The sequence below is a fragment of the Aquila chrysaetos genome, chromosome 1, assembly GCF_900496995.4.
Source record: "Aquila chrysaetos chrysaetos chromosome 1, bAquChr1.4, whole genome shotgun sequence".
NCBI classification, from domain to species: domain Eukaryota; kingdom Metazoa; phylum Chordata; class Aves; order Accipitriformes; family Accipitridae; genus Aquila; species Aquila chrysaetos.
In genome coordinates, this window is record NC_044004.1 from 31,058,405 (window position 1) to 31,302,197 (window position 243,793).

A 243,793-nucleotide genomic window follows, 5' to 3' on the forward strand; every position below is an offset into this window, starting at 1 on the left:
CTAGTGTCAAGAACTGTGACTGGTTTCTTGTGGAAGGATAATGGGACTTTGTGGTCCTCTTGAACCAAGAATGAACAATTAGTAGAGGTTCTCATATACCTTAAAATTAGTCCATTATGTATGAATTTAAAGAAGGAACTGTTTAGCAGAAGAGTTTCAAAGACAATCTGAAGGCTTCACAAAAATAGCACAGAAAAGGTATTTTGCCTGGGATGCTTTTTTTAAGCATGGATAAAATCAACAAACTCTTGGAGAAATGGGAAGCCCAGTTGCAACACTCCCAGTTTGGAAAGGCAAGGACAGCAGCCTGGCTGATACGGACTCGAAATACAAAGGCACCAGGAAACCTCTGCCCAACTTGGCTCTTGCTAGCAGAAATGAGCTCCTACAAGGACTTAAGAAACAAACAGAAGTATTTCCCAAAGGACACCAGAAGTCTTGCAGGCTGTTGTAGAAGTCACCCACAAGAATAAAGGATCAGATCAGTTTTATGATTATTAGGACTGTTTTCTAGTCTGTTTCTAACCATGGAAAGGGGAGAGACTGAATCATCCCACTTCAGATACTGCAAAGATCACAGAATCACAGAATGGGTGAGGCTTACAGGGACCTCTGGAGATCATCCAGTCTAACCCTCCTGCTCAGGGTAGGTTGCTCACAGCCATGCCCAGTCAGGTTTTTAATATCTCCAAAGATGGAGACTCCACAGCCTCTCTGGGCAACCTGTGCCAGTGCTCGGTCACCTTCACAGCGAAAAAGTGTTTCCTGATGTTCAGAGGGAATCTCCTGTGTTTCAGTTTGTGTTCATTGCCTCTGGTCCTGTCACTGGGCACCACTGAGAAAAGCCTGACTCCCTCTTCTTTGCTCCTTCCCATCAGGTATGTATACACATAGCTAAGATCCCCCTGAGACTTCTCTTCTCAAGGCTGAATGAAGAGTCTCAGCTCTCTCAGCCCTTCCTCATATGAGAGATGCTCCAGTTCCTTAATCATCTTCATGGCTCTTTGCCACACTCCCTCCAGCATGTCCATGTCCTTCTTGTATTGGGGAGCCCAGAACTAGACCTAGCACTCCAGATCTGCCTTACCAGTGATGAGTAGAGGGGAAAGATCCCCCCATTAACCTGCTGGAGACACTCTTCCCAGTGCAGTCCAGGAGGCTGTTGAACTTCTTGGCTGCAAGGGCACATTCCTAGCTGATGTTCAACTTGGTGTCCACCAGGACCCTCAAGGCCACCTCTGCAGAACTGCTTTCCATCCCTTTGGTCCCCCGCCTGTACTGGTGTCTGGGGTTATTCTTCCCCAGGTGCAGGACTCTGCATTTCCTCTTGTTGAACTTCATAAGGTTCCTGCCAGCCCATTTCTCTGGCCTGTCCAGGTCCCTCTGCATGGCAGCAAAATGATCTGGTGTATCAGCCACCCCTCCGGATTTTGTACTGCCTGCAAACTTGCTGAGCGTGCGCTCTGTCCCATCATCTAGGTCATTCCAGAAGAGGTTAAATCTGCTAATCTTTGTTCATTGTAATCCGTTGGAAGATTAACAGAGATAGGAGTGCCCGTCAATGTCCTTGCATGAACAGTGCATCTCTCATGGTGTCGCAGAACAGTGCCCTGGAAGACAGATTGAATCACCTGGATCGGGTACAGACCATCAGTGTATGGCTTGGAGGCAGCCAGCAATATGAGCAACCAGGGAAACAGCTGAGAGTGAAGACAAAGGTGTGGGGGCTTATGGTTGGGAGGGAAACGGATGACTCTACCTGAGCTGCTGGAGGACCACTAAAGTCACGTATTCATAGCGGATAAGAAAGCTACCAAGAATTTCCAGGATAAACTGGCAATGAACCAACTCACAGGCTTTCAGCTGGCCTTCAGCTTGTGGACCAAGGTCAGTGGATGGATGCCAGATGACTCCGAATGGCTCTGGAATTTGCCATATTACTTACATTTTTTGTTGTAGTAGTGCACCAGAAAAGGAAGCAGGTGCTAGCAAGGAAGATGGGTGCAGATCATTATGAGCCTAGTAACTCCAGCTCTATGTCTTGCTGAGAATCAGCAGTTCTGGTATGACTCATGACAAAGCATGAAGAACCAGAAAACAATTAAATTCAGTTTGTAATGGGCAATCATTCAGTTTCAAAAATAAAGAAGTGGTCACAAGGCAGAAGAGGATGGAGCATCACAAATGCAAATCTCTCTGAAGTGGACACTGAGCAGAAGTGGAAGCATCTGAGGGTATGAAAATCAGCTTTATGGTTAAGTCTGGATGCGTAAATGACAATTGTAGGCTTTTCATTTTTGAGTACACAATGCATAAGAGTAGCAAACACTGTAGTCATAAGACAAGATACGCAAGATTTTCTGAAGACTGAGGGATTCTGGCAAAAGCTGGGGCTGAAAACCAGACATCTCATTACTCAGTGAAGAGGTGAACTCACAAATCCATTTGGACAGATTTATAGCTTCTGAATTTGCAATAAAGTCCAGGAATAGTATAATACACTGGCAAATCCAAACAGTAAGATTATTTTTTAAAAGTGGGTTGTGTGATGTTTGGGCAATTTTCAGCAAAACCAGTTAACCTGCTTTCAGAAACTGTTGTAGCATCTGCTCATTGGGAAAGGTACCTTGCAAAGCAAAATCAGGGAATGTTCAAGCTGCATCCTGACACGAGCATCTTGGCTGGCTTTACCGGCTGAAGTTCTTGTGGAGCTGAAACAAGGAAGGTGATTTTCTTGTAGATATTCACTAGCCAACAAAGGCAATCAGCTCCATCACTGGATTTTCCTCCTAATCTGCAGGACCCGACACGTTGGCCAACCATCTATTTGAGAAGAGTATCTGCTGTACACGCAGCCGTGCATATCCATACTTCTCTTTTCTCCCCTGGCACACCCAGACCGTGCTGCAGCTCCATGGAGATTGTGTAAAGCCTGGAGAAGTCTCTCTAAATGCACCCTGCTCTCTGCCTGTTGCAGCAGTCCAGACAGGAATTTGAAAAGGATGTTCTTGCTGTATTACAAGCATTGCTACCAGAGCAAACCCGGGCTCTGTTTACTCTGCTTTTTGCTGTGTGAAAAAAAAATTGTTTATCACTGATCTCAGTTGGAGCCATTTGATGGTTTCTTTCTGAGCTCACTTTGCTTCCAATTCAATAAGAACTAAAAATAATAGCATGGATAATCTAATTGCAGATCAGTAGATATCCTGACCACTCTCAGTCTTGGAACATGTATCCCACGTACACTAGATGCACATGCAGTGCATGAGCTTTCTAGCAGCAGTAGCGTTTCACCTAGAACAAGGGTGACATTTTTGAACCATAAAGCCTATCAATGTTATCCTGCTCAGTTGATATAGTGCAGAGACTTTCTTAAAATAAATAACAAGTGTTGATCTCTCTCCCTGATTGCATACCATTGCCAAGGAAAAAAACAAATGTTTAAACCCTTTAATTTCATATGCACTGGAGAAATCTTGGAGAAAAGAAAACAGGAAAGCATTTGTAATATTAAAAATAGATTGCTTCCTGGAAGTAAGAACCCTGATGGTCTTGTTGACTTGTTTTTTTTCATGTTAAATGCCATATCATACAGAAGCACAGCCAGTCAGGTCCTGATTTTATTCAAAATTTGCCTGAAATACAAAAGTTGTATGGTAAATTCTATACTTTGGTTTGATTCTTTTATATTTATTTTTATGTAATACATTTCTATGTAAAAGATACTGTTGTAGGCTGTGATGTGAAAGACTGACTTCAGAGCCCCCAGAGAAGTATCTTAGCCTTAAAAGTTGTAAGTAAGTAGGAACAAGATAAATATTCCCCTGGATAATGAATATCCAGGAAAATAAGTGTCATTCTGAAAAGCTGGGTGTTTCCAGGGGAATTCCCCACAAGGAATATTGCTGGAAATGGTAGAGATTTCCAAAAAGGAAAAAACCACTAAATATACCTACAGGCTACACTCCAACTTAAAATACGAATCAGGGCTATGTATCCAAATATATACGGTCACCTCATTTGTCATTATGACTTTACAGCATGGCACCCCAGCTAGCAGAACCTGTTGAGACCACAGCAGCCTCACATTCCACTGTCGTCACCAGTTTCCCAGCCAGTAAAAGGCAGGTTTTACACATCCAGTTTCATGTCAAAGCCCTGCAACTCAAATGCGAGGAACAGCCCCCCTCGCTGGGTAATTGTGAGCTGTTGGCAGAGTTTTCCTGAAGGAAAAGGCCACCTTCAGAGTTGGGGAGGGCAGTTCTCTCTCTGCAGCTGTGAAGCTCACTTGCAGACACCAGCAGGTAAAACTTAAGTCTCAGCGTTGGCTGAAGCAGAAAATCCACTTCTTTGTCCCAGTAGCCCATCAGTAGTGCATTACTATTGTATAGACACATCAAAATAAAATGGGGCAATCAGGATTATATGAGGACTTAGATGCTAGCAGGTAAATGCCCAGTGAGTAACAGTCACCCAAATGCAGAGACCAGGCAGAGAAAAGTCATGCTCCCAATTGCACTGCATACTCTTTCTTCTGATTTTTGTCTTCCCAAGTTCCCAAACCTACAAGTGAAAAAAGAGTAGCTAAGAGGCAAAACCTGGAGGTGGCTTTTGATTTTAACTCTCATCAACTTCTTCTGTTACTCTGAAAAGGTGGAGATAGAAAATACACTTTTAAAATGTATGTCCCTTCAGACATAATCTTGTCTATTGATTATACCTTAAATACACTTTTTTTGCCAAAAAATAAGTATAAATGTTATTAATGCTGTTGTAGTTTTCTACCTGGGAAAGATTAACATGAGGGCTATTTTTTTGCTGAGACACACAGGTTTTCTTTAAAATTTCATTTAAAAAAATTATTCTAGTATTACTTAAACGTTTTTCCTCTTTCAGTTTCTACTCAAGTCCTTCTCTCAGGTTTTTCAAGGCAAGGAAAGTGGGTCTTCTGAGTTGTCCTCTGGCCGCTGGGCAGCTGTGTGTTCTCCTGCTCCCAGTAAGATCCCCATGTAGAAGACCCATGAAGAAGCAGGAAGACATTTCTCATGCAGCTTTTTCTGCAGTGCACATTTTTTTCACCGCTGAAGACAGTGGTGGTTCCTAGTACATTCCAGCCTACAAAACCTGACAGTCTGCAAATGTCACCAAAGATGCTGTGAATTTTGGTGTGTGGGAGTCTTTTCACTCAGTCACTAAGGTACGTCTAGCTCCAGAAGTGGCACGGAAACTAGCGTGGGGCTTGGCTGCCAGAACAGCCATGCACTCAACCTGTCATTTCTAATCTCTGCACTTCATTTTCCAACCTGTAGAAGTGGGAGAGGATGTTTTCAAACCTTCACGTGAACAGCCACAGGAGCACAAGAACACCTTCTTCCAGTTTTTTTTTATTTTTGCTGTTACCTCAGCTGTTGCTGGGTGTCATTGCAGGTAGAAACTTATATCACAGTGGAAAAATGACTACAAAGATAAATATTCTGAATAACATTACATATTCTACTAAAACTCTTGCCATAGACATTTCTGAGTTTCAATAGCAGCTTGAAGCACATTGTACCTTGCTGCCCTGTTGATCCCTGAAATACAGACTAATTCCCCATGAAATTGACTGTTTATACACACCTAAGTTGTGTCCTCATGCTTTGCCTTGGATAAACATTGGCCAAAGTGGTTTATATGCTAAGGTTGTTTTCCTTCTGAAAGATGATCCCTAAAGTAACTTCAATCAAAAGACATGCAAAGATGAATGATGAATTTCTTCTTCCAAGGGTCTTTCAACAGATCAGTTTAAGGTGCCATTCTTCAGTTATGTTCAGTTGTTCTATGTATGAATCACTTGTTTCTTGCCATTAATTACAAGTTTTTATTAGTGAAACTTTTTTTTTCCTGTGAAAATATTACACGTCAAGATTAGGACATTGTCAGTCATTTTGTTAACGAGGTAAACACAATGCTTTATTTTAAAAGCATGCAGCTTAATTCCAGGACAAATGAGGTGAGTGCTAATGACATCCAAATGGTGATGGTAAAATCAGTCCGTCCATGTGCAAGCCTATGAACCCATACCCTTTAAGTGCTTGGACATGGCTTGGTGTTAAAACCTCGTCCCTCCAAGCACATCTTATTTCACACCCCTCAGCCCCTGGGGCTTGTCCCTGCTGGTTAGGACATAAAGCCCTGACCAGCCAGAGTGAGCTCCATCCTGGTCACGCTTCTCAGTTAATTTGCTACTAGTGCTGTGTGGGAAAAGACAGGAAAGGCAAAAAAAATGAGGTTTCCAGCTACCCAAATTGGCTGGAGGAAAGGGAGTGAGGGGGCTCTCCCTTACACTTTTTTATCTCTTCCCAAGCCTTTTGAAGAGATTGCCCTAACTATAACATTCAGGTTGGCCAACACAATAAGACAGCCTTCATCCCACTGTTATTTTTGGCTCATTTTCACTGCACTCCTCCAGTCTCTCTGGGTAGTAGGGCCAGCCGGGCAGAAACATATCTGCTACCCTGCCTACTCATCTTTATGTGTCCTCACTTCATCCAGGAGGTGAAGGACATAATTTTCCCAGGTCAGTTGTCTCAATCGCTGAGCCCATGGTTGGTGATTTCTCAGCCTTACTTACCAGGGACAGAGAAGTGAATGTTCAAGCATGATTTCAAACTCTATCATGTCCCTGCAAATGTGAATTGGGTTATTGCAAAACTTGTCTCCTCTTATGCTCCCTTACAAAATCTTGAAAACTAAGTCAAAATTACCCCTAAGAGTAAAAACACAACAGGAACTTGACTTAAAAAAATGGAAGCAAAACCAGACGATCAGATAAATGCAAGCTAGCAGGAGCAGAAAGAGAAGAAATCATCTGTTTTACCAAATGAGGAACGCAGTGTTGGGAACTACTTTCAGCTGCTAGAGTGCCAATGCCATGCACAAAACCTAGAGCTGTTCAAACTGCCCTGCTTACAAAGGGCCAAGTTCATCATCCCCTTTAAGGACAGATTCCTGGCACTTCAGCAGCTGATGCAAAAGAAGATCCTATTTCTTTGGAGAAATTCAGCAAACGCTTCGAAAAGGGAATGTGGCATAGCTTCCGAATCATGAAGCAGAAAAGACTTCCTGCCTCAGTCTGGTGGTACATCCCTTTTGTCACTCAGATGATACAGAGAACAGAATTGAAAGCAACTGGTGATAACATAGCAGATTTTCTCTCTGGAACAAAACCATGGGTGGCTTCTGTGTGAGGCAACATACAAGTAGGACGTATTTGGTGTGATACATTTTATCACTTCTGTGAGTATATGATTTATAGATGGTAGAATTTCTATCTGTCTGCCCCTTTTCAGGTAAGTCTGACTTTTTTTCTCAGAAAAATAACTAAAAGTGTGTAAATTTTTGGAGAAAGTGTTCCAAATGGTGTGAATTTGGAAACATCAGCCAGACCTTATCACAGTCATTTGATAATGTAGGATTTGTTCCTTTTCACAGTAGTTCAGTGTTACAATAGAAAATATACATACATATTTATAGTAAGAATTTGTTAAAAAATGTGTACAGATAATGTAACAACTGAAATAATATGTCCTATTTCAGTTTGGATTTGTTCAAAAGTGTTTTTGAGATTTTTGAAAAGTTTCATGTCAAAATACACATGCTCCTATGAAATAGTTTCCTTTTTGCTAGAGCAGAATTGTTATATAGAAAGCTTTCTGCTGAAATATTTTCCCAGTACAACCTAACACTTTAAGTCATAGAGTAACAGGGTTGGAGAGAGCTCTGTGGGTCACCTAGTCCATCCTTCTGCCCAAACCAGGGCTAACTTCAAAGTTAGATCAGATCAAATCTGTAAAATCTGCAAGGTTGCTTCTCTGGGCAACCTCCTCCAGTGCTCATGGTGAAGAGCTTTTCTTTATACCCATCTGAAATTTCCCTTGCTCTTACCTGTGGCCATTGCCTCTTCACCTTTCACACTGTACCTCCAAGAAGAACCTGGCTCTACCTTCTCTCTATGCCACAACAGGTAGCTGAAGGCAACAGTTAGGTCTCCCTGAGCCTTTGCTTCCACAGGATAAACAAACCCAGCTACCTCAGCATCTCCTCACTGCTGGCTTGTGTCCAACTTCTTGTTCAGCAGGTCTCCCTTTTTCCATAAAACTGGTCCCAGCCCGTGCTGCTGTGTGGGGTTATGGCACCAGGAAGCAGGTTGTCTCAGTTCTTTGCAGGTCTTCGTTGAATTTTGTGAGGTTCCTGTTAGCCCATGTTACCTCGTTCCTCCACCATCTCAGGATCTTGCCTGAGATGGCCTGGAATGCTCTGGAATGGTATGACAGTCCCCAGCATTTCTGTCCAACGCATGCTACTTATATATCAAATTCCCTACAACGCAACCATACCTGAGTGTACTTGTGATTGTATGTGCCCTGTAACTATTTTCAGGTATCTAGAAACTAGGATGTCTTCCCAAAGTCAAAGCAGAGAAAAGTGATTATCATTAGACCAGAAGGCAGGACTGCTCAAAGTGATGGTGCTGACAGGTGCCCCCCTCTCCTTTATTCCTTTTTGGAATTGTGGCTTTTAAGTTTTAGGAGTGATTTAAGTGCACAATCCTGTATTTTTTCTTTTCCTTTTTTTTTTTTTTTTAAATGAGGGAAATGCTATAATATCTCTTTTAGCACTATTAGCTTGATATTATGCTAGTGAAATGACGACACTTCCATTAATCTCAAGGAGCAGAAGCTGACTTTCTTATAATCTCTCATTTGCTGTTTATTACGATGGGAAGAAACCCGCTTAACTGATACACTAGCTAATGGATGAGCAAGGAGGTTATAGAAAGGTAAGCAGTAGTAATAACGGTTGTAATGGTAGCAATCAGAAGCCAATAAAACACATCTGATGCTGACCTCAATTAACACCGACACGCACTCTCATTTTAGCAGTAATATCAAATGACTGCTACAACATAGTTAAAGCCCAGAGCTCTGTTTTCAAGGGATGCTGGTGACAGTTCTGTTTTCAAAACAAACAATTAGAGGCCACAAATCAGGATACCAAGTTGAAACGTGGTCTCCTGAGGATCTCGCGATCCTGAGCTTGAGCTCTCAGATAAACACAGTGCTGCTACAGAGAGAGTCACATTACTTTTCTCATTCCAGATGATAAACAGGTGTAACCTGCAATTTTAAAATCCTGCCAGGAGTGGAGCAAACATCTACAGCTGGGATGACACAGGCCCTCTTCCAGTTTATAAAGGCAGATAATATAAGATACTCACTGAGCAGCAGGCTTAACCTTTGAGGTTAGAAAGTTCAAACCAATTTGTTGAGAAAAGCTAAAGGCTTATATTAACAAGTCACAGGAAAGGTCTGGGCAAGGAGAGGGTCTTGGACTAACAGTGATATGGAAACTCCTACAGTCAAGAACAATATTCATGGTGGGTAACTGAGTCTGCACTGACATTAGCATTTTTGCTCCTTTTTGAAGGAACATTTTGGAAGGATATCTTACACTCCTCCCATAGGTGAACACTTGGTTATGTTGCAGCACTATCGCAGGGTGTGCAAACTGGGGTCCCTTCAGATGACGCCAGACAGAAAGGTGAGCTCTAGAAACACAACTGATGTGTACCAGCCACTAATGGGCACTCAGACTATGAGACCAGACTAGAAACAGTTCAAAGCAACCTCCTCTCCCCACATACAGTGTGGTCACTGAGTCCTCAGCACCACCTGATTCACTCTACAGAGCTGCACTGATGTAACGTAGACATAGCCTTACAGGCAATTTCTGTTGGTCGACACAACCAAGAGTACTTACTTGCATGAAATCGCCCAGGTACAATGGCAAAAAGCCAAGAAATATTCTCCAGGATGATGAAAGACACACCTTCCAACAGATGACATTTGAGCCTGCATCTTTTTTTATGCCTAACCAGCATTTGCATGGGAGGGTATCCTCCACACAGCAGAGTTTCAGCTAGAGTGCCTGTTCTTCCCAGGAAGATATCTCACATGACTGGAAAAAGGCTCTCAGAAACCATCTGGTGCCAAATCAAAACCAGACATGTCTCTTCTATGGATCTCAACCGGATGTGGAAGCCTTAGTGTTTCTGAGGATCCAGGCACTTGTTTTGAGCTTTCTAAGGACCTAAATAAGAAATTGCACATGCTGGTCTCCTCCTAGTACCTGAAAGGCAGTAGGGTCTATGTAATGGTGTAACGTACGTAAGGTTGTACCAGTGGCCTCTGGCTGGGCTGGCTGCTGCTTTTTGCACTAAGTGCAGCAGAAAGCTCACAAGACCCAGGGTGAGAAGAGTGCAGAGTCCAACGTTTCAGTGCAGTCAAGCATGAATCATCATTAGTGCAAGCGAGTAATGAATAATCCAGAATGTATTGTTACAGTCATCTATGGATGGAAAGAGCAGTTTTGTCCTGAGCTGCTACCTGAATCATTCAGAAACTAGAGGCATTTTACACCTGGGTTATAAGTGGCCATGCGCATTCATTAGGGTATCTCACTTGCTTCCCAATTATCCCCGCTGTAGACCAAGGCACGTTTCTTGTTCTATGGATTGAAGCATCTAGCTCTTTTCCAGGTTTTAGTATTGAATCCTTTCTAAATGAAAGTACTGATTCCTTTGAGTCACTTTATCACCTGGACAGGAACAACAGAAACTTAAAGTCAGGTATCATCTATAGTTTGATCCTTTAACCTTGCAGTTTGACATCTATATAACACCACAGGTAGAGCCTTTATTTTCCCATCTAGTATCATATAGACATATTGAATAGAAAATGTAAAGAGATTAGACACTTGTGGTAGCCCCCAGAGGAGCTTGTAAGGCTGAGGACCAACTACCTCTAAATACTTTCTTTCCTTTCTGTGGTTAAAGGATTAGAGTGACTCCGGTCCCTCCAGAAGTTGTAGCCACAGTCCACCAAGATAAATGTCAAAAGCAGCTGACTCAGGTAAAAGATTCTGCATAGATGATGTCCTCAACTGGTGTCAGGAAGATGGATTTCATGAAATACTAAGGGACAATTTCACAACCTCAACTATGTTTCATAGAGATGAGTATTTCAGTGTTACCCATACCATTAAATGAGATGAAAACATATGAAAAAGCTTTTGGTTAAAATGTGGAGCCACTACAGATTTACACCATTGTGAAGCCTTAGCAGTGGAATCATTCTTAATTTAAAAGAACAGATGATGAGATCAACCTTTGCTTTAGTTTGACTTCTCTGATGATAAAGCAAGCTATCCTCACTTGTTGTCACAATGAAAATCCTTTTGTGTATGTTTTTCCAATTCTAGCATCCTATTTAGCAGTTTCTTGGTACTATTACTGCTACTGTAGGTTGCTAGTACTAACAATCAATATATAGAGAACCTAAATGTTTGCCAAATAAAAGATCATCACAGCAAGAGACCAGATGGGCCACGTCTGAAGGTGCTGAGAGAACTCACTGCTGTCTTTGCAAAGTCCCTCTCTATTGTCTTTGAGAAGTCATGGAAATTGGGAGATGCCTCTCTCTAATGATTGGAGAAAAGCAAACGCTACACGCATCTTCAAAAAAGGCCAAAAGGACAATCCAGGGAACTGCAGACTAGTCAGTCTCACTTTGATCCCTGGGAAAATCTTGAAGTCAGTCCTCTTGGAAGATATTTCTGGGCATATATAGGGGAATGAAGGTGGTCGGGAACAGTTAGCATGGATTTACCGATGGTAAGTCAATACTGACCAACTTGATTGTCTTCTGTGATAAAATAACTGGCTTTGTGAGTGAGGGGAGAGCAGTGGATGTCATTTACCTTGACTTTAGTGAGGCTTTTGAGACTGTTGTTCACAATGTTCTTGTATCCCAAGTTAGGACGATACAGTCTGGATGGGTGGATAAGTAGATGGCTAAGAAGTTGGTTGGGTAATCAGGCTTAGAGGGTTAGTGGGTCATCCTCCACCTAGAGGCTGGTAATGAGTGGGGTACCACAGGGGTCTATCTTGGAACCTTTTGTGTTTAACATCTTTATCGAATGACCTGAAGGGGGTGGTGAAGTGCATTTTCATCTGATCTCAGAGATGGCACTGCTTCAGCAGGAGGCTGGACTGGAGACCTTCTGCAGTCCCTTCCAACCTGAGTTACCCCATGATCCTGTTAGAAGGCATTAAATGCAGCCCATGCTGTTCCTTCAGAGTATATGAATATTTGAAACACAGTATGCATCAACATTCTTTGCACTTCATCATGGTGCCTGCTGCAGGCAGTTTCCCCTTCTCTTTTTCCATGCCATAGGTTTGTCAGTCACAGAAAACCATGATGGGACAAATGGCTCCATTGCTTACAGATCCCATGCTGAAGCTGTAATTTAGTTGTCTCTCTGTTCTTACTCAGGCAGTGAATTTCAGTGCTCAGCTCTCACTTCATATATTCTAGCTGTCAATATAGTTTCAAACCAGTACAAGGTTTTCCACTCAAAGAGTTAAAAAGAGGAGAAATATTCCAACACTAATGAGTCAAATACTATAGCTGAAAAAGGGCTGCGTGTCCTGAAATAGACTGGAGAGGATCAGTGCTGTTAACTAAGTTTCCGTGTGAACCTCTGACTTTTATAAATACCAGAGACTCTTTCCTTTCAGATCCCAAGTTTACCTTCCTCATCTGGCTTGTTGCTTCCTTTAGCTGCTCTGGGAGGGGACTGCTGTTTTGTAGGGAGAAGCCTGGGTTATTGTTGTCTAATATGCCTTGTTGTTTTTTTCCACAGATACTGTCCCATGGGCTTCAGAAACTGTGAGACCAGTGAAAGGTGATTTTTCTATGCACAGATTGTGAGATCTTGCAGAGACAGCAACAAGTAAAATCTTGGCTAGCTTAAAAACAAAGGTGAAACACTCCTGGATTTCAATGAGGACAGAGTTTCACCCAGTTCCTTTTGCAGGATGACGTTCCTCACAGAGAGGAGGTTTGTATGAGGGCAAAAATCCAGTGAACTTCAGAGAAAACTGTTAAGTTTTCTCTGAACTCTAAAAAAAGGTATTCAATGGTTGTGATATATACTCCAGTGCTGGAGAAAGGCTTCAAACGGAGTTTCTAACTTATTAGGCACTAACAAATCTGACCAAGAGAGCGGGAGCCGCAGCTAGTTCAGCTTTTCTGGTTCCAGGCCCAGAAGGCAAACCTGTCTGCTTTCCCCTTTTATTCCAATCTCAGGTAATATGAACATATTCTTCCTCTAACGAGTTTTATTTTAAAACGCCCTTATCTGGGGAGGGCTGAGTTTAGAGAAATCCAGCTGTAACTTGAGTTTTCCCTACTGCTTTCCTAGCAGAACAGTAAACATTTGTTCCCAGGGGTTGATTCGCTCCTGCTTTGACAATGCCAATCACAGACTTACGTGCATCTCCATCTATCTCCAGCAATAATTAAGGGAAGCTAGACCAAGTTTATACAGCCTTGCTCTAAAGATAGTGGGGAGGATGACTGAAATGTTAAGGTGTCAGTGTGTATGTGAAGCAAGGGAGTAAGAAAGAAAAAACTATTTGAATACCTAACACCTAAGGGCTAATCTTAAAATTTTAAGGTAGAGTCTTTTTAAAGGAGGAGCAAAGTAAGTCGTTCCTGAAATTTCCTGGGGCCCCACCCCAGACTTACAGCAATATTTGCAGAAGCAGCTTGTTTACAAGTTCGTATCATATCTCTCACATGGGAGAAGACTTAAAGTGAGACAGTAGCTTGCTGGAAAAGTACACAGATAGCGAGGTGTAAGCTGAAACAGGGAGCTGGATTTCCCAGAGTGCAGCTTTACCAGGCTGTCCGCTTGGTTTCTTCACCCTTATGGGAAAGGCTTGGAAGAAGTCAGACAGGTTAACTGCTGTGTTACAGTCCTGTGAAAGTCTCTTACCCGTATGCATCGCACCCAATGTACAATCCCTGGATCCAGATCTCTCACTTATGTGCTGTGCACGGGCTGACGGAACAGTAGCAATACTGCCAGGCATTTGATGCTCAACTGCACCAAATACCAAGCTTCAAATCTGATGGGGCTTTTCTGCTCAGGCTCATATTCAGGGCAGTTATTTGTCTGCAGGGAAGCTGTGGATGTGCGAGTCCCAGCAGCTTCAGGACTGAGCTCACTGTATCTAGCTACATTTTTGTTGCTGGAGATTTTCCCAAGGCCAGAATATCTGAGTATCTCTTAAAGGTTAATATGGCAAGGCAACATCCAAAGACACTGAAGTAAATAGCACTTACATCTCATGGACTTTCAGCAGTTGTTTAGTGCTTCCATGCTTTAGTCTCCAGGAAATTTTTCCTTGTGAAATTACTAACTACACATGCTTCCCAATGATGTCAATGAGTTTTCCCTCTCTGTGCATTGCTGAGCACAGTCTGATGTAGTGTTTACCGAACTTTGAGCTAGAAGTATGGAGTGGTAAGAAAAATGTGATTTAGTTGTTCCTTTACTAATTACCGCTTTACATTCCCTTTATGTTTTTCTCTGTCTTAAAAAAAAGAGTAAACAGGTTGACTTCTTTACCAGGATTGTGTGGAAATACAGGATATATATATTTAGCACTAGTCAATCTGTTGAGAATGAGTAGGAAACCCATCAGTTCCTGAGGCTGTAGTAGATTTCCTCTGCACAACTTGTCAGCAGCCTGCTCGAGCTGAGGATATTCTGACTGTGTACTTGAAATGTCAGGAATGCATTGTTTATTTGGAGCCAAAAGGCTGAAAATCGGGGCCTAAAGTCTCTCACCCTGAGGTTGCACGACTCTTCAACAAGCTGCTGACAAGAGGTACAAGCTGTGCGGCTGGTACACGGTGGCGCTGAAGCATCACTGAAATCAGACTGCAGGCTGCAGCCACACCGTGCGGTGTCCGACTCACTGCCCCCTCATTCTCTTTTTGGAGACACGCTCATTTTCCAAGGGCTCAGGACCACTTAGAGCAATTTTAGCAGAATTCAGTTTACTAATCTACACGGTGCTCGGTACAAGAGCAGTTTAAGTGTGTGTTGAAAAACACACACTTACCATCTTTTACGTGCACCCTGAAAAGTGTAACTCTTGCAGAGAATTAACGTGTCGAGCCAATGTTTCAGTTAACTGTAAGAGCTTACAAGTTAACTTATAAAAACTTCGGGGGGGTCATACCACAGTATACCAAAGCACCCTTCTAGGAGCTTTCGCAGTCGACAGTGGAAGCCTAAGGAAGAGTAGAAGAGCAGGATAAGCACATAGAAAAATTTTCCCAAATATCCTATCTCAGTTTCCCACAATTTGCAGCTCAGAGATTTCTTGAACTTGTGATGGCATCCTTATATTTAGGATCCATCTGAATGTTTTCTTCTTCCATTAATTTGCTCCGCAGTTTTCTGAACTGATGTAAATATTAGCAACCTGGGGAAAAGAATTTCACATGTTCACTGAGCACAGGTGAAAACTATTCTTGTATTTGTTTTGAACTTGTCCCCTGTAACTCTCAGCTGATGCTCACTAGTTCTTGTTCTGGAGGAGACAGAAAACAGCTTTTCCCTACAACTCTTCTGTGAGATATTTACAATTTATGTGAGGGGCTAGCAAACTATTATTGTTCTTCTCTGTAACACAAATAAAAGAAATGCAGAGAACTGTTTTGCTGAGGGCTTTAACTATCTGCAGGAATATCTCCAAGTTTACTTGAAATCCTTTCAGTTAGTGAAGATGAAACCAGTACACAGTGGACAGGGAAAGATGCCTCTCTTGCCATTTAGAAAAATACTCCGGATGAAGCAGCGTGTCACTCTCCGCCTTGGCAGCTCTGCTGGTACCCACTTACAGCCTCACAGACACACCATGCTGCATCTGGAAAAGGCCACTACAGCTTTAGCTTCATAAGCAGGAAAGCTGGAGCTAACGAAACTGTGCCTCTCCACCAGTGTCAGCACTCACCACTTTCCCTCCTGCAGCTGCCACATCCCTTTGTAGCTGTGGTGCTTAGCAAACTGTGTCCTGGGACTTATTTGAGTTCAAAGTAACCTGAGAAACCGACCAACAACCAAAAAAACCCCAATTTGTTTTCAGTCATCTCTGTCCTTTGACTGGATTCACTCTGTGGTCAGGCAGCTGCTTTGCTGGCACAAAAAACCATGCAGCATGGGGTAAGGCTTAAGCCTGAGGGTCCTGAGGAAAGGTACAGCAGTTTCTTCTGGTGATGTTGCCACCTTGGTGTCAAAGTGTCAAAGAAAAACTGGGCTGAGCTATACTGAAAGTATATATACTGCAAGTATAGCTCATGAAACAAAAGCAGCCTGAGATGCACCTTGGGATTTTTACAAAAAAGAAAGTCATGATATGTAAGCTCTGATTAACTGTCATATGCCCAGACTAAGGAAATGCTCTTAGAAAAGAAAAAACACTATGTAATGAAAAATGAAAAGCACTTCATCATTTCAGATGAGAAATCTGTCACAGACACTTCTGTGGCAGACAGTTCTCCACCTTAGATCACCGAATTTTTGCAATGGGTGACAACCATGTTTCTGGCATGGTGATTTGAATATACATATTTACATGAATATATCAATTTGCTTGAAAGCTATCTAGTGGTCAGGAATTTTAATGAAGTTTAAGAGTCAGAATGGGGGAAAGATGTTTAAACATACAGCAATGATTTTCTGTAGTCTACTTGTAAAACTGTCACTTGAATGCAAAGATTCAAGACTGGGGACAGATTTTGCAATCCTCTCTTCAGTGTCTGAGGCATTGATCTCATGCAAAGACCAATTCCAGCAGAATTATAAAGATTCCTCCTTAAATTGACTTCAAAGCTGGTCCCATAACAGACTCAACAAACTGTATAACCATTAAGGGACTCTACATTATACAATGTTGATTTCTCTAATATCCATATAATTATACTGAGATGCAAATTGCTAATAAAACTTAATAATCCTCCTGAAAAATTAGCGACGTTAGCCTGAGGGCAGGCTTGAAATGCCTAAATCCATTGTTTTGATAGCATTACCGCACCATACGTTAATAATTGTATCACTTTAGCTGCACACTCCCTGCTGTTTTAGTACTTAACTAAACTGTAATGTTAAATAGTTGTTGCCAGCTTAAGAAGTTTGTCAGACAATATAAAGATGTCTTTGTGATTGTAATTTAAAACTACACATAAGTGCACCCAAAAAGTTCCACTTGTGAAGTTATCTCCTAAGGGCTCCGTTTATAGCTATTACCCAGAGTTTAAAGGCAGTTTTTATACCCCCCGAGTCTTAACTCAGTAAGTAACTGATAAGATAGGCCTTGCTTTCACTCTGTTCTGCTAGTTTGCGGTGGTAAATGGTGCCCCTGTTTGTGCCGCGTTTGAGCCGTACAGCCTCTGCTTTCTGCATCTTATCCCTCCCCGCAGCCAGGCAGGAGCCAGCGCAAACAGCCTGGGAACGGGGCGACACTGCACACACAGGAGACAAGTCCAGCCCAACCCTCGGAAACAGTTCACCGGCCAAAAATAGCAACGCCGAGAAGATGCCAGCAAAGTCGGATCTTGACATTGACTGATGTTTGCCGATGCTGCCGTACATCTGTCACGCGAAGCGGTTGACATAACGCCGTCCTCCGCTGGCTGTCCCACACCCTCCTTCCTCCTGACGGAAGCCGGGTATCTTGCGGAGACCTCCTTGGGAGTCGTGCCAAGCAGATGTCACCTTCTCACCAAGGGATCCTATTTACAGGTTTGGGGAGATGCAAGCAGATTTTACTATGGACTAGGAATAGTCTGGCTTGAAAGGGAATGGCTGAGGGGATAGCTGTCCATAAAATCCTAAATAACATGGAAAAAATGAGTAGGGAATACTTGGTTGGTGTACTGGAAAATAGCTGGGGCCATCAAGTGAAAAATCTATATGGAAGAAGGCCTTGCTGCAGGATGTTGCAGATGCTAAGGGTTTTACGTGGGTTCAAAAAGCAAGTGGAAAATCCATCAGAGGATATTAACCACAAGGCCCCATTGCTGCTTCAAATGCCTTGCCCTCAGCTCTTAAACTATAGCCTCAACATGGTGAACAGAGTTATAACCAGTGCACTCTGCAAGACTGCAAATGAATCGCTAGCAAACGTTAGGGGTAAAGGGGCCCTGTTCCTGCATGAAACACGCACTGCAAAGCAGCTTCCAGATGACGAGCAGTAAGCAATGCCGATCTTCCAGTCCTACAGTGCAACCTGATGGTCTCTAATGAGCAAAACCCCTTTCCTCTTCCTGGGTTCCTGGTGCTAAAGTATGACTCTAGTATGAGGAAATACGCATATTTGAAAAGGACATATACAATTATTAAAACTTTCCTTCAGCTCCTCTCTCTTGCTCCGTGCCGATGCAGCACTGCTGAGTCCAGGCAGAGTGTCCGTCCCAAACCCAAGGCTGCTGCTGCCCGCTGGTACCCATCAGCTGCGGGGTTGAACAAGGGTCTAGTATACCAGGAAGGAGTGGTGGAAAACAAACTGCAGTCTACAGTCTCAGCCGAGTCTGGGAAGCGATTGTGGAAATGATATTCTGAAATCAAAGAGGTGAAACATCACAGATAATCTTTGCGGTGCATGACACAGGTATAATCACGGGTTAGTGCAGTACACCCAGAAGTGCAAGAAACTACAGTAACCAAGTCTGACTTGCACCCCTGCGGTAATTCCTAAACATGGATGCACTGCAGTTGAAGGTGTGACTTTGCCATGTACAGAGGTGTACCCTGCAGCCGGCTTTCTGCTAGCGAGCTTGGTGCCAGTGGCATGGGCTTTGCTGCATGCCCCACTGCCCAGGCTGCTGAACCCTTGCTGGTACTGCTGCTTAGCCTGGCAGGATGAAAACTATCTTATGTCTATCTACAACGTGTTGCAATCATGCTTCTGACTGTGGTGTGAAAACAGACCAAGAGAAATAAAACTAAAAGTAGCTACATTCCCACGCGCTTCTGCGAAACCATTGCTAGAGTAATTGTGCAGCTTAGCATGATTATACCAAAAGACAGAGCAGCATGGAGCCCAGGGAAACAGCTCTGTGGGATGCTGAATAGCTTCAGCTCCCCTTGGAAAACAGAATTAAACCTCAGTTCATATATTCCACCTTTTAAGAAAGCCTTTTTTGACCAAGACTCAGGAAACCACATTGCACTGCCATTTTTCCTGGCACCAGAGTCTGTGTCTGATGCTAGAGCTGGACCTGGAAATTGAATCCATTTATTCCCCCCCAAAACTTACAGAGCAGCAATCATTCACCATAGCGTGCCACCCTAACAAGCTGCAAGGCAGAGATACTTCACATTTGAACCAACTGGTGGCAGTCAGTGAATAACATCTAGGTAACCAGAACACCCTTCATCATGAACCTGATAGGTTTAACAGCTAATTAAATCTGTGTAGGGATTAGGCTTTACATTGTATAGTTTTATGGTAACAAAACCTGAGCTTCCTAAGATTACATTGACCAGCTCCTTATCTCTGATGCCGAGATGTTTATCAGCACCATATGTTAGGAGCTCCTGCTATGTTTCCCAATGACCTTCTGGGATTTAATCAGCCCAAATGTCAGGGGTTGAGGAGCTGAGGACATATATTATGACACAGAATGCAACGCTCAGACAGGCAGAATGAAAATCCAGGGCTGAAGTCCAAAGAAAAGGTCTGTTGGTTAACTTCTGTCCCTAATAAATTTGTCAATTAGGAAGAACAAACGTTAACTTTGTTTTCCTTGCCCTTGCTGTTGCTTTGTGAGGTCCCATACTGCGAGGTAACACAGGGTGTGTACTCAAGTATCAGTGATGAGGGGAAACCTCAGATGATTCATGATTTGGGAATGTTTCACATAAAAATAGCAAATTCCAGCTTTATATCTGGAGGCTATCCATGCTACCCAACTATGTTTTCCAGCCTTAAAACCATCAAAAAGAGATGCAATTAGCAGGAAGTTTTTGTCCCCAATTTAAACAGCTCTGTGATTGTAGTCTTTTTTAGTCACATGCTACTTTTAGAATTAACAAGCCCTCCATCCCAAAAGTCCAAAGGCATGGTGCTTGGGGACGATCACATCAGAAGACATGGAGGATCATTGCAATACTTTTTATGCTTGTGTGAAATACAGTTGCTTGTGATTGGAGATGCGTTAATAAGAAAAGCTTAGGCAAGGACTGAATTTGCCAAGACATTTCCCTGCAAAGAATGAGAAACTTTTTACAGTATCCTTTGCAGGAAGAAGGACCTAGCTACCACGCTTGAATGCCCCTGCATTCTTCAGATGAGCTGTGTTTACTCTGATAAGAGCTGACACGAGCCATCTTCAAGCCCCAAAACTGCCTATTTCAGGCATGGCTCTGCTTGATTCCCCACATCCAAACCCACCAGCAATTACAGTTCATTCTGGCAGTTCTTCTGAAGAAGAGGAGTCAACCCCATCACTGCTTCTCCCCACTCCTACCCTGCTGCTCACAGTAATATGTTTGGATCCCTAATCTGACGAGTGTCCCTCCTGTTTGCAGCTCATTGGGCTCAGATCCAGCCTGGAATCTCCCATGCATTTCATGGATAAGGATGCTGATCCAAATGCTGACACTTCGCTGCATGGCTGCAGAACGGAGATAAAGCCAGGACTGGTTTGTGAGGCATTTGCAATTCTGTGCAGTATATATCTGTCGTTTCATTGAAAATATTCTTTTTGGAATTTAAAGCATCTACCAAGACAGATGTAGCCTGACTGGGGTTTAGCTGAACGTGCTGTATTCAGAATACAACAAAAAGTCCAGGTGTTTTAAAGGATGTAACAGCCATGGTCTAAGAAAAGAATTGTGTTGCTGGATGCCAAATATATGAACAATTTATAGAAGCTTTGCTTGCTCCTGAAACTGAATATATAGTTTTTTGCTTTTGGGTTTTTTGGGGGGGTTTTTTGTCTTTTTTTTTTTAAAGAAGCTGACTTCCTTTCCTAAAGCAGGTGTGTGCTAGTTCCCACATTTTCCAGGCATATTTAAAATGATTTGGACCCACAGGAGAGTTTCATTGGCTGACAAGGATTATAAGTGAGAACTCATTAGCTGAAATGGCTATATTGCAACTTCATCAGGCTGCATTATGATGGATGACTGTTTTAGAAGTACTACAAACACACAGGGAAGCATCTGACTACAGGTATGTGGCACATATCTTGTGTTACACCAAGCTGGAAAGGAAACAAAACTACCAAATGACATGTCTAAATTGAACATCCCAAACCTTGGGGAGCTCCAGATATAGGTAGGGCAGATGGACATCAATGACAGATCTCCATCTCCACCTCTCTGTCAGGACTCTCCAACATGTGGCTCAACAGGGTACCCATCAAGCTTCCGCCAGTGTCAGTATTTTATGTCCATCGTATAGTAATACATAGAAGAACACTTTCATTAAAGATGTTGAAGAATATTGGGAAGGGGGGATGTTAAAGAATGTGGCATTGTCTGTTGAGCATACTCTACTGGCTAGAGTCTTGCCTGGGAAGGAAGAAAAATGCCAAATATATACATGAAAATACAAGTCCTTCCTAGAAGCCCTTACAGCAGATCTAGGAAGCCTCTCCCTTATCTTTCTACCTGACCTCCCAGCTCCTGCTTTCCTGTCTGTAAAATGCTTTAGATTCAGGGCAAGGAAAGGAGAAACATTTGAAACTTGACATCCCACAGCCTTGTAGCTGGGGCATGCGCGTACTGTGTAGAGGGTATTAGTCCCATATTCAGCCTGAGTAGAGTTTATTGGTGAGAACTCCCACTTCGTAGACAAGTACTCTCGCTATGCAGTAGCCTACAAAGGTCCCAGTTCAAACTGCAATAAAGACAAGTTGAATTAAAGTCTGCAGTTGGTGGTTTACCCCCCCTTGCACTTTTTTTAGTATAAGCTGTTATGATTCTTTGAGTCCTGATACCCCACCGGTGGCCAGCCTTGAACTGAGAACGAAGGCCTACACAGCGCAGAAGAGAAAGTCAAAAAGTGGACAACAAAAAGCAGAAAAGGTGGGAGCTTTAAGTACACATTTAAAATAAAGAAAGATGTTGCTACACAAGAGCAGGGACAACATTTCAGCTATAAGAAGTGAGATGGAAAAAATACAAGTGGGAAAAGAGGAATAAGGCTTTAAGGGAAACTGCTACTCTCCAGGCAAAAGCCACAATACAATTAGATCAACCATTCTCTAACTGAACATAACAAACTCTTTCAGAGGAGATTCAGTCTGTACAAGCAGCCTATTCCTCTGACCATTTCTCTAAAGGCACTTATTGCCAACTGGTAAAAACCACTGAAGTTTCTTTACTATAGGTACCCACAGAAATGTTCATAGATCTGTACAATGGTATAAATAAATAGATTCATTAAATGGCACTTGAAATAAGTTGCACTTGATAAAATTCCCTGTCAATAGAAATGATATAAGAAAATACATGCAAGAAAAGCAAACAAATCTACTCAAAGCCCCCACCTCTAAATTTCCAGTCCCTTTCAATAAAGTGAAAAATTCTAGCTATTAAAAATTTTGTGACCCTTGTAATGCTACAGAACACCGATACAAAATGTGAATAGTACAATATCCGTTATATAATATATATATTTATATTTTAATATATTACATTTATTTCTACATAAAGAGGCTATAAATACTGTATATGCCTTATATTCATGGTTCCCAGCATTTGACATTATAGTAAGTACAAACAAAAAAATAATTATAAAAATACAAAAAAGGACTCAGTAGAAATAGCTTTCCATGTAAAAATCTTGTAGCCTGCATTGTGTCTATCAATAGAGCTCTGGGACTACAAGACCACAGGTAAGAAGAAGTTGTCCAACATTTAGGCACAATCTCACCACTAAGAGAAGATCGGAGCTGCCATGAAACCAGTCACAGATTCCCAAGACTACATAAACCGAGATCTCTGCCATTGCAAACGGACTTTGAGTTTGCAAAGTGAAAGAGTCAGACCTACATCTGAGGGAGAGGGGATGAGATGAGAAGGCAGGGTGCCCTTAGGATGCCCCACAGGGTAGATTACAATGCCTTTTCTACCTGTTGTAGAGGCCGCCCCAGTGGTGATTCAGAGCGGGGGTATTTTCTGCAGCTGTTTCAGGCTAGTTCCGAAGCTGGTAGGCACCTGGCATAGGTCAAGGGTGCCAGGGAGGACGGGGAGCAGAGCCATCCCCAGAGGTGCGGCATGCCCTCGGCACCTGCGTCCCATCGTTTGGCTCGGTGCTCTGCCTTCTCCCGACTAACCAACCTCACCGTGCAAGTCTTGCAAGCACACGCAGCTCAAGAGGTCTGGTACAGCAACTTTTTTTCTCTGCCAAGGACAGAGACCATCGCCCCCACCTATATTTAGCCCAGCCTATGTTTAGTCTCAGGCCGTTAGCGAGTGCCAGGGCCTTGAGCTGGAGGTTTCTTTTTTTGTTTGTGGAGGTGCAAGCAAGGGATAACTCTGAGAAACAAGAAGCCAGCGCCATGCTCTTTCCTTCCTGGAGTCCAGCCGCAAGTGGGAAAACGACAGGAAAAGAAAAAAAAAAAAAAGAGCAGGGCTGTGCCGTTATTTCGTACAACTAGAAACAGTTAAGTTGAATGTCGTGCTGCTGCCTGCGTCAGGCGCACGCTCGGCATGTCACCGGGGTCCCAAAGGCCACCACACTGCCTCTGCCACTGGGTCAGCACAGCCCACACACGGCAGCCGGGGCTTTGCACCCTGAGCCGCCAGCACCCCTCAGGGAAAGCGCCTCGCAGCCTGGCATGGGGCAGTTCTGCTGCCAGATGCTTCTGCATCCTCTTGAGGAAAAATAAACGTCTTTTCTTAGCCTCACGGGCGCCGTCTTTCTATACATCAAACCCGAATACCACCAGCCTAGGCAAGGAAGGCACATTCCGGGGGGACCCGGAGCTGCCGGCTTCGCCCTAGAGCGGCGGGGAGGCGAGCGGCACGGCGCCGTCGCAGGCGAGCCCGTGCGCGCGGCAGAGCGGGGGCGAAGCCCCCCGGGCGCACAAGAGTTCCGTCTCCTCGCTGGAGTAGATGGCGGTGTCCATGTCGTCCGAGTGGTACCCTGACTGGTACCCGCTCGTCTGGTTGGAGGCTTCCGACATGACGGACTCGTTACTCTTGCTGGGCACCAGCGTGCTGCGAAAAACAAGCAGAAACAGGACTGAGCGAGCTGTGGAGACTGTCTTCTGGAGGGCAGGTGGGCGATTCCTGCCGGCAGCTGCTTTCCATCGCAGCAGCGACCAAAGCAAAATGGTGCACTTCACAAAACTGGCTTCGAGCCTTTTTAAACGTGCATTTGATTATAAGGAGAGACCTTTTTATATGCCCTAACCTCACTAACACGTGAAAAAGATATTTAATTTTATGACGATACAAGCAGTTAGATTGCAACCGCAGATGAAATGGAGAAAACCTTGAGAGGCTTCACACATTTCAGCTGTGGTGCAATTGCAACTGCAATATACCTTTGTTTGCACTGAAGTTGTCCTGGAAAAAATAATTCCTGAGAAGCTCTCAGAGAGCATACGTGAGGTTTCAGCTCCATGAACACCACTGTGCTTCCTGTGAACTGCACAATGAAACCCCTGTACAATGCTCTGAAAATACACCCAGGTACATCCTGAAAACTCGAGAGTCGGCTTTAGAAAAAAAGAAAGAAAAAGAAAAAAAAAAAGAGCTCTTTGTCATTGCAGACAGGCCCTCACAAATATGTTCGATTGTGTGTACCGGCTCAGTTCCTTCGAGGGGTGGTTGATGCTTTTGCAGCTGATAAATACAAGCCCTTTCTGTGGTGCTGGCTGATGCTTCCAAACAGCTGCATTACCACTCCTCTCCCAGTACCAAATGTGGATAACCAGGCACACAGTGCACAATTTTTCTTTGTGTTTTTAAAAATACAGTAAGAAAACATTTTGTCTTCTAAAAAAATTTTACAAACCAATCAGTCTTCTGACATACTGCAAGCAAAAGGTCATATTCAATCCTATGTGCAGCCTGACCCTTACCTAAAGGGTATTTTTACTTGTTTATCGCTCTCTTCCAATGTCTTCAGCTCTTCAGACGCAAGAACCATCCCACTATCTGTCTGGTTTTCCTGCAAAGGTATTAGAAATGCATTAAATGGAAAGGGATTAAAAAAAAAAAACAAACATGAAAAAAGACATCAACAGAAGGAAAAGACATACAAACAACAGACAAACTCACCTCCTGAACAACTTTTACAGTGGTTACCAATGGGACATCTTCAAACGTTTTCACACTTACAGGGCGGCTTTTTCTTTTGCTACCTTGTCGGTATTGACTGAAAAGAAAACAAAACAAAAAAGTTTTGTGTCCACTATCCACAACTTGGCTGCGAACAGCACAATGATATCAGAATCCTTTTATCTCTCTACAGAGAAGTTAATCCTTTTGTCAAAACATATTATGCAAACCTCAAAATATCCATTTATTGAAAAGGAGGAACAGCCTAGAAAGTGGCATGTTTCTGACCTTCTGCTCCTGACAATCTTGATCTCTGAGCAAATTCTAAGAAATGGCTTTGAGAAAACAGCTCCTTTCCTCAGTTACACTGGAGGGCTTCACTTCCTGCAAGCTTCACTTAGAAGTATAATAAACAGAGGAGCCTGGAGCACAGACATGTGTCTCTTCCTTTGGACTGCACTTCTGAGACCCCTGCCTGGACCTAGGACAACAACAGCAGACTCAGCAGACTGCCGCCCTTAGACCGTGGGGATCAGGACAGGGAGTGCTACATCTCTCTTGAAGGCTCTTCTCCAAAAGAAGTCCTCTGGTCAGGATGACATCCATAAAAAATATTGGACAAAAAAATAAAATTGACTTTCATGGAGGTACTAACACAGCAAACAAAACAGCCACCCTCAGCTTTCTGTCTAAGTGGATATGGAGTAAAATGGATGTTGTCCCAGTTAAACAGGACAAATTTGTGTTCCTAACAGCTAATGAAGAAAAAGCCATGGAGTGAGAAGAGAAACCTGCATCCACTTGAAGCACAAAGCTGGAGACAATTAAGAGCATCTTTCATCCTATTTCCCAGCTTTGAGTCTAGCTATGCCGAGTCCTGCCTATCTCCAACAGACATTTATTTAAACTGGTGGGGATTTTACAAGTTCCCTGTGTAGCCTGCTCAGGTGCTCAGTCACACTTTAGAATGTTTTTCAAATATTAAACCCAAGTATTTGCTGCAAATAAAATTTGTCCTATTGCTGGGGACACAGAATAATTAATTAGCATCCTCTTTTGAGCAACTTTTCATATACTGAAAACTGTTACTATGTTCCCTCTCCATTTTCTCTCCCTAGACTTAACAAAAACAGTTCTTTCAAGATCTCTGCACTGACCATGTCTTCTGCTCCTGTTACTCTGCAATGGTAGCTAATCCACTTCCCACCCAACACCGCCAGGACCAAGAACATCTAATGGACAATCTAGTCCACTTACCCTCCTGGACTACCTGACCTTGAATGATGAGAAGTTCATTCTACAACTTGCCGCCTTAGTCTGAAAGCTCCCTGTGTGCTTGCGTTTAATTGTCCACACAGGCACAGAACTGCATGGCCAGGACTACAGTTACCAGGGTGGTGAGGACTGGGAATCCCAGCCTCTTGATCTGCTGAACAACCTCCCAGGTATGGGAGTCTTGCCTCTGCTCAGCCCAGACAAAAGTCAGCCTCCACGGGCTACAATGAATGAGAGCCTCCTGGTTAAGCCAAGCTACTGTGCAAATAGGACCAGAAATAGTGTGCAGGCAGAGAGAGGCCACACGTGGAGTCTGACTCCTGCCCGGTGGCAGTGGGGGCTCAGCTGACATCCTGACAGTATTTCCCGACACGTGTTTGCATTTTGTAATAGACTGTCCCATTAAAAAAGGGCCAAAAATGCCCTACAGAAAATCAAAATCCATCTTCCCTGCTATCCACCAGCACAATTATTCCCCCTAAAAATGAAACTTAGACTGGTTTGACTTGATTTGTTCTTGACAAATCCATGCTGGCTATTTTTAGTTACTTTATTTTCCTGCAGGCATTCACCATTATTTATCTGACTGTTTATTCCAGGATTGTTCCTAGGATTCAAGTTAACTTGATTTAAGAGCTACTCCTTTTCTGTTCTTTCGAAAACCAGGCATTATCTTTACGCTTACTTATACCTTCTTTACCTCACCTGACTGCTCTTAATGACAATCTTTCAAGGTTCAGAAATTGCATATCTATTTTCTAAGCCAAATACAGCAGATGTTAGGAGGTCCTGCTGATTTTAATTTATCTCAGCAACCTAAATATTCTTTAATATTCTCTGTGTTTTCCCTGTGCTTGCTTTTTGTCCTCCAGCTTTGATTTAGAGATTGTATTTATCAACCTCTCCTCATAGTTAGTACTTTTGTGAAGATTGAAAAAGACATTACCGAACAGATCAATCTTTTCCACTATGTGTACAGCAAGATCCATGCCTACAAAATAATTTTCTGCTACCAGAACAGAAGAATAAAGCCCCTAAGCACGTCTTAAGCTCCCCACTTTGCCTCTCTGAGCAACCCTGTCACACTGTAAGACAAGAGAAGAGGTTCAAAGTCTCTTTAAAAGGTTGACAGATTTTACTTCCGTTCATAATAGGAAGTGGGGACCGGGAAAAGCCATATAGGAAGTATTAGAAGTGGAAAATAAGTGTGATGTTTTCAGGTTTAAATCATGCTTTTTTGTCTTTTAAATTTATACTTTGGACTGCCCCACTACTAAAACATGGGGTTGAGAGTTCAGCTCTAGGACCAGAAGTTCAACTGAAGTGTGAAATGCACTGTGCCTACCTAGGCTTTCCCAGGACCACACAAAAATGTCATCCTGCAGTACCCAAAATCACTGTGAATTTTGTCTTTGGTGGATATAATACAAGCAGCGAGGGAGAGGGCTCCACTTTGTGGAAACCATGTGAAACCTGCCAATAGACTCCATCTCTGCCCTGATGGTTGGATACATCTCCTTCTATCTTTCTCCTTCTTCTGAGATTGCAGCAAGCAACACAGGGCTCCCAGCATCTAAGTGGCTGAATTTGATCTTAGGCAGCACTAGATGAGAAAATACCTTTCTCCCTTACACCCCATGCTTGAGGTCCTCGCAAGCTCCAACATAAGTCCTGCTTAAGTACATTAGTACAAACTCCTTACCGGGGAAGTCACCTCTGCCACAATACCCAACAGCATCTACCACTATTGGTCCATCGTAGATGGCCCAGCAGCCCACCAGAAGCAAGCAGTGGACAAAAAACAGTGACAACACTATTTAGGTCGCATTCCCCTTGCTATCAATTCATGACCTATTAACCAACATTTCACTCTAGGAGGGGAAATGGCAGAGAGGTTATTAATGATAGATCTATTACCATTAATATCTTAGGGAGCTGCAATACAAGAGTGTGAACACAACTGATTTGGATCAGTCAAACTTTGTATTCATTCTTGTTCTTAAAAACTAAATAACAAATACTCTTGTGGGGTTTTTTGAGAGAATACAAAATCTTGAAAGGGTAGCAAAAAGAAAATTTTACAAAAATCAGTAGCATTTTGAGAGATAAGAAACTACTTTTTGCCTACAAAACCTCTACAGATTCCTCCTTATCCCTATAGAGGAGGTTAAATATGGACCAGGCAGCTGAAGTCTCTTCCTTTCATTTCCCCTGCCCCCACAGCTTGAACAAAACCCGCCCAGAGGCCCCAGTAGGATGTCCACCATATAAAATACCTAATTCCTGCTGTGTTGTCATAATGGAATTTGGGATCACAGACTTCCTCTTCCTCCCTACAGGAAGCAGGTGAAGTTGGGAGAGAGAGACCCGAATCCTCTTCCATATTCAGCGATACTGACAAAGGAAGGACAACGTAGTCTTTACCATCCTGTAGAATGCAGTGAAAAAATACAAAAATTAAATAGGCTACAGAGATACACAGACATAAACAACTACACACACGTACATGGAGAATGCATCTGTCCAACAGTGCTACCTTGGTTGTTTTATTAAACTATGAACACTATACCACCTTTGCAGAAGCAGCTACACTAAAAGAAGGAAACTTAATAAGAACCACTGCCAAGTAGTTTTAGATAAAAAAATTGAGATTTTTATATGACATCCTGTAACATAATGTATAAACTGAACTTTTTATTGGTGTCTTTGAAATAAAAAATGTAGGTTTTAGTAATGTTTGAATCCCAATGACACAAAGAACATGGACCTGAAGAAAAAAATAACCTTAAACTGAAATTGAGACTGAATTAGACTACAGTGTATTAATCAGAAAGACTAAATTAAGCATAAGAAGTAAATGAAAAAAAGAAGGAAATGGACATAGCAAAAAAGGAAATTTTCTATCAATACTTTGGCATCTAATTTGATGTGAATAACAAGGATAGCACTTTTAAAAATTTATTCCACTTGTTAACATTTCTGCTTTAAAGTATAAACAGAAAAAATGGATTATGCATCCTTCAGTACTGCATAACTATTTATAGTCCCATAAGAAATCCTTTAGTAGATTCCACCTTTTCTCTAATTTTTTGGCATCTATCCCTTTTGGATTGCAATATGACAAATGCATAATTAGCTATTAGTTATCAGACAGTAAATCATGTTTGTCTTTTATAGTCACAGAACACTACAGTTCATGACAAGAGGGTCTAAATCATTAGCAATCCAACCATATTAGTTTATGGGCAAATATACACAAAGTATGTTCTGAACATACAAGGAAACACTTTTTTTATTGTGAGGATGACTGAGCACGGGCACAAGTTACCCATAGAGGTTGTGGAGCCTCCATACTCGGAGATATTCAAAAGCTGTCTCGACATGGTCCTGGGCAACAGGCTCTAGGTGGCCCTGCCTGAGCAGGGGGGGTTGGACCAGAAGACCTCCAGAGGTCCCTTCCAACCTCAGCCAGTCTGTGATTCTGTGATACACAAGATTGAAGCTGCTCTTTGGGAAAGTGAAGAAACGCTATCCTTTCTGAGTTTTGTATGCACAGAAGACACGATAGTTTGGAAAGGCAGGTAATTCCCATCATTAGCAATAGGTCAGAAAGGCAGAACTCATCTAATGGGAGAGCATGTGGCCAAATCCAGCCTCCTTCACCCAGTGTGCTCATATTTATTGCCCTGGCCTTGTCCATTTCCGCAGTACAGGAAGAGGGAGCCACAAGATGGAGAACGTGGGAGGGAGGCCCATGTACCCCACCTGGATGCAGTGGGCTCTCTTACCACAATGTCTGCACACAGGACAAGTCTTAATACACTTATCTGCATGGAGCTGCTGACAGGCAGCGAAACGCCTGTATCCTCATTTCCAGAGGAGTCATTAAAAGCATTGCAGCCCACATCCTCACATATGCTAAGATATCCATCTTTGGCACAGTAAGGTCAACAGGAGCTACCTGCCGAAATGCCTCTGCAGTATGCAGAGAAATCATCAGCAGAGCAGGGAATTGAGCCTATGCCAAGACAGCTAAGTAGCCACAGCGGTGGTGTCATGGGAATGCCTCGCTGGCAGGGCAAGGTGGCTTTTGGTTACCACAACAGACCTCTGCAATATTCCCCCACAAAAGTCATTCTTCTCTGCAAGTTGCTCCAACTGCTGGTCAGTAACGTGAGCAGTGGAAGAAGCTCAGGCTCCCCAATGGCTCCAGTGGACAGTACCCAACTACAGGATTTCGTGGTGGCTGGCAGGACAGGAGGGGTTCAGCTGGTGGTTTTAGGAACCAGACAACACTTTTCACGTACCTGACGGACATTGGCTTGCAGTAAATTCCCCAGGTGCTCCACCAGCTCTGAAAAAATCGGTCTCTGCTTAGGATCTCCGTGCCAGCAATCCAGCATTGTTTGGTACCTAGAAGGACAAAGCCCATTAAAATATCAGCATAAAGAAACAGCACCCATTGCTTCCTCCAGCACCTGCTATTATTGTGGGGTAAATGTGGGCAGCTGGAAGAACATTTTCTCACATTTCTGGTGTTGTATAGTCTGGTGCTCTCATTCTTGTTCCTTCTTTCAGTCTTCTGCAAAATTCCTCATCAATTTTCACTCCAGGGTATGGCGATGCGCCTAAAATGAGAGCAACGGTAATTTTAATGCATTAGACTCTTAAATTCTGGGATTAATTTTCAAACAAATAATTCGCTATGGCCTGAGTTAATAAGGTAATTCAGTATATTTGGATGTACAAACAATTTATATTTATGACGGAAACAGCAACTGATTGAGTAAATGAGGTGCATCATCACATACTGAAATTGTATGAAGAAGCGTTTCAAGTCCTTGTTCCTACATTTGCATTTTTAAAGAAATTTGAGTATTTTATTTTGGTGGAGAAAATAAACAGGAAATTTTCAAGAAGTAAAAAAAAAAAATGCTAAAGAGGATCCAAGAATACTTTGACTGTTTTCTTCAGACTCTGTTGTTTAAAATTTAAGATGGCTCAGTAAAATTAAAGTGACTCACCTAATGAAAATATTTCCCATAGCAGAACTCCAAAGGACCATACATCACTCTGAATGGTATATACTCTATCAAAAATCGTTTCTGGTGCCATCCATTTTAGGGGTAGTCTGGCCTGAAAGTATTTCCATAAACAAAAATGTATCACAGTTTAGCAAAACATTGAGTTCCCACAAACCCATTTAAGGTGAAAAAAAAAAAAAAAAAAGAGTCCTGACTTCATATTAATTCTCTCTCAGATTGAGAATCTGAAACTTACATCTCCTTTTCTGACGTAATCTGGGTCTTTGTAGATGTCTCGAGCCAAGCCAAAATCACAGATTTTGACCACGTTATTGTCTGACAAGAGGATATTACGAGCAGCCAGGTCCCTGTGGATGCACTGCAAAGAGAAGTAAACAACTTCACATGCTGCCTGTTGTCACAGCTCTGTCCACAGGGCTGATCTCTTTCACATATGTGCTCTCCTATCTCCTCAAAGGCCAGATAATTCTTAAAACCTTTTAAGAAAAAGAACCTCAGCATCAACATTTACTGATTTTAAGTGCTTTTTTGATGGTCACAACTGATTTGGCTCAGGGAGACTTGTGTTCCCAAGTCCAAACATACATCTGTTTATCCACTATACAGAGAGGGCCTTTGAAGTTAGCTAATTAATTATCTTAAGAAGCTGACGCAAAACAGTTTGAGATCTGATTACCTTTAGATTTACTTAGGTTCACTCAAATCTGTGTACTCCGCTTTCTCTCTGAAAAATGTACCACACTAAAACGCCGATTTGATTCCAACACAAACTAATCTTGACTACAGAGAGAAAAGTCCATGTCTTTACCTATGCAGAACAACAGCTTAGCCAACAACCCAAAGACGTCAAAACTCAAGCCTCAATAGCTTGAAGTAAAAAAGCCAGGCTCTGAAAGTAGCTGCAAATTTGCTTCTAGTATGGACTAGAACTGCAGATCCTGGAAAGACATTTTTACATAGACACATCAACCAGGATGTATGAAATGTAGACAAATGCATGTTTTTAGAAAAGACTCTGAAGTCTGCTCTTGAACACCTAGCCTGCACTCTAGAGCTGTGTTGTATTCCCTGCTTCTTTTTCCTTTTCCCATTTCTAAGTACTTTTTGTTCCTATACAACTGCAGGCACTTCCTTGCTCTTGCTGGAATTTACATCCTTTGAAACATGTACTATACGTATTTAGGATCAAACCACGGAAAAGCACTTCTAGAAGGCAAAAATGCAGGTGAGGTGCTATTGACTGCCAGGGTGTCTTTGGCAGGAGACTCTCCAAGGAGTCATCCATGAAGTTTCACAGGTGAGCATCGTCTCTCCTCACACTGCCCCTCCAATCCCACTGCACAAGTTACAGGCAACCTCCTCAGAGCAAACTCCTTTAGTTTAGGTCCAGTTACCAGGGATTTGTCCCTAACTCCTTTAATTGTCCTCGTAAGTCAGCTCCCCTCCTCCAACTACTTAATCACTCTTCTATGAATCGGTGACCCATAAACCTTATACAGATCACTAACATTTGTGTCAATAAATGCATGGGCTGTTTCACTCTGTAGTATTAATGATTCGGGTATGTCTTAGGGCAAAAAGAAAATGTTGCGGATGACTGCTAGTCCAAAGATGAACATGCTGTTTCCTTCTATAGACCTACAGCACTATTTCCTACAGTCAAATAAATAACATGCCACTTTTCCTGAGAAGTTCCTTACTTTGCGTGAAGCCAAGAACTCCATCCCCCTCGCCACCTGGAAGCTATAACAGATGAGGTCCTCCATGGTCAAAGGGTTCTTGCAAAGGTCTTCAGGACCAGCTGCAAAGAATCAGATGACAGTCAAACATGCCCTTTGTCACGGATTTCACCCATAACAGCTTCTTAGGTAAAAGTCCATCTTAACCTTATGCCACATTGAACTGGAAGAGAAAACCGAGCCCTTTTTTGGCCTGTATAATTATCAGTAACTAACCCATTCTACACCAAACTAGTCCTGTGTAAAATAAATTTCGAGATGATGGGTTATACCCCAGGCCTCCTTGCTGATTTCCAGAGTTCCCACCAGTGGAAAGATTTGCAAAACAATTCCAAAAGAAAAACAACCAAAACTCAGCTCACAAGTTCCTAGGACAGGAAAGGCTTGCTGTGGTTTCAGCAGATGAATTTGGAAACCGAAGAGAGGGAGGCCCCACCTAGTCCTTACGGGGGAAGAATATGCCATGGGGATAAAGACTTCAATTTGGCAAAAAGCCCTGCTAATTTAGGGTAGAAGAAGCCTAACCTCATTCTCTAGTGACCTGGAGGAATAATGTATTCAAGTATCCAACAAAGATACAGAGGCATTTAGTTCCTGCTGAAATAAACAACTCGATGACTTTGCCCAGCTCTTGATTTTAAGATGAAATTGAAGAACTACAACACTGGTGGCTAAAACACTTATCTCAAGGCCTGCTTTAGGTCTACATGCTTCTTACAACATCCCAGCTCAGAGGGTCAGTGGTTATACCAGGGAGGTCTGAAAAGGACCAAAATGGTGTGGAAATGCATGAAGTGCATGCCTGACATTACCTATTAGGATTGCATTGAAACCACAAGATCATCCTCCCTGTTAGCATACTGATGTTTTTCTTTGCATTAAATGATTTTCAGTAGAAGTCGAGGTACAGGCAGTTTTGCTACAGCCTCCCTTGTGACCAGTCTGATCCTACCGCTTGCTGAAATTAGTGGGTTTTGAAATATGTTGGCAGCGCTGAGCACTTTGTGCTGTCTCTGCCAAAGGAGAACATGGCGAATGTATCAGTGAAACTGCTGCAGAGAGTATGTATATCCAGGGGAGGCTTTAAATGAGTGGATGGTTCAGGTTTCCTGTTCCTGACAGACCACCTGCGCAGTGGGAAGGCAAATCAACCTCTCTGCTAATAAGCAGTGAAGCAGATGGCATTTCATGATATTTAACTTCTGGGTAAACATTGAGGAAATTCAGTTAGAATCCTGGCGCATCCCCCTTTGCACTGCCTTTGGAATTGGTGCTCTGCGATTTTCCCTGAAGACACTAGGACGTTAAATAGACGGATCCCCAAAAGGCAGTGCACTAAAAATGCATCCTTTTCAGACAGGACAGTACCTGGGATTGGGCTGAGGGGTTTGGGATGCTGGACTAGATAATCCATAGCTCGGGAACTTTGGTGATCCAGGAAATACCCCGCACACAGCTTTGAGGGAGCTTTGGAAATCACACAGTCCCCAGTGTCCCTCATCGGCCCCCACCCATGACAGCTGTTCCAACACCAGGAGAAGATATATCCTACCGTCCTCCTCTTCCACATCACTTAGGGACCGCTCCTCCACAAAGCCAGAGCTTGCTGAGCTCTGGCTGCTCGTGATACTGTCCAACCGTCGCTTCAGGTCTGCGGAGACGTCGGCAGTATAGTTCTCCTTCCCCTGCCGAAACCTGGCACTTTTGGTCTAGAAATGTGAGGGGAAGGTGGGAGAAATCAGAAGCAGAAAGCATGCCAGAAGCTTCCTCGGGAGAAGCGATGATGGTCCCCATGGTCTGTGCCACAGGCACCACTGGAGGCAGGGAGGGCAGCCCAGCACTGGCATGATCGGCCGCTCTGCTCCAACCTGGCTCTGGTTGGGGCACCAGGCTGACGTGTTGACAGCGCTGGCAAACCCCAACCCACGGCCACGCAGGCTCACCAGCTCGAGCACCCTCTGCTGCTCCACAGCATGGCTTTAGCCTGCTCCTGCATCCTCCCAGCTGCCCCCCAGGAACATCTCCACATGCTGGGGAATAAATAAATGCACGCTGACGGGCTGGCCTTCTCAGCCCCTGGTGCCCACCGCTTGTGAAGCACGCGTGGATGCTGCCAAACCCCCTCTCATACACTTGAGCCTCTCTGCACTGCTACAGCTTTACCTCCCGCTGCTGCAAAGGCCCTTCTGCTAAACCTCTACCTTGGCCAAAACCCTGGCAGCCCTCAAAATCTGATTTATTTCCTTCTTCCCCTAAGCCACCAAATGCATTTAGGGAAAATGCCAGCCCCACAGGCTTCCTCCACCACATTTCCATTTTCTCCTGCTTTGGTTTGGTGACTTTTCTCCCCTGGCAGGGCTGTTTTTTTCCGTTGCCAATTCCCGTCCCCACCGCTTGTGTAAGCAAGGGTCAGCACCCTCGTGAAACCCTGCCTCTTCCTTCAAGGCCTCTCAGATATTTGTTTATCCTTTTTACCTCACAAGAGGATGCAGCGAGTTGCCTTTGCCAATATAAAATAGTAAACAATGACTCCAAGGATAAAGAAAAATAACCCCCTGGAGAACCAACAAGCAGTTTGAAGAAGCTCTGATCTAAACACAGCAGCTGCAGGAAGACTCAGGTCTACCAGCGTGGCAGAGCAGAGCCCCGGGGCCTCTCTCTCGGCTGTGGGTGAAAAAGGGTAGGGTCCTGAGCATGATGCTCAGCACTGGGTACATGCAATCATGCTCTTCATCCAGCAATCTGACCCTCGGAAGGGATGGATCCTCCCAACCCTCTCCAGAAATCAGACCTCCTCTCAGAGGCACCCAGAAATGAGTTTGAAAATGCAAGCCTCCATCCTCCCTCTCCTTTAAAGCTGGGGTGCAAAGAGGGGGTGCTGTGATGGAGCTCCCCTTGGCAAAGGACTTGGGAGGTGAAAAGCTGAACATAAACTCATGAGATAGATACATCAATTATACAAAATGATTAACAGAAAGAAAATGTATAACCTGGTTCAGCAATGAGCCAAGGGGACAGTGGAAAGGATCATCAGATGATAGAAGATACCTACGGATATCTGATGGAGATACACACTAAGTGGGGAGTGCAGTTATTTAAGGTGGTCTGGAGCTTAACTAAGAAAGGAAAAAATTCAGGCTGATAATCAGAAAAAAACTTCCTGACAGATATGGCCAAGTGTAGAACAATCTGCCAAGGGAAATAGTGGAAGCCCAGTTCCTTTGCACATTTTAAGCTAACAATAACAAAATAAGTACATTGCAGGGGCCAGGGGAAAGACTAGATGACCTCTGATGTCTTTGCCATCTCTCATTCCCATGAGAAGTACTAGATATTCAGCGTCCCCAAGGATTGCCACTTCAGTCTGCACTAGAAACAGAAACATCGTGTGTGGAAAAAAACCCACCAAATCAAACATTATACTGTTAACCTTGACTCCTTACCTTGTATGGGACAAATTCACTCCTCTTGCTCCGAAGGTAAGCTGACAGATTTCCGAACTTGCAATATTCCACTATCACCATGAGTGGGCCTGTACAACACGTAAAGCAATTCTTTAGAAAGACCATTTATATCCCACCTTATCTCACAGCAACAGTTTGTGGCTAGAAATACATACATTTCAAAAAGCATTCTACTATCCAGAAGTTTTTAAAAATACCAGTAATAAAAAAAAAAAAATCTAATCAAAGCAGGGAAATGATTCCTTTTCTGCTGTATAAGGAAGGAAAAGAAAGCACATACTTTTGAAAATCACAGGCCTAATTTCATATGTGAAAATGTATAGTGGTGTGCTTATACTTAAAGTGCCAATAACTGCTGATGCTAACTGACATTGTAAGGATGCAACATACACATTTGAATGAACTTCAGTGCAATTAACTACTCATCTGCAATAAAGTACACCATGATTATCCATGCATTTTTTGTGCAGGCAGTTCAAGTCCTAAAAAACTTAAACCAGGAATCTTGGTTTCAGAGATAGATGCTTTAATGTACAGTCCAAATGTGGTATTTCATGCTCAAATTGCTTCATATAGGCATATGCTACAATGATAAATTTCCATCCTAGATTCCAGATACTGGCCATCTCTATTTTATTATGGAATAAACAAGGAAAGAAATATTTACGGATTATGTTTCCCTCAACTACTGCACTGTTGTCATGGAACTTTACAAATTAAATTCTGATCCCACAGTAAGCCAACAAGTCAGCTTCCCTGAAAAATTATTACTGAGTTACTTTACACTGAATTTCTTCTAAATTAGCGTGCAGTTTCATTTGTTAAATGAAACATCTGTCCCCTATTATAAAATAAAATACGTTCATCCACCCAGAGCTGGACTCCAAATTGCAATCTCCCCTCCTACACACACACAGAGGTACCCACAGTCCATCCAAAGCCAGGGAGGGAAGTCACAACTTGCAGTTGCACTGTAGCCTGTGACAAGAAGACCAACTTTTAAAATCTGGTACTAGGCTCAGACCCAAAGTCTGTTACATATGGTGTGTCCACTATAAAAGTGGATCCCAGGGACAGAAAAGCAAAGTGATAGAACAACTAACAGATGGAGCTGGATGTGGAACTCAGGGCTTCTGAGCCCTTATTCCACCTCTGGACCTGCTCACTCTTATCAGAATTATTTTTTTAAAAAAGACGACTATTTCTTCCAACCCTTAATTTTGAAACTCAATTTTCTATGCAGAAGAAATGGCAGAAATAGGGTTTTCATTAGCACCTTCCTGCCCACTGAGAAGTTACTCACCTCCTGGCTTTGTGCAGGCTCCAAGTAAATTGACAACGTTGAGATGATGGCCAATATGAATGAGGATCTTCAGCTCTGACATAAGTGCTCTGTGCTCACTGTGGGTTGCACCCTCTGCAGAGGTAAAACAACACAGATCAGGAGCATCACAAACAGAAAGTTTTTCCCCTCCTCTGCGTTCTCTTCTGTCATTTTTCCAGCCCATCTAGTGCGAAGTCTTGTTGGTTGGTAGCCTGGGTCGGCTGTGCTGCAGGACACTGATGAAAGCTAGGCACGTGCATGACAGGGTTGGTTTTGCTCTGCTTTTTAAACATTTTCTGAAGTTTGCCAAGGGCAGTACATCAGAAGAGGGACAGAAACAATCCAGATGATTAGCAAACATCTTTTTTCCTATAGACCTTCTGAGCAGTTTGTACTCTGCTGTTTGACCCTCCCAGCCAAGAAGAGTTAGAAACATTGTCCCATAGCCATTGCTGCGGTCCATGCTAAGGGTCCAATGGGTCCACGGACTGGGGGACTGGGCCAAACATGCCTGACCCTGCAGCCTCACCAAAAGCATGGAGACATGGCTGGTCTCCTCATCCCTCAGGGACAGAAGGGCAAGAGGAAACAGCTGAAGCAGTGGGGAGAGAGGGGCAGAGGAGGCAGCTCTCTGCAGGCTGCCTGAGCACTGGGAAGCTGGAAGGACAGGGCTTTCCAATTTTTATTGCCATTACTGCACGCTCATCCCATTACAATGAATCTGCAACAGGTCTTGCCTACGCTTGCGACTGCTCACACTGTACTGTCAGAAATCCCTTGGCTTTCCCACACTTCCTCCAGTACAGCACAGGGTGGGATACAGCCCCCGGCTGCTGGCAGCCCCATTTTGCTGCCCAGCTATGTCCTCTTCAGGAACAATGTGTCTGGGAACCGCAGCTTTCAACTTTTCTGTGGTGAATGCAAGGCACTATAATATGATTTAAAGTGAGGAGAAAGCTGCTCAAAACTAAAACTCATTTTGGAGCGTGTCTAAGCCATTGTCTGAGACTTGCAGAAAGCTCCCCGCCAGGCTGCATAAGGCAAAAATGGACGAGTGCAAATTGCTTGCAGGAGCAAGTTTGTATTCTGAACCTGAGTAGATCTATAAAGCAATGGCTAAGAAACCATAGTCGCATTGCTCCAGTTATCGATGAGGGAAAGGCATGTACTTTCCCTAACCATTGCTTCATAACACCAACTGTTAAGCTAAACTTGTATACACCGTTGGTATGAACATTTTGATTTTTTTCTATCTACTGGTTATAGTATTGGCGATTATCCCTATATTGTGTATTCAAGGTGAAGTTTTAGTCATCATTTTTACCTTTAAGCATTTTGACTGCCACTGTTTTGCAGGTAGCAGTTTTGTCGATCCCAAATGCGTCCGCTTCTATGACCTGGCCAAAAGCTCCACGCCCAAGAGGTTTACCTTGAAGTGAGAAGATGAACATACTTCAATTTATTTGCCTGGCACAGTGGGCAAAAGATGCAGAATAAACAGCAACTCTAAACTGAGTTTCTGTATCAGAAATTAACAGAGGGCTGATAACGGGGAGAGGATGCATTATACTCTATGGGACCACAGAGCCCACCTGGGGTTCCTGCATCAGGGCAGCCCCATGGCAAGCCAGGACCTGAAACATCCCCCAGCACAGGGCTGGCTGCAGTATCACTAAATGGCTTGTGCAATGAAGACGCACCTAGCTTTAGCCGGTCTCTGGGAAACTCCCACTTGCTGGCATCATACGGGAGCCGTTCACAGTGCTCGTCTATAGGGACTTCATCAGGATCCATGATGATAGACAAGTAGCCAGTCTTCATGTCCCCTCCGTTGGCCTGGAAAATGGTATTAGTTGTAGTTGCACAGATTTTTTTTCTGGCAATGTGCAGGCAAAGTGCCATTTTCTCACTTTGTAGTGTTTCACTAGTTCCCAGAAATACCAGGCTACCATTTCCCTACACCATGTCATCATGAGTGTGATCATCGTTAATTACTTGCACTTTTTTTTAATAAACAAAACCAGCTGAAACTTTTTTTTTCTCTTGCAAGGGCCTGTTCAATTAAAAACAAATTTCTGTGCCCCCGGTTCCAGGCAAGAATGTTACGGCATGGAGAGAAAAAATGTGTCTGTTGATTTAAGAACAATGGGAAGAAACAACACAAAAGGCCTCAAGTCAGCTCTCATTTGTCATGCAAGACCAGTGCTGATAGGACAGTACAAGAATTTTTTCATTACCCGCTTAACAGTCCGGAGGATGATTACAAGAAGCAACCAGAAGAACATGGCAATCACTGCAGTGCCAACAAGGATAATGAGCTCCAGATTTGTTTTCTCTTCAGCGCCTGGGAAGAAATAAATGAATATCTGAGTGATAGTTGGAAGCGTATTGGTTTTGTTCATTCATTAAAGTACATAATGGAAGTCCTTGTTCTGAAGGTTCGTTTTAAAAGTGCAACATGGAGCAAAGAAACGAAAGCAAAACAAAACAAAAAGCTTGGGTTTTTATGTTGGAATATTACATTTAGTTTCATGCTGCTTTACACACCACCCAATTTCTTAGCATCAGCTTTGTTCCAAGGACAATATCTGGACCTTTGGCAAATATAAAAAAGTAAAATCTCACATTTTAGAAAGAAATCATTGTTTTAAAATACTCGAAATGAATGACTCTTTCTCCAGAAACTGAAAAAAACCCATCATATAGTAAATAAAGTGCTGTAAGAATGACCCAGAGAACAATCTCTCTCTTGTCTCTTTAAATGCTTCAGCTGGGGCACAAAAAACCATGGTTCTACAAGAACACATGAAAATAAGGTCTTATTTACAACATCCCTTTTCCAGTAAAATAGTCTCCAGCAGATACCTACCACTTGAACATCTACTAATGCGCAGGAGCAGCTCTTTTCTTCAGCTCCCATTTGCCACATCATGCTCCTCTATTTCATCCTTTGCACCATACAGATTTTCCTACACAGTAGCACACTCCATTGCATGACCCCAATGAGCTGCACTATAAATTTCTTGGAGTGAAACAGTATGTCCTACACAGATTTTCAACTTTTACAGACATGCCCCAGCCATATTTACATCAGCTGAAATCTACATTGATGTCAGCTGCAGACAATTTCCACCCCATGTAAACATATTGTCCGACGTCTTAATATCCTAATGGGACCCATAAGAATAACAGGATACTGCTTTAACTACCTCAATGGAACAACGGAATGGACAATCACCCTGACTTATAAGACAGAGGTTTGTGAAGGATTCAGTGACTAAATTTTGCAAATGTATTAATATCCAGGGTAATGAGCTTTTAGTTCGAGGCTTCTCCTTGCAGCTCTTGGTGGAAGGTCCATCAGGGTTCCAGCTACTTACTGCAGACTAACCTCTTGTTAGGATTTATTGTTTATCATTGTGAATTTCATTTCAGTGTGCCACAATAGGACTGCAACAAGTGAGAGACAGGTCTCAGAAATGCTAGTTTCAGAGCTTGGTGGACTAAGGCTGGAGTCCCCTAACCCAAACCCACTACCCATTCCTATCACTGAAATGGGACAGCAATCACAACAGACCACACAAAGTCTTCACTCTGTTTTTCTTAGATGCTGTGACAGCAATGACATAGTTTAAAAAGTTAAAACTGTTAAAAAACATAGTATGACAATTATATTACCAAGACAATAGAGATGCCCCAGGATATCTGCAGGTTTAGGTAGGCTCTATTGTATAGGTTTGCATGTAATATAGACTGGCAGAATTTTCTTTGAGACTGTAAGAAAGATAGATTCAGCTTTTCTTGAAAAGCACTAAACAACATTGTGGAGAAGAAAGCGTCAGCCTCAACAGCTGGGATTACGATGGCTATGACAGCACCCAATTTGAGCTTGATAGGAATGGTCATGACTTTTCACAAATCTCATGGTGTATTTTCAGCTCTCCAATCAGGATAGCCAGTAGATTTTCCTTTTAGTGATTATAAAGATTTCATGCACAATCTGGAAAGAAGCTAACACTAACCTTCCACTGAAAAAAAAGCCACTGCTTTTCTGCATCCTAGGACATTGCAGGCAAGGCAGGTGTATAGCCCTCCATCTTCTTTCCTCACTCGACGTATGGTGAGTGTTTTGTTTCCATCTTTCAAAACAATACCTGGAAAAAATCATGATTCTTAGTTCTGCTACTTTTATGCCGCTTTGTGTTAGAAATTAAAAATGAAACTTTTCATAGTGAAAATCAGCAGTGAGTCCCATAAAAGAAAGCACTTAATTGATAGAAAATTCATAGCAAAGGAGCAATCCTCACCTGAATCTTCAACAAGGGTTTCATTATTTTTAAACCACATGATGTTTGGAGGTGGAATGCCATTCGCTGTGCATGACACTTCTATGGTTTCACCAATGTTTGTTGTTTGATTTTCCAGATTTCCTACGAGTGTGGGTGCCATGGGCTCTGTTGGTTTGAAAATACAGCAAAATTACTGACCATTAGAGAAAACATCCATTTTTGCAGTAATACCACTTGATGACACTCTACACGTTTGGCCCAGTAGCAACGTCTCAAATCCTTTTATAACACCAACAGCCACAGTGTTCATATGAAGATCATAGTTAAACTTCCACATGACATGAAAAAATGACAATAGCCAAGAAAATTTTAACACTATTCATGTAATCTGCTTTAGGTGGTTTAATTTGTAACTGCTTAGGCTGCTGAGGGAAGAGGGAATAGGTGAGAAATTTCTTCCCTCACGTTTCTATTTCCAGGGTCATTACGAGAAGTTTGATAGTGCTGGTCCATCCATTCAGGACAGCCCATGAACATGCATAGATATTATCCTGAATCTGCCTAATCAGCCTAGACATCTAGGTCCCAAAGCAAAGTCATCACTATTTGTGTGAAAAAGCTGACTGATTATCAGCTTGCATTGCTTGTGCCTGAATACCAGCATAACAGTTTTAAATTATAGACACGACTTCAAACTCAAGAGTCAGTGACACAAACCAGTAGCATTAATGCTATGAATACACACATGCTTATACAGCTAGAGGGAAAAATGTGTTTTGAAAAGTAAACCTGAGAAGTTATTGAGCTAAACATATGCCATTATTTGTGCAAAAGCCAAACTCATCTTGTTGCACAGCACAGTGGCTCGGTCAGTGTTTCCTCACTAGTACTGATGAAATAGTAAATCCCTGCTGCCCAGACAAGCCCCAGACCTGCATGTTACAACAAATGGTCTAAATCTATTTAACAAACTGAGTGCACCATTAAGCCAAGAGATGCAGGGCCTGAAGATACCAAAACCTGACACTACTGCAGTTATTTTCATACACAACCACACATTTTCGTTCACAGTAAGAGATCTGTACCTTGAACAGTGAGATGCTTCACCAGGCAGTGCTGTGTTTTAGCCTTTTTGTCCTGAGCAATGCAAACATAGTCCCCTCCATCCTGGAGGGAGATGTTACGGAGGATGAGTTCTAGGGTGACATTTTCACCATTGGTATTTGAAACCGTCGCATTCAGCTTCTGGAGAGCGTTGAGGTTTTTGCAAACAGGCATGGGCAGCCCTCCAAAGGGAGTCTGCGAAGCATGAGCACTGAGTTTGTACCATGACAGCTTCTCAAAGGTGAATTTGTCTGCCGTGCATTGCAAGGACATGTTATCCTTCTCTGTGAGCTGATTCCGAGGCTGGAGGTTAATTTCAAGACCCCCTGCAAGTTAAAACAATAAAAGAAATTCTTATTAGGTTGCACATTTTGTTGCCAACATTAACTTGAAAAAGCCATTTTACAAATATAGCCTTATCCTCATCTTACCCCGTTGTAAATAAGGACACAAAACACTGAAAAAATCAATCAACCAATCAATCATCTAAAGAGTACAATCTCATTAAAAGCAATACATTTAAAATGGATCAAAGGAATGTATACAGGAATGTAATGAATACAGTTCCTCTTCTTGCAGAAACTTACAGCCTCCTAAGATGATTCTTAGCATTATCTTATAGTTCATTTTTAGATTTGGATTCAAATAATATTTCAGCATGTGAATATGGGGACTGATTTTCAAGAAGACAGAAGCTGTTTGCCACTGGTTTTGAAAACGTTCATCTTAGCTTTTACAGTACATCTTTACTCAATTTGTGACACTACCATAATTTCTCTGCAGCTCTTTTAAGTGGCTGCAAAAGCCCAACAGCAATCACTCTCAGGACAACAGTGCCCATTTTGCATTGTTTTCACAGGATTGCCACTCCACTGATGCCAGCAGAACTAATCCCTTGGCTGAAGTTAGGTGGCGACTTTCAAGGCTGCCTTAGGTAAATCTAAAATCCTAAAGGATTAAAGGATTTTATAAAGGACAGGAATCGGACAACGGCGTTGAAGCACCTATCATCAGCGAAACAGATGAAATAATGTTAACGTGACTGTCCTCAACAGGGTATACTTACTGGTCACATGAAAGGAGATAACTCTCTCACTTGACCCAGCTCTGTTTGTAGCCATACATCTATACAAAGCAGATACATTCGCTGCTTGAATCACAAGGGTGCTCACAGTCTGCAAAAGAACAAACAAGCAATTTCATACCATGTCAGTGCTAAAGTACATATGTGAGCCTGACCACCCCAACAGCTCAGCAAAGTGCTCTGCAGATATCTGCACAACCAAAAATCCCTCCAAAGCACAAATCCATGGCACAGTGGGAGCACAGTGCCCTCCTGACGTTTACATTTTTGTCCTTAAGTGTGTAACAATCAGGCAAAAGAAAACAAGAAAAAGCAGCCTGCCAGAAGGCAGACTTTAGTACATGTGTTAATAAATGCTGCACCCACAACTTTTTCTGCTCTTCAGTCTCTTCAGCTTCTCCCTATTACAGTTAATTGGCAAGATTAACTCACCTAACTTCACACCGCTAAAAGGTAAGCATTGAAATCTAAGTAAGTTATGTTCCTCAATGCAGACTCACTTTGGGTCAGTGTCTAAAGGACTTCAAAGTGTGTATCTCTGCCTATTGGCTTCAGTAGGAGCTTGCACGACTAGCTGAGAGTAGATCCCCAAGTTTAATGATAGGTGAAAAGAGTCTCATCTCTAGTGATATATTTCCAGATATGTGGACTGCAGAACAGGGCTAATCATCCCCAACCAACAGAAAAGAAAATCTGCTCACCTTTGTTTTCCCAGCAATAGTAACAACTCGGTGCTTAATTTCAACCTGATTCCCACCCTTTCTCTCTGAGATCACTTTCCATTTCCTGCATGCATACGGATTGGCTCCTGAGCGAACTTTCCTGAGATGTAAGTAGAGACATACACATTAGATAAGACAAATATTCGCCCTTCAAGAGAGTGGGTTTGTGTTCTCTTTATAATATGCAGATATTTGTCTGTAAATCAGATGCATCACCGGCCACAGCCTGCATCTGGGAGGGAAGAGTATGATTCTGGAAACATTTCTGTTAAACTGCGCCCTATAACCTTCTGAGACCTTTGTGCTCCGTAAAATAAGGAACCCCCAAGCTTAAAGGTGAATTTCCTAATTAATCTGCCTGTGTCAGCTCAATCAGGATGCTTGGAGGGAAGCAGCTATTCTGGGAACAAACCTCCATTCATAAATGGATGATTCAAGTTAATTTAGTTCAAAGGAAGACAGAGAGACATAGAAATCACTGAACTCCCTACAAGAATTTCTTGAGGACAGTAGCCATTGTGTAGGAAGCAACCAGGCACCAAAGGAAGAAACTAGTGGAAATCATTTTAAAAACAACAACAGGAAAGAAGAATGCTGGGTTTTTTTCTGGCTTTTTTTTTTTTTTTTAAAAGGAAATCTGGGCTTATGGCAGGCCCAGATAAGGGAAGCTGCGTGAATCTCAGTCAGGCACTCTCTCTATCATTCCCCAACATCAATCACTGCACTTCCTCCGAGATACACTTTCACACAGATAACGAGCACCATCACACTCTGCACTTGAGCGTAAGAAAAAAAAAACACCACAAGGACCTGTAATTAGCATAAACAGCAAATTTCCTCTGTTTGGGATGGAGTTTTGGGCCTGCAGCCCACAGGGAGATCTGAGGGGAGGGCACATAGATAGCTGCATTTGAAACCCTGCACAAGTCAAGATGCCCTTCAAGAAAGCATGACAGCAACAGGCAGCTCCTCGCTGCGGGTGGCCCTTGCCTCTGCCGACAGCGATGACGTTGGCAAAGCCTGCCTGCAACAATCTGCCTATTAAGTACAACAGTCTTTTCTTCTTTGGCCATTGGGTTCGCACTTGGTAACAAGCCTGGACAAGGGATGCACCCAAAAAAACCTCAACCCAACCCAAACATCCCTCAAGAGCTATGTAAGCCGCAGAAGATGGCAAAGGGCTTATCACTCACTGGGGGCTGAAAGTGCACTCCTCCTCCAGCTGCCAGTGCCAGAGGACAGCGGTGGGCGGCGGGACGGCGTAGACAGTGCAGGTGAGCACCTGCGTCGAGCCAAACTTGTAGGAGTCGACGGGCGCCAGCAGCGCGTTCTCACCGATCTGGGGGGGGGACTGGAGGAGAGAGGAGCAGGTTACGCCTCCCGCTAGTGGCTCCACCACGTGCGCGCGTTAGACCCACGGCAACTAATTCACGCCACGTCCCACGTCCGAGTGCAATGCAGAGCGTCTCCAAGGACACGTTGGGAAGAGGTGAACCTGCCCAACACCTTGAGGATCAAGCCCTCAAGATGCAATGCTTAGGAACTCCTATAAAATCTCCCTTCATTATCCCCCAGTTTAAAATGCAGCCCTCAGACTCCCGCCACCGTGCCCAACCATTAAATGCATATTATTCCCCAGCCCTGATCCCACTGCATGTAGCCTAGCTGCCCTTTCCGAGACCTGCTGTCTTCAAAGCATGGAGGCTAGGCTGTTTCCTGGGGAGCAGGGAGGAGGAGGAGGAGGAGGAGGAGGAGGAGGAGGAGGTGGAGGGTTGGACAGGGCAGGGCAGAAGAGGAGGGACAGCCTGCGTGGGGCAGGAAGGATGGGCGAGGCGGGACGGGGCCAGGATGGAGTGGGGGGGGGGGGGACTCCGGCAGCACGGCCAGCAAGGAGGGCAGGAAAAGAGCAGGACGCAGAGGCAAAGAAATAATATACAGAAAACAAAAAAAACCCACACACAAAGTAGCATCACAACAACAACACCAGGAGCCTGCAGCCTCTCGAGCCTGGGGACATCGGCCACCTCTGCCCTCCCAGGGCTCAGTTTCAAGTGCTCTCCTCCCAGCCACCACCCCCACTTAAATCTTCATAGCTCTGGGATGAATTTAATCCTAAGAATGGTAATACACCACATCCACATGTGAAAGAAAGGTACCCTTTTGGTACGCCACTTACCATTCACAAGCAGGGTAAACGTATGTCTCTTCTGCATCTTGTTAGTAGGGTTTGTAAGGACAACAGTGTAATTCCCGGCATCCTTTTCGGTTGCTTCAGTGATCACTAATGTGTAGCCAAGCTTAACTGTATGATTTGCATTGATGGCTTTTCCATTTTTATACCTGAAGAAAATATAGAGCACTTTGAATACTTTAGAGATTTAACTTGACTAAGAATAGCTCTGTTTTTCAAACACGTTATGTCCCGATTCTCACCATTTCACCTCTGGTGGAGGATAGCCTTTAAACTTGATGGGAATTTTGACTGTGTCACCTAGCCTTGTCTCAACCACATTCTCCATTCTTTCCAGATGAATAAAAGGACTTTCTGCAAAAAAAAAATTAAACTAAATGGTCTTTCCACATGCACAAAAGTGTAAGTGCTCTTGATTTGGGTTCGCACTTAACATCAGATGACAAGTAGGGGCCAGTGACAGGATGCCACTGATAAAGCACAGTTGGCTCCAGACTGGGCTCTGGAGAGATGGACCCACCATGAAAACCCAGTCCTTTCCCTTGCACAGAGGAACAGACCAGTTCCCCCACCGAGGAGCTCTGGAAAGCAGAGACAAGACTCAGCTCTCAGGACGGTGTGCCAACTGCCAACCTAGTGTCAGACCTGTGTGTGTATATGTATATATAGATATACATATATCATATATATATATATGATATACATATGATATATGCATATCATAAAACTGGCTCAATCTACTCATTCCAGGAAACAATAGTATTCAAAACTACAATGTGATAAAGTTAGATACTTTCAGCCTCTTCTCAAGTATGTATTTGAACCATTGCAGTCACAGAATACTTTGAAATAATTTACATTACTTGTTTTAAGTTATAAACTTGCATTCAGACTAAGATAGCAATTAGCCTTTTGACTAAGATTCAGGATGGTATGGACTTAATATCTGGTACACCTACTACAGCACATGATCTTGTTTTGGCTTCTGAAGAGAAATAGAAAAAAACCCAGGAAAAAATTGAGTCTATCTTGAATCACTGCCACATAATAAGTTTGAATGTTAAAAAAAAAAAAAAAGCCATTAATATTCTGGCCTATGAAATCACACCTCAGGAAAAACAGTCTCCTTCAAAATATAAAACCCTTTGTCTCATGCAGGTAATTTTTTTCTAGAAGTAAGCCAGTGGAGCTGCTGGCTCTGTGCCCAAGAGGGGCTTAAGAAAAGGCTGTAGGACGTGGCCTTGTATTTATCTATGCACTTAGCCAAAGTTGTTTCCTTTGCATCATTTCTGTATAACTCAAACTCCATTTGATTAATCTATTCATAATGTAAAAGCTGAAAGTTCTATTTTCCTAGCTTCATTCATGCTGATCCATGACTCTTGTCCTGCAGAGCCACCAGAATCTAGCCTAAGTTCACCTGGAGTGAGAAGAGGCAACCCTTATACAAAGTCATTTACACAAATTCAGCTTTACAGGACCTCAAGGAGGTCATCACAGAAGAGGACCAGAGGCTTACCTCGGTTTAATTTACTGCCCATTTTCCTATGGGATTCTACAGCTTTCAGTAACATACAACATCCTTTAAAATCTTATCATTAGCTAAACTTGTGGTATAAAAATAATCCTATAGTAAGTGCAAGAGGAACACTGTAGCTGCAGTTTGGTTCGTTTCTGTCATTTGATTCATCGCCAAGATACCTTCTGCGTCCCAGTAATCAATCCCAAATCTGAAGCAACCAGCAAAACTGAAGTAGAAGATGCCGTACCATGGATAATGAAGTAACTGCTGTTTTTCATGTTCATACGACCACTGGATGCTGCGCAAGTATATCGACCTCTGTCACTTAAGGACACACTGTCAATGGTAAGAGTGCTTACAAACTTCTTTACTTCTCCTGCAGTGGTTTTTAAATCCCTTATGGTGGCACGTTTTTCCTGTAATAGATAAAAGACAGAGGTATTTGGGAATTGTATCGCTATTTCTCTTGTCATCCTCTGCACACCTGCATACACTAGCAATTTCTTTGTGCATTATCATCTGCTTTGTCAATATTATAAAGGGGGAGCGACATTACACCTAAATCAAATTTCGTTGTGATGTTGGCGCCTTTAAGTTATTACTGATTTACCTTGATGGAAGGGTAGTCCCATTTAAAATCAATTCCTACATTCAGCTCCGTCCTTACAGTGCAATTGAGAACAAGTTTTTCTCCCACCGCCAGCTCTACTTGGTAGTGCGGGTTCATCGTCAGGTCATAAATTCGGTATCCTAAAGATAGGCACACACAAAACAGGGGGGTAAGAAGAGGTTTCTTTACAGCACTCAGCACCAAATTTCCCAGGTGAATTCACCAAAACTCCCACCAAAATCTCGGCTACAAAGAGGCCCCTCGACGCCCCAGTGCAGCACGATGACGGGCGTATGAAGGAGCCTGGAGGGAAGGGATATGCCTGCCCTGAGCACTTCCCATCTGAGAGCTGCATCAGACAGCAGCGCGGCAGGACGTATGCATTCGATCAGAGCCCCCCCCGGCGGTGGGAGCAGGCAGAAGACGGTGACCCACACAGTTCCTCTGCCTTAGACACCTTCTTCTTACCCTTGTGAGACCTGAAACTAAAGGAGATATATCCCCCTCCCCAGCAGTAAGCGGGAACTTTATTAAGAATAACAGTCTGGCATTGGCAAAATTATCCAAAGTTTACTTTGTGCAATAAAATATTTAAAATATTCCAAAACAGAATAGTCTGAATGCAGAAACTCTGCAGAAATTCCGAATTTCCTCCAAATCAGAGTGAGGACTCATGAATTTGGTGGAGAAGCAAGAGCCTGCTGTGCAGAGAAAAGGGTGGAGGGCTGCTACACCTTCCTGCCGAGCAAGGAGAGACTGCCTTGGTGCCATCTGGCCACTTGAAGGGGTCACTGTGTCCTCAGCCAAAAGAAAAATAGCTGCAGTTTCAGCTCAGGCTTGAGCCTCCCCAGAATCATCATGTTATTTCTGGGTTTTGACGAACAGCTGACAAAATATACTAGGAGAGCATAAACCCCTGTGAGAGTCAGGACATAGGTCTGAAGGAGACAAGACAACCTAGCTCCTAGTGCGACCTTCAGATCCCCCATTCCCTTGGTAACCCCTCAGAGCAATTCCTTTCCATCTGCTGCTGATGGATGCCTGCCTCTAGTTCCCTTCAGCTATGAATTGGATCCTGGATAAGTGAATAAAGTACAGAATAGAGTGATTTTAGGAAAAAGGCTTGCATTGTCAGGAAAAAAAAATAAAATTCCTGGCATCTATGTAAAACACTAAAAATAGAAGCACTTATCCCAATGATGAACCAGTAAGAACACAATACATTGCATTTAAAAGAAAAGTAATATATATCACAACATCCATTTTGCATTAGCTGCATTGTCAGTATTGAATAACCTAGAGTCCAACCAAATGTAATTGGTTCAGTATGTTGCAGCGAGCAAAATAACATTGGCTATAGAGAAAAAAAAAAAACAAAAAAAAACCTTTGGCTTACCTACAACTGCAACTATGTATATCACAGACTGGTAGCTTTCATCATCTATTTTAGCTTCACAGAAGACCATGCCCGCATAGTTGATTAAATGACTGGGTATAGTGAAGCCTTTTTTATTATTCCACGAAATTGATTTACCATCAGGAACAAATATCTTTTCTGGATATTTCTGTTTGAAATATTGATAAAATACATAGTCAGATTTCAAAAATCAAACAACCCTGAATTTTCAAGTCCAACATTTTCCATAACCGCAGGGTCCCAGTTTTAACATCCTAGCTCAAGCAATCTCCCTTTCATAGGCAATCACTCCACACTTTGAGAGCGCAGGATCATGGACGAATACAGTTACAGCACTCACCTTGTAATCACAGGCTGTAAAATTTCCAAGGATGGAAAGAAGTTTTTAAGAAATGTATTTATACTTCAAGCAATATATTTATGTCACAGTGATTTCAACTAACTCTTAAAAAAATAACGGGCTTTTTCCTTACCGCATGTAGAGATACATTGAGATTTGATACGGTTCCAAGGCAGGGCACTACCACAGTTTTATTCTTAGTGATGTATACAATGCCAAGCTGATCACTAACTGAAGTCACAAATGGAGATCTGTAATCTAGAAGAATATTCAATTGGTAAATGGATAATATTTGTCATGTGAGTATGGAGGAAACTTTTCCAATTTTGTTCTTTCCCTGTCTATTTCTTCTCAAACCAGTTTTATTCTTTTCTATGTGGTGAAACACTTAAGCGATAAGACTAAACAGGGGGTACATATTTTGACAGACATCCTCCCCCAGCTTTACAATATCAATATTCTCAAAACAGTTACCAGCAGCAGTGTGCACTTTGGAGAATAGCTTCCTGCCACTGCAGTCTTTGTGCAGACAAAAATCTGATTTACCCTAGTGTGACTTTCCTCGCATAAGTATTACAGGAAATATCAGTTAAAGGTAGTGACATGCTACGTTGGCTCCCCCAATGGCAGCATGCCTTTTAAAGTCAGACCAAAAAAAAGAAAAAGTAAGTTCATGATCTTATAAAATGAGCTAACCCATGTACATAATAACATCTCATTTTTCAAGATGGTAACTATAAGTTAACAATAAAAAGGAAAAAGGGCGCGTAAGAAAACGAGTATGACGCCACCAGTGCAAAAAGGCAGATACCTCAAAGAATGCACTTACTTAAGCTGAGCGTATGACTAGAGGCTTTGCAGTGTCTGCTCAGCTGTGCTGCTACCAACACAAGTGACAGCCTGAGTTTGAAAACTTAGTTTTTACAGCCTAAACAGATTTTACCATCACAGTCAGCAAGTATATGGAAGTTTATATTTTGGGGTTGGGTTTTTTTGAATGGTATCAGATAGTACAAATTGTAAAAGGGATTGGATTTGTTGTTTTTAATAAATATACATCTCTGTAATCTTGCCTTGTATGAAACTCCTGCTGAGGTCAGTAATAGCTCTGCATTCATGACCACAGGATCAGAGTGCAGTGGAGATATGTATGCTAAGTTCTGGGTGGAGGCGAATACCAGACCAAGTACTACATACGGCAGATCAGTTCAAAATTACAGGTACAAAGGCTTTTCTGTTAATGGCAACTAGCATACTGGCAGGTAATTACTCAACATGAAAACAAGAAAAATAACAGTTTCACAGGATCAAAAATTCTAGGATTAATAAATTTTAATGTCAAAATCATTTTGAGATACTTGATATCCCTTTTTTCTCTTGAGGCTAGGGGAAGAGCCACCTAAGGGCTGCGTGAGCACTTACCTTGAACGTAGACATAAATGGTTGTAGCTGCCTGGTTGTCCCTGTAAAGGCACCTGTAATCCCCTGTGTCATTGCCGATGACTTTGAGGAGAGTAAGTGTCTTGCAGTAGGGGCCATCGCTGCAGTCTGTCACAGAGATACGCTTCTCAGCACTGCTCTGGTTGCTTGGCCAGGACCACTCCAGAGGTCTCTGACCGCTGGGAAAGCAAAAGTTAGAGGAGTGTGAGCATGTGATGAGTGCCAGTACTGATGTAAATGTCACAAACCCCAGCCCTGCTAGTCTCTACAGCTATGGAGAGGAACGGGCTTCATCCCGTCTCATGGAGCATCAAGCCACGTAGAATAAATTCATGTAAATTGTCCTATTGTTAATACCTATAAGGAAGCTACTTGAGATTAACGTTCTGCTGAATCTAAGTGACACAGCACCCAGAAGGGAGCGAGCATCAAGAGCATGGCTCACCAGCGGGCTCCATGAGGACCCAGCTGATGCTTCCTCCTCCCAGCCGCCCTGTGCTCCCCAGCTCTCCCTTGCTGCAACCCTCTAAGATCATTTCTAAAGTCTGTCAGGGAAAAGAGAGGTGGGAGTCACAAAGGGAGTGGAGAGTAACAGGAGTGATGATGGGAGAGAGACCAAATCACCTGTGATTCTGTACAAAAACTCACTACATAAATTACCCCCATCAAAATCATGCTGGACAGATTTGCCCTTACCTGCAGGTAATATTTAGAGTGTCATTTGCAGTTATTGTGAGGACATCTTTTTGGATGCTAAGGGTTGGCTGATCCAGAGAATTAAATAAACCTGCGAAAACATGTATAAAAACCTTCAGATCGACCCAATAAACAAAGTAAATGCTACTCATTCAGAAAAGCATTATATATAGGAATGTGCAGCATGTTTTAAGCGGACACTTTCACATCACCTACTCAGCAGTGAAGGGTAAATAATGACTTTTCACACATCCCAGAAAGTTCAAATACTCTGTCATAACAGGAAGCAAAGGCAGATGGTCAGGAGCTAGCTGCAGAGCACTACAATTCAGGCAGCCAGGGTGGAGTTCCTGTTTTCTTGCATTGCCAACTTCAAGGTCTAACAAGAGGATGTGGGACATTGAAACGAAGTGAACCTTCATCTGATGATCTCACTCCCTGGGGAAAGGGATTACTAACTTTTCTTATAATAAATTGAGTATACTTACGTTCTTCGAGACTGCTGATCAATGAATTATGTGAAGAAACTATTTCACAGTTTGTCACAAATTTGAGATCCCATGAGTTTATTTTATCCCATGATTTTCTAAGGTTGCCTCTTGCGTTCTAAGCAGTTAGGCAAAAATCTCTTACTACCAGATCGTATTCGTGCATGGGCTTTCATCACGCCCACCCCGAGCCACCCGCGCCTGCGAGGGCTGCGATCTGGGTGCTCGCTCTGAGGCAACAGCCCAGCTTGCGCAACATTTGCGAGTACCGCAGGGAGAGATTTTCCGTCCATCCTGGCTGCTCCCATCACTGTCAGGAATCCCGCCTCACCGGGGTGAGCCAGCAGCCCCAACCAGGACAGCTCGGCCAGCTACGACGGGCGACAAGAAAGTGCGGCCAGACCGGGACCTTCCCTATTTCCCTAGTATTTCCCCACGCTTTGATCCCTGGCATCCCCAGCAGGTTCTTCGCTGATGACGGGTTTCCCGCATTTGGCTCCAGGGACATTTTGCTCTCGGAAACAACGGCTGATGCTAGAGCCAAGCGAGCAGGACACTATGCCATGGCAGGCAGCCCTCTCCGACGGGCCAGCTCCGGCCCGCCGGACAGGAGAGGGCAGGAGGACGGGAGAGGAGAGGGCAGGAGGACGGGAGAGGAGAGGACGGGAGAAGAGAGGATGGGAGAAGAGAGGTGAGGACAGCAAGCCCGCAGCGCTGGGCGCCCCGTCCCCCCCCAGGGCTCGCACTGCCTCACCCGCTCTACCAGCCCTGGCCACCCCAAGGGAAACCCGCACCCGCGCCGCTCCCGGCACCCGATCGTCCCCGCGCCCCCTCTCCTCGGGGCCCCGCGGGGCTGCCGGACCCCGGCGGCTCTCCGACAGGCTGGACCCGGGGCACCCGGGGCTCCCCGAGGGCTTACCGGGAGCCAGGCACAGCAGGACCGCCAGCAGCCGCGCCGCACCGACCTCCATCCCGCGGCCGCCGGGCGCTGCGGGGCGCGAAGCGAGCCCTCTGCCCGACGGCGCCGTCGGGCCGGCAGCCGAGCCGAGCCGAGTCGAGTCGAGCCGGGCAGGGCAGGGCAGGGCCGAGCCGAGCCGAGCCGAGCCGAGCCGAGCCGAGCCGAGCCGAGCCGAGCCGCGCCGCGCCGCACGGCGGGGATGCGGGACCCCGGCGAGCAGCAACGCCCCTCTTGTGCCCGGGGGCGGTGCTTGTGGCCGCGACCCCGCCCCCCGCCGCCGTGGCCCCGCCCCCGGCCCCGCCCCAGGTCCCGCCCCAGGTCCCCGCGGCGGAGCCCGCCGGGGATGCTCTGGTTTGGAGGGGGGTCCCGGGGGCTCTCCTCCCTGCTCGGTGGCAGGAGGGCCTCAGGCAGAGCAATTCAACGTCGCCTGGCCCTTCATCGTGCGTGTTTGGGGTTTCTTAAAATCCCCTCAACAGAAATGACCCCAAAGACCAACCCTATGGGGCACACGCAGTGAGACGCAGCCATCTTCCCGCTGCCAGCCACTTCATCCAACCGGGTTTGAAGTGTCTGGCGGTATCAGTGATGAGTTCACAACATGGGAGTCCCCGAATCATGTAGCGTGTACCCCACCCCCCAGCCTAACTGGCCATATCACGTCTAATGGGATCCAACAGGTGCCTACCCTTCCCATGCCCAACAGCCCCATCCCAGCCTCTGCTGGATGCTACCTGGTGGCAGTAATCGTTCCCCTCTCACACCAAAGGTTTGATTTTTTTCCAAAAATGACAACCCCCCTCAACTGGAACTATTCTTTTTAATCAAAATTATTAACCAGTGACTGTTGAAAGAGAAGTTTGTGAGGTAGTAGTTTGGGAAAAATAAACACATGGTTATTAATGCTTTACCCATACACATAACCATAAAGCCTCTGGGGGAAATAAATACATCAGTGTAGACAGATATATAGATAAATAGGTAGATAATCAGGTAGATGGAAACACACAGCTATGTACATAACTATGCATGCATATACATGTATGTACTTCTACGTGCTACATTTTTCTCTTTCCCTGCAAATCTGCATGTGAGCTTGTCCACAAATGACTAAGTTAATGAAGCAGTGATTTTATTTTGCACTCTATGCAATTCCAGCTGTTTTACTGTACTGGGGGATGAGTGTAATTTCCTTTGAAATTACACCCCTGTTGCTCACAGAAAGATACAGGGAGTGGGAGAAGCCAGATTTCTATACTGATTTTTCCCAGAGATCCAATAAAATCCATGAGAAGTCAAAGAAGACTCATGTGGTTCAAGAGGGACCAAGCCAGCACCGTGCAAATAAAATGTGTTCTTGCTATTCTTATGAGCTCTTAAACCAGAAAATTGGTAGCCCTCATTAATATTCCCACCTCCATCATACTGCAGGCCAGGTCATTGGTATTTCTAAGTGATTTTGGGAACTCTGGCAGTGGTTATTACTAAACAACTGATCCTTGCTGAGACTAGGCTGCACATAGGGTTTATGTGGTAGTGATAAACGCCTAGTGAGAACCAAGGGTACCTACTGCTAAAGAGCCAGTTTTGATAACTCTATTTTTGGTGATGCTGGTCTTGTTGGGTTTGACTACAAAGAGAATAAATTTGATAGGGGATGGATGACCTCCAAGAACTGTTTGCCTCCAAAGCAGTTTAGCTAGCCAACAGAGCAAATGAAATTATAGGGGTAAGTTGAAAAATATTCACATGAAATTATTACAGGATCCATAGAACACAGTAAAATCACTGGCAGATCACTTTAGTGCTTTCTGTGTTCCTACACAAGCTTCCAAAAATGCAATCTGAAGAAAATATGCCACAATATTGATTTTAACAAGGGTCTTTTCTGAAATTTAGTCAGATGATGTGCAACTAGAGCTTACTGCAATACCACTTAGGCTCTCTTTTCATGCACAGTCATCACTATTAAGTGAGTGGTTTGGAGGGGGGTGGTTGGTTTCATTGTTGAAAATTATTTTGGTGCCTGAGCTTTACAGGAACAAATACCCACTGTTTGCCTTAAGCATATCTAAGCAAAGATAGATGAATGCTAGCCCTCCCCAAGCCCTTTGGTGTTTGCCATGTCCCCTGCCTCCTTCTCCCCTGCAGTGTCCTGAGGAAGGGAAGGGAAGGGAAGGAAAGGAGGGGGGCTGACCCTTCAAACACACAAACCTCCTGGCCGGTCAGTGCACACATCGAACTGCGCAGCCAGCAGCGAGGAACTTGCTCATTGTGAATGTTGAGCATCCACAGGGAAGTGCATGTTTCAAAAGCACAAAGTGTTTTTATCTCCCTGAGTGATCCCAGTGAGATCTCAGTCTTTACACTGTGCTTCCTAAATGGAACACAATCCTTCAGTACTTTGCCTGTCTGTCAGTATAATCTTGTTAACTAGAGTAATGCTTCAGGACCTGCTGCTTCACTGTATGAATCGCCATCCCTATAGTACCAGGGACATTTGTGATACCAATGAGCAAAGTAGAAGATAACTTCCTTACACTCCAGATACTTGAATGGGGCCCCGACCCTGTAAACATTTTAGCACAAGAATAACTTTACTCTGGAGAGTCATTCTACAGATGCAGGGCTTTGGATCTGAATCAAATTACTTATATACATGGTGTTGGTGGGACTAATCATCTAGTAAGATCAAGTAAAAACTATAGCCAAAAATCATTGGAAATGGTAGGTGTCTGGGGAAAGTGAGAGCTAGAAAAGATGTGAGGTGACTTTCCTGACACAGGATGTATGGTATCATGTGTGCTTTGCTACAATGATTTTTTCTATTTTGAGCTTTGATGGGCCTTTCTCAAGTGGATTGTCACTGGAAGATGCCATGGGGAACCTCTAAGAAAAAAAATCAACCTGAGCACAGAAGAAAGACAGTCACCTAGAGTTCAAGTGACAGATTCATCTAAATACACTGCTACTGTGGTAGCTATGGGACAACAGATGTCTGGTTACAAAACCAAACCCCCAGTGATTCAAGTGACGGCAGCTTTCTTATCCAGCCTTTTAGGCTGTAATCTCTGCACAGCCTTTGTGTCATCCTTGAGACCTGTAGGGTATCTGCCATAGCCCAGCTTCCAGCGGAGACCATCGGTGCTGAACCATGGGGAGGTAGTGAGAGAAGCCAAATATATTAATGTTATTGAGTGAGTACAGGGTGGGATTTCCTTCCTCCCCAGAGACAGTTTCAATCTGGGAAACTTCCTGGGATCCCGAAAACAACACGTAATGGCTTCTAAAGCTACCCCACCCTCTGTCTCAGCACCCTCACCTGCCTCAAATGGCAGGCAATCCTCCCAAGACATTTCAAATCTGGCTTAGTTCAGAAAAGCCTGCTCCTGCCTTGGCCAGACAATTCCAGTAAAGAAACTGGGGGCTGGAAGGAGCTCCATGAATGTTCAGCCCTCCTGCCACACTGAGCAGTTCTCAGCCCAGTGTGGGACCGGACCTGGAGATTTGCAGGAGACCTGGTAGCTGACAGACGGGATGCAATCAGACCACGTGCATCCCTCTATGTTTCATCAGATCGATTCCCTGCTCACACAACATCTCGAGAGCCCCTCGGAGAACAGGTCCCATCCTGAAATCAGTGTGTTCCCAGTCTTGGGGTTATTTTCCTCCTTCCCTGCAGCCTCTTTCTGCCGCAGCCCCCCATGCAGGGGAAACTCTGAGTCCACGGACAGTCCCTGGGAACGGTCTGTGTGATGGGACGGGGGCACGAAGTCTCGCCTTGGCCAAACAGGGCCAGCAAGCTTTTGTTTATGCATCTGCTCCTCTGGTCACCAAAAGCTCATTAAAAACAAGACAGAAAGAAGCAGCAGAGGAACCGGACAACCCCCCTCCACTCTCCTCCCTGACCTGTCACGACTCCCCCAGGCTCGCTGGCTCTGTCAGCACCTCCCGGGCAGCCCGGACGAGGAGTCCGGCCAGAGCAACTGCGTCCTCAGGAGCAGCCAGGCTGCCTTTTGTTTGCTTAATTATTCAAATAACAACCTGGGGGGAGATAAGGGCTGGCACTGGGAACACCGATTATGTGCTTTCTTGCTCATGTAGCTCAATAAGTCTGCAAGTGGTCAACGTCCCATGCAGAATACATCTGGGATGCAGCAGGCAGCGGCCAGACCGGCTCGCGGTCACACTTCTGGGCCACAGCTGGGGATGGCTGCAAGCACCTCAGCATCTAATGCAAGGGTGGAAGCTACCCCTAGCTCTGTCTACATTGCACATTGCACCATTGCAATGGCCTGCACCCTTGCAACAACCACTGGAGCCAGGCAGTATGGTCTTAATGTGGCTTTCATCAGGCATGCTTCACTAGTACACTGATAAACCTTGCTAAGGCAGACATGGAAGCACATTCAAGATGCTGCTACAAGAAGAAAATGAGAAGGCATTCATCTAGCATTGAATGCCATCACTTTTCATATAAACCACATGCAAAATCAGAAATACATTTAGCATGATGCATAGTCCATGTGTAGACCCTGGAAAATGTGTTGGTTTGCAAGTGGCAGTGCAAAGGACAAAATCTATCCTTCCAGCTAGAAATGAAATAATAACTGTCCCAGGTGAGAACAGGCATGGAAGTAGGAATGAGAAAACATAAACATACATTTTCAGAGTTGCCTAAGGGTAGAGATTTGAATTACCCTATTTTCAGAGTATGCCAAAAATGTTGAGACCCTTGCTGGAATCCGAACATGTCACTTGTATTTGGCTGTGTCCAGCTATAAACAGGCAGTGTGAGTTCGGCATGTGTGGACATCCCCAAAGCGGCTTTATTCTAGCTTGGCTGGATGCTGATGGTAACGAAACTGGAGGAGCAGGTTCATTGCTGTCAAGGCCCAGACTAGTCTAACTTGCCTTGGATATGTCTCTCTACTCCTAGGCACCTAATTGTGGTTGCAGGCATGTGGAATTTTAGGGACACACCTTTGAAAAATTCAGTATCTTTCACTGTTTATTTGCTTGCCTCCATCATGTCCTAAACCCCTGTATAACTGCTCATGCCAGGACAAGAGGGTCCTACGCACCCTTCATTCAAGGAGCTGTTCAGTTTTGCCCCACCAATCTGGTTTTCCCCACCAAACCCTTTGTGGGGCAAGGACTTTTTGGGGAAGAGACAAATGCCTTTACTTGTTTATGTGGCTGAACTCTCTGGAAATTTCTTTCCTGCTTGCAGCAAGAAGCAGCTCTGAAGCATCACTTTCTGAGCAGGAAGCAGAGAGTAATTCAGTGGCTGGGCTCCTGGCCATGTGGTCAGTCAGGCTAATGGATGGGCAACTGGTGACAGGAACAAGCTACAGATTCTTGCACAGAAGTAAGTGACATGCAAATTTTTTTCTTTTTTTTTTTTGTCTTTTTCTTTTTTTTTCTTTTTGCTTTTTTTTTGGAGGGTGCTCAAAGTTGATAGTCTGTGAAAGAAGTCTCAAAGCCTAGGTTGACAAAACTGCCAGAGAAGGACAAAATCCTTTTTTTTCAGTAGTTCACTGGTGCAGCATGCTTTCACTGCATCCCCTCCCGTAAAGAGATTTGCATCTCACAAGAGTACCCTCACCTTCACACAGCTGTGTTTTTATGCCAATTCCCTTAATATTCACTGAAGGAGGAGGAGAACAATGGAGAAAGCATCACACTATTCATAAAGAGGGTCCTGGAGGAGACACCTGGATTCTGGCCCTCGCGCCTGCAAATATTGAAGGATTTTGTTCAATGTGGAACAGTGCCATCAGGAAAGCTCAAATGCCCATCTGCTATAGTGCCGTGCCTAAGGCTTTCTACTGACCTGAAGTCAGTCCTCCCACAAGTGAATTTCCATGGTGGTGGAAGCCTAACTGCTCGGGAAACAGTCTGCCAAAAATATATGCTACTGGTTTGTTATGAAATAAAGAAAAGTTATAAATGTATCTGATGGGGAGCCAGCCTATCCAACATATTCTTACAAGTAGTCATTGCATTAGGAGCAGAAGCAATGCACCCCAACTCCCAGGGGGTTTGTGACCCCCATATCACATAAGGAACAATCGCCACTTGAAGGTTTTGGGGTTGTTTGTAGCACCTTTCTGCCGTGGAGGTGTCTTGGTGTCTGCTAAGGATTTTATCATGCTGCAGCCTTTCACTGGTGAGGGCTCTACTGAGATGTCTCTCCTACATCCTACCACTTTTTAAATGAAATATATATGGACTTAGAATCTTAGAGATATTTGACCACTGTCACGTTTGCTTGAAACTGGCAGAAGGGTTAAAAAATTATGAGTCAAGTAGATAGAAAAAATAAACAGGCAGACATAGAACGTGATTAGGTAAGTCCTATTTCCCTAGGAAACCAGCCTAAAATTTACAGGTCATACCAACTGGAAAAAACTGCCAGCACTTTTGTAGGACAGGATTAGAAACTGGAGGCAACTCAAAGGAGAGCAAAGCACTGTCAGAAATTGTGAAAACCAAGCCTACAAGGAAAAGCTGAAAGATTTGAGACTGTTCAATCTAGAGGAAGAGATCAGACAGACGGGTGTGATAACAGCCTTCCAGTGGGGAAAGACTGGAGGTCCCTGATCAATTATCCTCATAGCCACCAAGGGTAAGAGAGGAAATAATCAGTCTAATTTTTTGGACAGGAGATTTATCTCAGATAATGTGGAACATTTTCTGACTTTCAGGGCAGCTAAACACTGAATAAGGTTGTCTGGGGAGTCTGGGACTGGCATCAATTGAGGTGTTTAAGATCGGGTCTGACAGATCTCTGTCAGGGGCGAAACTTAATTCTGGTTTACAATAGAAGTAGCTATTAGATACTCTTCTCAGGTTTATTCAAGTCCCACATATTCATGATTGATGGGAGTACAATTTGTGGTTTCCTGTTCTTTAATAAAACAGCCCCCAAATGAAGCACTTCTTTATTGGGTCAAGTGTATCATTTCATCCAGCCTACACCAACATTTCAGTATTTCTTTTCAGCTGGGAGTACTAACATGATCAGTCTGAGCTGATACCCCTTCTACTTCTTTTTTTGGAAGGTATCTTGGAGTGAGTGGATTTGTTGTCATTTTTTTGTGTTCAGCCACAAAACTGAAAAAAACCCACCCAACCTCCAAACCATTATTCACACAGCCCTAGTTCCAGCTAGGAACTCCTGGGAGAGACCTCAAGACACAAGTTGATGGGGACTTCTGAAATGTGTCTATAGTTGCCAAAGTACAAGCAGCGCTTTATAGTGATGGTTCGAAATGATGTCAAACGACTTTCCCAAATCAGTGCCAGTAGCAGTTTACAGGCATGTTTTGACAGCGTGTGACTTCTTTCTCAACTAATGCTTGCCAGTCCATTTAAACAGCATTTGGGGAAATGTCCAAACTTGTTCCTTCCGAGTAATTAATTTTCTTTGCAAACATTTTCACAGCCAGGATAACTGGGTGGTAATTGAATAGTCTTATGGGACATAAGGTGGGGTCCCCACAATGTAGGTATGTAAGAATATAAAGGACCGTGAGATCCAGAAAAGGGCACAGCAAGGGCTGCTACAGACGCAGGAGGGATATCCATCACTCTACCATTCTTCTAAAGACTTTCTGGGGTACTAGCATATCTAGCTTTCCCAGTCCCTCTGAAGAATTATTTTTATCTCAGCAGTGAGGAATCCTTGTTTCAAGTATGCTACGGTCAAAATTTATTTGCACAGCAGATATCTTATATGTGATTAATCACTTTGAAGTTGTAATACACAAGTTGATTTTTAACACCTATGTCCCAAAAGCCTTTTTCTTACACAGTATAAAAGTTCATCACAACTAATTGTCTATTTGCCTGTTAATCTTTTTACTTGTTTTACTTCATACCCACTTTTATGAGATATTGGCCATCATTTGTCCCAAAGAAAAGAACCATTCCACTAGTGGCAAGTTCAGCTTCTGTCCAGACTCCCCTTCCAGGACAGAAATCAATCAGGTTTGAAAAGGAACAGGGAGAATATCTCACCTTATTTGCTGAGCAAATTCCTCTTTTTACAGGGGTGCAAATTACCTTTCAACAGTTTGGGGAAGCAGACTACCTCAGTGCTTGCAACCAGATTCTTCACCCCAAAACCAGAAACCCTAACCCAAAACTCTGTTTTCTACATATTTTGCCTTTGTGAACAAGTTGACTGATTGATTACACTTTTTTTATCATCTGACTATTTTCTCACACCTCTCATGCAAGCAGAAGCTTCATAGCAAAAATCATACCACCTTCTCACTGTTTTCTGCTGTGGCTGTAGCTAAATGAATCCTCGGAACATTTAGTAGCTGATGTGCAGCAGTGTGGCTCCCAGAAGAAAAGCATCAACAGGAAAGGAAAGGAACTGACCAGGCATTGGCTGTATTCCCCACCGAGTTTGTCTCACCAAAGGTTGTTACCAACCAAAGGTTAAAAAATACATTCCACTTTGTTTTCTGGAGGGGGATGCCCGAACAAGCTGTGCACAAAATTCATAGAATCATCATTAAGGCCAAAAGGAAATATTAGGACATGTAGTCTGACCTTTGAAAACTGCAGGCAACACAGGGAGCCCAACTGGGACACCACTCTTCATTATTGAAGTGCAAATCCTACTAGAAGGGAAGAGGAATATTTACTAGCAGCTTGAGCCTGGCTGAAGTTAGAGCCAGTTGGTGAATAGTTGGTGAAGGGTTCAGAGCCTGTACTTTATCCAGGAGGACATATAATATATAGGATCATATATAATAGCAACCTTAGCACTGTGTTGAGATTATTCTACAAAGACAGATGATAACTGTACACTCATATATATGGGGGCTATAATAGATACACACATCTGTACTTGGTGGGAGGTCAGGAATATTTCTGGAATTCTACTAGTATAACATTTATTAACTACACAGTAAACATAGCTGTTTAGTTCATTTCACTGAAATTTTTTCATTTCACTGAATTGCTGATTCAGTGCTTGTAAGAAATGCATTACCATTCCCATCCTTTCAGCTGTGGGAGTAAACAAGGTGACCCTTCCCTGTAACACTCATAGCAAGCAATGACGACACTCCTTTCCTCCTGCCCAGACTTGGAGGGAGCTGATTAAGGCTAACAAGGCCAAGGAAGCTGTAAGGAAAGCCCAGACCCTTGGGAGGGGCTGGAGGGTTTCCTAGAGACCCATCCTGCGGCTGAGGGAGCAGCCTGGGAGAGCGCCCAGCTCTGTTCCTTTCCATCCTCGGGATCACATTTTCCAGGCGAGCCCTGGCTACAAAACACCACAGAGTGGGAAAACCGATACACAGGAGGCCATGGGGTGGAGCACTGCCAGGCTGTCCTCTGGGGTGCTGCTTTCTCTGCAGAGGTTATGCTTCAGTGGCAGCATTTCCAGCTGAGACTACCAGAGTAATGCTGGGCAATGGAGAAGAGATGAGATGGCAATTGTGAGTCCAAGAATGACATGGTGCAAACATACACAGGTGCAAAAGTAGACAAGGATGCCAAATCTCCAGGCTTAAATTGGTAGGAAGGACTTTCTCCTGAAGCCAGAACTATCGCCATTAGAAATGAGTGGTGCAAGCGACCGTTTAGAGTGACAACCTTATGCGATTGTCATGGACCTCAGATTATCTGGTTTTGGACTTTTGTCCATAAAATGCCACAGGATGAGAGTCAGCAGGAATTCTCCATAAGCCTGAAATTAGACCTTTTATTGCAGGAAATACTATGCCAGCACTGAAATGCTGGCACCACACACCTCCTTATTCTCTGACATCTGATGACTGTTGTGTGCCAAGAAAAAGGTAACTGAGCAGTTCAAGGAAGGAAGACATTGAGCTCAGGGTCACTGATACCTGCCAACAAGACTTATTTCATTTTAGATGGCTTAGAAATACAGGAACATTTGTTTTATAAAGAGTGAGAATCTAAGCATAGAATTGCCATTTCTAAATTCTTAAAAATCGCAAGTGTGGTTGTTTTTTTTTTTTAACCCAGAAAAGGTAGCAACTGGAGTCAGTGAAGAATGAATCTCTCTAACATCCACAGATGTATGAACAGTCACTTTGTTGAATAATCCTCTCTGTCTCCTCATTCCTTCCCCTCTGACTCATCCGTAATGCCATTTACTTTATTCACACAGTTTAACTGCAGATTTGCTACCCTCTTGTCATCATTTCAGTCACTAGTTTTTTTTTGTGTGTGAACCTGTGAAAATATTTTGACTGAACTGGTGCAAAAATATTTCAGGCAAACCCAAAGTATGGATGTCAAAATATGCTAGGAGAATAACACACCTACTGATATGTAATAACATTATGCAGTTATTAAAGGAAGCAGGTAGGAAAACATAGGTATATGGTTTCTAGCTAGTAGGGAAAAAAAAAAAAATGACAGGTCCTGATTAAAAGCTCTTAAAGAACTTTGCATTCTGCTTCCCCTCCTTAATCCATTTGACCTATTAAGCATGGCTCCAGCCAGCCAGGAGAGCACAGTTAAGTAGGCAGGTTTACCACACTCGCCTGGTGCAGTCAGCGAAAGTCACTTTCTGTAGCCTCTAGCCTTCCTCTTGGATATGCATGTCATCAGGAAAACTGAGTCTGGGCTCACTACTTTCTCTTCCGCCCCTTTAGCTCCACATGTTTCCTGACCCTTGGCTCCTCCGCAGACAGGGCTTGCCACCTGCACGCCAGCTCTGCTAGCACAACCACATCCTGTACCTTCCCCGTGTCCAGGGTTCATTATTTTCATCAGCCCATACGATAGCTGTGTGATGGGAATGTATTCGGGTCCATCCTCGCGATTGGAAAACAAAGCAGTGTTTCCACTGCAATGTGCAGCAGGGATACCTGAACAGTAAAAAAGGAACCAAAAGACACGCAGCATTGTGCTTGCTGCCTCTTTGGGAAGGATGATGAATGCCTCGTGGGATAGGAGCCTTGGCCTTTGCAAAGTGGCAGACGGCAGTGGCAGTACATGAAAAAGCAGAGCTCCATTTCTCCAAATGCTTCTGTCCTCCTCTTCCAAGGGAGATGCTGCCATAAGTGCTAGAAAAAATAGTCACTTGAACCTTCTCCAATATTCCCAATTTCACTTTTTGCCCCAAATTTTTTCCTCTGGCAATTTTTCCAAGATAAGCATCTCTCCTTATGAGATGCTGCTTCTGAGAAAACAGAAGAGAATAGCCGCAGCTGGAGGGTGAGCAGGACACATCATCAAGGAGTTAGTTTAACAGAGAAATAAACCAGCCTAAAAAGGCAGAGTCAGGAAGAGAAATGTATCTGTCACCAAATGTTCAGGCTGGGAAAAAAAACAAGTGTCTTGGGTTCCATTAGAGTTCAACATGATCTTTTTCTTACCTTTATTGATTCAACTCGGGATGGCTGCTATCCTGGTGCTACAGCAAATGAAATTACTGCCCATTTGCTGTTGTTCAGGCTGCACCATTGAAGGACAGTGACTGAGCAGTGGAGACTGGTCCTCCCAGATGATTCCCCAGTGCTGTGTTCCCCAAGAGGACAAGGCAGGCCAAGGAGTAGCACAACACCCTCTGGCTGCACGGTGACTTTGGAAAGCCATGGAAGCCCAGAACATATTAATGAGGGCTTCACCACAAAATGCTCCTTTGTCCAGAAATAGTTACTAACTTCAGTCCCTCCAACCCTATCACCAAGGCACTAGGACTAGGATGCATCTCTTTTGATGCTGAGATCATCTTCTGTGTACTTGTGGCTACATGTGGACAAAACGAGTTTCATAAATGAAGCAAATGAACTCAGAAGGAATCCAAATTGAGCATCAAGAATATTTTCAAATCAAAGATCATTCTGTGTCTCTTTTGGGCCAGATGGGAACGGGGAACTTCTAACCAAACCTCATCGCTCTGAGAAATCCTACTGCTCACAGCTGGATCTCTCCCCTAGGCAGGACTGGAAGTGGTCTAATATGTGCTGACTTGCTGTTTCTTCTGTGCCCAGTTCAAACTGGGAAACAAACAAAATAGCTTAACCTCTTGGGAGAGATTTCCACACTTATGGAGCTTTAGCGTGTTGTCCTAAGGAAATAAACTGTGCCATCACATTGTCCATCTGTAAGTCCCACTCTCCTTACTAGCTTTGGAATTCATTGGCCAATTTCTGTTAAAGTTGAAAGGGGGTTAGAAATAGCACAGATAATTTTGTTTGTGGAAACTGGCGGCTAGACAGAGGAGAAAGACTCAGTTCACTATCCCTCTAGGGAACAGGTAATCTCTTTGACAGCATCCAGATAGCTAAAGGGCATACACATACTGGCCTGCCAGTCAACTTGTTCCTAGCTCCTGACTGCCCACAGCACAGGTACAGCTTCGTCCCAGTGGGCATGGAAGTAGGCGTGGGAGCTGGGGTCATGCTGCAGGGACTGCTGAGAGGACATAAGTCCATGAGAAACTAAGCTCTGCTAGTTCTGCTGCTCAAAACCCCGATGTGTTAATGCGTTACTATGTTCAGATGTCAGGTGCCAAATGCCAAAGTGCCTTGGATTTATTTATTGCACATTGTAGCCAAATGAAAGGCCAGTGCCTTCCAAAAAGAAACCACAGTGCTTCCAAAGGAACTGTCAGTCCGGTTCTGACCTCCTTTGCACTGATGCAGACTGGAAAACTCTGCATGAACATCCTTCACTGGTTAATGTGAGCATGTCTAAAATGCCACTTAAAACTAACTCCTCCTGAGAGTGCCAAAAGATGCAGAAAAAATCCCCAACATTTGTGATAGACTTATTCTGCTGTATAATCCTTTTGACAGTAACCCAGATTCAGTAACCCTTAATTTCTTTGAAGTCGAGAATGAAGTTGGCTCAGTGTGATGAAAGAAGAAATGCCAAGTAATTCTTCATCTGAAATACGATCTTCTGGTTGAAGTGTCTAGAGTCCTCGCACAGACACTTCCACCAACTAGTAAAAAGAATTTCACCCTTGAGCTGATGTCAGATCTATTTTCTTAAAAACAACGGTCAGTGTTACATGTGAGAAAGGACCTAGGCAAAGGACACTGACTTTCATCCATCATGAAGTGTTTGCACAGCCTGTAGAAATCTGTTGGTTTTATAAAAAAAAGAACCACAACTTAAAAATTTGTGTTCTCGGAGCAGGAACACATACTGGGAATTCAGCTAAAATTGGTTTGAATATATGGTAAGGTTATTTCCACCAGTGGAGTTAATCTAGATTTCTTCAGTATGAACAGGTTAGATTTCATTCTTAATGGTTGACTTGCATCAAATATCTACCTGAAGTCATTACTTTTATCAATTGGAGTAGAGAAAGGTTTAATCCTCCACCATAAGTGTGGTGGGGCTTTTTATGCAGTCGGAACAGAGAGATCATTTTCTTCCAAGTGAACATCAACACCCAGTGATAGACAGGCGAGTTTCTGTTAGAGGATAATCCTTGTCTCTAATTTTGGAGGTGGTATCTGGGGACAGTCTTAACCTGGAAGAGATTTACTTTGAGAGGTGACACAGCACAACAGCAAAACCAGCAGCTCCACACTTTACCCATCCTTCTGAAGGTTTTGTACATTGTCCTTCCAGGGGCAGATGAAACTGCCCCTATCTTTAGCTCAGTCACTGTGATCATCCTTAGTTGTAGCCATACGGCACCTTGGAAATGCAGCCTTTAAGCCTCGGAGGAGTTGTAATGGACTGCGTGAGGAAGAGCTTTCATCTCTGTGTCAGACGCCAGGAAAGGCTCTGCAAAATGAACTGCTGGAAATCTCTGGGTTTGGTACGTTAACTTCAGTGGTAGAAAAATACTCTAGTTGTGAGAGAGAATGTTATAGTGGGAAAATAACACAGTGCCTGAACAGTTAGACAACATTCTGAACATGTTAGTGAGAAAAATCTCTCATGAGCTCTCACCTTACTGATAAAAGTCTTACAGGCACAGAAATTTTTCCTTCTATGAAACTCTTCTCAAAATGCCATTTCTCAATCAAGAGGTCATGTTCTCTAAATATTTAGGTTGTTGATAGGTTCAGTCAGAGCCTGATGGTCATAATCCAGTGTTAGCAACTACAGTTTTGAATTGCCATTAACCAGAAAGGGCATAAAACCCAAGCCACCCACTTCTTGGATATGTGAGTTGACTAAAGTGTTATATATAAAATGGGCTACATGGGCAGCCTTTCCTAAAATAAAGGCTCTATAGTCATATAATAGCCCAGTGAAGCCAGCACAGGAGCAGAGGTCACTTTGCCTAGTTTCTGAATCGCAGTGGAGGGGAGGGGTACGGAGCTGCTGAAGGCAGCATCACCCTGGTTATGGAGGCAGCACAGCAAGCAGGTCTGATTTCCAGGTCCAACAGGGACCTCCAAACCAGCTCAGATGCTAGACTGAGGTGGTTGATCAGTGGAAGTTCTTTTAAATCTTTGGATGGAGAGTCCACGTAAATCCTGTTTGAGGTGAATAAGTCGTTTTTGTGCTTCTGGTCCTTTGATGCACAAAGGATTTAAAGAGCAGCTGTGTATTTATTTTACAGCGCATTCAGCGTGTATACTTTTGAATGATAAGATGGTTTATCTGCAGTTTGCTTAATCTTTTCCTGTCATTCATAGAGATTAAGCACCATTTTCATTGTAAACATTCCCTCTGCTCCCCTCATGATTCCCTAAGGATACACAAGTTCAGATATCCCTTCAAATAATGAACAGGCAAGGACTAATAAATATTTCACACACAAAAGGAATCTTGTAGCAAAGGCTCTGATAGCCCCCTTCATTATGGGGGATATTTCCATCTGATTTTTACTTCTTGAATCCTTTCTTAAAACTCAGAGCTGAACGTGGATTTCTAGTGAAAGTGGCAAGCACACCCAGACCTAGACAAAATAAAATGATAGAAAATAAACTGCCAGGAAGCAGAGCTCTTATTTTGTGTGCAGTTCCACACCATCCCACTTCCTACAGTGCATTTTAAAGAAGGAGCTGCTTTCTACCCCAGCCCAGTGAAGTTTACTATACGTTTTTCCATTATTATCTAAAGCACACTGTGCTTTCAAGACTAAAGATTAAGGGGAAAGTGAAAACACAATTTATGGTGAAATTTCTGAACTTACCAACTCTGAGTAAAAGTAAAGAAAGAGAAATCCAGGAAGGCTCCTATAATTTTCCCTCAGCTGGATTTTCATTAAGAGTTGCCAGTGTATTGCATTTCTAGTCATCAGAGAGCAATTAATTAGTAAGGCATCATGTAAGTTAAAGCATCTCAAGGCTCTAAAGTGGCACTAGACTTACAGAAAATATCAGGCTCTTCACAGATAATCCAGTACACTGCACAACTGTACCTGCTAAACTTCATGGACCAGTTACACCCATTTGGGGCTCAATTCTTTTGATGGTGAAACAAGCTGAAATCTTGCCTTTCATTTCAACAGTTCTGATACATTCTTAATGCTCAGCCAGGCAGAAATTATGCACAAAGCTTTGGTATTTTTTCCTGCATTTTGAAGTTATTGCTTCCTTTATTTTGCCTACTGCCCAAGTACTTGCTATCTGAGAAAAAAAACATTAGACGAAGCTGTATATGTCTAAACATCTAATTCCCTTTTAACAAATTTCTTTCTGTACCTTTTCTTGGCAGAAATAAGTCCACAAATATCCAAAATTTTGTGCATAGTCTTTTGTTTTAAAAGAAATGTGAATGGTTAAGAGAACAGGGAAGTGGTGGTTTTCCTTTGAAAGAAGGTCTGATTCGTGGGCTGGAAAAATTCTGATTTCTGTCACCTGTTTCTCAGAAGCTGCTGCTTTTGCTGTAGGATATCTCACCAGCTCCTGTGACAGCATTTGAATCCTTGCGGTTTACAATCCAGCAAAATAAAATATCTCAGAATGAGTGCCTAATTTGTAAAAAGATTATAAACTGCAGTGGTTCAGTAAGGGCAAGATCCTTTGGGAAAGAAGAAGACTGAACAGATAGGGACCTGGACACCTAAATCCGTCACATCTTACTAGGCATATATCCTGCTCCTGAGGTCTTTCACAACGTGGACTTAGCCAGAGACCTTCCAGCCATGTGATATTCACATCCAGATAAACACCTCTAAAGGAAGAGGAAGCATCACTGAACACAGAAGTGGTTTTGGAGCTTCCCCTTCCACTTTCTTATATGTTGCTGATACCAGGTCATGCACACCATTTGCTAACAAAAAATAGTCAACAATCAGTCACTGCCAACATGGGCACAAGACCTCTGCATTCACTCAGACGTGTGCTGTTGATGCCATGGCTTGGTCCCTCACCTTCCTCATATGTAATAAGTGCCACTGTTCTCCCTGCCAAGGAAAGAGAACTGCACATGAGTATGGAATTATGACTTTTGGCAGCTAAACAGATTTTTGACAACATAGCTGTAGTAATAGCCAAATCTGCTAGATGGTCAGCTTTCAAAATCTTGTGCTTGAATCATTCACCATGACATACATGTACTGACATTAATGGAACAACATTGGTCTAGGACTTGTGTTTTACTAGTAGTATTCATCTCAACAGGACACAGAAGCTTTCACCTACATTACTCACAAACAGCGGCAGGTTCAGGCCCTGATGTTGTGGTTTCACAAGTGGGGTGAGCTGAGACTGCTTCTGAGAATGATGATCCCAGCCTGTCCCCTAGCTTCAGCCATGCATCCCTGTAGCTTTCTTAAGGCCAGCCTTAGTGTTACAGCCCTAGAGGAAACACAGCTCCCTCGACCCCCGACACTGGTATCCCCAGTCCTGGTTTTAGGGCCAATCTCACCACCACTGGTCCAGCTGATGGCTCAGACACGTCCTCTGAAAATGAAGCTGAGTATTTCACCTATTCCAGCATGATCCAGGCTGCACTGAAAGGGATGAATCCCATCCCACACCCCTAGGCATAAGTTAAGTTTTCGTTGCTTCTCTTTACAGCCATAATCACACAGTTACAGTGAGTTGGTCCATTGAGCTCATCTGACAGAAAACAAACCCACTTCCAAGAAACAGTTTTCCATCAGATCAGCTCAGCAGACCAATGCAACACATAATCATGCAATTGCCAGAGGGTAGGGAATGCATGATAAAAACTGGGAAGCAGAGATCACCCCTTGTTGGCAATGATCAGTCAGGTCAGATTTGATAAATCATGTAATTGCACCATAACGCTGCTCTCTCAACTGAGTCTAGTGGCTCATGTTCCCTGCAAAGCTTCCTGTTTTCCAAAAAATTATCTCCAAAACTGGCATAAGCAGCAGTGCTTCTTGCCTTTGCAGACTGCATCACATTCACGATTCCCTCTTTGTACTCTCCTTTCCCTTCCTGAGGGCACAGAGTCTGGAGGACTGCTCTGCAAACAGCTTTCACCAACATTGACTTCATACAAGTTTTGCTTTTCTTTCTCCCTTCTGCAAGCTGTTGATCAAAATAAGTTAATACACCACTAAAAAGCAAAGTCCTGATCTGATACAATCACATTTCAAGACTGTGTCAAGTTTTGACTGCTTGCAAGCACCTCGTTACAGTGACCTGGTTCAGAGTGCCAGCAAGCTTTGAAACAAAGAGGAAACCTTTTCAGCAAGCTCTCCGCAAGGTGTGCAGGGAAGGCAGGAGCAGATGGGGAAAGAGACAGCTCTGGGGCTCCTGGCCTGTTTAATGGAAATGAAATAACATCAGCAAATTTGTAAGAGCTGACTGAGACCTTTTTCAAAGAAGCACACAGCTGCAGGGCTGACTTTGAGGCTGTCATCCTGTGCTGTGTGGTGCACTTTGACCACACTCCCACAAACACCGTCTTCCGATTACAGGCAGGCTCAGTCACTTCACTGGAGAAAATACTGGGTGAAATGATACACCAGCACTGCAAAACACCCAGGCACTCTTCATATCACTGTTAGCAACAAGCAGATCCACAGTAAGAATAATAGCAATGAGGATGTTCATAACAACTAATAAAAGCAGCAGCACCACAGTGCAGGACGAAGAGGTGGGAGAGGTCATAAAATTTAATAGTGTTCATTGACAAAAACCTTTGTTTTTTTCAATAAGCAACTTTCTTCGCTAAAGAAGGGAATTGACTTTGGACATCACCTCAAGAGCTGCGCTCTGACCCCATGCAGGTCCAGTTACTAATGGTTTGTTTCAGCTCAGTCTTGCAAGGTCCTGCCCTTGCTACTCCTGAAGAGGTTTGAGCATGTGTGCTCAATTTTAAACATATATGTGTCTCCCGTGCCTTCCACGAATGGGGAGAATGCTTTGAGGCTGACATGCACTATGTTGACACACACTATGGGACTGCAGCTTGGACACTCAGCTGCAGAACCTTGCGAGATTGAGCCTTATGTGATTAAAAGCTGTGACTCAACATGTTGTTCTTCTAACGCGATCTCATCGGACTCAGGGAGTTGACACTAGTCTGTGTATCGTTTGTGGCAAAAGTGACTTTTGCACTGAGAGCAGGAATATGTCCTAAGGAGGGATTAATTTTGCTGCCTGCTGCAGCTTCCATTACAGCGCTTTACTTCAAGTGCTGCTTCTTGCCTCAGGGAATATTTTCCCACTCTCCAGTTGTTTATAATAATGAAAAGGCTGGTCTTGATTTGGAAAGAGCAATGTGCGCAGATAAGATAAAATTGCTGCTGAGGAACTAAGAGCAGTCCTTTCTTTGCATTACTGCTTGCCGAAGGCCTGCACTCTCGCGTATCCAGCCTCCCTCTATCTCAGGAGCAAGAAGCAGAGCCCAGTGCTGTAGATGCTGCTCAGCCTGTTTCCCAGACATCAGGAAATGAACGTTTTGACAACTTAGCCAAAATAACAAAATAGCTAAAGTTAACAGGATAGCAGCTGTGAGGACTTATTTCTCACATGGGGCTTACCCACAACTGTTGCTGCGCGCCAAGGTGGAATGATGGGACCCCGAGCTCTCCCTTCATTTTATGTATTTATTAATAGAAATAGCTTTTGCAGAAGGGGATAGGCTGACACTCTTGAAGTTTGAAGTCCGAAGCCCTCTGATTGCTAACAGAGAAAAGACAAGGGTAGCCTTTCTCTATTGCAACACCAGCATTTTCAGTCATCATCCAGGAGACCACGTTTGGAAAGGGAAGCTAAGTTCTGCTTCAGTGTTAAGTCAGTCCTAAGGCTAAAGGTCTCAGCAAGAGAGTTTTTATTTGCTGTTGGATTAGGTTTCTTTTGAAAAGGGGACAAACAGGAAAGAGGGATCTCTCCTGCACGAAGCCATGCCCCTGCTGGGTCGTTCCACCCCACCGCACCAGGCAGGAGCAGGGGACCACTGTTCCCCACCTCCCTGCGGCAGCATGCTGAATGATGAGTTCCCAGGGCTGCAGCTCAGAAGGGAGAGACCAGGAACATCCTGCATCCCTGTGAATCATGAAGACAAGATAGGAGTGCAAAGCCTTTTGTTGAAGGGTTGGGAAAGTTCCTGCACATCAGGACTATCTACACCAACACAGGACGTCTGGTCTCCCAGGCTTAGAAAACATGGGCCAACACGGTCTTTTGCTACACCAGCTATCATAGCAGGATTTGTGGCCATCTATCCTGCTGTAACAGGAAGCAGATCCGTGAATGCATGGCATCACCATGTGTGACCATCATTCCCACACAGAATGGCTGGAGGACGATTCACTGGAGCAATGAGTTTTGCCCAGGAGTAGAAAGTTAAGTTGCTGGAAAATTGGGCAAGTGTTTAGCCTACGGCTCTGGAACAGGTGGCAGTTAGGGAGGACTCAGCATCTTGGGGTACAACGGATGAAGTAGGATGCAAAATGCTCCAGACTACCTCCCAATGAGCACATCTACATGCGCTGCCACAGGAGAGGGCTTCTAGCCGGATTCCAGAGGTATCTTCATTCCCAGGTTGGTCACACCTAGCCTAGGTATTTCTGTACCGGGCTCCAGAGCACAGTGTGCTCCTATATGGTTTTACAGTATCCATCATCAGATGCCTTCCTGAAGGAATCAGTTTTAGAAAGGGGCAAGTTTTCACTTATACTGAAGGAAGTGTGTGGGAGAAAGCTGGAGCTGGTATAAACTGGTGTAATTTCTTCAAAGTCACTGAAATCATCTCCATTTATACCAATTGATTTGGCCTATGAGGGATGAGAGAAGAGGTTAGCCAGTGAGCAGCTCATTTAGAAGAGCTGACAAGTGGAAAGCAGAATACTTAGCTGTTTGTGGCATGGTCTTTCTTTATGAAAGTCTCCCAACAATGCTCAAAGATTAATGAGAAACACATCATAAGGTGACACTGTTGACAAGCATTATCCTTGGCCCTAGCTTTGCTATAATGCAGAGAGGAGAAGCAACGGCTGGTGTTTGTGATGCAAAGCAAGTCCCTGGAGAGCTCTGCCCAGTCTATACAGGCTCCTTTCTGCTACAGGACTTTTGTAAAGCAAGAAGCATTTCTGAAAGGTATGGCTTATTCATTCTAGAGAGTTGCAGAAGCTCTCATTGAGGTTTTGTAAATATTTGGCATTTCAAATTGATAACCTTGGCTCTTTGAGTGCTTCGGACCTTAGGCTCTTCATAATGTCACTGTCCTTAAGACAAACCACAGCCCCCTTCAGAACAGGTTGTTGCTTTGGTAATTTTTTCTACCAGCTCCAGAAAAATAAAGTCATATTCCACACTGAAAAAATAGCTGCTGTGTGATGTGATCCTGCATGAAGAGAAAAAAAGACTCTGGAAAAGACTATTACAAATAGAGGACTTTTATCACCACAGTGTGCCCTTTCCTTTAACTTGGCGCGAGAACAAAGTTGTGTCTCAAACATCTCAAAAATACTCTGCTTGGACCCAACCAGGAGGATGCTTGTTTCGTGCTGACTGGGGGTGGAGGTGGCACGCAGTGTTTTAGGAGTGATAGAGAAGGTGAGGAGGTCTCAGGGGTCAGGGAGCACAGCCCTCCCAGAGCTACTGTGGTTTTGGTGCTGAGCAGAAGAGTGGGGCAGGCAGCACTGGGGCAGGGGGTGGCTGGGCAGGGGTAGAGGTGCCACAAGCACAGGGCCAGGTCAGGAACAAGACTAGCGCTGTGGCATCATTTTCAGGACAAAGAAGGGACACACATTTTTTTCACAATCATATAATCCTAAACCGCCTTTACTGCTTTTTCTCTTACATGTGCTCAAATTAACTTTGGCTTGACTTCTGGGGGACTAATCTTGTCCCTAAAGTTAAGCACAGGTATAAGGTTTTTTTTGGAGCAGAGACAGCGCGCTAAGCCCCTGGCAGGATCAACCATACACTATAAAGAATCTGCAGAAAGTAAATATGGATTTTATACACACAAGAACTTCCACAAGAAACCTGATTCTAGGATACACATTCATCCAGCCAAGAAAGCAGAAATTTCTCAAGCAACCTACAGAAAATCATCTCAAATCTCCAGTATTAATTGCAAACCATTTGCAAAAGGTCTGCAGCCAAAAGTTATCTGCAGAAATTGCTCAGCTAAAAATTTATGACAAATAAATCTGTTTACCAGTCATTTCTCTGGGAAATAATGGGCCAAGTTCAACAAGTCTTTCTAATGAATTCATGTAGCTTTGTTTCTGAACAAAAGCTTCTTGCTGTCATGCTGGGAACGTCAGAGCAGTGCCTGGAGCAGGTGCGCGCGTGTGCATGCAGGATTGGGTATAACCAGAAGCATGGGCTGGGCCAGAAGGAGATCCTCAGAATCTGAGGGAAGATTTAATCATCATTAAAATCATCAAGAACTGAGAAAAGTCATGATGAGAAGGCAAGACTCAAAGGGATGAAATAAATTTGGGTTTTCTTATTTTAACTACCCCATCCTTTGTGACACCAAAAGAGTATTTTATTCAATTGAGCTTGACTGAACTAACTGTAGTTATTCTAATTAGGCTTTTACTCTAACACATATTGTACTAAAATCCTCCCCAGTAGTGCACGAACACAGGCTTGCCCAAATTCACCTCATGTTGCTCCTGAGAAACACCACCCACACCGCAGCCCGGAGGTCCTGCTTTCCTTCTCATGCTAGCTGGATCCCCGCTGAGCAGTTCCTGCGGCCTTGAGACTTGCTTTCCTCACAAAAGACAGGATGCTGCTGTCTCCAACCCATGGTAACAGCCCATATCTGCTCCCGCCTGGAGAGAAAGAGGCCTTCAAGAGTCAGCATGGGCCCATTAAGCACTTAGCAAGATGATATTCTCCAGGCGTAGTCCTCGTAATCTTGCATTCATTTTACTAAGTGAAAGCAACCGATGCTTGCACAGTCGTGGCGTGGGTCACCGCTGGTAGGGCGACCAGCACTGGGTCCCTGAAGCCTGGGATGAGGAGATGGCTGATGGGACAACATGAACTGATGGGCCAAGGAAGGGTCTGGGTGAAGCAGACAACTGGTGTCTCCAGCAGTCCACAAGACCGGTGCAGAACACGCCAGTTGTTTTTCCTAACCATAAATTGAAAGGCATCTGTGATACAGCTGCAGGGGAGGCTCAGACTGTGTGGGGGCATATTTTATTACCAAATAACCTTGCTGTACTTTACCAGCAATTACTGTTTGTTGTTGGCTTTGTAGTCACTTTCCCCTTCTTGGAATATGGCAATAAATTTTAATGAATAGGGTCTAATTCCACCATCTTTCTCAGCAGCCATTCTTAACTTCAGTGCGTGCCCACTGGAGGTAGCCTTGCTTACTGTCTGGCTATTGAGTACATGTTTAGTCATCGCTTCACTGATACTTACAGGAAAGAACTATTGTTCCTGGGCTTCCTCGTTGATAACAGAAGTTCCTGAATTTCTACTTGTTGTAAATTAAAGAAAACACCTCTGAGGAAAGCATTTGGTTCTGATTCGTAACTGTCAATGCTTTCTGACTGTAATCTGTAAGGATTGGTTTGATTTTTCAATTCATAACCTCTGAAGCAGCAAGAGGAATTTAAGCGAACCTCTTCAGGCAAGATTATGGTGCAACTTGCAAGAAGAAAAACACCAAAACAAAAGCAACCAGCAAACCCATGCGACTGCCTGGAGGACCTTTCAGTTTTGAAAGATGCTCAGCCCTGCATAGGTGTTTGGAAGAAGAGAGCAAGGTGCTTCTCAGGGGGTATTTTCAAGGTATCCAACATATTTATCAGGTTAGTTCACAGCAAAGGAACAGGAGCAAAACTGGATCATTTTAATTACTCAAGTTGGTAAGCACAATAGGTGCCTGGTTCAGCATAATATGGGGCACAAATCATCCAGTCATTTGCCAATACCCTTCTGGTACAGTTGACTGGTTTATAATATTAGTATTACTGTTCAGCTAGGAAGGGAAAAAGGCTAATGGCTTGTTCTCCTTCTACACTTGGCAGTTAGGTAAAAGCAATCTTCTGGAAATGAGTTAGGAAGAAGAGAAACAAAGCATAGATAGAAAGCTGGGAAGGCATCACTCTAAAACTCAGAAAAATCACTAGGTTAGATGGGAATCTGAAAAAGCTGGGTAAGGACTAGTCATTTTTAATAAAGCATAGTCCCATATGATACTGTATTTTCGTAAGAATTTTTCTGCAGGCTTTGTGCTAAACATACAGTAGCCTTCTTTATCTGGCTGACATTGGAGACATGGAATTTAACTAGTTAAATGTGCTCAGATAACAAGAGTTTTGCATGTAAGTGCTGCTTTCTAATAGACTTGCCCTTCCCTGAGATAAGGAGTGATTTGGATAAAAGACGGACATACTGTATCAACTTTGAGGATACAGTCTTCATTAGGAAATTCTGCAAACTGAAACTAAATTACTCTTCTAATAATCACACATCTCCAGGAACATTTCAATCGGTAAGTGCAACAGCAACAGCTGAAAGCTGTTAAACTCTTTGGCTGCCAAAAATGTGATCTGTATGACATCTACATAAAATTACAGACTCCTATCATTCACACCAAGCAAAAAGAGGCAATAATGTTGTAAAACATTTTGGCATTGCTTTGGGTATTTTCATTGGTAAAATGCAGAAGTGAAGATGTTACTATTGCCCAGGTTCATTATATTAATGTTTTTGAGACCCCGGTCATGGTTCTGACTGTATTTTCCTCTCAGAAAAACACACTTGCATCTGTACAGCCCAGTGCACACCGAGATTAACAGCACAGCACAGGCACGGTAAGTCTCGTACATACAGTGCGATTTATCTGTAGGTGTGCAATAGCCGTTTTTCCCATCAGCCGCCAGCCTGGACTCCGAAGCATCCGGAATAGTGGCCGGTTACTGAAAAAATACAGGAAAAGACATATCCCGTATGCTTGTCATAAGGTGCATGGGATTTGACCACGCAGTACAGGAAATCCTATGCAATATAAGCAGCCCAGCAACCCTGGCACTAGCTAACAGGCCTTGGGACTGTGTGTGTAGGGAGGGGGATGGCTGAGCCTGGGTTGCCAACCCGTGAGCTCATACTTTGGGATGGCACTGTCCCTGCCTCCTCAGGGTCCAGCCGTACCAGCATCCTTCTCCCAGAGCCAGCAGCTCACTCTGCCACTCTCACTGACTTGAAAGAAGCTACTCATATGCTTAAAATTAGCCCTGGAGCTGGGCCAGACTTCTCAGCACATTATGGGACAGAGCTGTTGACAGACGATCTTAACTCTTGCTTGTGAGAAGTTTGTACACACGCTCCGCCAAGCTGCAGGACCAAAGTCTTGGCCTCACGTTCTTGCTGAAGAGCCCATGGTGCTTTTCATGACAATTAAGATGTCATGCTCATCAGTCAGATCAGATCAGATGCCAAGGCCAGCAAAACCCTCCTGCCCTATTCTCCCTGGGTACCTATAAACAGCTGCAGTGAACCAGTCTGCCTCACCCCAGCCCCAAGCAGCTGGACTTTAAAACAGTCTGGCATTAATTTGCCTTTAATACTGAAGAGTGGCCACATGATTGATATTGCTGGCTGCTATTTGAGTTTGCATGTTCTGCATTTGTAGCATATGGAGACAAGTTGGAGAGCACAGCAGAGGCATTTGCAAAAAGCAAGGTGCTTATCTGGTGGGATTGTGCCAGCAAGCAAGTAGTGGAGTAGAAAAGTTAAACAGGGATAATATTTTGTTGGGTTGGTGGGCAGATTTTTCTGCTGCTATTAATCTGGGCAGAATAATCTTGAGAGGAGAGGGGAGGAGAGGAGAGGAGAGTAAGGCACATTCTGGACTTTGCAATATGAGTACAAGTCTGTTGTCTCCCACGGTGTTACGCCGCGTCCATAGAGTTACGCTCTGGTTAAGAAAGAAGACCAAAGGAAGGAAGACAAAGTGCTTGGCCCCAACAGGACAGCAGCCTTTTGCCTTGCTACCCTTTCAAATTCACTGATGATACAACAAGGTGCCTAGGCAGACGTGCCGCACCAGGCAGCCCCCGGCCGCAGCACGAATAAGGCTGTCTGAATTAGCAGTATGGAGCATGTTTCATTTCCTGTGCATTTTCTTATCTGTATCTTACTTGGGTTTTTGATCTATGGATGAGTGGGTCAGGAAGTGGCCTGAAGACATCCCTTTTGCCTCATGCATGGAAATTTTCTAATTATAGGACTGCATCGACAGGCTCCCACTCCTGTAATGACACTTAGTGTTGTTTATGTTGTTTAAACAAGAGAGGGAAAGAACCCACCTCCCCAAAACAGTGAAATAATGAGGAACAAAGTGCACTCTTATCTTTCTGTCAAGTGAGGCAAGTCTATTATCTGCCCCAGCCTGCGGCTGGGATCACCGTCTCTCCCAGAGCAGCATTTTACAGGCTGATTAGTGTATAGCTTCCTGCAGTAAACTACCAGCAGGGACCAGAACACAGGAGGGGAAAGAGAAATTCAGGGACAAGATTTAAGCTCTGGCCTTAGTTTTTATTGCCTACACTGTATGTCAATACATATTTAACTGATAATCCTTGCACAGTATACGTACATGCACACACAAACACGCATGCAAACGCAAAATAGCCTACATGGGCCCCGGGAGTCACTGCTGACTTTGCACACAGAATGATGCTAAATCAGGAGGGATTGAACCACCTGGCTTTGAAAAAAAGGCAGCCCTGGAGCAGTTTGGTAGAAATGCCAGACAACTTTGTAGGACAGTGCCAGAGATGTGTAGAGCCACAGGCTTCAGGTTTGAAAAGACCTAGAGTCGGTGCAGTTGGAAAGATCTTCTGCTGCACTAAAAACCAATTAACTTTTAATATTTTATGTTCCTGGAAAGTGGCATAGTTTGCCACCTTGAATTTGTAAAGGATTTCCTTTAATAATCTTGTTATTATTCAATTAGAAATGCCTGTTAAAAATGGCTAACTGTAAAGATACAACCAGATAAATATATTTGTGGCAACAGGAAGAACCAACTGCTCGTTAAGTGTCTAATTTGTACGGCAGAACAGTGATATGACAGTAAATTTCTTACAGCTCCAAATTGCTAATGCTCTATTACACATGGTAATGGAGACTTGGAAAGGTAACATACAGCTTTAATTCCTTTAAAATGGAAGCATCACCTGTGGTTTTGGGTGATAAAATACATGCCTAGCTGCTGAATAAGATAATACTTCTGTCTTCATAAATGTCAGGTTGAAGTGGGTGAGGGAGTGCTCAGTAAAGACACAAGGTGCTAGAATTATAATTTTTAGGGCTTTCTAACCCTGTTACTATAGCCAGATGCATGGCTGCATTGTGTAAAGCAGAGCAGAGCTTAAAAGTCATCAGGATCTTTTGCCTTTAACCACTACAAATCTTTGAAAGACTTGAAAATCATATTCAGTGTCAGACTGTATGGAGTCCATAAGCACTGTAACAGGACTGTTACAGCTAAAGATGAGCAAGAAAGTGGCATTATTACCTAACAAACCTTTCTGAAGATGTCTCAGCAATGGAAAGAAGTGACTTGAAGATTAACTGGGAGTAGCTTGCAGCAAATGTCTCTCTGTATGAACTGATGCAAAGTGCACTCAAATCAGCTGGTTTTGTGGATGCAGCTTCTGCAAAGGCTTAGCAGGAGGGGGGTTTTCTTCACTGAAACCAGACACATAATCAGCTTTTAGATTCTGGATGTGATTTTGTTAGGTGCATTGATCTTGATTTGGAGATACACTTCAAATGAGCCTTTGTAATAGAAGTTAAAGAGCCCAGAACCCTCCTGCCTTTTATTTATTTATTAGTAGCATCATTATACACTCTATTTGCTCAGATGTGAATGTTTATTCCAGGTGAATGGGAATGAACTTTGGAAAACCACGGTCATGATTCTGTATGCATTAACTCTGTGCATTGTGCAACTCCGATTTACTTCAGATGTTTCTATATCATCTTTGCTGAGACTATCACAAAAATGAATTGCATTGGTCTCCCAGCTGAAGGTGAGTTAACATTACTCCCATTATCCAACTGAATCCAGTGGGCCACCAGGATTACAGAGGAGACAGCTTAGGTAAAGACCTTGGATCAGCTCCCTGAGGTCTCAGCTCCCTGGAAGGTGCTGAGAGGTGCTGCCTCACAGAATGGAGATAAATGAAGAAAGAGCAGCAAGATAGTGGGAAAGATAAAACTGCACAAAGCTTCTCCCTCACCCCCTCAATGAGCTTTAACATCCACTGACCTTGAACTAGTCAGGCGTGCAAATCTTTCGCACATCCAGAAAGGAATTATAGTCCATACAATCAGCTGTTGCGAGGAAGAGAAGTTGTCCTAGATAAACCATTTCAGCTGCTTTCACAAGGAAGAGCTGTTGCAGATATTGCAGCTCTGGCAGGTAACTGGACTCGACATTCCCTTCATGTTCATTGTCATTTGGCCCCAATCTTAAATCACCATTGGTATTTTTCGTAAAGGGCAAGTCCAGTATTTTTTTAAGCATATCATTATTACCAGTAGATTTCCCTGACACAGAAAATTTTCTAGACATCCTGACTATTGCCAGCACCATACTGATGGTATGCATGCGCTCCCAAGCAAGGTGTGACATAGAGAAAGCAAATTTAACTCTAAAACACTGCCAAGGGAGGGTATCAACCTACCTCACAATAGGATCGTGCTCTCTCCCTGTGGCAACTCCAAAACGGAGCAAGTTACTCCTGGTTATTGCAGAGGCATAGCATGAGCATCAGCAGCTCCTGCAGAGGAGCTGGTATGCTGCTGTCACTGAGATAACCTGCCCATGGCTGGCCCTCACTCATCTTAAACCAGAGAGAGAGGGTTCAAGGAGAACAGTTTGCCCAGCTTCTTTTTTTTCTTTTCATTTCCCCAGGAGCAGGGCAAGCTAGCTCGGGGCAGGCTGGGGCACCAGGAGCAGCCAGGGCACAGGGCTGCAGCTCAGGGATCTCACCTCCATGCGTGCTCAGACACACAACTCTGCCTCACGCTCCCTGGCTGCAAAACAGGAGCAGTGGTGCACACCCAGCCCTGTGAAAAATGACCTTCAGATCTATGCACCTGAATGGCAGCAGCAAAACTACGAGCTGTTTGATCATTTTAACCTTTCTTTCTTCGATATGAGATTTTTCAAGAAAATAACTGCTGAGTGAGTACAGAGGCTGATGAGAGAAATCACAAAGATCCCTCCCCTCCAACAACATCTGAAATGAAACCTGGATGATAGACTTGGCAGAGGAAAGGTTGGTGGCACTACAGAAGCATCTCCAAAGAATACTTTGGATAGCATTTGGTGGGAGAAGACAGAATTAGCAGGAGGCTTTAGGAGAATTAGGTGTTAGCTCAGAAGAGGATAAAAGCCTAATTTTATCAGGGCAGAAGAGAAAGGAGGAACTGTAGGGAAGGGATTACGTGTGGCGATCACAAGGTGAAGATGAAATCCAGCCCAACAAAAGACTCATGAATCACAATGAATGCAAAAGGGCAAACATTACCTTTTTATACTCTCTCAGATAGGAAACAGAACAGGAAAGAAGGAAAAAAATAGACACTTCAGTTTTAAAACATAATAAATTAATTTACAAACTCAGTACAACATGAACTTAAGTTAAGCTGCATCTGTTGTTTCTTTTTTTTCCAATGGATTGAAGAAATGATTGATGATTTGACTGACAGCAACAATGGGGACTTTCAGAAAATGAAAAAAACCTATATCACACATCAACCAAGCAGTTGCTAAGGGAGAGGAGTAGGAGAAAGCATCTGGATGAAAGCTGGTCTAAAACCATCAGAATGTGATCCTATGAAACCATTCTTAGCAACCCTCTATTTAATCGGTTCCTGCCCAATAATAAAGTTCCCTATTACCTCCTCATTCTGCACATGGCCAGTAAAGGATTGGGGATTTACAGTTCTTTGGGATGCATCCCTGGATTACCTGCCTTCTTCATAGAAAATACACATGTGTATGCTAAACATGAAATTTTTTCAGCCTTATAATACAGAAGTAGATTCCTTTCCAACCCAGTAAGTAGAAGAGACTGACTTACATCAAGCTATACTTGAAAAAGTGCCTTCACTTGCAGAATATCTGGGAATACAAAAAGACAACTGAGAATGAGACTTTTCTTACCTAGCTCCTCCAAAATTGAGATGGGATGGCAGCAGAGCTAGAAAGGGTTGTTTCAATTCACACATTCATAGCACAAAGCCTCTGTGTGTGTTAACTGTGCCTCAGATTTAAGCATTTAAGCCATAGCATGGCATTGGGTGGGAGAAGACAAAGTTAGCAGGAGGCTTTCCTCAGTTGGATTCATTCGTCGTGGATCTGGCAAAATGAAGAGTCCATAGCATATAAGTCAGTGTCTTTTTGGCACATAAAAAAGGTCAGAGCTCACTGTGATAATCTGTAGTGGATGGTGAGCGTTAGTTTCAAGGGTTGGGAATTCAAGCTCTTCACTTGCACCCGTGCAGTGACTCTTTTTTTTACCAGGTAATTCTGCAGAGAACTATGACTCAAACCTTGTGTTTACCCAGCAGAGGTATAGACTTTTGTCTTGGAAAGTGCAAAGGAAACAGGCTTTTCTCACATGGCTTTGTTCTGTCTTCAACCCCAGACAGCAGCTGGTCCCAAAATTCAAGTGCCACAGCACAACATGGAATGAACTTTACTCAGGTATTTTTTTTCTTTTTGTGTACCTTCCTTATGTTCCCTAACCATTTTCCACAGGGACAATATTTCCCATTGAACAGGGAATTTATCTTTAAAAATACCTGATGACATGTTGTGCTCAGGGGAAATGTTCATGTGCTTGAAATCTGGCCAGCAACACTCTGCAGCTCATGAAATGAAGGCTTTATGCCATTTTTCTTAGGGGAACAATTTACTGACATAACTGGCTGGTTCAATACATGCCATAGAGCTCAAAAGAACCCCGTATTTTTTGTTTCGTGGCCACTAAGTGTCAGAGCACGGTGATGGGGGGATATCCCATGAGGACCGCGGAGACCACCACAGCAGCTGAGGCTGAGCCAGACTCCTCAGCTCAGAGCAGGGACTAGGAACATTGAGCTTTAGACAGCTCCACATGATGAATAACAAAAAAAATTAAAAAAATTAAAAATTAGGAGATCAGGAGAGTTAAAAGTAAGGAGAGCTCTTGTAGCCCCTGGTATCTGTAACCCATCTTCCTGCTCCATGTGCTGGCTGCTACCTCACGAGGCTCGAAGGAGAGGGTGTTTGCCTGCCAGCATTTTGCAGCTTGCTGCCTATGGTGGAAAACATACACCCCAACATATAGTTTGATGTCAAATCTACCCTCAGAAATGCTTATTTTTTCTACCCAGGTACTTACATTGGCAAGCATCAAGGTTGCTGTTAAGTGGCGCTGGCTGCTTAACAATACAGTTTCATCTCTGTGTCATAATCAATTTGGATTAGAAACTGTCAATGTTTTCTCAAGAAAATGCTCCAATCTCCATTGGGATTTCTGCTCTTTTTCATTTTATGTAAACTGCACTTATGCTCGGATCTGATGGTGGGAAGTGTACAGGATCCTTCTCTTTTTAAAACAAGATTAATTTAAGTCCAGCAGGAAGAGCTTAACTATGGAAGAGTCTATATTTAGAATATTTTCCTTTTGTGTACAGCTGAGTGTATTTCCAGATCCCTTGAGTGTCCGTCATGCTGTGGACAACTGCAAAACATATCCCACCTTGAAAGTCATTCCAAAGGCAGAAGGAAGGCAAGAAAAGAATAATTAGCTCCAATGATCACAAAACTTAGGAAGAAGTCTCTTCCTTCCTCTAAATGCAAATATACTTTGTTTGACAGCACAGTTGTTGATCTACTTTCAATATTTCATTATGAGTGTTAAAACTAGCCCACAGAAGCACAAAAACATTGAATAATTTAAGTTAGAAGGGACCTTTTGAGATCATTGAGTCCCCCACTCAAAGCAGGGTCAGCTTCCAAGTTGTATCTAACATAAAAATTAGATCAGGTTGCTCAGGGCTTTCTCTAGTCCAGTTTTTAATAACTTTGAGGACACAGATTACATGGCCTTTCTGACCAACTTGTTCAAGTGCCTGGTTAGCCATGTAGTGAAAAACTGAAAAATTGCTTGACCTAAGTATAACAAAGAAGGACTGATTTAAATATAAATAAACCATTTGGTGCTATATGAAAAATAAGAATTTTTTACCTCCTTAAGAACGTATCAATGCCAAAGGCCTCAAGTGGGAAATTTAGTGTTGTCAGCAGCACAGAGCTATAACTTTTATAATTAAAAAAAAAAAAGGTTAATTCAGCACATACTCATGTTTCTGTTCTTCTTGACTGCTCTTTCTTTTGATCCAGTCAAATACTTGCAGAGAATGAAATTTACAGTCTCCAGTAGTATTATTTTAAAGACCAAAAGCACATTAACATATCTTCCTCTCCTCTTTAACAGAAAAGAGCTTTAGGATGTGATATTCCAGAAAAACAAACCAGTTCAATTTTTGCTTAACTGAAATTACTTTGATTTTAACTTCTGATTTTTATTCTAGTCTTTGTGGTTGTAGTTTTCCAGATGGATTTTCCTTGTATTTGTTGTACATTATTTCTCAGTGCTGTGACGAATAATAAAAACTATACTTGCTTGTGCAACAAACAGTAAGACACAGCAGAATAAATGTAATCTTTAGACGTACTTATTTCAGACTTCCACAAGCCCTTCAAAATCAGTCAGGCATAGAGTAAGATGGTCAAACAGCATCAAAGATATGAGCATGTGAAATTTGGAGGTAAAAACATAATCACACGCTTATCTTTAGATGGTTCATAAGTAGTCTCATTTAGAAACTCAAGCAATCTCATAGTGGAGACGATAGAACAGATGAGGTCACATCCACTTCAAGGTGACCTCACTGAGAAGTTAAATATCATCTTTCACACGATCTTGTAATGTAACCAGTGCTCTATCACCATTTTTAAGCTATTTTTACTTGCATGATCCTAGCACTCTGGTTTTCATATACCATGCCACAAGTTTGACTTTCAGGCTGCTTAAAATTTTTGGAGATTTCTAGAAAAGAATTAGCTCTCACCTTTGCAAGAAGTTGTGGAGCATGGTGCACCTGAACAGGATTGCAGAATCTTATCTCCATTTTGGGGGAAAAAATAAACTGTCACTAGCTGCAAAGAAAATAAGCTTTTCTGTAAGCAGAGCAGACCCCTAGTCTACCAATTCACAAATATAAAAATAAATGCTTTAAGAAGTAAAAGTGCCATGAAGAGCAATTGGATTATCCTATCGCTGAGGAAAGAAAAATCCTAATGTAGCAGACACAGGTTGAAGACTGCTGATAGACCAGCAGCACCATTCACACAAGGTCCGTTCTGATTTCTTTCTAAAGTTTCAAGATTTCAGACGCAAACACCTGATCGGTACACAGATGTACGTGGTGTATGGGACACTGGCAACTGCAGGCAATTGCATGTTGCCTACAGCTATCAGAAGTGAACGCTCAGCTCCGTGCTTTGTGCTTGGCGTGGTGTATACTGCTGGATGGAGAAGCAGTTGATCTTAGCAATTATGTCAGAAAGCACACATGCTAATTAAATACAGACTTAATGGGCGTAGTTAATAAGACACTGAACAATGTCTGACAATTTGCACAGATAACAACAAGTCCAGGCTGAGTAAGCAGTTAAACTACTGCTTCTAATGTGATAGTGTATAAAGGGTCCAAGCAGGGATTAAATCCTCCTTCAGCTAGGTACTCTACAAACAAACAACAGAAAGAGAATCCTTCTCCTGAATTCACCACCTTGAGCAGTGCATTGCCAATAACACTATCATTAACAGCTGAGACTTGGCCGTCTCTTCTGGGTTAATAAGCAGGGAAGCAGTATTTGGTACTAGCTGAATTTTGCGAGAAATCTGGAAGCTGGCACTTAAGAGAAAAGTACTGGCAAGCAAAATATAAGGGAGCAGTTTATAATTTAGAATCCAGCCATCACTTAAAAAGAACCAAAAATTGTATCAGGTTATGGTATGACCGACCGATAGTCCAGGGAGAACAGGTACTGCAAGAAAGAGCATTGAGTGGCACACAGCATGGCATTTAAGTAATTCAAAAAAAGATTGGAGGCAGGGGGGTTATTTCAGAACAAAGATAGTACAATTAATTTTTTCCTCTGTTAAACTCTTAGATGCTATTGCAGAAAGGTGTGACAAGAGAAGGAAAAATCCCAACGTATTTTTCAGGAGACACCTGCCTGTGCAGCAGGTGAAGAAGGAAGAATCCCAGGAGCACCCAGCCCTGAGAGCATGGTGGGGGAGCTTGCTCCTTGCTCACTCCCTGCGCGCTCCTTGCTCAGCCCTAGCTCACCCCTCACCCCACTGACTCCCCAGGCACCACAGGACTGCCCTTTCTCCTCAGGTCATGCTCACATGCTGGCACATCCCTCTGCCTGAACTAGAGCTGCTTGGGGCATCTCCTAGAGAAAAGTCACTGCAGGTATGGCCAATACAACTCCACCGGTCTTGTAAGTGATGTCACGTCTTGAGAAAAAAGACTCAGTGGTGCAATAAGACTAGAGAATGAAAGTTCAAGTAAATGGCAATACATTTGTTTCGTTTTCCTATCAGCCTGCTACTTCTGTCCAGATCTTGTGCTCCATCTACTTTTCTCTTTCTCGTTTTAAAGAGGCAACTGGACAGATCCCAAGGTCAATACTGCTGACCCCCAAATTAGCTTTTCCTTTGGACCCATGCAATTTAAGTTGCTTGGATCTCCAGTGCTCTCGCCACAGAGTGCTAGGGCTGTCCTAGCCATTGAACACCCAGCTCCACGCTCCATTTTCGGTATGGTATTCACTGCCAGATGGAGACAGAGATAGTTTGTCTTAGCATTGCTGCAACCAAACCATAAAGCAGATTCCAGTATAGGAGAGCTGGTGTACTGGCATTTAAATTCAATCAGAAGAAGGACATGAGGGATCTCTCTTAATCCTGGTAAAAGATATACTCAATGCCCCATGAAATCAAGGCATTTGAGGTGCATCTTTATCATAAACAGTAGCTTTGCTCATCCCTTTAGTCCTACATAAAATTCAGTGTTCCAGCTGTCACCATTTAATATTTTTAGAAAATATTTTATGGAATACAAGCATACAAATACGGTCAGACAGAGCGTTACCCTCTAGCACCACAAAACCCTTCAGCTGACATAAAGCCACAGAGGTCCATCAAGCAGAGGATCTGCCCTGTAGCTTATACATCAAGGCTGTGTCTGCAGGGAGATGATGCAAGGATGATTATGTTACAGAAGCACCCTGTGAAAAACATAAAGTGTCACAAGTAGTCTGGAGAGTGATTTTTACATTTATCAGCTTAATGACAAGCAAAAGCCTTTAGATGCACTCTAAAAATTCCTCCCTGCTATTTGCAGGTCCCCGCAGCATGCTGCAGACACGCGCTGAAGACATGCTGCGTCTTAAAATCCTGCCGTTCTTGGAAGGTGGAATCAATTATCATGTAAGATGTGTACTTAGGGAGAAAAAGCCTTGCTGCGAACACCCGACAAGAGAGGTATCAGCTGGGCTGTTTGCTCACATGGAGCCTGTTAGTTACACAAACACAGAGAAAGAAGATAGTATTACAGGTGAAATCCTGCAGTTCTCCTAATGAAAGTGAATTTGTTTCCCTTCCTGTTTTTCCTACTTACCCCCACTATTTGACTGTTGTTAGACTGTGGCATGTATGCTGGTTGAATGCCAGTTTTCTTCCTGCCACTCGGCATTTTCTATATCTCTCACTGATTTTAACTAAAAGAAATTGCAAAAGAAATAGTTTTACTTTTCTTGGGAGCAACACCCAAGGAAGCTGTCTTTGGTGCAGATGAGGGCTGTTTCAAGAAACAGCTGGGGAAAAGAAACCCTGAGAAATCAGATAAAAAATGACAATTTGGGAAAGAAAAGCATGCTTTTTCAGTTTGCATTTTCCAATGATCTTTGACCTTCCCATTTATATTTACCTTCTTGTGTTTAAGAAGGAAGCAGTGTTACCAATACTGAAAAAGTAAAGCCCTGAGAATATTAACCTCTGGGGAGGGAAGACTTGCTTTACTCAGGAATAGCATAACCTGTACAGTGAATATTCATCTTAATGCAAAGCCGAGGAATGAAATTCTCTTCTCTACCAGAGGATCTTGTGATGAACAAATATTAATTCCCGCTGTCTGATTTGGTGACACCCCTAAGCGCTACTCAATCCGTGTGAGTAATGACACATGATGTCAGTATTAAATTCCTTTTCTTATTTGGAAGGATGGATCCCACGGGCAAGAAAAGATAATCTTGGCCTTAATGGGGAACAGCGGTTTTCCACTTCTTCAGACTGCCGTCTTACTTCCTAAAACTCAGGACCTGACAGTCAATATAGCGGGCGCAGTCTCTGCCCTGGCTTGCTGCTGTCAAGTGACACAGGTGCTGAGTGGAGGTGGTGTATGGCAAGAGCTGAAGCAGAGGTAGTTCAGAGAGGAAAGACTCTTCTGAGATGTTGGCAATAAATCCTAGATCAAATTTTCAGATCATGGCTACTTTTCAAAAGATTTAGAATTTGAAAAAAATGTGCAGATTTTTTTCAGGAACAATACATATCTTAAATTTAATTCTTTAAGTTAGGAGTGACAGTTTTTCAAACAAACCCCACCATTTTAAGATTGGAAAGCAGAATATTCTTATTTCTTAGCCTTGAAAACAACTAAACCGTTTCTAGCCACGCCATTTTTTTAGAAGTACCCTGAAGCGGACAACCAGCATGAGCAATATCAATTCAAAGGGCTGACATCTGCAACAAGAAATAGCAAGTAACTTAATAATAGCTGGTAGCACCAAGCAAATAAAACTGCATTGCTCTAACTTGTAAAAGTCTGGGAGCAAGTATGGCAGGGAATCCTGAAATGCTTCTCTCACTGCAGAAATACAAAGACTAGTAGTTTGCTTGCATTTTTTTCTGTAAAGCTAAACAGAGCCTGCCATAATTTGAAAACTCCACAGGATTTTTTTCTCTGAGTTATCAGCATAAGTGACATTGATCTTAATATCACTGCATTTAAGCTTCAATCTTTCAGGCAGCAAGGGGGAAGAACAGAGTCTCTTGAACAGAAACCAAGAATTGAAAATTTCAATGCAAAAGATTAATACATTGAAGAATACATTAAACAGGGAATTTAAAACACAAGCTGGTTTTATCCCTTCAGCTCTGTAGCGCACAGATATGCTGAGACGTGGGTGAAATCAAACTGAAGATGGGGGCATAAGAACCACTATCCTTTATGCAGGGTAAATGCACAAAATATTTAGGCTCTTAAAGAAACAGGATGGGTTAAAAATAGAAACCATCTCTTAAAATATCAGTTACCTGCAAGGACTGGGATTGAGCTGCATGCTTACAGGGTCTGACTGAGAGATGAAAATGGAGCAAGAAAATGCTGAATTTTTTTTGTTCTGTTTTGTTTTGTTTGGGGCAGTGGGGATGGGCTTCTCATGTCTAAATGGGTGTCTTAAAAAAGTGATAGAAAGGAGGGAACAACGAAAACCACCACAACACAGACCAACAGGTTGGGTCAGAAGAAGTATTGCTAATTGTACATAATATTTTTCCCTGAAATGAAGAACATCCTCTGCCAATCGGAAAACTCTTGTTGCTCCACAGGGTACAGACTCCAAAGAAGGAATTACCTGCAACTAACCAAAGGGCAAGTCTCTGCAGTAAATAAAATTTCAACTAATTATGCTACTATAAACATATTTGCTTTTACTGACTGATCATTGGTTTTGAAAAGTTTGGAAGAAAGACTTCCCCTTCCTCCCAGACCTTTGAAGCTGTATTGTCCACTTGATGAAAATATGAGCCGTGTTCTTCATATGACAATGCAGGAGGAAAAAAAAGGGAAACGAAAAAAATAATATCAACTCAGCACCATAATTTCAGAACATTTTGGCATATTTTATTGTTTCCTCTTAACTGCCCCCTCCTTCTTATCTCATGTACAGGCCCATCTACAGTAATGTTTTAAATGAAAAGCTTTTTAGTGAGCCAACTGCACCTTTCTCTAGGGAGTTCCCACTGAAATTCCTGATAACACCAAACAATGGAACTTTTTTTCAAAGAATTACAAAGCATAATGAAAATTACATAAATTATCATTTAGAAATTTCATCCCTTTGAATATATTTTTCCTTCATTATTCATAGCAATTTTTCTAGAAAAACAAGCCATGATAGATGTTTCCACAGAGTAACCTAATTAAGCAAAAATATTAGCGGTAGAAGTGGGCTCCCTCAATTACTACTATTCTGTATTTCTATTTTAAATTGCTTTTTATAGAACAAGTAGTTAGGGAGCTGAATGACTCAGGAGCCAAAGCTTTCCAAGTCTTTACAGCAACCAATTAAAACTGTAGCAGAAAGGACACAGATTAAGTTGGTGCAGGCTTGACTCAGGTATCCATAAATCGCATTTAGTACCTCTGGAGATGCCCTGGGGTATCCCACTAGTCTCCTCCAGGAAGGGGTGAGTCTTTTGAAGACCATCTGTCATAGCTGTCCACCCATGGGAATGCCCTGCGTACCCCAGGGCATTTCAAATGGCACCTCATACCTGAGCATAGGAAACTCAGTCAAGCCCTTAGTGTCCACTTTAAGAGCATTATATTATGCAGACAAAGCCATAGAGAAGGAATATGTTTTAATCTGGAGCCTAATTTTCAAGACCTGAAAAATGTTAAGACTTTATTGCTACGAATACAGAAGATTAAACTGATGTGGAAACTGGTGCCAAACTACAATGGTAATATTCATCCTGTATGTAAGCGTGGATTGATGGATACTTGGAAATGTATGTCAATAACAAATTGACCTCAAAAATATAATCCTGAGCCCCATCCATGCAGGTAAATTGATGTGTGGAACAAACTTGTGCTACCTTTCTTCGTTTAGGTAGATAGGAGATGGAGGGGTGTAGTTGCTCTAACCCATTCCTATGCCGTGTGTCAGGCAAAGGGGAGACGTACCGAGGTCAATGTGCTACACTCTGTGTGGCACATCTTCACCTGGTGGAAAAGATGGCGTCATTGCCATGTTTTAGCTTATTCATTGCCTGATTTAGGTGCCTAACTTACCTACATCAAGTAAAATCAAGTCCCCCAAATGTGGATAGTTACTTCACTTAAATTGGATGTATGAAGGAGGGGGTGACTTAGTCCTCTGAAAGTAAGCTCTTAAATTCGCTATAAAGGCCATGACAGGACAAAGGTGTCTCTGACAACCCCCAGAAGCAGATCCCGTCCAGAGAACCGGACCTCTCACCTGTATGGGGAGAGCACGCCTGCCCAAAGGGCGATCTGCTCAGGCCAGGTTGGGTGTCCATCCCTCTGCCGGGGTGCCCCCGAGAGGGGGAGCACGAGCTGGGGGATCCCCCTGCCCGGAGGAAGAGGACCTGGCGTTGAAGGGCTGCCGCAGGCTGTGCTCATCCCGGCTGCTCAGCAGGTGGATGGATGGCTGCACGTCCTGGTCGGATGCAGGCAGAGGGGCTCCTTCAGACTGGGACAGACGTGGGCCCCATTTTGGGGGGGTTCTCTAGCAATTTGATTATGGAAGAAAGGGAGACAGGCCTAAAAGTGTGGGTGTGGGTTGCTAACACTTTGCTTATGATTTCTGGCTTCAGTAGAGAGATTAGCCAGTCCGAGAAAGTAGGATCAGTGTGGGATTTAGACAGACCAAATCCTATCCCAGGTTTTATGTTATTTTGATTTCTTTAGTCTCCTGCCAGGCCAATACACAGATCTGCAGGAATCTCTCTTCTTCCAGCTTCACAAATGCCAAAATTAACAAATCAAGATTGCATTTAATTCCAGATGAGCACATCTGAATTGCTCCATCTTATGATAATATTTTGCATTTTATTCAGAAGAAATGCTTGCATACTTAAAAAACTAAGCAAAACATTTCAAAATCGATTTCTAGCTCACATCTCTGTTCCTGAATCCAAGACTACGCATGAGTCCTCCCCGTCTCTCCCCAGTCAGTGTCATCTGGTGCAAGGGGGAATTAAGGAATCAGGCTCCAACAGTGTCAGGTAATGGAAGAAAGCGACCGCAGGTCACTTATGGGTGAGATGCGGGCATCACGGCGCTGCCAGGACTGGGACCCTTCCAGCTACTTCCAGCCGTGGGCACCAGTGGAAGTGCGGTGGTGAAAGCTGGGGTGTCGGGAGGGGCTGAGCACTGCACTCCTGGACATTGGGGCTGGTGATCCCATTAAGTCATAGGGCTCCCCATCATTTACGGACTGCAGTCCTGGGGGCTCGGCCGCAGCTGCACAGGAAGACTGCAGCACAGAAGGTTATTGCACATGCAGAGTCTGTGCTTAAGGATAATTTCCTAACCATTGCACCCTCCTTTATTGTTTTTAGTGCTTCTTCACCATGCAGATCTTCTATTTCTCAAAGGCAGGTGCAGTATGCTGGGGTCTCCCTAGGGGTAACACAGGATGGCTCTTGCCGAAGCTCAGACCTGACCCGCACCAGCTCTAAGTCATTTCAGATGGATCTGAGAGGAAGACTTGGCAGTAATTCAAGAGGTTTGAGTTCCTGGTTGTGGAGTCCACTGAGTCTGTAAAACCACCCTTGAACATTTTTTTTAACAATCCCCCCACACCCCTGGCCCCAGCATTCCCTCTCTAACCATTGTAAAGGGATAGCAAAGCTGAAACTGCAGAATTTCTTAAAAATAGTTCTCTTGTATAGGGGACTATGAGAAATACTAGGCAAATCACCAAGTGATGAAGACCTAAATCCCTAGGAGCTTATACATATGCATTAAAAAGAGTGGTTTGAATGTCAAAATAAATAAATATAAAGCTGATTTTACACTACAGGATTATGCTTGGGAGGGAAGGTTTTCCTCCTGTCTTACACAACCAAACTTCAAAAGAAAAATCCCTGTGAAACGCTACTGGGTTTCTGCAGTCATGCGGACGACTCGGTTGGGCAGGACAAAGCTTTTTTCTGTTTGAGGGAAAAGCTCCATTTGGAAGGTTTGGAAGCAATTTCTGCTCTCAGTTTGCAAAGTGCAAATCGGGACAGTTTGTAACAACACAGAGCTATTGAGATGCGGGGAACTATTTACATAAGTAAGGTAAGCAGGATTTGACCCAGGCCCGTGAGCCCTGCAGATAGCATTGTCCTGTCAATTTTCACTCCCTACAGCAATGAAGCCAGATAAATGGCTTCCTGCCATATGGCATCACCTTTTTACAAGAGATCATGTGGACGCTGCCACTGGCCTCTAGATACTTTGGAGGGAAGATCCCACTTTGCTTCACAATGTAAATTCCAAAATGTTTTCCAAACCTGCCATGTACTTCTCTGCTGAAATATATAAAGTCCTCCTAAGTAAGGGTACGAGGAAAGAGAAGACTCGTGTGTGCTAGCTGTGAGGTTCGGTATCTTCAGCCCTCACCACTTGGCAGGACAGAGCTCTGCATGTGATCTGTGTGATCGTGCGGGCTCATTATTGCCTCTTTTCGCTGTGCAAGGTTCCGTACATAGTATTTTAAGCCATTTGTGACGATATCAGTGAGAGCAGATACCAGCCCGAGTTTTGAATAGCACCTTTCATCGTAGGGCTTAGATCATTAAATGAACAAAGTTTAATAGCAGAGTTTAGCCTGTTAGTCAGAGAAGCTCTTCCTCAGCATTTCCCAGGCTGTGCTTTATCCATAGATGTTTCCTCTCACCCTCTACTGTCCCTCAACTATAGACTAGCTAGCTGTGATGTGTTTCATGATCATGTTACAGCAAAGAAGGTCAGAGAAAACAAATGGTATTATTCAAACTTGACTCAAGAAAAGAGCAAATCTCTAAGGAAAGCACTCCTCCCCTTTTATTTATGAAATAAAACTCTAGACTCTCACCCCTCAGGGAGGGATAGCTTAAAATTCTCACTGTATGTAAAATTTACCCTGCCAAGAAGCAGCTGATAAACTCAAATCTCTCCTCACAGTGTGAGCTTCTTAATGCCTCTGCCTCATTTGTTCATCAGCACTTTATGAGAAAATAAACAAAAACACTGTCTGTTTGCCCATTGTCATCAAGGGCATCTGAGCACTTCCTGCCGGGAGAGTTGGTTGTACCACCCTTGGAGCAGAGGCGATCGCATCTTTCTTCTGCCTCTGCATTTACAATGGCCAATCTACAAAGCCGGAATCCCAGGGAGCTTAATCAAAAGCCAGAAGACACCCCAGGGTATGTGTTATTGTCTAATAAGAGTAAGCAGTGCACACTGTTAGCACCAGCATCAGGCTAGCGTCAGCGTTTCTGCATTCTTGGGCATCCCTTAGAGGAATCCTGCTGCTCTTAGAGGGCAGAAATTGTTACAGATGTAAAAGCAGGCTATCACTATCATACAATGATTTTTAACAAGGTAAGAATTAAAAATAGATCCTCAGTGTTCCCCTCCCATAACAGTTTTCTCTCTCACATCAGTTAGGAAAGAACATTTATGCTTTTTTCAGTTCAGCCTATCAGCTGCTATAGCAAACCAGTGCAACACTGCCCCAAAATATCCCCGTCATGGAAGAGGAGGAGGGTCACAGTGATGTTTAAGTTAAAACCCACAGGTTTCATTGCAAGCACACTAGCCAACATTTTACTGTATTTTTAAAGCACAGTTCTGCAAGAAGCTCAATGCAGCCTCTACCATCCATCCCTCAAACTAGGGAGCAGTGTATATGCAATTTCTATATGATTAGCGCAGTGAACTTTTCTCCAAGTGCCACCTTTTCTTCTTTCCTGCTTTTTTGTGGTCTCTGGCATTTTTCTTGGCATCGTTCCCCCTCAAATCCGTATTTTTTTCCTACACAGTTGGTCCATTCTAACAGTGTTTTTCTTCCTTGTTTTTAGCTTCTTAACTGGGTAGACGTGGATTATTTGACCCCACTTTTGAGCCCACGTGTACACATGTCTGAGAAGAGAGGGCAGCGGACGTGCAGCTGCGAGGCGTATCATTCATGCATGCTTTGCTCATCCGGCATCTCTCAGAAGGGATGGAGGGAACTGGTTTGTATGAAAGATGGCAAGTAGCACTCATCTGTCTCCATCCTTCATTTAAGGGGCAGCACAGAAAAGGTGCTGGGGAGGGGATTCACAGTCCACAGGGGTGCTCCTATTCCCAGAGGCAGAGGTGAAACAAGGACCTGCTTCCACCCCAGATCACTGTACCCTAAAAGTGAGAGGGAGAATGTACACGTGTCACTGTAAGTGCTATAATCAGTAGAAATACTCTGCCAAGTCCTATTTATACCATTCTTAGGCAAAGGCAGACCTAAAAATCTCTGCGTCTTCCCTGTACATCAATTAACTAGTTAACACGGGGAAGAGGGATGAAGCAGAAGTGTCCTGGGCAGACCTATAGCAATGTCATCACGTACAACAGCTGAGTGCCGAGATGCGAGTTCAGTAAATGTGTTGTCCCATTACACTGACACCGCGGTGCTCCTTCTCCTCCATTCCCACCGTGGGAAGCCGTACCTTCAACCCATGCATTGGCCTACACCATCATACCTATATACTGTATATACATGCAGCTAGCAGACTAAGGTATTACAGCCTCTCGGAACTGGTGGGAAATCTGATGTAGAGAGCACTCGTCCCGGCAGAAGTACCTCCTGTAGAGAAGGTCTTTTTATTTTAAGTCAATTCTAAAATGCTTTTTTTAAAGGATTTTGCAGACTGCTTCAGTGGGGAACTGGGACTCCTAGGCAGGTTTCAAATCTTCCTCTTTTAAAGTGTAGATAGTCTGGTACCAAGTGTTTTTCACATGAGATTTTTGCATTTTAACATTACAAAAAAACCCTTGAACTTTAAAATTCCTCCTGCTATCACCTACTAGCAGCTGAATTTGCATAAATATGCCCAGAGACGCACATACACACAAAGATACAGTTATGAAAAAAAAATAATAGAGCACTAAGAAAACTAACAAAAGCCAGGCACAGCTCAGCAATTCTCGCTGACTTGGTTTCTTGTACTGCCAGAGACCATTTTAAAAGGCAAATTCTCATCAGATATTGAGGAGGGAGGGAAGGGAAGGAAATTCATGACAGATTGTGCTGTGAATTCCTAAGCCTGGAGTTTTGTTTGTGATTTATCATTGCTAAGCCTTATCAACCACTGATTGAGTCTTTCCTCTCTCAGCCCTCAAGGGTGGCAGTCTCTGGTCTCCTGCGGTTCCCTCCCGGACAACCAGCTTCTCTAAATGCTAATCAGATGATACGGACCCTTCTGTGATCTTGTGAAGGGCTCTATCAGCAGTTTGGTAGAAACACCGTCATGTAAAAATGATACTCCCTTGTCATCTTCGAGAGGTGTCTGCCAGGAAGCAGGGTAGAAACACAACATCAAATGGCTTGTATATTGTCAGCTCCTACAGTTCTCCCTGTGATGTGTCAAAGTGTGGACAAATACTTACCTGACATGGCTTGTTACAGAACTGAGGCTTTTGCAAAGAAAAGAGATGTTTTATAACTCAGGAATTTTGTTTCTTTGTTTCCTAAACTGAATTAAATTCAGCCAAAACCTGTGCTGTTTCCAGATAGGATAAACTTGGGGCCAAGGTCCTAGCAACTTTAGTTTTCTCCTGGAAGATATCGTGAGGATCTACAGGCAACAGGGCCAGCAATTTCCCAATACATTAGCAAGCAAGGAAGCAGCGCTCCTACCAATACAGCTACGCACCCAAACAGCTATTCCTCAGTGCAAACTGTCAAGCTAACCACAGAGGAGGAATTTTGCTTCTCCTCTTGAGGGGCAAAGCTCCCTGTGATGGGGATCTGGCTGGTACAAGAGGTATAAACATGATCCTTCCATCACCAGCTGCTGTCCAAGCGGTCCTTGGAACAGAGGGTGGCCAAAGGCTGCCTTGGGAGCTCTGTGTCTGCCCAGCACCTCCACTGTGTCGCATCCACCGAGGGCTGCCTCTGTGGTGTGTTATGGATAGACTTGTCTGGGCATCACCTGGCATGCAGGCTTTCCGAGGACTTCTTGCACAGAGCTTGTGGGGCACTTCTCAGGTGCTCCCTCAGGCTCAGAGGGTTGCAGCTCCCAGTTGTGGGCAAGTGCTCGGACCATATCAACGTAACGCCCATTGAACCAATATCCAAAATATAATAATATATAACATAATATAATATATAAGATTATCCAAATGCTGGGCACTACCTGCCCTTCACTTTCAGATGCCCTTCCCTGCTCCGTAGCATGCCCAGCCTCAGCAGAGGAGTGGGTGGTCTGCTCCTCTCCAGCCTCAGAGGAGGGTCTGGATTGCCCTCTGTGGACAACTGGGTTCCTGGGATAGTCCAGGGAGAGAAAAAGGCACCTTTTCAGGACTGTATCTCCCCCCAGAAACCTGCAGAGGCACCCACATGCAATTCACCCAAGGGGCTACAAGGGAAATGCCTCTCCAGTTGTGCAACGCTATCCTACTGTCCAAATACAAAAATGATGCAAAATGTAATTAATTCCTTTTTGCTATTACCATTCAGGTTAAAGCTAACTTGGCTTGTTTCATGGCATATGCCAAAAAGTTTCAACCTGGGATCAGCTGAAAATCATTTAATAATTTCAGTTTGTTCAGTTAGCAAACAAAAACTATCCCACCCTACACCCAAAAGCACCGTGACAGCCTTTGAGGAAAAAGCGAACCACCTGTGTGACAATATGCCAGAAATACCCACCAACCAAGTCTGCTGAATTTAAGCTATCCAAAGAGAGACTGTCTTCTAAAATGGCTAATAAAATGTGTCTTAGGAACACAGAGGCAGCCCCTAACCCCGGGCCACAAGGAACGCATTCCCCAGCCCAGGTATAGCTCATGTGACAATTTTGGGAGCAAGTCTGCTACCTGGCTCTCACCACGCACCGTCCACCTACAGACCTCATGCAGATCCACAGTTCACTTCTCCTCCTTCAGCTGTGTGCCCCTGAAGCATCTCACCAGCAGATTGACGATAGCTATAGTCTCCAGGTGAGAAAAACCACCGGGGGCTTCAGGGGCAGTGCAGTGGCACCAAGCTACCCATGGCCACCACACGTTATTGGAGTGGGGTGGTTTTAAACTCACTGCAGGGCTGCTTTGATTCATTAGTGGCAATGCAGTTTCAGATATTAATTACCGCTGGCACTGCAGGGCCAAGTTCAGTTCCCCAAGCTTTATCCAGAAGTGTAAGAGACTATGGAGATACAACCTGATATGTTTATCTTTGCGAAGCACGCTCTCTGCCTCAGTCGTGTGCCAGATGTAGCCACAGCTGCAGGAAGTTGTTTATCTGCCCTCGTGACCTTGCAGAAGTGTTGGGCGATGGTAAAATCATGTTTTTATTGAGCACCTCTTCTCTTCAACTGGAAATTCTTCCCCATCATTTAAAATGTATTTTAAATTCTGTAAGGAAGCCAAGCACTGATACTGCAGAGCTCTGTAATCCAATTATATCCTTTACTGTCTACTCGCTCTAAGAATTTATTTTGGGGAGCTAGCTTGGAAACGTTCACCTCAGTGAAAATAATTAACAGTTTGAACACCTGTGGTAGCCACTGTTACTAGTGCTGCTTCTAAATCTTATAGGTCTGTCTATTTATTGCTCTTTACATCTCCACATTTTATAGAAGCTTATTCTATCATGTCAGATGTACTGTGACATTATTCTGGAGCATAAGGAAGATCCCAATCAGTCTTTGACTGGGTTTTTCAGGACTCCTGGGGCACACGGGCACTTGGTGCCCCTGGGATTTCACTAAGAGGTGAATTCACCAAATTCTAGGTCCCTCTGAAAATTTTAGTCTTTACCGTTCTCCAAAGAAAAAAAAGATACTGTGTGTCAGATAATTCTGTCGAAATAAATTTACAGCTGCAAGCGACGGAGCAAGAGCATTTGTCAGTAGAGCTAGATACTAATATACATTGATTCATCAACACTATGGTGTAAGTGATAGTCCTGAGCATGGGAGAAAAAGGATTAAGCAAAATACAAGTGGTATGTATCCATCAACCTTATCACTCAGGAGAAAAAATAACAGTGTCATTAGCTAAGTTTCCAAAATAGCCCAGTTTCCTGCTTGAAAGTCAATCCTTCAGAAACAGGTTAAGCCTTCATTTTGTTATGACATGCTGGTAAAGTCACAAGGGTGCCTTTGGTCTTTTTCTGTCAACATTAACGTGCTAAGTGAAAATCATTGTTCAAATGGAAAATACTTGGTTGGCTCATAATACATTATAATTATCAATGTTTCTTTTTAGTTGAACAGTGGTTGTATCACAGAAAGATCTTGTTTACCCAAAAGAAGTGAGTAAAAGAATTTGGTAATGCTTTGTTTTCATTTCTTCCTTCTACTTTTAATCACTTTGTTTAAGCCGAATTAATGTATAAATTTTAGTAATTACTTATCTTTTGCATTTTTAGAATAAGCAATGCAATTAATAGTAATCTAGTCACTTGAATATTATGTCTTCCATATAACATTAAAATCAACGCATATTTATTGTGCCTGCTGATGCTGTATTCAGTTAGCTGCTTCTGTCTTAGCTGGTAACTTCCAGACATTTACAGTAGCTACGTTTAGACACATTTACTATGTGCTCATGACAAAACCACAGAGCCATAGATGCTTTGAAGCTTGGAGTAGATCCCCATAAAGATGAGGCTGCTCTTGAAAGTTTGCACTGACTAGAGGTCAAATTTGAGAATTACATAATTCTTCATAGCAATCTCGTTTGTTAGGGCCCAGAGATAATCTGCTTACATTTGGATTCAGACCTCATTTTCTTTTAAGTTAATTTGGTGTTCTTGAAAGAGTCAGGAGCAAATCTCGTATTTAGCCACAGGGAAATGACAGCTCAGGTAGGAGGAGCATAAATTCCCCACCTGTTCCTATTGAGGTGCCTCATTTCCTTTTCTGAGAGGCATCCTGATGGGGCTGAATGGGTAGGTCTGTCTCCATAGTCATTTTGGCCTTGGAACATCTACCTAGCCTTTGGGAAACGTGCCTGCTAAGAACAGCCATGGCAGCAGTACCATGGTGTGGCTACCTGTCATTATAAGACTCAAGAATTCCCTTGGTTACAGGGGACACCAAGTAACCACTAAAGGTCAATAATTCTCACTTTCCAGTGATATGGGGACAGATTAAACCTACAGTTAAGTTCCTCATCCAAGATCTTCTAGTTTCCCAGTGAAACGTAAATCCTTATTTATTTATCTGGGCAATTAGATGACTAAATTGCATAGACTTAGAGCACACATTTTTTCAAAAAATGTTAGCTTGAGTCTATGCCTTATATGAATCTTTACTTCCTAAAATCCCCTTTTCCAAAAGCAAAAGAGCTCCATTCTAGGCAAAGACACCCTCAATAAAAACCTATAAGTGGACCTAAGACATAATCCAGTTATTTGTGAACACAGTAGAAACCCCCTAACTTCACAAAATTATCCTCATAGATTCTTAGTGACATATGATGTTGACGTGCAAAATTTTTGAGGTTTCAATTCAACTATCAGACAATTAGGTAGACCAAATGAACACACTGTCTTATTCAAACTAAACTGTATTCAGGTATTGATGGGGTACTGGTTGATAATCATTTAAACATGAACTCCTATTGCAATAGGATGGCTTGTGCAATTCTTGGTCATACAATATAAACTGAGTGGGAAGGTTAGATTTCTTCTTTATTGGGCATGGATGAAATTGCTGCCAGAACAGTGGGATTCATTCTGGTGCTTGCAGTCAACGAGCCACTGTGCTCAACTGAAAGAGATTCAAAGAACAGCCATAGAGGAACTATGTCTTTCACGGACAGACAAAAGTAGTGGTTCTCATCTAAATTTACAAATAAGAACAGGGATTATTTGATTTGCTCATAGGTGCATGCACTTGTGTTGAATCTACAAGCTGGATTTTTAAATCTATAGGAGACCAAGTTATGATAAGCCCATAGAGTGAGAAGCTGAAGCCACACAAATTCAGATTAGAAATAAAGTGCAAGCTCTTTGCCTGTGAGGATAATGAATCACTGGAACAACTTACTAAAGGTTGTGGGAATTTTCCACCACTGAAAATTTGCCAGTCAAGAGTAAATGTCCTTTTTTTTTCCTAAAAGATGTTCCAGGTCAAAGTTTCAGGGAAGTCCCACATCTTTGCTGGGGAAGAAGAGGGTCTGTATGCTCACAGTGGCTTCAGAGTCTATGGCACTGTCAAAACTGAAGTTACAAGGACTCATTTTAATTAGAATTATTTAAAATACTATATAAGGAAAAAGTAAAAACAGAAACAGAAATTATCTATTTATTCTTTTCTCAATTATATATCATGGAAGTGTACACATTTTCACAAAACATTCCACCTGAAATGAATCCAAAAAAAGTGCTCCTAAATGCACCACTGGGAAATTTTGGGCAGCTCTAATTTCAGAATATAGCTTGAGCGCTCTGTGCTTGCTGTTCCTTTTTCTGTACAAACCTCCAGTTGAGAGCAGTGCAAACTGTGATGCTACAAGAAACTCAGGACTGGACTCTATAGGCAATTTCAACTCAGGCATAAAACAATAGAGGCGATATTTTATATGTGGCATCACTAATGTTCAACAGTTTCTTTAAACACAAACATTTTAAAAAATGAGTGTTCTGATCTTTTTTGTTATTTTGTTTCATTAAGAAACAGTTTAAAAGTTGAACAAACCCTTTTATGTCTTCTCCTGAGATTTATCTTTTCATGTCTCTATGGTCTATGTTTCTTTTGTTCACACCATAAATCTAGGTTCTAAGCCAGATATTTGTAATAAGTCTATAAAGAAAACAGAAAGAGGTGTGGTAAGTTTATCAGCTTGAACCACACATTTAAGTTTCTGGTGTACATAAAAATTCCAGACTTAAGTCTCTTGACTCTCCCTTCCAAAACATTTCCTGCATGGTTTAAGAGAGAGAGAGAGAGAGAGAGAGAGAGAGAGATATTTTTGCACATGAAAGACACAAAATACAGTTCAATGTTTTAAAAAAGCTCTAATAGCAGAACTTATTGGCTCCTCAGCAGTGGCATGTTCAGACTAGCCCCACTGTCAGGACCCACCAACTACATTTTATTTCCAAAGCAGGAAGAATGGAGGTAAGTAAGAAGAAGTGGTATTTCTTACTGAGATTTATGCGTGTTCTTCATTTCCAACAAGAAATTAAGAAATAATCCCCTTTTGTTTCTCTGGGAGCATACAGGGGTTTCAGTACAGACCAGCCTGGAGCTCCTGCAAGGTGTGGTGTGAGGAGCCAGCCCCATCCGTGCAAGGGCTGCTGGGCAGCAGTGGGATAGCGCCATGTCAGTCCCGCAAACAGGAATCCGAAACCCAGGGTGGAAAACTTAGTGCTACACAGAAACCCCGTTGTTTTTCCCTCCCTGGCATCTCAAAAATCCTGTATCATAACAGCTTAGTACTAGTCACAGAAAGACTTGAAGAAGTAACAGAGAGCTGCGTAGAGTTATTTTCATTTCCTCCTAAATAGCCTCTTCTAATTCATCAGATCACTTTCCAAGTCTCTCTAGAGGTAAGTGGAAACAAATGCTGAACACAGATAAAAAGAAGGAACCGAGCAGAGAAAAACATCCACTGTCATTGCATTTTTAGGTGGGACGAACACTGAAGCTGCCTCTCCATCAGAAACATCACTCCAGCACAGGTTCCTGGGCATTAGACTATGCTTTTCCTGAAGCCCCCAAACAAGTTGGAAGCTGTTGATTCTATTAGGAGGTGAATTAGGCAGGACAATGGGCTAAAACTGTCTGGATCAGGGTGAAATGAAAAACTAGATGTTAGATGCATGTTTAGATTTCCTCAGCTAGAATGGATTTTCATAGGACCTCACTGAGCAGGTTGGGAGTTGAATTTAACCAAAGGGGTGGCCTCAGTAGGAAAAGACAAATCCAAAGGTTTCCACCAGACCCTCTGATCACTGACAACCGGTAGGCAGAGGAGATAGTGTTAAAACAGATTTTTGCAGGGGTGGGGAGGAAGCAAGTGCCGTTGTCCCCTGGACACCAGGTCAGGCAGGGGCTGAAGGCAAGCAGAGGGACTCAGCATGAATGTTGCACAGCTGGTCCCATCAAAATGCAGGAGTGACAAGCAGCGGGCTGGCCATTCAGTGGCCATTCACTGTTCTTACATACACTGCTCATGACAGCCAGACCTCTGACTATCATGCTAATAAATATAAGGAAGGTCCTGAGATTAACTCTATCCTTGTTCAGCAAAGCCACTTAAGCTTGAGTTTAATCCTTTGCTGAATAGGGAGAGGCTCCTGAAATAAGACCTACGTAAGTCAGCCACAAGATAACTGAATTGGAAAGATCAGGGAGAGTGACTCCTGCCCAGTTAGAGCTGTGACATGCCATGGTCTGTCCTCTTGGCCAGCGGCATTCATGCCACTCACCAGGTCAGCCCACCAGGCACAGACCCATCGTGCAGGATGCCCAGTGCTTCTGTCCCTACACCCGTGTCAATGAGTGCAGGAGACAGAAGCACTTACACCCTTCTGAAATGGTGTAAATGACTGGCAGTGCAGGAGAGGTCTTTATCACTTAGTGCCCTGTGCCCTGTCTATCCTGAGTGCTGGCTCAGACAAGCCAGCCTAGAAGGTTTAGTGATCCTACCCTGGCTGTATTTCTCCTTGCACCTATGGGCTGCGTGGTTGGAAAGAAAAACCTAAATTGCTTACACACTGGTCCAAATTGCTGCCGTTTTCATCTCCCCTTTTTTCTTCCTTTAACTACTTCAGGACTGAGAGTGATTTCGGTAGGAATAGTATTCTGTATGTAAGGCACAGCAGAGCTATGGGTACAGCAGAGCCAGCGCATTGCTCTATGCTCCCGGCACAAAAGGCAGAGGCATATGCAAGCAGTTCATCCTTATTGCTCTGACAGTCATCTCGTTGCTCTCATTCCAAGGGTTTTGAAGCCTGTCAGGGTAAGATTTCATTAAAACAGCCCAGAAATCAGCAGTCTGGAGAGCGCAGCCTGCGTCTCCTCCTAGGTAACAGTGCCAGCCCCGTGTGACCTCAGCTTTGTTTTGAGTCCAGACAATAAGAATATTTATTAACTGCTGTCTCAGTTGCTGAATGGCACACAATGAATCTGGCAAGTAAGTCGTGACGTTAGCCAAAGCTGCTTACAGTATCTGAACACAAGGGCTGAGATTATTTATCGTCGGAGACCCCACACGCCTCGATCATATCTGCCCGCTCATAACCGTTTATTTTTCTAGCCTCTAGTTCAGAGAGCAACAGAGCAGCCTATGTCAGTGCAAATCTGTAGGTAAGGCACTACAAGTAATTAACTCTCCAATGACCTTTTATTTGCTTTTACCACTTCCAGACTTATTTTTTTTTAATTATTTTACCCAGCCGTGCACACAGATGCGAATGAAGTGGGTACTAGCACACTCACCTAGCTGTATCACAAGAAGCCTTTCTGGCTTCTCACGTGTCTATCAAATCGAGAAGACTATTTCCACTGGGAGAAGATGCAGTGTATTTTTAAAAGTGCTTTAAAACCAGTGTCAGCCCCCAACTCCCCTGCTTTGGCTGCTGCCATTTTAAAAGATTTGTGTCTTAATTCTGTGTCCCCAGCTCGGGAGCTAATCCTGCACCACCATGCATATGACAGATCTTGTAGGTAAGGAAAGCTCAGCTGTCCTACCTAAAAATCACCAGATATTTATCACTGATTAGCTGCATCTGAGCATGCTTGCAGCATGCAGTGCTCTTCAGGCACTGTTTCTTTCCTGACCGTAGTCAATATTTATCACAATTCTACTGGGGTTTGTAGTGTTAAGCCTCTAATAAATATTTATTGAGAAAATTATTAATATAACACTTTCTTGATAAATATTTACTAGAGATTTTCTGTCAGGAAGCACACCGGGGAAAAAAATTTCCTTTAAAAATCTGTTACTATAAAAAATCAATTAGAAAAGCAAGCCAAGATAAAAATTAATGAAACAGCTGGCAAAAAGAAGTATACAAAATTAAGCATATGCCAGCAAGGGAAGAAGTACACAGCAAAGTAAGGGTTTGCCAGAATAAAAGATGTGTGAGCTAAAGTGGAGCTGACTCCCTTCCCACTCACGGTTTCATTCAGAACTAGACTGGGATTTGTAACCAAAAGCTACAGATAAAATTAATTTCCTTTGAATAAAATCACATTCTCTTGCACCTTCACTTGGAAATACTGCAGAGCCAGCGCTAGTTTGTCTAATTTCCAACATCAGACTGAGAGCTTGAGCTCAGACATATTTAGGAACAAGCACTGCTAAGAGAACTTAGCAGTTTGAAGCACAAACCATATCATATTAGCACAGACCTTACATGCTATCTGTGCCATCACCTTTTTTGCCCTTTATAGCAATGTGTGAATACTTGTATTAATAAGAAAATAAAGACGTCAAGTTATCTTTCCAATACTGCCCTGAGTTAATCAGGAAGAGTTAATTTGCCAGAATGATATTTATACAATAAGGGTAAATGTAAAAAAAATTGAATATTCATAAATAGCTTTCATTTCCCCTGTGACATGTTTAAGTTTAGCAACACAAATGATTTTCTACAGCTGTTTTTACAGCTGTTAACTGTACTTAGTAGTTGAAAACCTGAATTTCTTTCTAGTCACAGGTCATAGACAGTAAGGGTTCATTGAGCTGCTGAATCTTTCCCAAGGCAGGATCACCGGTAAGTATAAGCAGATACATGAATTAGGCCTATGTCTTCATGTTACGGCACAACTCAGCAGAACACTGATAACATATGGAAAAAAATACACATCTGCATTCTGGAACAGGGCAATATCCCAGCATCTTCAAACCTAGCATTTGCCTTGTTGAAGCAGGGAGTATCTCTGGAACACAGGCACTTTCTTTAGCCTCCCATACCAAGGGAGAGGTACCCACTCTGGATGATGCCTAGTTGAGAAGGTGCTTCTGCTACTCAGTAATAGCATTCTCATAGCCCACGATAAATGTGGGCGGTGTTCTTCAAATACAGGATTTCATGTATAGATTGGGTATCTAAAACAAACTCAGTCGCATTCACAATTCTCCAATTTCACAACATTGCTGTAGAAAATGGAGAGTCTCTTCTTTCCCAATGGGCCCATATGGATAGCTGAGATGTGACCAGATCCACAGTCACATCTTGAACCTGCCTCTAGGAACACTAAAGCATGAGGACTTTTTTTTCCCTTTTTTCTGCATGGCAGATGAAATCTCAGAGTTAGAACACAAGTTCTACATAATAAAGAGCAAATTCATAGCCAAGATTATTCTATAACACATTTTAGAAAAAAAAAAAGTGTAGTTTTCAGTCCTTGGTGCTGTGAATGACTCCCTTAGCTAACGAGTGGTAGAAAAGCAACTGCCCAAACTGTGCTGTCCGTGACCTCTACGGACCATCTGCAGGCTCCGTACAACAGCCACTGTAGAGCTTCTCCAGGCTGTATAAGTCAAATAAGCTGCTGGCTGTGCTCATGCACATTACAGCTCGGCTGGTCTAGAGTTTGGCCACACAGAGGCCATGCTTTCAGGCTGGCCCTCTGAATGAAAAGCAACCTCAAAATGGAAAGGAGCCACAGAGTGGTCCACAAGATGTGGTGTAAACAGAGTATTTCTCTTCAGATAGTTTTGAAGCAACTTTTATCCTCCTGGAACAACTTCTACAGCCCCAGAGAACTGCAGCTATGTCCCAAACTCCCTTCTTTCCCAGCTGATTCTTATGAAACAGGTACCAGCCTTAAAATACTTTCCATTCACAGTCCCAGAGGGTGTAGGAAGGGGCCACTAATGCCATCCATTTCCACCAAGTGCATAAAGCAGCGTACAAACAGTCTTTGTTTCCTCGAGGAAATTTTGACCCTTCCCAACTGTGGGCTGTGAGTGTTGCTATTACCTTTTTCATTGTCTACCAAGTCTACTTAGAGCTTTCCCTCCTCAGCTGATAGCTCTGTTAAAACTAACTGCCCTCCATGGCTTTTATCAGCATTGGTCTTTCTCCTCTGGCAGGCAGTCGGTGCCCCTAAACTCTCAACCCTTGTATTTGATACTGAAAGTTTCAACAGGAGTCTCAAGGAGAAACCTTTACATTTGAACCCGTGCCTGAATGCAGTCTGTCTGTCCCAAGAAAACCTCGACCATTTTTGCAAGCAAATATGTTCTGGCATATTTCTAAAATAACATAAAACAATATACAGAAGACAGAGACAGATGAGTATGTCCTTTGAGGATTTTGGTACAGTCAGACAATTATTTGCTACTATTAAAGGTCTGAATTCTGCTCCTGCCAAGCCCTGGGGTTGTATCATGGATTGGTGCCCTTTGACAAAGAAAGTATTAATGATTCATCCCTGAGAATTTTAAGTCATCTTCCCTGCTCTCATTTTAACCATAACTTACCTATAATCTTAAGTAAAGGCGTATTTATTTTTCATTAAGCTATTCTGCAAATCAAAATGATTGAAGTGATAATTATGAGCTTTAGGTAGTTTTCTCCCTTACAAAATTCCTTAGATAAAGATAGTTTTTTAAAATCCAAATGCAGGTTCATATAGCAAACAACAACTTGCCCAGACTTAGCCTTCACAGCACATGACCAGCCCATAATCAATACAAGCTGGAATAAAGCTACTTTTATTCCCAGGGTGAAACTCCAAACTGTCTCAGATTCCAAGTCAACTATGTTGGCAAGATACTTGCTAGCTGTGATCAGTGAAAACTCAGCAAATAATATAGCTGAATAATGAATAAATCATGTATCTTAGTATCATAGCTCTAAGAGATGTAGAATTAACACCTTGAAGTCTATGGATTCATGTGTATGAATTATGCATTACGAGCTATGCAAACAACAGCGTTTATCCCAGGAGCATGGCACCAGTCCTACACAGGAGCTCTCATCTTATCAGAGTGTAATTCCTGCTTTCCGTCAGCTAGTGGAAACACTCACATTTTCTAATTTGAAAGCCAAGGGCATAGAGTGATCCTTGAATGGTGGGAAGTGCATTTCAGTGCAAGTTTCTCACATCTCTAAGCACTCTTTTTTGTGCTCTGTGATTTATGTTTTCTTGGCCCCAGTATCTCGGTATTATCTTCCAATGATTAAAACCAGTAGAGCACAGGCTAGTATTTTAACCTTCAAAATGTAGCAATCTGTTGGCTTTCTTGGTTTATTTTCCCACAAATCACAGAAGTGTGTGACTTTACCCCATTATGCTAATTAGCCAAATCAAGGAATATTTTAATAATTAAAGTTTCTAGACCTGCTGGTACCAACCGACTTAATTAACATAGATTATCATGTCCCATAACTGAGTATCTAGATTTTAGGGTCTTCACCAATATTGGCTTTAAGCATGTTCATAAAGGTCTGAAGGACCGTGGCCTCTATTTGTACTTTCAATGTTGTCCCTGTGCTAAATTCACATTGAATCCTGTCTCACACATACTACCAAGAAACCCACCTGTAGCCATTTTACTCACAAAGCTTTGGGGCCTTCGTTAGGAAATTAAAATCTTTGTTGGAAAACCAAATCTGAACAAAGCAACCAGAAAAAAGTATTTGAGTAACTGAATAATTTCCCTATTCACCCTTATAAATTAAAAAAAATAAACCAAAATCACTACATAAAATCAGTGGGTAAGTCTATTAAATCTGGAGTTGCAGTGAAATCTGCTGTGGGCTGGCCAGTAAATGATGCTGATTTTTGTCCCTCATGTAGACGAATTCCTTTGAATAATATGATGGTCTGAGTTGGAAATCTCTGAAGCAGACCTTTGCTCTCCCACCCCTACAGGCATTTCACAAAGCAGTATCAGTCGTTATGGTCCACAGTGTCCCACACAAGTCCAGCTTTGTGATACATAAATCTGAGCACTTGTCTGTTCTCTCCAGCATTTTCTATATGGTTCAGCCAAGCCTTGACCTTCCTTCCCACCTTTTGCACAGCATCTTTTTAGACTCTCTCTCCATTCTCCTTGGTGAACAAGTTTTGTTATAAGTAGTGTTTCACAGCAGCCTATGAACTGTCCAGGCAGGTCTCCTGTAACAGGCAGGAAACATGAAGCAGTTACATTTACAGATAACTCTCTTGCATGGCCCAAGGCTTTGTGAAAATTTGCCTTTTTTCCTCTCAGTGAAAGCCTCTTTGCATGACACTCATCGAACAAACTCTAGACTCAGGAGCAGAAATAATTATACCCATTTTTATTCTGGATACTTTAAGATTCTCTTTCCATCAGGAGGATCTTCACCAGGGAGGACAATTCAGCTCAACAGATGAGACATGTGTGTTTAGGAAGAAAAAAAATGGCACTCCAGAAGTACCTGTCTCCATCCGTTATATTAGGAACCCACTTAACTAGTTTCAGCTAGATATCTAATTTTTAGATGGGTAAAGTTAGGTAAGTTGAACTGGAATAAGCGTCACAGAGCTGAAGTGCAAATATTTGCCAGGAAGAGCTAACATGCAACCCCAAAAGTTTGCAACTGTCAAATTACAAAGCCTAAAAATGCTATCGGTACATCAACTGTTACGAACAGCTAAGGCCAGGAGGGACTGCGAGGTGAGAGCCCCGCAGCGCTGCTGGTGGAAGGATGCTCGAAGGATGCTCGAAGGATGCCCGAAGGATGCCCGAAGGATGCCCGGGGACGTCCGGGGCTCTCCCGGGCAGCAGGAGCCGGAGCCCGGCGTAGGGCAGGCGGGCTTCGGGTGAACCGAAGAGTGCGGGTGCCACCTAGAGGGACCTATTCGCCTAAAAAGTGGGAAAATCATTACCGCACATGGGTGATAGAATGTGCCACGGATGTACGGCGCTGGGGAAAAAAATTCCTAGAGAGAAGGGCTCTTACTGCTGTGCAAAAATATACACAATTATGAGAAGTAGCAGCATACAACTTACATCTTCTCCTCAATATAACTTGCACATATAAATATAGAAGGTATATTTAAGATGACCAACTGCTAATTCCTCTCCATTTCCCAGCCTGACAGCTGTATTCCTTCCCTTCTTCCTCCAATTATCTGAACTCTGAGGAAACAGCTGACAAACTGACCACATCTGGAGGTCCGATCCTGCTTCCCTGCGCTGCTGTAGCACCGGCCGTGGCTGGAGCCAGCTGGCAGGGGGTGAGGGGGTGCCTTGGGCCTCCAGGAAGCACCGACTGTGCGGCCAAGAAAGCCTCGGGGATGCAATTTCATAGCCCTCTGCTGATCACCAGCTTTTCCGAATGACCCCCCTGAAGTCTAGCATCTGCCCGTGTAACTTAAAACTGTTCTGCATTATAGTGGGAAAAGAACCAGCATCCACAAGCAAAGGAAGGATTGGTGCCTAAATACAAGTCATCATCTTTCTCTCACCATTAAATCTGCCACCTATAACCTACGGTTCACTGTGGTAACTACAGCAGTGATGATAACTTGCAGGGACACTATGAACCTTGGGGGGGTGTTGCTGATGGGTAGACTGCAGCTTTTTCATAGTGGGTTGAAGCAATTTTTGAGCAAGCGTTCACCAAAATATTGCGGACCACAGTGCCTTCCTCACCCTTAAGCTGCTGCACATGGTCAGTCGCTGCCAGGGGTTGATCTGCAGGCACGGCATTCATGCTGTGGCTCTTACTTGCCCCACAGGAAACCCCACGTAGTAGTAGTGCTGGAGCCAAGGAATAAGATATTAAAAGGGACCTGTTCTGTCTGTTACAGCTGTAGTTTTCCTCAGACACTAATTTCTCTCCCTGCCCACCTATATATCTTGGTAGAGTGCAGAGCAAGTCTTGGCTCATGCCTACTAAATCCCTCTTTGCCTGGCTTTGCTGCTAGTAACATTGCAGTCAATACGTCATGGCTGGTGACACAGGGTGCCATGTAGAATTAGTGCCTCGATCCTACCGCGCACTACAGACCCACACATAGAGGATTCCTGTTCTCCATTCCTTAAATAAAGGTTAACTGATGGAAGAGTATTTGATATTAAACATTTGCTAGTTCACTGACCTCCATGAGAGCTCCAGGTTAGTTAAATTTAGGAGATGACTGAAGTGCCAAAAAGTTGGGTACCTGTCACCCTAAATGGGACCATGGTACGATGCGCTGTGTGTCTCTGGGTGCGTGTGACTGTCGTGCTGGAGTCCTGCTGTCATTCATCAGCTCCATCCCGCAGCAGCACGCCTGTAGGTCCTCTGGCCTCCACTGTCTCATGGGCACCGTAACGGCCACATTCCTTATCCTTCCCTTTACAAACACCCCGCAAAGCTCAAACTGCACAGAAAAATAAAACTTGGGTGCAGTGGAAGCCAAGGACCTGCTCGGTATGCTGCAGGGCCATGCCATACACCCAGCCAGGAGTCTTCAGACCATGATTTCATGAAAATGGCATCTGCACTGGTGTCATGGTTTAAGCCCAGCCGGCAACAAAGCACCACGCAGCTGCTTGCTCACTCCTCCCCACCCTGGTGGAAGAGAATCGGAAGCAAAAGCTAAAACTTCGTGGGTTGAGATAAGGACAGTTTAACAGGAGCAACAACACAAGGAGAGAAGAAATAATAACAACAATAATACTAAGAATAGATAAAGCGAGTGATGCACAATGCAATTGCTCACCACCCGGAACCCGATGCTCAGCCCATTCCCGAGCTACAATCCGTCTTGCCCCTGGCCAGCTCCCCAGTTTATATACAGAGCATGATGTGATATGGTATTGAATATCCCCTTGGCTAGTTCAGGTCAGCTATCCTGGCTGTGTTCCCTCCCAGTCTCTTGTGAAAATTAACCCTATCCCAGGACAACTGCCCACCAAAATTGCTGAGCAAAGCTATTTTAAGTTTTAAAAGTTTGCTGTTCAGACAAAGGAAGGACCCTCTTTATGGGCCAGGCAGTTGCTCCCCCTTGCCTTATCTATCTTGTGAAAGCCATAGAAGGACACACCTCGCAGAGATAAGGCTGCAGTGCGTCTTCTTCGTGTTTCAGACTCTCTTTTCAGCTGAGGCTGAAAAGAGGTACGTCTGCTGTGCTTCAGAGACATGCTGCAAGAATGGACAACCTCCAGCTGTAGGGAATGTTCAGCACAAGAGGACATGGTGCCTCGAGTCAGGACCTGCAGAAGTGTATCGCTGCCGTGACCCGCAGGCTCTCGCAGAGGGTTCCCGCGCCATCGCTGCTTGCAAAGCAGACGTGGCTGCTCCCTGCTTACTCACGGCCTGCTCTGCCCAAACCAGTCACCACAGCAGCACTTTCGAAACGTGGCCACGTGGGATGCAGAAATAAGCACCTGCCTGCGTGCTCCCTGGGACAAGGGCAGCCACGGCAGAGCGGCTGCTGCCTGAGCTCCCTGGGGCGTGAGGCTGGGGAGCAGTGATGGCAGCATCCCTCCCTGCTCCCCAGCGCTGCCCGGGCATGCTCTCCTTCCCCCTGCCCTCACCTGCTGTGGGATTACCTGCACATCACCTGCTCCTCCCTCCCGCTCCCCAAAATGTCTACCCACCTGCCTGGTATCTTCATCTCCTGCTGATTACCCAAAACAATTAGCCAGCAAATCCCCGAACCACATTTAGGATTCAGTTATAGTGAATTGACAAGAGAATTAGACTGAGCTCTGAACCTTGACATAAATTACAGTGACTTTTAAATATCTATTATAACCCAGATATAATATATATATTATATATTGCAGATATAACTGGAGAGCTACCAACACATGTTTTAGCAGAAAATGTGAACTCCGATGATTTTTTCCCAAAGCAATGTTATTGATGTCATGAGTGCTTCAGCTGAGCATGTGCTGCTTTGCAGGATTCACTGATAGGATGGATTAACACAGTCATACATGTTGAAATAATTTAGGGAGAGTTTATACCTCTGTTTAGGAAAGTATACTGGTAAAATTTAAAAATTTTCTTTCAATCAAGCCTGATCTACACCCATACTATATGGGTTTGGTAGCTGGTAGGGATGAAATTCAAGTGCTTATGACATAATTCAATCCCATATGGGAAAAGGTCATCAATACCTTTAGATACCTCGGGAGGCAGCACTATAAAGGCAGCCACACCAGAAGCGCATAGGTATCAACAGAATTTCCTCCTGAAGTCAAAAACCTGTGGGTACTTCAGGCCTGAATCTCAGTGAGCTGCAAGGTGGTGCCCATTGCCTTATTCTCTTAATGTGCTGATTTCACTATGGTTTGAAGTAGCACTAAAGACTAACAAAAGTAGGTTGTTCTGTATTTAAAGACTTGGAAATACAGTCCAACTATTTTTTCCTGGGAATCCTGACTTAAAATCTTATTTTACTGTAGAGCATTAATAAGTACTAGCATAAGTATGCCCACACTGAACATCATTACTTTTCTCACACATACTATGAAAAGTTTAAAGTATCTTTCGCTATCTCCTTGGAGGCAGGGAGTCAGATAATCGACTCAAGAAATACTTGGTCAGATAAACCAGCACCGGAACACCTGCCAAGAAACACTCCAGTTTCTCTTACGAGGGGAAGGCTCGACCCACACATCCCTGCATGCATGCAAGAGGGATGCAGCAGGACATTTTTCACTGGGGGTCAGAGGGAACCCTCTCCCTTTGATGCCAAGCTGGTGTGGCTTCTTGATTTCTCAGGGCAGAAGAAAGGCAAAGAAAGCCTCTCCTTTCATGTAATGGCAAACCCAGTATCATTAGAATAAGATTCTGACTACGTGACCCCACATACAGGGAACACGAAGGAGGTGGCTGTGACGGGTAAGCACGCACTCGAGATGAGCCCCGAAAGGGGAACTCGGTGCGATGGCAGGCAGCGGCAGGGAGGTTATTCCCGGTTACCGGAGGCGGCCACGGCGTAACGAGCGGGCTCGTCTCTCCCCAGCCTCGTTAAACCCGCGGCGGCTTCCCCGCCGCCTCCGAATCTAAACGAAAAGAGATGACGGAGCTCAGAGCAAACGCCCCAGGTGGCACAAGGTAAGGTTACAAACAGAGATTTCCCCCACCCCGCTATTTCGGGAGCCAGCTGCAGGGGCAGAGCGCAGCAACCGCGGCTCCGCGATCCGCCAGGACTCACCCGCCCACCGGCCTGGGCGAGCCCCGCTTTTCCCCAGAGCGGGAAGAGGAAGCGGAAGCGCCGCCGCCAGGCCCCGGCCGCCCTCCGCGGCGCTGGGCGGAGCGGGCCGGGGCCGTTCCGGGGGCCGTTCCCGGGGCGATGCCGGCGGTGCTGGCCGCCGCCTGGTCCCTGCTGGCCGCCGCCTTCCTGGCGGCGCTGGTGCTGCTGCCGCGGCTGCGGCGGGCCGGCGTCGTCTCCGGCCTCTTCCAGGATCTCGTTCGCTACGGGAAGACGAAGCGCGGCTGCGGGCAGCGCCCGGGCTGGCTGCGCCTCCTCCAGGTGCCCAAGAGGTGAGGGGGCGGCTTGGAGGGCTGCGCTCCCCGCTGCGGGGCAGGCGGCTGCCGCCATTGCTGCTCGCCTGACGGCACGGCAGCGCAGGAGGAAGGAACTGTGCGTGCGTTTCCATTGACTCAGCTGGAGATGTGGAAAAATAAACGGCGTGTGCAAACGGCGTTGCGTATTTTTTACGGAGTCGGGCTCGGGTTTTTTGCGGAAGCGTTACTCTGTTCTTACGGATGGGGAACCGAGGAGCATAGAGGCGGCGATCACACAGAGTCCGTATGTTCCAAATGGGAGCAAAAGCTTAATCCCTTGAATCCCAGTCCCGTGCGGTATCAGCAAAACAAACCTTCCTGCAAGGCTCGGGTCAGGGACCTGGGAATATGGATTCCTGAGGGTAACTGTGACTGTGCAAATATACTGCAGGTTTACTGTCTTAAACCGATGCTGAGTCATCGTCTTCCTCCTTCAAGGTTTCTCTTTAAGTGGGACTTAGGATACTACTAGCAGCATGTTAATATAACAGTCTGGACCCTGCATGAACAGTCACTAATAAGGCAAAAGAACCCCTGGGTTATCGAAACACGTCTCTTAATAGATGTTTAATAGGATGAAAGAGGGGGAAAAAAACACCATTTACAGCTTTCTATACATTACTGGGATTTCATCATTTTTGACCGGCTGAGATTCACGACTAGAACTAGCCTTTGACTCAAACATAGGCGCGACAGGATCTTGCAAGGCCGGCAGGACAAGACTGGGAGGCTACTTAACCCAAAGATCCGATCGCCCCTAATGCAGTGATCTTGTTATCACTGACACATTTTATATACATAGCTTTCAAACCAAATGTTAAAAAAAAGTTTTGTGACTCAGCACGTTATTCATGGAAAGGTTGTAATGTAGTGCCTTGGTTATTAGGCTTCTGGTTACAGAAAATACCCAGGGATGTGTTTAAGCTCTGCACTACCCTCAGCGAAAATAAGGGCTCGTAAAGGCTTTATCTTCATTGCAGCGTACTGCAAAGTGCCACATTCTTAAGGTAGTTTCTCATTTGAGTTGACCTTTCTCCAACAGAAGTTTCCCACCACCCCTTCTTAGGGAACATGGTGTCTGAAGAATGTGGCTTTTTCAGAAAATTGGTCTCAAGCTCTCAACGTCTACAGAGCAATTCTGTTGCCTGAGTAGGGAACCCATAACGCTGCTAGCTGAAAGAATAGAGAACATCCCGAAGGTAGCTGTTGAGGCGTTTTGTGTTTCCATTCATCTGCGTCTTGTTTCCAAACAATTATTGTACTTTCACTAGCCTGGGCTTGTTTTTAACTTTGCCATTCCATCTTGTCAAATGTTATGATTCATTTTGGGTTGGTTTGACAAATAGTGAACATTCCTCTCCTTGAGGGATGACACATGTACTTACTGCAGTGCTGGATCGCTCTGTAGGTCAAACACATCCCCAGCATAACTGGGATTGCTGGAGGCTTGCAGGGCATGTCTGTGCTAAGCTGGCAGGGCTTGTTTGTGTGCCAATAGCAAAAAGCAACGCGTGTGGAGAAAGTTCTCTGGCGAGTGATGAGACAGCAGTCTACTGAGTAACAGGACAGCAGGGAAAGAGCTTGAAACTTGGAGGTGGCATTGAGTTTTTATCAATATACAAGTTCTATCTGTCTTCTAAGCAGAAAATGAGGGAGAGGGGATAAATTTTATTTCTGCTGTTGCAAATCAGCAGAGTGAATGTTGCTGTCTCTGCTTGGTAGGAGATGGAACCAAGGAGGAGAAGTTGTCGTCTGAAGTGGCTACCAACCGCTAATGGGCAAGGCGCTATGGAGCGTGCAGGGATGCTTGCTACCTCTGTGGTTCTGACTTGGCCTCTGTATTGCTGTTGAGAGATACCTGAGCTGCTTTGGGAGGGGGTCACTTTATTTGGTTTCACTAAGCAAGGGTTTTGTACCCCTACACTTCCCCAAAAGAAACGTTTGCATGTTCCAGAGAAATACAGTCTTCTCTGACTATACAGTTGTATTCTAGTTTTGTACCAATAGTTACATTGTCAAGACAAAGCCAGCAGCATATTCCGGTGGTACGTATTTCATCTCTTTGCAGGTGTTTCCAGAGGTCCTGATTTTTATTCCTAGCCAGAAGGACTTTCAGTTTTAAAAGCAAACGGAAATACTCGATCACTTAGTTGGAGCTGGATATCATAGGCTGTTTAACTCCATCCAGTTACCCGTCTTGACTGTAATGTCTTGCATTTCAGTAATACATAATATGCTTTTGTAAGTGCATTATGGGGTTGGGGGTTTCTTTGTTTTCTTCAAAAAAACGTGTGGTTTTGCCTTGTAATCACCCAGTGGTATTGGTGGACTCTCCTGGTTTTTTTCCCTATATGATTGTTGCAGGCCTTGAATTTGCAGAGGGACAAGATATTTTAGTGTACGGCTAAGTAATTACTTCTGGGTGCCTTTTACCATCTGCATTTGTCATTTATGAACTTTAATACATCATGTAATGCATCCACTAGAACTGAGGAAAGTGGGAGTGCTGCTAGGCGCAACAGCCTGGAAATGCCCAGAAAATTAATTTGGATGTGCTTTCAGTGGTGTAAATTATGAAGAAAAAGCTGGGCACATCATGATTAGTTGTGAGCATTGAGGAATACCTTTGCCGTGTGTAGTTTACGCTTTCTCCTCTTTAGTGCAGCTATGGTTAGTAAGATAAGCTCAGTTAGAGGTTATTCCAGGCAGCATTTTGCTGGGGGAAGAAGGTGTTAGGGTTATTCCTGCTTGGTACCACTAGAGTCCTGAGTTCTCTACTTATTGATGTGGGGACCAAAAGGGAATGTACTCACCATCAGGCAAGCACGTACTGCAGCTACATTTCCAATTAAGGAATGATGAGAACATTAACGAAGACCCCTTTTTGTTCTGACAGGTGGTTTACTCACTTTTATGTGGTTTCTGTGCTCTGGAACGGCTTTCTGCTGATCGGGCTTTTCCAAACCGAGTTCCTTGGAGGGTCGCTCCCATCATGGATTCAGCATGTGCACTGCTTTCTTGGCAGAGATTCTCAGAGTGAGGACACGGGCAAGTATTCCAGATATTATGATGCAGCCATATAAATATTAGAAAGCTGCACTACCATCCTGTGCTGAATTTGTATGCTTCAAGTGCTACTTCATCAGCTGCTTTTAAACTAGGCTCCAACTGACTTTCCTGGAATACCAAGTCCCTTTGTCATTATTCAAGGTAGAAATCATTCTAATCTATGGATATGATGGCTTTCAGCAGTCCTTTTAGCAGAAGGGGCTGTTAGCATCTTCTAGAAGTAATCTTGCTGAGGTCAGCAGTGCCTCACATGTACAAATACTTTCCCCAGTGCTCAGTTAATTTAAAATGAAGGTAAAATTTTGCTGTGGGGAGGGGAAAAAATAGCCTTTTTGAAGCATTGTTGGGGTTAAATTGTTCCTGTTTGTCTCAAAGTTGCTATTTTTTATCTGCAAGCAGATAGTGAGCACTTCTCTGCACTCCTGGTTCTCCTGCTGCTTTGGTTGCATAGCTGTCGAAGACTTGCGGAATGCCTCTGGACCAGCGTGTTTTCCAATGGTGTCATTCACATCGTGCAGTACTGCTTTGGACTTGGTTACTACGTTGCTGTTGGCTCAACTGTGCTATGTCAAGTGCCTACTAACATCAGCAATGGTAAGTGCCTGCTTAGTTATTACCAAAGATGCAGTTTTGCTCCCATTTGTTTCCATCATGGCAAATGGTTTCAGAGGGCTGCTTGTATGAGAAGTGTGTTAATTGATGAGACGTAAAAATACTTACTGGCATAGTTCAAAGTAACTACGTTTCAGTATATCACATAATCAGCCAGCATTATACCCACACACAGACACACACAGCTTCATGTTAACCATCACTGTTACCTCCTGAAAGACATCTCACATAGATGCTTTCAGGATCGTTACCAATCAGTTTTGCATTGAGATATGCTTTATGAAGGACATTAATAGGTAGCAGTTCTCAAATGCCACTATGCAACTTCAGTTCTCAAACTGGAGTTTGGGTTTTTTTGTTGTTGTAAGCTTTCCTGTAAGGCAAGTCTGCAAGGCTGTTTTGGCCACCTCCTTTGTTTTCCATTAGGAACTCACCACTGCCCTGCTTTCCATCTGTCAGTCTTTTCTTTCCCTCGGTACTGTGATGTCTTCATTAATACAGCAGAAATTTGAATTATATGACTTCTTTCTGCCAACACATTCCACTGAGTCTCACAACTGAGCTGCTGTTCCCCTGCACGGATGAGCCATGAGCTGATTGTAGCACTTCTCCCATGACTAATTTTTGTAAGGTGGTCATTACCAAGTATGCAACTTCAGCGAAGTTTTTAACCACTTCCAACCACATCAGCTCTAGTTTAATCCAGTGGTTTTTTAAAAGAACCTTCAGATCTCCTACATGTAGACAAAGCCTTTTTCTTTCTGAACCTGTCTTCTACTTTTCACATCTTGTAGATTCTTGGAGATGGTGTATTGGCTTGTACATTGGAAATCGTCCTTAATACAGTTAACATTTTTTTTGAAGGCCTAAATGGTTCACACTGTCGGGGGCATAGGTGTGTGTGTAGGTGTATGTATCTCACTCACTGTGAACAAGACAAACAACTGTGTACTTGTATGTTGACCTGAGCCATGACAACATCTTTAATTAGGATGATAGGAATTACAAACAATGTTGAATATTGAGGTCTTAGACTGTCAATTATGTATCAGTTGTACATCATGCTCTACCTCAAGCTACTGGATTAAAAACTAGATATTTTTAGTATAGAGTGGTTAAGGGAAATGAACTACCAGCCAAGCACTTAAATGATGCAGGATTTAAAAGCATCTTTCAAGGGATTAGAGGCTCACTACTAGAATTTTGTAAGACAGTAGCATATAAAAAGGTATACAATGTTTTGGGATGATACTTGGGAAGGTATTTCCTGGCCATATGTTAATGAAACTTATTTCATTCAGGTAAGGAGCTTTCTGTGCAGATCTGCTGGTATCACATTGTAGGAGTTACGATGTACATTTGGGCCTCTCTTCACCAACACAGATGTCTTGTCATTCTAGCTAATCTTAGAAAAAGTAAATCAGGTAAGATGTTTAATTTCTGCCAACCATTTACTTAGGTAATTTTTTCCTGGTTGTTTCAATAGGCTCTGTAGCTTCTAATACCTTAAAACATGAGTATTTTTCAGTTCCTGTAGTATGGCGCTCTCTATGAGACTTTCAGTAGATTAAATGAGGCTGTTTGGAATAGAGATCTGATGGTTGAATAGGGTGTGTGTGTGTCTGTGTCTGTGTCTGTATATATAGTTTTACAGAACTTAAAATGAAGGTCTAGCTGCTAGTATCCTAAGGACAGACAGATGCTAATGCTTAGGACTTGTGGTACTCCTCGGGGACCTCATTTCTGTCTCCATGTGGGCTAAAAATAGGTTTCCTTACTCTGTATTTGCGCAAACAGCCAGAGGTGGCATCTTATTTCATTAAGAAGCGCAAAGCTGCCAGATCAGATGGAGGTGAATGATGATGATAACTTTAAGGAGCAAGTTGTTCTGTAGTGAGTAGAAGAGAAAAGTTTGTTTAATGCCTGTTGTTCTCAACTGATTTCTTCCTGTTTGCTTGCAGGAAAGGTCGTAAGTCTGAGCCACAGTGTGCCTTTTGGAGACTGGTTTGAGAGAGTTTCATGCCCTCATTATTTTGCAGAGCTCCTCATATATGTATCTATGGCCATCATGCTTGGATTTCACAACGTGACGTGGTGGTGTGTAGTGATGTATGTTCTTTTTAACCAGGCACTGGCTGCCGTTTTGTGTCACGAGTTCTATCAGAAAAACTTTAGCTCCTACCCAAAGCATCGAAAAGCATTTATACCATTTGTTTTTTAGAATATTTCTTTTAAAGTATCTTTAGTGCAAATGGGGAAGCGGTTTTCTATAAGGGAATAAGAGATTTACAGTGTATTAAAGCCAAGGTAAAACTGCACACTTTCTTTAATTCTAGGTTAAAAGCTCATTATCTTAATGATAATCTCATCCATGTTACTGATTTATGTGGGGAAATGTAAAGTCTCTGTATATCATACAAGCTAAAAAAAGGTTTACTGAAGACCTTAATGCAAACTGAAGAGATGCTAATTGGCTCTTTTCTGTTTTATAATTATATCTTATGCATAAAACACTTGCTGTTTTGCAGCGAGCCCAAATACATGTACGTGAAAACTGTGTAGTGAAAGGAGGGTGCAGGGAATCATTTGAACTACTGTATTTCATGCCTTGTCTAATATTTAAGCATATTTTTTTCCTAGTCTTTTTTCTTTGAATCACTTCAGAGGGAGGCAAATTGTGTATTGTCTTTCTGTGCTTCCCTGTTGATAATTAAAACGAGCCGCTGCTTTATAACTGCAAGCACAAAAAACCGGTGGAGAAAGCTCCGGTAGAGGAATGACTCATGCTCAGCAGTGGAGATAAACAGACCCATTCTCTGCATTATCTCTTCTGCACCAAAGTGTTTTCATTCATTGATGAAAACTCCTTGTTTATCCCTAAACTGGGAAAATCATGGAAGGTTCTCTGTCTAGAGCGACAGTAGAAGAGAATTTGCAAAAAATTAACGTTCTTGGTTACGGTTCTGTCGTCCTTATAGCGGGTTATTGGAATCCCTCGTGTGTTAGAGGGGGCAGTTATGCAGGATGACCATAACCACGACTACGCGGGTTTCTAAACAGCCTGTGAGAGCAGATGTAACAAACTGCCAAGGCAGAGAACACATGGAAACCAGTAGCTGACAAGTGTTGCAAAGAAATTCTTCACTGGAGAGATGATGTCACTCAGCACAGGGGTTTATTTGCACTTAACCATTGAATATTTTGGTCATTTTCATGATACTGGAGTGAATGATCAGTTTGGGTGATGTAGCATACGGATGCTGGTGTTTCAGCATGTTTTCTACTCACATGCGTAGGTTATTTTGTATATGAGAAGAATTTTTATATACTAAAGTGTATCTTATGAATACCTAATTAAAACAGTTTATTACACCTTCTATTTCCACTTTGTATAATTTTTCAAAATTGAGCTGTGTATTTGCAAAACATGAGCAATTACTTTGCACAGAATATCATCCTTCTCCTGGCTGTCGCAACCCTCTCTCCGTCGACACTTCCATAGCTTCAGTTCACAGTGGAACATAAACAGCCCTGTCTGGGGACCGCATCTTTCCTTATATTATTTTTTTTTTAGTGATTCTCGGGTGCCTCCTTGAGCCTGCCTCCAAGCATCTCCTGTTTTACTGGCGTTCTGGGTCCTGTTTACTAGACTGTTAATTGCTTCTCGGGGTTCATTGCTTCTCGGGGAGCACATCCCCGTCCTTGGCCCGGGGAGAGCACCGGCGTGCATAGCCCTCCTCGGGTCACACGTACCCAAAACGCTGGATTTTTAGAAAGCTGGATGTGCCCAGGCCCTTTCCGTGCAATTTTTTTCTTTTTTTTTTTTTTTTTTTTGCCTTCTTACGCAGCCGTTTTGCTTTCCGTCCCTCAGCGCCCTTTCCCTGCCCGTAGGCGACTCCGAACGGAGGAGGGACGGGCTTCGGCTCGCCCGCTCCCCCGGGAAAGCCGCAGGGCCGCCCTGCCCGTCCCCTCTGGACGCCGGGAGCCGGAAAAAGGGGTAGAAACACAACGCCCGGGGTCTCATCCCGAGGGCGGCCGGCCGCACCGGCACTCGTAGCGGGACCCCCTCCCCGCTACAGCCCGTTCCGGCGGAGCGGAGCAGAGCGGAGGGCGGGGCGTCCATCAGCGGCCGCCGCAGCCAATCGGCGTGAGCGCGGCCCCGCCCCGCCGGGCCGGGCCGTTTGCAGGAAGCGCTTGGGGGACGGTTGCGGGGCCGCGCGGTGACGCGGCGCCTTTAAGAGGGGCCTCGTGCCGTGCTGCACCCCCCCCCCCCCCCCCCCCGCCCTCCCCTTCCCCTCACCGCCGCGCTCGGCCGCCATGGGCTCGCCGCCGCCGCCGTCCCCGCCGCCGCTCCCGTGGGCCGCCGCGCTGCTGTTCGCTGTCTCGTTGTTGCTGGCGGCCCCGGCGGGGCTGCGAGCCGCTCCGGAGGAAGAAGCCGGCAGGAAGAAGGAACCGCCGCCGCCGGCGGCGGCGGTGGCGGCGGCGGCGCAGGGAGCCGAACCGAGGGCTGAGGTGAGGCGGGGACGGGGGCCGCGCCGGCTGACTGCGCGAACCTCCCTTCCCTCAGCCGGGCCGCGGGGGCGGGAACGGCCCCGGCCTGCAGGACGCCTCGCCTTTCGGAGGCCATCGGACTCCCAAATTCCCCTCTTTTAGCAGAAAGAGGGGAATTTGGGTCCGACCTGAAAAATGGGCTAATGCTTTTTTTTTTTTTTTTCCCACCACATAAACATTTTTGTGCCCTGCTTGCTTGCATGCTGAGGGGAGGAACCGACCCCTCCAGGTCTTCTTCCACACAGAAGCAGATGAAGGCAGGCTTTGTTGCGACTCAAAACCCGCCAGTTTTTCCTCGATGTTTAATTTCTTTGCGTTGAAACTATTTAAACGGTGGTGTTGGTTAGGGGATTCTAGTGCCGGGGGATCACACAGAGGGATGAAGAAATTACTAACGTATGGTTTGACGTAGCATGTAGAGCATACCAAGTTTTAAATGGCAAAACCAAAAATTTACAGCACCGCTAAAGGTGAAGGAGCTCTGTGAAATCACCGTGTATCATACAGAGCGTGGAAACTTTCAAATACCAAAACCTTACGGCACTGCTAGAAGTGGAATGCTGGGAAGCCACGATGTTAGAACACGTTGCAATCTGTCTCTGCTGATAGATGTGCTGAAACAAGTTTTCTTAGCCGTTTCTGGTCAAGTATGTGAACATCGACTTCCTTGTTTTGGGTCTTGCTTTTGATTGTAGATATCTTAATCTCTGTAAAAGTCAACACTTCACTTAAGTAAGTGAGATCTGGAGTGTGCTGGTCCAGTTCGATCACTGGCAAGTCTTAAAGCTAGTTTTCAACAAACATAGGGTATGTGCAAAAAAAAAAAGCTGATGAAAACGTGCGCAAATTGTTAATGCGTCTGAGATGCAAAGATTCTGCAAGGGAAGAAAGCGATTATGATAGTTTTTGAAAGCACTTTGTATTTCTCCTAATCTATCTTAGTCACCCAATTTTGGTTTGAAGAGTTTAGTTCTTTATATCAGAAAACTGTTTTTTTGGTCAAGGTCATAAAATAAATAGCCAGGGATTGTAAAGACAGTGATATTAGAGATGAACTAAAGCAGCTTTCCCCATATTTTGTTGTAATAGTGGTTCTCACGTTCTGGTAATAGTGTGTGCAGTGAAGTACTGCTTCAATAATCGGTGCACGATCTGATCTTGCCAAGTGCCTAACTAGTGATTTGAGGTAGGTGGCAGCCAGTAACTAGTTAATGATCATTAATGCTGTGTGAGAGGTGTATACTTAAAATGTCACACTATGCAGTATGGTATGACAGGAGAAACACAAGGCTCAGTACGTCTGCAAACTAGCTATTCAAGCCTAATTAACTAGTGGGGTTTTTGTTGTTTTTTTTTCCCCGGCTCTTACAGAAGGGGTCCTCGCCAGTTGCTCCAGTTCACATTGTCAATGAAGAGTCAGCTGACAAGACTAATTTGGGCTTTATTCATGCATTTGTGGCTGCTATATCAGTCATCATCGTATCAGAACTGGGGGATAAGACCTTCTTCATTGCAGCCATCATGGCAATGCGGTACAACCGTTTGACTGTACTGGCTGGTGCTATGCTTGCCTTGGGACTGATGACGTGTTTATCAGGTTAGCACTCATTTCTTTTTGCTTCATCACTTAAAACGTGCTGGGTACGTATTTATCAATAAATCTTAATTGAAATTAAAAGGAAGGTAGTAGGTATGTGCAGTCTTTTGTTTTGAGGAGAGTGTGAAGATTTTCCTGGGGACTATGGCTCAGATTGAATATTTAGGCTCTTACCTCTAATGAGGTGTTTGTGCTCCCTAGACCTCAATATGAATTTAAGGAAGATGAATGGAATTGGGAGCCTAAGCACTTCCTTTGATTTTTGGGCCGCTGGTTTCCTTTTTATATTTAGCTCCTGTTAAATTAGAGTGCCTAAAGGGAATGTGGGAGTGACTTCTGTTTTTCCTCCTAAGGCGAAAGATTCTTAATATGATGACAAATTTCCCTCGTCTGACTTGTATCCCCATATGTGTAGCTGTTTGGATTTGTGCTGGGAGCTGTGTAAGTGGAAGATGACCGTTCTGCCACGATCCTTTGGGGTGGGCGGTACTGACAAAGCCAAGAGCTGGGGGGGAAGCGAGGTGTCAGGTGGCATTTGAACCTGTAGCTGTGGGTGCTTACGTAGCTGTGATCGTAAAATGGAGCAGCCTTCAGGTATATCAGATGCAGCATGAATTTTGTTGTATGCATGCTCATTTCTAACCATGCCCATTTCAGAAATAATTGAAATAGTGTTTGTTGGTTTCTATACACTGGAGACAGCCAATTAACTGGCTTCAGGGTTCTCAGCAAGTGTTTCTATGAATGGTTTTTGGGTGTGTAGCTATTGCTATATATACTGCTGCAATTATTATTGCAGTCTTAGAGCAGTTTCCATTTGCACTGTGTGTAATGATAGCACTGTATGAGTTTCTTCTATTACTCAATCTAACAGTCTTTGACTCTTCTTCCACTTCTGCACTGCTTGCTTCATTTAATGTTGTTTAGTACCATAGGAGATGCACTGTTCTTTAAATCTTGCGATCTCTTTTGTCCTGCCTGTTACAGCTCTTCCTTTTTCTATACTAAGTCTTTCTTCACATCTTCTTGATACTGTTTCATAAAAGCTTTCTTTTCTGTTTTATCCCCCAGTTTAGAGGTTCCCAACTATTTCTTCCTTTTCAGAAAGGAGCCTTTTTTTTTTTTTTTTCCCCCTGTCTCCCCTCTCTCCACTGCCCTTGTTTTATACAAGCTATGTCTGGAAATTCCTGGGGATTTTGCCCACCTTGATTTCATGAAAACACGCTCACTTAATAGCTCCAAGTAATCACTACTTGGGGTGTTTTTTCAAGCTGTGCCTGACAAAATAAGCTGCCTTAGCGTTCTGATTATTTCATTGTCTATGGTTGTATGTGCAAGCAATGCTAAAAAAATTATTAAATATCATTTTGTATAGTTTTTTTGCATTGCTTTGCTTTAGTATTTTCAATCTTTAAAAAGAAGTTTAGTTTAACTCCTTCTGGTTTATTTAGCTGTGCAACCAATACTGTTATTCATGTATGTATGTGCCGTGTTTGCTGATAGTACAGCCTGATTAATTTTGGTCTCATAGTCTTACTTTTGGTAGTGGCAGTCCAGATCAATTTCCAGATTATGTAATAACTTCCAAGTGCATTTTTCAACTAAGAAAGTGTTCAAGAAAACACACATGGTAGTATCCTTTCTTTTAGCTAATTGCATGTGGAGTAAATCAACAGACACAGTTGTGAGCACGTGGTCCAAGCAGCCTTGAATGTTAGGTGTGGAGTTTTAATTTCCTTTCATTTATACAGGTCTTTTTTGTCCAAAAATGCTAACTAGTATTACTTTGTGAAGAAGTACTTTGTCCTGGATACGTATTTCTTCTTATTTGAGAACTAGTTTTGGCTTAGTTTGATCACCTTCGATACCCATAAAAGTAGATGCACTGTGGAGGTAGCTTTTTGGTCTTTGAGTGGGATCAGTGCTTTTAAATTAAAGGAAGATCAAAGTTGTCCCGTTGTGTATTTGTGGGGAGCGTGGGAGAGAAGGGAATAGTAGCGTGCAGGTATTTGCACTTGGCAAAAGAAGACAGATGTGGATCCACGCAGCTGGATGATTTGTGGGTATTTGTGGGAGATTTAACTTGTAGAAAATCTCATTCTAACTTTATCTGATAAATAAAATTATTGGAAAGAGATGCTATCCAACATGTACTCATATATAAAAATGGAATTAACTGGTATACACTGTGACTAATCTAACATGATTATAGATGATAGTTTCATGGCATGCTTGGAGAAAGGCAGGACTTGCGTAGTCCTTGATGGGAAAGATAATGTTGCTTGGACTGCCTCTTGGGAATAGCAGCACATCAACTTTGCCTGGTGTGCCTTGTCTGCGTGTTAATGGACTTCAGTCGCTGGCATTACCAGTAATGGTTGGAGTTTCTAGAGTGTCGTTATCTTGGAAAAAAAAGAAAATAGAAAATTATATAAAACTAATAAAAGACACAATATTTATCTACTGGTGGGTATTTGAATTGCAGACTTTGCTAGCAAGCATTTCTTAGATGTGGGAAAAAAAATTCTGATCCTCATGCTTATTTTTTTAAATGACGCATTTGTTTTCTTTTCAGTTTTGTTTGGCTATGCCACCACAGTTATTCCTCGTGTGTACACATACTATGTATCAACGGCACTGTTTGCAATTTTTGGCATCCGAATGCTTCGGGAAGGCTTGAAAATGAGTCCAGATGAGGGTCAGGAAGAGCTGGAGGAAGTTCAAGCAGAAATTAAAAAAAAAGATGAGGAAGTAAGTCATCAACTTTCTGTGAATTATGGCTGATGAAATAGAGCCATGAAGCTGCAGAATGGCACTGTCCTGTTTGGGGTGTTCAGCTGTGTCTGTGATTGATAATATGACACAGAAAACGTGTGGTAAATGGGACAGAAGTGGCCCCTGGAGGCTGTTTCAACAGGTGATTCCAGTTCTGTGGCAAGCCCGTCTTCTCAGGAGAAAAGAGGCTTTGGCCATAGAGTGTGGGGTTTTTTTGTTTGTTTGGGTTTTGGTTTTTGTTTTTTTTTTAATGCATTACTAGCAAAGAGGACATTAACAGTTTACTCTTGCCTCTACTTTTATTTCTTCTTATGGCCAGGCAGATTAATGCTGAGGTTTGTAATGTTGCAGCAAAAGTCTCTGTTATAATAACTTTCTAAATACAGTGGTCTGCTTCTAAGGAATAGTGCAGAGTATTAATTAATTTCTTTTTTATTTATTTATTTATTTAATCAAATCCTAATAAGAGAGCCACCACTTGGGAAGAGGGGGATCCCTGCTTTAAAAATAGTAGGAAATCTGTGGTTAAAAACCAGGTGTCATTCCTACTGAAACTGAGTGCAGGCAGTACAAGATGGACAATAACTGGAGGTTAGAGGTGATTACAAGTGTGTATATATATGTAAGTGTGTATATGTACACACACATATGTGTGTGGATATATGTAGCTAGTTTTTTAAAATGGTATCTAATACAAGTAATACACTGATAATGCAGCAGTCACTGGCTAATAAAATTCCAGATACTAAATGGCTAGCTTTACTGTGTAAGTATTTCATTTGGGTTGTTTAGATGACATTTCTAATCTTACAGTTGTTCGGTTTGTTTTGTTTTGTTTTTTTTTCCCTTGTCCTCCACAGCTTCAGAGAACTAAACTGTTAAATGGGCCAGGAGATGTGGAATCAGGGCCAGGCACCACTATACCTCAGAAGAAGTGGCTACACTTTATTTCTCCAATCTTTGTTCAAGCTTTTACTTTAACATTTTTAGCAGAATGGGGTGATCGTTCCCAATTAACAACCATAGTCTTGGCTGCCAGAGAGGTGAGTGTTGCAGAATGCTCGCTGTTCTTTTGCCCTCTTTGGGTTGCCTGTAGAGAAGTGGGAGAGACAAAATACTCTTGCAGGAGGTATCAGATTCGTACCTGCTGCCTTGCTGTGCCTTACTTAGTGTTACAGCTGTGCTGAGACCTGAAGATAAATGCACTGAGGCTCTGTGTAGTATTAAAACTATTGCTACATGATTGGGACTGCACAAGCATTTCTGGAAATAGTTGTTTTATATCATGCAGCTGAATACAATTGTTTTTTGTTACAGTGCTGAGCGATGTTACAGAACAGATGTTTCTTTGATCTGTGCAGTCATACAGTTTTAACACAGTAGCTTTAAAGAGAGACCTTCATCCCAGCAAACTTAAAGCTATTAAAAAGTTACCTCCTTTTAAAAATCGGAAGTGAATATGGTACAGTGTATAGAACTAAAATAAACTCTAAACTGCTGTGCAGTAAGTAATACTGTAAATGAAATTATATTCAGCATGATGATTGGAATGTGTATAACTGTATTATATTTAAAGGAAAATTAAAACTTATAGTCAACCTTGCAAGCTACTTATGTTTATTACCTGTGCTCTTTCATGCATTGAGATAATTTAAATTTTTTCGCTAGGACTCATGCTTCTTTCAGTGCACTTTCAGACGTTCCCTAGGGATAAATCAGGGCTGTGTAATGAAAGAGACTGTAATCTGTAGGAATCTCTTGTCTCTATTACAGTGTAGGGAAGGTGCTCAGAGCTAACAAGGCAGGGAACAGCAGGATGATCTCATTGTTCAGGCAGTTACATGCCATCTTGGAAAACGAGGAACCGTTAACTGCCTTTTCCCAAGTTTTTATATGATGCTAGGAAAGTTGCTGAAGCCCATCTTTGTTGTGGACTTCTGGTTTGTGTTTTCTGAGTGTCATGTTAGGAAGTGTCCATCAGACACTGATCTGGTTTGTGAAGTGCTCAGCATTGCAACTAAAGACTCTGGGATGTTGTGCCTTTAGCATATGAAGTATTTGTTTAAGTGCTACAAAAACAAATACTACAAAAAATGAGTTGAAGATGCCTTCATCTTGGCTTACCAAATCAGTGAATGATTATGATCTGTATCTTTTTTCATTTTATCTGTGGGATTGTTTTATACCCCTTTGTTTCATAATACATTCAGATAAATCTGTGTCTGTGAAGTACTAAGATACATAGCAGAAGCATTACAGAAATGCTTATGAGGAAAGAAATTATCTTTATATGGAGATTTGAGCAGTGTGGTAAGTTGGCTGTGACCATACATTCTTCAGTGAAAAGAAAACAAAATACTACGTGACTGTTCATTAAGAAAGTAGTGTCCATCCTGTCATAACAAACAAATAGGGCTCCTTTGGAGGAAAAAAAGAGTGATAATTTGGCAGTCTCGGTGCATACACCAGCAGAATCAGTTAAGTCTGTCTGCATGAACCTAGTCCTGACAACAGTCCTTAAGAACTTGATTTTACACCTTAATAGTTTACTGTGTATAAGAATTGTTCATCTGTTTAGGGAAACAGAAAAGGAAACTCCGCCGTGTCCTCCTAGACTGGCTTTGCCTCAGCTGCTGCATCTGAGCACTTCTGCTCCTGGAGACACTATGCTGAGGGAAGCCATTGTAACTTGTTGCCTTCCAGGGATGGCTCTAGGGAATGGGGTGGGGGGCGAGATCCACCCTCTGCCAGTGGGAGCTGTACAGGTAACTGCTGACCACAGGGAAACAGGGATTTCTGGGAACTTTGGGTCCTGATCCTGGAGGCAAGTGTGTTCTGCTGGCACAGCCCTGCTTCTGACCTGCACTTCTTGGTGGTTTCCCACCTGTCCTCTGCTTGGTGCTCGCCACCTTTTCTCACTGGCTTGTAGTTTTGGTACTTTTAGCTAGTCAGTGTTGTCTTCATACCGTATCATTTCTTAGACAGTTTTGCTATTTGCCTGTTAGAGATTTCATGCATTCCTCATGTGACAGCAGCAGCTTTTTTTTCCTCTTTGAGCTAAGAGTCTCACATAGAGATGTGCAGGGGACTCAACTCCACTTTCCCTCATTCATCTTTGTACAGCAGAAGGTCATGCTCCTACCTTGCCTTCGTTATTGGTCATTAAAAGATTGTTTTCTGTTTTTTAATGCTGAAGTCTTCTGTTTTATGAGGTGTTCAATACATATGCTGCCCTTAACTGTGTAAATTGTAAGTAGATCTGAGAAACCTCTTTACATAGTAGAGTTGTTCACGTATTGAGTAGCTGCTTGTTACACAGTGTTTGAAAGCTGTCATTGACAATAAACTTTGAGAACAGTTTATTATCCTCCAGACTTAAATTCTTTCATACTTCCCTCTTTGGATGATCGGGGGAGGGCAGAGTGTAGAGCGCAAGCTTGGGAAGCTGGACAAAGGAGTCAGAATGTTTTAGCTGCTGAAAGCTTTCATTTGCAGTTCATGGATTTATTTTTCTCTTTCTTTATAATTAGGTTGGTGTTCTTCCAGCTGATGCATATTGTGTTTCTCAACAGCTGCCACCTTCCCTCTAGAGGTTGCTTAATTGTTTAAGTACAGCAGAGTGATTTCTGGATCTATATTTAAAGACTCGAAGATGCTTCTTGGTTGAAACATGCCACATGCTCCTATATTAGTTAGGTTTAGATTTGTCTGTCTTGCTAGCTGATGTACACTGTTACTGCTCTTTAAGGCAGTGATGGATAGCAGAGCAAACACCGGAGAGTATCCTCCATGCTTGACAGTGTGCACCCAGGGAATCAAGGCATTGCTCCTTTATGGCAGGAGGTAGTTGTATGACTAGTGGGTTTTCAGTTGTGCTGATGTTTCCCTTCTGTGTTTTTTCCTCAGGACCCCTATGGTGTGGCGGTAGGAGGAACAGTGGGACATTGCCTGTGCACTGGTTTAGCAGTTATTGGAGGGAGAATGATAGCACAAAAAATTTCTGTTAGGACTGGTAAGTGAAAACTCACTCCAACCAAAAAAATGCATTAATGCTGGTAATGTTTGTGGTCTAAATAACTACATGCTTGGGAACAGTGTTTCTCAAAACTTTTGGAAAACCCAAAAAGTTTTGTTTGTTTGTTTGTTTTTTGTCTGTGTCTTCCATCGTCGCCCCCACCCCCTTCCGCCCCTCTTGCATAGTCAGCTCCCCCTTGCACAGCTCATTCCTCCTGCCAGGCAGAGTCTGAGTGTGCTTGTAAGGGGTCTGGCCTTAATTGAACTTAACTGTTTACTGACCCTGATTTAAGGAATCGAAATGGGTATTGTAGCTGTTTAAAGATGGACACAGGTGAAACACATTTTGCTTCACTGTTAGCTAGCTTGTAGGAGACCAGAGGAAGGAAATACAGTATTTTGAATAGTCGGTATGTGTTGTTTGACAGTAGATAATGGAAATTCTGTTGCAATTCTGAGTGCAGACCTTCCAAGTGAGCAAGAGAACTGCATACTTTTAAGTTATGCCAGCCATATAAAAGCTTTAAAAGCTACTCTGTGTGTGGCAGAAACGTTTTGTTTTTTTAATCATACCTGCTATCTGTAACAGGAAGGACCAGTAAGGTTACATTGGGTTGTGGTTTTGTTTTTTTTTTCCTTAGATTAGCCTGCAGCTTGCTTCAACTGTCAATCCTGTGATGTAGTGAGATTTCTTGCTCCTGGGAAGGATTCTGTGAAGCTTCTTCCTATAAATATTTGTTCTGTAGTTGCAGAGGTTGTAAAAAACCAACTTCACTGCAAAAAGTGAAACATGCATTCTGTTGTGTTTGTTTGCCAAGGAAATTGGTGATGAAATGCTAATCTAACAATGATTTAATATGCTCCTAATAATCTCATTGTGGATCTTTGGCCATCAGGAATAGCCTTATTAGATTAGACCAAAGATCCATCTAGCCCATTAGTTTGTTCAGTGGAGAGTAGGAGAACATATGCAGTGGTGCTTTCCTGGAATACTATCCCAGCCTCTAGCAGATTGTGGCCATTGCAAGCAGTTAGTATTTTTGATACTGTCTCTTTCGATATAGTTACCTAAACTGTGCAAAAAATGCTAATTAGTATGTCGCTCTTAAATGATGGCTTGCTCCAGCATGAGAATATTGTATTTTATTTTCCCCCATACAGCCAAATACTCAACCGCAGGTGTCAACCTCAGTTTTAAATACTAGGTAAAGTAGTAAGAGTAAAACAAAGCTTCCTTCTAAGGACCGGAATATATTCTTGGAGATGGAGTTAGACAGTGGAATGGCATATTGGTTAGATGTATGGGCGTCCTGGCACTGAGCTAGAAACAATGTCCACTGTTTGCAGCATAAATTTTAAAGTAAGGTTATTTGGGAATCAGACACTTAAAAAAAAATAAAATCTGTAATGTGTCGTGGGAGATACTTAACTTTCAGTATCTAATTTCTTTTTGGTTTCTGTTTTCTTTTCAGTGACAATCATAGGAGGCATTGTCTTCTTAGCATTTGCATTTTCTGCACTATTTATAAGTCCAGACTCTGGTTTTTAAAAATTTTCATCACTGCAAAAGAACAAGGATTGGAAGCATCAAGCAGCTATCCTTGTGCATTTTTGTATATAATGTACAGAATTATAGTTAAGCACTGAAGATGAGACACTGAACTTTTTATAGCGAATGATTCATGGGACTGACACATTTATGGACAGCTTCTGCAGTGGAGATCTGCTTATTGCCTGGTTTGTTTATTCTGTGGTGCCTGCTCCCTTGGTGGGACTAGTGTGGTTTTCTTGCTTGCGGGACCTGGCTCAGCTGAGTTTTGAGGATCTACTCATAAGTATCGAGGCTTCCTCTTTTCTTCCTCTGTTACACATGGCCACCTTTCCTGTTTCTTCAAGAGCTGATTCTTAAGGCTTCTTGAAGCAGACTGTGTCTTGTTCCATGTTACTCAACAGAAGGTGTAAAGAAGGAAACTGCTGGCTCCCAACTCCGAGGACTTCGGTTCCAGGGTGCGCCCGAGTTGGATCTAAGCAACAAGAAACCTGGGAGCAGTTCCTATACCATTGAGTGGCTGAGCCACCAACAGAGAATTTTATAAACTTAATTTAGAGGGAAAACTTCTTAATCAGGGATTTTTATCAGGAAATTGATGTGTGGTGATTAACAACCTGCCCCATGTTCAATATGCAATGTCTGGAGGTAGTATTATTTGACTTTTTTTTTATTATTATTTTGAAATACTAAAGTATATGGAAAGTAATAACATGGTCCAGCTTAACAGTGTTCCATTCCCAGGATTGAACAATAATGGAATTCTTAGATTTAGATGTGTTCCGGTTTTTCTTTCTAGGAATAGAAATGTAATCTGGAAGAGTATTAATAAAACATAGTGTCTTCATTTCAGTTATTTTCAGTATTGTTTTTGATGGTTCGCATAATTCCTGCCACAAATGTTTACCTAGTGATTATGTACTTAAGGTGAGGAAATTTTACTAAATTTATTTTGGATACTGATAAATGCCAGTGTTATAAAGACTTTGAAAATGTTGACGGCTGAAGATCCGTGGCTTGCAGAAATACCTGCTTTTCTCTGCTCTTCAGTGATGATTTGGATTCTGAACTAATGACTTAACCCACTAAGATCTACTCAGTGACAGTCTTGTAAAACAGAAAATGTGGTTTCTAATATTATGAATCTGCCTTTTATTGAAGCTGAAGTAATATGGAGCATTACAAATTTGACCATTCCATTTGTAGCTCACAAACGGAGCAGTCCCTAATCCTTCTCTTAGGTTTCTCTGCCCCGAAAACCCCTTAATGCCACATTTCTCAAATTCTTAAGACTGCAGCAGCACAATGCCTGTCATGCACAATGGTATGAAAACAGGCTAGTTTCAGGCTCCAGGTCTAAATGGTCATGTCTTGGCCTGATGGAAGGGTGCTGCTGGCAGTACCATCGCTAATTACTAGGTGAGCCACTGCCTTGGTTTGGTGTTGCGGTTTTTTGGTTTCTTTGGGTTTTTGTTATGTTTTGTTTTCCTTTTGAACCAAACATTGTAGCCAAAAGCTGCAGCCTCTTCTTTCCCACAGTGGAAACACACACTCTGTCCCTGGCATGTTTCAACTCTTGCTTGGAGGGGATTTGTGGCAGAGGTCATCTTAAAACAGGGCAGGAACAGGGAACTGAAAATAGGGAAGAGCCTAAACTTTTAACTGTTTGCTGGACAACTGCTTGTTGTATTATTCAAAAGTGGAGCCGCTGGGCTACAGTATGTTTATACAGATGTGTCCTGGGTAAAGGGACTGTGGTGCCGCAGTTCCTCCTGCTGAAAATTCTTGCTCAAAATCCAAAAAGCCAAACTGATTGGCCATATTCTAGTAGAAGCCATCCAAACTTCATATGCGCTCCTTAAAGCTGTTTTGATATGAAAACAATTAGTATCAACAGAAAAATGAAGCTATTTAACGTGTTGTTTGTAGAGGTAAGTGTGAAGTTGCAGAACAAATCTCTGCATCTTCCACATCTATATTTTACTATTACAAACTTATACATGATGCTAAGTACTGCTTCTGACCAGTCACAGCAATGTATTTGGCTGTTCTCTAATGCTAGCTAGGCAGGTAGGAGTGAGTTTGAATAGTGGTCTTTTTTTTTTTTTTTTTTTTTAAAGCACAAACATTGACTTATCCTTGGAAATCTATTATAAAATTATACAGCTCATGAAATTGTAGTAAAGGCTTTGAAAGGTGCTTTAGTAGTTGCTACTAGTTACAGTGATTTAATGTTGTCAAGTGCCTGTTGGAATTTCTCACAATTTAAAGCATCTAGTCAGGATGTAACCGAAGCCTGTTGGGGGTGATGGAGGACTCCACTGATGTATTTTTAGCAGCACTGTGCCTGTTGCGCTGTCTCTAGCACACATGGTGTCCTTCCACAGCGTCTCAGAGCGCTCGCACCCTGGCCATCTCTCTTGCCTGTCAGCTGGTTCAGGGGCTGGGATTTTAGCAGCTTTCGTCATACTTCTGTCTTGTATTTCTAGTGCATTGTCATCGGAGAGGTGTGTGGCGCTGTTCTGTCTCAAAATACCTGGATACTTGAGATACAGGTAGTATCGAGTGTGTGTGTATGTGTGTATATATATATACATAAAAATAAAAAAGTGTTTTGCCCTTTAGGGTGAGTTTGCATCAAAACTTCCAGATTTTGTTAAAGCCTTTCCTTTGCCCATACTTCCCTTAAAGTAGCGGGTCTTAATTGAAGAGGTAGGTATGTTGTTGGTAAGATGAAGCAAGCCTTCTTACTAGAGCTAAAACATTTTGGGAGAATATGCGCTGGGTCACTGGCCCCTGGGCTGGAACACCCTGTGCAGGAGGTGCTGAGGGCAGAACATGGGAAGATCTGGACTGATGCTGCAGTCACTTGTGATGCCCTCTGAATTCAGCGGGTGGGGAGCTGAAAGCTAGGCTTTTGAGGCTTGAGATGCTGATGCATGTGAGCAGTAATTCATTCCCTGCCCCTCCTTTCCCCACCCTGTACCTGAAGTGGAAGTTACTGATCTCTTAGTAAAAGAAACTGTCTCTCTACTTCTTATACCAAGAGATAAAGTGGGAACCATGGGCCATGTCTGACTGTGAGCTGTGCAGTTCAGTAGGCTTGTGTGTTGCACCTTCATCAAACTTCCTCCTCAGTGAGCTGCAGTGTGTTTAGCAGCACAGCTGGGCATATGGGAACAGATTATTTTGTCTTTTCAGCAGCTTGCTGTAGCTTGGGCTTCCTCTCTTCCAAGATACTGTCCTGCCAAGTTATTTACCAGCTTGCAGGAGCATTAAGCCTGTGTGTTAAAGCACTGAGGCTGAGGAGAATCTGTGCGTGATCGGGTGGGGGGAGTGGGGATATGACGTGATGTTTATAGAGATGCTCAAGCTATGAAATTGTAGCCAAGGGCTTGGGGAGGGTGGTTCAGTGCTTTTTGGCTGCATCAGCTTGCTCACGTGGAAGAAATACAGCTGCATCTGTAGTTCAGTCCTGCAGTGGCAGTGTTTGAGCTGCTCTCAGGTAGGTTGGAGGAGTCATTTGCAGGCTGGGAATTGCAAGATCTCAAGGTTAAAGATGACAGAGCAGGTTTCATGCTGTACTGGTGCGGCAGCGTGTCACACACGGCTTTATAAATGCTTCTGTCCTGAGGCATTACGCATGGCCACGACCTAGATGGTGGTACTTTTGGGGAAGGAGCTGGTTGGTGTATTAGCCAGCCAAGGCCTGGCTTTTCAGGAAGAAAATACAGAAAAAGTTTAAATAATAGTGCTCTTTCCTTTTTAAATGGAGGCAAGTTTGGGGATTGCCTTGCATTTTAGAACATGAAAGAAACACTTAACTAGCTGAGGTTTAAATTGCCGCAGTGCTATGCAATTTCTTATTCTTTTGTAGCTGGAGAATGTGAAATACAGCGAGTGTTTAAGGGAGGGCTCTGCAAATTGTTGCATCTGCAGCATGGGAAATAAACAGGCAACTGTCCACCACAGGTTTCCCATCTGCCCTGCAGCTCTCCCTGCTGAGGTGGGATGTAGCTGATTTCAGTCGCTGCCAAAGGAATCTCCAAAGCAGCCGCTAAAGCAGGAGTTTGCATCTCTGACTGCATGTGCACACAGCAGAGGTTTAAAAAAAGCACACACTGCCTGCAACTACTCGTTTCCAGGTGAGAGAAACAAAATGGAGATGATTGATAGTCAATTCTACTGGGATGAAAAAATCTCACATCAACTGAGATGCTTAAAATGAGAAAAGCTTGTGCTTGTTATTTTCGAAGGTGCCTATTCCCAATCCTTAGGTAAAGCCTGTCTCATTACACTGTATGTGGCAAAGTGCAATAAGCAAAGATTACGGCAAACTTCTAATCTTCCATTGTGCCAGGACAAAGTTTTTCAAAGGAAACCTATTGAACCAAAGTACAGGTCCAGTTCACAAGCAAGCCTGCTCTTCCTAGGGTCATGCAACCAGGTATGTATATGCTGGGCTGGTGCTTGGGCTTGCTGTTTTGAGAAACAGTAGTCAAGATACCAAGTCTGGAAACTTGGGAAGTTACGGAGGGGCTGTATTCAGCAAGTGCCGTAAGAGGCAGCCTGCTGCCATACAGGCTTCCCTCACCTCAGCTGCACCTCCAGCTCAGGGCAGGCTGTGCAGCAGCTGGAACGCTGCCACCCTATTCACGTGAGCAGTTTTACAACACATTTCTAGAAAGGGGTTGGTGGTTGAGCCTACTTACGTCTTAGTCCCAGATACTGTATATTAAACAAAAAAGTCTCTGATCTTGAATTAAGAGGATCAGGCAATTTCATCCTAATATAACCTGAGTTATCGTTAATTTCCAGAGACAGGGAAATAATGACGTAATAGCACTTGCCGTACTGACATAGCATTTTTCCACAGATGACCTCGTACAGCCCCTGAAGTCAGCACCCTTGGCAAGTTACAGCGACAGGCTTTCGCTAGTGTAGACATGGGTTACATTTAACCCCTAAGATTCTCCATCTACATGTGGCACGTACTATAGATGTGTATTTCTTCTGGATTATTTAAATTTAGTTCCAAAGTGAAAATATAGTTGCCAAAGAGTCTTGACAGCGATAGCCACCCTGTGCTACAAAGAATGCTTGTAAGACTGTGGACATTTTTGTTCTTATTATATGTTACCCTCAAACAGCTGAAATCTTCTGGAATTTATATCACTAATGCCTGAGACTCAGAAGTGAAGTGCAACTAACCTTTGGATTGCTAATCTTTACAAGTACTTAACAGTTGCATTCTCATATAAGCATGTTTTTTGTTTCTAAGCTTGCAAGACAGCAAACTGCCATTGAACAGCATTGCTTCAGGTGTGGCAGCAGTTATAATTACAGCTCTTCTTCTTGATAAGTTTATGGAAAAATACATTGATATTTCCAAAGTTCAGTTTTAAGAAAACTGATAATCTTTCTTGCTACATGCTATTGGTCTTATCGCTGGTGGGTGTTGACAGTTTTTAACTACAACTACAGCACTTCTATAGCTAATTTTGTTTTGACTCCTGGGGCACAGGGGGCTTATGGCATGTAGAAGTAATACACAACTTGCACAAGTATTATTTAATTCCCAAAGGCAAAAGATGAGTATCTTCACATGGGCATCTGGTGTGATAGTACAGAAAGAAAAGAACTGCAGATTGTAAAAATGGCTAAGCATATTTACCATTTTCTCCAGGCATTCTGCTTCAATTACAGGATATCCTTCCCTCCCACCCTTCCTTGAACATTTAACTAATTTCAAATTATTAATGTTTACACTTTGATCAGTGCAAAAGGATCAGGGAGAAAGTGTTAGACCACCCTGACAGGTTGCATGTTATCACACAGCTTTTCAAAGCAAGAGCTGCGTGCTCTGAATGAGTTGTGCTCTCAGCTAAATTCAAGTCTCTGCTTCCTTTTTTGGTGGCATAGCTGACATTTCAGATCATCTCTCCTCCTTTGAAAATATTTTTCTTTGACAATTCACCAGCAGAAGAAATATCCAGGGAGGGGAGTTGAAAGAATTAAAGAAGGGTGTTTTGCCCATGCCATAAACTGAGGGAAGGGCTGTGCTTGATAAACCCTCCCGTGCACATGCAAACGCTCTGCAGTGCTGCTCCATCATTTGAAGAGAACAGCGACCATACACATGAAGATACAAAAGTAGTTTTAAGTTCTGCATGTTCCAACAAGTGCTGTGTAAGTAAACTCCAAGCCAGTAATATAAATACACAAATCAAAGGTCTCTAGCCTTTAGCGTGGGGCATCAATTTATAAAGAGATACAGAGAGTAGACAAGAAAAAAATACAGTATGCGTTTTTTACTGAAATCTCACAAGTCATTTGTCTGGGTAGGGGAGAGAAGATAAAATCGACATCAAGCAACTTCTCACAAGTTGGTTCTGTAGGTGGGGGAGAGAGAGTGCCTTTGTGACAGTCGTGGGAAGGGTAAGAGAATGCTTCACTGTGAAACTTAGATAAAATTGACATCAAGCAACTCGGGGGGAAAAAAAACTTCTGGAACCTTAGAAGCTACAAAAAGCAAAATTTTAAATGAGTTACATTTATTCAGTTAAAAAATTGACAGTTAGTAATGGTCACATGAACACCAGGGAACTGTATCTACATTTCCTGACGTCAATATGAGCGGCACTAGGGTTTTTCTGTTTGTTTTCTTTTACGTATACAAATCTAATGCCAGTTAAAAAAATACAAAACAAAACTGAAACCCAAGACACTGTGAAATCAACACTGCTTAAAAACTCAAAATTCAATCTGATATATTTGAAAATAAATATTTTACCTTTCTTATTAAAAAAAGACAACTCACCAACTGCTTTCAAAGCAGTAACATCTTTAAGACCATTCCCAAAAGTGTTTCATAAATAATTACCCATTTTGATTGTCTATTAATGCAGCATCTCTCAGTCTTAGCTGGGGTGTCTATATTAGGCCATACAGTATTTTGTTCAGACACAGTGTTTTGTGTTTCCCCCCCACCCCCTTTTTATTTAGGTACAATTTCTTTGAATATAGCATATCATGCTGGCAAAATTCATGCAGATGACATAGCATGAAGCATAGCAGAGCTTAAAATCACCTGTTAAAAAAAAAAAGACAAGGAATGTAGTGTTAAAAATCATGATAGTGAAAAAGCAACTATCCAGTCTCACGGACAACCAAGACAATTTCAAATGTTCTCTCACAGTTGTCTCATCTACTATGATTTGTTTAAATATGTCTTTTTTAATCCAAATTCACTTAATTTTCTTCAACTTTTTCCACCTGGGATAAGTAAAAAAATAAAAGGTTAATTATTAAAACTAGTCTCTTTTCCCTTTTAATCAAAATAACCATTTTTCCAGCCCTCTGACTGTACATCTAATTTTAATAATGATTTCAAATAGAGAAACTTATGAATCTGACATGTTTGACATCTCCTGATGCCACAACATTTAAAACACTCATAACAATACCTGGGTTAAATCTCTGAAAATATAAATGGTTCTCCAATTGACTTCAACATTTGAAAAAGGCCACATCTTTAAACCTTCAGAACATTTTCACACAAGTTATAATCCTAAGGGACACTTAGAATTATTGAACAGGCAAATGAGCCTCCAGATGATTCTCTCTCATAGGCAACTGTGCAACTTAAAAAGTCTCCTTCCAAGGAAGCTATCATCATTAATCCCTTCCCCGGCCACATAAAACACAAAGCCAACCAGTTTTAGAAGCCTTTTTAATCTTGCACTTTGAGCCTCAAAGGATCACCATATTAAAGAAACATTTTCCAGAAATGTCTCTTGACAGTTATGCATGTCATTCCTCGATGCCCCCCCTCTTTTTAACAGTTTCACTGACTAAAGAAATAAACTGTTTTTCAAATAGTCTTTTCAGTAAAGTGCTTGTTATTACTCAAAAAAAAAAAAGAGAAAGTGCTATTTGAGTCTTAAGAGAATTTCTTTTTCTGTGAAAAACTGCCTGATATAGCTTTATTTTATTCATTTTTACATAAAGCTGAAATGAAACCTATCTCTTGTAAGGATACTGGGTTACTAATTTTGGTGTTTGGCAGTAGGCAAGATGCCCACAGAAGGTGGTGACACACTGGAACCGTAGTGCAGAAGGTAAACCTTCTAGATGAAATGGAAGGCATATGGAGAGCTCCTACTAGAATCCTTTCATATTTATATACAAATATAATATATATTAAATATAATATAAAAATAGCTATATTTTTTTTCTCTGAAGTTATCCTAGAAGCTTTTCTTCAAATCCTCACCCATCGCAGGCAAACAATGTCTGTCTCCTAAACTCCATGCAACTATGCCATCTTTTTCACTCCATCAGGTATCACCAGCCCATTTCTTCATAAATACAATCCTCTCCTTAACAGACTCCTTCCCTTCTGTCAGAGTCATTCTGTAATGTTTATGCTCCAGAACCTGCAGCATCACAGCATTCATTATTGTCCTATTGATTAGGATGTTGCAAATAAGTCTATGACTGTAGTAAATGAGTCGGGCAGAAGCAAAAGGCTGATTAAGAAAGAGGCAATAGCCTGGTCCTCTTCCCGCTACAAATCAAGGACAGTTCAGCAACTGATTAGCAACAGGGGAAGCTGCACACCTTTTAAATATACACTTTTTAGTCACCAGCTGTGAAATAAAGCATCTGCATACTTGCACAGAATCTAGACTGAGTTCTACATACTCACTTCTGTAAAAAGTTTGCCTGATTCATGGCAGGAATTTTTCAAATGCGTGCTATATTTTTCCAGTTTCTTTGAATTTCCCCATCTTCTATACTTTCTCTACTAGCTGGTAGTTCTGTAATTGAATGACCTCTCTCTCAGGTTACAAAAAGCTTCTGGATCAAAGCGTACATTTCCATAGTTCTCTTTCAGCAGTCATGCTATTGTCATCATCTAATTTCTCTCTCACCTAGTTTAGCCTTTTTACCAACAAACCTATAGCAGCACACCAGAGTATTTGGGAAGGGGGAAATGGGAAGAGAAGTTTAAACGAAGCTTTATATAAAAAGCTGCATCATTAACTGTCTGCCTGGTATCTCTATTTTCTGTAATTCTCAGTGTAATAGCTTAATAAACCTATTTCACCACTATTCAATTCAATAGTTCTAACAGCACTATTAAAGCTCTCCCAGTTTTCTTTTTTAGTGCTATATTATTATTGTAATTGGTTAAAAACATTTTTATCTAACCTATTTTCCATTAAGCAAAAGTACTGATCGCACAGACCTCTAGTCAACGCAGCTTAATTTAGAAACAGGTGGAATGGTGTGGTAGGGATAGTAGAGCAAGGCAGGATTTCTTTACATAGAACTTTAGAGAAACAGGTTTCTGACAATTATTCCAGCCCAGAGGATGCCAGAAATCCCTTTAAAGAAGGGGAAGTGTTCCTTGCTATGTTTGGTATTGGCATCGGTTCCTTGCTCCACGTTGCAAGAGGCTTCTTGGAGCAGAAAGCAATCTGATTTTCTTTGGTACTGTGTTTCTCACACTCTCCTTCCTTGTTCACCGCTGTCCTTTTTGGTGCCAAACTCTTGCTTTATAACTGGGGAATAACAAAGATCTAATGGTGGGACACGTGCAAAGGCAAAGGCTAGCCTCAAAACGTAACCAACTGTATCGAATACTTGGCTAAACTGGTATTACCTTCCTGTGGGTTTGGTTCATCCAATAATACAATCAAACTGTTTCATAGTACAAAATAGTCCCTCACCATTTGGTTACATTCATTCAACTCCTCCTCAGTATTCAAGATTAATCCAGCTTTCTCTCCCTAATACTAATTTTAACTGCTTTTACTGTTTTTGTTTTTAATTATCAGATCTATCAGCATTTATTCATTTTCCTCTGAAGTTCTGGTTTCCACAAACTAGTACCATAAAAACCTACTGAACATTTATTTAAAATAGCACATCATATCTGTTGGAACTTTTTATTTTCTTTATAAAGTGAAGTCGCCTTCTGAAGTCTTAGTTCAGTGATATCTCTTAAATCAATAGCCTGGTAGTGTTAAATGCAATCGTGATCTCCCCCAAAACACACTTTAAATGCTATGAAAATGATTGAAAAAAAAAAAAAAAACAACAAAAAAATCAGCTTACTATTCCTCCTCCTGCAAAAGGAGTTCTACACTTTTAGGTTTTTTGATCTTTTAAGAGTATTACCTTCAAGGTCTGAGATTTTAGAGACTCCTCTGTTTCTGGCTAGTGTTTGAAGGGGAGTACCACTCAAAAATGCTCATGGTCTCAACTCGGACCATTATTAAAATCAACACAATACAGAAATATCTATGAAGTAGTTACACAAGTTTGGTTGACAATGTACTAAGACTTCAAAATTGAAAATGGTTACAGATTCAAGACATTGTAATTCAAGATGTTCAACATTATCACCTGAATTAAAATCAAGGCACTATGGGTTTTGTTGTTGTTGTTAAAATGACCCTGAATTAGTTCTGACTAATTTTTGAAGGAGAATAAAAAGATTCCAACATATTTTAACAAGTTACAATTCTCACCACAGAGAAAGTGGTTAAAAAGTGCCCAAAAGGTTATTAAATGTAAATATATTTTTGTGCAAATTACTCCTATAACTGAAACATTCTTGAAAATTACTGTCATTTTTTGTTAAACCTTTTACATAAATATTTCCAACTATGAACTATATCAAAAGATAGCTTTGGGGAATAAAATTCCAAACCATCCGCAAGAAAGCAGTGCAAATTCCTATTTTTCAAATAAAACTATGAATTATATACGAAATGATGGATGATATTCATGTATCTGAATGTCCTGAACCCTGATGCATGATCACCAGTTCAAACAGCTTCATCAATAATTTAACCTCAAGAAGTCAACTAACCAACACACTATACCTCACCAAACAAATCCTGACATCACAGACAAAGCACAAACAAGAGACTTGTGCCCACATTAAGGGTGAAAATAATGATGCATCATGTTGTAAACAAAAGGGTAGAACAGAGGAAAACATTAGTCTGAGTATGGCGTGAGAATTTAGGGAAACATATTCAAACCTACAAATAACAGATTACATTTTCATGCATCATATAAAATATTTTGCTCTTTCTCCTTTTATGCAGACATATACACAATATTTTACAGCATCTGTACAACAGAGAACTGGATTTCACACAACATTTTCAAAATATTTACTGTCCCGTAATCATCTGAAAAAAATTAGATGGTTTTTGGACTATATTCCTGGCATTTTTTTCTGCTAATTCAAACAATTGCTCCATGTCCATTTCAATACTTTAAAAATGTACAGGATTGATAAAAATACCAATATTTTCAGCATCCCTCTCATTTCAGTCACATTTTGATATCTCACCTGGACAAATTAACACATGGCAGCAAATCCTTCAGAACACAGAAACTGGGGCAACTATCAAAGTTGGCCATGTCCCCATCATCATCTTGTGGCTTTTCTTAACAGATTCCAGAAGTTAGAAGTAGATCTCAACACTGTGGTGTTAGAAAGCCTTCGTACTGCTACCTCTGTAGCCTCAGTGCAACTGTTTTTGGAGCAGCCCCCTCCTGGTAGTTTGCTTCAAGAAGAGGCAGAGCCCCACACTATTGTGGCTGAACTTTGGAAGGATCAGTCATCTTGTCAGTTCTGTGTCGCGAAAGTTGCTGCTGCTGCTGGGACTGATGCTGCTGGTGGTGGGACTGAGTAAAAGTGCTTTGTTGTAGTGGGAAAGCAGCAGAGAGGATAAGCTGAGCTGACTGATTTCCATGAAGTAACCTGGATGTCTAAAACATGGAAACAGAAAAAGATTATTTTTCCTGCTGCACTGAGAAACACAGGCCTAGCTGCTTTTTAACTTGTCATAAGGGTTGAATCAAAATAAACTTCTGATTTGGTCATTTAAGCTAAGCAAACAATGCAAAGATTAGTTCATACTAGCAAACATTGCAAAGGTTAGTTCATACTAATAAAGTTAATTAGCGCATCTGACCAATTAATAAAGCAGCTGTAACTGGTCTTTGTAATGTCCCATGACAATGAGTAGGAACACATGGCAATTTGTCTCCATTTCAAACCACAAGAGCATAACAGGGCTTAAGGAATCTATTTTAACCAGTACAGGTGGCTGTCATTGCAGTCAAATGAAAAAACAGTGCATGACTTGGCACATGACATTCATCCCCCCCCCCAGCCAAAATGAACAAAGAAACTGCCGTATTTGCAGACCCAAACATCCCCTTTGAAGGAGATTTATTACTATTGGAAATAGTACTTAGTTTTAATATTAATCTTCTTAGAACCAAAAGATGATGGTTACTGAAGAAAAGCAATGAAGGATGGGTACAAATGCACTTGGATGTCTCAATCCTGAAACACGTTCTTGCAGCAGAAAGTAAACTACATCGACTGCTGCACCTACAGAATCAGACTGCCCCAGTGAGCAGAGGCAGGAAAAACACTTTTCTCCCTTTTTAAAGAGCATTTGCTTCATTTCAAAGTCTAGCACTTTAATAGTTTGCATTAAAAATACTAAACTTTTGCCTAGAAACAAATTCTAGGACAGGAACAGACCTTTGGAGATCTTAATCTTTCACAAATCTTCTGTTTCACCAGAATTAAGTCAAATTTGTACCAACTTTTAAATTTGGAAACAGAGGTACAGACGCTACCAACCTGCTAAACAGCATTGTTGTTACGGTATTTATCTGACTTGTCAGAGAACACATTCAAATCTGCGCTCTGGTTTGATTCAGTTCAAGAGTCTCCCACTACATAAATGAGTGCTGAAATTCAAATCACTAGGTATTCTTCAGCTTTCTTTTTGAAAGTCAACTTGCAGCTGAAAAGCCTTTTCCTGATGCATGACTGAAATTGGTATGTTCCCGTGAAAGATTTTTTCAACAAGTCAATATTTTCTGTTAATGACCTAGTGAAAGAAAATTTTACTCAGCCCTAAACAGAACTGTAACCATTCCTTGTGCATATAAATGTAGGTTAAGCCTCCAATTACTTACTGCATTTGCACATATTCCACCTGCACACAGGATCCCAAATTTAGTGCAAATGGGAGACCACGTACAGTAAATATTTTTAAAATAAGGATTTTTTAATTATGTATACTCTTAAAGATTAAAAAAAAAAAGAAAATTGACATTCCCAGAGTAAACGAATGTTAAGAATATGCACAAACTACATCATGATAGTTACATGGACTTTATCCTTCTTTGGAGAAGGCAACATCAGAGGCCAAATTAAGATTTTTTTTAATGCATGTCTTCTTGGAGGCACTTCCTCTCTGTGTTCCAGCTACAACTACATCTCCCTCACCAGCATCACCTGCTGGGTGAGCTATGTGCCAGCAATTAATTGGAATCAACAAACAGCAACAGATTTCCCCATCAATTTTTTCTACCTTCTGGTTCTTTTCTTTTCTTTTTGAGATTTCCTGTCTCTAAACTCCTTGGGTTTTGCCTCCTTCTCTTTTGATCCAATGTCTCTTCTTTCTCCACTAAAACAAGGTTCTTCTCTACTCTCTGCTTACAAGGTTACTTGCTGCTCAGCCTCTCCTGTAGCCTAGACAGATGTTCATGCCTCATGTTAAGGGGACATGTCTTGCTTTGGGTTGCATGCTGCTTTCCAGACCAAGCAATTCTGTTTGAGATCATCTCTCAAACCTTCTTGCATTAATATGTGAATGCAAAGAAAATGCAAACTGTTTTAAAGGGAAACATCTGTTTCTTCATCCCATGCTCAAGCAAGAGCAGCAATTCAAAGGGAAGACGACATAAAATAGGACAAAGCATAGAGTCAAATTACAGGAAAGTCTACCTCTCCTTTAAGTAGTAAGATTTTAGAGAATGGCTACAGAATAAACTTATTTCATGCATCAGGCTTGTTCATAGGTTGCTATTTTAAGCCCTTTGTTTTCAGGTTAAGCACCCCTAGGATAAGCTAGCAATGCTGAAAGTGTCAGGACTTTGAAAAATTTGTAGAGAATGCCGCATTACCTGTAGGAACTGTTGGGGGTGCTGGGTCAGCTGTGGCTGAGCTGGTTGCTGAACTGTGGTGAGCTGCTGCTGATGGTCTTGCTGACTTTGCTGCTGCTGCTGCTGCTGTTGTTGCGTTATTGACAAAGTCTGTGGCTGCTGCTGTTGGGCAGCAAAAGTGGGATAAGCTGTCACCACCTGTCCCATAAACATAGTACTTGGTACCATTACCGCTCCACATGCTACTGGGGCTGTGACAAGTTTTGTTACAAGTTGCTGACCTTGAGAAAATCTGTTAATAGAAAAAGACATTTGGAGTCTCTTTAGGAAAAATAAATCAAGCACCACGTGCACTTGAGATTTGTCAGGTTCATACTTTGCTATAAACAACATGGGTCTTGATAAGCCTGTGAACATGTTATTTTGGGCAAAGTTTAGTTTAACAATTGTACTCATATATAGTTAAAATAATAAATCATGTGATTTTTTTAATGCTACTTTAGTTCCTTTTGTATATGATGGAACTATGTAAGCATATCATTATAGCAAGTCATCTGAATATTGAAGATTTACCTGATTTGTCTATCCTGTGTAAAAGTGGTTACTGCAGCAGCATTCTGGTTATTGTTCTGTGGTAAGCTAGAAGGAACCTGGACCACATTTCCTGTTGTTGGCTGAGAAATCACCATAGTGTTATACAAAGGTGCCGAGACTGTGTTCTGTGACTGACTGGCAGACTGACTGGCAAGAGAAGACTGTTGATTGTGTCCACTAAGCACATTTTGTTGATTATGCTGAAAAGAAAAAATATTTTATGAGATAGTAAATTGAAAATAGCCAGGTACTACAGCTGTTCTCCTCATTGTCATTGCCCATACTTCACAGCTGCCAATGTTTTTCTATTACAAATTAATTCTTAATTTAAAGTACCCAGGTATTTCTACTGACTGAGGATTTGGAGGTGGGACTGGCCCTCAGACATCTGAAAATCTCTTCGATTACCCTCTTCTCCTGTTCAGGTTATTTTTTTTCCTGATTTTTTCAGCTACTTGCATACTGTTTGTTGAAAATCCTATTTTCCACTCCTTTAGCATCTCTGTGCCAGATTTAGACTAAAATGTGCACATCACATCAATCAATTTCTTATTTGAAAGTTTGGAACTAGCTTACTGCTGAGATGGTAACACTGTCCACCACTAGTCTGCCTCTACACAAATCTCAAAAAGAAGTATGGAATTTGGATAAAGGTACAGAGGAGGGTGGCCACAGAGATTGGAGGTATAAGGAGCCTCCATACACAAAATGGTCAAATCCATTAAAAGTGTTCAGCTTGAAGGACAGGCTTCTATGGAGATACATGTGTCAGAGGACTTTGAAATCACATATGACTGAGAAGGTGAAAAGTGAATAGCTGCTCAATGTGTTTCCCAGTATATAAGCTGAGTGGCAAGTTTAAAAAACAAACATAATCATATTTCACAGAGAGTAAAGCTGTAGAACTCACTACGAGATACTGTGGATTTCAAAAGTTTACATGGAATTGAAAGAAACTGAATAAACTCATAGAAGAAAAAGGCTATTACATTACAGATGTCATACACCTATGGCATCTGACAAATTGCTGAAGAGTAGAGAAGTCAACTGCAGAACCACCAATATATGCTTGTCCTGTTCCTATGCTTTTTCTGGTTATTTGCTGTCTGGACACCAGGTTTCAAGCTCACCTAGTACAAATCTCAATTTATATGTTCTGTCAACAGAAAAATCATAAACATTCAAAAAAAGGCAAGCTAAAAGTTTTCGTGATACTGGTCTTTCAAGAAAGGTACTTGTTATTAATTATTTACATGCCTAAATCGTAAAATAAAAACAAGATCTGAAATTGCATTACCAAGAACATAAATGCATTTCAATTGTAAAACTTGGAACATGAAGAAATTAATATGACTCAAAGGACATTTAAAAAAAAATTGTTGTGTTTCAGCTATGGTTTTGAGCACATATTCTGTCCAGCAAAATCAATAATGAGAATTTTACCTGTGTTGCAGTACTCTGCAAAGGCTGTTGCTGTATCATGTGTGGAGTACTTATATGGCCTGTGTTCATCCCACTTTGAGTCTGATTAGTCTGAACAACTTGACCTTGCATGTTTATTGGCGTAAGCTGCTGAACATTTGAAGAATTTCCAGAAGCAAGCTGCACAGAACCAAAGTTGAGTCCAGAAGTTGACTGCTGCAAGAACATCTTAAAAAAAAAATCCCCAAGTTAGCTTTTAAGAAAAATCTGTTAATTGTTCAAGATGTTTTAGAGAATCTAAACTTAATTATTTTATATCAATATAAGATAAAGTTTCATCTTAGTTATTAGAAGTGTTGAAACTGCATTGCAACCACCTAGAGCAAAACACCCAACTCCCATATAGGGTCAGTATTCAGAGACTGTAATGTAACCGGTAAGATAAGAATCAGAATCCTGATTCCTAGAGCCCTAAACATTAAGGTTTACTATTTGTTCTTAAAGAAAAAGTACTATTTAGAGACTAACTGGTAATGTAGTCTACAACTGTCTAAAGATAAAAACATATTTGAGATCACATTTCTATTTGTAGGATCTCCAGCAGTGAAACTAATTCAAATGAAGAAAATCTTAGAATCCAGGCATAGCACCAAGAACGTAATCTTCCTTGGCAATCAAGAAATCATAATGATTAGACTGAACTTTCCAACATTGTTGTAATAAACTGAATTCAGCACAAAAATATTTGAGTCTTTACAAAAACTTAGGCCCAAGACTACAAGACAGGGTAATAAGGTAGAATGTGCAGCACTTAGATCTATTTCCCCTAGTTTCCACAGTCCTGAATAAGGTCCCTCCACAGTGCATGGGAAGAGAGCTGTGAATCTCTCCTTTTGAGGCATCTATAAGGCAGTCTACTGCTGGCAGGCTTATGCTAGACACGATAAAACACTGAAAATGCCACATGCCAGAAACTCCTACTCTGCAACAGAATTTAAGCAACATACTCAGTACTTCCAGGAAGTATTTTTTTCTACTCTTTATTCACAATCTACACTGAAAATATTTAGATTATTTCCTTAAGGTGTATTTTAGTTTTGGGTGGGTTTTTGTTTGGTTGGTTTGCTTTAGGTTTTTTTAACTAGAAAAACCCAATAGGGTCATTCTTTTCTTCCAAAGATGGCTGCTGAAAAGAGAATGACAAAATTAGAAAAAAAATATACCAGTTAAAATACAGAGATCAGGTAGTCAGCTGCTAGACTGAGTAATACATCCTTTCGACTTCTTGTCTTTCTGGCTCAGTAACTACTTCAGTATACCATGCAAAGTAGAACCACTTCACTAGGAGGGTGCATAGGAGGACCACAGCCTGATAAGTTAGGACAGTTTAAGAAACAAAAGGTATCAATCTGACACCCTCGAGCTAAAAGAGGAAATAAATGCTTATCTTGCACATTTTGGATTAATATTCTAATGGCTGCAAAACTTTGCAAGAAGTAACAACCACTGCATCCTTTTACATTTAGGTTTAGGCATAAGCTAGGCTTGAGCTGCTCAACATTGAAAACACACTGGAGCACTTCCAGATACATTCAGAAGCAAAATGGCAGGTACCTCAGGAACAGTAGCTTCAGATGCTATGGATTTTAGGCACATTAGGTCCAGATGGCAGCTGACAGGGGGTAGGGAGGATCACCTTGTGGAATTAAGTACCCAAGTCTCATTTTAGATGCCTAATTCTCTACAGATCAAACCTGTAACAGTTACACTAACTCACCTGGAGTCCTTGACCATGGACAATTTGAAGCTGCTCTTGAATCTTACGCAACTCTTCCTGCTGCCGATGAATATTTGCCTCTATCATGCGTGTTCTTTGCTCTAGCTGGTCCTTTAGATGCTGCATAGCTCCTAATTGAGCTGAAAACTGAAACACAGGCTGTAGTGCAATGAATAAATTAAAAGCTGAGCAAAATTAATGACATGTAATTTATAAGCAGTAAATACATTCCTCCACAGTAGCAAAGCACTGCTTTTTAAACTGCTAATAGCCATAATCTGAGGACAAATTCATTAGTATGAAAATGTCACAGAACTCACAAATTTATTGATGCATAAGATTTGGTGAACTAAAAAAAAAAAAATCCATAGCAGAAGAAATTGACTGGTGTCCAAATCACCAAGACTCTATAAAAAGCCTAAGTAATTTACATGGTACTGTGGATGTTAAAGCTCTCTCAGGTTAAAAATTAGAATTGTACCAGTTTACCAAAAAATTCACCCAGAGCTAAAACATATGCAAGTAACTTGGGAATACCCTCAGTCACAAACTGTTGAAGGCTGAGCCCACAGAGAAACTATGTTTGCCATTTCTATTCTTTCCTAGACATCTGCTATGGGCCACAAGTCAATATAACCTTTTGATACTTATATCCTACCTACAGGACATAGATCTTTGGTTGGACCTGATACCACTATCCTTATTTCACAAAAGTGTTTCATAGACTAAGTTGCCTTGTGTTACAAGCATATGTGTAGAAAGTTACCAGCATAACTGATGGATTTTTAAATTCATGTCCTACAATATTTTATCTTAAATTGTGTTTGTATCTATGTTTCTAATGGCCAAGGCTGAAAACTATACCCACACAAATAACAGGAAGAAAAAAATAAAGGAAAACTGTCAAATTGGGAAATTTGCTCTTTTCAAGAGAATAATGCTAAAGGTGACTTTGGCACCAAAGAACTCAACTTCTGAAAGAGAAATTAACCTTATATTCAGAACAAGACTGTTTAAAAATAATAAACAATAAATCAACTTAATCCATACCTGGGACATGCCAGACTGGAGCTGTAAAGTTGCAGGCTGAGACATCGTTGGCTGTGCTACTGGTTGTCCAAGAGACTGGGAGCTTAAAGACTAGGATTTAAAAAATTGTTCCGTAAGTGGAAAAGAATGAAATTCGTACTTGACATGAAATATTTCTTTACATAAAGTGTCAATTCCAAAATAGCATCATATGAAAAAAAAGTAAATGTTCCTGAAATATCTAACCTTAAATATTAGAGAATTAAGAACATGAGAGCAATTGATTATATACATAACATATATATCATTTTTCCACTGCTAAAAATATATAAAAGCAGTAGGTATAAACCAGGAAAAACAGAAATTACAATGACAACTGTTTTAAAAGTCTTTTTTGTAGTAAGGGGAAAAACTTTTTCAACAAGTTTGGAAGTTGACACCTTTGATTTATTATTACACTAATAATTTTAAAAAAATACATATTTTAATAAGCATTCTATTTTTGAAGTGAATGTATTAGTTCAACTGGAACATGAGCACAAAGTACACAAAGCATGACATTTTCTCACGTTACCAAGATTTCAGAAACTATATGAAAGTATTCACTAATATTCTTAAAAGTTGTAAATTTATATGATTTCTCTATAGGGACACACACAGCATTATGTTGGCAATTTTATATATATATATATATATATATATATGTATGTATGTATATAATTGCTTATATACATATATACACTAAAAATGCAGAATCGTAGAACGTTATGTGTGAGTGAAAGCAGAGATTCATACTCAAGCTTGCAAACCCTAATGCCAAAAAATACTTATATGCTTAATTATTCTATTCCCTTAAAATGTAGTATACCGAAATTGCATATTGATGATACAATTCTGATAGTCACATATTCCAAGTGAAACTGTTACAGTTTAAATTATGTATTTTCAGAAGAAATAAAGCAAAGGTTATATGGATTTAATAATACACTTTAAAGGTGAATTACACTGATTAAGTACAAAATTTTTCTCTGAAGAGTTACCTGACTACTCAGAGATGATCTTCTTTGTGTAGTCTTTTCATGACCAGATAAGCTTTGCCTTGGAGGAGTGCTAGTGTCCAGTGTCATTTTAGTCGGTGTTGCTGACAATGTTCAGAGTTACAACAGAAAGAGACATGTTAATAGTTATCTCAGTTCTGCAATGCAATAATCAAATCACAGGAAGCTTTTCATGAATAAAAAGAAAGCTTAAGGCTTGGACTCTTTTTTTTACCCTGACTATCCAACACTAATGCAATCTGATGGACTGAAATAGTGTTCTAGGGTCTGCTATTGTACTTTTAGAAGAAGTCACTTGTTGTGGTTTAACATCACTATACAACCTCTGAAAATTTGAGTGGTCAGCAGATCTCTGAACCATCAAAAAGGACATTTTCATTTGCACACTTTTCATAAAATGGTGATTAACTGCTAGTTATGCATTTAGTTCAAGTAAGTAAAGAAGAAAAAGCCTTCACTAGGAAGGCAATTATATTTTCAACAGTTGGTGCTTACATGAATGATCTGATACTGCAGTATGTGAAGATTTTCGTGAACTCCTGGAGGAAGCAGAAGGTGTGGGGCTGGTATCAAACCTTTCCAGTGCTTCTTTGAGACTCACTGTGTTTATGTGATTGTCAGACCCAGAGTCCTGACTCTGAAGGGACATACACGAACAACAATTATTTTATCTGATTCAGCACACAATGTACATTTCTGTTAGCAAATATCTAAGACCATGCTGTGTCTAATTAACCCCCTTACACAGGTGACTGCAGAAGTAGTGGCCTGTTTGGTATCTGTAAGCTCAGTTTGCACTTGTGGCTTTTATCCTTGGAAAAGAAACCAAACCAAAGCCATATACGCCTAGAAACCAAAATGCATGGAGACATAGGCCACAAACTGACTGCTGAGCTGACCTCCTTCTCTAGCTACTCAATTCACTCTGAACACCACTGCAATGAGTGAACTGCTTATTCTTTTGAGAAAGGATGAATTAATTCCACTAGAAGGAGCACTGTCAGATGAAACTTACTGAACTGCCAAGCCAAAACACGACAGAGCATCTGCACAAGCTGGCTTATCTAAAACTCACTGAGCTTCCAAGAACATTAATTCAAAATGAATTTTGTATACTTCTAAGAAGTGGGACAGAGTCACACAATGAAATAGCTCCTGCTTTCCTCTTGTGAATTCCTTTAAGCCATCTTAGTGTGTTGACCTTGGTTTTTCAGATTATGGGTGCTTCCAGTAAGGAAGAAAATTTATTTATGAATCAAACTCTGCAGGAATCAGATCTTAATAAGGACTTATGGATGTTGCCATGTTATAACTACATGCACATGAACTCCTGAAAAGAGGAGAGTAAGTGTTCACGGCAGAATACAGTTAAACACCCTTCCTAGACTACTTTATCATTATCATCTCTCATATTTAGAGATCAAAATAATTACTTTATCTGTAACAGGACAAAACACTTCTTGCTGCTGTGTATTTGCTTACATATTATTTTTAGTATGAAAGAAAGAAGACGTAAAATAAAATTATAGAAGACACTCACTTTATCTGCTGTTATCTCTGGAAGAGACTCCTCAATACCAAGTTCTCGTCGTCTTTCTGCTCTAACTTCTGCATAACTAGAAGAACAAACCAAATGTGACTGCTATGTTCTTGGATGATTTAAAAAACATACCTCAAAAACCAAACTTCTCAGAGATACCTTGCTTACAAATATCTCAAAGTTTTCCAATGACTCTTTAAACTGCTATGATTTCTCTACCTCCAAAAAGACCAGCAATACAGCTCCTATGCCAACAGAATTTCTCTAATATAGATTTTTAAAAATAACTTACCTTACAACAGTGTGCGTACAGACAATAAACTCTGGCCTGGAATTCCACTGGTGATACGTGATATAGTAATGTGTTTGCAGCCAAATCCATTGTTGTCCCTTTGTAAGGAATCTGTAGTAACATGACTTCCCTTTCCCATATTGCATTACTATAAAAGTGAAGAATAAAGTTGACTGTCTTTCCAGTCTGTAAATATTGCAATTACATAATAAACATTATTTCCCAGCTTCATATGGCCCAAAATCATGTCTAAATCCAGTATTATGACAATGACTAAGAACAGGTTTACAACTGTAGCTTTCTACCAAAAAAACTTTACACTGCATTTTTCAGAGAACTGCAGAACTCAAAATTCCATTTTTGTGGGTTTTTTTTTTTTTACATACTGTGAAAAATTTATGTGCAAAAAATTTAAATACAGCTTTATAAAGAAAAACACAGTTGAACAGAAAGCTTATTCAATTACATGTTTAAACCATTTTTGCATTTATTAAACATCACAGAGCCTTTTAAATGCTATTGGAAGAACTAGAGAAGTATTAGTCATAGTGCTGTGCACTCCAATTTACCACAATGAAAACTCTAAATTATAAGACAAAGTTAAATGTTTTGTAGGTCTGTATCAAAAGAAAAAAGATTAAGATCAGCAGTGCAATTATGTCAAATGAATGGGAGCAAAGACACTTCAGTCAAACATAGCACAAAATTTCACTATAACAGTTGTACATTTTAACGAACTTTAAACTGAACATCTATAAAGCAAACTTGCTCATTTTAGCAACTTAGTTGTACTCACAATGTTCGTGACATTTTGCCAGATTATCTAGATCATCCACATGATAATAATCATAGCCTGATGTTCCCAAAACTTCAAAAGGAAGATAACCTATTATCGGAGGTGCCCTAATTAATACAAAAATTAATGTCATTTTATTTTCACACAAAAATCCCAAACGAAATTATTTCATTATATACGTTTTCTTGTTTACAGTATGTGCTCTGAAAAAAATTAAAAATTAAACCCAACACAAGCTATGAGTAGTTAATGCTGATTGGCGGACTCTAAATATTATAGCCACCACTGTGATTCAGCTACTATTGCTGCTATACATAGAAGGAATTGCACCTGTGATCCAAGAATAGGAACTTCCATTCTAAGCTATGTCTAGATGTGAACTCTTCATTGGGTTCTTCAACAGTGCACATTTCCTAAAAAGTAAAAAAATAAAAATCTCTCTCAAAACTGCTCTATTCTAATTCATAAGCTCTTCTGAAATTCAGACTTACCTAAAGTTAGTAGATAACTCCACAATAGTTATGTTATTTTTAGACAGCTTCATTGTTTTTGCTTGTTTAGATGCATAGTACTGAGGTAGAATCTAATCTCAGCTGTGCCAGACTGACACTCAGTTGATTTAAATGGAACAACCCCGGCATGAGATTAAACTCAAGCTCAGTATCTACAAACACGGTAGTACAAGCAGAAATCAATAGTTCCTGCAGTTACGCTTTTAACTTGCAACAAGCAAAAGAAGAGATGAAACACTCCCACAAGACACTCTGATTACAGTATATGCTTATAATGGGTAAAAACCAACATTAGCAAGATGGTCACATTATTTTGAGTTTAGGAGCAGGATTCTTCCTTTTAGTGAATACAGAGTACTCTAAATCACTTTGGCTTGAGGGCACAGACACGTACTACAAATAACACACAGTTCTTATGTTTAGAACTCATGAAAAGTAAGAGAATGATTGTATTTCCACTATTACAACAAATCCGCAAGGTATTCTGTACATAATTTTAAATATATTCCACTCAGACATATGTGCAATCAGTGCATGTCAGTCAATTTCTATTATCCCCTTCCAGAGAGGTAAAGATGCCCTGCCAAGTACTGTGCCTCATGCTGAGACAGTAACGGAGCTAAGTACCCCAAGCCAGTTGTTTCTTTTGCAAACTCCTCTAGTACTGCCTTACAAGAAGGAAGATGGATGATGGAATACATGCATACATACAAATACACCCCTCAAAGAATTACAATAAAATTAGAGATCAGTAAATCTTTCTTTTCTGGACACCTGCACGTTTGTCACACTTGTAGGAGCTTGCAATAGTATTCCCATTGCCAGGAACACAGTAGAATCTATTGAAGATTGGATACCACAACACTTTCCTAAAGACTACAATATGGAAGCCGCTGCTGCACTGACATTGTATTCATGACAGATGTGGACAGATGAGCACACTGCTGCTCTGCAAACATCTGTAACTAAAATAGTCCTGTGGAAAAATACAGTAGAAGACTAACTGTTGTTCCTACAAAGGCACCACCTTCTTTTCATTCTTTCAGGTTATAATACAGAGAGTTTAAGTGGATATTTTGCAGTTCTTTAAATAGATATTTCTAAGTTTCCTTTCTATGAAAGAAAAAAGTGAACATACCTAGGCAATGTTCTTTCCTCACCTGCATCAGTGTAAAATCTAAAGACAGTGACTAGAAAGTGAGTTATATGATGGAGGTAATCAACAAAATCACTCTGGGCACAAATTTATGACTCTCGGTGTGACTTCCAGTTAGCAAGACTTAACCTTCAAAACTGAAAACTACCCCTAAAACCCAAAGCTCATCTAATTTCCTAAGATTACAGCATTTAATAAAGCACCACTCACAGCAAAATAAAAGAAAAGACAGAGTAAGTGTATAGCCCTGAGCTATACTTTTGATTTGTTGTTTCTTTTAATGTAATTATTTTGGCACAAGTCAAAACAAAAGTAAAAATAACTTCAAGTGCAGGCAGTAAAATCACAGAAAAAACATCATTGTTAGAGAGGAGCTCACAGCAGGTTAGTATCTGATTACTCAATGCATTTATATTAATATTTGCAGATATTCCACTGTAAAATACCCCTGGATAGAAGCTATCTTGTTCAACAAGGCATCTTGTTGAAGTTGTCAACAAGGCATCTAGAAAAGAAAGGACTTTCATTTGTAACAAAAAGTATTCTGGTAGAATCCATTTGGGTGGATTAATCTTGCCACCTTGATAGGATTCAATCATTTACCAGTCAAAATGCAAGACAAATGTTTTAAAGAATGTGTAGAGCCAAATCCTTCACTGGGAGGCAAAATCTGTGGCACATTTTGTTACAAAAGTGGTGGGTCATATGCAGAAAATAAAAACGTGAACTTTCAGAGGTTATTCTCATGAATACTATGGCTTTCTTCAAAAGCACTGTATATCCTTGAGAAATTACATTCTAGGTTAAAAAAAAAATCCAGAACCGTATACCATCTGAAATAAAGAGAAAAAGTGGCAGATGAGCACGCAGGTTCTACCTTAAATAAGGCAATCCAGTACTAAAATATACATCTTATTACTGGCTGCATCACACATCTGTTAGTAAAGTTACTGGGATGGTAAAGTTCCTGATATAACACTTATTTGCTAGACTCTAGTCAATGCTAGCCTCAATAATAACAGAAGTTATCAAAAGAGTATAAACAAATATTGTCAGGTTAAAAGCCTTCACAAGAAGAGCTCCCAGACGAACAGCACTAGTCAAAACCCTTGAGAGGATGTTAAAACCTCTGTAACATGAAAGCTTACTTAGGCACTAGGGGCTCAGAAGTTCAGGTAGAGGAATGAAACTTTGGCCAGAGTATAACCCGTAAGGCTTTCGCCCTCAGGAGACTGAGACCTGAATGATCATAAATGGATGTTCCTCAACTTCCAAATATCCTGTTCCAGAAGTAGGAAACACAGAAGTTTTACTATAGTACATTCTAACCTGTCACACTTTAAAAGACAAAAATATTTGCAAATCCTGCTGGGTTGGTCTTTTTCCCCCAAGTATTTCATGGAGCAAAAATCACACATTTAACATCTCTACCAACCGGAGGCATAACAGGAAGAACATTACTTAGACCCGCATGGGAAGAAAAGTGTCAGATGAATGATTTCCATGTTTCAGGAGAAATAAATAACAAACTCTCTCTGGCATGCAGTCTGGAGAGATCCAACTCCTATTCAACCTGACAGAACTGAAGAAGTTCATACCATTTGTCCACAGGCTCCCTACTACACTTTCAAAGTGCCAAGTATATAGACCATGTCCTCACAGGCTACCACCAACAATCTTCAGCTTAAGACACCAGTGCATTCAACTTACAGGCAGAATATTTAAATATTCAAAGAGTTCTGCATGACAGACAGCAGCTTAACCATGTGCCGTATACGTTTCACGGCATTTCTTTACCACTGAATTGCAAGAACAAATGTTAGCTAGTAGACTATCCTGTACTTTGATTAATATATTTGTATAAAACATATAATCTGAATCACAATCACAGACTTTCCTGTACTGTATCCTGAGTATTTATTTTGACTGATTTTGGTGAGGAACAGGATTATACTTGGTAAACCACAAACTTCATACACATCCAGTTCTAAACTTGGAAAGATAGCTTCATTGTACATTAGCAGTTAAGCAAAATGTTCTCTTTAAACAACCGAGTTACTGAGTAACAGTACTGAAACAAAACAAGAGTTCTATTACAGCAAACCCAACTCTCAGTTACTGACAAGTAATGTTAGCTTTCATTAAGCCCCACCAGATTTGCTTCTGTATCAAACTACAGCAAGACCATCAGCAACATGAAATTCACATCCAAGTTTCAACTAAAACTATTAATTTCTCCAGTGAAAGTGGAATCTCGATGTTATCTTTCATTTTGTTTAAGTTAAACTTGCTAAATTATATTCCTATGGACTTCTTCTAAATTAATTTCTTGCATATTACTATTTTATATGACTATTTAGAAATGGCATTCACTGTAACAACTTCATCTGATGCTCTGCATAACATTTAAGTTATTTGTGTGTGAAGTAAGAAAAACAGACACTTTCAGTATCATATAATAAAATTCCTTACGGTTTTCATTAATAATATTTGAAATGCTGTGTGCATTCTCTCTGAAGTTTTCCTGTTCAGAGTACATTTTAAAATGATACAAAAGTGATTTCATTTGTACATACCTTGATAAACTGAGGTGTAGCTAATCTAACTGTGGCTACAAAGCAAACTTTGTCTTCATATGAAGGCCGGTGCGATCGCTGAATAGTTCCTTCAAACCCATTGTGCGCTGAGTTGGGAACTGAGGGAAGATCGAGGAGAAGAGGTCAACACAGATTACAATATAAGCATGGAGAAAAATGGCAGTAAAAGCACAAGACAAATGGCCCAATACTTATATAATGTGGTTTGCTTATACTTTAACATGTATTACAAAAATGCTACATATATTATATACACATTATGCACAGGAATAGTAGTTGTACAGTAGTAATGGGAACACAACCATGAAGTAACTTTCTCAAAGAACTAAAATTACACTTAATATGATATTATTTAACAAAGCAGTTTTAAGAAACTAATAACAATTCTAATCCTTCTTGGTAACTACTAAAAATGACTGGAATACACCTTCTTCAAAAAAATCTTTAAAATTTCTCTTTTGTATCAGGTTTTGCTAACTTTTTCTTTTGAACTCTGAGGTAAGTATTTCTTTTCTAGACTTCCATCACATTCAAACGACACAAGCTGAAGACACACTGAGTAACAGAACAATCAAAGGCACAATAATTATGTATGTGAAAGAATCAGAACACCGAGCTGAGAACAAACAAATTCCACTTACTGAATCACAGAGATGGATGGAATCATAAGGGGGGCAAAGGATGGACTAGACCTCAAAATAGATTAACCTTATCTTTCATTTCCAGCAGACAGCAATTTAGTTTATCTTTACTAAGCTCTAATGATGGTGACTCCAAAATGCTGTCAGGCTCTTCCAAGCCTAACTGGCTTTAGTTCAGCTCTAGATTAGAACTTCTACTGAAGTTTCTTCATGCAATTTAAGCTTACAGCTCCTTGCTCTTCCCATCAGAAAGAAAATGGGTAATTTCCTTCCTCTTTATCTTATCCCTTCTCCTTTGATCTTCAGAGTTTATCTTGCCTTGTAAGTTATATTTTTGAATTTCTGATTGCTTTCATTGCTCAAGTCTGAACTCTCTCCAGCTGCTTTACTTACTCCCGACAAATAGTGTCAAAAACTGGATGAGGACATATGGGTGCCAAGAATTGCAATGGGATTATTTCATGTGGTTTAGGCTATATTTTAGAAAGGCTTTTGTATTTTCACAATTTGGTGATTGATCATGGTGATTTGGTCATGTTCAGTTTACATTCCACAGTAACTCCTTTTTCTAAAGGACTGCTATCTAGCTGACTGTAACCTTTTCCTCTGTTAATATAGTTTGTTTTGTTCTTAGTCAATTTGTATGCTTTTTTCCCCAAAAATAATTTATTTTCTACATTTGGGGCTGAATTCTTCTCTTGCTTTTAGTGTTCTCGCATCATTTCATGACTGTAAACTATGTTCCATTATTGATAACATTAATGAAAATACTGATCAAATCCGGAAGTCCATTAAAACTTCATTTTGATGGTGAACATTAGTAACCTTTCCAACTAGTTTCTGCAGCTACTCTCCAGCAATTTCAATTAACATATGCTAGCCTTACATGTTTGTGAGAACAGAACATGATAACTGTCAAAAGCATATTAATAAAGTCCATAATTTATTTGCGCTTCGTCCTCTTATCCATACAGTGTATTACTCTTTGGTAGAGGAAACTGAATTGATTTGATGCTATTTCTACCTGAAAAATCCACAATGGTTGCTACTCAATTCCTTGCTAGCTTCCTGAAGCTCAAATATAGTTTAATTATTTGTTCTGGAATATTTCTCAATATTGAATTGCAACCAATCAGTCTGCAGTTTCCCAACTCCTCCTCTTTCCAAGACTGGCACCATATTTGGCCTTTTCAGGCTTGTTTCTTGTCTTTCCTATAATAGTACATACCTGCATTTGGCACTAAGACTCAACCTCTCCCCATTTTGTGAGAAAAATACTGGTATCACACAAAAAACCATAGGTTTATTTACAAAATATGTTTTTGATAATATTTTGGGGGGTGATCTTTACGAAGATCTACTACTGACCACACTGCACAACCCATTTATTTGGCTGACCAAATAAACATACCTCTCAAGTAATTAGTCAGCACAGGCTGGCCAAACAGATTAGAGATGTAGTACAGAGGAATAATATTAGTACATAACTAATAAAAATAACTTCAATGGAAGGGAGAAGGAACTCAGTGCAGAAAACTGTACTGGCCCATCCACTTATCTGAGTGGTAACTCCTGTCAGTGAAAACACAGAATTGAAATGACAGAGAAACCAACATTTTACTTCCCAGTTCACCGCATAATGAGAACTGCAGGTACTCTGTATCACTGATCTTCAAGTTACTTAGTCACTTGCTAAAGTATGGATTATGCTTAACTAAATTCAGGCTCTTTATTTTAAAGTGTTTGCTTAAATTTCTCTTACATTCTTTTAAAAACATTTTACAACATACTAGTTTCTTTAATTGAAAGCATTAAGCAGAATTACTACATTTTGAATTCAAACGCACGGAGCTGTAATACCTGATAGGCAGTTTTAATTCTTTTTCATTAAAACAATATAGAAGTAATATAATTCTGCTTCAAGCTCTTCTTTTGAAAGAGTGATTTTAGTCCACCATCAAGTGCTGCACAATGGTCCCAAGCCTGTTTAGCTGTGAAGCTGCCTAAGTATTCCACTCTAACATCGCTGAAATTACTTACCGTTATTCAAACACTTGAAATTTCCTATAAACTTTACATATTCGTATGTAGGTTGCTCTTTTGGATCTATTGTTCCTCGCAGCATATGGCAACAGAATTCTAGTTGATTTTTTGCTGAGAAAAGAATAAACAAATTAATAGCCTACATGCTTGATGAAGTGCACAGGCAACATGAAATGGAAAGCAGGAATAATTAAGCTGCATACTTATTGAGATACTGTAAGAGTTGTGATTACAAATGGCTACAGCCTCTGCTTTTAACCAGCGTGATATTAACTAACCTAAAGAAAAGAACTCCTTTAGAATTCATGCATGAAGGGCCTGAATGCTAATGACATAGAAAACCCCTGAAACCTAGAGCTATTTTAAAGAAGCAGCTGCTCTAAACTTACTAAAGTATGCACTTCCAAAGCCCATTAGGCTGCTATGGTTTTATTCTTGCCAACTGCTACAACTGTCTAAGTGGAAGCTGTATAAACAAGATGAACATTTCTAATACATGGGTAAGTCATAGAGCGAAATGCAATGCAACGCTGAAAATTTTACTCTTCAGGCAGGGGGAAACACAAAAAAGTGCTTCTGCTCTTCAGAGATCACCCATATGTTTCTGCTTAAATAACACTGGAAGAAAGGAACTGACTACATGTGATACAAAGCAGATTATTTTTAACACAACTACTGTACTGGTTTCACCTGGGATAGGCTTAATTTTCTTCATAGCAGCTCATATGGTGCTGTGTTTTGGATTTGGAACAGCATTGATAACACAGGGATGGTTTAGCTATTGCTGAGCAGTGTTTACATAGTGCAAAGTCCTTTCTGCTTCTCACGCTGCCCCACCAGTGAGTAGGCTGGGGGTGCACAAGAAGCTGGGAGGGGACACAGCTGGGACAGTTGACCTAAGGCATATCGCATACCATACAACATTGTGCTCAGCAATAAAAGCTGGGGAAAGGAGGAGGAAGGGGGAGACACTTGTGCTTATGGCATTTGTCTTCCCAAGTAACCATTACACATGATGAAGCCCTGCTTTCCTTTAAATGGCTAAACACCTGCCTGCCGATAGGAAATAGCAAATTTTTAATTCCTTATTTCACTTTGCTTGTGCACACAGGTTTTGCTTTACCTTATAAACTGTCTTTATCTCAACCCACAAGTTTTCTCACTTTTACCCTTCTGATTCTTCCCCATCCCACTCAGGGGAGTGAGCAAGCAGCTGTGTGGTGCTTAGTTGCCTACCAGGGTTAACCTGCAATAACTACTTACATTTTAAGTATTCTGGTGTCAATGAATCACTTTCCAGCAGATGAGAAGACAATATTTTATAAATTTCTGAATGTTCCCCCTCTGGGATAAAATTAAATACACTCTGATCCACAAGATCAGACTGAAAGAAAAAGATTTAATAAGCATTAAACTAATGCAAGACATACAATGTCACAAAGCCTACTACTCTAATGTAAAACAATTTCACACTTCAGAAGTACATTACCGACTCAACAAAGCCACCTGCTGGAATACACATGAATATTTTGCAAGGAAAAAATCTCACTTTGATCTGTCTTAATTTTGACACTGCAAACCATTTAATGAAAAACACCATGAACGCAGCAGATATACATATACATTGAAGTACAATGGAGATTGTATTAACCTCCCCAGGATGCAACAATTTAATTAGAAATTATATTAGAGCATTTTAATTAGAAATTATAGCATGCTGTTCTATGGCACTGTAACCTGTTGGTGGCATCCAATACATTGAAATGATATCTTGGAACAAAAGACAGCCCCTCCCTACATCATATAGTTTATTATGTTACCAATCAATATATCCAATTGCAATTGATTTTATGAATACATATTATTAGTTCTGCAACTATGTAAACAAAACTGGGAACAACAGAGATGAATGCAATAAAATTGAACAACTGAACAACTGATTATATGCATAAATGCATTTGATTAAGTAATCAGAAAAGAGGGATCATAAAATGTATGTTTAGAATATATAAAAACACCTAAAAGCAAAGAACAAATGTGCCTCTGAGAACTTGGGAAATTCTACTCTTTAAAAAAAAAAAAAAAAAAAAAAAATCACAATTACCTGTACATTTTTCAAAATTCTCAGGCTGACACCATGCATACCTTAGGGGAATTTGTGTTTTGCAGAATCATTTTTTAAATATGCCACTCCAAGTTTTACAAAATACTCTTATCACAGTAAGATGACTAGCCTTCAACAATAACTTGTCCTTCTCTTCTAGAAAAAAACTGTTTCACTCATCAGTTGTTTGTATTTTTGAGTACTAATTTGCCTCATTTCAGAATAACATTATTCACAAGTAACTTTAAAAACTAGAATGTTAAAATTTACCAGTGAGCAATACCACCAAGATTAAGGATGAATGAATGTGGTAAAACCCAAAGTATACACCTAGCTTAAAAAGCAGAACCAGCAGTAATGTATTTCTTATAAGAGTTCTTTGGCAAGAAAGGAGTAAAAAAGTAGTTTAAAAAAATTACAAGGATATAGCTCCTTAGCAATACTCTTGTGACTCATGTAGAGGCTGTGATAGGTGTGAACTCCAAAGGGTCTCCTGCAGTCAACTGTGTTATTTCAGTTGTGTTGAAGAGAAACTGATGCTAGTCTGACACTTCATAATCCTGCCTATCAGAGTGCTGATTGCATTCTGTATTTCCAAAGGAAATGTTTAATATAGGAGACAGACCAGTAGGAAGGAGTTGTGCTAAAGAAAAAGCAGAAGTATTAAAACAAAGAATATATCTCTTCCATAATGCTGAAAAGGCTAATGATTAATTAGTACTCATAGCAGAACACCATCCATAGACAAACTGATCTGTTACTGAAAGCAATTTGTACTTACTGGCAAATGTTCAAGTAAGGGAGTTATACTTTCAGACACATATATTATATTTCCATCTGTCATAATTGCTAAAAAAAAACCATCAAGAGCCTGAAATTAAACATAATGGGCAGTTAAATAAAAAGAAACAGAGCATATTAAAAATGTTAAGCTATATTCAACATGGAAAATAATTTAGACCAATTTTAGTTTAGTTTATTATAAAAATGAGAATGCCTTTCGCTACTAAAACTTCTTAGTGTTGCTTTTACACTACAAGCATTACAATTGCCATACTGTTCTGTTCTTAAATAATCTGTGGTTTCAGAAGCAAGTCCATATACAGCTAGCCACTGTTTCCCCCCATCTCCCACTCTGCCTGCCTGTTATTTTTAATTCCATCATAATTTTAAACATCAGAAAACTCAGAAGAATGAGCTAGACACAAAAGCAAGAAGACATGGAAAAACTAAGAGAAGAACAAATAAAAGAGGTGGTGAAATCAATAAATTTTTGTATTTAAAATCTCAATATTCCCAATCTCAATAAAAGAAATTTGTAGCAAGATTTTATTGAGACTTGAAAACTGTGAGATAGTTCTGACTGCCTTATCTTCTACTTAACTCAAACTTATTTCCACTGAACATAACACAACTATCTTTTAGTTGAATGCTACCAAACATAAAAGCATGACAGAACTGTATTTCTAAATAGGAAATTGTAAGGCTCACATCTTTGAAAAAAATTGTTATATCATATTGTTCTAGGTTTACAGTCACTAGTTGCAGACACATATTTTGTAAGAGGACTTGAGAAACACCAAAACCAGCTACAAAAAAGTTTGAAAAACAGAAGCAACTACTTCACTAATTTGTTGGAAAAAATATGCAAATTCACCCCAGAGGATTTTTTTTTTTAACTTTTTGAATAGAGAAAATCAGAACTTTTTACTTTTTAAATCCATGCCTCAAAGAAAAGGTTTAACTATGGAATGAAAATAAAAAGTGCTTGTTCATTTACTTTAATATTTTTCATTTAACTAATATTAGAAATTTTTTCACTAACAAGATACAAATGACTTATCCTGATTTCCACGGAAATGATAGCTTATACTGAAAGCTTATTTCTAGTAGTAATCCAACTATTCACATAATCTTCTTTAGCAAAGTAACGCTCACACACCACTTTCGTAAAGTATATTAAGCAAAGAAACGAAACACTTTATTGCTCACATTACATGGATGTGTTGTGCCTTTTTTATAATTAAGATTTTAATTTATGCATAACTTTATTTAACTAGTACCTTCCTTACATTGATAATTTAAAATATCCACTTTACTTTGACAGTAAATATGTTCATTTGTGGACTTGCTCTGTTGTAATGTTTTACGTAATTGAAAATGCAGTTAAAAGAAAAAACTGGTTTGCATTACACTGCATACATAGGAATTTCGGCTGTTTATCTTAATGAAAACGTATAGTTATAATTAAAATATGAAAATAAAAAGTTATGTCATCAAACTGAAAAACTTCATCATGGAATGACTCCCACTGAGGAAATATTCAACTCCCAGAAAAAAACAGAAATAATATACCTCCAACATTAACTGTGTGAACTCTTCATTACTAAGGAATGTTGGTTTCCAGTCCTGTCGAATCTCACTGGCATCTGATTGTGCAGTAATTTCTACAATCAAACATATATACAATATAAGGATTTATACTTCCAAAAGCCGTTATTTTCCCACTAAGCTACATATACACAGTAGGAAATAGCAGAAGGTTCTCTAGTCTCCTCTGTTTTTCACTCATTACATATAGATGTGGTTCCTTAAAAAGAAAATGTCTTCTCCCCTAGTTCATAATTAGATTTGTCTTTTCTTTCCTTCTACCAGTTTGTGCTACAGTCCTGTCAGACTTCAAGGTAATACTGAAGTTAATGACAGTAAGTAATGGATTTTGACAATGGAAAAATACTCTTTCCTCTGAAATTCTAATAAAATGTTTTATTGAGAGTGTTGTTTTCAAAGATTTAGAAAGCCAAAATTCCTGATCAGTTTAGGTCATTAAAATGCCTGATCCTCAAGTATCTTGGCCAATCCTGGTCATTCTAACCTTTGCACTAAAAATTGTCACTGTCCTTTCTCTTCTTCCCACTCTTTTCTGTAGAGAAATAAGGTTATATTAAAAAAAGAGTAGTTTTTCAACAAAGACTGTTAAGAGCTATATGACAGACTCCACTGCAAAATTACTGTCTGATTTGTACAGAGACAAATTCCAAACAGAGATTCCTGTAGGACTTAAGAGAAATACACAGATTAACTTCCAATACAGAGGTGAGAGAAACAACAGGTAAGCAAAACCAGACCCCAGGTTCTGAAAGCTGATGTTTCCTTATCAATTGGTAACTGAAACAACAAGAAGCAAGACAGCGTAGTACTTCAGTTTTCATGAGTAACAAAGGCATTACAGAAGTACTGGTTGTAAGAACAACCTTGAACAAGTAATTGTGAATCAAGTATTTTAGACAAATTGAAAGAACCAAACCATGTCTTTAAGGCTTTTGATTTCTAAAGGACAAGTCTGTACAAAGGCCGTAAGCTAGTTTGTTAGTTCAGATGGCTCAAAGAGCACAGAAAACCCGGAATTGAGTTAAATATGCAAAGGGCTGGAACAGTTCAGAAGTTTGGTTCCCAGACTGAAGGGGGAAAACTTTACAAAAGAGCTTTAGACTTAACTAAAAGAAGAGTAAACAGCAGCAATGTCATGCAAGAAACTGGCAAGAAGTGGATAGCTGCAAGGAGATGGGAAAAAAATATCAACAAATAAGACGGACCAGAATTTCCAATGATCAGATCTCACAAAAGACATAAATTGATCAGGTTTCTGCTATCTGTTTTGAAATGGTATCACAAAGCAGCAAGAGTGGGCTGGAGAATAAGGATAACCTAAGTATAACCCCAAATCCAACTTTTCAGTCAGAACAAATGTATTGAACACTGAGGGGTAAGTCAAAGGACACAGAAATAAGTCACTCTGGCTTCTGCAGTAGAAAGGATTTATACTAAATAAAAGCTGAAGTTCATGCCTCTAACAAACCATTCTGAATTGTCTTATCACAAACACAGGTGTTCTTTTACATTTCCCGTAATTAGACCAACAAGTATGATATTGGAAAACAGAGCCAAAGTAACATGAAAAGAACTTGTTTCACTTGGTAACTTCAGAGAAACGCCTAAGAATTTTGGCAGAAGGTTGTATTCAAAGACAACTGGCACTGTGGTCACGTTCCTGAGCTAAATACCAGACAGAGAAGCATAACCAAACTTGCATATTAAACTCCAGTCTTCAAATCCTGGATCTGAAGCAACTCTGCATCAGCACTGAGCATCCTCAAAAAAACTGCCAGCTGGGCCAAGATCTGTAGCATCTATCTGTGGGTTGTATGACTATCAGTCTGCTGGTTGTAATTATAAGCAGCAAAATTCTTCAGTATTTCATAATTTTCAAAAATTTCTTGTTTACAAATTCAAAGGAAGATGGTAGGCAGTATTAGCCAAGGAGAAGCTCTTAGTAATATAATTTCAGTCTGTTTCGCTTGCTGTTTTTTCCCAATGAGAAACAGAATCCACACTGGCCAATAACCAGCTCAGATAGTTCATCTGGAGCTGCCGCCAGACTACCAAGCCTGGCCAATGTGGAAATGGTCCAGAAAGAACCAGAAGCAATGCAGTTAATCAAAACCTGGCAGCTGAACACAGTAGCATTTTCAACAATAAAGCAGCTAATCAGTGCTGAACAATTCATTTATTGCTAGGGTCACTCTGCTTTATTGTAACAGATCCAAGCACCTCAGGAGACAAAATATGCTTCTGACCTTTGCCAACGTTTTGTCCAAAATATTTTAATGTAAACCAGTGCAGAGCAGTGCTAGTAAACGCTGGGAGCCAGAGCTTTAGAGACCTTAATATGACATGTGCAGTCACACAAAGCTGCACTCTGTCCCACCAGCTGAAGGACAAAAGCACCATGCCCTAAAAAGCATCCATCTCCAGAGCTGCTTTTCCCCCCTTTATCCTAAAAATATTAAAAAAAATAATAATTTTAAAAAATAATCTCAGAAAGCACTCTGAAGAAAAAAGTATGACTGGTGCTGCTGACTGGCTGCCATGTGTTTATTCTACACTCTATATTTTATGATAAGAATCATCAATACAAGATAAAGTGATTTTGGAACAGAACCAATTTTCACAAAGGCCTCAGAATCTGCAGAACTTTTACAGAAAAGGAGCCTTCATACCTCTTTTCTTTTTGAGACAAATGTGTCTCAGAGAATTAAAACAGCATAATCAATATTTAATTGGCAAAATAACCCCAAACCTATGAATTCTCACACAGATTATTCCCCTCTCCCTTTCCATTTTAATTGTTATGTTTACCCTTTTAATGGCACTATTCAGTACACATCTAGTGCACTTGAACCATAACACTAACAGAAGAGACACGCTAGGGCATGGAAAAATATTTATCAGACCTTAAAATACCTTAAATTGACACACATACTGTTGATAAATACATACCCATTCATCCACTCCGCGACTCTACTTATTTTATTTTATAGCCTTATAGCTGCTTCTTTTGTCCCTACTGCTTTCTAGTTAGTATGCATGCCCAGAAATTACTCGGGGAACTGGGCTAACTAGCAAAAGAGTTCATTTTCCTGAATTTTAATCTTGTTTTTGGCAGCATGAACCACAAGGTGCCATATTAAGAACAAGTGTAGGACCAGGAACAGGGATTTTTTTATGTACATAAATATCAAACAGCCATAAATAAGTGTACACTTGGTGGAAGAATTTTTTTGTGACAGAAATAACTATCTGTAATGAACTTCAGTACAACATATCTGGGTATATCCCACCATCAGCTGATGGAAACAACCAGAGAAACAAAACATAGTAAGGATGTTCAAAGACATTCATTGTTTTGACATTTCACATAACGGTTTACAAAATGACAAACACACACTCATTGGCTCATACATCAGTGGGTATGTCTTGAAAATTAGAAAGTTCAGCTAAAAGTATTTGTAGATTTTCTGGGTTTTTTTTCCAGCTAAAAGGAAAAAAGAAAATGCCCATGCTCCTGGTCTGTATGCCCACTGCATGTCACCCATTAACACTGGCTAGAGACCACAATGCCCCGTTGTCTTATCATCTTTGTTAAAGCAGCCAGTTGTGTAGATACCCAACACGAAAAGCGGGAGCATTAAGTTCCCTTGGACTAGCTTTTTCAGTGATTTATCTTGCTTTATGTGGACCTTGGAGAGACAAACCAACTGTTCAAACCAGTCTTATCTAAATATCAAAATAAGTACTTCCAGCAAGTACTTCCACTGAAATGAACTGGCAGTTTTCCTCTGAAGCAAAACTTTGACAACTTGTGCCTTATGAAGCAACTATATTCTAAAGGTCTACATTGGTCCAGAACTAAAAACTTCAAGGTTATTTAAAAAATAAATGCTTCTTTTTATGAAACAGACTTCTTTGACAACTATGGGACAAAAAATATTAGCAAAAACATAGTTATATCTCTGCTACCTAAATTATTATCGTAAGAATGTCTTTCCTCAGGAACTCTTTACATTTTTTTGACAATTTCCTTAAAGGAGCTGCAAAATTGTTAATGTTTTATGTACTAAGTGAATATCATTTAAAAAATTAAGAATTCACAAATTTTTTTTATTGTTACAAATAATTACCTTTGTGCTTCCGTAAAAAGTCAATGCTCTTCTGCAGTACAGTGGATTTATCCATCTTCCGAGCATTACCTGGAAGCATGGAACCCAGCTCTTTGATAAGTACATTAAACTGATCTCGACGTTTCTTTTCAGACTTGTTTCTAGACACTCTGAAAAACAAAGTAGAAAATGTTTTATAACAACTTTTATATAAACTTTCTTATAATAAGCTGCATACTACTGGCAGGTTCCCGATGCAAACAGCCCCTTAAGAATTTCTGCTGTGAGAACTGTCACAAAAACACCTACTGTATATCTCAGACAGCATTTTTGAAGAGTGGCTTCCTCCTTCACACAGAGGTGTGAAGCTAAGCCTTTGGAATAAAGCACCCTTTTACAAAAATACAAATCATTGAACCACAGTTATAAATACACAACATATCTGAAGAATAACAGTAAAAGAAATGTTGCTGAGTAATACGGTTATTTATAAAAGAATCACATTTTTATTGTTTAGAAATGACCCTAGTAAGTTTAAGTGTACAAGTATAGGACATTTCTTAGCTTTAAATAACTTAAAAACTTACCTTTTTGCTTTATCTTTGTCATCTTCTTCCACCAGCCCATCAAAAATGCTTCCATCATTTCTGAAAGAAACAAACAGAAATAAATGTTGGAGTGTAAAATTTCTTTCGTGGAGTCCAATCACAATGGGGTGGGGCGGGAGCTCATTATTCATCATCTCTGTTACATCAAGAAACCAAAGCACTGTTTTACTGTGATGTCTCACAAGGACCATCATCAATAACCTGGAACTAAGTCTGCTATAAGTTTTCCTTGTAGGATGGTTACTAAAGAGAAAGCAAAAAAACTTAAATTTCTGACACAACTCAAAGGATTTTCAGACTATTTCTAGTAAGAACTTACAACCCTATGCAAACACTTAATTGAACACTACTTAATTTTGTTTTTCTATCTTCTTGATTATTTGCATTACCTTATCCTTTTGAAAACATGGGAGAGGGCATATATAATTTATTTTTACTTATTGGGAACTTCTATTCCAATTATTGGAAACATTTAGTAAGAAAGTACATAGTACATAGTAGGAAAGTAGGTTTTTCTTAAATACTGAAGCACTATTAATGGAAGAGAGCTGAGGAATATGCTATACTTTATCCACATACGTAATTTTATAGATATGCATTAATATCAACGTCAAACAGTAACAGTAACTATTCATTATATTTGCTTTCTCACCAAATATCACATAACTTCTCCTCAGCTTGACAACTGTCCATGTACTGCTAAAGAGGTATTAAAATATCAAAATAAGGACATGTTTTCCTTTGAAGATGTCTCAGTATACTTTACACAACACCTCTGTTTCATTTCCTTTTTTTAAAAAGTCAAGTCAAAACTGTTCTTCTGTTTTCCAAAACTGCTGTATAATGGACTATCACATTTTATTTCACTAACTTCTTCTGTCTGCTTTCAGTCTATTTAGTGCTGTCCACACTGACCTCTGTGTGTCCACCCTTAATCTTTTTATCCTCATGTTTCCTTCCCTTAGGGCAAGTAACCGTCTTTCTAAAAAGCTTACCTCATCTCTCTGATTTATAACTGATAAATGATCAAGCAATTGTACATTACGATAAGCAGTGATGTTAGGAAGTAATTATTTTGTATGCTACTACATAAACATAAAGCTTTTAAACGGAATTCATATATTCAAAAGGCTTAAGTGTCAGTGAAATCCCACAAAACTTTACTAAAAGAACTGACAAGTCAGACAAGCATTTTAGAAGTTTTACCCTTTGCTTTTATTGTTATTTATTTCAATCAGGTTTAACTGTCGGTAAATTTGATGCAAGTTTCATTTCCTGAAGTCTCAAAAATGGTAATACACAGAATATTAAGGACAGATGTTCACCTAAGCTGCTAAGAAAGTGCAGCTCAACGACTCAAGTAGAAAACATGTCTCAGCTATTACTTTTCCCTTGAAATAGGTTAGCAGGTCACTTTACTATCATCTGCAGCATCACTAATCATTTAAATGTATTTGTTTTCCTTAATCAAATATTGAAGTACTAAAAAAAAAAAAAAAATATTCAAGTAAACATTAAAAATCAGCTCAACTTGCACATGTGCTGTTCCATGGCTGAATACAAGTAATACATTTTAAGATTAATCTCAAAGAATAAAAATCACTATTTCCAATGACTATAAAACAACACATCTAACAACTACCAAAATAGCTTTGTCAAAATTAGCCCCAAACTCACTCCTTTTATTTTTTGCATAAATTAATATTCTCTATATATTAACCATAAGAAAAAGATTATTAAAGAAAGCATTGAATAGTAAGTGTCCCAAAACTCTCAGTATCTATTAACATACCTGTCTGCAATGGAGCTCATTTTATGGGTGCTTATGGTAAAAAACATAACATATCACACTTTAGTCTTGTGGTAGACATTTGTACGTTTGCCTATAAGAGAAAAAAAAATATCAAAATGTGATTCTGGAGGAACAAACATGTTCTTCATTAGAGCATACTGAAGTTTTAATTTGCTCTATAAGCTGCTCTTTATCTTCCTCTCTCTTCCAATCTTCTGCTCTACCCTCCTACCTTCTCTAATGCAGTCTCCACTGCCATCACAACCTGGACTTTAATATCTCATTTTACATGACAGAGAGTTCAAAAGAACATTGTTTTATTAAATGCCACAGTAAGTCCGGACTAAACCAATACAAACCTTTTTCTGACTTGGAATTCAGATATAGCTTTTCATTTTTATTTTAACATTTACCTAAAAGACTCTCATAATTTTGAAGGTTGAACAGATGTAAAATACACTCCTCGGTAGTAATACATTCTATTTAGAAACTGTGCAAAGAGAAAGCATTTGGGATATAGTATTTTACAGCTGTAGTTTATTTCTTACTCTGTTTTTTTCTTAAGCACATTGTTATAATAGACATGTGAAATGATAACAATACGATACCCATTAGAATGTGATCTCCATACTGTGAGAAAGTTAGTTAACCTGGCCATTTCTTAAAGCAGTCACTTATTCATTACAAAGTTTCAGCAGGAAGTTCTTGGTTTTCCAGCTGCACACATGATTTTCAATAAAGAATGTGAATGAAATATTAATAGTGAGAGAAGGAATATAAAATTAAAATAAGTATATAATTCAACAAGTACCTACTTTTAGGTACCCAATAATTACAAAATTACAGGGGTTAGTGAAAGTCAAACATAAACTGATACAATTAAACCATTTTCTTTGATACAGAAAAGTCAGTTGTCAGAGGCTGCTCAAATGGAGCAGCAAAATTGTAACATCGTCAGTGATTAAGGAACAACTGCATGCAGCAAGAAGTTTTATATTAGTTAAACTTGCATATCTTTGGGAATTTTTACTATGTTACAAACTTCATAGCAAAAAGTATTGCATTTATTTCAAAGGAGTTGGTTTTAGTCACTTCAGTGACTCATAGTTTCTAGGAAGGAAGGATTTGTTTGTTTCTGAGAGTGCCAAATCCAGTGGAACTTGCAGTGTTAATACCACAAGAAATATGGCAGCAACTCCATGATCCAGACAGTCTGCAAAATGTTCCAGGAAAATCTTATCCCAGTTTTTTAATATATGGGGAAACTGAGGAAGAAAGCTTATGTTTCAACCAAACTGCCTCAGAGTCTACAACAGCCACATACTATGCACGTTTGCTTCACAAGACTAGTATTTTTCCCCACAAAGTTTCATAACTTGAGTGCAGGAGGAAAGTAAGTGGGAGAGCTGTGCTGCAGCACAATCTCCTTCAAGGTACATCACAAGGTGTGCATGTGGTTTTGCCCAAATGCCCCATGAGTCCTCTTACCTACTTCTTCAGTTAATACAGCCCAACTTCGTCTTGCCTTTATTCTCCAAAATCTAGTGCTCTGAAGACACACTGGAAGCAAACCATTCCTTCACTCCAATTCTTCAAAATAACAATTGCACTGGCCATACTGACAAATTAAATTCCCTAAATTAGTTGGCCAAGTTTTATAAAGTAATGGAGTTGCACTATTCGAAAACCAGCCAGAAATGGCACAAGTAAAGTAAATTATGAAGAAATGTTTGACTTTTGGTCAAAAGCATGCAACAACAGACAAGTTGCTCAGCAGTAAAAGCAAACTACCATCGCTGGCATGGAATTAAGTTTAAAATAAAGACACCAATTAGAAACTTGATTTCATTTAGCTTGCATAGTATGCACTAACACAGGTATGCACTAATTACACTTTTAGCCCTGTGTTAGTTTTTAAACAAATTTGGAACCTAAGATTATAGGGATCAAGAGTAATACAAAATTCTGTAGGACAGATGATATATTATTCCCCTAATCTGCAGAAGAAAAATATATGTACAGCTAAATACAGAAAACTCTCACCTGTGACATAAATGACATCTTCATTATGCAGACTCAGAATTTAAAAGTTATTATTTCACTTAACAAAACACTCAATTTCTAGAATTCAACAAAATCATTCACTTGTTACAGTAGAGAGATCCTACACCAGAACTGGCAACTTAGTTTTGGTATCCAAGACAAATACTTAAAAGAACATAAAGGCTACAGGAAATGCACCTGTAGTACATTTGCTTCTCACTTTTCAAGATCTGACCCTTCTGTCTTTGCATCCAAATTCGCAAGAGGCTGAACATTCTCAGCGCTTCTACATGCCAATGGATAAGACTGCAGAAATAATTCCAATGAAACCAGTCAAGTTTAAAGCAAACTACAGAAATCAAGGACTCTGTTTCTAAGATTCAAATTCAGTTGTGTTCTGCAGAACAAAAGACACTACTTAACACTGCTACTCAGCCCCTCAGTGTTGATAATTAAAAGCCATAGGAACCTTATTAAGTATAAGAATATAATTTTACCTTTTACACTTCGGGACTTGTTAAAGTGTGAGGTTTAGGGATGAAACCTGGTTCCTTTGAAGAACAATGTCAAGTTAGATGTATCCTCCTCTGCAGAAAAGCATTAAATTCTGAACTGTAAAAAAATGAAAAAGGAGAGTTTTAAAAATCAATGAGTTTTGAAATGATCACTTATTTGTTTTTTTAAATAAAAGAGAAGTAATCATCCCAACAAGAATAATTTATAAATGCCATATTCTGCTTATTAAAAATATCCCAATTATTTCACTATCCAAATTCACCTTGCTTCAAAGCTCTTCTTGATAAGCAGGATATTCTGACACAATTTCATCTCTGCTTTAAGCTATCACTTTATGCCTATCTTTAATCTTGATGTCATTTTTATTTTTGAATTCCGTATCAACCACATCATCTACATCTTCACTTCCACTTGCTACCTACAAAGTACATCTTTATACCACTATTTGAACACCTTTTCTGCTGAAACTCTTACTTGGGCCTCTCCTGGCTTTCTCAGTTACGTCTCCTCCTCTTCAAGTCTCCAAAATTGCCACTCTCAGGACTCCAGAATGTGTAGAATGCTGCTGCTGACAACTAGCAAAGTTGCCCAGCTGCATTATTGCTACTGCCTCAGACAGACCCCTTCTTTCAAAACCCACTTCAAAAACACTTTCAAGAATGTATTCCAAACTTACCTCACAAATGCTCTTCTTCCATAAAAAACCTCAGCACCAGTAGAAGTGATCACCAACTTCCAGTCTCTTTACACCATTACATTTCATTTATACAGTTTCTTCCCTTGAACCATGCTACTTTCCACTTTTTTAAGTACATAAAATCAGGTTTTTTCTCTCATCTTTATCCTGTTTCTATCTGCCTTGCTGTCCTAGTTTCAGCTGGGATAGTTAACTGTCTTCCTAGTAGCTGGTACAGTGCTATGTTTTGAGTTCAGTATGTGAAGAATGTTGATAACACTGATGTTTTCAGTTGTTGCTAAGTAGTGTTTAGTCTAAAGTCAAGGATTTTTCAGCTTCTCATGCCCAGCCAGCAAGAAAGCTGGAGGGGCACAAGAAGTTGGCACAGGACACAGCCAGGGCACCTGACCCAAACTGGCCAACGGGGTATTCCATACCATGGGACGCCACATCTAGTATAGGAACTGGGGAGTGGGGGTGGGAAATCGCTGCTCGGGGATTAGCTGGGTGTCGGTCAGCGGGTGGTGAGCAATTGCACTGCGCATCATTTGTACATTCCAATCCTTTTATTATTGCTGTTGTCATTTTATTAGTGTTATCATTATCATTATCAGTTTCTTCTTTTCTGTTCTATTAAACCGTTCTTATCTCAACCCACAAGTTTTACTTCTTTTCCTGATTTTCTCCCCCATCCCACTGGGGGGGGGGGGGGGGGGGTAGAGTGAGCAGCTGCGTGGTGCTTAGTTGCTGGCTGGGGTTAAACCACGACATGTTCTTAAAATAAAATGTATTCACTCTACAACATACTTGTACCACTTCCGAAAAATTTTATTTTAAGGCATATTAAATTCTAAACAGGAAGCTGAGATCTAAAAACTAAGCTTATGCTACTCTTAAATTCATTAATGGATTTTATGGAAGACACCAGAATTATCTCTTATTTGATTAGAAAACTTAAGTTTCTCCTTCCCCTGCACCTAACAGAGGCTCTTAAGTGGTTAAAATACAGATGCAAATATTAACATAGGAAATTAAAGCACAGCAGAACAATCTGCCAACAGGAGAAAAATAATTACAGCATGATTCAATGAAGCCACTTGTTCTTTTCTGGCCAAATAACCTGCTGGCCCATTGACCTACTTTTTTAGGTGCTTACAGCCTCCTCTCCTATTCTGTTTTGTTCCATTTGACAAGTGCAAACATTAATAGTGACAAAGAGTCCCATGGAAGTCTAGGTTACAGAGACTGCAACATGAAACCTCTGTTTTTAAACCGCTTGGGAGTCAAACAACTCTGCCAACTCTCACCCAGCTCCTAACAGAGTTCTGATGAGCTCTGCAGTATATAGAGGTGTATTTTTTTTAAAAATCACAATTAAACACTTAAGACAAACACCACAGGACTTAAGCACAGAACCATATTTGATAATGTCTAGAACAGAATTTAAAAAGAAAGAAGTTTTTGAGGATATTTCAAAAAGGAATTTTAAGATGAGGAGGAAAGGAATATGTTTATGTCATAAATGAACATAAGCAAGCTTAAACCAGACCAAAAGGAAAGCTAATCACAGTGGAAAAGCTTTTGTAACCAAAACCACATAGATCTCTTAACTCAGTAGAAATGGCATGCGTGTGAAAGCCAGCAGAAAGGTTAAGACGCCTACACGCCAGCATTGTCAGCCACAAGCGTTCAAAGTCATGGGTCTGTCTCTACAATTCATGAGGATTTTTTAAATACAATGAATTATGTGTATCTGTCTCCAAATACTACGTCCTTTGTACATATTCAGTGCATGTTTCCAAACTTTTCTGCAACCAAGAAGGCTAGAAACTTACTATCTTTAAGAAAGCTGAGGTCCTCAATCAAAAACCTTAGCTGCTGCCATGTATATATAAACTATTAATACAGAACATTGCTCAATCTGTAGCAAAAATCACAAAAACTAGCAACACTGCAACTTCTGCACTATGCTGACCTATCAGTCATGGAGAGGCACTAAGTTATTGGGTGCCAAGTTATCACTTGGCCAAAGAAACAAGGTTCTGAATAAGTCATAGGGTAAAAAGCCACATTCCAACGTAAGGTAATAGTGAAAAGTTCACATCGTCTGATAAAACATTCCATGTTTTAGACTGAAAGAATTTCAGTAACTTCAGTCCAATTTTATTGCCAATACTTGTATGCACGTTGGCGATACTAGATCTTAGAGACACATTCAAAGATTGAACAAACTGTGAAATTACACTACAGTCTTGCTCATGACAGACATTCTGTCAGGACTGGACTGAAAAATGGATGGGACAACAGTCAATGCGTTGCCTGTATTTAATTTTGTATATAGTCAGTGACTGAAACCTCTCTGTCTTTAGCACCTCACCTTAAGAGTAACATTGCTAAATATTTTTGAGGAAGAACCACTATTGCCCTTATATTGTAAAAAAGATTTTTATATAAATGTCTTGATTTTATAAGTAATATTTTCATGACTTTACAGATTACAGTCCTCAGACAGAATTGATGTGAGGTGACATGTATTATTAAGACAAATAATTTCACCCAGGAAATACCACAGGAAAAATATAGGAAACAATACAGTTTTCCAACACTACAGTTTATTCAAACAGAAATAGATTAACTTCTTTAATACAACCTGATCTCTGTGCCATAATCCTATTTTGCCAGGGGAACAAACTAGTTATTATAATCACTGAGGATAAGCTTTAGGGAAGATCTTGTTTAAAGAATCAAAATCACAGCACACCAGTCTGCGCTTCCACGGCACCTGATGCCCCAGCAGAGCTCTAACACTAGTTACATACCAGGGTAAGCAAGCCAAGGAGCAGAAAAATCACACTGTGAACAAACAGCTGAGCCAGAACCTGACTCCCAACGTAAGCACAGCACCAAAAGCCCTATTCATTATACAGATTCTGAGGATAATTATAAACCTTCCTGATATTCTTTTCTAGGAGCAAAGAAACATTTGCTTATGGTAACTTGGATTATGAACTTCTGGGGTTTTATTCTACTGGGACATTACACCATAATGGGCAAGCAGAGATCCATCCATTATCTCATGTCCAGAACAGCGCATCACTATCACTCATGTTTTCCATTTCACTCTTTGCTTCATCAGTTTACCTCCAGCCTAACCATTTTTCTCTTTAGCTTTTCCTTTTTCAGAGGTAGGGTAGAGGGGAAGAGAAGGGGAAGAATTCGCTTGGTTCACCTCCTCCCTAGTAACCATAGACTTTTGTGGAGAGCAAGAGATCTTTAGACCATAACCTGCTCTCTAATCAGATATAGTTTGGCCTAATAGAACAAGCTACCAGGATTCGAGATACTTGCTCCTTTGCTTGCAATGGTATACACACCAAGAGAAAGCAAATTAGGGTATTGACTGATTGGTCCCTTCTCACTAATCAAGGGCTATCTGTTAAAATACTATGCTTTTAAAACTGACATATGTCTCTCATTTTCTACCTCAAAATAAAAAAAAAAATCAAAACAAAACCATCACAAGATAGGGCTGAAGGGAATTTCAAGAAATGCTGTCCAAACTTTGCAGCTGAAAAGGTTATTCTAGCAGCTAAGAATAGTCATATATTGCAAACTTCTCTCCACCATGTCAACAAATCAACTGTAATCTTGGTCTGTACTTGTGCAGAAGAGCTGACACATCCCAGAAATGTCATTTTCTGTAGATCAACATGCTATAACAGCAGGTGTGTATCTTCACCTGCTTCACAGGAAAACAGAGTAGGAGAGGGCTGCATCTAGCACAGACATCCACGCAACTTGATCCCAGATGGGCTTTTAATAGGAAAATTTGTGAGTGGACGCAAGTAGCCTGCTCTGACAGAGTGGCTTGCTTAGATCCATTACCTTTGCAGGGAGCAGACAAGGACACATCTGTGTGCAATATAATGAAGAAAGGGCAGTAGGACAGATGACAGATGGTGTGGGTTGCCACTATCAAAGTTACTCATCCAGTCTCAAGTCTGTTCCTGAGGGACTTTTAGGAAAGAAGATAAGTCCAAGCAGTCTATAGGAGAGATGAACTGCCTAGTAGGAGGCCTGTTGTGGTAGTGGTCAGAGATATCACAGATTTAGTGGCACCTGAAAGAGTGCATACTATTTGCCCACAGACCTATTTGTACAAGTCCAAACAAACAGCAGCAGCTAGAAGAGCCTACAGGTCACCATAAGTAGGAGACAACATAGCAACCACGGAGGTAAAAAGAGGTTAAGTTTTTAGAAATGGTTTGTCACACAGATGTGCCCTTGTCTACTCCCTACAAAGGCAATGGACCTAAGCAAGCTGCTTGGACAAGTCTGGCTAAAAGTCACTGTAAATAATATCCTCATAGAAACATGGATGATGAGGATTAGAGGAAACAGCAATTCTCTCCTGCATTCTTCATGTACTAGACTGTCCTGCCATTGGGAGAGAACTTTGCTCCCCAACTTGGGACTGAATCCAGTTTGCAATTTCCATCTCTCTAGCTCATGGTTAAAGAAAACACCCCTGCCCACCACTCCTCTGTTCCAGATCATTTGGGCTCACCTCTGCTTGACCAGCTGTTCAGCTGCCACTCTTCCACTCTTCTCTGCAGTCTGCATCTCCTTCCCCTTCCTCACCATAGAGATGGGCCCACAGCTCCCTCCCCAATACAGTGCAGCTCTCTAATCTTGGTTTAGACTGCAATGAAGGTATGTGCAAGAAGCTCAGTCTCTTCGCCTGGGCTACATTCAAGCCTGGCCCATGCCTGGCCACGTACCCCACTAATCTGGCTGATTTGACTTCTCAACTCATCCTCAGACCTGCCTCCTCACCAGGAACTTGCTGGTGATCTGAGCTCTTGCCTGAGCCTGGCTGCCCTCCCCTGGGAGCAGCCTGCCCCTCCAGCTCCCTGGGAGTGACCAGGAAAGCACTCAGCAGGTTGTCAGGCTTGTAATAACTGGTCCTTGGCTGTAGGGTGCTGAAGCACTAACCAGGCTTTTTTCCCATCCATCCCTTTCCACGCTGCCTGTATTTTCTTTGCCTTATAGGATCCAAATTAACTACATTTGGAGATATCTGAAGTGTTGTTTATGTGCCCCCTTCAAATTATTAACAAATATATTAAAAGAAAGTGATTATAATACTGATTTTCAGAGTTTGTCAGTGAACATGCTCCCTGTCCCAGAAAATCACAAAGGATAATCAAAAAATAGTACAAACCTAACTAAGTTTATAAGTTAAATTTGAACGGCAGTGTTTAATGACCTGGCCATCAGAAACAATTGCTATTCTTCTGTATTCTCATTTAAAATATTTTCTCAGTCCTTTGTATTTACAGTTCCTTACTGGAGATCCCCTTCCTTCAATAACAAAGCCGTAAGTGTGGCAGAAATAATGCTTGTAAATCCTGTGCAACTAGTCTGTACAAGAGAAAGACTGTGGCTACACATTACGATTCCATTTGCACCCATTTTTATAAGCCTCCACCCTGCTTCTTGCCACCCTTCATTGGCTCTCACTGGAGGTCCCGCACCCCTTTAGCTCTGGTCACACACTGAAGCAGATTTGTGAAATGTGTCTAAAATAACCCACATATCACACAGTTTTAAATACAATCTTTATTATCTTGTGTGGCTTCAAGCACCTTTGAAAATTGGCACAGCTGAGAAACAGTACCCCTCTACAAAAAGGAGCAGGAACCTCTTAAGTACATCTGCCACTGCTGGATCTCTAACAGTGAACCATGGGTTAGACTTAAGAGCATGCATTGCGTTTGCACATCTAAAATACAATTTAGCTCATAATCAAGCCTGGCTGAAAAACACAGCTACTGCCTCCTGAAATGGTGCTTAACAAAAAAACAGTACTTCACAACATGAGTTTTAATCAAGAGAAGCTAACCGGTTAGTGTTACAATTCAAAACTGAAAATCTTCATGTCTCTGTAAATCTCCATTTCCTTTAATGGGATTCTGGGCAGAAACAACCTGCTGCCAGCCAGCTCAAGAACAGATTCTAAATTAACACTCACCATGGTGCAGAAAAAGTGTTGTAGATGGTGTAAAATCTGGAGAGTTTGCTGTTCTCTCTCAGGAGGCATCTAAACTTGCTATATTTTACAATGAACAAATAAAATCCCAGCTTCCTTCTTTCAGCCTCTTAAATGGAACTGAGAGGTAGGCAATTGACAGGGTTTTTTTCAGAAGTTCAAAGGGGAAAAAATACCACACACACATGCTCAAAAATTTAAACTCCCACAGAATATTACTAATTATCCCAGAAATTTATCTGCTACATACAAAACAATGATTTTCTACAGAATAAAGTTACCAGAAAAAAAAAAAAAAAGTTGCTCACTTGACAATTTCTCAGTATTAACAGAAATTTAAGGAAAAACTTTAAAATAGGGTACCAAGATACCTATCCTGGAGTTAACAACACTTTGAAATGATTCATCCAATTACAAATGGGCACATTTATCAAACAGAGGATTAGCAACTTTAAAAGTTTTGTATCAGGTACAGATGTTAGTTTAAACAACAATTTGTCTAAAATGGTTTGTCATCATTTTCCTCAGAGGATAAATAATACCAAGAATACTAATAAATCTAACCAAAGGGGAAAAATTTATCAAACACTTTATTCCTACACTGGAAAATATACAAGAAAATTTACTAAGAAATGAGACAGATCAAAGAGTTAAACATTGTTTTTCCTCCACCCCAGTAGTAAGAGGGAAGAATGTATATAGAAAGTAAACTAATTTTTGAAAACTGTCCTGGAAAAAATTAATTATCAAATTCAACAGACATAATCAGTACACAATCAAAGCAAGATAATGCCAAGTAAATTCTTCTTGCATACAAAATTTCTGTTTGGTGTTGATATAAACTCATGTTTAAATTTAGAAAATGAGACTTTATAATTATCATTATTGCAGCAACACTCAGCTATCCACTACAATTAATCTTGCAGAAAAACATGAACATACATGTTAGGTGAGCACCTTATCTGTCAGACTTTTAGTATGCATGTTTGTGTTGTAAGGTGGGAAAGGTAGCTAAAAAGCAGTTTTTGAAATTCACACAAATGAATCTTTCCAGAATTCTATCCTAGACCAGAAAAATCTACCCAATGAAGATTTATTAGCTTTTATATCCAAATGAACACTTATACTTCTTACATAAAGAGTACTAACTAATCTCTAAACACCTTCAGTCAAAATTTCTTATTCTGTTCTCACTATTGTGTTATAAAAACTTCAGAAATCCAAGACAACAGATGGGCAAGAGGGTCAGTAAGAAGTTAAGTTATGCAAGTTATTTCTGCACCCAATGCCTTTACAGTCTATTTAGGAGAAATTTTAAGCATATAGCTATGAGTCTTAAAACCAGTCTTGCTTGATTTATAATTCACCTTACCTTTTAAGGGACAACCAACTATTTCATATCAACAACTTATTCCTTTAAGATACCATTATCTAGCACATCCAGAAACATCTTACCGCTTCTTAGTTATGCGCACACTAAAACCAGGTGGAAGGGCAGAGGGAAAACAGCATGCCATGCCAGGCAACTCGATGAAATGAACTCAATTTTTGTTGGTGGTTTTTGTTTTTTTTTTTAAACAGGAGACAAAGACATTCCTAACTCATGGACAGGGTACTCGCCTAGAATGTGGGAGAAACAGACTAAAGTATTTCCTCTCAATCAGTCCGCAGATGAAGAATTACCACATGTAAGATAGCAAGACCAACGTATACATAGACCATGCAGGTAACTACATGGCTACAGATAACTAGGCACTTCACACCCTAACAGTTAATTTATATTTGTAGGCACTTTTACCAAACTCCTTGGTCAAGACAAATGTTTTCATAGTGTTAGCCTTTGATCATTACTTTGACCACTCATTTCCACACCTATATTAAATTCCCTCTCTTCTGCTAGCATTAGTATCTGTGATCACACAGTCAACACAGCCTAAAAGTGGCCCAGCCTAAAACTAACCCAAATACTGTTTCATTCAGCTAAATCAACTACATTTGTTTCACCATATGGCTGCTCAAAAACTGTGTTGGCACAGGGGAAGGGGAAGCAGTGAATCACCAGGTTAGACATCTTTTGGCAACAATGCCATTTCATGCTGACCTACACCATGTGTTAAATTACAACCAGAGAACAAAATTAGGAAAAATGAGATTCAAATTTGTGCTCAAAAGAATGAGCATTGTAGCTACTACTTGATAAGTCTGCTCCATATTTAAATGAAACATCTGTACTCTCCCATGCATTGCTGCATCTCATGTGGCAACCCATGTCAAGTGAAATGTCTGGACAGAATGAGTTTTGTTCATATACACTGGTCCGGACTCATGGATCAGCTTCTGGATATGAAAATAAATCCAGAACTCAGCCTTAAAGTCAATGGGAAGCTCAAGCAAAATGTAAAGCACAGGAATATACATACCTAACATGTTGTTAAGTAGTTACTGACCTATCTATCATATAACATGTTAATTAGCATGAACTATGACTGTTTTAAGATGATCCTCAGTATAGATACTTATACAAGGGTATTGACCTAAATGAATAATATGAAACTAAGAAAATTTAATGAAAGAATGATTTATACCAACAGCAGCTATTTGTAACTCTTAGAATTGTAAAAGTGTACCAAATGGACATATATAAAAAAAGATTAGGACAGTTGCTAACAGCAACACCCAAGAACAAGTGACAGGTGTTTCAGAAAGCTAATATTTAATCTGAAACGTAATTATCCATCTCATGTAGAAATACAAACATGTAAATAAAACACTTTAAAAATATTTAGTGATGGGCATAATTTTTTTTCCAAGTTGATTGCACAATCCTCGATTTGTGCAGCTGTGGAAGTGCTTCTGATACTTAGATTTCCCACTGCGGGTGACTCATGCACAGCTAAATTATTCTGTAAAGCTTTTGTGAGGAGTGGACTGTTTGACTGCCCGAAGAATGGAGTAGGCAGTGCACTTCACTGGAAAGCGTATTCAAAAAGAAAGAAGTGAGACTTCACATTCACATTTCCATAAAATGAGAGAGTAGGAACATTTTAAGCTCCAACACTGAAGCACAGTCCACATCAAAAATTACCAAAAAGCAGCTCTTCCTCCCTGCCTCCCCCACCCCTTTCCCCTAGAAGTCCTGCACATGATCCTGGAGACCCAAAAGTGATAACAAAAGAAAAAAGAATGAGGTAGTAGAAAACTAGAACAAAACTAAACAAGGGTAATGCTAGGGGATGCTAACTTCAGTGTATTCAAGAAAGACGTGGCAAAATACACTTCTGTATTAGCATGCTTACTGTTACATTCATAAGATTAACAAGATTTAACAAAAGTAAAGACTTACTTTTCTAAAATTCTGGTGCCTACCAGTGGATCCTTCAGTTTTTCCCCCAATAGAACTACCTGTTATAGAAAGAGCAAGTTTATACGTTAAATAAAAAAAATAAATACTATAGTTACAGAATTCCAAACCCCTGCATTGCACTACTCCTTAATTTCATTAAACAAAACACTAGAGTTACTCTTTTGTCAGAACTTTCAATATAACAATCCAGCCTCAACTCGAATTACAGTGATTGCAAAACCTGAGATACAGGATAAGTCCTTCATATTACATAGGCAAGAAGTGCCTTAACAGGAAAAAAAAACAAACCAAAACGAAATAAAAAAGTTTTGCAATTGGTACAGAGAGAAAACATTTTAACTGTTCTCTTGGCTAAAAAATGGACAAAACCAAGGCAGAAAAACTTTACTTTTCTTGTCCCTGGAAACTTTGCAAAAGACTTTGTAACCACTTTGGGGATAGGTGTTAGGTATCCTTTCACCACCCTGCTATAAGCAAGAATCAAAAGGAAATGGAACATCAGCCAACATTTAGTCAATAATTGGACTTGCTCAGGCAAGAAAGGTGGTGCATTATTTTAACAAAAGGAATAGTACTGCATGAACTAAGCAGAAACAGCAATGCAGCAATAGAAAAAAGCATACAAAGTCAACTCTAAATTTAATGTAATTTTACTGTAATCATTCTGCATATATATTCTCATATATATGGAAATAAAAAAGGAAGAACATCTTTACTTAAGTATTCAAATATTAGAGCACTGAACAGAACAGAATTTCTGAATGTTCAGTAAACACTGTTCAAAGGAAAATTATAGTTTGAAGTAGCACTGTAACATTTAACCAGCTGTTTTTTTAGCATTCTGTGTTTCTAAAACATGATCAATTTATATAGATATCAAATTTGCTCAAATTCTTTCTTCATTGTCCTGAGCAGCAGCAGCAGCATGCAATCCTCCTTTGTGGCTTGCTACTGACATGAGCAGAAACTTTCAAAGTTTGTGCTGACTAAGCAAGTCCAGAAAACCTACTTAATTCACCTTCTGAGGGTCACCAGAGAAGCAGCGAAAGACCACCAAAAAATTCCTTGTTCCCATAGATCAGTATGATCTTCAAAATGTTGGGCCCAGTCAATTTAATTGTAAATTAAGTTGATTAATTATGATGACAATATTACTCTTCAAGCATTGGGAATTTTTTTAATGAAGTCTTTCAGGACCTTGCAGACTAATTCAACAATTCAACACTCATAGCAAAAATTCTGTCAATTATTTCCCATCCCCTCCAGCTCTTCAAAAAATATTTTAAGATCACGTTATTGACTGAAAGACATAAAACATAATATAACTGAGGAACTTCTAAGCCAAGCTTTTTTTAAGCTTTGCTGCTACCATATTTGAGGTAAGAATTTTCAAGATTAGGTTTTGGGGGAAAAGGTCACAAATTCAGCTCCTTTTTGTATTTTTGGAAATTCAGATTCTGTCCTGATACTTCCACATAAACTTTAAAAAGTTTCAAATGAGTCCTCAGAGTTATTTATGTGAGAACTATTACTCCTTTTTACCATCTACAATACTCAATGCAAAATCTTATCAACTACTTGGGACCGTACTCACTACATTTGCATGACTTTAAACTCTTTTCCTCTGCTTTTTTTCTTTTTCTCTTTTACCACTTCTCAAGCTTTTCTTTCACAAAATGATCAGACCACACTATTTCTATCTACCAAAACACGTCTCGGTATGCTTACTGCTTGCCCCTCAAAGCCTTCTCTGCACTCTCAAGTTCTCAACACCTCCCAGATTAGTATCACCATATTTTATTTAGAAATATTTACAACCTTCCCTTCCAGGTCATTACTGAAGATGCTAAAATTAGCACTGCTTAAAAGACTGCCATCTTAACTAGCAAGTAGGACCTAGTTAAAAATCAAGTTGCACTAGATGTATTTTACAATTAATATTTTAAATCAAAGCAAATGTGGTAATCCACCCTCTTATAAGCTCTTACCCCACTTTATTAACAGAACCTGACTTAGGTTATCCAGCACTTAAGTCCTGAAAAGTAACACTAAGAAAGTATTTATAAAGGCATTATAGCTATTCAATTTTTCAATTAATATATCAGTTATCAAAAAGTAAAACTATAACCATGTTTTATTTTCAGTGGCAATTCTCTTCTGCTCAGAACATTGCGAATATGGTTTCAATGACCTAGGATCTTGCTAGTAGCCTATTTAACACTGGTATCAAGGAATGGGATTCCAAAAGCTATCAATATTCACAGGAAATCCTGAAACGAATATAATTTATATGTTGAGGCCACATGCTAACAGGCTAATGAAAACAGCTCTATTGTATTTAAGCATACATTAAGGCTTGGAACAGTTTAGTTATGCCTAACACATTAACAAACATGCAAATACAGTGCAGATGAAATATACACTTCAACATAACAGTGCAATATGCCTAAGACAAGATTACTTAAAATAATGAGGACTCGTCATAACTTGCTGGCTTACAATTCTCACGTTTTGACTCTCAACATTTTTCTTCATTTTAAATTGAGGCTTGAACCTGCCTCAATGAGGCTGTCTCCAGAAGCTGCTATATGAAGCAGCTAAGTACTAAATTTTGATTTTTACTTAATGCATTGGTTTTTTAGAATAGAATAGAATCATTTAGGTTGGAAAAGACCTGTAACATCATCAAGTCCAACCGTTAACCTAACACTGCCAAGTCCACCACTAAACCATGTCCCTAAGCACCACATCTACATGTCTTTTAAATACCTCCAGGGATGGTGACTCAACAACTTCCTTGGGCTAAAGTGCTACATACACGTGTCAGTAATAATTGCTCTTTTAGAAAGGATTATACAAATTCAATGGAGAGATGCTTAAGCCTAGGAGAATAAAATATGCTAATTTTTATAATATGTTTATGCTAGTTACAACATGAGGGAATAAACTGAATAAAAACAACTTAAATAACACTGCAAATAATGTGGTTTGAAAAAAATCACTGGCTTCAATAAAAAAAAAAAAAGTTATCCAAAATGCTGCTGATACTTGTGCTGCTACAGCCTTATATATTTGTTTTAAATGTCCCTATCAAGAGAAATCTTACTTGAATCTTGGAAATCTTCTGAAGTGCTGAAAGCTAAGGCCTAGATTCTGCAAAGATGTAATAAATAAGAAATGTAACTGAGTTTAGTCCTAATCATTGGCTTAGACATGTGGGATATTACACCAGCAGTAAGTGTGAAAAATTATTGGGAATCTCTGAACTTAAAATTCCATGCGGCAGATGGGGAGAACTCTTATAACTTTTACTTCAAGATGAAATGATTTAACATTGGCAACTAAATATTACTTAAATTTTCAAAACATTAACAACTGCCATCTACAATCTCAAATTGAGGAATTTAGTCCAGGGAAAAAATAAGTCTGTCTGGATTCATGACAGCCTAATGCACAGAAAGATGGTAATAACTGCAAACACCTGTGAAGACCATCTCTTTTTCATTTTTTTTCTTGCTCCTACTTAATGACTGCAATAAAACACTGGACTTGGGGTTTTTTTCAATGCAGATAAGCAGCCCAAGCAAAACACTTGGGGTGGGAAGTATACAAATTTTAGAATTCTACATGAAAATCATGAAATGAAAGAAATCAGAAGACTCCTATTTTTAACAATTTAAGAATATAAGCAGGAAAGAAAAGCAAACTAAATGATAAAAATTTCAAAAGGTAGTTATGATTTAGTCATTTGATTCACTGTCACTTGTAGTATTTATTTGTTTCCTTGACAGTTGGTATCAACAAAAGTTGCAAAGAACATTCATGGCACTTTGAAAGTTGTAAATATTAGCACTGAAACATATAACTTGATTTGTAAAATAGATACATATCACAGATGTTCGTTGCCCTCATCCACTGACCTATAACTGAAGTGAACAATTTTGGCTATGTCTCCATTAGCAAGTAATCTGGAACAGTAGAAATGGATCAGTAGATCAAAGCAGCTGGTGCTGACACTCTTATGCTAGCTGTTCAAGAGGGTTTATTTTGGATTAGACTTCATCTACTCTCCAGAAGCAAACATCACCGTCACACGGGCCATTCAAAGTTTTCCAGGGATTTAATAATTGATTCAGACCTGTATGTCCCCAGTAGTGACAGAAGAGCACTTTGCACCTGCAGCAGAACTTACAAACTAGTTTTCTGGAAAAGGAATGTAGTTCGAACACCCTGAGCAAGTACATGGTAAGGGGAGATAATTGAAAGATTTTCTCCAAAACAGCATTAATGATCCAAATCAAAATGGTAATGCATGCACTCGAATTATATCCTACCTTTCCAAACGAGACTAACCAAAGCAGGTGTCATCTCACAAAACAGAATACTTGAGGGCACTGAAAGACTCTAGAACAATTCTGTAAGCTTTTCTTCGTAACTCCTCACCACAAAAAAAGAAAAAAAGAAAAAAAAGGGAAAAGGGAAAAGGGAAAAAAAAGAAAGAAAGAGATCATGGTACATAGCAATCCACTGGCTACCACATAAAGAATTTATTTCCCCTATTCTAGAATTCAGCAGAAGACATAAAACTGGATACCCCTGTCACCCTGGCTTCATTTCTCTTTTCTTCATTTCTTCACTCCATCTTTTATGTCTTTTTTCCCCTTTAAATATTTTACTTCTTTTCTTGTTTCCCCCTTATTTCTTTCAGATTTTTCTCTCATTTATTTATTTCCTCCTATTACCTGTGCTATTATATACAGCAAGAGTAAACTAAAGATTCTGGCATCTGTGAACTTTCAGACAGAACTGTCAAGGTTGGTTTTCATTTGGAAATTCAGATGGTGTAGACAGACAGGCATGTAAGCACTACCACTGTGATTTAACTCGCCCTAACTCAAACAAAATTGAAAAGGGCTAAAGGTGAACATGTGTTTGCTTTAATCATTCAAATTGATCTCCAAATCCAGTGCTATGCAACTACATGAATTGAGAAAAATCAGATTAGTGACACAGGAATATTAGTCTACTGTAACACTGAAATTAGCCTGGTTCTAAACATCACCTCAGAGAACAGCCACAGGAACACCAAATACAGAAATACTAAGGGAAACTAATCAAGCAACTTATGTTGTGGAAGAACTTCATTGCAGAAACACTAGATAAAAACATATCTGGGCGTACACACAGCTTTTTACCTTAGGAGTAAAGCCAGGAATATATTGCTTAATCTTTGCCTTTTTTTTTCCCTTCTAAGCGATGTCATCTGTTTATATAATAATTTAATCTTCTAGATTTTAGGTTAAATGCCAGAGTTTCTCTTAGCATTGTAAGTTATAAACAGGATTTTGTCACACACGATTAACTCATTAGTTGCTTAGAATAATCAAAATATTCAGACTCACCTAGTCTCACTGACATTCAATATACAACATCCAAGTAATTTTCCAGAAGATTTTTGCAAATGAAAGAATTGGCTTCACTCTGCATTTGCTAAAATTTAGATGAAAAGAAAATAAGATCTCTTTAAAGCAATTACTAAAGAAAAATTGTCTTTTAAGAAAAAAAAAACACAAACCACAAAACAACATTATACAAACTTTCACATGTACATAAGTTGAAAATTTTAAGTATAATGACAATCCTTTTCATTTCAGAAGCTTCCTTCTGTGTGGACCTGGGCTTCAAAGCAAAACCCAGAGTCTGTAAGTAATTCTGGTTTTAATAACAAAAAAATCAGCAGAAGTTTTCCTCAACATTAAATACAACTTATTCCATTGATTTTTTAAACCTTATTAAGCAATCACAGAATTTTAATATGAATTCAATGCTACATTTTTAATCCATAAAAATCTAAGAAGCAATAAATCGTTCCGTTTACTCCTATACTGAACACGGATTCTATCTTTCTGTAACTCATGAACACTAGATGTTCTTGGGTCACTTCAACACAAAAACCCCAAAATATTTGAAAACGAAGTTCAGTGCCATCCTGTAATAAGCAAAAGGGAGGGGTGGAAACGTTAAGATCATCCTCCACACTATAAATTCTAGTTTCAGCAAAACAAAGTGGAACTAGAAGTCTCCAGCCTGTCTTGTAAGTCTATCTTGATCTGTTTCATAATTTGAATCTTTAGATAAACAGGGTGGTGACTTCACCCACATAGCACCTCTCCCTCCTCTCTGCCTGGCCCAGGGCATACCTTTGCTTTGGTCAGCAACTCCACTACTTTATTTCATTAAGTCAGCTCCTCTGATCCAAATATAAAACCTAGGATAATCTCTTAGCTTGCTCAGAAACAATCTCTTTTTTCCCTTAAATCTCAGTTAGGAACCAAGAGACCATTTACAGATCATTAGCTTTCTATACCCTATTAAACAAATCTTGATTTAATGAGTTGCAATTTTTCTTTACTGTGATAGGCAGAGCAGCCCCAATAATTATGGCCAAGATAACTAACTGCCATATGATACTGTATTTCCCATTCCTTGTGGATGGGCTCTGATTGTGCTGCTGCTACTCCTTATTCATTGCACTTCTACAGCAGGTGTATAAGAACAAATCCGAATGAGTGGTTTGATTTCACTGTTCTCCTGAGTAAACATGTTTTTGCACAAGTAGTGACATGGGCACGTTTCCAGAGAGGCACAGAGGCACTACTGCAAGCACTCACACATGCACACAAATCAGTGAGAAAGAATACAATTTTCAAATCTCTCTTCTATTTCCACAAATTAGTGTCAAAAGTATTTTCTCTCTATTTAGTTATCTGCTTTTCATACTTCTATGAAAAACATTAAGAAGATGTTTTTATATAAGTAAATACAAAAGTTCTGTAACTTAAGAACAGTTTTAAACTGAGGATTTTCAGCACAAGTTAAAAAAAAGCTGAGGAAGAAACACAAGTAAAAGGACTAATGAAAATGTAAAGGTGAAGGAAAACAGCCCATGGAGAGACAAGCAGTAAATGAAGTTGAAGTATGCCCCGGAAAACACAAATTCTTAATAAAACAAAGCAGGTCCTCATGGTCTAAAAAGGTTACTTTAAAAGCAACAGCAAAGATGCACAGCACACTTAAGTTTCCAGGATGCTCAAAAAGAAGTTTTTTTGTAACTTTTAACCACACACAGTATGCATTGTTCAAAACAATCTATTTTATTATGATCTGTTCTGAACACAAGAGCAGCAATAAAGAAAATCAGAGAATATAGAAAAGTTGAAACAAAAATGCACAACAGTTATGGGAATATACTACTGAAGCAGCACTTGAAGGACAGCATCAAAAGTAGATGCGGAATGCAGTTAAGGAAAAGCACAAGGAGTGCAGAAGAAAGTCTCCTTACTCAGTGTTTGTACCCAACATTACAATGGAGTGGAGGAGATTAGGCCTGTTTACCTCTCACAGTCCAGCTAGAACATGCTCAGTAGCTCTGTCTGGTTATGACTAAAAGGATTTGGAATATATCTACCTCATCTGATTTGGACAGATGAAATGGATTTAGGCAAATCATTGAACTGGTACAAATCGTATTTTCAGAAATCTATCATGCCGCCTAATGTAAGAGTTTGGGATGGCACAAAAAAAAAAAAAAAAAAAAAAAAAGCCTGATACTGCAGCATAACAGTTTAAGTTTTCTCCTAAAACCTTGAGTGCTTGCTCTAACATATGCAGATGCTTTATCTTTCCAGTGGTAAGATCTTCAGTGCATTTTGAATCAAGAAAACGGTACATTCCTCACCCTCATCTCATTCTCAGGCACAAGCTGACTTTTGGTAAAGTTTTAGCTGAAGCAGATATATAATGCAAAGAATTACTGCTCAATGATTCAAGTCTTGCCAAATTATAAGCAACTAAAACCAGGGTCTTAGAATAGAAAGCGTCAAGCATCACTAACTACAAGCACTGCTATCTGTAACTCCATTAATGATCAAGCTTCATGCACAACCAAACATCTCCAATGCATGATAAGCCATTAGGACTATAGGAAGGCTTTCTGCCAGCAAGACAAAATAATCCAGTTTCAGCAAGATTGGCACAATGTCTGATCTACCTAAATAGATCTGTTTCTTGGGTTTTTTTGACCCAGTCAAAAAAAACAATGGAACATCTGAAAGTTTAACAGTATTATCTACTCACAATGAAAAAGCATATAAGCACATACATGGAGGCTACAGGGGGCCATGGCCGTGATCCTCATGATACATCAAATCAAAATCCCTTTGTCACTCATAAGATGAACCTTAAACAAACTACCCTGTCTGTCATGTGTTTCTCTTTGCATGACCACAGATGTACAAAGCAATCGGTAACCTTGCTGCAAGATAAGACAAATCTTGCAAAGATGAAAATCTGTACCTCCTAGCCCATCTTCAGCTGGATAGTACATACTGTTCAATCAGGGAAATGCAACCCTTTCGCAAATGAGATGACATGTGAACAGAGATATTGCTACTTGAACCTATTAAAGCTGCATTCTTTTGCTTTCTATATATTCTTACATTAATAGGGTATTAAGCCCATGTCCACTTTAACAAGAGCACCTAAAAAAAAAAACCAAAAACCACACTCAAAAAAGCTGTGAGCACGGCAACACATATGCTCGTTCACTGTAACACATCACTGGGAGAGATATTAATTCAGTCTCCAGAAACCACAGGGCCACATTAGCAGACTTCATTGCTGGGGACAGTGCCATCATGAGGCTGTTTTTTTTTTCCTTCTAGTTTCCAAGGCAGCTCAGGTACAGTTAGTTCAATTGTTTCATTCCATGCTCCAGTGTACAGGATGAAAGCTTATTAAAAGTTTATTTGAAGTTTATTCTTGCCCCCACCCAACATTAATTTCAATCTCAGATTGAAGTGGAATGTCTACCTTGCCTGAGGTTGAAAAAGAGATGCTTCTGGTTAAAGCATTACTGTTTTAGTAGCAGTAAAATCTACGTACTTACTTAAATTACCTAGAAATTCATTGTGCCGTGTCAAGTGGGTAGATGGCATTAGTAGTCCAAATGTGATGTCATCTGAGCAAAAGTCTTTGGCACAGTCTTCTGAAAAACAACAACAAAAAACCCCACAGTTCTATAAAGATGAATCCATTCAAAACAACTTTTAGAGGTGAGCCCTTGATTGCTGCTCTGTTTTCTCCCCTGCCATTTCAGTCACTTTATTTCCATCCCTAAACTGTCCACAGTTTCACTTTCCAACTCCTCTATTCAACATAATGAAGTAAATACACACAAAGGAGTACTTCAAAAATGCATACCACCTTTTACGTAGCTCTGGCACTGCCTGAAACCCAAATCTGTGAGACAAATGCAACAGCCTAATGGTAACATTAAAGTTACAGTTCTAACACTGCCTAACGAAACATTAATATTACAATTATTATATTACAACTGCTTTGGGCTATATTATGACCTTGTAGAACATCAACAATACATGAGGCAAATTTCTGGAAAGAAAATATATCAATACAATCTTAACTGTGTGTGTACTATGGTTCAAACAGGACATGCGATCTACCTCAGAACACAGTTTAAAACTCTCAGAAAACATGGCACACAACAGCATAAGAAAGACTCAAACATCTTCCCCTCACTAATGAAAAACTAATTTCAGTAAACTGTATGGAGCAGAAGCTAACTATACAATAGAGATTTCTATACACAAACATGCTACTTACTCCACAAATACCTCCCCGTCTACTACAGATCACAAATTCTATATTGCTACATACAGTGCTGTGTTTTAAATACTCATGCACCAATTTGGTAATATAATCTCACTGCTGACAATCCTGCTGGGAAAACCACTGCTAGTGATCACTATTGATACTTTCTATTCAGTAATCCCATGTGACAAAGTAGATCCTTTAAGGTATACATAAAACTATTTCCTTCCATCCTATGCAAGGACAGGCAGATTTCCTTTGACATAGGATAACAAAAAAACAGGAACTTCAAAATCCCTGTTCTTTAACACTTTGTCCCCCAGTACATACAACATAGAAAGAAGCAGCTGTCAAGCTGGGGAAGAAGAACGCCAATGTTTGAAGGAGGCCTACTGGAAAGCCTAATGGGATAAGAAAGGTAGACCATTATCACCTACTTATCTACTTTTCCATAGAGTAAAATGAAATATTCTAATGTTAGAAATCAACATTTTTAGTCAAATACCAGTATATAGATAAGAAATGACAAACTATACTCTATGGGGCAGGAAAAGTGTCTAGGTGCCATTTTTTTAAAAAATCTATACAAGTTTATGGGATATTATTTTTCATTTCTTATGCCAACAATACAAAGATTAACACAACTCAATATAAATAAACTATAAATTTAATTGTCCATATAAAGGTAGTACCAGTTTAACTAAAATAATTTTGAAAAGCAATTTAAGTTATTTTAATGAAAAAAAGTTTGTGATCCATTTGACTTGGATGAAGTGGTAGTGCCTCAATTACCTTTGATGTTAGAAGCTTCTACAGCCCCACATCAGTTGCACTGAAACTCGTAAGAAGTCCTCCAGCTTATACAAAAACCAGGTGTAATAGGAAGTACTGACAGAGCAACATGAATGCCTGAGATTGAATTTTCAGGCACAGTGGCCTGGTGTTTTGCCACTCACTTTAAAAGCAAATTAAATTGACAGCTGAATTTCTTAAGGGGTTAAAAAAACCCTTAGTACTAGAATTTGTGTCCTGACTTTCCTGCCAAACCGATCAAACCAGCACGTTCTCAAGTCTTTTTCCCATCTCATCTTTTGTTCTTCATAAAAGCCAAACCCATCAACATAATTTATAAGTTTCTACACATCTTTTTCCTGCTCCATTTCCTAACACCTTCTTGTTACTCTTCGTCCTGATTCAAACTACCCTTCTGAATTTACTATGCTTTCCAGATCCTGCAAAATAACACATTTTCCCTCTTTTCCTTCAAATCCCTATACTATTTGGACTTGCTTTATGCTGTCTTTTGCTTCTGTATGCTCATCTTCCTCCTTGCTGATCTACCTTATTCTGTTCTTAGAAACACCAACTTGTTTAATTCACTCACTATGACTCACTTATTCATTTGAATCCTTGACCCCCTTTCTGAGGTCATTCTCCTCACCTTCTACGTCAATGAAATTCAGATCACAAACTCTTCAAGGCTGGAACTATATCTTATTATCTATAAAACATCATGCAAAGCTTTAGTGCAGCACAAAATGTTTAACTAATGCTTCTGAGTTGGAAAAAACTGATGTACAGTATTTTAACAACAAAAACATTTTCAGAAAACATATTTTAAGCAAAAATTGCTGAGATGTTAGGGAGTTATCATTGGAACTACCATACTAGTTCCAAACTCTAGTTTCATCCTCAACCATGCAACTGCCAGCAGTAGCTTGATTAACATATAATGAATGTTGCTGCTGTGGATGGCAAGAAAAACTTTATTAAATCACATTACTACATTAAAATTGACAGCAAGGAAAGTGTGCGTGTGTCTGTGTGTGAGAAAGAATCTGCATTCCTATCCATACAGTTCTTGGAAGCTGTGATTCATGCTGCTACTTGCTTTTCTACTCACAGTCAGAGGAAAATCCGGTTTCCTTTAGAATATTTGTTGTTGCTATGAAAACTACCTTAAAATAAGCACAAGTCAAAGTCACCTAACTGTTTTGCAGTCCGTTATGATATTTTAAAACTGAAGTATTTTAATACTTGAAATTAATGAATTAAGATTTGTGAATACTATAAAATTTGTGAATATTATCTCGGTTACTGAAGGCTTGAAAAGTATATTTGACATTATTGAGCACGGAATTCTGTAGAAAGTAAAGTAGCAAGCTAATAATGTTTTCTTCACTTTCACCATTACTAAGTCTATGAGAAGTTTCTCTAAACCTATCAGCAGGACACACTACAATTCTCCACTGAGACTTGATAAAAATCTTACAAGTTGAACGTAATGAGGTAAATTTCAGTCTGCTCTTTATAATAGTTAACAGGTAATGCAAATATAGGCAACACAGGAAAGAACCAGAGAAGTGTCATTCTAGACAGAAGTCCAGCTCCTTCTGCTTTTCAATTAATAAGTCCATGTTACAAGACGGGGGAGTGGGCTTACAACAAATCCCATTTGGGAGGTACTATCTTTTGTTCTTATGCTGAGAGAAAAATCTTATTCTTTGGCTATTAATGGACATATTTCATTCAGTAACTGGTATAAACAGAAATCTTTGGATGGCACCCTTTCAGTTTTATCTCTACACTATTAAAAGCACTTACTCTCTATGGCCTTTAAATGGAAAAGTCCTATTTCTTAAGCTCAAGTTACACTTTCTTTTCCTCTTTACTACTGAAAGCAAGGTCTAAGTTCTAGTCTTTTCAAAGAAATACACCAAAAAAACATTTTTTTGCCTGAAACAATGGGAAAATATGAATTTAATCACAGCTTAAAGCTCCTCTTTTTACTTTCAGAAGGATTTATTTTACATACTAAACCAAACTAAGGGTCAGGCAACCCTGCAGTCAGTGAAACATAGCATCAACTAATTCTCATCAGGACAATAATTCCCTGGTTAATGGTCAAAATATATTTTACCAGCTTATCACTGAGTTCTTCACCGGGCAGTAAAGCACAGTTCTGATAGCTCTATTCTCCTCTCCCCCACCATGAGAAGCCGGCTTCCCCTCCCGTTGTCCCTCTGACACACCAGTCCCCATATTCTCAGTCCCCATCCCTTTCCAAAACAGCCCAACGTTCTGACCGCCCCATCAAGCCCCATTGGCACATACAACCATCTCCTGTTCTCCTATCCAACACAGGCCCAGAGCATGCTGAAAAAAACAGGTCAGTGCCAAACTCGCATTGCATTATCTCTCTCTCAAGAGAGGGTAGTGACACATGTTTCCCTCTACCCAGTTTGCCTATTTTCCCAAAACCTTTAGGAACATTACAGTCTTTGAGATTTCTATCCCTCCTACAAACATGGCTGTAATCGGTCAATGATTTCAAAAACTATTGGCAAATGTGTAAGGAAAGAATGAGAGAAAACAAGGAAAAAGCATAAATCACGTTTTCCTAGGAAATCAGGCTTTAAAAAAAGGCAACTCCCTACAGTTTTTAATGGAGAAAATTTCTTGGTTGTTTATTGGGCCATGGGAAATAAGCAGATTTTGGTGAAACATTTTTCAATTTCTCTCACTTTTTACAACTTCACATTTAGGTTTCAAATATACCTTTAGGGGACTAAGGACTGGGAAAGTTACTCTGTGTAACAAGACAGTTTTTCCCCTAATATATCTTGAAGCTTTTGGATGATTGATGAAAATCCAAACCTTTGGTTTTCTCTAACAAGATTCATCAGAAATACTACAAACCTTCTACCTTACTACATCAGCAGGAGTCTACCTTCTGCAAATTCACAACCACCTTCTCGCCATCAGCCACCAAACTGATGGAATATTATTCTGTCAGGCTGCATGTCAGTAATAGCCACAACTGAAAAGGCAAAAGCCAGTCTTTGACATTACATTAAACATGCAATGAAATAGCCACCAAACACATCAAATGCTCTTAAATGCCAGAAACTAATATTTAGTATGTCATTAAAAACTTTAGTCAAATGTAAAAATGGCAACTTACCTTTTGTTTTATTTACAACAGCAGCAGCTTTCTCAGAATTGGAAATATGAAATTAGCCATATTAATACAATTTATTTTGAAGTATCCTTTTTCTATTAGGCAGCTTAGTATCTCATTCTCTAAGATCATAATTTAATATGTAAAAATATATATTTCCTCAAGATTCCTAATGTACACGTTAGGAAATTCACACATTAACTTTCCTCCCTCCTACAAGAGCCACTTGTTACAGTGCCTGCCTCCTCTATGTCACAAACACTTGCCCTGATGGTATTTAAAAGCAAATGCTGCAACTTTCTAGATATCTACCAGTTCAGCAGATAATGAGATGCTTATGGGATCTGAGATCATCCTTCTGCAAGCAATTGAGATATTCTCACAAACTTGTGGAGCTGCAAGCTAAATAAAAACTCCTGTAGATGATGTTGTTAGCAATACTATACCCTACTACAAAGCACCTAAAATTCAGACAACATGTTGGATGATCGGCCCATTCCCAGGTACTCCTCTTCTAAGTGTCCCCCAGCAACACCACTACCACGTGATGAGTTAGTAATTGAGTTCTGCTGTCTGCTCTGGCTGTAATAGGCAATACTATCCTAAAGTACAGTCTTCACTAAAAGATATCATCAGCAGGACACAAAAAGGGGATTTCATACAACAGGATCCACAATTCTAAAGTACCAAAGCCAGGGAGAATTGCATCGCCCAGCAAGACTTTTGAAAAAGTTAGCAGAGATGCGAACCATAAAGGTAACCAGTGAACACAATATTATGCCTTCGCCTTCACCTATTTCTGAAGGCCTAGGACACAGGTAAGGTTAGTACTCATGATCCTGGTCCCTGTCCTTGATGTACATAGCTAAGCTTTTCCCATCCAAACAGGAGTAATATATTCTTTTAACGTGCCAGTAGGAGAAAAAAGCTGTGCTCTCATTTTGTCCAGCAGCACAGGGTTACAGCACAGTAACCCAGAACAGAGATATCTGAAAGCCAGTCTCTATCCTGCCAGGAGTGGTTCAAACTGTAATCTCTCAGCAGGCTCCACATGCACTGGGAAGGTGGATCAACTCATAACTTCTCATTTCAGTGGCAATCTTCAGAACATGGAAGAAAACATAAAAAGTAAAGATTTGCTGCACAGAGCAGAACCAGCAGTGTGCATGCTTCTCTAAGGAGAAGGGCACCCAAATGAGAGAGAGGAGTCCTGGTTTCCAGTTCCTAATAGCATTTAAAATTTTAAATGGAAGAAAATACAAAATAGTTTTTGGAACACAGGCCAGAACACAGGTACTCACCTCCTCTTTCTCCAAAGAAAATAACTGGCCTAGTATCTCTCTTTGGCACAATTAGACTTTAATCATCTTGTACACAAGGAAACGTGGATTTTTAGGGTTTGGGGTTTTGTTGGTTTGTTGTTTGGGGTTTCTTAAAGGAGACATCAACAAAACCTCTTCCTCCTCACTCCTTTGTGTTTCTGAACAAAAGGTAGAGTCACCACAGGGTTTTGGTCTGAGTCCAATCCCATAGGTGTGCCTGAGGTGTGGTTTGAACATGCCTTTGGACAAGTGAATACCTAATTTACAGATTGCCTAATTTATGAATAGTAAACAGATTTAGATGCCAAAATGCTCAGTTGTGACAAGATTATGGAAGATCTGAGTGAGAACAAAACTTCAAGGTGTTTGGAAAACTTTACTAGTGAAAAACCAGAGACCTGTAAAATTCAGCCAACACATGGCTACAATTTTACTTGGGGCTAGACAGCCAAAATCCATTTAAATCACAGTTTTGACTCCTCTATATTATTTTATGGATCTCATCATATACCAAAATAACATACATCAAAAATCTTCTTGGAGATACCCGCAAATATCCTTTTTAATGGAACTCTAAAAGCACCTCTATAGAAGAACAAGGCCACCTATTTTTATTTTAAAAATCCACTTTAAATGGATCTGCCGTACTCCAGGAACTGTTTTCTTCTGTTTTAACATAAGCATAATAGTCTAGCACCATTTATCTTGTGGTACCAGGCTGTCATTATGGGTAAAATAATATTAGCTTCAAAACTGAAGCTTTCTCACATACTCCGAGATTATTAAACATATAGTTTTAAGGACAAAGCATTTAAGTACCCACATTTATGCCTAATTTGGCTACATTTTTATCATGAAGATGAGGAATGCCCATAGTAAGCTTCATAAGCTTCACTCCCTAAATATGTCTTTATCAGTCTTGAATGTCATGGGTATATCTAATTTCTAAGGATCTATATTTAATAAAATATTAATACTAATACTGATGATTTTATAATACTCAGCAATGCTCCTCAGAACATCAGTGCAGAATAAGAAAACTAATTCAGTGATTTTAATGACAAAATGTAACAATTGGAAAGAGTCCAAAGTGTGCAACGCTAAACTGCTGAACGAATCCGAGAAGCCTTGTTGCTTCCACATAATACTAAATATATGACAACCGCAGAGCACCGAAACTTTTTACATATATGATTATATATTCTGAAAGTGGCTATAATTAAGAATTTATACTATACACAAAAAGTATGGTAAGAGAATATTAGAGCTATAAAATTAAACACTCAGGCATGAGGTATGCCAAAATTAAAGTGGCTTTTGCATTACAAAGGAATTTTGTGGCAGCAGTAGGGGTTGAGAATTCAATCCTTCAGGGCAGCACACAGCTGCATTAACCGTGAGTCTCCTTCCTCTTCCGTGATTTTGCATTTCACATCTTTAACTCTTGCAACAAATCAACAGGGGAATGTCCAACGAATGGTTTCAAATTATTACAGACACCCATTAACTGAGTTAACAAAATAACAAACTGCAATAGTAAGTTGTTTTCCCCAGGCGGACCACCCACAGAGGTGAATGAGATACCTTCCCAATGGATATAGCCGACTTTGCTTGTGCCAGAGTGACACTGAAATCTTTCACTTCAGACTCTACTACATGACTGAAGGTGTGCTTCCTACACCTCTTCTCATTCTGAAAGACCACTAAATTCAAAATAATAATACCAATACTACTAATAGTAATTCAGTATTAGTAGAAGATGAGAGAGACACTTGAATGGTTTGGCCTCTGTCTGTCTGTAGTCTCACCGATATGTTTTTTCCCCTCCAGAGATAAAGCTTCCTTAAAACAGCTACTGCTCTTCCAGCAGCCTGGCAACTCTCTCCTGTTCTTGTGCCACCCCTTCAGTGGTGCCAGTACAGCTTTCTACTGGGTGAACCAGCTCAATTAACATAGAAAGGTTAATACTTTGCAAAATAAATAGAAGGTAAGAACGGCAGGAACAACTACTACTTACTGTCTTTGCTACACAACTATCTACTAATACCATCTATCCTCAGAAACATTTCTAGGTCTGCTTTATCATCTGGCCTACAATTTCCACCGTTCATATGGAAACTAGTACTTTAAAAAGGCTGAAACACTAAAATGCACTTTTCTTTACTTCAAACACCTACCAAAGTATTTTCCTCAAGAAAAACTAACTCATTACAATGTGGTGAAAAGGAAGGCACCTTAGCTGCAATTCCTCTTCTTCCTAATTATATTGTGTATTTTGTGTTAGAAACTGTATTACGGTACTAATTTTCTATTCTAAGAGGAGAACTATCCATATTCTTCAATCTACAAAATTAGGCTGAAGCTGTGAGGCTTTAGACAGCAAATTATACATATCTCCTGAAGGGGTGCATAGCTAAAAAAGGAGCTGTTTTCAAATGATGAAATTACCTAGAGAAGAAAATTGCCTTTTTGATTCACAACTATTTTCAACACAAGTCTATTATTTTCAGTAAAAAATTCACAACTTTTCAGGTTGATAAAAACACTTCCTATAAAGAACACGTGGGGAGGGTGGAGGTCAATGTCTCTACTACTAATTTATATCTTCAATCTTTTGCACAAATTTAGAATACCCCCCCCCCCCCCCCCCCCCAAAAAAAGCTCTTGAAAGCAGCAATTTCCTCGGCAAGACCAATCCATCCATGAAGATTCATGCCTTCAGTGAAATTCTATACTAACAAGATAATTAACCAACACTACAAATTAAATTTAAAGTAATTACCACTCAGTTTTTAAATTGCTGAGTACAAAAAGAGTAAAATTAGCTACAACAGAGTGTTTACGTGGTCCTTAGAGCATTAATAAAGAAAACACTCTCCGCTTTCCTCACATCCTTTTATTTTATCTACGTGTGTGTTAAACTTTTCTATGTAAGAACATGAAGCAGAAGAAATAAAAAACAAGACATGGCTGAATGACATCTTAAACTATTAAATATCAACCCGGGAGTTATTTTTTTTACTGTTTGGACTGCTTCGTATGAAGAGGTAACTCTTGCCTGACCAATGACCTTAAAAACGCTAGCACCCACATTCAACCAAAAAACCCTAACCCAAACACGTAATGTTTGGTAACCCGAAAGCAGTGCCTGTAACACTTTTGAGAAAGTATCTTAAATGGATATATGAAAATCAATAGTTTATTTTTTAAAAATATTGCAGTTACTCGTCCTGTCAAGTAGAATTCCTTTATTATAACAATCAAATGCTTTCTAATTTCAAATAACAGGCCCAAACCCACAGATATTCATAGACTTCTATTCACAGAATAAAATCAATTTTATTCCTGTAAGATTGAACAGTATGAAACAACTGCAACTGCTCAAATTGACTTTTACTAGGACTACCACAGTTGAGGTGTATTTCTCAAGTACTTCTTTCACTACAGTATTTGCTTAAACAATCCTCCTGCCTTCTGGCACACCTGTCACCCAGAGAAATTATGTAGGTTAAATATAACCACATTAAAAAAAGAAAAAAAAAAACCACAAAGGTAGTTAATTTTAACCTGGATCATTTCCCCAGCCCAGTTACGGGACAGGGTTTCATGAACCACTGTGCTGGTACAGCTGACGGGGGCAGCAAAGAGGTGCGAGCTGGGAGCAAGGAACGGAACAGGCCTGTTTAAGTCAACAGTGCCACTAAAAGCACTGCTTGTCAAACAATGTCATCAAAAAAAAATACTTGCTTGAGGAATCCTTTAGCAGATCAGGATCTATGATCAGCCACTCCACCTCTACATGCCACTTCATATCCCAGCTAGAACTACAGCTGACTCTCCTTGTGCTTCTTAGTGGGTCAACTTTTAACATGTACACGAAAACAACGGCCGTATAAAAATCTCACCACCAATACGTTTGATTAGTTTACAAGCACACCTCCTCATGAAAAAAAAAAAAAAAAACCACCACCCAAACATTTCGAATTTATATCCAGGCCTAAAGTACCAAGAATTTGAAAGTGAAGCCAACCAAAAATCCCCATCTACCTTAACAGAAACACAAAAATGAAGTACCACGGATTTCCAGTCCCTTGCTGGTCATACTTCACACACCCGCGCACAGAGCATTTGACACACTGATTTTAAGGACGCACGTAAGTCGGGAGCGGATGAGGGAAGCTACAGAGAACTCCTCACACTTAAGAGCACGAACACGTTGTAGGCACCACGATAAAAGTTACCACAGGAGAGAGAAAAAAAAAAAAAAAAAAAAAGCAGCCCACAAAGTGCGCACTCAGCCCTGTACCCCGCAGCTCCAGCTCACCTGCCGCAGGGAGGCTTCGCGCCGCAGCAGCGCCGGGCACCCTCTAACCGCCCGGTGCCCGAGACCCCGCGAAGCCGTCCCGCCGCCGCCGCCGGGAGGGCCCGGGGGCCCGCCACGGCCCAGCCGCCGAGCGGACACCTACCGCCGCGGCCCCCGCGCAGCCGCCTGCCCGCCGCGTAAACACGCTCACCGCCGCCACGGAAAAGCTCCCCCACGCGTGGGGCGGCGCGGGCGGGCGGGCCGGCCGGCCTCTCCGGCACCGGCGAGACGAGCCGCCCCACCGAGGGGAGCGGCGGCGGACGTGCCCCGGGGGCAGGCGCCTCCCGCGGCTCTGACCGCCCCACCGCCGAGGGGCCGGCGGCGGTCCTCGGCGCGGTTCGGCAACGGCCCGGCCCGGCGGCCGGGGGATGCCGGGGAGTCCCGCGCCCGCCCTTGCCTGCGCGCAGCCCGGGCGGCGGGGGGCCGGGGAGGGGCGGCGGGAGCGGCCCGGGCGGGCGCCGGGCCAGGCGGGCAGGGCTCCAAACGTGCCCGGGAGTTGTGACAGGAGCAAAGTGGGTCACCGGGCCTAGCGGGTGCCCCGCGAGCGCCCCCCGCCCCCGGCGGCGGCCGCCCCCGCCCGCGCCCTGCCCAAGGGCAGCCGCTGCCCTCCCCGCGCGCCGCCGCCGCCGCCGCCGCCCTGGCGGCGGGGGACCCGCCGCCGCTGTCAAACTTTAACGGCTTCCCCTCCGCGGCGTCCCCCGCCTTACCCCCCCCCCCCCCCCCCCGCCCCCCGCCGCAGCCGGGCCCGGCGCAGCCGCCCGCCCCGCCCCGCCGCGCAGCGCGCTCCTTACCCGGCCCCGCACGGCCGCTGCCCGCCCGACCTCTCCCGGCGAAAGCCGCTCCCTGCGCGCAGCCCCGAGCCCGCCGCCAGCACAGAGCCTCCTCCAGCGGCACACCAGCAGCCGGGCCCGGGAGTCCCCCGCCACCGCGCCTGCGCCGCCGAGCCCACCGCCGGCGGCGCCTCGCGCCACCGCGCGTGCGCCGGGGCGCACTGCAAGCCGCAGCACCCCGGCCCCTCGCGCGGGGGCCGCCGCCACCGCGCATGCGCAGAGCGGCGCTGGCGGCCGGGGAGGTGATCCCCCGCTCTCCCACAGCCTCTCTACGCGTGCGCGGCCGCCCGCCTGGGGGCCGGCTGGGCTCGGAGGGGCTGGGCGCGGGGGAGCCTGCGCAGGCGCAGTGGCAGCCGCGCCTCCCTGACCTCGGCTCAACTCGCCTCACCTCACCCCGCTCCGATCACGATCACGCTCTGCTCCACTCCGCTCGAGGAGGAAATGGCGGCGGCGGCGCTACCGAGCGGGGCGCGGGCCTTCGGCCGCGGCGCTCCCGCGGGGCCGTGTGCGGGCGCCTCGGGACCGGGGAAGCCCGACTCGGCGAGACCCAGCGGCGTTCCGCGTCTCCGGGCCGGAGCGTCGGGGCTCGGCGGGCTGACGGTAGTCGGGCTGCGCGGTGGGGAGCCGGGGAGCGGGGACGGTGCCCGGCCGCGCTCCGCCTCCGGGCAGCGGCGCCGTGGGAGGCTGCGAGCGATGCCGCCTTGCGGCACAGCCGGGGTGGCCCGGCGGCCGGAGCGGCTGCCGCCGCTGCTAGGCGCGATGCTCCGGGGCTTGTTTTGCAGGCGGGCGCGGAGCCCGGAGCCGAGCCCTCGGGGAGGGTTCCGCTGAACGGAGGCGCTTCCCTGCTGAAACAGTAAACCTGGCACAAACCGCCGTTCTGGGCAGCGCCTGAACGTGTGACACGGTACCCGGTCATACGTTCGTTCGTTCGTTCCCAGAGGGGAACAAGCAGCGTCTCAGATGCTCTCTGGGAACAGAGCCACAAGTTATTTAGGGGTACAAGCAACCCGACCTGGCGGTCGTGGGTGGTTTCTTTTATCGGTGTCAGTAAACTGCTAAAACTCAACGGCGCGGCAGAGAACAGGCTTGACCGTCTCACTCCTTCCGTCTGTGTACAATGGTTTTAATACCAGTTTTATTAAGTAGTCTTACCTAACGTTAAAAATAAGAAATTACCCTAGCTGAGTTTAAAATCGCAGCACCTAATAAAATCCTGTAACTTTTAAAATACTGTACTAAAATCGCACGGTTTGTGCAATTTGTATTGTACAGTGCTAATATTGGTTATTGAGGTCTGGGAGATTTCTGGACCGCCAAACTGATGGAAAGCTTACAGCAAGTAAATTTCCTGCTTTCTGACTGAAAAGCAGCGATTTAAGTCCATTCTTCTCATTTGCTAATCCTTACAGTTGGGGGGGGGGGGGGTATGTGCTGCAAGTTAAAAGAGTAATTGTGAACTTGATAAACTGAAGTTCCCTGTATGGGGTCGTAGTATTTTTGTTAGGCAGACTGTAGTGATGAGGTATAGATTCATTCAGAAAATGCATCATTTCAGCACAGGAAGGCACAGCTGTCGTAGGAGTTTGCAGGACTATCTCTGATACTAAAAGTTAGCATTCTTGTGTTTGTGTGTTGGTAAAGCCTATAAAAACTGTAAGATGTGCCTGTATTATTGACTTTGCAGAGAAAGTTGTGGAACAGCCCAGCTAATAAATATGAACAGCATCAGGTATCAGAGTTGATCAGAGAGATGACTGATACCGCACAGTCTTCACGTACAACTGTAACGGATTCCAGCCATACTGCCTACTGCAGGACTGGAATATGCTTAAACGTGCAGTGATTATGTTAGCATAAACCTGTTCTGCATGCAGCAGAACATAGCAGAGAACTGTTATCTGTAAAATAAAACATTGTTCAGTGGTAATAGTGTGTAAATATTCCCAGTTTTCTTTCTCGGTTACAAGGATGTTTATTTTTCAGTTGGTCTCCTAAACAGCAATATATCTAAAAGCGTAATTACAAATATATATATATAGAAGCTTAATTAGTGTTTGTGTCTGGAATGAAGTGAGGAACTTGACTTGGCTGTAAAATCTCATGGATTTTTCTTTCTGGATTACTTTTCAGGTAGATCAGTTTCCCCATTTGATTCACCTTGTGACCAAAGTCTTATGCAAAGGTATTGTAAGGACAGGAACCTCTTTAGCAGTAATGCTGCTAAAGAGCTAACCATGAGCTCAGTTTTTCCACTGAAGAAATCTAAAAAGCATTAGTAAAACCACTTATTTTTGTTACTTACTGATTCAGAATACTCTGTTTCTAGCTTTCAGTTGAGGAAAATGTGATACAAAAAAACCTAATCATTTCATTACTCATGCAAAGGATGAAATTCTTTGATGATGGATGAATACTCATGCTCCTGTGATGAAATGTAGTAAAGATGATAGGATACAGCAGGAAGGGAAAATCCAGGAGAAAATGCAGGAATATTTTCAACAAAAATGCGTAATTACCAGAATTAGAATATGGCCAAGAAACCAAGAGGCTAAAAATAGCATCAAACTGTACGTATCAAATTTGCCACAAGATCTTTAGTAACCAGTAGTAATTCTTCAGAGAAACAAACTAGAGATACTCTACTGTCTCTCTTCACACCTTGAATGTATGGGAGCATAACACCTACCTACTGCAGTGTTCCAGTAGCAAATTCCTCTTTGTGGCTTGCACATCTTACATTTTGGGATTTGACAAGATCAAAACAGGCAACACAGCTGTGGAGATGACACGCATTTGCATTTTCTGCTGAAGTTATGGCCTAACCAAGGTCAGTTTTCTTAATGCTGCTTCTCTTTTGAAAGTATTTTAAAGGCTCCTGAAGGAACAGCGCAGAAAGCTTAGAAATGATATGGTGGTTTTATGAAACTATTCTCCAACTAGAAATACTATTTTTTTGGCTCTTATCGTCAATGTGAGTTTGCTCTGGTGTCTAATGATAGTTTTGTTTCATTCACAAAGGTTACATGAGAGCCAACGTAATCTTCAGACATTGCCAAATTATGAGCAGCAAATCTTTTGTGAATTATTGAATGATGGGACTAGACTGGGCCAGAAATGCAGAAATTTCTAGTGCACTTCCATTAACTATAGCCATGTTTCCTATAGAACTGTCATTGCCATCTTGTGCCTGATATACTTCAGAGCCATAGAGCAATCATCTGCTCAGAATGTTCCTTTTTGATCCTCACTGGCATGTTCAAAAGAGGATTGGTTTGAGGAAGCCAATTTTGAAACTAAATTTCACATCACTCCAGAATACTAAAATCGGTGGATTTAACTTGAAAGCCTGTCACAATCTACATAATCCTTGTAAAGCAAGGTTGACTAACATTCATTCCTAGACCCTTTTCCTACAAATGGTGTAACTGACCAAGAACCGGAAACATCTGCTCTTAACCTACAGATTCCCTTGGATTTTGCTGCTGCTTTGTCACATCTGATGGCTGTAATCATGATTGTATGGTCACTTCACTTGGATGAAGTAAGGGTCACCAAAGAGGAGGAGGTTTGGCCCTTCCCAGTCATATCTAGCAACATATTCCTATTACTTCCAATGTGACAACACTAGCACTTGTACAGTTGTGTATTGTGCTTGTGTACCTCAGGGCAGCCACAGCAGCAGGAGGGAGGCTCACTGCTAAGAGGAAGCGGGTGGTAGTACTCCTTTTATAGCAGCCAACACTGATATTCATCTGACGAGACTGTGGAATCATATCTAAAGTCACTGATGACCTATTTACATTTAAAACTACTAGTTAGCTTTCTAGTTTGAAGTGGCAGATAAGCCATTATCTCTGAAATGCATCTACTAGTTTTCTCTTTGAATCTGCAAAATAAAAGTTTCTAGAAGTGGTAGCTACCTGTTGTGGGAACATATTTAGCTAATGGTCACAAGAGCATTCCAGACACCTTTAGAAGGCCTTGAACAGAATAAACAAGAAGACAAAAATAAGAAAGATACCAATTAGAAGAACACAGGTGTGCATTCCACGATAAAGAGAACTTGGCACAAACAACCTCAATTCAGCAGTTTATCTTGACCAATTAGACTGAGACAAGTCTCGTATGTTTTAGTTAGTATAACCAATTATGTTTTATGTTTATGCGCGTGTACAGTGTTGATATAACCAATCATTAAGTGTAACTAGACGCGTGGACAGTGCGTGAATAATGTGTGTAACCAATAGTAAAATAGCTAAACGCATGTACAGATGTAATCAATGTATAAAATGATGTCTGATGCTCTAGTAAAGTGGGCTTCACCTGATCACATTGGTCTGTGTGTGTTGTCCTGTGCCTCCGCAGCTACCAATAGCACAGCTGTATCCTACTGGGTGAAAAAAAAATGGCTAATGTTAATTTTCTTGTTCTTCTTGGGTATCTGTGTGCCAAGTGTTAAGTGAACTGTTTCTGTTTCATTTTTCTTTCTGCATCCTGATGCTATAAACCATGTCAACTGTATGTAACTAAATCTTCATTAGCACATTGAGATTTTTTTTTTTATGATGAGTCACTGGAAAAACAACATTAATACTATACAATTTGATTCACTACTCATAATAAAGATGCTGAATCAGGAGCGTGGTCTTTTCATTCACTCATGTAGTTTTGCTTATCTGCAGTTGTACTGCAAACTATTTTGTTAACGATATACTTATTTTTGTTAGGAAGGAACAACTGATCTGTCAGTGTTTGAAATAGTGGGAAGATTATCCTTGACACTGGAGAAAATTCTTGAACACCTGTCAAACACAAAACTGTTAGTCAATGGATTCAGGCCAAATCCTGATTTTATATCACTATACACATTGTTGTATTTGGGTCACCTTTTCAGTGGAGGGAACTGAGAAGGTACTTAGCAGAGGAGAGTTCCACTACTGTCATTTCACTGAGAATTAAAGGAGTATCTTGCACCCATGCTGGATAAAAGGAGGAAGAAAGTATGTATTAAAGCCTGCCAGCTAATACCCTCCCCGTTCCATTTAAACAGACTTTGTATGAAATGGAGAATCCAGACTCTCGGTGTCAATGACAGCTATCTATATGTATCTAAAGGTAAGTGTGGCTTTCATTTACTGCATCAATTTTCTTCTACAAATCAAAACCAAAAAATGTACAAGTGAAACAAAAGCTCTTGCTCTTTTTTTTTTTTTTTTCCAATTGTTTCAGGCTTACCAAAGGAGTAAAAAACTGTATTTGAGCTAATTTTTGTCAGAACAGACCATCTGCATTAAAATTTTCTCAAGTAATATGTGGTTTCATCACATCACTGCTTTTTGTGTTGGTGTCTTCATGAGCAGAAACATTTTGCACTGACAGTGTCATCATATTAATAATGTCCTTTTTGGGGTTTTCTTCTAAGTCAGTTTCTATTGCTCCCAGTTCTGCTAGTTTCCATTCGAGCTCTGTAAAAACACATTACAATTAATTCTGATAATTGCAATAAATTCTCCCTTAAGAGGAAAAGGACTTTTAATAAAGACCCTGCTCAATCTCAACAACAACAAAAAATAGAGCAATCCTTGTGACAACCCAGCTTTATCTTAGTAAAATATCTAACTGTGAAATTGCAAAATATCCATGCTTATCCAATATTCGTACCACAGAATTACATAAATTAATTCTTTGCTTTTTGTAGACTTTTTTCTACAAAAATAATCGAAAACCTTTTCCACCTTTAAGCAGTGATCTTTAGATGGAATGATTACAAACAACATAAAATTTTCTGTAATGTGAATTATTTTAAAATATTTCATACCTTCCACTTTAAGATACATTCCCCCACATTCAGCTACTCCAATGAACCTGCCTTTTATTTCACCAGTTTTATATACAAGTATTGTGGGTAAACATCTGTCATGATAATTCTGAATGCAGCTGTTTACAATGGCTTTGAGAAACTTGACTTCTGGAAACTTTCTGGCTAGCAGGCTGAGATGTTCATTAACCAGTAAACACATTGGCATGCTAGAAAAGAAAAAGTATGATGACATTTCCCATGTAAATGATTTGTAAAATAACTGAAGTTAAAAATACTTTGAAGAATAAATGTACCTTCTCATTTAGTATGCCTCTACTTTAATTTGTTATAAGAATTGCACCACAAATTTTATTTAGCTTCCTCTAAGATCATTGTGATTTAAAGAGCTGTCCAAGTAAAAATACATAATAGGCACAGTCTATAAAATATGTCAGGAAAGCTACAAGACGCTTCAAGCATTGTGCCTAAATTTTGTTCTCCATTAAGATTTTAAAGCTCATTTTGTCCATTTATTGTATAGTTTAAATGAGATTTTTTAATCTGTAATATACATTTTACTCTAATTTATTTGAACTGGGTTTCAGTTGAACATTTAATTGCTTCTTCATTCATTTAGTAAAAATCTAAGTAATGTCAGGGAAACCTTTGCATAGTCCTATTACCACCAGAGGCCTGTTCATTACTTTCATAGCTACTATTTGCAATACAATCACTATATAAACTTCAGTAAAAAAACCACACAAAAACCCCACAAAAAAACAGTGGTGGTTGTTTTTGTTCCCCTCCAGCCCGTTAACCTTGTAGAAGTTAGGATCTTTGTTGTGACTGAAGTTCAAGAAGCCGATTTAGCCTATGGACCCTCGACGGGTTCCAGTAGCACCCTCTCGTGGCCAAAGGCAGGTGAGGCAGTCTTGTTACTAGCCACAAGAGACTTCGGCGGTCTCGTATCCATTCCTAAGGAATTAGGAGTTTCCTCAGACTCGTATTTATCCAACGGTAAAGTATAGAATTGGTTCTCCAGTAAACAAAAACAATAAAAAATCAAGAAAAGCTGCTATTTTCTTTCTTCAGATCTGTAAATTTAAATTACTGTAATCTGAACAATTCATTTGATTGACCTATTCCTATTGCTCCTGGAAATAATACTGAATTCCTGACAATTGAGAAGAATCAAAGAAGCTTCCTCCCAACATGCTTAAAAAGAAGGAAAAGAGAAAGCTAATCTGAATCTAAAAAATGCGTTAAACATTCCATACTCATTCTCAGTGCTTCTGAAAAACATCTAATAGAGTTGCTAACATATGCTGAACTAATCATGGGAGACCTTTGACATTTCTGCTTGATCCTGTCACAACTTCTGCTACCATTAGAGAATTTATTGGGGAACCAATAAACTAACAAATTCCCTAGCTTTCCTCAATTTTCATAATTGAGACTTTTCCTATTGGGCTTTTGATTTGTTCATGTCAAAGGGGAAATAAAGGTAGAATAATCCTGTTAAGAGCACTCCTGCTGAGAAAAGAATCTGCAAATGAACTTCCCTTAACACAGACAGTGGACACCGCTTTCTCAGTGAAATTCAGAAATGTCAGTGAGGTTAAGTACACGGTGATAAGCATACACAGCAAAAGAAATCTTTCATATAATTGATCAAAAATGAAGTGATTTAACTCTCACAAAGTGAATTAACAAGTCAAGGAGGTCCCATGCTCTATGATTCCATTGCCTCCAAACAGTTGCTATTTCATTAGTCTATTGTATTTCATTTTTCTTGGAATTGCTTTTTAATTACCAGTTGAGTTCTCTGTATTGAAGTATTCAACATCTTAAACAAGAATGTAATTACCTTGACCGATAAAGATGAATTATAACCCAAACATCCTCTGGAGCATTTGTAACTTCCTTTACATACTGCTCTCCACAAATTTCTCTTAGCTCCCCATACTTCTGCCGCCTCTGAAGACATTTCCATTCTTGCAAGCGTTGCTGCCTAATGAAAAAGTAATAATAACAATAAGATCATCTTCAGAACATTTTAAATGCATTTTAAAATAATATCTAGTGCATTTCTCTCAATTAATTTAAAAAATGCTTTGAGTAACCCTTTAGCTCAAGGTCTTCTAATGTAATTTCAGAGCTAGAAAGGCTTCTGTTCTAGTCTTATTGAATAAGATAACAATAAAATACATTTTCTTAGTTCATCAGTATCAGATTTGGGAAACTTGAGTAACAAACACGTTGCAAAAGGGTTTATCATTTGAGACAAAGCAAGAAAAAATTAAAGCAGCTACTAATTGTTTTAAGATTCTGAAAAATGAGATTAATCTGAGGAAGAACTACCAGTACTTATACTAATATTTACCAGACAATTTTAAAATCATTCATGAAAATTGGAATGTAAAAACGGTAGATGGCAGCCTTCATCTATAAAAATACTTACAAGGTAGAAAAGGAAAATGCCTTACTGAGATTTGTTGAACTAAAAGCAGCTGTTAATTTTACTAACTGAAAGCCACTATAGAAGTGGCTTTTCCAAAAAAAAGATTAAATAATATATGTGCAATGTTATTATACTCTAGCAACATTGCATGATAATTTAGGTTCACAACTCCCACATAATTATGTGAAGTATTATCTTCCTATGAGAATACAGTGCTAGATACACAGTGTTAGCATTAGAATTATTAGTCATTTTAACAATGCAAAAGCAGTAAGTACAGGTAGAATCTAGACAGAGGAAATGTTTTGATCACATTAGCTTTTTTATTCTGTGTAAACTACATGTCTCATTTTTCTTAGTTACAGTACAAAACTCTGCAGAACTCAGCAGAGTACTTTGTAAAATACCTACAAAAATATACATGTGAATGTCCAGTACAGCTAAAATTACTAAGTCTCCATACAAGGTGCCAAAGTTTTCTGAACCTGAGTTCATAAAACATATTGACTCTGCATGGTGTTGTAAGTAAAATGATTGGTGTACTCCTCCTATTAAATAGTTGAATAAGGTTGTGCCACAGTTATGCCTAAGAACAGTATATGGTATCAGTATATGGTATATCACAGAATTACACAATCACAGCACGGCTGAGGTTGAAAGGGACATCTGGAGGTCATCTGATTCAACCCCCCCTGCTCAAGCAACGTCAGCCTTGAGCAGGCTGCCCAGGACCATGTCCAGACGGCTTCTGAACATCTCCAAGGATGGAGACCCCACAATGTCTCTGAGCAACCTGTGCTAGTGCTCGGTCACCCTCACAGTAAAAATTGTTTCCTGATTTTCAGAGGAAAACTCCTGTGTTTCAGTTTGTGCCCACTGACTCTTGTCCTGTCATCAGGCACCACTGAAAACACCCTGGCTCTGTCTGCTTTATAGCCTCCATTCAGGTATTTATAGACATTGATTAGACCTCCCCTGAGCCTTCCTTCCATATAAACTTTGAATGAGTATTTTCATGAAGTAAGAAACAGAGAAGCCATTAAATTTAATCTTGGATAAGAAGCAAAATAAACACAATAGTTGTGTATTAGGGGTCCACAGCTGACTTGATAAACATCTTTCAAAAACAGACAAGTTTATCAACTACCACCATTCCAGCATAGAAACTGCAGTGTATGATACAGTGAAACTAATTCATAATAAATTTTACATTGCATTTTTATTTCAATAATACCTTTAGAAAGCATATTATACTACAATTGAGTGCTATCCAAAAGGCTAAGATGTATTTTGCTCATAATACTCAGATTAATTATTTAATTATCAATTAAAAATACTAAACAGTTTGATTCCAGCACTGAAATACAGTTTTCTTCTTTAATGGCATGCCATCCTGACGTAGGTGGCACGCACTCTATATGCACAAACCCAGTATCTTTCACAAAGTTGGGGCCACGTATGTTGGGACCCTGTTTTTCCTAATGTTCTTGTGCAACATGATAGAAAAGGGATACCTGCAACCAACTGTCCATTTCCTCCTGGCTTGAAATCCACAGAAAATGCTATCCAGAAGAGAGAAAATGGGATACAGAACTTCTCCTTTCTTTGAATATTTATCATCATTGCTCCAACTCCTAAAGACTGGCAGACAGTATCTTCAGAGTGGCAGAGTGAGGGGTACAGTTTAATCAGGCAAACAGTGAATGAACCCTACTTGTGTAACTTAGATAAATGTGGAATATACAGCACCTCAAACATACGACGCCTCTAAAAATACAGTAGCACAATATATCTTCAGCTGAACTGAGGATATATAACAGTGGTTTCCACTGTGGCGCCTTCTATTCTTTTTCTTTTAAATATCCAGCTTTGAGACTAAATTAAGTACTTTAAAAGGGGAATAATTTTGTTCCAACAAAATGTCGAAGTAAAATATGGTGTAAAGTGCTTCTCTTTGTCACTGGCAATCAGGAAGAAGTAGGACAGTGTGAGTGCTGTCTATCTGCTGGCAAAGGAGCAGAAGGTGAAAAAAGGCAATTGTGCCAGTCAGCAGACATTACTGTGCAAAAGATTCTGAGTTTATTTTTCAGGAGCACTTACATGTACAATAGTGACACGTGCACTGTTAATCTGGGTAGAAGTATCTTACTATACCTGTACTTTTCAATAGCTTTCCTATCAGTCTCATCAAAGTCATCTTCAGCTTCCTTCAATTCTTCAAGAGTCATTCTTTCATAAGGTTTCACTAGAAACAACAAATGAAAAATTAGTCACCTTTTGTTCTCCAAAGTGTTTGCAAACATTTTAAATGTACAAAAAGTATTACGCACACGTGGAACTAATGAAAGAAAAAGATGTACTAATTTCAGAAATGAGTCAACTACTATATAGGAAAATACAGAAATACCGGAGTGGATTACTACCAATTGTTCAGAATGTGAATCTTCCTTATACTGACTGGTTCCTTTATGGAATTATGAAAATTAGTTATCCATACATGTCACATCCCATAATGTTTGTCACTAACCGCGTTTTATGTTTAATTCAGAATCCTTTTTAAAATAACCAAGTGAAAATAATTAAAATAAAAATATAGTTATTGTATGATGTTTAAGTTACAAAAAGCATTATTGAAAATACCTCCACTTTTCAAATTTTGTTATACTGATCGCATGTATTTTTAGTTTTACTTGCCTTCTGCTTCTTTCTGCAAGTGTAAAACCATTTCTTCAATTTCATCTTTCGGTTTTTCTTTTGGAGGTAGAATTCCAAAATGTCTCAGTATATCATTCCATTCAGTATCTTCATTTGGATCCTGTTTTAATATTATGAAACAAAACTAAATGAACAAATCAGTCTTGTGTGCCCTTTTTTAAACCAAACCCAGCCCTTTTTCACTTTGGCATATATTAAGGATGTAACAAAAGGAGACCATTACTTAGAGGCTGCAATACCTTCATGGACCATTCTCTATCATGAATTTTCATTTGTCATTTTTCACTTCTGAACAGAAAACAGCAAGAAAATAAGAGAGAAAGAAAACTCAAAATGTAAGCATAGATAAAATAATCAGTCTCCAAAATATCAGCTAAAAAATTGTCTAAAAGATCTATGGAAACCTACTTCAGAAAGGCCAAACTGTATGCTGCTTGTTTAATCACACTTAAAGAAATACAGCTTTATACAGACAAGATTTTTGTATCAGTATTTTTATGTTACTCCTAAGAATAAGGTATTGACACAGTGAATTATCATGTAAAAGCATGCCTAGAATCAGAAGAAAAAGCATTTTTATTTTAAATGAATGATTAATATTAATGTGTCAACATAAGCTACTTCATACACTATGTTTTATAACACAGGACTTCTGTAGGTGTTAAATCTACATTTGTGGTAATTTTAATTAAATGGTTAAGATAAAGGAACTGCATCCTATTTATAAGACTGCATTTCTACTGAAATTATCACCTTAGTTTATTATAACTGCACTGTTGTTGGAATGGTAGAATAGCAACACATTAGGAGGCCTCAAATATGGATTAGAAGTAGTAAAGCAGATTTTAAAACAGGTTGTTAATCAAAAAGTGTGGTATTTTTGGCCCTGAAATAACAACTTTTTTGAAAACCTCCATAAAGAAATATCTGTATAAATACATGTATATCAGAAATATTTAGTGATATTCATGATTCCATAATAATGCAGCATCAAATGAACAAAAAATACATTAAAAAATTTTACCTGAAGAAACATCCGGGATTTCCATTGGATTACTACCATGCCCATGAGTACTACACTGGCCTTTCCAGCTGCCAGCTGCCTCATTTTATTTAACAAGGCTCTTGTAGAGAATTTAGCATGAGTATAATGAAACAAATTCTAATGAAGATCAAATGCTACACATGCCTCAAGGAATTTCACAAAGGTAAAAGAATTGCTTTGCAGTTTAGATGAAAATGTACTTGGGAAATCCACAAAGAGAGTAAATAGAATCACGCTATCGCTCACAAGGAAGTTAAGTACAGTGGGTTTGCAAGAAGACTCTTAACTCTGCCAGTTTCTCTGGCATGAGGAACAAAGCAAGGCTTGGCAGGGTTTGGAATGAAAGGGAAGTGGCAGTAGTTCATGACAGTTCCTCCAATGCTCCTATTGCATGGGCTCAGCAGACTGCAGGCAAGGGTAGTGCTACCAATATTCACTACTAGCAGAGCACTCTGGCTTTGCAAACATCCAGTGCCTTATTGCTAAGAGAAAGAAGAGATTTCATACCTCAATACTTTAATTGATTCCTTCTGCAAAGCTCCAATATTCAGGTTTTGGACTAGAGATGGCAACTCATTGTAAATAGTTATAATATTTGGAAAATTATTTTCTGTAACATTATGCCTCTAAGAACATGGTTATTTCATCATCAAGTCAAATATACTAGCAAACTTACTTTAACTTTATCCAAATATGAAAGCATAGATAAAGAATTAAAAATAAGTGATGTTTTCTCCTTCTTGGATTGAAAAGTAATTGATATAATCCATTGGAAAAAATAAAAGAGAAGCTCCATATATAACCTAATGAATGAGATGGTCACTAATGGGTCTGGAATAGGAAAAACCCAAATGAAGATTTTGCTACAGTGTAATTCCTCAGGATTTACTTACATTAAAAAGTCTTACACTTAAGTCTTACTGCAAGTTTCCAACCCTTCACCAAAGCAGAATTTTGACTTAGATACTTAGATACAGAGGTATCAAAAAATCCACAGAACTAAGAGGACTACTCCTCCAAGGGAACCCCTGAAGAAATACGAGCAATACGCATGCACTTTGGTTTGGCCTGCACAGAAGTGCTTTACTGTTCTTTTAATTAAGTCAGGATCAGATTTCCCCACTTCACAGAATGAAAATCCTTCTCTGTAGCAGAAGGATTATGAAGAATCATGAAGCATTAAAAAAACATAATAAAAATCATCATCGTAACTGGACAAATAATTTCAAAACCACACAACAAAAAGGACTACTGAAACAGAATTGGAATGTAGGTAACTTAGAAGATAAAGCTTTGGCCAGTTTTTGCCGGGAAAGATTTTGACATTTTGTGTTTTTCTGTAAATTTAGGTCCTACATAAAATCTTTCCATAGTATTTTACTTAAATGGTGTATTTTATACTATTTCTATTTAATGTTTGTAACATTCAATAGGTTTGTGTAACCAGTTGTACACTGGACATTTTCTAGATGCTGTTACATCTACAAAATGTAAAAGCAAAAAAAAATTGGATCAAGAATCCTAGATCATAGTAAACGTAACAGAAACAGGTGTGTCTGATCAATCTGAACTCCAGTCTCAAGGAAGAGAAGATCAGAAGCTAGCAAACCTTTAACAATTTTTTAACAAATTGGGTTAAATCAATGTTTAAAAAGTTGGTGCTAAGTGACTAGTTCAAGGTTGCAGTAATGGGAACAGATGCAATAAATGAAACTGTGTGTCAAAAACTTCAGAATATATCTGATGGTAAGAATGCAAAGAAGCCAAGAAGTGACAAAAGTGATCCAACAAAAATTGGTTTCAGAGTATGAAGCTAGACAACTGAAGCAGTATTACTCTACTAGCAGGCCACAATCCCAAGCGAAAAAACTCCTTATGACACTTCTCACTGCTGCCAATGATAACGTTAGTTACCATCAGCTTTGCCAGGGTTGGTGCACGTATCAAGTTTGGGAACTGACAGGCTGGATAACTTCAATCCTTAAGTGTAAATAACATTTCCAATAGATTTAATTTGCAGTTCTTTTTTTTGGTGAATGACATGAAGCAAATTCTCAGTTATGTTTTTCAAACATGCTACACCTATGATTGTTCAGCTATCAAAGTGTAGTATTTTATTACTCATACAAGACAGTAATGGTGGTTAATTCTTAACCGTTAGAAACTCAGAGTTTCCTGATGTATTCTTACAAGAAAACCCACATAACCTGCCCTCCCATCTGCCATTTCTCGGGATCCCCGCAGGGACTGGGAAGGCCACGCAGGACCGGGGCAGCAATGCCAGCTCTCTCTGCCCTGCGGGGCCCTGCGGCGGGCTTGGCCGTGCCGAGGGAGCCCTTCTGGGGGCTGGCTTTGCTCCTGTCCTCCTCGCCACCTTGCCTTTCTTCCCTCCCTGCCCAGCAGGCTTGGCGGTTGCCTCAGGCAGCAGGACACGGCTCTCGAAGCACCCAGCACCTCTCTCGAGTCCAACTGCTGCCTCCGCCATTTCCTTGACATCCCCACCCCAGCTCCCTCATCACCCTCAGGCTCAGCTGCTGCCCCACCAGGACAGCTCGGGGCCGGGGTGACCCTCTGCGCCCACCTGCATGGCTTTCCCCCCGGGGCACTGCCTCTCCTCAGGGAGGCTGCTGCTCTGACCCGATGGTGGCAGGACAGTGGCGGCTGTTGGGGCAGGGCCACCCACCCTCACCGGTTCTAACGGTGGCGGCAGGAGGCAGGAGGGCAGCGAGGCGGCGGCAGGCCCCGGCCGATTGCCTTGTCGGTCGTTGGTTACTGCTGACAAAACTGATCTGTTTAAAAACATTTCAGAAGGAAAAAAAAAACCAAAAAAAACCAGGAAACAAAACAAATAAACAAAATCCAAACAAACAAAACATCGCTTTCAGTCTGGGCCACTTTAGGCTGTGGTTTGGTGCTGGGTGTGACTGAAGGAGACAGCCCTGCTTCCCTGCCTTGCCCTGCAGCCATGGCCTGCTCATCCCACTGCCTGCTTGAGTGGAAGCTGTCGGTCGCTAGTAAGGCAGTGGGGGGAAAAACTTAAACAAATAACCTAATTTAATACAATACAACACAATAAGTGTTTTGTGGCAGAAGACCACGTTAGTTCTGACCGGGGGTCCTATAAAACTGGATCCTCAGTTCACAAATAACTGCACCATTTCGACTGCAGACACAGAAAACTGCAGAGTGAAAACAGGTGGGTATGGGGAGGAAAAGGACTTCCTTCTTAAGCTGGTTTCCACCTCCGAGGCCATCTGTTTTCCCAGCTACCTCCTGAAGTTCAGCTGCTCATCCAAACTTGCAGAAGCAGGAGTAGTAATGCTGAGGTCAGTTCAAACCATGACCAGCCAACACAATGTTAAAAACAATAATCCGCTTCTACACTGAATGATTAGTTACTTTCAACATAATTACAACCTCCACCATATTTTAACACAACCCTGGTGTGGAGGAAAACTCAGAGAGAGAAGCTAGGAAGATTGTGAGGCTAACTTGTTCTTTTGAATGGAATTTCTTCAATTCTACATCAAAATCACTTGAGTTTTCAAATAGATCCTAATTCTGGAAGAATGTAAATAATGCAATTAAGTCTTCTGAATGAGAACCATACTGCATCCGTGTTCTTAACAGCTAAAAAAATGATGTAATTGTATTTTAGTTGAATTAAGTAAAGATATTCCTTCAAAACATGCAGCTTATTCAATTTCCTTTAGTTAGGGGAATAAAGATTCCTGGTTTTTGCAGCCAATGAAACACTATTAACCTTAAGGCTTATTGAGGACTGCCAACTCCTTTATCGTCAATATAGTTCTGTAGACCACCTGCAGACCACTTATCTTGACCCTGCAGATTGCCAGAAGTCCACAGGCTACAGTGAAGGAAGTACAGGGGTAGAGAACAACATCTTGAAAAGCAAACCACACCTTTTGTTTGGCCTGCCTAGATAAGCTGCGATTTTAAAGACTGCACAAATCACTTGCAATATATTCTGAAGAAATGCAATAGTCTACATTGCAAACATTCTCGTTAAAACAACAGAGTGCCTTCATTTATGAGGGAAAATAAATGCACATAGCAATGTTGTTAGAGGCAACGTCTGTTGCATGCGTACACTGTGACTTTTTTACACACAGTTGTAAACATCATAACACCGGGAAACATAACTTTAATATGCTTTTAATATAATCAACAAAGTAAAGAAACATTTGAATTCTTAATGGAATTGAATTTAAGAACTTTTACATTCTAGTGATTTTTAATTGTACATTAGTAAAGAATAATTTTTGTAAAGAAAACAGTATGTCCATGTACACAGCATTCCTCCAGCATTAGTTCTAGGTCAGGAATCTGAAATCCTGAAAAATAAGAAAAAGCTTCAGCTGTTGCTATGATATAACACTAAATACTTAAAATATGATAGAGATGTAAGATATACCAGAAAACAGAGCATTATAATATTGGCATAAGGAAACATTTTTATGTCTCTCCAAAGCGTTAAATGATTTAAAATTAAATCCTGAAGTCTGTACTTAGTTTCACTGTGAGGTTTTTTTCTGTGTAAGAACAGGGGGATTACCCCCAGGATGTCAATATGTATTTGATAGGTATTTGAATCAGTTCTTCCTGACATACACTTATCATCATTGTTAACTTTCCAAAAGGTTTACAGAGCTGGGATATTTTCCATTTCTTGCTGCCTGAAACAGCTCTGTGTTCTCTGTTCTAGGAAATGAGTACCTGCAGCTTTTATTCACTTCACCTGAAGATACCTGAATTTAGCACATCTGGGAGAAGCTTGTCTGCAGAAATCTGAAGTTGCAAAAACAGTTAAAGGCTTTCTGAGACTACTCCTCAACATCAGTATTGTGCCCAGTTTGTATAAAAATGAACTAATTTAAGTATAGATTGTGATTAAAAGCATTAAATAAATACCTCAGCGAAAATCCACTGATCTCCTTCCATTGCGTGGCTGAAAGACAAATATCCAATAAGCGCTCCATAAAACTGACTGGTTTCATTAACAAAGCCCCACCCAACTTGGTATGTATAGAAAGTGGGAAATTTCTCAGTTCTGTCAATGTGATCATCATTAAAGATAAACCTGAGACCAGTTATTTTTTAATGAATATCCACCTCTGGAGGAGAATTATACAGTAAAAATTGCTGTATAGAGATTGAAGAATGAATTATGCCCATCTTGTGTGATTTTACAAGGGAGAGAAAGCCACAAGAAGTCACTCTAAGAGACCATTATCCTTCATTCTTTTTGCATTTTCTTAAGATGTTTTCCAGATTGTTGTTGTTATTGCATTATAAGTGTCTGTTGTAAGTAACAAATATACATCACTCAATGATTTTATTTTTAGACTGTGTTCTTTAACACAGGCAAAGAGTTTCTCCCTTTTCACCATGGTCATTTCAGAAATATTTTGTACTACAAAGGAACTTGATAAAATGTCTAGTAAAGCTGATGAAAAATCTTTTGCTGAGCTTAATAAGAATTTGCTTTTTACTCTGGCATCATGAATGCATGGATGTTAGTATTACCCATAACTGGCCTGTCATAAGAACTGTAAAGATGCAATCCTGATACACAAGAAATACAACTGTACAAACTTGACTTCTTTTCATTACCCACTTTCTTATTTAAATAGAAAAACAGATTAACCAAAATCAAGAGAATTATTATTAAGTTTGATGTGCCATCTTTAACTTGCTCAATTTTGCAAAAATGGAGTAAAAAAACTCTATGGCATCAAAGATTAACAGAGGAGTTTCATTCACATGAGAATTTCTGTATCTAGTTTCTAATCTTACTGGACAAAACACAAGGAAAATAGAAAGGTCAGGCCCAGCAGCTGTTTTGATACAGTGTGTAAGCATGGCATTGTATTTATATCACATGCAGATGTACCATATTGAGCAATGCTTTGGAAGGATTGTCCAAGATGGCATATTTTCTAGAACTTTCTCTGTGAATTATATAGATAATAACCAATTACTTATTAAGACACAGCATGGTATCATGTATACACAAACATTAAGATGTGTACAAAAACTTCCTACTACGCTTTTATTTTAATCCAAGAAAATGTCTGGAGCAGATCTTGAGTAGTCCTATACGGTAGGATGCTCTCATTGAAACAAGTTTCCTCAGTCACCGTACTTCTTACTGTAATTTACTGGTTTTTTCTACTTTTTGTTTTGTAACACTCATCACAAAATGAAAAGAAAAAAGTCAAACAAACCATACCCTGTAGAAAAAGTAGCCTCTGCTTTGAATCCCTCCGGGTCCTTGAAGTTCTTCCTGAAAAAAAGTATTTTAAATCATATCTACTCTTTTAAGTGAATCCGTATAGAGAGGTTGTTTATGTACATATTAAAAGTATTTCTTCAGTACTGCTATACAGTCTTGCCCCTTAAGGCATGCTTTATCTATATTTCTCCATGTCAGTGACAAGAAGTTCATGTTGTCAGGTAGAAATAGCAGAAAACACACGAATGAGGGCCAAATTCCACCTCAAGTTTTGACTCAGTTCAGATTGCTTTTTTTTTTTTTACGATCGTACTAGTAATGATGAGCAGCCTTTGCCTTCGAGCTTCCAGGTTTCATTACCCAGACACAACCAGAGTGTCTTCATGGTAGCAGAGTCTCTACGGACAAAGTAGAGTTGGTCTTTGCACCTTGCAGGAGGACAACAATGCCAAGCTTAAAAAGCACAAATACTCGGGCTCCAGCCCAGGAATGAGATCCCAGACTGTTCCCAGAGGTTTATCATAATCACCTCTCTCAGATTAACTCCCAAAGAAAAGACCAGTGCCTATGATATTCTATCCTGTCCATGCTGCACACATTGAGAAACAACTTTCTACTAATCTGTACAGCAAGGGAGGGGAAACTAACGATGAAGAAAATAGAAATTCCATTTAAATGTAACAAGTACAATGCTTGAAGTATCCAGCTGCTTTAATGAGACCTTCATGATTGGAGAACACATAAATTTAATGACAGTATTTTCATTGCTTTTGTTGATAGCAGATATATGAAGTGTCTGTCCTACAGGTGTAGAGACAGGCCAATTCAGAAACAAAATAGTTTAAATCTTGTGTTTAGCAGAACATAAAATTTAGATGGAATTTATTTAGCAGTGACGGTATTTCTCAATTAAAAACTGAGGTCATGTGATCTCTTGGGCTGTGATCATAACCAGAGTTGTCAGAGAAAACAATCATTCCATGCTCTATTCTAATGCTGTAAGAATTGTGTAAAACAGGATGGCTCCCATAATTTCCAAACACAGGAGTAGCTTCAGTCCAAGGAAGCTTTCAAGTCTTGCTTTTAATTCTGACTTCAGTTCATCAGGTATACCATGATACCCAGTTTCTTTGCTGTAGGTAAAACATGTGTATGATTTTTATTCCTATTGTCCACCTGATTCTAGCATTACCTGGGTTTGAAATACCCATCTCAGATCTTCCATCCATTCAATACTATAGGGTTTTTTAATTTGAAAAGGCTAAAAATTTGCCTGTTAGTAGATTTTTGTACATTGCCATTGGACTGTCTAACACTATTTATATTTCATTATTTTTCTGGTTTTCCTTTTCAATGTGTGAACAAACATAACAGAAACAAACTAGGCAGCTGTTGCAAGTTAAGGAAATTGATCTAGAACATTAAAGGAGTCAAGAGTGCAATTACTAATATGGAATTATGATTTATTTTATGGACTTTTAACATATTAATACATCTTTCTCTACTTAGAACCAGACACCTCTTAAAGAAGATTACATAGTTTCCTGGTTTGATTTCATGTCAGGAAGCTGATATTAGAAAACAACTGAAGCTAAAATCTGTCTTCATTTTAACACTTGCCTCGTAACTTCCAAGGCTTTGGAGATGTAAAAAAACCCCTGATACGTTCTTTAGTGTACATGCATGTATATTCACAAACCTACATGTGTATATGCATACAGAAACACATGTATTCCTGAAGAAGTATTTTCTCTCTGTTTATTTAGAGTTTAATGCCTGCCCTCTAAAAGTTATCTTGTTCAATCTCTTAGACTGACTGTGTCTTCTGTCTTAGATCATATTATATCAGTCAAGATGGAGCTCAAGAGGAATCAAATTCATGACAAAATCTGGTGTCAGTCCAAACTGGGAAGAAAGAATAAATTTAATATAGCGTGTTTCCTCCTTCACCCATCCACCTTTTCAATTCCTTCTCTGGTCGGGGAGAGAGGTGGGTATGTTTATGTATAGCAGGTTCTGGTTTTCTTCCCAGCATGAGGAGGAAAAAAATCAGCAGCAAGCTAACCCTTCCTGGAGCACAGTTGGTGACAGCAGAGTCAGATAGTCCAGCTGAAGGTGGGCACTCCACAGGAACATTGGGGCTTCCTGCTCCATGGGGGATCAGGGTTCCTCTGCACATCTTAGGCAGGGTTGCTCTCATCCTCTACTGGCTTTAAAGTTTACCTATGCTATTTCCCCATCGGCCCATCTGGTAGGGTCTCTGGGAAAGATAGGTTTATAGCTTTCTCACAGTCAGGGAATAATTGCAATCCTTTTATTATTGATGGCAGATTATTTCAGTATTTTCTTAATTTTCTTATAAACTGCTGTGACACTCAGCAATAATATTTAGAGAGGATTTTAAACTCTTATACTAAAAGACACCAAAACCTGCCATGTAAATAAATGATAAGCGTAATATGGATGAATTTCAAAGATTTATTATGACATTAAAATAGATAAGGTGCATACAAAAATACCAAAACCAAAAGAGTATGCAGACAAAATTGATTCCAGAAGATGCTAGCATTTTGTAAATGTCTGGTGTTTATGCACTGCATACCGGTAAACAACACCTTTAAAAAGGTGACTGGTATTCACAGCAGGAATTGACAAGAGGAAATCAAAAAAGTTGCTTTATATAAAATGCAATTCAATTTAGAGCTGTTTTCATTGTTTCCTTAGATTTTGTACTGGGTTTATGAATATTTTAAAATGGCTATATTCTGTAAGTGTTGGCCATGTCATTACTTCTCTTGGCTTCAGCCTTACAGAAGAAAATGTATTCAAGTGCATATTTAATATTACACATTCTACTTGGGATTTAATGAGCTCTTCACTTTGTAGGCCTAAATGCCAAATGATAAAATATTCCAAAATAAATAATCATTTATTTAAAACATATAGGGAAAAATCAAAGCTGCTTAAATCCATTAATGACTATTTTACATAATGGTCTGGATGAAGCCTTCAGCTCTGAAGGTCTCAAGGATGTGCTTGCCAGAAGCTAGAGTATATACCAGAGCCCTGGTCCTTCCACCTTTTTTGTGTCTATGCACACCAAGACACTGTTAGACACAGGGTACAGGACTGATGAGTCTGAACTAGTGTGGCTTTTGTTAATACACCTTCTTTCTTAAAAATTGTTACTATGATATGACTGTGACCATTCTATATTCCATTCCTCTTCGAACAAACCCTAGTTAGACTACCATCCTTGTTCTGTTTAAGGATTGATGAAGTTATTGCACCACCTACTTTAAGCTAATCCAATTATCCATGATAGCACTGACTAATCTAGAAGATTCCTGTACCGGTAGTTCACAAAATATGGGTTACTGTTACTCAACACAGGAGTTGAAAGTGCCACAAATTCTGCATTCAAACTTTTAGCTGGAACTACAATTCTTACGTAGCAAAGAGCCTAGCACTGAGCATGGGAACAGTCCCACTGAAATAATGACCTTAGTTATGCATGTGCTTATGTATTTAGCTGGGTTAACATATAAGCATAAGTGTAACATCATGATTGCAAATTAAAGACTGTTAGTTATCAGTGCAGAATGGTTGGAATTCTAACTGTTGCTATTTCCATGTACTACTAGTTATGAGTACAATCAGGTGCCTTACAAAAAGAAGCTTGATAAAATGTTTGCCTTTTGCCACAAAGTTATATCTGCCTGCTCTGGGCTTATTCCCAAACACTATAGCATTTTTTTTGTCTGGTTTTTTAATTCCTTTTGGAAGAAATATTTCCAAACACTATCCTAAAAAAAGGACTTTTTATATCAGATAGCTAGTATAATTGTTAATTTTTTTCTAAGTAATTGCAGAGTATGGACTTTGATGTTTCTTTGATGTAAAAAGTAAGTCTTTGTCACATGATGGCTTGACAGCTCTTAAAGAGAAACAATTTATTACATTTAATTTGTGAGTTCTTATAAGTATAGTGACTCTCTAAATATATATAAAGACACATGATCTGACTGATATACTCTGTAGAGATTAGTAGTATTATTACTTGGAAAAATATCCTTGTAGTAGTTTCTTTTTTGAGCCCCCTAAAAATAAAACTGCCATGAAGCGATTGAAATATGTTGGAATATGCCACATATACTACAAATTTTAGGTTATTATTTGTTAATTAATGTATTCTATTTCCATTAATTATGCCATCAACCTCAATGGAAGTAAGTTCAGGATAATAAAGTATTCTAACAAAAGGAATTTATTGGCTTTAAAAGGCAGGTTTTTTTCACTTACAGCAGTTTTGTGTTCTTGTGTTTATGCTTTCCTTCCCATTCTTTGTCTTACTTGACATGTACGTTCATTTAAAAGCACAAAGAGCAATTCCAACCATATTCTTTGCCAGTATATAGGTCCAATAGCATAAATACAGTTCACATCAATGTAATCACAGAAGGTATATTTTAACCTGTATTTTCCTTTCAGATGTGTAGTGAGTTAAAATTTTCATAACAATTTTAGTCCATGAGAAGACGTACCAACTCTTTAAATTCTTATATGTGGCTAGGTTCTGTTGCCAGATAAGAAAAATGTGGTTTAGGGCATATAGTTGGGATTATGCAGTGATCCAAAGAGAGGGGTAGATAGTATTACCAACCACAACCATGACTAGATGAAAGCTGACATACATAATCACAGGATTAAGAGTTCACTGAAAATTTGGGAGTTAGCAACACAGCCTTTACCTGGATTAATAAAGGAAAAGTCCTACTTATGAGGATGCCACTATCTGAGTTCTAAATATCACATTCATACACCTAATTTAATTTGTGTATCAGTGAATATAAGAAATCATATCAATGAACACAAGGAATAACAAGCTGAATTCAATGTAAAACAGGAAGAATCTAGGTCTTGGATTTTGGTATATTTTATTATATAGGAATCTTCAATATTCTTATATAGAAAAATTCTTATATATCTGACTGCATTTTTCTCTTCTCTCCATAGCTGCATTAAAAAGATGGACATTAATAGCCATCTGCTTTTCGATTTTTGAAATTTGAAATTGCATTTGCAGCAAATATACCCAAATTTTATGACATCTTTGAAACAATGGGGCTATTTCTCTCTATGTGAAACTTTTGTTCGAAAACACACTACTATTCTATGGAAAATTAGTTCCATAGGGAACTTTCTTATCTGCACCTTAAGTTAAACAGTAAAATTGCCTAAAAATTATGTGGAAATTTTTAGTGCTGTAAGTCATAAATAATACATATTTAAGGAGTAGACATGGTTTGAATCCTAAACAGGGAAAAAAAACCAACCCCCATAGAAAATATAACTCAACCGCAATATAATGGTACAGATAAATTTGAAAGTTGTTTGGTTTTTTTTTTTAATAAAAGAACTAACAGATCCATTTTGATACACAGGCTCTGTGTTCTACATCTGTTCTGTGTTAAGCATATATTACTTCAGTGGTTTTTGTTTTAAATGTTAAATATAAGCAGGATTATTTTTCACTAATTAAAGAGTGGAAAAACCTCACATTTCTAATGAAAATACACTAGTGTGATATTAAATCATGAAAATAAAAATGTTATGAGCACAAAGGTCTACAAGGACATTTTTAGAAGAGCTAATGAATCACAAAGTGTGAGAATGCAAGCATGCAGAGTTTAAGATTACATACGTCCACTTTGTATCTCTTCAGTCTTCTCTCATTAAGCTGGGGAACGAGTTGCAGCAAAGGATGCAGGACAGACGACTGAGAGGACATGAACACAGACACATGAGCAACAATGAAATTCGGGTCTTATGATGCAAAAGAAGTCTCTTCCCACAGTATTGGCTTATGGACCAAACATACACCAAAAAAGAACTGAAGTTGTTAATTGAGAAACTCATTTTTTGAACATTCTGACTTGACAACAAACAGGTACCAACATTTATATTTACACTATGAATGTGACTCACAGAGTGATGGAGGGAAAAGCTATGTGTCCTCACCTTTATTCATTGAAAGTTCAGAACTGTTTACAGACCTCTTGCCTGGACAATGGCAGTTATTCCGACTTTGTTCTGCCTCTGTGAGTGGTACAGAGAAATACACTACTCCTACTAACATTTCTATGATTATCTACTATGGAAGTTAGCAGCTTCAATCTCCATTGTACTGAGAAGTTAATTTTACTTCAAAATAACTTAAATTGCAGCAAGAAAAATTATTTTTTTACTAGAAAACAGTTTGCAGGAGGGATCCATTCTCAAGCAAAATTTGCAACCATGGCACTGGTCACTCTAACTAAAAGAGAAGTTCAAATCCTGAAATTCCTTGTGTTCAGCAAGACTTTATGCTTGCAGACAGCCTGGTTAAGCACAGTGGCATACTGCGCAGTATAAGTTGCCCCATGGCAAACCACAACCACGTGGGCTTGTGGAAAGAGGTCCATAGTGAGAAAAAGTAGAAAACCCATGTTCCGTCAACAAATTTCAACCTTCAACTCATGTAAACATAATTTTAAGAAGAATGCATTTTTTTATACAATACTTCTTAGAAAAGTGATACAACAAAGAGAAATATAATTTATGGAATAACTAGAGTTACCAAAGTGATAATGTATTTAAAAGGTAAAATGAACTTGCCTACTTGGAGCCAACTTTTCACTGTCTGCCTAAGGTAGGCAATGTGGCATCATAATAGCTAAAAATGTAGAGGTCTGGTGTGTAGTGGAGGAGTTAAAGGGCATCCCAGCTGGTCACTTGGGCTCTGCCTTGCAGTCGGTGGAGAGAGGTTAATAAAGCCAAAGAATGATGGATCTCACCTAAGTTAGTATCTCTGAGAACTGGGCTAGAAAACAGTCACCTGAACAGCTAAACCAGAAGTGAGAAAGCAGTAATCCCTGTGGGCAGGCAGGGGCAGAGGTATTCAGGATGGCGGTGAAGGGGGATGCAGTACCCTCTTAAGCAGGAGCAGCAGCAGAAATAGCTCATTTCACTGTGCCCTTGTTATCATTAAAGCTCCAGAGCAGCTCTATCATGAAAACACTGACCCCAATACCAGCAGTATCACTTTCTAAGAAATACACCACATAGTTCTGAAGAAATATAAAGAACAAGAAAAAATGGACATTAACGTATAAGAATGATTGTTAAGAAATGAGAAAACATGAATATTTTTAACCTTCTCAAAATCCTATGGTGCACAGAAAAACCACATAGATGCACAGAAATAACTGATTATGTTTGCACTTTAAAAGCAAGAGTGGATCACATGTAGCTTATTTGTTGGTTTATGAAAATATTTTTATAGCAACAATACTAGGCTATTTTTTAAATAATAATTTTCATTTAAAATATAATCCAAAGACTGAGTGAGACTTAAGTACTATTTTGCCTGATACATATTTATGACACACACAAATAAATACATACAATTTAATTAATAATTAATAAAAATTCTTTAAGAGTTCTTAATATTTGTGGTCATATTCTCAGCTTCTATAAATCTGCATTGTTTCACTGCATATGTTATCTTCCAGTACCAGAAAAAAAGCATTTGAATTTATTCTTAAATGTTGAAACAACAAGATTAAGATACAGTTGGGATTTCATGAATGTTTGGTTGGGTTTTTTCACACCCGTACAGTATTGATGGTCTCCCATGTTATTAAAACACATTCTATACCTTAAACATGAAACTCCCAGTTCTGAGCTTGTTATATAGCTGGAGAGACTACTGCAAACAGGAACATTACCTTGTTTTTATGTATAGGCACACAGGTACTCACAAGGAGGTGCTATGCCACTTACCACGATGTCTGAGTTGCCTGAGTCATGAGTCTTAGAATAATGAAATAAGAACTGTTCAAAAAAATTAGAAGTGGGGTTTTACTACAAAACAGGGCAAGGGTGTTATGATTTTCTTGACAATTTTAGTGTGATCATAAAACATACATAGAAATCTTACCCTTTTGGTGTTGTCTTTTTCATCTAAGCCCTGTAGGAATAATAATTGGTAGAGAAGCTTTTATTTGTTAAAAAAAAGAGCAATGGGCAATTTTGATTACATTATAAACTTTTCAGTACTGGATTAGAATATCATCCCTCCTTGACAGTTCTATTACATGTCTTTGCTTATCAATGTAACTACTCTTTTCAAACTCTGTAGAGAGTATTGATTACTCTCCAGTAGAACAGTCAATGGGTTTAGCGGATGTTCCTTTGCATATCCCTAGGGTCTCCTTAGTAAATTTCTTTCTCCATTGAGAGCTTATAATTTGTTTTATCTAGAGCAATAAAAACACCTGAAAGCTTGTATCCAGCCTGGAGATTATTGTCCAAACATTGGAGTCTCCCCGTTATCTTTAATAGGTGTTGGATTAGGACACATAGCATTTCAGCGTAAGAACTGATAGTATTAGTTCCAGCACCAAGTGACACTTCACATACTGGGTCCTCAGAATTCATTGTAGACACCGGCACACTGAGAGATCAAGCTAAGTAGTCTTTCGTGTGTGTTACCTGTGGTTTCTGGAGAAATCCCATGACCAAAAAACAAAGTTCTTCCAGTGCACTGGATGCCTAATGCAAAGAAAACATGAACTCAGGTATCACACTTCCAATCCTACTACATATAACAAATAGTATCAAAATAATAAAGTAAAGTAACCTAACTCACCTGAGGCTGAGAATCTCTGGACAGGTAGGCAGAACATGCATCATCTATCTGTAAAAGTTCACACAGTCCTTTTTTAAGAAGTCAGATTAATAAAAACAAATGAAATGTGTATATTTTCAGAAACAGTTCAGTGCAGCTAAAGGCATGGCAAGCTTGCCCACCATAAGGAATCCTTATAGGTACATTCATGAAATATTTTGCATTCAAGGGGAAAAAAAGCCCTTAACCATGTAAAAAAAATTATACTTGCTTCATCTGAACGAACACATACATATCTGTGTCCTTTATTCTCTTAGCTGCCTCATGCCCCTCCTATTTGTAAGCTTTGCAGACTAAGTCATATTTTAAATTATGATTTTAAGCATCTAGAGTATGGACTATGAACTTAAATCTCTCCTCTGATATCTTTGGATTATACAAAACTGCAAAGAAAATGGCAAAACCAAAGCAAGTGATTCAGTGAGCAGTCCTCAAATACAACCCTTCCAGTTGGATTCCAGCACCCCTGCAGGTGTATGTCACATGCATCTCATGAGTGATTCTGATATGTGCCAGCACATCTTATGTATGCCAGTTACTTTCCGTGAGTCACCAAGCAGCCAATATCCGAGGTTTGCACTGATTTCTTTGGCAAATGAAGAACCTTACATGATCTTGTTTAAAGGAGGTGGTTCCCAAATCACAGTGCTAGTAAGAGATATATTCAATATATTTCAAGGGTTCTAAACTCAGAGGACTGTGGAAGAAGTCATTGCTGCTGAACTTAAACAAGTCGGCACAGAATGGAATGTTACCCATGTAGACACAAAACAAACAAACAAAACTAAATCTGCAAACCAAACCAAGAAGCCCCAACACCCATCAGCCATTTCTTCTGGATGAAAATAAATGTCCATTTAGCTCTGCATCTTATCTCCAAAAATGGCCATACACTAGCACCCAGGGAAGAGCCTAAGAAGAGACCAGTGGTCTAATAAAACCCATGCTCTCCAACCAGAGTGGATTTCTGTGCTGTGAATTTGACCAATCTCTCTCTGAACCATTGTAAACTTTTAGCATCCACAATGTCCTGTGGTAAGGGTTTCCTAAACACTGTGTGAAATACCACTTCTGTTTGTCTTGTTCAGTCTTTTCAAAGCTAGCTTCATTCAGTGCTATCACAATCTTGTCTTGGAAGAAGTAATGAACGAGTGATTCCCACCCGTTGTCTCACTACTGTTCCTGACCTTGTGTAGACAATTAACCACATCCTCCTTCTGTTGTCTCTCTTCCAGGATGAAAGAATCCCATAATACTGAATCTTTTTTAGTGGAGTTATTAAGCATGGAGGGAGAAGAAATGGAATAAGGGGTATTTGAATTTATGGAGGTAATATTATCAGTGCTGAAAGCTCAAAGGATACTGTAAGGATAAGAAAAGACTGCCAGTACTCCAACTGAAGATGCACAGTTTAATAATAATGAAAAAAGAGGCTTAACTTTTCATATATAACTTTAAAATTGTATCAATAGCAACCTGCATTGGTACGCACCATTTCTTCCACTGAATCTTTGATACTGTTTGTCTAGATGCCAAAAAGCTTTGCCAACCCTTTAGTTCATAGACTGCATAAAAAAATGTGTTTTTTTTAAATAAAGAGTAGGCAATGCAATGCATCTTATGATTTTATTATAGGTAAAAAGCCCTAAACAACAGTCCTTAGCAATGAAAACATTAAATGAAAAAAGCAATAAACAAATAATGCATATCTGAGCACTTCAAAACAAGAGATGATTCATTTCTCTAGAGACAATCTATGAGAAAGCATTAGCAGAGATAGTGGGAAAGCTAATAGCTCATAGAATTCCCCTTTCAAATAGTTTTTGTTGGTAACACATCTTCCCCATTCTCTTTTCCCTTCACCTTGCAGTTTGTCTCTGGGTATCAGAAATCAGCAGTGAATAACATAAAATAAGCTGAAGTCATCTCAGTAGCCTAAGTTAAAACTTTACTGTTTCTTCTTGTTAAGGGTTTTTTTGTTGGTTTTTGTTTGTTTGTTTGTATATTTGCTTGTTTTGTAGTTGGAGGTGACTCTTAGAGAACTACCATAATTCAGTAGCAGGACAAGCCAGAGACTGCTTTGTGCTGGATGCAATGCAAGGCAAGGTCTCTCTCAGCTAAAACCTGCATGGACAAAGCAAGGGCTGAGGAAAAGCCACAGTTTCTGTTAATTTGTTTTTAAAAAAATTAAAATAAAAATTTAATAGTTTCTGTCATCCTTCATGCATCTTCTCAGTAATTTTCTCTCCAATCTCAGAAACGTGGCCTGAGGGTGGGAGCTTGTGAGTTGTTTGTGCTTGGTTAAATAACATGAAGAAACAAAAGGATGTGAGAGACAAGTAAAGAAACACAATACTTAGTTACAGTTTCCCATATTTATAAACTCAGAATCATTCCTAGAAAATACTAGGTTAATTTAGAGGCAGGGCTTCTCCTGAATGATCCGCTAATAAAGTAACAAACAGAGAAGAACTGATTCTTTTCACTCTTAGAAACTCTGGTGGACTAGTATGATTCTGTAATCAGGTTGATTTAGGTTATATACCTATGCATCTAATTTGCTTTCCTTAGACCATCTCCAGTCCTGCATTATTCTTGTTATAACAGTAAGTTTTATATTGCTTATGTAATATAATTTTACATGGAATTTAGTATCTTATGCATACTTTTTTGTTCAATGAAATCAATGGAAACTTTGCCTATAGTTGGTGTAGAGACAAATCCTGTGTTACAACTAGCAAATCTTAACAATAAATGCAGAAATGTATAAAATAGCACTTTTCAATCCAGAATGTAAATAACTCCTTAAAGCTATCAGGACCTTACTTCTCCAAAGACCACTTTTCCCCCACGAGATAAGTATCACCAGTGCTTGTTTAAGTGCCAGTCTAGAAATACGTTGGTGTTTGAGTCAACACTTCCGATATGAACGAAGGGGAGCTGACAGTAAGGGAAGTGTCTCCTGGAATGGCCACAGCAGGAAGAAAGTTACTCTCTGCATCTGTACCCCTGGTGAGTCACTTGTTTTCTGATGTTATCAGAAGCTACAAAATTAAATGTCAGAAGAATACTTGAAGGTTACAGCAACACCAGGGCAGGCAAGTTACAGGCTAAACCCTCTCTGCGTGTTATGCCCTGCCACTCCATCTGTTCCAAAAGGGCAAGGAAGAGCCCATGTTAACACGTGTCACATTCTAGAGTCAAAACAAATGTTCCTTTCAAAGATGAGAGTGGAAGTTATCATAGCGATCAGTAGCAAAATGTTAGAGGGACCAACTGACACAGTACATTATCCTTTACCTAGTAAACTGAGAGGCTAGGATAGGATTAAATACAGTGTCCCAGCCCTGTGTACAGAACAGAAGAAGCAAGAGGTAAGACTGGCTGAGTTGAAGCAATTCCTGTGTATCATGTACAGACTATAAAACTACTAGACAGGACACTGTGTTGCTTCCAGGGACAGTGACTGCCTGGTCATTGGCAGTTGAATGACAACCGTTATCAAACGTAGCTCTCCATTGAGCCAAGACAGTCTTCCCAGAAAGACATCTTAACACCCAGCCTCAACATCCTCCTGGAAATACTGTTCAGAAATTCTGGAAAATAAGATGTTTCACCTCTTTGCTGATGTCAGGATAGGAGATGTACAGGAGAAGCAGGACTGGAAGAAGAAGAACCTGAACTCCGTGCAAGAGAAATACTGGAGAGTCAGGTGTGACTGTGGCAAGGATGGGCACAGAAGAAATGGGAGTATACCATATGGCAGGTGATGCTTACCTCTTTCCACAGCTGCAAATCCTCATCTGCCTCGAGCGCTTGGGATGGCATCAGTGCACCTGGAAGCACAAACCACACTTAGCAATGCTGTACAGCAAAGGTCATTTGTATAAGTATCTTGTGTCAGTGATTTAAATAAAAACTCTGAACATGATATGATACCTAGCACACTTACTAACTGCAAAGTCTGAGAGCTGGATGGTCCAAGGAAGTCTGCTGCCCTGGGCGTTGTGGGGTTTGTCCAGTAGTTTCTGCCTGCTCTATGTTAGCAACACAGCAGGAGGCTTCTTCCCAAGTTCACAGCAGATACAGACATTCACATCTCTTAGCAATAAACAGTGTGGAAGTTACTCAGGTTTCACTGAGCATCAGGCTAGCATTAGTCTGTTCTCAGCGATAAGTAGCAGGCAAGAAAATTTGCACAGCAGCTCTTTAATACTAAGACCTGTTGAGGAAAACACATTCCAGCACCTACAACCTCGAGCTTTCTGAGAACTCGGGTCACCTCCAGCGCACTCATTCCAAGTTGAGAATTTGGATCCTACCTCTTGCTTTCCTGTATGTTACAATTCAAGAATTAAAAGTGCTACATAATGTACGCTTGCATATGAACAATGCCCGTGATATGAACATGGTGGTTTTGAGAAGGTGATAGGCAGTACATGCGTAACTGGCTTTGTTTCCTCTGTTTGGTATATGTGATGTGGAAAATCTGAGTCCCTTAGAAGATTAAACGTGTTACTAATTGCATAATGCTACAGTGATGCCGTGCTTGGCTTGGGGGCAGCTCCTTTCTCCATCTCTGCCCACCCAGGCTGCAGATGTGGAAGTCACTGTCTCTGGGTCCCTCCGAACTCAGCACCCCAAATATCCACCTTTCCACATTGTTATTTTATCTGGCAGTATACTTCTAATAGCAATGTACTATTGGAGTCTCTGTAAATAATAGAAATGTGAGCATCACTGAATTGTGAGTACACTAGACACCACGCAAGCGTATCAGTGAGGGGATGTGTTGTAACTCACCTGGGAGGGAGATTGGTGCTGGAGAGGGTGGTGGTTTATCTTTACAGTCCTAGCACTGCAGGAAACCCTACGAAGTCATCTAATTTATCCCCCTGCCCAAAGTTGCTGCCCATGAGGCATGCCTAACCAGTTTATATACTGTGCTTAAAGACCTCAGATTAATAGAGATTTTTATACCCTCCCAGACAGTCTATAGTTACCTGTGGTCACATTTTTCCAAAGAATTGAACCAAATTAAACAAAAAAGAGGTGAAGGTAGACTTAGCTAGAATGGCCAGGTGAGAAGGGTATGAATGCCCATCATCTCCATTTGTTTTACATGAACCATTAATAACAATAATTACAACAGTAGTTAGTTCCAGACATTAAGGGGTGAATTTCAAAACCACATTACTGGCACAGACTTAAGGTGCCTAATCATTCTGGATACTTGTTTTCCCAAAAAAAAAAAAATTAGAGGGGATGTCAATTTCACACTGTGTAGAAGTGGGATATTTTTTAAATTTCTGAGATGTTCACATAACAAAAAAACTGCTTTCCAAAGAAAAAGTTTCTTTTTTGGATGTTTGTTTTAGTTCAAGGAAAAACACCAAATAAATTAAAGGTGCTACCCTTCTCTTACTTTGTTTTCTATTCTTAAATTAGTATATTCGAATTGGAGTATTGCCTGGGACTGATGTCCTGGTTGCAAAGAGTGAAACTGGGCAACATTTCAAATTAACACACCTTCCCCATTAAACGTTTGCCTGCCTGTCTCTGAATGCTGCTTCTGCCATTGCCAAGGCTTTCCAGGGGGAGCAGAAGAAATCCAATAGCCGCTAAAGGTTAGGGCAGCAGGCAAGAAAGCCTGAATATTACAGCTTGCTGTCATTTTTTTTTTTTTTTTTTTTTTTTTTTTGCCTGGAGCATAAACTTTTGGACAGAGGAGATGCAAGTATTTCACCACCTCCTAGGTTTCCTTAACCCCTCTCCACTTATTCACAAAAACCTTATTTCATGTGCAGTCCCATCCGTTTCGTGCTCACACCTAGGACTATATTCCTCCCAGCACCTAGGGATGTCTCTCCATACCCCATCCAGAACAGTGCTGCAGTCCCTACAGGACTTTGTTCATTTACACACCTACACAACAGCACACACAGGGAAACAATGAGTTCAAGTGAAATATATACAAAATAAACACAGGGGGAGGGGGAGAAAAAAAAAAAAGAAAAAAAAAAAAGAGTGCTGTTGAGGAAAGATGTCCTGGTGAAAAGGAACATGGAGGAGAAAATCCTCCTACAAAATTGACACTGTCTGTGACACATTTGTTCTCTTGTCCTTCAATTCTGCCAACTTCTAAAAACTTAACTTCTTCCAAGGCAGTAGGATGCCAGATGCAGTTTCAGTCACTTTCCAACCTGGGATTCACTTCTTACATCTTCTCTTCCCTCCACTGCTCTCCCTACACAAGCTCCTGGCAATCATTTCTATGGGAACAATGATGAAATACTGTGTGTCATTGCCCTTCCTTGCCCCCCTTTTCCTTCCCTCTGCTCTTCCACGTCTCCAGAATTTATTTTTAACAGAATACTAGGTATGCTGTACTTACATTTCTTCAATTCTTGATATTAAAAACCCACAACAAATCAGAAAAAAACTCTTGATGAAAGCAACTCACACACATATAATACAAACAAAACGGAAATCCTCCTTGCACAGCAACTTATTTTGTAATGTGACTTCACAAGGTATAAGTAGTTAATCTATCTGGAGTGGGAAACTAGAATAGAAAAGGAGTATGTTTTGTTAAAAAGCCCATTAGCTGTGCTTGTTTCACAAGCACGCCCTGCTACAAAAATAGCAACTTTCAGGTGTAAGACAACATTTCAAATTAAACCAAGGTAATCAAGCTCTACGCCTAAAGCAGCTCAGCAGCTCTACCCTTTCCCACCTAACGCCACCCCCAGGGATTCCTCATGCAATAAATATTGGTTCAGGCTGGACTAAGTGGCTTCCAGAGGGTCCTAATTTTTCCTTCAATTCTGCGATACACCACGTTTCTCTTTTCTTAGCCTTCAAATCCGAGTAAATTATGTTTAAAACGAAATCGCTTTTAACAAAAGCCACTTCCCCAAGTTGCTGGAGCGTAGTTTTGCCAGGACAGGGTAATCCTGCTGGGACACACGAAGCAGCCCCCCCCCCCAGAACCGAGCCCCGAAACCGTGCCCAGCAGCTGCAGCCTCCAGCGCATCCCTGCCTCTCTGATCCCAGCCCCGCCGCTGACCCCGGCCCAGCGCGGCGGCGAGGCCCGCTTTGCCGTCCTCCCGAGAGGATGGCAGGCTGCTGGGGTCACCCTCCCTCAAAAAAAAAAAAAAAAAAAAAAAAAATTGCAGAGCTGGCAGTGCAGGAAGGGGTTGCGAGGGGGATGCTCCTCACCTTTGGAAGCAGACACCGAGGAGGCGAGGAGGAGGAGAAGGAGGAGGAGGAGGAGCAGCGGGGACCCCGGCAGAGCCGCGCCGTGCCCTGCCTTCCTCCGGCTGCGCTGGCGGGGGGCTGCGGGGGGCTGCTGGTGGCAGAGGTTTCCCATGCCGGCGGTGTCCCCTGCGCTGCCTCCCTGCCAGCCGCTCTTCTGGGCACGGCCCCGCTCCCTGCCCAAACTTTTTAAATCTCCCTGACACGTGGACGAGCATCAGCTCGCCTGGGGGAGGGCGCGTCGGCCGCCCTGCCCACCCTGCCCACGCTGCCCACCCTGCCCGCTCCCCCACCGGTCCCCCCGGGCCAGACCCTGCCCAGACCGGGCAGCTGGCGACTCGGTCCCGCTCCCACGCCGCGGGGCAGATCCCCTTGCGAGCCTTGCCGGGGCAGTGGGTGCCCCTGCTTGGCGTGGAGGCGAGGGGCTGGGCGGGTTCCAGGGCCCTTATTAAACCCCCTCTTTAAGAAAAACCCGTGTTTTCAAAGCCACCCTGAGTCCTGCTAGCAGCCGTGATGGCTGGCGCGAAAGCTGCTGCTTCTCCCTTGCCGGGCTCGGCCGTTCGGAGTGATGAAATGGGGGTGGCGAAGGGGAGCGTTCAGACACTGTCCCAGCCCGCTGTGGAGGGGAGAAGAGGCAGGGTTTAAAACGGGGAAATCTCACGCAGATTTGGCCCCCAACTAGCTGAACCTGGGAGTTAAAACATACTGAGCTGGCGTGTGGAGAAGATGTCGGTGGCTGGGTTGTGGGGCTCTGAGGATGTGCACCCGTCTGCCCTGGGACCCCGCCGATCGCTGAGTTTTCTGAAGGACCCCCCGCCGCAGGTGTCACCGAAATGGGGACATGAACTCCTTGACGCCAATGTAGTATTAAGAAGCAGGCATTCTTTATTGCGGTGCAGGATGAACGGGGGACTGTTCCGCCTATTGTGCATACTGTATGTTGCATCAATCAAAGCTTATATTACCCCGTTACATACATATGCATTAAACTTCCCAGAATGATTATACATATTCAGTCTATACCTGGAACTAATTATCATGTTTCATAGTCATTATGCAGGCGGCCTGGGTCTCCGACGGGCATCCCTGGGGGTCTTTAGTGGTCTCTGGTGGTCCCCAGTGGCTGTGAAAAGGGCACCTGTTCGTGTCCTTCCCAAGAGCTCTGGGTTCCTCCTTTCCACACATGGTCACGAGTTGGCCCATCAACCATTTGGTCTCAGATTGTTACAAAAGTTGTCAGTTTCAGCTGATTTTTTGGTGTTTATCTAGACATAAGCATTCTTTAGTTCTTAA

At 40.9% G+C, this 243,793-nt stretch overlaps 6 protein-coding genes across 26 annotated transcripts; 2 read left to right on the forward strand and 4 right to left on the reverse strand.

Moving 5' to 3' along the window:
• Positions 1-23,423: 23,423 nt before the first annotated feature.
• KDR (kinase insert domain receptor) lies at positions 23,424-55,069 on the reverse strand. The gene is made up of 30 exons (XM_030019968.1): positions 54,873-55,069; positions 53,466-53,556; positions 52,752-52,948; positions 51,463-51,587; positions 50,969-51,137; positions 49,573-49,712; positions 49,210-49,378; positions 47,683-47,794; positions 47,406-47,589; positions 46,443-46,600; positions 45,229-45,349; positions 44,510-44,618; positions 43,425-43,769; positions 42,358-42,504; positions 42,073-42,204; positions 40,288-40,394; positions 39,751-39,886; positions 39,375-39,479; positions 38,030-38,143; positions 36,706-36,794; positions 34,815-34,971; positions 33,224-33,324; positions 31,759-31,881; positions 31,503-31,614; positions 31,007-31,106; positions 30,786-30,891; positions 28,755-28,906; positions 25,204-25,300; positions 25,005-25,093; positions 23,424-24,135 (listed from the first exon to the last, which is right to left on the reverse strand). The coding sequence occupies exons 1-30, from the start codon at positions 54,922-54,924 to the stop codon at positions 23,916-23,918; spliced, it is 4,059 nt and encodes a 1,352-aa protein (XP_029875828.1). The 5' UTR covers positions 54,925-55,069; the 3' UTR covers positions 23,424-23,915.
• A 61,107-nt stretch (positions 55,070-116,176) lies between these two features.
• On the forward strand, positions 116,177-123,863 carry SRD5A3 (steroid 5 alpha-reductase 3). 3 transcript variants are annotated; one of them, XM_030029299.2, is made up of 5 exons: positions 116,177-116,357; positions 119,707-119,858; positions 120,279-120,473; positions 121,793-121,915; positions 122,453-123,863. In XM_030029299.2, the coding sequence occupies exons 1-5, from the start codon at positions 116,320-116,322 to the stop codon at positions 122,710-122,712; spliced, it is 768 nt and encodes a 255-aa protein (XP_029885159.1). In that variant the 5' UTR covers positions 116,177-116,319; the 3' UTR covers positions 122,713-123,863. The 3 variants fall into 3 exon arrangements, with proteins under 3 accessions (XP_029885159.1, XP_040982972.1, XP_029884345.1); XM_030028485.2 differs by lacking the exon at positions 116,177-116,357 and adding an exon at positions 116,535-116,786; XM_041127038.1 differs by lacking the exons at positions 116,177-116,357; positions 121,793-121,915 and adding an exon at positions 116,530-116,786.
• Positions 123,864-124,685: 822 nt separating this feature from the next.
• TMEM165 (transmembrane protein 165) lies at positions 124,686-135,829 on the forward strand. Its single transcript, XM_030027185.2, has 6 exons — positions 124,686-125,003; positions 126,414-126,639; positions 129,215-129,390; positions 130,275-130,457; positions 133,321-133,426; positions 134,901-135,829. The coding sequence occupies exons 1-6, from the start codon at positions 124,809-124,811 to the stop codon at positions 134,975-134,977; spliced, it is 963 nt and encodes a 320-aa protein (XP_029883045.1). The 5' UTR covers positions 124,686-124,808; the 3' UTR covers positions 134,978-135,829.
• A 5,390-nt stretch (positions 135,830-141,219) lies between these two features.
• Positions 141,220-208,368, reverse strand: CLOCK (clock circadian regulator). Of its 18 annotated transcripts, none has more exons than XR_003924683.2 (26): positions 208,197-208,368; positions 197,038-197,136; positions 193,493-193,580; positions 188,070-188,128; positions 177,980-178,094; positions 175,440-175,530; positions 173,627-173,686; positions 173,061-173,209; positions 168,895-168,986; positions 167,321-167,410; positions 165,699-165,819; positions 164,433-164,546; positions 161,731-161,849; positions 157,817-157,899; positions 157,487-157,593; positions 156,691-156,838; positions 156,399-156,474; positions 155,354-155,495; positions 154,841-154,941; positions 153,822-153,911; positions 152,772-152,930; positions 151,016-151,222; positions 149,552-149,772; positions 149,000-149,270; positions 146,355-146,776; positions 141,220-142,067 (listed from the first exon to the last, which is right to left on the reverse strand). XR_003924683.2 is itself a non-coding variant. In XM_041127021.1 (26 exons), exons 7-26 carry the CDS (start codon positions 175,484-175,486, stop codon positions 146,597-146,599), a joined length of 2,577 nt encoding a protein of 858 aa, XP_040982955.1. In that variant the 5' UTR covers positions 175,487-175,530; positions 176,928-177,057; positions 177,980-178,094; positions 188,070-188,128; positions 193,493-193,580; positions 197,038-197,136; positions 208,197-208,368; the 3' UTR covers positions 141,220-146,596. The 18 variants fall into 18 exon arrangements, 17 of the variants coding, with proteins under 17 accessions (XP_040982955.1, XP_029870414.1, XP_029869534.1 ...); XM_041127021.1 differs by adding an exon at positions 176,928-177,057 and having other exon boundaries at positions 141,220-146,776; XM_030014554.2 differs by adding an exon at positions 192,425-192,525 and having other exon boundaries at positions 141,220-146,776.
• Positions 208,369-213,452: 5,084 nt separating this feature from the next.
• PDCL2 (phosducin like 2) lies at positions 213,453-219,456 on the reverse strand. Its single transcript, XM_041123264.1, has 6 exons — positions 219,451-219,456; positions 219,191-219,335; positions 218,651-218,741; positions 215,903-216,046; positions 214,054-214,262; positions 213,453-213,700 (listed from the first exon to the last, which is right to left on the reverse strand). The coding sequence occupies exons 1-6, from the start codon at positions 219,454-219,456 to the stop codon at positions 213,537-213,539; spliced, it is 759 nt and encodes a 252-aa protein (XP_040979198.1). The 3' UTR covers positions 213,453-213,536.
• A 4,600-nt stretch (positions 219,457-224,056) lies between these two features.
• NMU (neuromedin U) lies at positions 224,057-242,696 on the reverse strand. Of its 2 annotated transcripts, XM_030024723.2 has the most exons (10): positions 242,465-242,696; positions 239,021-239,079; positions 235,205-235,252; positions 235,048-235,107; positions 234,494-234,523; positions 234,337-234,387; positions 232,217-232,291; positions 226,510-226,563; positions 225,189-225,225; positions 224,057-224,611 (listed from the first exon to the last, which is right to left on the reverse strand). In XM_030024723.2, the coding sequence occupies exons 1-9, from the start codon at positions 242,613-242,615 to the stop codon at positions 225,190-225,192; spliced, it is 564 nt and encodes a 187-aa protein (XP_029880583.1). In that variant the 5' UTR covers positions 242,616-242,696; the 3' UTR covers positions 224,057-224,611; position 225,189. The 2 variants fall into 2 exon arrangements, with proteins under 2 accessions (XP_029880583.1, XP_029880591.1); XM_030024731.2 differs by lacking the exon at positions 232,217-232,291 and having other exon boundaries at positions 242,465-242,695.
• Between the last annotated feature and the right edge of the window lie 1,097 nt (positions 242,697-243,793).

Coding starts and splice junctions, on each gene's coding strand:
- SRD5A3 (XM_030028485.2), top strand. CDS start 116,596: ATGCCGGCGGTGCTGGCCGCCGCCTGGTCCCTGCTGGCCGCCGCCTTC. Junction 116,787..119,706: donor CTCCTCCAGGTGCCCAAGAG/GTGAGGGGGCGG, acceptor TTGTTCTGACAG/GTGGTTTACTCACTTTTATG. Junction 121,916..122,452: donor TCTTAGAAAAAGTAAATCAG/GTAAGATGTTTA, acceptor GTTTGCTTGCAG/GAAAGGTCGTAAGTCTGAGC.
- CLOCK (XM_030024241.2), bottom strand. CDS start 175,486: ATGTTTTTTACCATAAGCACCCATAAAATGAGCTCCATTGCAGACAG. Junction 167,411..168,894: donor TCACACAGTTAATGTTGGAG/GTATATTATTTC, acceptor GTTTAATTTCAG/GCTCTTGATGGTTTTTTTTT. Junction 161,850..164,432: donor TTTCAAGTGTTTGAATAACG/GTAAGTAATTTC, acceptor ATCTTCCCTCAG/TTCCCAACTCAGCGCACAAT.
- PDCL2 (XM_041123264.1), bottom strand. Junction 218,742..219,190: donor CTTGCAGAAAGAAGCAGAAG/GCAAGTAAAACT, acceptor TGTTGTTTCTAG/TGAAACCTTATGAAAGAATG. Junction 213,701..214,053: donor AATGTATCTTAAAGTGGAAG/GTATGAAATATT, acceptor GTGTTTTTACAG/AGCTCGAATGGAAACTAGCA.
- NMU (XM_030024723.2), bottom strand. CDS start 242,615: ATGGGAAACCTCTGCCACCAGCAGCCCCCCGCAGCCCCCCGCCAGCGC. Junction 239,080..242,464: donor CTCGGTGTCTGCTTCCAAAG/GTGAGGAGCATC, acceptor TTGTGCTTCCAG/GTGCACTGATGCCATCCCAA. Junction 232,292..234,336: donor CAGGCAACTCAGACATCGTG/GTAAGTGGCATA, acceptor ATGTCCTCTCAG/TCGTCTGTCCTGCATCCTTT.
- TMEM165 (XM_030027185.2), top strand. CDS start 124,809: ATGGGCTCGCCGCCGCCGCCGTCCCCGCCGCCGCTCCCGTGGGCCGCC. Junction 125,004..126,413: donor GAGCCGAACCGAGGGCTGAG/GTGAGGCGGGGA, acceptor CGGCTCTTACAG/AAGGGGTCCTCGCCAGTTGC. Junction 133,427..134,900: donor AAAAATTTCTGTTAGGACTG/GTAAGTGAAAAC, acceptor TTTTCTTTTCAG/TGACAATCATAGGAGGCATT.
- KDR (XM_030019968.1), bottom strand. CDS start 54,924: ATGGAGGTCGGTGCGGCGCGGCTGCTGGCGGTCCTGCTGTGCCTGGCT. Junction 53,557..54,872: donor CCTGCTGTGCCTGGCTCCCG/GTAAGCCCTCGG, acceptor ATGTTTTCGCAG/GTTTATTTAATTCTCTGGAT. Junction 38,144..39,374: donor GGCAGTCAAAATGCTTAAAG/GTAAAAATGATG, acceptor TTACCTCTGCAG/AGGGTGCAACCCACAGTGAG.